This window comes from Panicum hallii, chromosome 5 (assembly GCF_002211085.1).
Source record: "Panicum hallii strain FIL2 chromosome 5, PHallii_v3.1, whole genome shotgun sequence".
NCBI classification, from domain to species: Eukaryota; Viridiplantae; Streptophyta; class Magnoliopsida; order Poales; family Poaceae; genus Panicum; species Panicum hallii.
In genome coordinates this window covers 9,210,678-9,418,541 of record NC_038046.1, presented here as the reverse complement: position 1 = coordinate 9,418,541, position 207,864 = coordinate 9,210,678, and the positions used below count along the sequence as shown (strand labels likewise).

At 49.3% G+C, this 207,864-nt stretch overlaps 20 protein-coding genes, 1 long non-coding RNA gene, 2 other non-coding genes and 1 pseudogene across 54 annotated transcripts; 12 read left to right on the top strand and 12 right to left on the bottom strand.

Moving 5' to 3' along the window:
* Positions 1–1,576: 1,576 nt before the first annotated feature.
* Positions 1,577–2,846, top strand: LOC112894936. The gene has a single exon (XM_025962786.1). The coding sequence runs from the start codon at positions 1,629–1,631 to the stop codon at positions 2,553–2,555; it is 927 nt and encodes a 308-aa protein (XP_025818571.1). The 5' UTR covers positions 1,577–1,628; the 3' UTR covers positions 2,556–2,846.
* A 4,529-nt stretch (positions 2,847–7,375) lies between these two features.
* Positions 7,376–9,853, top strand: LOC112894082 (protein NUCLEAR FUSION DEFECTIVE 6, chloroplastic/mitochondrial-like). 6 transcript variants are annotated; one of them, XR_003228947.1, is made up of 4 exons: positions 7,376–7,607; positions 7,713–7,840; positions 9,147–9,219; positions 9,600–9,853. XR_003228947.1 is itself a non-coding variant. In XM_025961678.1 (4 exons), the coding sequence occupies exons 1-3, from the start codon at positions 7,465–7,467 to the stop codon at positions 8,644–8,646; spliced, it is 291 nt and encodes a 96-aa protein (XP_025817463.1). In that variant the 5' UTR covers positions 7,376–7,464; the 3' UTR covers positions 8,647–8,664; positions 9,600–9,853. The 6 variants fall into 6 exon arrangements, 4 of the variants coding, with proteins under 4 accessions (XP_025817463.1, XP_025817462.1, XP_025817466.1 ...); XR_003228946.1 differs by having other exon boundaries at positions 9,413–9,853; XM_025961678.1 differs by lacking the exon at positions 9,147–9,219 and adding an exon at positions 8,627–8,664.
* A 640-nt stretch (positions 9,854–10,493) lies between these two features.
* Positions 10,494–12,774, bottom strand: LOC112894081 (uncharacterized protein At4g28440-like). Its single transcript, XM_025961676.1, has 2 exons — positions 12,421–12,774; positions 10,494–10,980 (listed from the first exon to the last, which is right to left on the bottom strand). Exons 1-2 carry the CDS (start codon positions 12,650–12,652, stop codon positions 10,790–10,792), a joined length of 423 nt encoding a protein of 140 aa, XP_025817461.1. The 5' UTR covers positions 12,653–12,774; the 3' UTR covers positions 10,494–10,789.
* A 3,641-nt stretch (positions 12,775–16,415) lies between these two features.
* On the bottom strand, positions 16,416–25,502 carry LOC112892060 (callose synthase 11-like). Of its 3 annotated transcripts, XM_025959122.1 has the most exons (4): positions 25,399–25,502; positions 25,205–25,313; positions 17,289–22,689; positions 16,416–16,798 (listed from the first exon to the last, which is right to left on the bottom strand). In XM_025959122.1, the coding sequence occupies exon 3, from the start codon at positions 22,669–22,671 to the stop codon at positions 17,290–17,292; it is 5,382 nt and encodes a 1,793-aa protein (XP_025814907.1). In that variant the 5' UTR covers positions 22,672–22,689; positions 25,205–25,313; positions 25,399–25,502; the 3' UTR covers positions 16,416–16,798; position 17,289. The 3 variants fall into 3 exon arrangements, with proteins under 3 accessions (XP_025814907.1, XP_025814908.1, XP_025814909.1); XM_025959123.1 differs by having other exon boundaries at positions 25,205–25,437; XM_025959124.1 differs by lacking the exons at positions 25,205–25,313; positions 25,399–25,502 and adding an exon at positions 22,802–23,123.
* LOC112896059 lies at positions 19,581–19,661 on the bottom strand. The gene has a single exon (XR_003229349.1). It is a non-coding gene; the product is annotated as a small nucleolar RNA J33 (small nucleolar RNA).
* Positions 25,503–26,048: 546 nt separating the features above from the next.
* Positions 26,049–30,666, bottom strand: LOC112893503 (basic salivary proline-rich protein 1). Its single transcript, XM_025960869.1, has 3 exons — positions 30,341–30,666; positions 28,848–29,117; positions 26,049–27,608 (listed from the first exon to the last, which is right to left on the bottom strand). Exons 1-3 carry the CDS (start codon positions 30,485–30,487, stop codon positions 26,274–26,276), a joined length of 1,752 nt encoding a protein of 583 aa, XP_025816654.1. The 5' UTR covers positions 30,488–30,666; the 3' UTR covers positions 26,049–26,273.
* Positions 30,667–33,211: 2,545 nt separating this feature from the next.
* LOC112892000 (pentatricopeptide repeat-containing protein At3g58590) lies at positions 33,212–37,452 on the bottom strand. Of its 10 annotated transcripts, XM_025959044.1 has the most exons (5): positions 35,325–37,452; positions 34,744–34,817; positions 34,582–34,645; positions 33,684–34,102; positions 33,212–33,607 (listed from the first exon to the last, which is right to left on the bottom strand). In XM_025959044.1, exon 1 carries the CDS (start codon positions 37,355–37,357, stop codon positions 35,366–35,368), a length of 1,992 nt encoding a protein of 663 aa, XP_025814829.1. In that variant the 5' UTR covers positions 37,358–37,452; the 3' UTR covers positions 33,212–33,607; positions 33,684–34,102; positions 34,582–34,645; positions 34,744–34,817; positions 35,325–35,365. The 10 variants fall into 10 exon arrangements, with proteins under 10 accessions (XP_025814829.1, XP_025814824.1, XP_025814823.1 ...); XM_025959039.1 differs by having other exon boundaries at positions 34,566–34,645; positions 34,744–37,452; XM_025959038.1 differs by having other exon boundaries at positions 34,744–37,452.
* Positions 37,453–46,395: 8,943 nt separating this feature from the next.
* On the bottom strand, positions 46,396–57,420 carry LOC112893468 (uncharacterized protein At4g18490). 15 transcript variants are annotated; one of them, XR_003228821.1, is made up of 17 exons: positions 57,254–57,418; positions 55,790–55,871; positions 55,398–55,518; positions 55,111–55,296; positions 54,222–55,007; positions 53,803–53,982; positions 53,589–53,720; positions 52,344–52,529; positions 52,091–52,262; positions 51,117–51,181; positions 50,982–51,021; positions 50,499–50,657; positions 49,931–50,041; positions 49,768–49,845; positions 49,183–49,362; positions 48,997–49,055; positions 46,396–46,969 (listed from the first exon to the last, which is right to left on the bottom strand). XR_003228821.1 is itself a non-coding variant. In XM_025960820.1 (17 exons), the coding sequence occupies exons 3-16, from the start codon at positions 55,851–55,853 to the stop codon at positions 49,231–49,233; spliced, it is 2,412 nt and encodes an 803-aa protein (XP_025816605.1). In that variant the 5' UTR covers positions 55,854–55,871; positions 56,231–56,330; positions 57,254–57,418; the 3' UTR covers positions 48,767–49,055; positions 49,183–49,230. The 15 variants fall into 15 exon arrangements, 10 of the variants coding, with proteins under 10 accessions (XP_025816608.1, XP_025816605.1, XP_025816606.1 ...); XR_003228820.1 differs by lacking the exon at positions 46,396–46,969 and adding an exon at positions 47,570–48,102; XM_025960820.1 differs by lacking the exon at positions 46,396–46,969 and adding an exon at positions 56,231–56,330 and having other exon boundaries at positions 48,767–49,055.
* A 6,834-nt stretch (positions 57,421–64,254) lies between these two features.
* LOC112892380 (transcription factor PCF7-like) lies at positions 64,255–65,760 on the top strand. Its single transcript, XM_025959561.1, has 2 exons — positions 64,255–64,266; positions 64,409–65,760. The coding sequence occupies exons 1-2, from the start codon at positions 64,255–64,257 to the stop codon at positions 65,639–65,641; spliced, it is 1,245 nt and encodes a 414-aa protein (XP_025815346.1). The 3' UTR covers positions 65,642–65,760.
* Positions 65,761–74,010: 8,250 nt separating this feature from the next.
* On the bottom strand, positions 74,011–79,452 carry LOC112892919. The gene is made up of 2 exons (XR_003228722.1): positions 79,050–79,452; positions 74,011–74,215 (listed from the first exon to the last, which is right to left on the bottom strand). It is a non-coding gene; the product is annotated as an uncharacterized LOC112892919 (long non-coding RNA).
* Positions 75,256–76,349, top strand: LOC112892918 (RING-H2 finger protein ATL39-like). Its single transcript, XM_025960018.1, has one exon. It carries the CDS (start codon positions 75,431–75,433, stop codon positions 76,133–76,135), a length of 705 nt encoding a protein of 234 aa, XP_025815803.1. The 5' UTR covers positions 75,256–75,430; the 3' UTR covers positions 76,136–76,349.
* Positions 79,453–81,494: 2,042 nt separating the features above from the next.
* LOC112892379 lies at positions 81,495–84,368 on the bottom strand. The gene is made up of 3 exons (XM_025959560.1): positions 82,763–84,368; positions 82,584–82,678; positions 81,495–82,049 (listed from the first exon to the last, which is right to left on the bottom strand). Exons 1-3 carry the CDS (start codon positions 84,366–84,368, stop codon positions 81,972–81,974), a joined length of 1,779 nt encoding a protein of 592 aa, XP_025815345.1. The 3' UTR covers positions 81,495–81,971.
* Positions 84,369–86,672: 2,304 nt separating this feature from the next.
* LOC112896065 lies at positions 86,673–86,811 on the top strand. The gene has a single exon (XR_003229354.1). It is a non-coding gene; the product is annotated as a small nucleolar RNA Z247 (small nucleolar RNA).
* A 5,264-nt stretch (positions 86,812–92,075) lies between these two features.
* LOC112894568 (basic leucine zipper 6-like) lies at positions 92,076–95,351 on the top strand. Its single transcript, XM_025962319.1, has 4 exons — positions 92,076–93,000; positions 93,100–93,190; positions 94,592–94,718; positions 94,916–95,351. The coding sequence occupies exons 1-4, from the start codon at positions 92,543–92,545 to the stop codon at positions 95,056–95,058; spliced, it is 819 nt and encodes a 272-aa protein (XP_025818104.1). The 5' UTR covers positions 92,076–92,542; the 3' UTR covers positions 95,059–95,351.
* Positions 95,352–105,663: 10,312 nt separating this feature from the next.
* LOC112895108 lies at positions 105,664–106,800 on the bottom strand. The gene has a single exon (XM_025962987.1). The coding sequence runs from the start codon at positions 106,285–106,287 to the stop codon at positions 105,802–105,804; it is 486 nt and encodes a 161-aa protein (XP_025818772.1). The 5' UTR covers positions 106,288–106,800; the 3' UTR covers positions 105,664–105,801.
* Positions 106,801–108,140: 1,340 nt separating this feature from the next.
* LOC112894909 (la-related protein 6A) lies at positions 108,141–113,037 on the bottom strand. Its single transcript, XM_025962753.1, has 10 exons — positions 112,609–113,037; positions 112,339–112,420; positions 110,880–110,974; positions 110,683–110,754; positions 110,529–110,608; positions 110,345–110,429; positions 110,017–110,064; positions 109,676–109,912; positions 109,288–109,381; positions 108,141–108,595 (listed from the first exon to the last, which is right to left on the bottom strand). Exons 1-10 carry the CDS (start codon positions 112,936–112,938, stop codon positions 108,477–108,479), a joined length of 1,242 nt encoding a protein of 413 aa, XP_025818538.1. The 5' UTR covers positions 112,939–113,037; the 3' UTR covers positions 108,141–108,476.
* A 5,676-nt stretch (positions 113,038–118,713) lies between these two features.
* LOC112895995 lies at positions 118,714–122,753 on the top strand. Its single transcript, XM_025964030.1, has 4 exons — positions 118,714–119,065; positions 121,146–121,313; positions 121,400–121,735; positions 121,885–122,753. The coding sequence occupies exons 1-4, from the start codon at positions 118,957–118,959 to the stop codon at positions 122,475–122,477; spliced, it is 1,206 nt and encodes a 401-aa protein (XP_025819815.1). The 5' UTR covers positions 118,714–118,956; the 3' UTR covers positions 122,478–122,753.
* Positions 122,754–126,660: 3,907 nt separating this feature from the next.
* Positions 126,661–129,726, top strand: LOC112893913 (potassium channel KAT3). The gene is made up of 10 exons (XM_025961440.1): positions 126,661–126,871; positions 126,942–127,157; positions 127,240–127,395; positions 127,478–127,535; positions 127,631–127,948; positions 128,032–128,271; positions 128,368–128,466; positions 128,872–128,904; positions 129,040–129,225; positions 129,313–129,726. The coding sequence occupies exons 1-10, from the start codon at positions 126,684–126,686 to the stop codon at positions 129,394–129,396; spliced, it is 1,578 nt and encodes a 525-aa protein (XP_025817225.1). The 5' UTR covers positions 126,661–126,683; the 3' UTR covers positions 129,397–129,726.
* A 665-nt stretch (positions 129,727–130,391) lies between these two features.
* Positions 130,392–131,042, top strand: LOC112895317 (annotated as a pseudogene).
* Positions 131,043–147,860: 16,818 nt separating this feature from the next.
* LOC112892022 lies at positions 147,861–148,436 on the top strand. The gene has a single exon (XM_025959069.1). It carries the CDS (start codon positions 147,861–147,863, stop codon positions 148,434–148,436), a length of 576 nt encoding a protein of 191 aa, XP_025814854.1.
* Positions 148,437–180,905: 32,469 nt separating this feature from the next.
* Positions 180,906–183,101, top strand: LOC112893860 (gibberellin 2-beta-dioxygenase 3). Its single transcript, XM_025961375.1, has 3 exons — positions 180,906–181,438; positions 181,573–181,921; positions 182,236–183,101. Exons 1-3 carry the CDS (start codon positions 181,044–181,046, stop codon positions 182,476–182,478), a joined length of 987 nt encoding a protein of 328 aa, XP_025817160.1. The 5' UTR covers positions 180,906–181,043; the 3' UTR covers positions 182,479–183,101.
* Positions 183,102–187,066: 3,965 nt separating this feature from the next.
* Positions 187,067–191,081, top strand: LOC112893814 (katanin p60 ATPase-containing subunit A-like 2). The gene is made up of 12 exons (XM_025961315.1): positions 187,067–187,220; positions 187,305–187,448; positions 187,564–187,619; positions 188,423–188,488; positions 188,575–188,682; positions 189,012–189,078; positions 189,295–189,379; positions 189,599–189,759; positions 189,904–190,005; positions 190,099–190,321; positions 190,459–190,611; positions 190,686–191,081. Exons 1-11 carry the CDS (start codon positions 187,218–187,220, stop codon positions 190,602–190,604), a joined length of 1,161 nt encoding a protein of 386 aa, XP_025817100.1. The 5' UTR covers positions 187,067–187,217; the 3' UTR covers positions 190,605–190,611; positions 190,686–191,081.
* A 332-nt stretch (positions 191,082–191,413) lies between these two features.
* LOC112893816 (calcyclin-binding protein-like) lies at positions 191,414–194,264 on the bottom strand. The gene is made up of 5 exons (XM_025961316.1): positions 194,022–194,264; positions 193,747–193,866; positions 192,875–193,114; positions 191,787–191,846; positions 191,414–191,698 (listed from the first exon to the last, which is right to left on the bottom strand). Exons 1-5 carry the CDS (start codon positions 194,136–194,138, stop codon positions 191,594–191,596), a joined length of 642 nt encoding a protein of 213 aa, XP_025817101.1. The 5' UTR covers positions 194,139–194,264; the 3' UTR covers positions 191,414–191,593.
* A 7,233-nt stretch (positions 194,265–201,497) lies between these two features.
* LOC112894051 (interactor of constitutive active ROPs 4-like) lies at positions 201,498–203,705 on the bottom strand. 2 transcript variants are annotated; one of them, XR_003228938.1, is made up of 4 exons: positions 203,480–203,705; positions 203,238–203,394; positions 201,848–203,128; positions 201,498–201,752 (listed from the first exon to the last, which is right to left on the bottom strand). XR_003228938.1 is itself a non-coding variant. In XM_025961624.1 (3 exons), the coding sequence occupies exons 1-3, from the start codon at positions 203,491–203,493 to the stop codon at positions 202,139–202,141; spliced, it is 1,161 nt and encodes a 386-aa protein (XP_025817409.1). In that variant the 5' UTR covers positions 203,494–203,705; the 3' UTR covers positions 201,828–202,138. The 2 variants fall into 2 exon arrangements, 1 of the variants encoding a protein (XP_025817409.1); XM_025961624.1 differs by lacking the exon at positions 201,498–201,752 and having other exon boundaries at positions 201,828–203,128.
* Between the last annotated feature and the right edge of the window lie 4,159 nt (positions 203,706–207,864).

The following is a 207,864-nucleotide window of genomic DNA, read 5'->3' as shown; positions in this document are numbered from 1 at the left end:
CATACTTCTACATGCAACATTTTGTGCATTTCCTTAATCCATGACCATTTTATCAAAGCATCCAATGGCCTAGGTTTCGATCTGGACCTGCCAGGTGCTGCTGCTGCTGCTGCTGCTTCTTCTTCTTTTTTTTTTTTTTTGAGGAATTGACCTGCCAGCTGCTGCTGCTGCTGCTTCTGGATGTAGCAAAGGCCCAATGGCCCATAGCAAAGGTCCGAAAGAACAAGGTGACATAATACATGAGAACTGGCCTAATGGGACATTGTAAAGGCCCAAAAACACAAGGCTCCAGTGGGCCGAATCCCTATACTGGACCGAACAAATACGGGCTACAAGATTTCGGGCTAAGAGGACTTGTTCAGGGATTGCGTTTTGCGCTGCGCTTGTCCTCTGACATTATCGAGTTGGGCTGAAATGTACAACGACGGCTCTGGCCATTTCGGTCCAGAAATCCGACGCACGCGCAGCAGGGCGAGCGCGAGCGGCGAGAATGGCGCGACGAGCAACAGCACCGCGAGGAGTGCCGGATTGACCGTACTTGTGAGCGGGGGCTTCGGGAGGCCGGGTCAAGACGGTGCCAGCACCACCACTCCACCAGGGAGTGGCCGGAGTCGACGGGGGGAGCTCTGCGCAGTAGTTGGATGCCGCTGCTATCTTCTCGGCTGAGAGACGGTGCGCCGTGTGACTCATCGATCATGACGGTCTGATGCATGGACACTAAAGGCAGGGGGTAGTAATCCGGCGAGAGAACGGGACAGGAACGCAGCTGCCTGCCGGCTGTTTGCCGCTTTGGGCATCAATGATTTCATGTGTCGTCAATCTAAAAGGGGCAATCTTTCCTTTTCTTTTCGCTCCGAGATCTGTGCTGGCATGACTTGGCGCCTTGGCTGTTGACATGAGTCCCCTGCTGGAGTCCTGTAGTAAGACTGTCACAGCTTGACGATCTGTGCCTCCTCGTCTGAACACGACGCACATATACTACTCTCACAGTCACACGAGTGCCCCCGATCATAGATCTGATAAACCAAACATCACTGAGGGTCGCGAACTCGCTTGGAACCAAAGCATACGCATTGTTATCGCGTGACACCAACTCGAGCTCATGATCAATGCCCACGTGGAGCGAGCGACGGGCATTTAAAATCTCACGCTGCCGAGATGCTGCCCACGACCGAAAATTAACCAAATCGCCTGCGCCCCTGTTCATACCTCGCGAGCCATGACTTCCATCAATGCGAGGCCCTCTGCGTGCCTCCTAGACCTCACACGCCGCGGCTAACGTGCACCAAATTCCATCATGCACACTGCGCCAGGGCACGCTCTCTGCCCCCGCCCGCACTCTATCTGCCCGCGATCACCGCCGCGCCCCCAACCTGATCGCTCGCTAACCCTGTCACCCACACTCATTTCATTCATCTCGTCCTCTGTCCAAGATGCCCCTGCCTGTTCCCATTTGCTTTCTGACACTGCTCGATGCAACAACCCGATTGCCCCCACGCAGCCGATGGTCGCTAGATGGATCGGCGCCGGCTATAAATAAGTGGGGGCGCACGGGAACGCGCACAGTGCCGGATCGTGGTAGCTAGTGGCTCGCTAGCCAACACGACCACCGACGCTCTTCGTCTCCGATGGCGTCCCCTGCTCGCCACCTCTTCCTCGTCGCCTTAGTGGCCGTGCTCGCCGTCGCGGCGGAAGCGTGGGGTGGTGGCCGCTTCTTCTTCAGCAAGACCACGCGCGCCGAACCCACCGTCGAGCATGAGAAGGCGGCGTCGGCCGGCAGCACCACGCCGGACGCGGCGGACCCTAATGCGGCGCCGGCGTTCTCCCGGCCGTCGACCGGCGTCAGCGGCCGCGGGTACGGACTCTACGGCCGCCCCGAGGAGAACTACCCGCCGAACTACTTCCGCCGCGGCGTGCACCGCAACGCCGAGAAGCTGACGACGGCGGCGGCGGCGACCGACGTGTCGGCCGCCACCCGTACGACCGAGGAGGCGGCGGTCCCCGCGGGAGGCGGCCGCGGCGAGCGCGGCCAGCAGTACCCGGAGGACGGCAGCGGCAGGGGTCGGCGGCCGACCAACGTGCCGGCCACCACTTCGTATACCGAGGAGGAGGAGGCCCCCGCGCGAGGCGCCGGCGACCTCGACGGCGTCCAGCCCTACCCGGAGGACGGCAGCGGCAGGGGCCGGCCGCCGTGGTACTACACGGCCTTCCGCGGCGGCCGGCGGCAGCAGGGGCAGGACGACCAGCAGCGGGACTACGGGATGAGCGACACGCGGCTGTACCAGAACGGCCGGTACTACTACGACGTGGACGCCGGCAGGTACGGCTACGGCCGCGAGTCGAACCCCATGAGGACGCGCCCCGACGCCGAGGAGTTCACCGGCTCCGGGTACGGCCGACCGGCCGGCGCCGGCGGCGGCAGACGCGGGGGGTACGGCAACGCGGCGGCCGGTTACCCGCAGTACGGCGACGACGATGTGTTCAAGAACGGAGCGATGGATCAGACCCCGAACGGCTTCCAGGAGGAAGGCCGGAACAGACGATACATTCCATGAACATGAAGGGAAGACGAAGCCTCGTACTAGTAAGTTGTAACGTGCGCGGTGTGCTGCCGCTTCCAGCTGTGATCGTATCGTGTGCTCTGTTCTCCATTGCAGAGTAATCTAGCTTGGCCTAGCTGCTCCTTTGTTTGCTGTGAGTACTTGGGGAAAAGCCAGCTAGCATAGCAGCTCCTCCTGTGCACGAGTACGTACGTGCAGATCGTCATGGTGACGCAACCAATGAATGAATAAGCCCTCTCTGTGTGTACAATGCAACGCGTACTGTATTGAAGATCAAAATGCTATCCACCCTACTATTCATCTGTCGGTGCACAAGGAGTATCATTGATACTGTGCACATTACTGCGTATGTTGGTTAAAAAACCTTCTTTTTTTTGGCACGAACGTACTACAGGATGATTTTCATTGCATGCATTTCGTACAAGTACTGTTGACGTTTTCACGTCACTCCGTACCCCAGGATAGATCGCAATAGTTCCATCAGGCAATGGGACGAACGACATGTTGGCCATTATTTTGACGTTCCTGTGTGAGTCCATGACAAAACTGCTGACCGTTGAACGCTTGGATTCATCTTGTTAATGCTGCACCAAGCAGCAGCCAATCAATCCATTACCTTGTACCAACTTTCCGTACCCGATCCAAGGCATTTCGTGCGTCTGCAAAGGGAGAGAGAGAAAAAGAGCATTAACCCTTTTTTTTTCCTCGACGAGCGAGCAATAACCTTTTCGTCCTCGAAGGCATGATTCGTAAAAACCCCACTCTTTAATCTCGCACGGACACGTAACACCTGAGTACCTCGCTCATTTTTTTTAAAAAAAAGAATGACAAGATCTGAGGCCATTGCTGACATTTTGCCTGCTCGTCTTCAGATACCACAGTGGCGCTCAATGATTTCGTTCAGCGGGCAGAGGCAGTACGACATGCGTCGCCGTCGCCGGCCATAATTTTGACGGTCCACGGCGCATGACAAAACCGTTGACCGTTCCTGGACGCTTGGATCCGTCTCGTCACACCAACCGGCGCCATGTACCTGCTGCCACTTTATTTGATGTAACAGATCCTTCGGCCCATTAAACTCGATCGGCAGCCCAGGACTGCAGGACATGTTCAGGCTCGGCTGAAAAGTGCTTGTCAGGATGATCACAGCCAGCTGCTGCTCTTGTTGCTCAGCAGCACGCCACCAGCAGCAAGCAGTACTCACCATTATAATTGCATTGGGATGCGTGGTATTTGCAGCGTACGTGTGTTGGTTAGGCCGCCAGTTAGGATAAGAAGAGCGAGGAGGACAGGAGCTACCAGCAGCAGCACAAAAGGTGCCCTCCCTCTCCTGCCTACTAGGCTTAACTTTGCTGTCCGGTTGGTGACGCGCATGGACCACGAGAGGTAGGTTGGTGCGACGCTCCTAGTTCCTACCCCCCCTCCCACACACGACCGCTCGTCTCGGCAAGATTGCCGTGCAACTCACGTACGAAAAACACACGGAAATCTCACGGGAACGGGATCACGACCAGGGAAAAAAAAGAAGGCCCCGGCGGGCCGAGCGCCAGGCCCGTTCGCGATATGGGCCATCTAGCACCCCCCCCAAAGAGTTTTTTTAAAAAGGGGATAAAAAAAAAACAAAATTCGAAAAAGGGGTGCCAGTTGGAGAAATTTAGGGAAATGGGTGCCTCCCGCCCGCTGGGAGGGCGGAAAGGAGCCTCCCGCCCAACCAGAGGGCGGGATGCTCAAAAAAAATTTTCAGGGACCTCTTCGCGAATAAGAAAACTTTTTTTATTCGCGAAGAGGTCCCTGAAGCAGGCCTCCCGCCCGGCCACTGGGCGGGATGCCTCCCGCCCGGCCACTGGGCGGGATGCCTCCTGGTGCATTGTTATTTCATGTGTGTGTGTTTTCTGGTTTCCAAAATTCGTAACAATTCACAGAAAAATCCAAAAATAGCAAAACTAGTTTTGTTAGAAACTAGATTTCAAACTCTATAACTTTTGTTAATGGAGTTTAGTTTGAAACAAAATACTTTTACCCCTATTTTAAAACTAAGATTAAGGAAAGTTTATGCTTAACTTTAGGATTTCATGGTTTGTTGTTTATGAAGTTTGGTATGACTATTCTATAAACTCTAGGTACCTTTGTGCAAAGTTTTAAACTCAAATTTGATGTAAATTTAACTTCTTTTGTCTTGAATTTTTCAAATTTGAAATGTTAACTAAACCTAATTATAACCCTTTTATAATTAAAATCTATTTTTATTCTCTAATGTGATATTATTTAATATCTAATATATAGTCAAAGTTCTAAAAAGTTCTAAAACTTATAATCTTATGCTCCTGGTCCATTTTTGTTATATTTTTTCTTAGATTATTTGTTTCAGAAACTATTTGAAATTCAGAATTTTTTCAAATATAAGATTCATTCGCCATACTCTTATGTATGCACATAAAATTTTAATTCAATTTTCCAAGGAAGATTACGGTATCTAAAACTCGTACGAAGATAGTTAAACGATAACGTTTGCAACGTAGAATCTAAATATTACGATAGTACAATACATGAAGCCATTTAAAATAAAATAATATGATAATAAACATTACAAATACATGAATCCAAATATTGTGTCTTTAGTTAATGCGGCAAATATTACAAATACGTATCTAGGTCTAATAGAATCTCAACGCAGCAAATATTACATATGAGCAAACAACGTTTAAATAAAATTACAACTAAATGATGCCTGATGACGTACTAGCACTCGATCGGCGACGTCTCCCACTTCTTGATGCAACCGGAGGTCTTCCATCTGTAGCATCACCTGTAGGGCCAGCTTCAGCACAACTGGGGCCAGCATCATTGGTTGGACAACGTTTATACGTGTGTCCAATCTGATTACATGCACTGCAGCATTGTATCCTCGGACGGAGCTCTGACTCATCCATATCATTACGAATACGCCGTGACTGACGGCGTCCTCTCTTAACCCGTGATGATCTTGGGTCTGGAATATAGATAACAGGATTCGCTGTCTCAGTGAACGATCCAACCAAACGGAACCCATAGATCTCATACTGCCAGGTGCTAGCAATTGTCTCCTTTCTGAAGTAATGTGAAACATATATATCGACAGGATGTCCAATATCCGCACAAGCAGCCATTACATGAGAACAAGGTAAGTGCAGCAACTTGGGCCTCATGCATGAGCAACAACAAGTTCCATCGAATTTGAGAATGCACTCCTTTACAGGAGTTTGACGTCTCATGCCATGTCGCGCCCTATCTTTAGGAGATACCTCAAACTTGAGCTCCTGTGTTCCACATTGCCGTACATGGTGTAGCCGGGCGCTTTCTGCCTTCTTAGTCATATATTCTGTTACCTTGAATCCAAAATTTCTGTCTGGATCTCGCATGAATATCTAATTTTTAGTGAACCGCTCCCGAAAGTAATCGGTACACCCGCGGACAATGAATTCAACAATTGCAACCAGTGGAAGCCCACGAACACCTCGCAGCACCCAATTGTAAACTTCGGCGAAGTTGGTGGTCATTACACCGTACCTTGCACCATCGGTATCATAAAGTAACGCCCACTTCTCCTTAGGTTCATTCTCAATCCATTCAGAAAATTTTTTCACCGCTGACCCAGATCTTCTGCGAGTACGTGCAGTATCTGTTGGCAAAGAGCACAAAGCCTCTGCTTCATCCTGTGCCTCCTCGACTTCTTCATCAATATTTTCATCCCCCGGACCAGCTTCAATGTTTATCAAAGGGTTTTGGTGCACACTGACAAGGAGTACCAGTGGCCACTGCCAATGACTTGCATTTTGCAGATAAGTTAACCAGTCCTCGTTGCTTGCAAGTGGCATAAGCTCCCAGATCAAAGCGTGAGTGGTACGATTTATGACGCATTGAACACTCACAGTGTGTGTCTCCTGATTAATCTTTAGTCCCCTCATTAACCAGTTGCATAAGGATTCAAATGTCCTCTCGTGCGGTCTGTTAATTTCTCTGACCGCACAGTTGAATTCACTTAAATCTACCCCATTCGGCCCATAAATCACATTTCCTTCTCCATAATATATACATAAAATACCCTTCTCGGAAGACATATCTGTCAATCATTAATAAACTAGTTATACTACATATTAATACACAACGAACGACGATCCTAAATTTCAGCGACTCTCAGATTATATTTTACAGATTCTAAACTATTCAGATTATAAATTATACTAAAAACAAATGAAAATACTAAAACTATTCAAAACATAACTACTCTAACAAATATTTCCTAAATTATAGTTATTTTCAAGTACTTATATGGCTAGAACGAGAATATACCTCAAAATCGACGTGTGGACAGGGCTTCGCCGCTTCCTCTTCTCTCTTCCTCTCCTCTCTTTCTCTTTTTTTTTATTTTTGCTGGATAAAATGGCATTTTTGGGGCAGGTTGGGGCTTAAATAGCCGGTGGGGGACCTCCCGCCCGACCAAAGGGCGGGATGCCCATCAGCACAACATCCCGCCCTTTGGTTGGGCGGGATGCCCTCCCAGGGACCTCTTCGCGAAGAAATTATTTGCGAAGAGGCCCTCGGGTGACATCCCGCCCGCTGGGTGGGCGGGATGTCCCGGGCCCCACGCGTCCCGCTCGTTCAGCGGGCGGAGGCACCCATTTCTCTAAATTTTCCCAACGGCCACCCCTTTTTCGAATTTTATTTTTTTTATCCCTTTTTTAAAAAAAATTCCCCCCCCCCCCAAAAGCTGCAAAAAAGACCGGCCCAGTTTATTGTGGGAGAGCGCCACCGCCGTCTCCCCAAGCCCATGAGCCCATCGCGGTGGTAGGGTTTATTGGCATCTCTCTCTCCTCTCTTGCCGCGCCCCGCCACCACAGAGCAGAACACCGCACCCGCCGCCGAAATGGCCGCCGCCGCCGCGAGATCCTTCCTCCGATCCAGCGCTCCCTCGTCACTCCGCAGCGCGGCGGCCAGAGCCGCCTCGCGTGCGGGGCCGGCTCCGCTGCCGAGGCGGATGCCCACCTCTGCCCCCCGCGTCCTTCTAAGGTGCGCGTGATCTTAGGTTCCGGGCACGTGGAGCCGTCGTCTTTTTGTTCCCATTTTGCTATTTCTGGGTGATTTTATTTTGATGTCTTTGGTTCCGATCCGTAGGTCGCCGGTGGAGATGAGCAGCGTGTGTCTGGAGTCCCTGATGCCCATGCACAGCGCCACGGCGTCGGCGCTCATGACTTCGCTTCTCGCCGCCCCGGCTTGCAAGGGATTCGGTTGGCTCTCGGAAGGTGAATTGCCCTGGTCTCAATGTCACTACCTTGTTTATAATTGTTAGTATGTTAGTTACAGCTATGGAGCAGTCTGTTTGTCACCGCTCGCCAGTCACATAGGAAAACTAAATTACAGACGCATGACTTTAAGATCATTCGTAGTAGACTAGTAGTGATAAGAATTTGATTTTTTTTGGCGTAATTTTGGTACTTAAGCATGCCCTTTCCAGCAGCAACTTAGCGGAGAAAGTTATTTTGTATATCAAAACAAACAGACTACATACAATCCCCCGCACGTGGATCATTAACCTATCTTCTACTCCTGTGTCAAAGATTTGATTCAATTTGACTGAGTATGAGTTCACACTGCTCTTACTAGACCACCCAAAGTATCGAAGTTCTGCGCAAAACAATATTTAATCCTTTGTAGGATGTCCTAAAAAACCTATTGTCCTAAACACTGCAAATATGTTGCTTAATGAGATCACCTGATAGAACCAACAGTTTAAAATTTGTTTGTAGCCCTTGGGTTTCAATTCCGTCAGATATTTTTAATGCTCTCCCTGAATAACATGTAGTATTACACAACAAGCCTATTTTTCTAGTTAGATGAACGGTTTTGAAACATTTCTATATGAACATGGGTAGGACAATGTGGCACTCATGTAGTTCCTAGTGTTCCTGAAGTCCTCATCTTGTAGCCACCATGGAAACCATACACATTTTCTATTTCAAAATTGAAATATGATAATAAAGTTTTCATGTTGAAATCAATCTTATATTTCCACATGGCCCTTGTTGTAGGTCAAGATGAAACTAGATGAACTTCAGGGCCCCAAAAGGTGAATAACTTTAAAGATGCCATCATTAATAACTGTTGATGGCTAGGTTCCATCACTAGTTTGTGCGTCGGAATTATTTGTGGAAGAAGAGCTTGTCATCTTTATTTCATGGAACTTCGTCTAAATTCTTGTATTGTGCACATTTACGTTAATATGTAAACATGCAGCACAATATGGAAAAAAGAACTCTGCATTGTTATGATGTATAGAGCTAGGTCCTTTTTACTGTTCCTTGTGCCCTTGCAAAATGATTTGGCCTAGGAGGTCTTGTGCCACAATTTGTATGCCTGAGCTATCCGTTATTGAAGTTTTGGCAATGCGAGGGATTTTTTCGCAAATCGAGTTATGCACGCAGTTTTGTTGAAGTCGAACTATTCATGAATGCAGCATAAGAAAAGAACATTTCTAAATTTGATTGTAACATCATCATTAATTACAAATTTGAGTTAAAAAAGGAGACTGATTCTTTTGTATTGGCCCAGCTGGCAATGATGACGTGTGACAATATCTAGGTGGAATGTAGCAGATTATTATCCCTTCACCTCATATCTACAGGTCTGGCCTGATTTTAAGGAACATCAATGATACCATATGTTTATTACAAATTTCTATTAGTATTCCATGTTCTTACATGATGCCCTCTGTGCATCCTGTAAGAAATAGTGAATAACTGGGCTATTAGCCTCAATATAATATGTTTATCTTTGTACAGTATTTGTTTTCTTGACTTCATTGTATATCTCTATAGGCCTGTGATTAGTGCGTTGGAGGTCATCTTGGATGAAGACTAGCCCATGCTTTTATTTGCCATCTCTGTTACCTCGGTTTGACCATGATAAATGGACATAATAGAGCAGAAGTTGCTTTTATTGCTGTTTAACTTTTATGGTGTCAATTAAGAGCTGGAGCTCAGGTTATTATGTTTCTATTTGTAGATGGATGATTTGTCATTATTGGAGCCCTGCAGTGATGGTAGCTGGTCTGGATTGTGGACTACCACCTCATGAATTTAAAGTACCTGTTTGGCGTCTCAGTTAACATGTTTTGTACTCTGGGATTCCAGTTTCTATAAGCATTTACGGAATTATTCTTGAGATTCATTGGTGGTTGTCTAATAGATTTTGGTCTTGACGACCTGCTTGATTACGCAGATCTGGAATGAATAAAATTAACAGGGAGTTTCTGCTGATTTTTGTGGATTACTCTCAGCATAGTACATTCAACTGCCAATGTAGCTTCTCAAGATAGGGATGCAAATTATCTGAAACACAAGGTTTCAGGATGTTGAGCTGTAGAGTAGAAATGCGGACTGGTACGCTGGCGCACTTCACCGGCCTTGGGTCGGCTCTATACCAAAAAGGCTGTTTTTTGTTAGCTGGTGCATTCAGGTCTGAGTTGCCTCGAATCATAATTTTCACATTTGGGCGGACATGTTAGCAAGAGGCTGGGGCTAATTAGGGGAACTAAATACGTCTAACTATAAAACTAATTGCATAAATGGAGACTCATTCATATGATTAATCTATTAAACCTGCAGTATAATATTGTCAAATTATAGACTAATTAGGCTCAATAGATTCATCTTGCGAATTAGCAGCTATTTATACAATTAATTTTATAATTAGTCTATATTTAATACTCATAATTGGTGTCAAATATCCAATGTGATGGGGATTTATTTTTAGTCCCTGGAATCAAACAGGACCTAAATACTCGCCCACTAGGGCTGCAGCCTCGTTTAAACCGCACCCAGCTGACACCCAGCTGCAGCAATCTTCTTACGTACATGGGCACACGATTGTAGCACAATATTTGAAATAGAAAAGTTATAATGCAAACCCAAATTTCTCCTCAGACACATCAATCCATTCTGAAGAGCTCAAGAACCATTAGCGTATTAACTGCTCAGCACATCACATTTGTTCATACAACCATAACGCTGCAGCAACTAATATCCATTGATAGACATAAATGCATGATAACGAGGAACTTGCACTAGTTCGACCAACAGCTCCAATCTACTTCATAAGCTTCTCCATCCCCTCAAGTTCTCATTCTTGATGCAACAAGTAGAATTTTTTTTACCAGCAGGCATTCTGGTTATCGAATGAGATCAACAAGGCCTTCACTCTTCGGCAACGTTGACAAGCTCATACTCCACAAGTGAGAGATTGTTGTCCTCCTTAACATTGAAGCTTGCTGGTTCAGTGACTTCAATGCGGCCCCATTTGTCCACAGCAAGTCTCATTGAACCTTTGAACATATCAATCTTTGCATTGCGGATAATAACAGTGCTTTCAGGCTTCAACAAATCAACTGTGAAAAGGCGCACACTTGTTAGATATCACCCACATATAACCATGATCAGTAGAGCTTTCAGGTAGATATTTGTGCGTTTATGTGAGGCATAATAACAATCATAGTAGAATATGATAAGCTGGTAGCATTTGAGTTCTAATGTATGTTAGGTGAGGACCTGCAAATTTCAGCTAACAACCTATGAATACAAGTGTGTAAGCACGCAAAGTACATTTATTTGTTGTATTATGTTACCATCACAACAGAAACAGAATTAAATATGCAATGAAATCTCATAAACATAGAATGAACATCACATATTGAGATTTGAGAGCACGTATGGACATCCAGATGTCCAAAATCATGTAATAATCTTCTAACAGCTCGATATAACATATTTCAGAGCTTGTACTGATATGCTTACAAAGAAATCTGGTTGACAAATGAGACAGGATGAATGTGGGGAGCTCATAGCACTCAACAAGGGGCTGTTGCTTTCATCTTTAGTGGAAAAAATAGAACATACGTACTAAGTATATTATTGCACAAGAACCAAGACCACATATGGCATACTAGCCTTAGAGAAACAGATATCTTGCAGAGGACAGAGCCATTTTTTTATTTATTTAATGAAAGACAGTTGCTATTAGGACATACAGAAGTTGCACTTTTATTGTTATACGGAAGAAAATACAAAGAAGCATCTATGCGGATGCCCCATTTGTGAAACTAAAAATTTTAACAGGACGTCAACAAGTTCAAGGTTCAATTTATCACTTCAATACTCCCTCTGGTCCCAAATATATATTATTATGGAAAAATATTAATATTAATATTAATATGAAAAATATATTATTCATGTTCTGAATATTACTAATATATTATTCATATAGAAAGGAGTTATAAATTAGGATGTGTTTTCATGATGAATTTAGTAACATTAACTCATGCTGTGGATCCATATACTTGATTAGATAATTATGGTCAAAGCTATGCTAAGCCATTAAATATATTTTGATCAGAGGCAGTACTCTTATGATGGATTTTACGTTTTACTTACAATAATCCTAGACATACTAATATTTGGGATCAGATAGAGGTAATATTCCTTAAGATCAAACTTTACATCCTCACAATCCAGTTGTAGGGATGATTGCATTACTGATTATACCAAAACAGGGATAAACTGTGAGCACATTGCACGCAGCTATTACAAATTAGATCATACTGGAGTACTAAACTGCAGTGATTACTGTGCTAAGAAACGGTGTCACATAGTAACGTAGATTCTATCGAATCGTATTCAAAAGCAGTACATGTATCTGGCGAGGGATTATTCGTACGCACGCCGCTCCAACCAAATCTCCCAAGGCGAAAGATTGCTCACATGTCACAAGTGAAAGCCCATGTCACCAAACAAAAAGAACAGATTACTGCACGAACAGAGGGGGATCGTACCCTGCTCGTTGCGGGCGGTGAAGAGGATGCAGCCGGTCTCGTCGCCGATGAGGCACTCGGCGATCCTGGTGGGCCGCGCCGCCGGGCCGGCAGCGGCAGCGCCGGGGCGGCCCTTCTGGAGGACTGTCTTGGAGCTGAGCACCTTGGCGACGAGCGTGTGGCCGGCCGTGCCGGGCTTGAGCTGGTCCACCTTGACGAACACCGGCTTCCGCTTCGCCGCCGCCGAGGCCATTGGGATGAAGGATAGAGATAGGAAAAGGATTAGAGGACGAGGAGTTTGGAGTGAGGGTGGCCAAACCCTAGATAGGGGAGGAGGATTTAATAGGGGCCGGGGGTGATCGAGGAGTCCACTAACGATGCGGCGGAGTTGTTAAATCCGGCGTTATCATTACCAGAGCCAATAGGACAGATTGGGCTATTTTATTTTTATCACTTTCTCCTTTCCGTAAAGCTTTTAAAAAGCTTTATCATTGGGGAATACGGTCTTATCTTATAGCATTATATGCCAATAGACTACTACCAGCTTTGAGTGCCATTGAGAAAGTTCTCTTCTAGATGTTTTAGATGCGTTTTAAATTCAAATGCCAAAGGGGTATTTGTTCTATTCTTCTACCATCGTTAATTCTTGTAATGAAACTGTGATTGTACATGTCAAATACAGTAACCGCTTTCTTCCCTAGCTGAGTGGTGGAACTGAAGAGATCCCTTCGACAATAATCTAATAATCTAAATATAGTGGATACTTATTAAAATATTTCCTTCATTCTAAATTATACTTCAGTTTAGCATTATCCTAAATCAAACTATTACAATGTTTATTATAATGCTGATCAAGGATTCAGAAAAATGTATTGGCATTTGCAGTACCAAAATAATACGCTGTCAAAACATACTTCAGGTGGATCTAATGAAACCAATTTGATATTGAAATGTTATGCTTTTTTGGTAAGTTTGGTCAAATTAAACAAATCTGATTTATGATAAAACTAAAAAAAACTATCATTTAAAATGAGCAGAATATTATTCAACAAATCAATCACTTATACTTCATTCTCTTGTTACAACTATCCCTCTATCTTTATTGTGCACCTGACATACCTCCTCCTTTTCTTGCAACACCACATCATTAGTGGAGTTGAGAAGATGCCGATGTCTAGAAGAAGATAAAAGTGGTTCAGGTGCATCAATCGTGGATATCAAGTAGTCTCACAGGAAGTGGCGGTCTACATGGCTTTCTCTAGTGGCAAATCCATGTAAGGGGAGAAAAGGCAGCTATGACAAATTTCGTGTAAATTGAATCTTGGCTCAACAAAGCTATGAACACTGTGTACATATAAAAAGCATTGACTATAGCATAACAAAACACTCATGGACTAGTAAAAAGGTAACTTCTAGTCCATATTTCCTCCGTTGATGCACACCAGGTTGAATTTTTAATGCTTGTGAATCAACTCCCTACTTGAGTTCGGATTCACCCTACTTGAGTTTGTTTCTTCCTATCCGTAAGATTTGCATAATCAAATTGCTTAATTCGATTGAATATATACTCATAGAGTTCGGTTTTGGATTTCCATCAAAAAATAAGGATTGAAAGATCTTATTATTCTCCATTCAACACTTTCCATAACCTTATATACAATGGTTCGTACAAATCTAGTTTGTCTTAATATGAAAGTATCTATTTGTAGTATGTTCTAGGATGATCTCTACAAAAGCATCACATTTTATCTTCTTATGTAAGTATGATTTTTAATCAGCCCCTACTACACTTGCCGTGCAAGAAAATGACAATAAGCTTTCTTATATCTTGGAAAAAAACACATACCTATTTCATGCGGACTTAAAAAGTTCTACATTGGTCAAGCCTAACCACCCCATCCTCATATTGCATATTTGTCATCGCTGCCTGACAGACACACTATGGTAACAAAAACACCTCTAGTTTGCGGATGAGATCTAGAGTCATGTCGGGAACCGGTGTAGGTGATACCAAGCGAGGAAGGGCTGGTGACTGCGAGCCGTAGGGTGGGCTAGCTTTGCCGGTTTTCCCTCGCCCCTCGACAACTTATCAGGGAGGGTAGGAGCTGGCTATTGCCTAGGAACTCACTAAGCATTGGATGCCATATAACACCACCAACTGAGGCTATAAAAAGTGTTAGCATCAAATAAAAGGAGCGTGTTGAAATATAATTTATTATCATCCACTCAGAGCGGCTGATCAGCCTGCTCCCGACTACTATCTGACGTGTTGGGCCCCATTTAGAACTCTTATATCCTCCTCCCTTCCCCTTTCACAATATCTCTCTTCCTTTTCTATTTTTCTCTCCATATCTGCGCATAGGGGGGACCTCGGGCGGTTGCACAGATCCAGTGCAAGGAAACGGCAACGGGAGCCACGCAGACCCTCCCTCTCTTTAGCGAGTGGTGGTGAGCTCGCGGGGGCTACAGCTATTCCCTTGCCCCTTCCTCACTCGTGCGTCGTCATGTGCGTCGGTGGAGCTAAGGCAGAGCGTCGCCCTAAGGTGGAGGAGACACACATCACCACCGGTGTAGATCTGCGGAGCCGAGGTTGGGCAATTATCTCGATGAAGGAGACATGGAGGCGTTGGAAGATCCGTCGATAGCAGAGGCCCGTGAATGGATCTGGGGATGGAAACTCGGGGGCCCGGCCTCCTTGCGGATGGGCATAGTGCGTTGTCTTGCATCAGTTAGCAGTGATGCCTTTCCCCTTATGTTTCTGAATTTTTGCTTCAATTTTTATCCCCGAATGCTTGTTTTCTGAATTTACCTTTCTCTTTTTACAAATTTTGCTTATATTTTCTCTATCTATTTTTAATTTTTCGAATCTTCCTTTTTCCCCACCGTCAGCACCGTCCAACCACCGGCCTCCACCACCACAACGGGCGGTGCCACCATGGTCTCACTGTCCCGCCCACAACTTAGCATTTTGGTCCGGTAATCCCTCCGCCCCCCCCCCCCCCCCCCACCACAACCCACCTTCCCTCTTGATCTTGTAGGCACATATCCCTCCCAACCCCAAACCTCAGCACCTTAACCCTAATCCTAACCTGCCGTAGTTGGATTCGTCACCGGAGGAGAGGTGCTCGTTGGAGAGGAAGAGGAGGTTATCCTATTCAGTTTGTTATCTTTTCGATTCGATTTTTACTTTTTTGTTTTCCTTTTTTGACCTTTGTTTTCCTTCCGACATCCTCTTCCCTTCTAAACTAGAATGACTCTCGAGTTAAGCTTGATCGAGAGCTCTCTTATTTTAAATTTTGCCATAAAAAAATGTACGCGAGGCTAGGTAAGGGGACCAAGACCACAACAACCTTCTAAAGAAAAAAAAGGAAATATGGGGAAGGCTCTCTGATCATCCATTAGAAACCACATGACGGGTGCCCGTAACTTAGTGGCCACAGGTAGCATTCCATGTACTCCTTGGAGAAATAAAGGGGAATGAAGCTAGGAGAGATAAATAGAAATGAAGCTATGTGTATATGTCGCTTTCGCCTTTACCTTGTAGGGGATAAAATGCGAGGGTCGCGTCTCTTGCCCAACGTAGATACTACCATCATGGTGTGTTGGGGAAGCCAAGGGGTGGACTCCTAACCCTTTTTGCCTTTACCTTATATATAGAGAGAGAGAGGATAGGGGATACAGTGCGAGGGTCTCACCCAGTATGGATTCTGTAACTATCAGCCACCGTGGTGTGTTGGGAAGCCCAGGAGGTGGACACCCGAGCGGTCAGTACCGCCGCGTGCTCGCCGATGCGGCAAAGTCGGCAACCGGGCCTGTAGTTAGCGCGCACAGTGCACAGCGCTCAGCCGTGGCTGGCACGCCTGCAATGCGTGCGGCCGGCACCTGAGCAAACTGGGGATCACCTCCACGGCTCCACCCATCCCACCCTGTCACTGAACCACGTAGAAAACTGAAGACCCGGGGGTCGAAACGATGCATCGATAACTGACACGAGGATCAGCAGCACATGTTACATCGGGACGATAAATACGATAGCTGTGTAGATTTGGCACCTTCTGTACCTTCAGCCAAGCATTATCATTCACACACACCATTTTCTAGCACAAAAAGATGGAACCATCTGGCTAGGCCAACAAATAATTCACCAGAGCTCACCGGTGGTGCTGCAACGGAATCAGCTACACACAACTAGCTCTACCAATGTACAAAAAATGAAGACCTACATTGCCAAAAGCACAAATCTGGACACCTAAACTAGATAGCTGAAGCTACCAAAATAGTTCAATATGGATCTAAGCTATATCAGTAAGCAGAAAGCCCTTCCATATTGAATCAGGAAGCTGTACATAGGAGATGGAGCACTGCTATGCCACGAATCCGCAACAATCCGGTTAGATACCTGTTCAGGGAAACAGTCAGCGTTCAACAACTGCACATCTGAAACTAAAAGTTCAGGCTATGGTATTTCCAATTGCAAGGATAACAAGTTTAGGACCAGCTATCAGCACAGTTACTTTCCATATGATACAGAGCGATATTCTGTTCCTATTGCGGTGATGATAAGATAAAGAGTTTGTTCAAGTTTTGAATGCCATTTCAATATGTCAAATGAAAGCACTATCCAGCTTTAGTTGGCTGTTGGGCTTACACTGATCGCAGATTTAGTTTGATTTGCGTTCCATTTTAACTTATTATATCAAGGCACTATCGAGCTTTTTAGTTGGCTATTGTGCTATCTGGAGCTAGTAGTATTGCGATGCAGACTGATTAACAAGTCAAAGGCAATGCACCACAGTGATACATGTAAATTAGTCTACAAATTCATGGTTACTCTGTAAAATGTAAAGAGGCCAGGCTTTCATTAAAGTTTATTGTGAAATCTGAAGTACCTCAAGCTGTATTCGCTTTTTTGCCAGTAAGAATGCGGGATATCTGGAGGCCCCTGCTGAAACCTTCATTGAAAAGTACCCTTGTCTGCATCTCTTGAAATCCCGGCAACCAGGACAACAACGCAACTGGAGCCATAACGAGCACCCCAAGTAGTATCTCATATAAACGTGCCACAGAAATAACACTGTTCCATACCACAGTGGATTCGATAAATGGCCGAATTACTTGAGCGATTGAAATCAAGCCCCAACCAGTAGGAATGAATGCCAAAAGACTAGTGAAGATGTCAATGATTTCAAATTTTGTGAACTTCAGAAATATTACCAGCACGAGCACCACAAGAATGATGACGGCAGTTTGGACAAGCCTGTAGTAAAGGTGATGCTTTGCTGCATACTTGTCTCGAGCATAGGACATTAGGACAAACACACCAAAAATCACAGCCACACATATCCAGGAAAGCAGATAAACAGCAATACTTCTGCTATTGTTTGCTATCTTCAGCTGGTATACAACCCCATACTGGAAAAAGAAGTACCTGAGATCTAACAGTATTTCCAAAATCTTTCCCCAAAGACCAGTGGTCCGTAGATGATCTTGCTCCTCATACCACCACACTTCCCAGCTCTGCTCAGGCTTAGAAAAGAGACCACCAGGATACCAGATCCAGTTCATGAAATCGTCAAAATCGTACACTGTTTTCAGCCAGTCAAAACCAGACGGATTAAAGGCAAATGGAGCCATAATCCATGATACCACCAGAAACCAGCTAGATATATTCATGACTATGTAAACAAGTGTATTCCTGGCAATAACACTGTGAGCAGCATACACAGTCAATATTATTCCAAGTTCTATTGCCTTTATAAAGTGGCTCCTAGCATAAAGCCTGTAATTTTCAGCAAAACTCTTGTGTTGCACAACAAAACCACGACCAGTAGCACGGTACTTTGCACCGCCATGAAGGATTGTCCGGCCATAGTAATGGCTCTTCGTTCCCATGGAAAATGTGTAGAACAGAGATGAAAAATTCATTTGCATTGTGAAAAAATCCCAGATAGCAGGTAGAAAACCTTGTTCAAGAGAGTTTTCTATAATCATTGGCAAGGCAGTGAAGAGGCCAATTTGTATGATGAATTGTTGATTAAGCACAGTACCCAAGGCTTTGTTGTTGGTTGAATTAGCACTGCCCTGAATACCAGCCTCAAGACCACTGAGAGCTAGATACAGGCGTCCCCAAACAAATGTGTAAACTGTCAAGACCACCAGCATTGTGTTGAAGTAGAACCCTACTGTTGTATAAAACACAGAGAGCATCCGGAAGAAATCCAGTCTATGACCAAGTCTGTAGATATCCCTACTAAGGGTCTGCTCACCATTGCCACTGGAAACCTTTGCTTCGAACATTGATATCTGATTGAGGCCAACATCACGGCCCTTACCGACCTGAATATATTCATGGTGACTAACATTGCCACCACGCAGGGTACAGTTGAAACCAGCGAATATGTCCTCGCTGATATTGATCACTCTTGATGCCTTACTTAAACCACCCCGAGTCAAAAACCAAAGACGATCAAATACATCAGGATGCCCATAATGCATCCGAACCTTCAATGGATTAGCTAGGACCCGCTGACCAAGGGTAACGAAGCTTGTCTCCTGTGCAGACATGAACCAAGCAAGTGAAGATACGGATCCAGTGAAAACATGCTCTCGAACTCCCAGAAGTGTTGGTTTTCTGCTCCCATGATAATAGTTGTACTGCTCTAACAGGTTACGCATTTTAAGTGCCTCCTCAAAATAATTATCCTGGTTCATGTCAATTGTTTGAACTGCATCTCCTCTTGTGAATATAATAGCATGATTCTGGTTTTCAGGCTTTCCTTCCCCAAGCCTCAGCGGACCTGGTAACCTAATCCGGTATATCTCAACCTCCCTATGCAAGCTCTGGTCAAACTTTACCAGGACAGAATAGTATTGAGTATAGCCCTGGTGATGGACCTCATCAACATAAGCAACTCGGAGTGCCTCATTTTTCTTCATGAGAGTCAAAATATCTTCAGCACGTTGATCTCTAGCAATTTTCTGGTTTCCATATATCTGGCAAGCGACCACATAGGTGTACTTCATGAGAGCAGCACCATCTTCCTGGCCTTTGAACAATTGGCTTACAGTACTGGTTCCTCTGTCTAACCTCCTCTGCCGTCGTTGCTGCAAACCACCATTCATGGGATACACATCATTCTCATGCCTAATTGAACCAAAGGATGCAAGATGTTTCGTCCCCTCTGTAATGTCTACCTCAGAGGCAGTATCAAGAAAAGCAAGCATCTTGAGAGCCCTGTGGTAATACATCATTCCCCTAACAGTCCGTGCTAAGGTCTGGCCTCTATACGAGGCCCAAAGTCGAAGCTCCTGATATTTCACAGTCCAAATTTCATCATCATTAGTCATTCCTTCCCTCCGCATACGTTCTAAAAAGTTCCACCAATCGTCTTCATAGATCTTTTGGAGATAAAACAAAATCGAGACACCATCTTCATTCTCACGACGAAGCTGGTCCCTGTTGTACATCACATCCTCATTGTAGTATGGGGTTAAAACACTGAATGCCATCATCTTCTCAACTGTTGGAGCACGAGGCATATTCATGAATAGAGAGTTGCTGAAGAAAGTTATACGCTGTCGGGCCTCAGGATTCTTTGGGACATTGTTCATAGAATCCCTGGATGTGAGAATTGTATGGAGGCGCCTCACCTGTTTGTAGAAGCTAACATCATCATTGCTGGGGCATTTTATGACATCCTCAAAGAGGAGACTGGATTCCTCTGGCTTTGATGGTGCTAGCTTTGCTTGCCTCAGCTGTTCCATGTCCTTCTTTTTCTTTGGAAAATCATGAATTGCAAAGACATAAAGCGTCTGCAAGGTATTAACTATCTTGGTCTGATCCTTCTTCTCCTTCAGCAACAGTTCCACTAAGGTGATTACAGATGAATGGATTTCAGGTAACAGCTCTAGCTTATATTCTTCAGAAAATTTCCCATTATCCATTTCAGCATCAAATGCAAGGAACAGCTGACTGACTATAATGTGCTCAACAGTTCTCTCCTCAATTATCTCCAGTAGTAAGTGACGTATACTGTCATAAGCTTCAATGACAGCACATCGCCTGTACTCATTGTTACATATCCTTGCCCAGTGTGTCCTGTCATCAGCTACCAGCTCTTTTGCCTGACTGAGAGCAAGAAGCAGCTCATTATTTAGCAGGAAGCATGGCCACCGTACCACACGAATTTTCCACACAACTGGTGGCAGCTCAAGAAGCTCAACTTCCTTGTCACTAATGATGTCCTCTTCTCTAAATGTCTGAATAATTTCATTCCATATCAGGGCAAACCTCTTAGCTTCCACCTCATTAGCTTCAATCTTCCGATATGGACGACCAAAGCCATATCTCAGCTTCAGACGATTGATTGCATCATACAGCTTGCTTCGGAGGCCACCACGCTGAGCATCCAGGTGCTCCTCTGGCATCAAATTGAACTGCATCGCACTTGCAAAGAACTGGAACCTCAAGCGCAGCTGCTCAACACTGCGAATCTCCCCCAGATGTGAGAACAGCCCAATAAGTGCCCCCGTAAGTGATGAGAAGACTGCATACCATATCTGAATATCCATGAGATAAATAAGGACAACTGGAATCCACAGCAAGATTACAGCAATCCGCTCTGTGTGAGGCATAAACTCAAACCAGTTACGCCGGATGTCATGGAGGCTGAGAATTGTCTTTGTTGGCCCCACCATCGGCTTAATCTGGAGAAAGTAACTGAACATGAACTTAGCAGTGAGAAGGCACACCCAGAATGTGGTATATTTGATGTTATCAATGAGTCCCTCCCTCACACCACGCCCAACAAATGTTCGGGTCTGGAACCACCAGGTGAGAACATATAGAATTCGCCAGTTGGTTTTCTCCAGAAAATTCCGAATCCATGGGACGATGAAGAGCACAAGTGCAAGCACCTGTGGGATGATAAACACAGCAGCTGCCTCCAGGTAGTTCAACACCCTTGAATTGGCAGCAAAAGACCACCTGCGATCACGCCACCTCTGATCCCACATTCGAACATAGAGCACAATGAATGTGATAGTCCACCCAACTGCCACAAACACCTTGAGCACCATCCGGACAGCGAGCAATGCAGTCTCCCGCCTCACAAGACTGTACTGTGTTCCTGCATCAAGCACAGCCTGCACAATGCGCAGCGCAGCCCAGGTGATGAACACAGACAGCACCCGGACCTGGATGTCACGGAAGCGAAGGCTATCCCAAGGAGTGCGACCGTCCCATGCAACAATCATAGCTGCTTGAAAGAACAGAATGAGCATCACCCATACCCGATCAAAGCTACGGTAAACATTCCAGAATGACCTCTGCTCAACAAAACCAGTCTTGCCAATACGCCCAGCATTTCCTGGCTGTATAAAGAAACTCCTCGCCGGAGATAGGGGCCACTGGAGCCGCTTGAAAACTCTGCGGCTCCAGAAGTACTCATTCACATCATCATAATTCCTCCAGGCCGAGTGAGGTTTGGTCCCATTCCGGCTAAACTCCACCTCGGCCTTGAGCACATTATAAATTGGCGTCACGACCTTCTCAAGGAAAGCATCCTCACCATGCACCGCAGGAATGGATGGCCTCCCTGTCTCGACATCAATCGACTGGTCGATGACATGATTGAGGTCGAGCGCCATGTAGTGGAAGATGTAGCAGAGGCACTCGGGCATGAACCTCAAATTGGCCGCCTCCCCCCAGATGAGGAGGTACATAGCGGTGTACAGTAGGTCGCGGCGAGTGTCCGGGCCGACCCCCTGAACGCGGCGGCCGGCGCCGGGCACATAGACATGCGGCCTCTTGCCGAGGTACGAGCACCAGGACGTGTAGTTCTTGAGGAGCTTCTTCCGGATGCCGCGCGCGATGGAGTGGTGCAGCACGTCGGCGGGGTGGTCCAGGGGGAGGGTCCCGCCCGCGCGGAGCTGCGCGTTGGCGAGGAGGAGCACGAGGTGCTCCCGCTGGTTGCGGACGTTGTGGAGCTGGAAGCCGAAGGTGGCGCCGAGCCAGTCGAAGAGGTCGGCGCGGAAGGCGTCCCACGCGCGGGCGAGCGGCGGCGCCGGCAGGTCCTCAGCGTGCGCCAGCGCCTCCACGGCCGCGCGCACCTCCGGGAACCGCAGCGACGGGTGCTCCCCGTGCATCACCACGTCGTGGATCGGGATGATGTTGTACGCCGCCGGCTCCGGGTAACCCCCTCCTCCTCCCGCCGCCGCCGCCGCCGCCGCGGCGGCGGCGGCGGCGGCGCGGCGGTTGCGGCGGAGGCTCATCCCTCACGGCCCGCGAAGCTGCGAAAAAACAGGGAAGAGGCGTCAGTGCCAAGCGCCCGCAGTGACGAGCGCGGACCGAGAAATCAAGCCATTATTGGCAGAAGGAGCAGTATGGGGAATTGGGGAGGACCAGAAGATTGCGGTGACGCGATGCGGCGGTGAGGTGGGAGCTGGGAATCATGTGATGGGATGAGGCCGTTTGCGTTTGTTTGCTTCAGCTTTTCCGGGGAGGGGGAGGCGGCGGAGTCCAGGTCCACTCGAGTGAAGCGTGGTCCGGTCGCGAGGCTGGGCAGGCTGGCGTCGTGGGGTTTGGCTCGCTCGCTTTGCTTTGCTTTGCTTCGCTTCTGGGGTGTCTAACCAGCCATGGGCGCGAGTACGCGACGCGAGCTAGTGTTTCCGTGCGCTGTATGGTCCGGTGGTACAATGATGATGACGACGACGACGAGCAGATATGGTCTGGACTCTGGATGGAGATGATGACCTACTGCTACTTTTACGAAGGGGTGACTGGTGAGCTAGCGAACAATTTGGTGTGTGTGGAAGTGGGGGGGTTTCGACAATCTTTTCGAGGATGTTCTGATGCTGGGTCTTTTCTGTGTTCCCTTCTGATTTGGTAATTTGGTAGTAGGGCGCCTAGGCTAGGGGATGAGGAAAATCTAGAAAAGCGTGTCACAGACCCATAAAAAGGGAAGTGCTGGGGGTTGGAAATTCGGTGCGTGGACGGAGGAAGTGTGTGTCGGCTGGCGAATTTATGTGGGGTAGCGCAGAAGTAGGGTGGGTTTAGCGGCCTTGACTTCAGTAAAAGGGAAGCAAGGCATGGCAACTTTTGATTAAGGGCGAGAAAGAACAAGAGCTTTTGATATTGGGGGCCTTCTGGCATAAGATTCCCCAACTTCTTTTACTACCACTTTGTACCAATAGAAACAATTGGCTACATGCTGTTCACGTGCCTTGTTCGCCTTTAAACAATGGAGGTGCTAGTCGCCAGAACAGTGATTATCATATCACAATTTTCAAAATTCTACCGTTCGAAGTGGCGAACTCAATTTGTAGCTTTACCGGCTCTTCCCCGTTCCGTGAGAGGGAATGGAGAGAAGAGCGGAGACCGGCTCCAGTGAACATTATTTATTATTTTATCAGGAGGAGCCGGAGCCAGCCGAAGGTCTCCAAACAGGCACTTAGAAAGACTCGAATTCCAAAAGGAACACAAAATGAATTATTCACTATTAGATATCCTACTACGAAACTTCAGAGAGACGGCGCATCAAACACTTGGAAACTTTATGACCTATATACTATATCACCGATAACGACGGCTTTAGGGACCCATCGCCGTGACACTTGTTCCAGGGCATTAAGGAGGCTAATGCGCCAATCCCTTCCGTTTCAAGCCCCTTACATGCCTTTTGTTTACCTTTGTCATCCGTGCGCTGTCAGTTTTTGTGCGGCACGAAAGCTAATCGGAAAAGCGCAAGCATCGCCACATTTCTGGCCAAGTGCCAACATGAAGAGTAGGCGCAGATGACGACCATTTTGTCTTCGTAAAATTGCACGGCTGCAAGACCTTCCTCCATTCAGAACCCCCGTGTTCAAAATGGAATTGCCATTTCTGCCCGTTATAATACGACGCCGTATGTTTAAACCTCACGGTCGCTGTCCCTGAACTGTACGTTAGCCACTTGGCAATTTGTTTAGGCAGTGGTTGTTGTTGTTGCTTGCTTGCGTGACTCGCGTCTTCTACTAATCTTTTTTTTTGAAATAAAGTCTTCTACTAATCTGACGCACAGCCGCAGCACGCAAGGCAGATACGCGAACACTAGACAGAGTGACAGAGGACGACCGGTGGGTTGATGCTCGTGGCTCGGAACGGAGCCGCAGCCGCGCGGATCGGGTAACGCGCCAATGGCAAGTGGGGCCCCGCATCGCGGCTCGTGGGTGGACCCGCTGCGACCAGTCCACTTGACCCGCTCGCTCCCTCGCTCCCCTCCACTGATCCACTTCCCCTGCACACTGCTCACTGCTCACTGCTCTGGCCCTTTCCCGTTTCCCCGTGCGATATAATGACGCGCCCGCCGCTGACGCCTCTGGGCCCACCCCTCGGCGCGTGCGGATTAGATCGGCAACAGTATAGTAGCAGGTAGGCTTGGGAGACTGAGTCGCGGGCCCGGTATGCACGGAAGGATGGGCATTCTAACGCGGGCCCAGTGGTCAGCGGTAAAAGAGGTTGCCAGAACAGGTAGTGAGCGACGCCCGGCACAGCAGCAAAAGCTGGCGACATCCCTGGGATAAACACGTTGGCCGCCGGGCCGCCGCTTCGTGAGCGAATGGGTGCGATTGCAACAGAGGGGCCGCCTTATTCACGGAACTGCCACTGAGCTCGCTGGGAAGCCGGGGATCTCTGTTTTTTCCCCCTCTCTCCTTCTCCCCGCCCAAAACTGACCTCGGAACGGGACGAAATCTCGGGATGACGATCTACGGCAACGGTAAAAAAGGAGAGATTTCTTGAGCGGACAAAAGGAGAGAGAATTCTCACCGGAGTAACCGAGCGCCGCCTCCGCCCCGGTGGGTGAGGAGATGGAATTCGTCTCTCCTTCCAACCACGCGGCCTTGCGTTCCTGCCTGCCGCTCGATCCTTTCCGCAGCTGATTGGAGGCAGAAATGGGAATCTGAGGGAAGACGGCTGCGCATGAGGAGATTTCGCAGCGGAATCGGAGTGGACTCACGTACCGTCTCGAGCGGGCGTTAGGTTTCCTCCGCTCGTTAGCGTTGCGCGCTCGCGGCTTGGCCTCGTTGCCCCGTTATCCACTAGGCACTAGTCACTAGAGGTGCTTTTATGCTCTTCTCCGTTGGGCCGTGATTCTTGTATGCCAGAGCAAGTTCCAAATCCGCGCTCCCGTCACTAGTCCAATCTATGCACACAGTACTTCCACATGCGTGGTGACGTGTAAAAAAATGTAAGCATATGACCCATACCCTGTTGTTTCTCGAGATATTCTTTATTCTAAAAGACGAGCAATTTGATCGAAATATACCGTGGAACCAAAACTTAATCGAGCAAATAACAAGCTGCGAACAAAACAAAGTCAATAACACCAAAACAAAATCAATAACAAGCCCTGACGAAAACAAAATTTAGTAGCAGGCCTGGGAGCCCTTTCGGTAGGGCTCCGACTTCTCGAAAACAAAAATAAAGCAGTGACATTACCGGCTTCTAGTTTATTTGGAAGAGCCGGTTTTTCTCTTATAATAAAAAACGTTCCCTTAATATTGCAAGCAAAAAACCGTTTTGGGAGGAGAAACCCTCCCAGACGATGCGTAAGTGGAGGGGCAACAGTAGATAGTCATCACCTGACATTGCACTCCACAAAATGACAAGATTCCTTTCAATAATTTTGCTTCAGTATAGATCTGAGTAGTCCAACTGGAATGATACGTTCGCAGTACACGTGCCGCAGCAATTACATGAAACTCACAAATTATATATGTACATCGTACAGACAAGCAGTACACGGCATCAGCTCAAATCTTATTTATTTAGCTGCGTGATAACGGTCATAAGTCATAGCACACCACCGAGAACGACGCCCAAACCTGGACCAAATTCACCACGCTCGAGGGGGTGCTCCGGACCCAGCTTCGTTCAGCCTGTCGAGCAGGGTGTTGAAATCCATCGGCTGGCCGCTCTCAGTCATCCTCTGGGTCACGTTCAGCACCTGGTCCCTAGGATATCCCATGGCGATTGCCTTCTCAATCATTTCTCCATAGGGATGGCCACGCATCATATGCGACCCCGGATGGTTCATGCCAGCACCTGGGGGCATCTGTGGTGGCTGGACTGCTGGAGGGCCGCTTGGCGGGTAGCCGTAACCTGCACCGTAGCCTTGTGGATTGCCCTGTGGCGCGTATTGTGCAGGACCACCGGCATAGGACCCTTTGCTTGGAGGTGGCCCATAGGAGCCCTGACTTGAAGGTGGTAGCTGGTGCCTTTGCATGCTGTGCTGCGGCGGTGGCTGAGAAGGTGGGAAGCCAGGTCCTCCATATGAATATGGTGCTTCAGAACGGTTCACACCTGATGGAGCAGCAGTGTTGTATTGTCCTTGCATAGCCACATTGCCAGGCAGAGCTTCAGGGGTGGGGTTCACGGGCTGCTGGGGTGGATAATGAGGGTAATTTGGTGGGGTTTGAGGTCTTATCTGAGTTTGCACAGGGTGGTGCTGTGGTTGCATTGCCTGTTGAGGAAGCTGTGGATTAGATTGCTGTGGTTGCACTGCTGGCGGAGGGTATTGTTGAGAGCTAGATTGGGGCTGCTGCACTGGTTGCGGAGGAAAATGCTGCACATTAGACAGTTGGGGCTGCTGCGCAGATGGAGGAAATGGCTGCGAAAGAGTCTGCTGTGGCTGAGCCACTGGTGCAGGGGTTGGCTGGGAGGATTGCTGGTGCCACTGCTGCTGATAAGGAGGGTAAGACTGCGGCTGTGTTTGATTTCCGGCCTGAGGCGATTGGGATGAAGCATGAACCGGAACATCTTGAGCTGGGGGTCTTGCTGGCAAGTACTGCAACTCTGGTTGCAATTGCTGCCCCTGTGTGTCCTGGCGCTGTGGGTAGTAGACGATGGCTTGGCTAAGAACATAGCGGTCCTGCTGAGACACACGAGGGACAGGTGCTGCTTGCTGCACAGGTTGATCCTTGTACTGTTGAATTGATTCAGAGGCTCTAGGTGCAAGTGATGGCGGGTTCACCTGATGAGGCAAAACAAGGGCCAATTGCTGGCCTGATGTATCAGGCTTTTCTTCAAGCTTCTTTGGCTCAGGAATAGATGGTGTTGGTACATCTTCCTTCTTTTTAGATGTATCTTGTGTAAGTTGGAATTTGGCCAGTTCCTTCTGAGCTTCAGCTAACTCCTGTTTGTCCCTAAGAATTTGGACAGACCTGTGCACCTGCACCATTTAAATTTTAAATAGTTGAGAACTTTAAAATAGAGAAAATGTGAAGCATATGCTCAAAGGTCTATCAAATACATAACATAAACACAGCATAGATGTCGAAATTGAACAATAAGCACTAAATACCCCCCCCCCCCCCCACACACACACACCCAAAAAAAGGAAGCCATTATATATTAGGACAGAACCAGCTGCGACCTGTATGCTCCAGCCTACATGTACCAATTTATATGCAGAGGACCACCATCAACTGTGGTTTAGCCAGGGGCCTACATGACACGTAACAAGAATAGAATGGAGTGTACAACCGGCAATGAGCATGGATTGCCAGAGGACAGTAGACCCTCTGGATCATTCTCCCATCATAATAACTGATCCCTGCATTATCATTTCTATGCAGATCATATCAATAAGACCATAACAGCTGTAGAACAGTTGTGAAAGTGCCTTCTGAATTAAAGTATGCATAGTACCATGACATCATTCTAAGTGTGGTCACAATGTGTAATTTGTTTATGCTATCCATCATGGTTATAACTAATAAAGTAAACAAAAGCAACATGAGTTGAAAAGTCTTCACATACATATCACATAAAAAATTCAAAGTAACAACAAGAGATGCAGTCTACTCCCTCCGTCCCCAAAAAAAGTCATCCTAGGAATTCTAGGACAAATTAGCAAGAAGGTAAAATGACCATGTTTGCCCCTATTTATTACCCATATTTGGCACTGATTCATTCTTGCATGCACATGCACTTTCTAAATAGGGTAAGATGACTTGTTTTTTGGGACAAATTTTGAATCCTAGGATGACTTGTTTTTTGGGACGGAGGGAGTAGGTTCATATATCTGAATGGGTAAGCTACTGATTCTCTATATCAAATAACTTCCACAACATGGACTCAACTTACTATTGACCATATCCACCACACATAAACATATATGAAGAGTAAACATTACATGTAAGAATGTTCTGAATCCTGGATTAACAAGAATCCTAGAAAGACAGTCTCATATAAAGAAATTATCACATTAAGAAAATGACACATCAAGCAACTCAAAAGGTTGTCACTAGTACTATACTGATACAGATGAAGTGCCGAACCTATAACATGATCATAGCACTATATTGATTCTAGATTTATAAGATTAAAGAGACAGATAATATGGGAATAATGTGGAAGCATCATCTAGCTAAAATCTAGTCATGCTCAAAGGTACTAATTTACTTACTTCATGTAGATGCTTCTCAAGAGACTTCAATCTATGATCAGTCTCATCACGAAGCACATCGCTTCGAAGTTCACCTATGGATCTCTCAAGCTTATAGCAATAGATCTCCAGTTGCGAAAGCCGACTAGTGATTCCCTCAAGAGATCGTAGCAAATTATCAGCATACTTTTTCATGCATTTCTCAACAGCAGAAAGTACATCCTCCTTTCCATAACTTTCTTGTTCGTAAGCTTTCACAAACGGTCTCCCCAATCTGCTGTCATGAAAATCCTGTTGCAAATGTACAGGGAGGGCTGAGAATAATGAATGCAAGACAAACATAATTATCACCGACACAGGATCAATGGGACAAAAAACTGCTGATTCGAGTAAAGCCATCGAACCAGGCAACAAGTCCAACACAGAAACTAGAACTGTATGCATTATATGCAGCAATCGACCAGGATACCATGGCAAATCTATGGAAATACCCCTTTAGCAAATAATTGTCCTAAATGTTAGGCCAATCCACCTTCTAAAGCGCAAAGTTTCTTAGGGACTTAATAGATTGATCTTTCCTAGTTCGGGCAATAATAATAGCAACATTGGATGATTCCTGTTATGACATTTATAAATTTCTCAAAATTTTCAACCTAGCATTAAGAGAACAGTAACCTATGCAGACAAAAACAAGTACGCAAGAAAACTTTGAATAAATACTGGGGATAAACTGTTTAGGGTCCGCAAACCCTGACCAAGTACCCTCCTGGTAATATTAGGAGCTACTGTTTGTGAAAGGTCTCCCCAGACACGTTTTCTAAAGCTTAGACTTATTTCATCAACAAGTTCTAGATCCCAAGGCACTCGGAACATATGTCAGGTAAACCAAACAATCACAGCCACTATCAATCATTATTTGACAATAGGATTAGTCGATACGGAAAAGGAAAATACCAGAGCAGTTCCTGTTTAAAACAGCATGGCTCTCATATCACTACAGCAATAATATACAAAGTAGGTCAGTTTAAAACCTATCATGAAGCAGAAGTTTACTATCTGTTTGCATTATTCATAAACCTATGCTCCTGATCACATGAAGGGTCGGTCAAGTAAATATGGCCCGAGAATCTCAATGCTGAAAAAAAAAGAGTAACACAATTCTGCCTAAGTTAAAATATATAAAATTATGAAAATCGTGTAAGAATATCGACGATAATAGTCGAGTAATAGAAACCTAAGTCATGCATAATTACATGAGAACCCACAAAACCTTCCATCTGAATCAGTTATATAAGAAATCGGGACTTGTCCAGGTAGTTCCATTTGTCCTCGCTAATTTTCCAATCCAGCCAACGGATTCACGGGAAATACAACGCCACAACCGTCGAACGAAAACCGATCCCCACGCTTCGGTCAAGGCTTCACGCGCAGACACTACTGGCTAGACACTAGCACGCGCAGAGGGGGATCAAAGCATAGCAGAGGAGGAACAAGGGAACTGAGCGGAGGGGCACCTTGTCGGCCGGATCGGGGCGCTTGGGCTCGGATGTGGCAGCGAAGTCGTCGTAGGAGCAGAGCACGTCGTCGGCGCCGAAGTCGAAGCTGCGGGAGCCGCCTCCGCCGCCGGAACCGCGGCCCGAGGGGACGCCGGAGCCGGACATCGCGGGGCTAGGGTTTTTGCCCGGCCGGCGGGACGGGCGGCTTTGCTTGGAGGAGAAGGGAAAGGGGGAGGTGGGGTGGTGGACTGGTGGTGGTTTGGTTTCGCAGGTAAAAGGGGGAGGAAATGAGGAGGAAGAGAGATTAGTGCGAGAGGGATGACGCCTCTGGGCGGTTTGGCCTGTGTCCCGCTGGGGTGTTAATTAAGCAAAGGCCTCTCGCCGTCTCGCGGGTTGAGTTGAGACGATAAGACTGGGCTTAGTTTTCTAAACCGGCGGCCGAGATTTTTTACTTTTTCTTCTTCGTTTTGAGAAGCACAACAGGATTGACGGAATACATGCCAGGCCCTCGTGATTCCAGGCCTTCTATCTTCTTGCTGATTTCTCTCGGTCTATCGGCTTTTGGGCCAAGTACTGATGCGCACGGACGAATGAAGCTAGCTGGATCAGAACTGGGCTTTTCATCATTGGGTTGGAAAATCTTGTAAGTTTACAGGGCCGCAGCCCACAAGGCCGTACAGATGCATTCCCCGAGCCCGTGGAAATTATTTTTGCATGCATGGTTCACCGGCCGGCGGAGTCGACGTACGCCCACCATACAGTACTAGTCCTAGTACTAGTAGACCGATCGAGATGCTTTTTATTATCACCCACTTTTTTTTATATCAATTAATGCCTTTCCTTTGATCCGATCTTGATAAGAGACCCACTACCCTACCCGTGGACCTTTTCGAGTCAGATGACGTGGTGACCCCGCATTTGTTAATCGCAATCCTGCGCCCGGCTTGGTCGTCATAATCCACGAAAACGGCGCACATCAACCAATCATTTTGGTCGATGTAAATATGTAGTATCGTATCGCGTGGTGCGTACGTCAGTATGTTCTGCTGCGTAGTGCAGATCATCTGATGCCAATAGCTATAGCCAATGGAAGACATTATTGACGGGCGAACATTTATATATACAGTATGTTCATGCTGATCATCAGTCGCTAATAAGCTCATTATACAGACTACACCAGCAATGGAAAGGAAACGATCCAAAGGATAAGCTTCACCCACAGCAAAATTATATTCCACAACAAGTATTGCATGCATGCATCTGCACTGTTTTCGTGCAATGCTCAACCCGTCATGGCACCATTATGTTGCAGCTTGTCGGTTTAAAACTTAGAACTTGCTTATTATTACAACTCGCATATAAGAAAAGTACGTACACTAGTATAAACCCCTAGCCCCTAGCCTCAGTTCCTTGCGTGCACATAGGATGCCACAAGACGATGACATCGACAATAAATTAAACACGGCCGGCCCAAACCAATAATGCAGATGATTATACTTACCGATATCTGTATTTGTAGAGGGGGGGAAAACGAGAAGAGACGCTGGAACATGTGGGTTCAATGGTATTCGTATGACTTTACGCGCCATTGGAAGCTATGAGGAGGTGCATGCACGGCTTGCAAGGCGTGGTAGCAATCCTTGGCCTCCTGCCATGGATCTCTAGTTGTGGTGCTGAGGGTCCGGGCCGCCCGGCACCTCCCGCTTGCGGGCGTCGTCCAGGCTCTGCACATTCCACCTCCCCCGACGAATGCCGCCGCCGCCGGCCGCGCGGCCGGCCACGTCGATGCCCGGGGCAGCATAGCCGCCTGCTGGGACGACGCGAGCTCCGGCCGCCAGCGCCGCGCCGACGACCAGCACGAACAGGAAGAGCACAATGCCGGCGCGAGCAGCCATATGGATGGTGTGGATCACGCAACGGTCGAGAACGTCTGCGATGAGGCGGCCGATGCACCGCGTGAGCTGTGTATCAGTGTATGTGTCCGTGCAGGACGTGTGCCGAGGCTCGAGAGTGCTGTGTGTGTGGGTGGGGGGGTTATCGGTCGTGCCCTGTCATGGCCAGGTGCCGCTGACTATTTATAGGGCCAATGAGGCGGGGCCGCACCGTGAAACGGTTACAAAAACAAGCATCTGTTTGGGGGGGCCCGGGCGTTTTTGTGGATAATTGGTGGGTGGATTCGATTTCGGCCGGCGTGGTGATCAGCCACCGCATTGTGCGCCTAGGACAAAGCACGCCACGCCTGCCGGCCCCGTCCGAGTGTCCACCACCGCTGGTAGAGAGCAGCAGCTAGCGCCGGCACACCACGCCTGGTGCGGCAGAGAACCTTTTATTTGTCGACCGCTTTCTTCCCGCGCGCTGGCGTGCGTGACTATATCCGATCGGGCCCTGCTGCAACGGGCAGCGCCTTTTCTCGCTGCGCGGGCCCCACTGTGTGCGTTGTGCTGCCGTTGTGCGTCTGAGGCGACGGAAGGCGAGGCGCGGAGCCAATGCGATGCTCCGATGTTCGCCTTGCACGTTGGGTGTCGGTCAGCCGCTGCTTGTACCTGTGCTGACTGGGCATGCTGCGCCACAAAGTAGCTAGGAAGGTTCCGTTCATGTGGACGAATGGAGCACTAGGGAAGATGTGGGAGCTAGTGAAGGACAGAAGGGTTTTACAGGAACTGACGTTGACAGGATCCGTCTGAGAACCAAGTGACTCGAAATAATATCCCAGTCACTATCTTACAGTTGCAGAGGAGAAATTGCTACCATAGCATTACATTGGAACGTAACTCAGGTGCCAAAACACGATCCGAAGTTGCGACATTGCCAAAGTAGCGTCCCATGCATCTATGACATGCGGGTCCTAGTTTGACAATGTCACAACTTTGAATGGTATTTTGGCAATCACTCAGGCAACGTGTATGGAGGCAATTTTGCCTTTGTGTAATGGCATGATCAACAGCCAAACATTTAAAAAACAAGAAGAATCCAAAGGTAACAAAACCAAACACCGAGCCCTGAGTTCAAGTAAAACCGAGAGACCTAGCAGCACACTATACATTACGAACTTGGCACTGGCAGGCGCAATCAGTCTCAGCCCACCCTTGGGACTTGGGAGGCAGAACTGCTGATCTGATCCTGCCTGCACTTGTTGAGATGGGGCCTTCAAGCATGTACCACAGAGATGGTACTTTGGCAAACACGCCAGGAAGTCGCACACTGAGTGCAAATGGGTCATGTAGAGGTCACAGCTACAGGCTTCATCATGTACCACGGCGCCACACCATGGAAAATGCCACTTTGCTGCTGACAATTCAAAAATACAGTAAGTATCTTGTAGCAAAGCAAGATTGACAGAATTAATAGTTACAGGACTTACATTTGGTAAGTTGGAGTGCTCTTGAACTATTAAATTTTGCTATCTTATTTTGATAAGTAATTGCAGGTATCTGCACCACCCATTAGATAATGTGCAAGTCTAGAGTGAGAAAGCGCTTTGAATTCTTTGACCAAATCACCTTTCAGGTATCAAGACAAGAGGTGCACCATCACCAACGATTACTTAACGAACACCTTTGTCGCTATGCAGACAGTGCCAGCGGGAAGGCAACGCAATACCAATAAAAAGCCTTTGCTTGGATGCGCTATAACCCTTATTGCCTTGCTAATGTGCATGCTTCGTCAAAAGCCCCAGGTACCTCAGAGTGTCAGTAGGTGTCTCAGTCCTAGACTTGCTTTGTATTCTTTGCAACCGATTAGCCACATCCTAACTTGCAACAACCGGCTGACCTTCCCATACTGCGAAAAGACAACTTGAAGAATTATATGGGATAATCATTCAAAAGCAAACCAAGAGGTTTCAAATAAGGATTAGTTATCTGTCAAAAAGGAATCCACGTTTCAGATACACATTGAGTAGGAAGGACACATGGTATATCAGTTATCCTCATAGTTCCAAGCATTCTAAGCACTAAGTGCAGGTCCACATCAGTTGGTTTAACCTACTGAACCCATTCCAGTCGGTTTAACCTCAGTATCGACTGTATGCAGCTGAGTGCACCTTGGCAATTCCAAAATAATCATCGTTACCTTTTACCCTCCTTTTTGGCACACTTGTGGATGAAAGTGCTCTTTTTCAGTAAATAAACTGAATCAAATATAGTAGTAGATCCTTCATGCTGACTACAATTTTAAGCCATGACATGATTCTTCAGTTCTTCACATTGATTGGATTACTTGAATATCAGTAACGGCACAGTACCTTGGGGTATGCCTACCTTGGTACTCATTTCCATTTAGCTTCTCGGAGACTTGGAATGCACCGTTCCCTTCCCTTTTAACCTTCACAAAGGACAAAGATCAGATTCAAGTGCCCAAGGCAGTGCATTGTCATTGAAGACGTAAATGGCTGGATCTTGAGGGCTATGTTCCCAGGTTACCAAAATAGCAGACATCCTTCTTGCCCTAGCCTAATCATGATGGAAACATCATAGATGCCTCCTTATTCTTGCTGCTACACAAAGCAAGGTGGAATGCAGGATGAGAAGCAGCATGATGTGAGATTGATAATAATTGTGACCTAGAAGAGGGTGGGCTTGGTGCAGTGGTAGAATCTCTAAACTTGTGTCCTAGAGATCTCTGTGCTCAAATCAGCCTCCTTGAAGTATAAAATGCGAGCTTTCAACACTGGGTAAGTATAAAATGCGAGCTTTCAACACTGGGTAAGTCTTTTAGTTAACCAACTTAAGATGCTATTAATAAAGAACATGAATTTTTGGGGAAACAAAGATGCAAACCACAATGCTACTGCATCTACCAGAAAACCTTCAACAATGAGAATGCATAAGTCAACATCTAAATGGATGGACCAAAACAGGTGTGATGATATTATATATCTTCTATTCTTGTGGTACCTTCATTATGTGCAAATCCAACAAAAATGAACTTGATCTCGTACATTCTAAATATTGAACTAACAGCAAAAAAGATCGATAGGTTAATATGAAAAAAAAACACATACACCTCTACAGTTTATCAAGAGGAATTCTATTTGATTCGCTGCTAGCAAAACACTTGTACTTCAGTTACACCATATGTCTTGCATCCTTGGAGGAATGTGCGCCATATGACAGTACTTGGTTGGAACGGCATGCCTCTAATCACAACCTCAGCTTCCTTCAAATGACCACACTTACACAGCATGTCCACGACACAAATGTAATGCTCCTTCTCAGCTTCAACTGAATAATTAGCTTTCATATTTTTGAATATCTTCATCCCCTCCTCCACAAGTCTACCATGTCTACAAGCTGACAGAACTGCTAGAATTGCTACTTTGTCAGGTTTGCAGCCGTCCTTTTCCATGGCTTTAAACCATGCCAAGGCCTTGTGAGAAAACCCATTAAGTCCAAGGGCGGAAATCACGGCTGTCCATGAGATAAGGTTCCTATCTTTCATTTCCTCAAAAACTTTGAGACAGTCTTCAATTCTACCACATTTAGCATACATATCTAGCAACATATTATCAACATAAGTGTCACAGCAACCGGAAATGGTCTTGATGATAAGCCCATGAATCAACTTGCCAAGATCAAGACTGTTGTTTTTTGTACAAATGCTCAGCAAGCTCACAAATACATAGTTATCGACATGGTACCCCATAATTTTCATCTGCTTGAAAAATTCAAAAGCTTCAAGATAATCACCACTGCGTGCGCAAGCAGTAATAAGTATGCTCCATGAAGTAGTATCTCTAGCTTGCTGATGTAAAAGTAGTTCCTTAGTTTCTTGGTACATGCGAGCTTTATTATACACCCCAGCTAAAACATTCATGGAGACACTACAAGAATCAGGATTCAGTGCAACTCCATAAGTCAAGGCATCGGAAACAATGCCATGTGAAGCATACGATGATATGATACCACTTGAAACATAGTCATTATCACCATGACCCAATCTTGTCACTAACGAGTGAATCTGCTGGAGATCCAAAAGAGAAGGATCCTTGAGAGATGCAGAAAAACTAACTTCATTCGGTTTAATCCCTGATCGTAACATGTCTCTCAGAATAACCAAAGAAGTAGGACCGTCGCTATCGGAGTGACCAGAAATTAGAGCATTCCAACATGCGGTGCTATTCTCAGGAATCTCTTCAACTATTTTATGTGCATCCCTCCAACCAATACAGTTTGCATAGAAATCGACCAGTGAGGTGTTGAGAAACACACTTGTATTGAGATTTCGCTTGATAACTTTTGCGTGAATAAACTTCCCATGCTCATGTCCATTCATACTGGCGCAGGCATAAAAAACACTGGCAAATGTTGTTTCATTTGGCAAATCACCCTGGCGTTGCATACTCAAGAAAAGCTCAAAAGCTCTCTCTGGGACATTGCTCTTAGCAAAACCAGTTATCATTGTATTCCAAGAAGCCACATCTCTAAACATCAACTCATTGAACATCTTCTCTGCCACATATATAGCACCGCAAGTGCAGTATGAATTCAACAATGCATTTGCAACTTCTGAGAAGGAATCCATTCCGATTTTCCTCACGAGACCATGAACTTGCTCCGGCGACCCAAACGCAGGCAACACTGCAACAAGAGAGCCGTCTGATAAGCCATCACCGCTTCTCACGAGCTCCCTGAACCAGAACAGGGCATCGCGGGAGCGTCCAAACTGCACGAACGAAGAGATGAGACAGTTCCAGGTGACCACGCTTCTCACCGTCATTTCACCGAACACCTTGAGCGCTCCGTCGAGCCGTCCGCTCCGCCCGAAGAACCCCACCAGCGAGGTCCCCGAGTAAGGCTCGCAGTGGAGCAACCCTCTCTTGAGGATGTGCGTGTGCAGCTGCGCGGCGCAGCAGGCGGTGGCGGAAGGCGACGAGAGGATTGGCGCGAAGGTGAACGCGGTCGGGGCGACCCCGGCCGCGAGCATGCGCGCGAGGAGCGAGAGGGCGTCCGCCGAGCGGCCGGCGCGGGCGCGGGAGGCGATGAGGGAGTTGAAGAGGGAAGCCGAGGGCGGCGGGCTCGGGCGCGGTGGTCGCATCCCGTCGAGCAGGCGGCGGGCGCGGCATGAGGGAGCTGGCGGGAGGCGCGCGGCGCAGTTGGGTTGAAATGTTGAATCGCGGCGCGCGCGCGGTCTGCGGTCTGCCCGTCGGCTGTCGCGCGAAACGGTGCAATGACGAATGGCAGCAGCGAGTTCAGATGGGCCGGCCGTGCCTGGGCCGCTCGGTCGGCTGACGGACGGACTCGAACCGAGCGATCGTGGGTCATGGCCCACATTACATTGGCCCCGTGCTATAGAAGCTGGAGCTCCCACTCAAAAAAAAAGAAGAAGCTGGAGCTGCTTCGTATGGCCGTATGGGTAAATAAAGTAAGTATTTTTTACTGGCAGCGACTGCTAGGCAAACAGAGCATAAATGCAATCATGCAATCAACTAATCACCGCCATTAGATCTTAATCCAACGTCATTAGGCTGTTTTGCAGATCAACCCTCCCACCAACCGGGCTGTTTTGCAACTCTTGGCCCAGTCCCCTTCCGTGATGCCGAGCCGATCCGCCTGGGACTCTACTCCTGCATTGGGAGGACAAGGCCAGCTGACACGACAGTTCTTTTTCGATCCTGCTGCCTGGGACTCTTTCCCTGCCTGGGACCGCCGCTGCCGCCTGCCTCTGTTCCGCTTCCGCTTGCTTCGCCTGCTCTGGGAAGACTCTGTTCGACGGATATAGCTGGGGCCGGGTTGCTGGTGTGGGGTTCGTGGGTGGGGACGCCACGGAACCAGGGCAAGGCAGGCTGTATGTGCGCGTTAATTTGGTGATACAAGGAAGATGGCTCTCGATGATCCCATGGAACTCGATGATCGACGAGGCCAGGAGGTCGCCGCCGCCGTCGTTGAACGGACTAACATTCAGGAGGTCGACCACGTTGACGTGTCTCTTTCCATGCCTCACAACGTGATCTCCGTAGAAGAGGTAGATGCACTGGGACTCTTGAATGCCGATTTTAACAGTGGATCATCGCCTGTTCGCGAAGAGAACTTCTTGTGTGAAGGTAATTGTTGGCTTCGATGAACAAGTTTTTTATGTATGCGTATATGTGTATAAGCTGATCTAATTTGACGTCGTGTCTTTCATTAGATAACGAGACTACTGTCAAAATGAATGATGCATTTAGAACACCAACGAAGAAAAAACATGTTCTTGAGGTGACATATTTGTATCCAGAAAATTATTCATTACAAATTTGTTCAAATGTTTAAAGGCTAATATGCTGCATTTTTTCAGAAAGGGATGTTGTTTGATGACGTGGAAGCGGCTCATAAATTTTACATGGAATATGCCCATAGTCTTGCTTTCTCTGTTCGTATAGGTCAGCAGAAATTAGATGCTAATGGAGTGGTTATCTGGAAGCGGTTCTTGTGTGCAAGAGAAGGGTATAAAACAGAAAAAGAAGAAGGCGCTAGTGGTTCATCATCAAAGGGTCGCAGAAGTAGGGAGTCGAGATGTGGATGTCCAGCTTATATTTATGTTAAACGCACTCCTGAAGGCAAGTATGTCATTGCAGCACTATATGAGGAACATAATCATGCCTTTGTGACACCTAGCAAACGTCACCTCCTTCGATCCAACCGTTCTGTCAATGAGAAGGCAAAAACTACTCTTTTCAATTGTCACAAGGCTAGCATAGGAACATCACAAGCATTCAGGTTACTTCAGATTGGTGCAGGGGGTTTTGAGTATGTTGGATGCACAAAAAAAGATTTGCAGAACTACTACAGTGATTTCAGACACAAAATAAAGGACGCAGACGCTCAGATGTTTATTGAGAATTTACATACACTCAACAAGTTGGACCATAATTTCTTCTTTGAATATGAGGTAAAGGATGGTCGGTTGTTTCGAGTGTTTTGGGCTGATACAACTAGTAGGAAGAATTATATCCATTTTGGTGATGTGTTGTCTTTTGATACTACCTACAGCACAAACCAGTATGATATGAAATTCGCTCCTTTTACTGGGGTCAATCATCATATGCGTTCCATTTTCTTTGGTGCTGCTTTCTTAGCTGATGAGAAGATTGAGAGCTATGTATGGTTGTTTAACACTTTTCTTCGAGCTATGGGAGGGAAGGCTCCATCATTTATTGTAACAGATGAGGATGCTAGCATCAAGGCTACCATTGCCATCGTTCTTCCTTACACTGTACACAGGTTGTGCATGTGGCACATTATGAAAAAGTTGCCTGAGAAAATTGATGCCAACCTTCTGAAAGATGATGAGTTTAGGAAGACGATCAACTTATGTGTATGGGGTTCAGAAACTATAGAAGAATTTGAGAGCAGATGGCAAGCATGGATTGCAAAGTATCACTTTGAAAACAATGAATGGTTAGTTGGAAGGTATGAAATCCGCAAATCATGGATACCTGCATACTTCAGGGAAATATGGCTTGGAGGTATACTCCGAACAACCTCTAGATCAGAAAGTGCTAATTCGTTTTTCAGTCGCTTTATTGGTCGCAAGCTTGCACTTGTAGAATTTTGGATAAGGTTTGATACAGCATTAAAATGTCAGAGGCAGGATGAATTGATCGATGATAACACTTCTATGCATACGAACCCAAAGCTTTTGACATCGTGGGAATTAGAGAGACATGGTGGTGCCGTTTTCACACATGAGGTTTTTAGAAGATTTCAGAATGAGTTGCTAGCAGCAAGAGAGCACTGTGATGTACAGACCACAACTGAAATGGAGGATAGAACAATTGTTAAAGTGGTCGACAACTCCAACAGACCAAGAGAGGTGATTTTCTTTAATGCCGCTCAGGTACATAAGTGTTCATGCATGTTATTCGAGTCCATAGGAATACCATGTCGCCATATTATACGGATGCGAAGATCTGCAAGGATAAGTGAACTACCCATGCACTACATCACCAAGAGATGGACCAAAAATTGCAAAAGGTACCTTCTACTAATATAAATCATGTACTTTGGTAGCGCCACAAACATTTCTTATAAACTAACATCCTCACATGAACTACCTTTCAGAGAAGCAGCATTTGATAGTGAAGGAAATTTATTAATTGAGAAGTCCATTACGTCCATGGAAGATAGTACGAGGAGAAAGATGGCAACTGCTCGTAACAAATTTGAAGATATTTTTCAAATGGCCAAGACTTCTGAGGAAGGTCTGGACATTCTTATACAGAATTTGGAGAGGCTGTCCTTATTATTTGAGCCTATATCTCGTACAAGACAAGAGGAACAAGAAAGTTTTATTGGGATGTCCATTCCGGAAAATGTACAAGTACATCCACCTAGTGACATTCGTTCGAAGGGGAGGTGTAAGAGAATAGTAGGCCATGCTGATAAACACAAAAGGACTCAAAGTTCAGATCTGCGTAAATGCTCATCATGCAAAGGCGTTGGACACGATAGGCGCAATTGCTCAAATAAAGATGCAGCCCCACCATGAGTTGTTAAAACGTTGTAATTTTCTTTTCAAAAGTAGTGGACTAATATATACTTTCAATTATTTTTTTTGCAAATAGACATCTGCTGTTTCCAAACAACTTGGTGTTACCCAATTGAAGTAGGACGTATAGGAGCTTGTCACTTGCATACGGACCCAGGGTTGCCTACCAGTTTTCGTGAACTGATACATTGTCAGTTACCTGACAACTTGTACTACTTAATCCAACTATCGATATTGACACAAAAAAATAAGTCTTCAGCGCCATGATGACGGACGGCAGCAGTCCCAGGCAGGGAAAGAGTCCCAGGCAGCAGGCGGCAGCAGTCCCAGGCAGGGAAAGAGTCCCAGGCAGCAGGCGGCGGCGGTCCCAGGCGGATCGGCTCGGCTCGTGAGGAAGGCCAAGAGTTGCAAAACAGCCCGGTTGGTGGGAGGGTTGATCTGCAAAACAGCCTAATGACGTTGGATTAAGATCTAATGGCGGTGATTAGTTGATTGCATGATTGCATTTATGCTCTGTTTGCATAGCAGTCGCTGCCTTTTTTACTAGTCGTCACTATATCGTTGCTCTTCCTCGAAATTTGTCACCAAATTATTATTTCAAAAAAAATTGTCACCAAACTGGCCGCCTTTTTTCCAAAACGTTTCTTATCCTACGCCTTGCACTATATATAAAATAACACAAAACAGAAGATGTCGATCTCGTTGTGTATCTTATCTTTCTTCTCTTGACGGGTACACAATTATATATATATACAACATTACACATCTAAAGTAATCATCAGTGCCCTGATCATATCACCAGGCTGGCTGACTACACTACTTGAAAAATAAGCTTTCATCCCTTGATTAGTACCGGTTAACTTTGTATTAAAGTTACGTAGAAGTCATTTTAGTACCGGATCCAAATTTTAAAGCCACCGGAGCTATTTTAGTACCGGACCAAGACACCGGCCGGTACTAAATGACGCATTTTAGTACCGGGTTGTGTTTTGGCCCGGTACTAAATGGTGACATTTAGTACCGGCCGGTGTCCTGACCCGGTATTAAATTATATGTGATGCATATGTGGGATGGTAAGAAAGCTACACACGAGGCTAGAGGTCGTGGATTCGAATCCTCGTAGCCGTGCACGCGCATAAGCATGAAAATTTCGTGTGACTTGTGACGATGCACGTGTACGGGCCTCCTGGGGGTTCGTAATATTTTTTTTTCATTTTTCTAGGTGGCGCATTTAGTACCGGTCGCTGCGACCGGTACTAACGACACTCTATATAGTACTGACCAGGCGGTACCGGTCAGCCCGACTGGTATTAACTCTGCCATTTATCCGATACCGGAGGTAGTTTCTCGTGCTGTGCTAGCATTATGAAAACGCCGTTCCAATTTTAGGTGCATATTTTACCTAGATTTGGAAAGTACTATATTTGTTCCAAATTACAATTTATTTTTAAATATATATATTTACTATACATATAGATGTACACTGTATCCAGATACGTAGTAAAACTTATATATTAAAAAAGTCAAAATAAATTGTAATTTGGAATAGAAGGAGTAATACGCACAGCTCAGGGGATCGAATCGGAACGGGATCCCAGCCAGTCTAATAAGCTTTGCTCTTAGCTTAATCCCAGTATATATAAACGCCCTGACCAGACCTAGCAAAGCAACTCCATCAGTCCGGCTGGCGGCCATTGTATATACTCGGTATAGCCTATAGAGTGCGCCTTTCATCACAAGGATATTAACGGATAAAATGTCGGCGCGGCCAACGATTCAAAATCCTCCCGGTTTCTGTCATCTCACACCTAACCGATCGAGCCACCACGCCGTGCTGCCGTGCATGCATGCAGATTGTTGCCAGCCGTGTAGGACGCACTCGGCCGGGACTCGGCATGCAGGCTGACCAATCTCTCGCTGATGCATGCGTGGGCCGGGGGGAGTAAACTAGTGTTCTTTTCGGCCGACCTGGAGGCACAGGCCGCCGCCAACACGTTGGATATGGAAGATGTTTGGAATCGTTGGCGCGTTAGGTTACCCTGCTTGCTGCTGGCTGCTGGCTGCTGGCTGCTGGCTGCTGTCAGTGACAGTGCTCGCCGCTCATGTTTAGTAGTAGTTCGGATCGCGTACTCGATTGTTAGCGTTCGAATTAGATAGTAGCGGTGAATCGTTATCCTCTCTCTTCCCGGCCGGCCTAAAAAGATTGCCGGTGTGGCGGTGCTTGTCGATCGATCTTGCTATATTATCTGCTCTCATCTAGCTTGCCTGATCTCTGCCGCCAGTACTGGTACTGCACCGACCTTACTTATATATGTACTGCCATACAATTGTTTGCAGGAAGGACCAAACGATCGAGATCGAGTCTAGCTAGGCAGACAAAAAACAGGCAGTCCGCTGCAGGCACAAAGCAGGCAGCCTCATCTGCAGCTGCTGCCGCAGGAAGCTCACTGAACAGGCGATATCTGTTTTTCCCTAGAAGTAAAAGGATAAAAGTAAAAGGACTCTCCAAGTAATTAAGAAACTAAATTTTTCCTAGAACAATGATATCTGTTTGCAAGTTGAAACCCGAGGATGCACCGTTAATTCTTCTCGTGTTGATCAGGCGGCTTCAGAGCAAGAGTATACACGTCAGCAGCCAATGCAAAATGTTTTGAGCATGAGCATGCATGTAGTAGTAACAGAAAAACACTTCACCCTTCCTAAGGTTTCTACCTGGCATAGCGTGCCCATTTGGAGTGCATTAGAATCTGAAGCGCGCGTGCACTTTGTTCTTCCATTCCATTCCATGCGGTCCAACCAGCGAGAGCAGCAGCACTCCAGCAGGAACCAAATCAGCAAAGCACGGAGGGCATAATAAAAAAACACGACCGATATATAATGCCAATGACCTCGTCCACATATACGAACGCACAGTACAGTCTGACGCGGACTGCAGGATTTATTTCCACTTTTCCCATGATGCATGACGACAAATCAAGAAATGATAACCCAGTTGGAGTCAACTGGCATTACGAAATTTTGAAGAGTCGCTTCATTCGCAGTAGCCATATCCGTACCGACCGAACTGGCCGACGAATCCGCGCGGCGATAGGGCAACCCAAAAGCCCCGCGCGAGCAAAAAGCTCCCATGATCGAGATGAGATGGTGAGGCACCAGAACCGAGCAGAAAACGAGAAAGGGTTTGGTCGTTGGTGACGGCACCAACCCCAACATCTGAACGAAGATTAATATTAAAAGAAAAGGAAAAACTCCAACGTTTGAATTGGTTAAGACCCGAGAGAGAGAGAGAGAGAGAGAGCCGCAGCCCGGCCGGCCGATCCACGCCGTGCGTGGGAGCGACCGAGATACGGAGGCGCATTCGAAAGTTGCTTGTTTTTTTGCGCAGTTTTTTTTTCCTAACGGGAGAGCTAGCTTTTGACCCCTTCGCCCTTTTCGTCGAGAACCTATCGCGCGAGCAGGTGGTGACGACGCACGTAGCGATGCGGGTGATGGTGAAAGGTTTCGTCCCTCGTTAGGCGGCGGCACGAATCGATTAAGAACTTAAACATTTGTTGCTTTCCAGAAAGGAAATAAAATAACAATAATAATCAGGACGGAACGCTTGACCACTGCCAGTAGTGCCGATCTGTTGTTAAGTTATTATGAAGGAAATAAAAGAAAGGTGAACTAATGTTGGGTTTTTTAGATAAAGGAAAAAATAAATATTCCGGCCTCTGCACTAGGTGAACTAATGTTGGTGAGGCTTGCTAATTGAATGCCATTCATATAGGTAGAATATATATAATCTGTCTTAGAATTATTAGAATGTCTTATATTATAGGACGGAAGGAGTAGGCTTCCTTCAATTTTTAGCATTTTTTTTTGAAACTAACTCTCAGCCTTTCCAGTAGGCAAGCAAATGGTTGCTAGTGCCTAGTGGAGCAAAGCATATACATGCATGGGTCTTTATCTCACAGAGCAAACGAACCACAGCTGAAGTCTAGGAACTGCAAGTCTGCAACCAATCAAACAAACATGTTATATATACTTGCAGGTTCAGGGTAGTTAACTACTTAAATTGATTATAACTCTATGATGTATGGGGCATTAAAAAGTTAATCCCCAAACCGACCTTCAAATTTTATATGCTCCTTCAGAAAAAGGTCATTAGTAAATACGTTTCTTTTATGATCAAGCGTCGGGCGAACTTTTGCTTAGGCTAATCGTTGGTGAGAACTGAGGAGAGGCATGGGGTGCCAGCGGTACAGCACGAAACCAAAGTTGCTAGAGTAGGTGCATGCCCTTCGTGCGCTTCAAATCAAACTAAAGAAAGGAGAAGCTGCGTTACAGCAATCGCAGTCGCTCTTGCATTGTGCTAATTCTTCTCCTATGTTCCCATTCTTCTAGAGCTAGTTGAACTGTGCAGAAATTAGTATGTATTGATGGTAACTGCAAAATTGATTCATGGCCCCAACATTATTGTGTTCTTGGTACAAAACAGTATGCAGCGGTGCTTTCACCCCAACGGAGAAGCGCACAGAAAAAGAAAAGGGGAAAAAACATGCACGAACAGCAGCACTAAGCGAACGGACCATAAGAATACGCTCTCGCCGGCGTGGCAGCTCACGAGCTCGATCGCCGCCCGCCATCGCCTAATGGTGCTGGGGGTCCGGTCCTCCGGGGCTCAGGCGCTTGGACTCGTGCGCGCCCGCGCCAACCGCGGCGGCGCCTCTGCTGCTCTGCCCCGGCCCGGGCACCGTCATCTCGGCGACCGCCCCCTGGCCGCCACCGCCGCCGGCCGGTAGCAGAACCGCCGGACGCTCTCTCAAGACCCGGGCGGAGTCCGAGCAGACGGCGGCGGAGAGCAGCAACAAGGCGATGACGAGGAGGTGTGCCGTGCCGACGCGTGCCATCGCTCGCTTCGCAGTGACCGGACCTGGACACTCGAGAGGCCGTGAGCTGCAGAGGCAATGCAGCCGTATCACTCGTGCAGAAGCTGCTAGCACTTGCTAAGAGGCCAATGCCAGGAGGAGCTAACGATGGAAAGATCATACAAGGCGAGGCTGGCTGGTGAGGGGTCTGGACCTAGACGAACGCGTCTTATATAGAGCCCGGTGCTATGGCATCCACGTAAGCTCCTGCGTTTTCTTTTCGAGCCTAATGCAGGAAATTAAAAGAAAAAAAAAGGGCCTCAATCCTGTGGACCTTAACGGTTAACCGGCAGTTGAGAAGGACCTTTTAGCCGGCTGACGATCACTTAAACAAAACAAAGAGTTTCCGAAAGTAACCAAGCTTTGCAGCCTGTGGGCGCTGAGCCATTCGCGTTGCTTCCTACTCGCACCGGAGGCCAAGCCGTCGTCTATCAGGGACGGCCGGAGTGCGCTCCTAATGTGCTCGGCGGGTACAAAGAGCAACCGGCGAAGCTATTTGGTGATTATTGGCATCAATTAAGATCATTCTGACTAACTAACGCTTGTATTAGGTCTCCTTTGGAACCTTGGAATTGAATTCCATTCTAATAATTATAATCAGCTCAAACGAAGCCTTTGTCATTGCATCTTAGGGCTTCATTTGAACTATCTGAACGGTGCATAGATAATTTTGATGATAGTAGTAAAAAGGATCCATCCGAACGACTATGGCCCAACATTATTGTGGTCTTGGTACAAAACGTGGTATAGTTGAGATTTGACCCCAACAAAGAAACATTAAGAAAAGAAAAACTAAACATGCAGGAACGACGAACGACAACCAAGTGGACCATAAGCTCTTGTCAATCTTCCGGTTGCAGCTCGCGCGCGCGCAGCGCACGAGCTCACCACGATGACCATCGTCACCTAGTGATGCTGGGGGTCCGGTCCTCCAGGGCTTAGGCGCTTGGACTCGGGCGCCGCCGAGCCAACCACGGCGGCGCGCTGCCCCTTGGAAAACTGGACGGAGAAACTGACTCCGGCGACGTCGCCCCGACCGCCGGCCGGCATCTTCTCCGGCCGTTCTCTCAAGACCCGCGCGGGTTCCGAGCACACGACGACGGAGAGCAGCAAGGCGATGCAGAGAAGGTGGCCCGTACCCATACGTGCCATGGATTCTTGCTTCGGAGGCTCTGGCACCCGAGACGCCGCGAGCTGCAGAGAGCTAGAGACGGTGCAGCCCGATCACTCGTGCAGTAGCACCTGCAAAGAGCCAGTCTACCAGATGGAGCTGGCGATGTGAAGATCATATAAACCGAAGGCGATGATGGGTTCTGGAGCTGCGAGGCACACCGTGCTTATATAGGACCCGTAGAACGCTCCTGCATTTTCATTCGAGCCCAATACATTGCGGCAAAAAAAAAACAATTCTGTGGAACCTCAGCGGTTAACCGGCAGTTTGAGGGGGCTTTTTAGCCCGGCTGGCGATCACTTAAACAAGCCAGAATGTCTGAAAAGTAACTGAACTTTGCATGCCTCCATTCAGAACCCTCGTGCACGGATGCTTCCTTCAACCACTCTCGTCGCTTCGTACTCGCGCCAGGGGGCGGCCATCTATCAGGGGCGCCCGAAGTGTGCTCCTAATGTGATCGAGAGATGCAGAGCAACCGGCATTGCTTCTTGTGCGAGCCAACGCGATCGAATGTCACCAGCCGCCAATGGGTAACTGACGGAGCCAGGTAGCTGAGAGCGAAATTTCCATCTCCAACTTTAACTCGAGTGGAAAATACGGGTGAATTTGTCGGTATCCCCTTCCAATGACTGATCTCATCTGTATCTTTGAAACTTTTCGTTTCGATCCGCCTATGAAAGAAAAGGGGATCGCAACGGTTGGACGAGACAGGTAGGATAGGAGTCGGCAGCCACAATACAGAACAGCCAATTGAAAGGGAAATGAAACGGAACGAATGAGTCCTTTTGTAACATTGTAAAGTTCTTCAACTTTACAGAAACACAAGAAGAATTACACAACAAACCCTCCATTCTTATTTTGTCTGCAACCACAGCAACGGAGATTCGGAGAAGGTCCCAAAGACCCAAACCCATCAGCTGTGCGGCAATAGGCCACTCACACTTACCAATGGTAAGCCCAATGGAGGGTTCAGATTGAGGATGAGAATTGAGAAGCGTGAGCATTTCGTAGAGAGCACTTAGTCGAGGGGCCCGGCACAAGGGAGGCCATGCAGCATTGCAGCTCGACATGACTTTCCACCTTTCCACCGAAGTGTCAAACCCACATTGACATTAGTGTAAGGTTATGGAAAAGCTTTAGCGGACCAACACATTGGCCTTATCCTGTTTATTCTATTCGTTAGCACTAGTGTTTTTCAGGTGTCCAGCTGTAAATAGAGATACGAACATTTCCTGCGTAATCAGAAACAGTTCTTCACTTAATGGATTACTCCGCAGCACCAACTTAATCTACTTCTGGTCCTACACTACTAGCTGAGTGACCGGATCATTAGGATGTAAAGCAAAATCTCTTTTTCATTATATCACCCATTTAAAAAGACAAATAAAGTTCATAAATGTGCAGCACAAGCGCAATAATTGGATTAGAAGAATTTTAAGCAAAAAAAAAGCACTCAACCTAGAGAACAGGAAGAACTTAGTAGAGGCATGCCTATTCACAATGGGAGGATATGAGGTCCAGCTGCTCAAGCTACAGCTTAACTAACAACATCGATCTACCGTGCATGCTCGAAAAGTAAACAATGAGAAAGAAACACCAACCCACTATGTCTTACGTTCTTAGCCATCTCAATGTCAGTGCAACCGAGTGTGCTGCAACTAGATAACCATAGCAGCTAACTAAAAGGAAGAACACAAAAATTTACCAGCTTTTAACACTAACATACCTAAAGGTAGAAGCAACAAAAATTACTGGCTTTTAACCCTATACATCAGGCTTAGGTTGGAAAGGGCAGTCTAGTCATCCACCACAATTTGTTCTACGCTCATTGTTCTTGCAACTTCTCCCCAGCATCAATCTAATGTGAGTGTTCTCACGCTAACTCCAATTAGCATAGATGGAGACAGGGATTGACATAGTGCTCACCTAGTCATTGAGCCCACAAGGTCATATCTCACAACCAGAATTATCAGATTATAAGAAGCTATACACACTCAACAATTGCTATGCTGTGTGAGCGGACACATCCACGGAAGCCAACCGTCTAACAAAATGCACGAGGAAGATAGTTTTTTATGTTCAAGATTGCATTTACGCTGGATACTGAGCTGTTCCATTGCACTTACATTACCCGTGCTCCAACAGGACGAGGCAATTTTTTCCCCACACCTGTCCCGCATCAATGCTGCCAAGCACAGAAGCAACCAAGTTACCAAAAGAAACTAATGAAATATCAGGATGAAGAACATTGTAACACAGCAACTATATTCATTGGCCATATATAAAAATGCTCTTAATGAATTATTTCTCACGGTAGTGCATGACTTGAATTTTCCAAAACCTAGACTCATTTTGGAGCTTCAACCAGAAGCACTGAATGCTCGTTGGTGCACAGACAAATAGCACGCTTTTGGTCTCCATGAATACACGGCACTACCAATCAGCGAGATGATAGCTTTACTCGTAGCTGTAGACGTGGCACATAAGAGGTTCTAGCAAAGGCAATATTGAGGAGTTCATAAATACAGGTAATAAAATTACATGGTTGTGCAGTCAATCGGTATTAGCTCTTTCCAGCCTAAAACGTGATGACAAAGTAATCTGATAAGGCTGCATGCAAGGCACACATCAAAATGTTGTGCAACATAGTGCAAATAAGCATACATCAGGTGTACCATCTCAATTTTGATTCGGAACCCATATTTCATCAAATAACCTAAGCATTTCTGGTGATGTGGCTGCAAACATGGCAAAAACTGGTGATGGGGCTGAATAAGTGGAGGCTAAGGCCACCAATGAAAAGTTAATTTGGGCCACGGAAAATGATAGGTAGTACTTAATTATAATGAACTACAGCTTAATTTATTAACATAAATTGAAATAGGGTTTGAACTTACGGCGTTAATGCTGCCAACTTCCTCAAATAAGTACTTCTTGGATCTCAGGCCGTTCGCAAATTTCTTAATCGAGCAAATGTTCATGTGGTGAAGGGATAACAAGTTTAATATAATATCCATAAATATAAAATTGAAATTGTAAAAGAACATTCAGTTAGGATATTTTCTCCTCAAACATTGGGTGGTTTAACATCAGCATGGTATTGTTGTTAACAATAGCCCGAACTGCTAGCTCTTTAGCTTCTGCATGTTTCCTTTTCAATAAAATGCATATCTGCAAACAGAAAATATTAAGCGAAACTGACTGTTAATCTATATCCATCTGCCTACAACTCAGGAATATCATCATAGCAAACAGGTCAGGTTAGAGAAAGGTGACAATATTAGGAGAATAAAACATAATTGTTTTTTTTCTAAATGAGACAGGAACAGCTGAAATTTTCAAAACATTAAGTTCTCAGGCTATATATCAATTGAAAACGTAACCAAGACTCTGGCCGTACTCTAAGAGAGCCATGCTAAGATGCAACACATCCTTACATTATAGGGTTTTCTTTAGATGGTATAGTTGCAAAACCTTTTTTTTGTGTAAGCTTAATAAAGCACTAGAAAGCCTCTACAGGTAGTTTCATGCAGCAAAGCGATTGGTACTCTAGTTATAGCATCCCGGACAAAGATAATAAAACATTGGACCGTTCTTTTATGGTAAAGTGTTTGACAGATTCACTCACATCTTCAAGCTCCTTTCTACAAGCCTCAGCTTTTTCTAAGTTTCCATCATTTTCTAACAGCATAGGCAACTCCAGATCTGAAATGTCTCCCATCTCAGATGGCATACGTGAAGAGATCGCAATATCCACATGAGCTTTTGGAGTTCCACTTCCCAGAATCTAACAAGTGAAATCAATAAGAAGATGGTAATTAACACAATGCTGATTCCAAATGCGAGTGAAGTTTTGTCTTTTCACAATCTGGAAGTGAGAATTGACAAATGGTCTCTGTAGCAATATATATTTTTTAAACGAAATAAATATATGTATCTATGCTATTTCTTTACAAATTTATTGACATTTTCTTTCATTCAAGGTTCCATTCATGTTAGTGATCATTGTTTCAGAACTTTTGACTATGCACCACAATGACCTATATTTCCAATCGGATGTAACAATATGATACATATAATTGCAAATCTTCAGAATTTTCATGACGCTTACCATTTCATTTCCCAACTCTGGAACAGTTTGAGGTGATTTTCTGCATGATCATTTGCAAATTTGTTACTTCCAATAGAAAGACTTTACATATTCATAAAAGATATTAAGTTTCTCAAATGTGATCCTGCTAACAACCTTACAGCTGGAGACCTCATGATGTGTTTGAGCACTGTAGGAGCTTTTGGATCTAGAAATGATTCCTGCAAGTGAAGTTAACAGCATGAATAAAATTACTACTAAATTAACGCAGATAATTATGTTTTCTTTTATAGTTTTTAATAAAAAAGGCACACAATGAATAGCTTCTGTATTTTATTACCTATAACCGCGCATTGGTTCTGCAGTCTGCTTATCATAGTGAATTAGTTGATATCCCATTAACTTTCAGTTTAAGGCATTAAGCTTACGATAGACAACGAAAAACTAGTACTTATCACCAAAAAAATAATTAGTCTAGAAATCTGATATCACCAAAAATAATAAATACATTACCGGCTTTTATTGAAACCCCATAAAATGCAGTTACAAGAAAAACTAGAAATCTGATATTTGAGAAGATGAGTCCTACAATTCTCTGTTGTTGCATGGTGCATCTCTTCAGTTACGACGCAGTGTCTCAAAATTGAAAAAAAAAAAGAAGAGGAGAGTGAATGGGCTATAGTATAAAGTTTACATATAAATGAATATGGTTATTTATCATGTCATTCTAGGAACTTCCGTAATTCCAGGGATATTTTTAGATTATGCGATACAGAGTGAATAACCTCTCACACACTCTTATGTGAAATCAGCAAGTACAATATGATATTGGTTCGACAAATAGCCTAAAGAAATTCCAATTATATAAAACTCAAACCCATGGAAAGAGACATCCCCAATGCATTGCAACGAAGATCAAGAAAGGCACCTAACACAGCTACCCAGGACACAATTGCATATATTTCTGGAAGCAGTTTACTCAGCGAGGTACCTTTGCTTCCGATTATAAAGTTTAAACTAAGCTTCTAGGTAAAATGGAGTTGAAGACAGTGAGGATAATCCCAAGTAGAAAACTAGAAATGGAAATCCCTTTCTTAGGAAATATAATACTCAACAGGAAGAGAACATGCCTCAGGAACCTTTTGCATTATGGCTGGGCTACGCAATGCAGGTTTTCCTTCAGGAACAGAGTTAAGGGTTTGGGATGTTGTTAAAGGGGAACCCTTGGTCCCAGTCAGTTGTACTGATTCCTTCTCAGGAACCCTGTCAGACATTGGACTCCTGATTCCTAATTTTGCAATTCTGCATTCAGATAGATTATTTTAGCTGCCAGTCATGTAATTTCAGAAGGAAAAGGATAACTGGAGGATAGAGATATTATACCTCACCCCTGTCAGTTGAGAAATTGTTGGCATTTTATTATCTTTGGAATGCGTAACATGTAATGAATCAGAAGCATTACTACTTTTTAGAAGCACATGATTTGCAACAGTTTTATGACCAGTGGTATGTGCTGTGCTGTTTCGAGCATTCAGCAGAGATAAGTTCCCTGAGCTAGGAGGCTCAAGTCTGAACACAATGTATATATATTAGCATGGGATCAAATCTGACAAGATTTCAAGAATGCCACAATGACACTAAAAAGGTTGTTTTTAGCTGCAGAAGTAAATGCATTTACATAACTATATAGATATGGCTGAAAATATGTTATAATTGGCCACAATTAACTACACTTAAGCACAGATTGTGTGAATAGTCAAATGATGTAATTTTATCAGGGAGCGCAGTAAAAGCAGTACATCAATCAGACAATCAGCAGTAAAGTTGTTGCACATGGAGTAATTTTCCATATAATGATCAGGTACTAGACTCTATGTCCAGCAATCAACCTATTAATTCTACCTGCACAAACTGATAGACAATTGTACAAATTTGTGTCCAAAAGCAGCCAGAAGCAGTGTTGAGAATTTGAAACGGATATCAAATAAGGATACTCTTTACTACCCTATGGCATGGAAGGTTAAAAAGCGACGAAGGTCCATAATGAAACTACAAAACAAGCAAAGTCGATGTGATCCATTCTAATTGATTAATCAATCAACCCCGCTTTTGCAACATCCCTTTATGAACAAATGTACTAAATAGTTTTACAAAAGGTCAGAAATTTACACTTTCCATGAATACAAATATATCGTGTTTCTAATAAATATGAAGGCCCTCATCAATTCCAAAAGAAATTAATTAGAAAAAACAAGATCGATAACGTTGAAACTTTAAAGTGATCTTCATACAGTTCAACATTAGGCAATTACCACCAGAAAGGATAAAATACTAAACTGAAAGTATGAAAGCTAGCACGGATAGGTCAGATTTGCACCGTTGGGAATGAAAAAAAAATAGTTGTAAAGAACAAAACAGATAGCACAGAAACATTTTGTGCGAGCTTCATTTAGGTTAACATCAGGACAGCTAGTAGCCAATATAATTAAGATACCGAAAATAATGAAATTTATGTCAGAATGCCAAAAAATATGAGAAGTGTTGTGCATGCCCAAAAAAAAAACTGCAGAACCAATTATAGATATGGCACATTCATAATGTGCAAGATGAAGGATGATAATTTCTTACCCAGATTTGGCATTTCTGTCACCTTTGCTGTTAATGGAGGTGGTTAATAGCCCATGTGATGCTTGCTTGCTGTATGTTTTTGACAAAGCATTTTTACATTTGTCAGGTCCTGCATTAGCTTGCTTGTGCTCCCTGCATATTCAAAACCACATTCATTATTCCATACGCTATTAAGATTCATAAATATATGCTAATCTGCCCATCTGTGTATCACCTTTTCAAATCTGTAGGATGTAATGTCATCTTTTTTATCACTTTACTTGCACCAGATAGTTGATTTAAGGCTGTTTCTGAAGTTAGTTCGACCCTGCTTGCTTTCATATTTGTAGACTTGGATAAAATAGAAAAACTTCCTCTCTCATTTGCCAGTGCAGATTCAACATTTGTGATTCCCCTGCATGTAATTTAAGAAGTTATTTCAGAAAAGTAACAAGCATGTAAACAGAACCATCGTGTCACACTTCTCTATATTAGATTCACTGCCACTACATCAGAACGAAAAATGAATAGAAGCATCGCTCACCAGAAGCATAATGGAAGACTATGCATTTAGACTACCATTAGTACAGTCTACAGTGAATGAATTAGGAAGGTTTTATTTTGTCAACAAAGAAACTTGCGGCAAAGACAGACCTCTGCATCGAAGAGGAGAGACTCTTATGACCTGAAGTCCCTTCATCAGTATCCTTTGTCCCACATGATGTCTTCTTCAAAAGCTTCTTATGAACGTCGCTGAAACTTCGGTTACCTTGACTTCCTTCATTAAGAGAGACACTTTCCTCCACAACCTCATTCCGGGAATCAAATTGACCCACCAGTCTTCCTGAGACATTGGGATTAATGGTGCTGGTGTCCTTGGATTGTGAACCAATCGACTGCTCTTTGTCATTACTCTCCCTTGATATGTGAACTTTACCAATGTCCGCTATAGTAGCACCTTTAGTGCTCATAGGATCTGCTAGCACTTGTGTTGGATCTTCACCAGACGGAGCACTGCCTGAGAAATTCTGAGAAGGTATGTTAACAGCTGCTTTTGTTGGGTATATCTCTTTAGGATGCTCTCTATGATTGCCATTGGGCACTGAGTCTACTTTAGTTTGTTTCATTATTGCAGGACTAACACTGGTATGTTCTTGGATCTTGTCAGATGAATCAGCAGCATTAATATTTGAAGCCGGTAGTCTGGCATTCTTTACACTCTCACGATTTGTCGGATGAGAAGGTCTTAAAGTGCAAACACCCTGTGTTTGTGGTTTGTCCTTACTATTGTTATCTTCAAGAATACCACTGGCCTTAGCCGAAAGACCTCTTTGCGCATCCTTGTTACCCTCTGAGGAGACAGGATCAACTTTACCAGTAAATTTACTCATACTTTTTTCCTCAATTCCTAGCTTTGCATCAAGACAAAACTTTCCCAGCCTGTAAGCAAACAAACCAGCAGCAGAAAACTTATAGCATGGAGTTCTATATCAATATATCGTAAACAATTTTCAGTATTCTCAGGTCAGAAAGTTTAACTTACTCGTTGAAATCAAAGGAGAAGGAGAAATTGTTCTTTTCACTTTCCTTTTTCCCGTCAGAAAGATCATCACCATTTGAACTGCTGTGCTTCACTTTTTTCTTGAGAGGACTAGAGAAATCCAGATCAGACATGCCCATTTTAAATGATGGTAATTTGTCAAAGGCTCCATCAAGTCCGAAATCATCTCTGGTTAAAGAAATAATTTGTTAAAGCCATCATGAACAACCAGCAGTCGGTTGCATTAAATTAAATGTTGATGGATCAAGCCTTTCAAAAGATTAACTCACAGGTTGCCAAAGCTGAATCTCTTGCTACTCTTTGGAACTGAGTCAACAGTGAAGTCAATTGTGTCTTTTCCTGATTTTGGTAGCTTCCAAGATGAAAGAAAATCATTTCCAAAATCTTCATCTGCCAACATATAACAAGCATATGTCAGGTCAAATTATTAAATTAGAAAAAACTTCCATCAACCCACAGCAACAAATTGCAGATACAGTTCAAGTGTCATAGATTACTTTCAGAAGGTAGGACGGGGCAAGTATGATGAACATGAACCTAAGTAGTTTCCAATCAGACATCTTCATTTTAACAGTATAATAATTTTTACTTCCATGCAGAGCATAAATAAGGTACAAGGACATGAGATGATAGAGCACTGACAGCTCATGGGAGGGCATACCAAGGGGTGAACTTATATTTTCAGCACTTGCAGTAGGAACATCTCTTTTTCGTGATTCGTCCATAGTGTCAGCAAACTCAGGCTGCATTCAAGGAAAAGGGAAATGCATTAGATGATTAGAAACCACCAAATAAAAATAGAGGCAAGATGAAGATTGTCCAGTAAATATTACTGCATTAGCAAAAATAAGAATCAATGGATGGACGTTATGTTAGTATTGAACTGATTCAGAAGGGGAAAATCACCTCAATGATGACTAAAGCATGTAAAGTTGCCAAACAGAAAGGGAAAACAAGCAAAATAGTTAATCTACTAGTTATGAAAAGTTTGAATTACTTGCCTCCCTCTCTGATATGTTACTTCTATTCAGTTAACACCATCCATTAACAACCTCTAAACATTAAATATATCAGCAACACAATGATGGGAGGAACAATGCACCTATAATTTTAAAGAGGAGAATGGGTGCTTAAACATGACTTCAACTATCTACTTTACCACTGGGCCACATGGGTACACCTGCTACCCCCACACAATAGACCTGTCATCAAATGAAAAGTCTGGCAATGCAAATCTGTACAGAATCACGGTACATTTGTATGATAAACTCTGCAGAATTGAGTATACTTAAGGTGCCATTCAATCAGCTATGAAATAAAAATTTTGAATATCTCTGCCACAAGAGAACGAAAATGATGACCTAAAGTACAACGAATGTCCTTAAGAAGCAACAGGTTCAACAAGTAAAGTTAACAAAGGTTATAAGCAAGGAAAAAGGCTATTTCCAGTAAGAGGTTTATTACCCTCAAAACTGAAATAAGGGAGACACCATATTATACCAAGCACTATACAGGAGAAACCGCTTTGCTCAACTGAATGAAGTACTGGCAGTAATTTTCTCCAAAAAAAAAACGCAGCATGAGGAAACATGTAAAAAGGCTTAACACTAGCCCAATGAACTTTCTAGCTTAAGCACACCCCATGTAAGCAAACAAACAGCATCGTGATATGGGACCAAAAGGAAATGGAACAGTTGTCAAATTTGCTTCAAAATGAGACTGAACATGTCCAGGTCCGAGTACTAAAAAAAGGGCGCTGGTTAATGAGAACAACTAATAACAACCAGGAGAGTATCACGGTACTTTTCTGAATTTCTACTGGACCTAATTCCCCTGTCATTTGTCTTTGGATGCATTGATAGCCTAGCCTCGTGTTTGTGCAAAGTAGCAATGAATTCACGAGAGGTTAGAACAAAATTAAGCACCAAACCGGAACGAAACTCGAAAATGAGCCAATACACAACAAGTAACGCATATTAGCATGGATCCAAGCAATTGGGGAATAGAGAAGCACTCAGTTCACTGCAGGTTCGCATTAGGGGCGGACCCACGACATGGTGGTACATTAGGGTTTGGGATGTTCGGTTTCGCGCAGCAGGAAGGGGAAGGGAAGGGGCGGGCATACCTGGTGGATGCTCGTCGCCGGAGAAGGGCCCGACGAGACCTGGCGAGAGGCGGCGCTGCTCGACCAGTCGTCGCCGCCAGGAAAGGAAGGCCACGAGCCCACGAGATAGAGAGAGGTGCACGGGAGAAAAAAATTCGAAAGGACGTGACGGGGTGACGGCTGGACGCAACAGCCAACAGGGAAGCGGCAGTGTGAAGCTCTCGGTCTCGCTGTCGCGCACTCGTGGCCTCGTGGGTGGAAGCGTAATGTGCTCGAATTTTTTCTCCAGTGCATAAATCTAGACGTATATTTATTTCATAAGTTATATTAATAATGACAACTAATCAGATGGGGGATGGTAAGACCACAAGATTTTGGCTGGACGCTTGGGTGGGAGATTGCAGCCTCAAAACAATGTTCCCTAAGTTGTTTGTCATCTGTTCGGAACAACTGATTTCGGTGGAGAAAGCAGCTATGAAATTCTGACAAGTTAATTTTAGACGATCCTTTGGGGAGTTAGAGTTGGATGAATGGAGCAACTGCAAACCATTCTTGCCGAGCAGGTTTTGTCGGACCATCCTGATAGGATGTACTGGAGACTGGATCCCAAAGGTCGTTTCACAGTCAGATCGTTGTACAGGTTCATGGTTGATCCAGGTTGCAGGGAGCAACGGCTGATTGATGTATGGAGCACTAAATTGGCACTCAAACATCTTCCTGTGGATGATGTTTCTTGACAGATTGCAAACGGCTGTTCGGCTGAAAAATAGAAAATGGGACGGCACGAAAGAATGTAAGCTGTGTGGGGTGGTACAGGATTTCTACCACCTTTTTTTAAAATATCCCAACGTGCAATTTGCACAGTGTTGGGTAAGAGATGCGATGGGGTGGGACTTTAGCCTAACTTCCCTAGAGAACTTCTTAACAGTACTGGGTGGCGTGCCGACTGCCGAGCAGAGCCTGCAGCAGGGATATGATCTACCTAGGTTATTTGGAAGGCGCGAAATGATTGGGTTTTCTCTAATAAACTAATATCTTCGCCGTCTGTGCTTTCTTATCGGATAATTGGTTTCATGCAGCACTGGAGCAAGATGAGGTCGGGCAGGGACTTGGTGGAGAGGGTAACGATTCTGGGAAAAATGAAGGCAGGACTCCTGTTGCTGTGACGGCTCTCGATGCGGGTGAAGTCTGTTGAAGAGGGCGGCCAGGGAAGCCGAGCGTAGTTCCTTTCTTTTTCTTTTCTCCCCGGCTGCTGCGTCAGCTCCTTTTGTGCGACTAGCTCCCTTTCTCTGCGAAGGAGGGCCTTTGCCCGAGATCTGAACTTTGTAAGCTGCTAACCCCAGCATGAACTCTTTCGGACGCTTTCAATACAAGCAGGACCAAAGTTGGTCTTTGGTCTAAAAAAATAATGACAACTAATTAAATAATGATGTATTCTTTTATGATGCTAGTTAATATATTTGCGGTCTTTCCCGTCACAGATTAATATTGTTGTTGTTATACCCAAATAATAGTTTTCTTATCTTACCCACATGCTACAAATCATATCTTACGGTATCCCGTGTGCTGCATATGATCTTGTGTCTTGCACTCACTAGTCCGGCTTTATTAATATGCAAGTTTACTAAAACTTTGATTTATAATTAGCACATAATTTTAATTGGCTAGTTACATTCATCTAACTAAGCTCGAGAACGATTTCATATTCCAGTCTGACTTGTGACCCGTTATTGCCAGGCCATTCCTATAAAATTTGAATCATAGATTAGCATGTCTGCTCGTATTTAATGGATTTATTTTAGACATTATGTGGGCACCTCGATCCACAGGTTTCGCCGAGATGCTCAGAGAGCAGCAATCGGGCCAAATCCTGCCTCCCAGATAGGAGCCGCAGCATGAACTGAAATGAAAGGAAAAGAGCCAGAGGCCCAGAGCGATGGTCCATCACGAGGAAACCGAGATCGCCGTAGCGTCACCGTCTATATACTACCACCACCCTCCTTCAACGAATTACCACCATGGCCTGGTGTATGTGTAGTTACGCCTCCTTGACTTTTGTACGTAGACCAACTTTTTCTCTGCGGGGATCTTAGCAGGTTGCAGCAGCTGCGCCTGCACACACGGATCAGTCGGCGCCGCGCCAGCACGCCAGAGCGCGTCCAGACCTCCGAACACGACGCGCACGACAAGGCACGGATGGCGGCCGCGGCAGCTAATCGAGATAGGGATACAGGCCGCTCAGCCGCCGCTCCTGTTCCCTTCTGTTGCACAGCGCGACGCTCCACCATTGCATGATGCCGTGGTGTCGTCTGGTGCGGCTGCATATGGATACGGGAAGCTCCCGGACATTCGCCCCGCGCGCCGAGATGAGATCCTCATCCGCGCGCCACCCCGCCAGCTGCCCCGGCCGCTGCCGCCCGACTGACTATTCGCGCCCATCATTGTCCGAACGCGCTGGCTGCGGCGCCTGCTATGCCAACGGCGGACGATGTACGGTGGCCGGCCCGGCGGCGCATCGGCATCGCCTCACACGTTGCAATAAAGTTTCAGCGAAACCGGCGGCGGGGCCCCGCCCGGCAGGCCCGTGCAAAAATGACCAACCCTCGTGGGCGCTGATCCAAAAACTTTCACCCCCTGAAGGGTCGCGCTCGACCGGCCGGTGCCGCTGGCCTCGCGCGTGACCGCGCTCTCTAACTGGCTGCACTGGCCGGGGGGGACGCTGGGCTGGCCGGTTGGCTTCACGTCCCGCCCCCGCGCGCGCGGCGCCAGTGCCGCACCGTGGCGCGGCGTGGACACGTACGGGGGGCCCCTGCCCCCATGCACGTCGCCCTCACCCGTCGCCACCTCCTCCTGCCGAATTGTCGCGGCCCTAGCTCGTGCCTGAGCCGCCTGTCGATCGACCGATCTGCGCGCGGCCGCGCGGGAGGCCCCTTTGGACGCACGCGCGTGGCGCCTTCCTCGTCCGGCCGCCCCCGCGCGCGCGCCAGGCCGAGGCTCCGGCGCCGCTGCGCGGCCGCATGCGTGACGAGCAGTCGAGCGAGCGAGCGCCGTACGCGGGCGCGTGACGCGTGACAGGAGGCAGATCTGTTCGGTGGGGAAGTGCCGGCCCCGTGGTACTGGCGCGCACGTTGGTGCTGCGTGGTGACCGAGACGGCTCGTGGCGCGCGCGGGCTTTGCTTTGCTTGCGTGCTTGGCCGCAGGTATCAGCTAGCTAGCGCGCGCGGCCTTGAGTTGGGGCCCCGATCGAGCGCACGGCGGCACACTTGGAGCGCAGCGAGAGAGGCCGAAAAGGACGCGGCGGAGGAGGCCCGCCAGCGACGCGAAGCCATAACCGCGAACGCGACGTGCGTGACGCGTCATCAGGCGCGCAAAAGAAGCCATCTGCCCATCTCGATCGATAGGCTTAGCTTGGTGAAACTGTCGCCCCTCCTCCGACCGGTGACGTCCCGAGAGATCGATCGATCGATCGCGACGGAGCTGCATGCAAGAGCAGCCGTTGACAGTTGGCTCCGGTCTGTCGAACGAAGCGGAACAAAATATTCGCCGCCGATCGAGGTAGAATTTTGTTGGGTTTTGGCCAAAACAACAGGAGTTCGCAAATTGCGTCCTCCTTTAAAGAAAAGCGAGCGCCGCCGAGGGGCAACATCATGCCGGCGTGGTATTGATTCCGGTTTGATGAACATTCATTCTGCAGGCGCGCGTACAGCTTTTTTGTCTAGATATTGATGGCAGGGATGCATGCACTTGCTAGCTTGTGCTCGAGATTCATGTGATCAGCATTAACAGCTAGCTGTGGCGACTTGGCGAGTTGGCCATCCACTGCTGCTACTCGTGTAGGGACATAAAGATCCAGGCGATCGATGCCCAACGGAGCAAGCAACTGTGCGCAATGTTCGGAGTGTAAAATCTTCGCTGGGCTTGAAGAAGCGTTCGTGGCGTTGCTCATTACAGCCAGGGGCACTCAGCATTTATGCATCCTTTTTTTTTGCGTTCTGTATTGCCGGGCGGTTATTTGCATGCAGACTGGTTACGCACGGACGATCAACCTCGCCGGAATACCGAGAAGATACTACTGGCCGACGCCGTGGCGCACGGGCATTCCAATCAATTGTCTTTCAGCAAGCAGATCGAGAGTATTTATTTTGTTTGGTAAGGATGGTGCGCAATTATTTGATCCAGAGGACACCTGTCCGGACATGTGATACGTGTGCAGTTAGCTTAACAATCTTTTCAAAATCAATAACTGGAGAAGCCACAATTAAGGCGCACTTAACGAGCTAATAATACAAGATCACACTAGTATGCGTGCACTTGCATGTTTCGAATCAGCAGTTTCAGTTTCAGCATAGTACACAGTAACATGGGTGTACATGTGACATGTCCACAGTACTGTCGTCGGACATGCCGGCCGGCCGCAGGAAAGAGGAGAAGTGGCCGTGGGCGAGCGTGGACCCGAGCCTACCTGCATTGATGCGGCGCAGCGAGGAGCGGCCGGCCGGGGCGGGCAAGGCTTATAGTAGACTTCTAGTTCTAGCATAGCAGGCAGCAGCGGCTGCGTCTTTTGGCCGGCCGGCCGGCCGGGAAGGTGACGATGGATATGATACGCCATTGAATGTGAGCGAGGGAGCTCACAGAGGCTTTCCTGGGACCGATTTATTTCGGGTAAGGAGAGGTTAACCAAGTTTAGCAATGGCGCCGCCGCCGCGCCGCACCTACTAACAACCCAGAGGATGAACGAGCGAGCTGAGGCGGCAGGGGACGACGGCGACGCCGGCGACGCGACGCGACCCGGCGGCACGAGAGGACGGCCCAGTAAAACCAATTGTCTGGTCTCGAATAATTGCACCCCCCCGCGCGTATGCATGCATGCATGCGTTGGCATTGAGTGCCCGCGCAGCACGGCAGGCAGGAGGAGGCGATGGATGGATGGATCTGGCGCGCGCGCGCGGCTAGTAGCACGCACAGCGCGCGGCAGCGCCTAGCTAGCTCTCGCAGCTCGGCGGCAGCTACCGGGGCGTAGTCTCCTCGCGGTAGTTAATGGCGGGGAGGAAGGCGACTGTGCCTGCGTGATGGCGCGGTCGGGTACTCCTTGTACCGGCCGCGGTCGCTAGGGGGTACGGCGGCGGAGAAAAGAGGGCCGCCGTACGTCGTCTACTCCGATAGGGACCTTCAGAGGGAGCGGGATAGGGTTCAGGTACTGTATAGTAGAACAAGGTGGTAAATGATGAAATGGACAGAGAGATGACACAAACATATGCTGTAGTAGCACATTATGTTGTTTTATCACGAAGTTGTGACTGCGCGGCAGAAAGAACACGTAGCGGATCAAGGGTTTGGTTAGAACATGCATGACTTCCTGTCTCTAGTCATGAAGCTTATTTGTCAAATGTAGGGAAGACTCTAATAAAGAACTCAACAGGTCAGACCAACTGCTTCAATTCATAAAGACTTTGACTTTCATTTGGGTGTCATATGGAACATTTGCGAACGTGTAGAAAGTACGTATACTATTCTTCACCACCTTACAATCAGAAGTACACGGTAAAGCGGCATTATCTGCTTACTTGAGTACAAAGAGACACAGCTCTCCAACGTTTTCGTGGAAAAAATACTTGAGTACAGTAATTAGCTACACTTCAGGATCCTTGGAATGTCCAAGAGAGCTGGATCATGCAAAATCAGCCACTGCTATTTCGTCGGCCAGTCCTAACCGAGGATTTCATATCCTTGGTGTGTCCAAGAGTGCTGCATGCACAAGAGTATTTAATTGATGATTGAAATAGTCATTTCAATACTTCATTTTATTTTTACGGTTTCATAGTTGTCATACCCGCTCTTCCCACAAATATAAGGAGTTCTATAAAATTTATCCACAAGTTTAAAGACTTTTGACCCAATCCACCAAAATCGATAGTGTTTAACCCACATTTATGGTATCGGTTACCCAAATAGGGCAACAGGCAACATAAGTCTTTAAATTTGTGGATGGAAAGAGTAAGCAAGAGATCGTATTATATTTGTGTTGGAAAATGGTATCCAGATAGTTTTATTTAGATGAATCACATTTCTTCTATCTCTTTATTATTTCTTCGCCACCGTAAAGATGATGATACGGTACGGTACCCTATTTAATGAAAATAAAATTCCATTTGGTACGGTGTACTCAACTAGTAGCTAATGGTAAGTTAGTATTTTATATGTTGATAATAACAGCAAAGGGTAATTTAGAATCATAATATATAGGTATATTTTGGGATTTTTATACACGTAGCACACAATCAGCTGGTGAATTGTTCAGCGTGTGGGGCTGTCCAACTGGGGCAGTACAGTCTTTGGCATGAAGAGTGAGCGGGAGGAGGATCGAATTTATTGTGGCTTCTCCTAATCAATTAAAATCAGGAACCGAAGCAGACGGAGACGTGATCTCACCAAAGGTTTCTGCCCTACACCCTGACTCCTCCTGTCTCCGAGCCTGTCCTCGCCACCCTCTCTTCCCCCCTCTCCCTGCATCATCCTACCAATCTATAGCAGGCTAGCGCAGCCTCCTTCAACTCTCGAACTCCCTCTACACTTTACCCACATCACACACAAATTGAATGAAGAGATCAGAAATTAGAGAAGAGATACATGATCTTCCTAAGCTCAATACGGTAGTAGTAGCTCATCAGCTCATGTCCTTGTCAAGGTGTAGGTAAGAAGGAGTAGTAGTAGTATTCTAATAATTATCTCACCTTTTGGTAGAGAGGTCCTAATCTTTCCCCCCTCCTAGATCTTCTTTTCCTCCTGGCCTCCTCCCCGTCCAGTGTAAGCTTCGCTAGCTGCACACAAAGAGATTGCCGAGATAAGATCTGCACTGCCCTCTTTTGCTTGTCACTTTCACAAAAGAGAGGCCGGCCGGCTGCACCCAGGCCACCAGCGCGCGCAGGAGCTATTAAGCTGCTGGTGGTGTGGTTCTGCCTCCTGCGGACGGAGTTGTGCTTGTGGGGTTCGTTCCCATGGCCATTAAAATCTTTTCCCTCGACATGGCCAGCCGAGTGAGCTTTGGCTTGGGGCGAGACACGGCAATCGCATGCAGCTGTAATCGGGCTCTTTAGGTGATTAATTAGGGATTTTTCTTTTCCCTTTTGATTCCTACTACCTTCTTCTTTCCTGCTGTGGGGAGTGCAAGTGAGGTAGCTCAAGCTGGAGGAGGACAAGAACCAGTTGTCCAAGGGCTTGGACCCTTGGAGCAACAACAACCCTACCGCCACCACCAGCACCCTGCACTACCTGCTCCAGGAGAAGGAGAGAGCGCAGGCGCAGGAGCAGCTCCAGATCTACCACCAGCAAGGGTTCAGCTACCTCCAGCACCACCGGAGGCAGCAGCAGCAGCAGCAGTCGAGGGCAGGAGCAGGCGGAGATGGCGTCAGCAGCGGCGAGTCGACGCCCGTGGACGCCCTGGCGACCGCATTCGGGAGCGGCCGCATCGTGCGGTCCGCCGCCGGGCGCAAGGACCGCCACAGCAAGGTGTGCACGGCGCGCGGGCTGCGCGACCGCCGCGTCCGCCTCGCCGCGCACACGGCCATCCGGTTCTACGACGTGCAGGACCGGCTAGGCTACGACCGCCCCAGCAAGGCCGTCGACTGGCTCATCCGCAACGCCAAGTCCGCCATCGACGAGCTCCCGGACCGGGCAGAGGCGCCGCCTGCCACGGAGGCTGCAGATGCCGCCGCCGAGCCGGCCGAGCAGGTGACCTCGACGTCCTACGGGTTCGGCAACCCCGGTGGCGCCATCAGCGGTGTGGCCGGCTCGTTCGTTCCACATTCAGTAGGCGCCGATGGCGTCTCCGGCAGCGTCAAGTCCTTGTTCCCCTCGTCGTCGACAGCCAGCACCACCCCCGCCCACGACGAGTACAGGGGCTCCCCGCCTGACCTCCTGTCGCGCACGACGAGCAGCCAGCCGCAGGAGCTTTGCCTCACTCTCCAGTCCAACCAGCACCACCAGATCTTCAGCCATGTATCCAACCAGAACCATCAAGGTATGATCTCTGGTGCAGGCGTCCCAGGCTGGCCGGAGCACGGCCAGAGAATGCCGTCGTGGCACGCCTCGGAGAGCAGCGCGGGAGACGGTCGCGGCGCCGGCAATGGCGACGGCTACATGTTCGGCGTGCAGGCGCGGCAAGGGCTAGACCACCAGAGCCAGCTCTTCTCGCAAGGGGAACCCCTGCAGTCCAGCGGCGGGTGGGCGTCGTCTGCCCGCACCTGGCTGGACCCTCTCGCCGCGATCCACCAGCCGTCGGCAATGGCTGGGCAGGTCGGGTTCAGCCACCTGGTTGGCGCCGGCGGCGGGTTCATGGGGTTCCTCGCGCCGGCGGCGGCCCAGCGTCTCCAGGGCGAGGAGGAGCAAGGAAGCGAGGCGATGAGAGAGTGATGGCATGATGAGCGTGCTCCTGGTGCTTATGAGGTGTGTGAGCTTTCTAATAACACACACCCTCCATGGATCTGGTGGGTCAGTTGTATGTCATTTCATGTAGGAGTTTGTTTAGGCGATGGAATTCCCAATTAGTAGCTGCTGCTGCTGCTATATTATTCATGCATGTATAACTAAGGTTTAAATCAAGCCGTTCCCCTGGAACTAGACAGCCGTTACTGTTGCATTAGTTGCTGCTGCTCGTTTTCCTTTTCCTCCCTTTCATGATTCCCAGCATGGACAAGATGTGGTGACGATGAGACACGAGAGACGGTATGATCTCGATGGGTTTCCCCCTTTGGTCCCTTTTAATGTTTCTCTTCTCGCCCCATTATTCTAAGGAAGATTCCGGGCGGCCTTTAGCCAATTTGAAGGTTGTCGCCCCCTAGCTAGATCCTGATTCCGTAAAGCTAGCAGGCAATTTTCAGGCTCCAATGATATGTGGTAGGCGACGCAGGCAGGAGGTAAGAGAGCAGCAAAAGGGATCGATCGGATCGGGGCAATGTGAATAAACAAAGAGACCGGCCGGCAGTTGAATTTAAAACCTGCTAGTTAGTTTAGTCCCCTGTAGCAGCTGGGGGGAGTGCAGCAACAAGTGCTGTGCTGCTTGCCTCTGATGGCTCCATGCCGATAATGATAGGGGGGGCGGGGGCGCTCCCTCGCCGATGCATACGCATTGCATGCCTCTATTATTGGAAGTGAGTGTGGCATCTTTGCCCGCCCTCCTCCCCACTTTCCTCTTCCCTTTGCTAGCTTTCACTGTTGGGTGGGTATCTTTCCGCACACCGGAGACTCTGAACCTCCTGAAAATTGCATGTATGGGCATGCCGTACCCGTGACAATTGCATTGCATGAAAGGGGCCGGGACAATGGCATATCAACGCCCTGCTAATCTGGCAGGGGCTCGGCGCAGAGCCCGCCGGTGTTCGTTTCTGGTTGTTTTTAGCCTAGGGACTTGCTGCTTTGCATGTCAGCCTCCTTGTTCCTCTGAATTTTTGTTCGTCAGCTCATGGAAGCGTACGCATCTTGCTCATTCCCATGCATGCGTCGACCACTCATGCATTGCATTGACCTCACAGCAATCCATCAGGCTACCATAACGAACACATGCACACAGCCTCCGGGCCGGGGGGAAAAACCTCATGAACTTGGACCTAATTTGGATTCAAACTGAAAAGGGGGCTACCTCTTCGATCCATTTGCTTAATGAGATATATATAGAACTCCCCTTCTCTGAAAGAGAAACTGGTCCTCGTCACATATATACTCTTTTCGGAAAGCACACAATAACGCTTCACAGATCCATCCATCCATATTCTTCTGAAGTTTTTTTTTCTTTTTGCACGCTGTTTTGCTGCTGCAGACTTGCAGGACGTAGTGGAATGCTGCCGTTAGAGAGAAGGATGGAGCGCTCCCCCCCCCCCCCCTCCCCTCTCTCTCTCTCTTCTGCATTGTAGCTCAGCTTGCTCAGACACCGAACATGGTAGATAAAAGTATGGCACACAATGATTGCGGGCTCTCTTTCCCATTTGAAGATGCTGAGGATAGGTCACTTTCTACTGCCGCAGAGCAGATCCCCAGTTGCCAGCTATGGCCGCTCTCTTTTGCATATAGTGCTCACAGACCGTTGTACTTTGTCGTTCCGGCTTGTAGTAACAAATAAAATAAAATAAATTTATTTATTACTGCAACCACGCTACACCAGCACAGGAGGCCTTCATTCCGGTTTGGAACACAGCACAGAAGTACTTATCTTTTAAAGAGATTCAAAGGGTACTTTACAAACTTGGACGAAACGTCTTTTTAATCAGGCCCAAGCTTATTACTTCTGTTTAGTACAAATTATCATTCAATTTGTTCCGTGAATGGGTTAATATTAATGAAAATTAAGTTAGTCCCCTACTCTAGTTAGTTTGTGAAATTCTCTCACTCTATGAATATAATAATGGAAATGGAAATGGCCGGAAATGCGGTGTCACCAATTCTACATGCAATCACCCCTTAAAAAGCTTTCGCGAGCTAGTACATGCGTAAACCGGTATTTACCTCGCTCCAATGATATCATTAGCAAATTCACCGTCAAAACAGCTGCTTCTGCGTTCGGTGTGATTCGCCAATGCAACATAAGGTAGCTTACATACGAATAAAAATAAGTGTGTGTACGGACACCGTGCAGAGGGAGAGGTTAGTGAAGTGTCAGCTTGATTGCGTACAGTTGTAGGGATCGGAAGTAATTTGTGCATTTCCAGGTACAACCAACCTATATATGTCTAATGCGGCGTGTAGTCTTTTGTTTTATCTTGTTTTCCCCATTCCGATATCATACACTTTGATGATGCACTAATGATAAGCAACTACGGTTCTATTCTACGCATTGACAAACGCAACAGCGCCGGGCCTTTTCCTTTATCTAAAAAAGTTTACCTTGTCATCTTAATGCATTTATGAGATTTCATCCGAGGGATCTCAAACCGTTGTGTCGTAAATCACTAAGACTCACTATTCAAATGGTTTGCACACGCATGCTTATGAGTTCGTTAGGCTGATGCAGGGGCAGTGGTGCGTGCTCCCGCCCGGAAAGGCCTCCGCCTCTCCCTCCGATCGCAATGGCGGCATCTCGTCCGCCGAATCGCTTTAAAGCCCGCCGTCCTGCCGTCCGCGCAGCGTGCCGTACGCGTGCCCATGCCGAGGCCGAGCACGTCGACGTCTCCGTCCCCAGCTTTTTGCCCCCCCTCGCGATGAGCACAGCGCCCGCCGAGATGACAACCTGGTGGCGCTTTCGACCGGCCGGGGTGAGGGCTATCGAGTATCGACGAACCCTCGTCGAGGTTCCTGGTCGGGTTCCGGGCCTCCAAGGAATGACCCGCATCGACCATCTCCAGCTCGGCCGACGTAGGCGTCTGCTCTTTTGGTGATTCGGCAGGCTGCTTATCAGGGAGCGCGAGAGTGCTCGGCATCTCCCGCTTTGCGCCGCGCCCAGTGGCTGGCACTACCAGCTTGCGCCGCCGCGCACGTTGATGCCGACGGATGCTTCTCGCGCCAAAGCCGGGTGACCACTGACAAGTGATGCGCGGCGCCGAAATAGGGCCCGTCACCGATCGTGGGGTGCTTGGAATCTCCCGTCAAAAGCGAAGTGGCATTGGCACCCACCGTGCACGCCCGGCCCAGTTACAGGCGGGCCCAGTACTTCCTTCGCGACCCCAATCTAGCCCAGTATCTCTATTTTCAGAGGAAGACCTGGCCTAGTACGGACTAGTGGCGGAAAAAAAAAGGTGCAGGCTGAATCAAGCGTAATTGATTACTTGCAAGCAGGGTTAGACCTGGGCCAGCCAGCAGCAGAGTTTTTTTAAAAAAGAGGTTTTAAAAAATAAAATTTGAAAAAGGGTGCCGATTGACAAAAATTCGAAAAATGGGTACCTCCCGCCCGATGGCGCCGGGGACCTCCCGCCCATCCAGCGGGCGGGAGGTTCCAAAACCATTTTCAGACCCCTCCCGAGAGCCTCTTCGCGAATAAGAAATTTTTCTTATTCGTGAAGAGGTCCCTGACGCGGCTGCGGGGGCGTCCCGCCCGCCCAACGGGCGGGAGGTGGTGCCGAGGGGCATCGCGCCTGTTGGGCGGGCGGGAGGTCCCCCCACTATATAAGCCCCCCACCTGCCCCTAAGCCCCCCACCTGCCCCTAAATTTCCATTTTATTCAGCAAAAATCAGGAAAAAAAGAAAGGGAGGAGAGGAAGGGAGGAGAGGAAGAGAGAAGAGGAAGCGGCGAAACCCTGTTCACACGTCGGTTTGGAGATATATTCTCATTCTAGTTGTATAATTACTTCAAAATAACTATAATCTAGGAAATATTTCTTAGGGTAGTAATATTTTAAATAGTTTTTAGTATTTTTAATTGTTTTTAGTATAATTTATATTCTGAATAGTTTAGAATCTGGAAAATATAATCTGGGAATCGCTGAAACTTAGGGTCGTTGTGTATTAATATGTAGTATAACTAGTTTATTAATGATTGACAGATATGTCTTTCGAGAAGGGTATTTTTAGTATATATTACGGAGAAGGAAATGTGATTTATGGGCCGAATGTGGTAGATTTAAGTGAATTCAACTGTGCGGTTAGAGGAATTACCGGACCGCACGAGAGGATATTTGAATCCCCATGCAACTGGTTAATGAGGGGATTAAGGATTAATCAGGAGACACACATGTGAGTGTTCAGTGCGTCATAAATCATACCACTCACGCTTTGATCTGGGAGCTGATGCCACTTGCAAGCAACGAGGACTGGTTAACTTATCTGCAAAATGCAAGTCATTGGCAATGGCCACTGGTACTCCTTGTCAGTGTGCACCAGAACCCTTTGATAAATATTGAAACTGCTCCGGGGGATAAAAATGTTGATGAAGAAGTTGAGGAGCCAAACATTGAGGCTATGTAAGGAAACAAATCAACAAAAATTTAACAAGCAGTGGCAGAAACTTGATGAACTGTCCGGGAAGAAAAGAAGCGAGGATGCAGCAAAAACCAGAACCGCACAGGACGAAGCAGAGGCTTTGTGTCCTTTGCCAACAGATACTGCACGTACTCGCAGAAAGTCTGGGTCAGCGGTGAAAACTTTTTCCGAATAGATTGAGAATGAACCGAAGGAGAAGTGGGCGTTGCTCTATGATACCGATGGTGCAAGGTACGGCATAATGACCACCAACTTCGTCGAGGTTTACGATTGGGTGATGCGAGGTGTTCGTGGGCTTCCATTGGTTGCAATTGTTGAATTCATCGTCCGCGGGTGTACCGATTACTTTAGGGATCGGTTCACTAAAAATCAGGCATACATGCAAGATCCTGACAGATATTTTGGGAGAATGGTGATAGATTATATGACTAAGAAGGCAGTTAACGTCCAGCTACACCACGTACGGCAATGTGGTACATAGGAGCTTAAGTTTGAGGTAGCTCCCAAAGACAGAGCACGACATGGCATGAGACGTCAAACTCCTGTAAAAGAGTGCATCCTCAAGTTTGATGGAACTTGTTGTTGCTAATGCATGAATCCAAAGTTGCTGCACATACCTTGTTCTCATGTAATGGCTGCTTGTGCGGATATTGGACATCCTGTCGATATATATATATATATATATATATATATATATATATATATATATATATATATATATATATATATATATATATTTCCCATTACTTTAGGAAGGAGATAATTGCCAGCACCTGGCAGTATGAGATCTATGGGTTCTATATGGTTGGATCGTTCACTGAGGCAGCGAATCCTGTGATATATATTCCAGACCCGAGAACAGCTCGGGTTAAGAGAGGGCGCCATCAGACACGGCGTAGTCATAATGACATGGATGAGTCATAGCTCCGTACGAGGATACAGCGCTACAGTGCATGTAACCAGAGTGGACACACGTATAAACATTGTCCGAACAATGATGCTGGGCCTAGTTCTGCTGAAGCTGGCCCTACAGGTGATGCTACAGATGGAAGACCTCCGATTGCATCAAGGAGTGGGAGGCATCGCCGATCGAGTGTTACTACGACATTAGGCATCGTTTAGTTGTAATTTTATTTGAACGTTGTTTGCTCATGTGTAAAATTTGCCGCGTTGAGTTTGTATCAGACCTGGATGTGTATTTGCAATTTTAACAGACCATTATGTGTATTTGTAATATTTGTCGTATTGACTTTTAACAGATTATTATGTGTGTTTGTAATTGTAACTGTGACTTGGCATTTCTATATTTAAACTATTTTCTTTATTATACTATTTTATTTTTAATGGCTTGATGTATCGTACTATCGTAATATTTGGATTCTACTTTGCAAAATGTAATATTTAGATTCTACTTTGCAAATCTTATACTTGAAAAAAGTATGAATTTTAAATAGTTTGTAAAACATAAATTCCGTTAAAAAGTTTGTAAAACATAAATTCGATCAAAACCATCAAAAAATAAGTTGTAAATCATAAATTCCATCAAAACCATCAAAAACCATACCATCAAAAACCAAAAATAAACCAAAAATCGAGGGAATCTCCCGCCCGTTGGGCGGGCGGGATGCCTCAGGGTCCTCTTCGCAAATAAGAAAAAAAATTTATTTGTAAAAAAAGTTTCTTATTCGCGAAGAGACCCTCGGGAGGGGTCTGGAAAAAGTTTTGGTACCTTCCGCCCACCAACGGGCAGGAGGTCCCCAGCCCCACGCCTCCCGCCCGATCAACGGGCGGGAGGTATCCATTTTCTGAAATCTTCCGAATCGGCACCCTTTTTTCGAATTTAATTGTTTAGCCCTTTTTTAAAAAAGGCTCGAATAAAATTTGATTTGGGTCTTTTGCCCAAAGTGATAGATAGTGTAAAACATTCCCTTCAGATTCTGAAGCCTGAAGCAGAGCAGCACTTCCTTCGCGACCCGTAATCTAGCCCAGTATCTTTTCCAGGGGAAGAACTGGCCTAGTACGGAGTAGTGGTGGGGGGGAAAAAAAGGGGTGCAGGCCGAACCAAGGCGTGATGACTGCATGCAGGTTTGGACCTGGGCCTGCCAGCAGAACTGGGATGGAGGAGAGAGTGGCAAAATAAAATTCGGCGTTGGGTCTTTCGCCGAAAGTGATAGAATCCGAAAGTTCAGACTCTGAAGCCTGAAGCAGATCAGCGACTGCTCTGGAATCTCTGGATGGATGGAGTTGGCACCAGTGGGACTGAGACACCGTACATGGCTGGGATACCACTGGTAGATTCGATATGTACGTACGCCTTGTTACGGTCTACCTACTACAGTACGGCCGTACCCAATCCTGGAAACAAGAGCATATGTTTTCCAAAAAAAAGACGATAAAGACAACAGGGGCCGTAAAACAAAACACACACAGAGAGAACAATGAACCAATTAAAACTATTAAATATAAAATAATAATAAAATTAGTTGCATAAATGGAGATTAATTCACGAGACGAATCTACTAAAACTAATCTATTAAACCTAATTAGTCCATAATTTGACAATGTTGTACTATAGTAAACATACGCTAATGATAGATTAATTAGGCTTAATAAATTCATCTCGTGAATTAGTCTCCATTTATGCAATTAGCATCTATGAGTACATACAAACAGGGGTACCTCCTGCTAGGGTGTCCAACCCGAGGGGCGCGAGGTTATCCGTAACCTCGCACTAAGCCTTTGGGTGATGGGGTGTACGGTCCGGGCCTGACAGCTGGGGTCACGGTCTCCGGACCTCACCCCGCGCTCTAGCAGGTCCGGTGCCACCACGTACCCACGAGGACAAGGTACTCAGGAACGGCTACTGCGGGCCTGGACCACCGCAGGTGGTCTTGGACCCCTACGTGTGGAAGCCGGACCCATAGGGGGCCTGCGACCTTGTGCCAGCCAGTGCGGCCCGAACCTCCCTTCCCACCGGGGAAGAGGTCCGGTGCCGCCACGTGCCCCTAGGGAAGCAGCTGCTAAACCAACATCGCCACGTGTCCGGTGGCAGCCAGCCTTCTGCGGGAAGTCAGTCCAAGTACCGCATTAAATTCGGGTCGTTGGGGGTGCGCATGCCCGAGACAGGGCATGGGCTACCCACTGATACGTTGGGCAGGTACGCTGACATCACGGTAAGCCCCCAAGTTATCGAGGCGGCGCGTCACATCACCACACCGCGTGCGCGGGCGAGCGGCGTCTAGTCACATCACAGCGCCACGCGCGTGAGCAAAGGTTATTATGACCTGCTGCACGAGGGCCGCGGCGTGCGCTGCTACAGTGCGCGGAGCCTACAGCACGGCAGGTCAACATAGCCCCTTCACCTGTCAGCGGGAACTGACGCTATAGTGACAGCACGTCTCCCACTACGTATATCACTGACAGCAGACCCTGTGCCAGCGAGACGGCACATGACCATACCTTGGTAGAGGATACGCATGGGGGCCGAAGAGAAAGATTTCCGAATCTATGGCATTTAAGGCTCCAATGTGTACGTTATTTAATATGTCGCAGGGTCCACCTATCGGGACCCCGCTCAGTGTACGCGCTCCTCTTGAGCCTATAAAAGGTAGAGCGCGCACGTTAGAACCCAAGCTTTCTGAGGTTCCACCAACACACAAGTTTCACACACTCACAAGCAATACAACACACAGTGGACATAGGGTTTTACGCTCCGACGGTCTGAAACTACTCTAAACCCTTGTGTGCTTTCCGAGTTCATACGCATCTTGATCTAGCATTCTTTGACTTCCCCAAACTCATCGTAATAAACTAGGATTAGGCGGGTGCACTCCGCCACCCTGCTGGAGAAATCCTCCGATAGCATCAAACATTCGATGTGATCCGGGAATAAAAATTAATCACTAGATCCAAATAACCCTACTAAAAATTAGTCCGTAGATCCAACAATCCTACTAAAAATTAGTGCGTAGATCCAAACAACCCTTACATGAACACCGTACATGGCTGGGATACTATTGGTAGATTCGTTATGTACGTACGCCTTGGTACGGTCAACCTACTACGGTACGGCCGTTCCCAATCCTGGAAACAAGAGCATATGTTTTCAAAAAAAAAAAGAAGACGATAAAGACAACAGGGGCCGTCAAAAAAGAACAGAGAGAGAAAACAGTGAACTCTTCGGGAGGTGAACGGCGCATTCCTTGAGTGGTTATCATCTGTGCTGCCCGATTCCACGAAGGCAAGAACTTGATGATTTCTTGACACGCAACGACGCGAAACGGATCGGGTAAGGCCACTGTCCTTGTCGGCCGAGAAAGCTGGGGATGGGCCGACGAGGAGTCCAGAACAGATGACAAGCGACCACCGGCGGTTCGCACTGTAGTTACTCCGGTCAGCATCTCCGACGGCGAGCAACCACTGGCACGACGCCGAGGCTTCAATAGCCGACCAGCCGGCTGCCGGGTGTCACGGCTCGTCACCAAGCAGCGCAGGTATTCGCAGAGACTCCCCTCCCATCACTGTCTGCCCGCGGCGCAGCCGGCCTGGCCGAAGGCGGCGCCGCTGCCAGCTCCGCGGCCAGGATCGCTGGACGACCACCGCATCAGCGTCAAGCGGTTAACTGCTCCCCGCCCCCTGCCTCCGTCGGCGAAGCGACGGCGGAGCTGCGCTCCGCCCGGTGGCTCCCGGACCGAACCTTTACCCTTTACCTCCGAGGCTAAGCAAGTTCTATTCGTGGTGGCGGGCCTACGTGTCCGGCCGCGATTCGAATCGCGCTCCCGTCCGGCGCGTCACGTCTCGTCGGAGGTGGAGGGGGGGAAAAAGAAAAGGGCGCGACGCCAATGGCCACGTCGAAGTTTCAAATACCCGCACCGAGCGTGCCTCGGCTTTGCCCCACGCACACAGCACATGACGTGACAGACATTCGAATGGAGCACTCGGCCGGGCCCGCGCCGCAGCTGCCCCACCACCACCACCGCACCGCCCAGGGCCCGCGCCGGGCCCCAGCCGGCCACGTCCGAGACCTATGCGCGCCTAAGCAAGCCACTAAGCAAAACCCGTCGCGAATCATTAGCGGCTCGCGCAGGCGCAGGCGCGGACCCCTAACCTTATAAGACCAGGAGCGGGGGTGCTGCTAACCACGCCCACCAAACCCCCACTCCCGCGCCATCCCAGCGATCTCACTCACCACCAACCAAGCAGCACAAACTTGGCGCCGACCCGCGAGTCCGCGACACGCCGAGGAGTAGCGAGCAGGAGCGCACGCACGCCGTGTCTGTCCCGGAGCAGCCAGCGGCCATGTCGACGACGACGACGATGAAGGCGAGCGACCCGGGGTCCGCGTGGTTCGGCAGCGGCGCCCGGACCCCTCCGGCGGGGATGGGGGCCCACAACGTGCGGCTCATCACCACGGCCGTCGCGGCTTTCGTGTCCGTGCTCGGCCTCGCCCTCTTCCTGCACCTCTACGTCTGCCACATCCGCCGCCGGAACCGGCGCCGCGCGGCGGCCGTGCTGCCGACGACGGCGCCGGCCGCGGCCCCGAAGGGCGGGCTGGACCCCGCGGCCATCGCGGCGCTGCCGACCGCGGTGTACGGGAAGGCGGGCGAGCCGGGCGCCTGCACCGAGTGCGCCATCTGCCTCGGCGCCGTGCAGGAAGGGGAGGTCGTGAGGGCGCTGCCCGCCTGCGCCCACGTGTTCCACGTCCCCTGCGTCGACACGTGGCTCGCGTCGAGCTCCTCGTGCCCGGTCTGCCGCGCCGAGGTGGAGCCGCCGCAGGAGGAGGAGGGCGCGGCTCGGCTGGTGCAGGAGAAGCTGCAGGACGCCGTGAAGGAGGAGGCGGGCAGCTGCAGCTCGACCCCGGAGCGGGGGATCAGCGCCTGCGCGTCGCTGATGAAGATGCTGAGCAGGGAGAGGCCGGCGCCGCGGAGGCCGCAGAGCGCCGTCCATGCCGAAGCCGGGGAGCTAGACGATTTGGAACGTCAGCTGCAGGCTGTGAATAATTAATCTATTTTATTTTTTCAAGAAAAATACCTTTTTAATCTGGTAATTTTCCTCATCATTTGTACATCCCGCACTTGCGTGAGTGGAGAAGTACTAAGAGAAGTGTGTGGGCTCCTTATTTTTTTTTAATGAATGTAAGGGCTCATTTGGAAAGAAGTGTCATGCTTCCAAATCTCTGCAGTTTTATTCCAATGTGAACAAGATCTTTAATTCTCCACTTTATCCACTCTTTAACTCAGGTATCGATGCTTAGCCGCAGTGGATGAAGCTTGCAGTTTACTCTTGTGCCCGTAAACAAGGCGAGTGGATAAAGCTAAGCTGAAACTTTTTATAGGCAAAGTGGTTCCTATTAGGCATATGTGTCTTTAGAGGACTTTCATATCTTACAACATGGATTGACGCCTATACGTAGATCCTACGGTATATAGGCATTAAGATGTGTCTAGAACGTATGAAAAACACATTCTTTCTCCGCTTTCGTCTTCCCTACTCTCACTGTCTCACTCCACCAATTGGTACATTTGTCTTTTTGTTGCTTGATGTTGCCCCTCAAACTTCACTCTATTATGGCCCTCTCGAGGTTTTTAGGTAAAGAACGTCACTTTTTTTGTTTGCACGACTTTATCTATTTTTCCTTTACAGTGTTGATTTTGTTTATAAAAAAACTACCTACTTTCTGTGGGGCCTGCTTTAAAGTAACATTTTCGTGTGATCCTAACCTAGAGGTGTGACAACTTAAAATTCATTTAACACAACTCAACTACAAACACACTTCGCGTTTGTTGAGTAAACCGATGGTTCAGGATCACATTTTTTTGCATGACTTTACCCTTTTCTTTTACAATGCCGCAAAAAACTCTGATGTGGACAGAAATTACTCTCCCTTTTCATTTTTATATATAAGGCGCAGTTTGACTGTTCAAGTTTTTTTTACCAACGTACGTTGATCAAGTAATATGAGTCATGTGCTACAAACGTGATAGCATCAGCTTCATGTGATTATGATTTTGTAACTATTAGTACAAAAGTATATGATAAATTTATAGTCAAAGATTAATTTTACATTGTCAAATTATAAAAACAAATCCAGGGAGCACCTACTTTCTATGGGCCTCAAAATTAAAGGTTTATGTACTGGACAGCTATTTTTTTGCAACTAACAATTTTGCGTGATCCTGTTGGAGATGTGCAACAACAACTTAAAAAATCATTTAACACAACTCAGACTACAAACATGCTTCACGTTTGTTGAGTAGACAAATGGTTCAGATCCCGGACAGATTTAAGGTCGCCTTTTGCAGGTTGGCAGCATTGTGCATGACCATGACTGCACTTCCTACATTTTCCGAACCTACAATCGACGCATCTCACCAAATGTTTTTTCAATTAAAGGAAAAGGTGCAAATTGCACGTGACGATGATGGTCACATACAACGGCCCTTACTCGCCCCATAAAGCAGTGCTGTCAATTTTTACATGCAGAGATTAAAGAAAACAACAGTGGATGAACATGATGCCGCATTCCGGATAAGCTGCTTGGTCTACTCTAGAAGCACCACTCGCGCGCGGGAAGCTACGAAAAATGCGCAGGTTTGACCCTCGCGTCAATTCCTCTTCTTTTCCGCAGCCACGCACTCCCTCTCCCGTTCCCATATAGTATTCGCACGCGGAGTGAGCGATCCCACTACAAGTGCTGGTTTCACATAGGAGGAGCATGCTCGGAGCGAGGAGGTGTCCACACGAGTCAACACCACCAGACGGGGAGGGGGTCAGCAGCCTCCAGCGCGACGTCGCGCCCGTCGCCGTCGCCGTCGCCCAAAGGACTCCCGACCCGCTGGTTCTCCGCGCACTTGCTCCCGCCGAAGTCTTTGCATCTGCTGGCGGAAAAGCAGGCAGCCGGGAGTGCCCGTCCGACGCAAAAGCCGCGCGTTCCAACACGAAAGTTGCGGCCGGTGACTTGGAAAGTCGCCGGTGACGTCGCCGTACCGGGCCAGGAAAATTCGGTTGGATCGCCGGGGAGGAAAAGAGATCGACGGGAACGGGATTCCAGTCGGCCGGCCGGCCGGCCGTCGGCTACACTAGACTAGCCCACGGCGGGTAGGTGGGTAGTTGGACTTGGACGGGACCGGCCGGCGAGCATCCCATTCGCGCGAGCAGTTCGGCTCGAGTTCCATATGGGGATGGGGTAGTGCAGCCTCCAGTGACCAATTTTGAATGTGGTGATCTAGTATAGAGATTAGAGAAACGAGGCATCTCCGATCCGCGTCTGGGGGCAGAGCAAGATAAACATGTCGAGCTCGCGCCGTGATATCTAATGACGAGCGGTTTAGTAAGCAAACAAGCTTTAGGCCTTTAATTTAGGGCATGGAACCTTGCCGAACATGAAAAGTTGTTTGTGCTCCGATGCTTCAATTTGGGCCGGTCGATGGCACTAAGCGCTCTGGATTAGCATGAATCGATTCGGCCCTCGAAGATTATACAAGGATAAAGCCTAGAAAATCCTCACCAGCTTCATGCTTCGCATGATTAATACTACCGCCACTCTACTCTACTAGTATAAAACTATACAAACCTTAGGTTAGCAGGCAGGCTAGTCCGGATAAGGCGGGGGATAACGACATCACATCAGAGAGTTCAGGACTGGTACTAGTAGCCTGTAGGCTGCAGGTAGCGTGAACTACTGGAAATCAGATTGCGGATAACCCTCGCTGCATCTGCTGGAACCATGCCTGCATTTAGGCCATAGCTTTTTTTTTTCTTCCCCCGGGTGATCACGACTCTTCCTTTTACGGATGGAGAGAGAGGGGTAAAGGCTCTCCTTAAGAGAGACAGAGAATCGATAAAAGAATGTCCTTATGAGAGACGGAGAATCAAATGAGCACCGCGAACCGAAAAAAGGAAGAAGAGAGAGCAGTACCTGAAAGCAGCTTAAAAAGGCAAGGCAGCATGTCGTCTTGCTCTGAACAAGTAGGGTTATCTGAAACCAGGGCTGGAGTCGAACAGATAGATGTGCTCATCAGGTCTCACCGAGTCGGCCAGGTGCCACCGTGCCACATCAACAGATCCTGCGCTGATCGGGTGCGTCTTCCGTGCACTGATGCACATGAAAAAGCAGGTTTCAGAGCATGTAAATGGAGCTCTGTATGTAGAAACTTCTGCTGCAAATGGTAATGCAAATTGGTAGCAGCATCAAAGCGCAAAGAAAAGCTAGATGCTCAAGATATTTCTACACAAAAACAGCACAGCAAAGATGCAGGCTTTATCCGCTGGAGTAGCTATTTCCGAGCACACAAAGATATTTTATCCGTAATCCACGGAGAGATCTAATCCAACTAGTATGTAGGAGTACTCGATATGCTTTGGGCTCGCCCAACTTGTTTCATGGTCCCGATTCTCTACTAGGTAAAACGACAAGGAGCTCGCACGAGCTGGGAGTGGCAAAAGGGAGCACGAGACCGACCGGTGGCGAAAGAGGAGCTGGCCCAGAGACCGACGTGACGACGATTAGTCACATCACAAGACCGCACGTATCTGGACGGGACTTTCAGCGCGATCGCCCACCCGCGGCGTCGTGCTCGTCGGACTCCGCGAGCCGGCGACCCCGCGCAAAACGGCGAGGCGAATCCATCGGACAGCCGACCGGGATCAGCTTGCGCCGAGTCGGTCGGGGTCGTATCGGAACGCACCCGTTCGTGTCACCGAAACCGCCTAGCAGTAGCTGTAGCAGGCTGGCCCATGGTCTCGCGCACGACCCGGCGTGCGGCGGCCGCTCGCCGCCGAGCCCAGCCGCGAACCCGCCGTCGGCTGGCCGCCGCCACGGCTCCGGTTTTTGCGTTCTGTCTCCGACAGCGCCACCGGCGCTGATCGTAACCTCGCGCTCGCTGCCCGGAGGGATGAATCATTATTCATGACATGGACGGGTGGCGTCGTTCGTTTTGGTTTTCTTCGGTGCCGTGCTGCTGCTCCCGCGGACATGCTCTGCGTCAACGGAAGGCAAGCAGGGGGGAAGTGAAAGTGATGATGCCAGCTGCCGTGATGAGGGCCACGCTCCCCAGGCCATTCAGATTCACGTCCATGTTGTTGGGCCCATCTGAGTGCTATGAATCAGCTAGCTAAGATTTGGAAGGGATCTTGGTAGATAAGCAGATAATTTGTAGGGCTGGGGAGGAAGAACACGGATGGAGCCCGTGAGAGGGGGGAGAACATTGAGAAGAGTTCAGGCTTTGGCTCCATTCTTCATCGATGTTCAATTACCGAGTTCAGAGCGCGTTACGCTGGGCTAGCTCAAGCCCATGACACGGCACATGCGTGACTCGTCATCACACACGAGGCCCAGATAAGCTTCAACGACTAGTCTACTACTCACCGTTCTGATTTCTGAATGTTCTGAACCTCTGCAACTCCGGCATCTTTTGTCAGCAAACATTTGGCTTTCCAGGCTGCAATCTTCTGGTGCTTCTTCATGATCCATACCAGCAGCCAGCTTCACGGAAGATGGAACTATGGAAGCCATTCAGACCCAAACGCGTCCGCGGCTGGACAGTGGACACCAATTGCGCCCAACACTTGACTTCTGCCTGCTGACCCCAACAGGAGTACGCTCGAGGTTTCAGCATCCAGTTAGTTAAAACAGTATGAAACTATGAATGACGTGTGACACCGAGTGGAAGAGGAAACATGTCGTCAAATAACTTTAGCTGAACGGATCTGATGGTGGCAGTGTCTTCTTTCTGCCATGACTAGATCGCTGCCATTCTTATCATACAAACTGCTGCTAAACTGTGAGCGAGTGTGGACAGTGACCACGGGTAAAACAACAGAAGTCAGGTTTTGACTTTTGAGACATTGCAAGAATAGATCAAAAGACAATACAAAGAACAATACCCAGAATCGCTGGCCCAAATCCAACAAGCAGGCAACCAAGCACCAGAATACCCAAAACTGCGGGCCCAAATCCACATCTAAAAGAACAATGGACAAAGCCTGGAATCGCAAGACTGCTCTGGAGCCAGCTCTATCTCGGTTGTGTGCGGTTGCAGAGACCGAAGAATGTCCCATTTCCAAAAAAAAAAAAATACATCACTCAAGCTCCAGCAAGAGCTCCTGAAAACAGAACCTGCAAAGTGAAAGTAGAACATTTCTCATGTTTGTGCCAAAGAAAAATCCACGCCATGTGTTCCAGACGTCAAGACTAAAATAATAAGCCATCAAACTGAATTCGTCAATCACCAACATGATTTAGGAACATTTCTAGTTATATGATCACTCCCAAGTCCCAAGTCCCAACTGCTGGCTCCTTCCCAGCCTCCCTTATTTCAGGGCAAACCAAAACAACTTATATCCCTGAAAAGCCTGAGCTAGAAAAAATTATGAACCAGAAACAACTTCAAGCTCCAATCCCAAATCCCATCACAAAGAATGCTTGAACTAAACCAATCTACTACCTTGAATACAAACATTTCTGCTTTCATTCAGATGGTCAAGTAGGATGCACCTATGTTGCTGGCAATGCCAGGACACATTGTTTGCCAATACTCAACAGAACTAATAAGGTAGATAGCATGATGCAGAAACTTCTAGCTATTGTCCAAACCGCAGCACCACCCATGCCACTGGTTAAACCATTCTTACGCACTAATAAGTTAGGATAACCTTGTATAATTATACCACTATCTAAGGTTCACATGACAAAACACTGGTGCAATCTGATCAGCACTTTCGCATGATACTAAGGTGCACACGACCAAGCGTTCAACCAAAATGCAAGCAGATAACTTTTTTTTTTGCCTAGCTTGTGCTCTGGGAGGCTGCACCGTCATAGCATGCTTCAGCGTTGAACTCAATTGAGATCCATGCTCTCCCCGGTGTCATTTCTTTGATCAGAGTTTGCTACCAATTCAACAAGCTGCTTTCCTGCCTGGACCACAATACCATGTGATATCATGTTACGCCAAAGTGTAAAAAAATTGAAAAATCACGATGAAGCTTCATAATAGTAAGGTAGCCAAAAAAATCCATACATTGGATGCAGAAACATAGGGGTCTATTTATTAACTAAACTAGACCAAGTAATTATATAGTGAATATCGAAGTAATGGAAAATACATGCCGCCTAAGCAAAACAAATCAAGAACTGTCTAAATCATGAATGGTCAAATATATTATCAGATTTAGTGCTCCTTCAGTACATCCATTGTCATTGCCTCAACTAAGCCACATTGCTCCAATTTTCCCAAAAGGCTTTGCTGGCCGTAAACAGGATTAACAGATTACACAAAAAGCAAAGAAGTAACGAGGCAAACATTGTCAAGGAATAGCTCATTAAGACAGGCACTTCTGCTCTTGCCAAAGCCTAAGAAATCTAGCAGACAGAGTTATTATCTACAAAAATCTAGCACTTCACATCAAAGGGCCAATTATCAATATGAACATATCAACTTCAAGAGTAAACCTGTGTGGCATTGCTGACATGACATCCTTCACTTGCACAAGATCTGTCCTCCGTCTTGCTCAGGGATGCCTCACCCTCACCACTGTCTTCCACGCCTGCAGATAGAATGCATGAGTTGAGTTATGAACGTTAGCATTTACCTAAAATGCAGATACTGATAATTCATAGTTGGGGCTTGCCATTGTTAAGGTCTGGTATTGATCTGGAATCATTTAGTCTTTGTACTTCATGACTGAGCTTCACCATGCCTGTCTCCACTTCTGTAATCTTTGTCAGAAGCTTCGAAGAATTCAAAGACCATGTTTGATCAATCTTACTAATCTTCTGGCAAAGATAATGATGCATTTGTTGCACCCATGCGCGATTCTGCCCAGCAGAGACACCAAGAACCACAGAACATGAGTCAACACCTTCCCCGCGCATTATCCTATTCCTATACTCCTGAAATTCAGCCAAAGACTTCTCAAGTAACTTTTCATATTGTTGAACAGTGCGGCACATCAGTTTCATGTTTGCTTCGAGTTGGCACATTCTAGTGCTCCTCACTCTAAACTCATCTTGTATATCACTCACAGTAGCTGCAATTAAGTGGCTTTTTCCCATCACCATTCTCTTAATGCTCTCTGCTTCATCTCGAGTGTCCCTGCAGGCCTTTTCCACATCCATGTATGCATTCTCCATGGCAGGCACATAACCTTGGATTTGTTGCATACGGGCTTGGAATGGCGAAAGTGTTCGGTAATTGCAGATGCCCCCCACCTCTTGCAGTTGGGGAAGATAAGACGAGTTATCCAGACCAACATACACATTGGCATTGCTGTCATCTCCATCTTCAATTTCAATATTGTGTTTTGGTTTTGATTCAGGTTGATATTGGGTCATAGAGATCACCCGCTGTGGGGTCAAGTCATCTTGCTTAGCAGAATTCCGGTTACAACATCCTGGCCTGTCGTCACACTCCATCTTATGGCCCAAAAGCTTGACATCGGAATAGAAGAAATTCCGTGGTCCAAGATCAGCAACCCCTTGGCTCTGCGCATAGATCTCTTCTCCCCCAACAAATGCAGCGTTCTTGCCCTCACTGAAGATCGGCATGTCCTCCAAGTCCCCAATGTTCGGGCTCGCCCCATAAACCAAGGAGGCATCTTCTTCCTCCTCATCCAACGCAAGGAACCCAACATCATCCCACTGGCATTGCTGTAATTCCTGGCCTCTTCGTCTCTTCCGAAGAGGCAACCTCCCGTCAACCTCGGCGAAAAGCTCCGGCCTTTGGTTCTCCATCAGATGCAGGAGGTACGGCGCGTACCGCCGCGGCGTCCCGGCCACCACCTCCCCCGTCACCAGAGCCCACACCAGCCCGCCCCAGTCCACCTCGTACGCCTTGCCTTCCTCCACCAACCGCAGCGCCGCGGCGGCCTCCCCCGACGCCGGCCCTCCGTCCCCTCCGCCTCCCAGAATCACGCGATCGCGGACGAACATACTCACGGCGGCGATTGCCTCGGCGTCGGAGAACACGGCCCCATCCAACCCCTCGGCGAGGCCAACAGGGCCTGGCGGCAGCTCGAGGGCGTACGCGAGGTCTGCGGGGGAAGCGGAGACGGCGGCGCCGGGGAGGGAGACCAAAATGCGGCCCGACGCGCCGTCGTAGGTGGCGGCGAGCCCGAGCTCCTCGGGCGGATGGTCGGGGAGGGCGAGCCGCGCGAAGGCCCCGAGCCCCGCGGCGCCGAGCACCGCCGCGTAGTCGGGGTCCCCGCCGCCCTCGCCGGCGCGCCTGCGGAGCCGCATGGGGCTTCTTGGTGCTAGGTTTGGGTGCGGAAGCGGGGGTTTGGGCTGGCCGGAGAGGGTTTTTTCCGCAAAGGGGAGGAGGTGCGGACTGCGAACCGCAGGCTCAGGGGAAGTTGATTGATTTGAACAAGAGGTGGGGGGTGGGAAGAAGCGAAGGGCCGCCACTCCGTTCCCGGCTCCTGATCTCCTGTTCCGCTGCAAGTGGGCTCCAACACCATACACGGCCCACCTGTCAGTGTCACAGTATTAATGAGTTGAGTACCAGGGATACGGATTTCAGGGCTTTTCTGCGGTCTGACACGTGGGAACCACCGGTGGTGGTGCCCGGATGTCAGTGAGCGTATGTTGGTAAAAGCGGCCGTGCCTCTGTTAATAAAAAGGCTCCCTCTGACATGCTGAAGACGTAGCACGAACCCGGGAAGCGAAGAGACGGGAGAGAAGTTGACTGGACCTATGGCTTTCTACACACGCTATCAGTAGTCTGCGCACTAGTAGTAGCCTAGTAGGTGGGGAGCTGCAAGCCAAAATTTACTGCACCTTCACTCGTTCGTCCCACATGACTGATAAAAGCTTGTGAATTGTGATGCTTCATTAAATCCGCACTAATCTTTTTTCACATGCTATTCACTTATTCGCAAAAGACATTATAAAATTAAACAATACTCCTCTAAGGCTCTAAGTCTAGGCAGATTCTATGACATTGGCCTAGCTATCCGCCCGTGTTTGAATTTTTACGCTATTAGATGGACTTATTTCACATACGACCCGATTGATCTAATCCGAACTCTAAGCACCACCTACTTTCTCACCAACTATACTAATTCCAACCCGATTACTCTATGCTGCGCCGCGCGGCTCCTTTAATATTTAGTAACGGAACTACTATTAATGTTTCCAATAACGGGTATGATCAATATTTGCTAATTTGACCGCTAGTGCAACCCACCCCAATCGTGTTGTCATATTTTGTCGTTTTTTCTCCCGTTGTGGATGCATTCTACGTGGTTCTATCTCTCCGTGAGATTGGTGACAAATATAACGTCCTTCATCATCTAAGCTTTTGTAGGTGCTAAACTTTAGCACTAGTGTATCTAAACGGAAGTGCTAATAAGGTGGTTTGAATCCAAGTGATAATGGATAAAAGTGCTAAACTTTAGCACTAGTGTATCCAAACGAAAGTGCTAATGGTGTGGGCTAATACTTCAAATCTGCCTGTAAATTATTTTCCGATAAAGATTTCATGCTTTTACAGAAACATATAAAAGAATCCGCCCATAAGTAATTAAAGTTTGCACAAAACTAGATAGTGCTCCTCTAGTGGCTTGTGGAGGTAGTGGGCCAAGCAGCCGTGCGCGGGTTCTATTCATGGAATCAAACTCATGTCTGTCACCAGGTTAATTTGCTAACATTAATAGTCTTGTTGCTTCTCGCGCGTGCTAATATAATAGGATTACGACATGCCCATCACCTGCAAAGCCTAGATGTAGGGTCATGATCTTTTTTGTTGTTGTGTAGTTGTAGGTCTGAGTATGTGCGTGATGTTAGAATAATCTGGTCTTTGTAACAGATATGTTCGGAATTAGATGTGGTAGATTGTATCATACTCGATTTGTTAAGCTTTTAGATATAGACATAGATTGATTTTGTACGAGCCAAACCGAATCTGTAACTGCTACCGTATCATTGTAAAACTATTGGCAATTGCCATATATAAATATGCACCCGTGGCTAGCCAGGATAGGCAACCACGTTTCTTTCAATCTTACATGGTATCAGAGCAACCTCTTCCACAAAACATCCATAACCTTGTCAAAGTGCTCCATGGCGTCGTCATCTTCAGCTTCGCCAACACCGGCGCAACTCGGCTCTGTCTTAGAGAAGTTAACTCGGGACAACTATCTGCTATGGAAGGCGCAATTTCTTCCTGCAGTACGGGGTGCTCAGCTCATGGGAATCGTAGATGGTTCAGACCATGAGCCGCCAAAGACCATCGAGCAGGTTGACAAGGACGGCAAGCAGGTAGTCGTCCGCAATCCTGAGTACGACTCATGGATTGCCAAGGATCAGCAGCTACTAAGCTACCTGCTGAATTCTCTCACCAAAGATGCACTAGCACCGGTGGCTACGGTGACTACATCTGCAAAAGCATGGAAGGCGCTGTCAACAATGTTTTCAGCACACTCCAAGGCTCGAGTCACGAACCTGCGCGTGCAGCTTGCCACGCTCAAGAAGGGTGGCATGTCAACTACAACATACTTCACCAAGATGTGTGCCTTCAAGGACGAGCTTGCTACCATCGGCAAGCCTATCGATGATGATGAGATGGTACACTTCATTCTTACTGGGTTAGATTTTGATTATAACCCCTTTGTATCTTCAGTTCTTGGTCGTGTTGGATCAATCTCCCTGAGTGATTTGTACTCCGAGCTACTTTCCTACGATCAGAGGTTGGAGATGTACCAATAGAGTGGTCAGTACCAATCCTCGGCTAACATGGCTGGTCGAGGGCGTGGTAACAGAGGTCGCGGCCGTGGTAACAATCGTGGTTGTGGCCGTGGCAATTCTGGTCGCAACAACCAGAACCGTGGAAACAACACCTCCAATTCCAACAATGCTCCCAGACAGGGAGGGCGCAACACCAAGCCGGTGTGTCAGATATGCAAGAAGGAAGGACATGAAGCCCCAAGATGCTGGTATAGGTATGATGATGATGATGATGATCAACAAAACCAGAAGACAGCAGGGGCAGCTACAATTGGATACGGCTATGACTCAAATTGGTACGTTGATAGTGGAGCTTCAGATCATGTCACTTCGGAGTTGGAGAAATTAACCATCCGCGACAAGTATACCGGATGAGATCAAGTCCATGCCGCCAATGGATCAGGTATGAAAATTAATAACATTGGCTCTACAACTTTACATACCCCTAGCAAAGATCTATTTCTAAATAATGTTCTTCATGTTCCTAGTGCTAGCAAAAATCTTGTTTCTGTTCATAAGCTAGCACGCGATAATGATGCCTTTCTAGAGTTTCATCCCAACTTCTTTCTTATTAAGGATCAGGGAACGAAGAAAATCCTGTATCAAGGTAGATCTCGAGGTGGCCTATATCCCCTAGGACCACACCCTTCTAAAGGAGTACCCAGCAAACAAGCTTTTGGAGTCAACGAGCCGTCCAGCTCTAGATGGCATAGTAGACTTGGTCATCCAGCTTTTCCTATTGTAGAGAGAGTTCTTAGTCAGAATAGTCTTCCGTGTGATAGTAATAAGAAATCAGAGTCTATTTGTGATGCTTGTCAAATGGCCACGAGCCATCAACTTTCTTATTCAATTTCAAATAGTACCTCTGATTCTCCTTTGGATCTAATCTATTCTGACGTATGGGGGCCTGCTCCTATCTCAGCTGGTCGGCATACATACATATTATGTGAGTTTTATAGATGATTTCAGCAAATACACTTGGATCTACCTACTCAAGAAAAAATCTGATGTCTTCTTAGTTTTTCAAAACTTCCAGCAACTTGTAGAAAGGAAAATTAACAAGAAAATAAAATCCATGCAGTCTGATTGGGGAGGAGAGTATGAAAAATTAAATTCCTTCTTTCAGCGCATTGGAATCTCTCATAGGGTTTCTTGCCCTCATGCTCACCAACAAAACGGTGCAGCTGAACGGAAGCATCGTCACATTGTTGAAATTGGTCTTGCCCTTTTAGCCAATGCCTCTGTGCCTCTAAAATATTGGGATCATGCTTTCCTCACAGCCACATATCTTATTAACTTGCTTCCCAGCAAAGTTATTGATTATGAAACACCCACTGAACGTCTGTTTCAAGAGAAACCAGATTACACATCCCTAAGAATCTTTGGTTGTGCGTGTTGGCCCAACTTGCGACCATATAATTCTAGAAAACTTGCTTTCCGCTCTACCCGCTGTGCTTTCCTAGGCTACAGTCCCATTCACAAAGGCTTTAAGTGCCTTGACATCTCTAGTGGTCGCATATACATATCTAGGGATGTTGTTTTTGATGAAGGATTTTTCCCTTTTGCTCACGTTCATCCCAATGCTGGTGCTCAGCTTCAAAAAGAAATAATCCTTCTTCCTACTCATTTGCTTCGGGGTGTAAGTTGTGCTGCTGATGTTACTAATGATCCTGGTGATAGTGCTTGTGATGGACAGGAAAATTCTGCTGAAAACTCGGCACAAATTGATGACAGCATCAATCCAGGAGGTGGGAATTCATCTGTTGTTCCATCTGGCAGCGATCGCGGTGTTGCTGCACCTGACGTGGTGTCCGCTCCGGTATCGCATTCACCCAATCCCGGCGTGGCGTGTGGGGGAGGTAGTGGATTCTCCCACGCATGCACCCATCTCGTCCTCTCTGGTTCGACCAACAAATGTTGAAGAGGATCAGCCTGTGGGATCACCTGTGCCATTAGCAAATGTTGAAGAGAATCAGTCTGCGGGATCACCTGTGCCATCAGCAAATGTTGAAGCTCCTTCTCCTCCACGCCGACGCACAAGGATGCAACATGGGATTATTAAGCCCAAGAAATTTACAGATGGGACCATCAGGTATGGAAACTTCTGTGCTACAAGAGAGCCTGGAAATTTACAAGAAGCTTTAGATGATCCTCGATGGAAGAAAGCCATGGAAGAAGAGTATACAGCGTTGAAGAGAAATCAAACATGGCATCTTGTGGAAGCAAAACAGGGTAACAATTTGATTGACTGCAAATGGGTCTATAAGATTAAGAAGAAGGCAGATGGCTCGGTTGACAGGTACAAAGCTCGTCTAGTAGCCAAGGGATTCAGACAACATTATGGCATTGATTACGAGGATACTTTTAGTCCAGTTGTCAAAATTGCTACAGTTAGGCTAGTTCTGTCTCTTGCTATTTCTAGAGGATGGTGCCTTAGACAGTTGGATGTTCAGAACGCGTTCTTACATGGTGTTCTGGAAGAGGAGGTTTATATGAAACAACCACCTGATTTTGAAGATGACAATGCTCCACATCTTGTTTGCAGACTTGATAAAGCTATCTACGGGCTAAAGCAGGCTCCAAGGGCTTGGTATGCAAGATTAAGTTCTAAACTTATTGATCTTGGTTTTAAGGCTTCTAAGTCAGATACTTCTCTGTTTATATATCAAAGATCAGGAATTGTCATTTATATGCTCATATATGTTGATGATATTATTGTCACAAGTTCATCTAGTGAAGCCGTGATAGCTCTATTGCATGATCTAAGGAAGGATTTTGCACTAAAGGATCTTGGCAATCTACATTATTTCTTGGGCGTCGAAGTTCAAAGAGACAAACAAGAGCTGCTGCTATCTCAAGAAAACTATGCTCAAGAAATATTGTCTCGTGTTGGCATGATCAAATGCAAAACTGCTCCAACACCCTTGTCAACTTCGGAAAAACTCTCTAGTCATGAGGGAGAATTGTTGGGACCAGAAGATAGTACAAGATATAGGAGTATAGTGGGTGCATTGCAATATCTTACTCTCACCAGATCAGACTTGGCTTATTCAGTTAATAAGGTGTGTCAGTTCTTACATGCACCCACCACTGAACATTGGTCAGCTGTGAAGAGAATTCTTCGCTATTTGCAAAATACTTTGAATGTTAGTTTGAAAATTGAAAAGTCAAGCTCAATGTTATTAAGTGCTTTCTCTGATGCTGATTGGGCTGGAAGTGTTGATGATAGAAAGTCAACAGGTGGTTTTGCGATATTCTTTGGGTCAAATCTTATTTCTTGGAGTGCTAGGAAGCAAGCTACTGTCTCAAGATCAAGTACAGAAGCAGAATATAAGGCAATGGCAAATGCGACAGCTGAGTTGATTTGGCTTGAGTCTTTGTTTGTTGAGCTTGGAGTTCAGTTAGCGCAACCGCCAATTCTATGTTGTGATAACCTGGGAGCTACGTATCTTTCAGCTAATCCAGTCTTTCATGCGCGAGCAAAGCACATAGAAATCGATTTTCATTTTGTCAGAGAACGTGTGGTCAAGAAGCAGCTGCAAGTAAGATTAATTCCTTCCAAGGATCAGGTTGCTGACGGCTTCACCAAAGCATTACTAGTCAGGAAACTTGAAGAGTTCAAGAACAATCTAAATCTCAAGAGGAAGCGAAGTTTAGATTGAGGGAGGATGTTAGAATAATCTGGTCTTTATAACAGATATGTTCGGAACTAGATGTGGTAGATTGTATCATACTCAGTTTGTTAAGCTCTTGGATATAGATATAGATTGATTTTGTACGAGCCAAACCGAGTCTGTAATTGCTACCGTATCATTGTAAAATTCTTGGCAATTACCATATATAAATATGCACCCGTGGCTAGCCAGGATAGGCAACCAAATTTCCTTCAATCTTACACGTGATTGTGATTGAGGTGTGTTTGTAGGGGCAGTGTGTCATGGTGGGGCAGTATAGCCCTACCTTCTTGCGTACCTGAAGGCGTAATAAAAAAAACACGTGCATGGCACGAGAAAAAAAAAGGGAAAGGTGGCCTGCTTGGGCTTTTGTCGAACCAGGTGCCATGGGGCGCGTGGGCTGCTGCCACGGCCTGCCCAGGTTTTCCTATCAGGCCCAAATGCTACTGCCCATTAGGCTGAAAGAGTTGCATGCAGGGACCGTGGGCCTTTTCTTTAGGGCAGCATCTGGGCCTTCGTCGGCAATATATATGGGAAACGGTATAGCAGCCCTCGCCTAGTACGTGACCACGTCCACTCGTCATTTTTCTTTTTGTTTCTTCGCATTTTTCATCAGTGCAAGCCATGTGCCAAAGCTAGAAATTACTGTCAGCACCCGTACAGAAAAGACCTTCTGACTCGTGAGACCAATTATCTGGACGTAGTTTGATGCGCAGAAGAGAAGATTCCCGAGCAGAGCAGGCAGCGGGGAATTAGACGGACGCGGTTAGATCTCTGATCCCGAGGGGATTCGCGAACATGCCGCTGTCTGTCGGAACGATACGCGCGCAGTGGTTTTCAGGGCCGCATGCGCAAAGCCGCCACGAGACGGTCCTTTGTTTATCCCCGTCCATCTCTGACACGGCCCAGCCGCGCCGCCGCATGCCGCGGCGCTCCCAAGCTTGGCAAGATGGCAACCACGCATCCCGCCATGTCCAGGCACTGCTCCGTGCCTCCATGTCCGCCGCTTGGGTTCACCTCCGCATGAAGAACGGACCCGGCGGGGCGGCCTGCTCGCCCGCCACCGCCACGGCGCCACCAAACAAATCAAGCAGGTCATCACTCGGCCATGGTGGTGGTGGTGGTGGTCCAGGGCGGGCCCTGTTTCCCGTGACGCCCTGAATGAAAACGAAGCCCAGTCCCGGCATGTGATCAACAACGACGTGTGATCAAATCACTCTCCCTAATCGCCCGGTCGTCCCCCGAGATGCTCTCAACAATCGCTCGGTCTCAGGTACTACCCGTGCCGTGCACCGCGGCCGTTGGCGGCAGGAAGCGAGACGCGGCCGTTTCCGGGCGACAACGACGGCGAGCTAGCTGGTCCATGCCTAACGCCCCTCGGCTCGCTCACGCCGCGCCCGGCCGGCCGGCGGCCGATCCGCGGGCGGGCGCACGGATCCGGGTGGGGCGGCGGGCGGACAGCGGCACGTGGACGGGGGGATTCCCTGCCCACCTACATAACTGCCTCGCCTCGGCGCCTGTCCCTTTTCAGCTTTCGCTGCCACTTGAAACCGCCGACCCCCACCAACGCCTCCCCCTCCCCGGGCTACGCGTAGCAGCACGCTCCACTCCGCTGGATCCCCATCCCCCTCTCGCTCGGTCTTTAGAGGAGCCGGAGCAGGAGCTAGCTGGCGCAGGCTGTCCTCATGTTCCAAAAGTCTCGTCCCATGTGACCCTCCAATTCCAATTCCCACCCGTCTCCATCCCCTCGCCCCGGCAGAAGCAACCCGGGGGGGCCGCAGGACGGTGGTGGGGGTGTAGTCTAGCTAGCCACTGCTGCACCACTATAAAACAAAAACTCCGGGCGCCGTCGCCCATCGCAAGAGCGAGCGCGCACTGGCGGCGGCGGAGGCTGAGCTAACACAAGAGCTGGGTCACTCGCTGCCGGCCGGCGTGCGCATTCTCAGCCAGCCAGACAGCTAGCCCGGGGTTCTGCGGGCGGATCGTCCGTCGGCCGCGTACGTGTCGCGCGCGCGCATGGCGCAGCTGCCGCCCAGGATCCCGGCCGCGGTGCACCACTGGCCGGAGGGGGGCCACCACGGGGCCGCGGTGGCGTGGGCCGACGACTTCGCCGAGTTCGCGGCGTCGCGGCGGGGCGCGCACCGCAGGTCGCTCAGCGACTCGGTGGCCTTCGTCGAGGTGGCGCCCGCGGACGGCGCGGCCGGCGAGTTCGACCGCCTCGACGATGACCAGCTCATGTCCATGTTCCCCGACGAGGCCGGCGGCGGGTCGTCGTCCGCGCCGGGCTCCGAGAACGGCGGCAGCAGCGACAGCGACGGCGACAAGCGCGGCGGCGGCGCCCCCGCGGGGGGCGCCACCAATGGCTGCGATGACGAGCGGAGCGAGGCCGCGGACTCGCAGGCGCTGGCGTCGGGGCAGGCAGTCGGCGCCGCCGCCTCCACGGAGCTGATCCGGGACCCCAAGAGGGTGAAGAGGTGAGCCCCGATCGAGCCCATGCACGCACTCGTCTTCTCCAAGCAACCACACAGCTTGATGTGTAGCCTGAAACGCTTGCCCGGCAATGCTGCTGCTAGGATCCTGGCCAATCGGCAGTCGGCCCAGAGGTCGCGGGTGCGGAAGCTGCAGTACATCTCCGAGCTCGAGCGCAGCGTCACAACTCTGCAGGTATACAGAATCATCATATCGAGATTCAACTTCTGGCAATTCTTGCAACCTCATAAACAGACCAACTCTAACACATATATAATGCACAAGAATTCTAGGTCCAGCATAAACAAATACAGCTCAAGCTAATCTCATCTCATCGAAATGCATTAGTATGTATATATGTATGCGAATTGTAAGCTACTGATCACCCGGTTACTCCAAATGGAGCTCTCGATCAGCTCTAGGAACTGGTCAGGGAATTGTGTTGATGATAGTAAAACTGACACGCGCTTCACCGATCCCTATAGATCTTGCCCACATTGTAACCTGACTCGGTGCAAATAAAGAGCAGCGTACATGGCCGCAGCAGCAGGATCCCGCAAGGAATTACATGTGCAAACACTTGAACGTGCTCGATCGATATAGACGACATGCATCATACGTTTGCATGCATGATGGTCAGGAGCATTTTATTTACTTTTACATAAAAAGCTGGCTCAACTTATAACCAAAAAAAAATTGATTGCCCTTGCCCCCGGTCTCCGCACAACGCATGCCAAATGTTGATGCACTCTTTGATGCGCCGGCGCCTATTGTCATCGGCATCACAATTCACGGGCGCATGAACTAAGCTGGGGGGCGCGCGATTAGCTTGTCACCTTTCTCGCAAAAAAAGATTAGCTTGTCACCTCCGCACATGCATGCACACAGCGAGCAGGCAAGGACGACCAAGGTAGATGGATGGATGGATAGATGGATCGGCATGCAGCGCGCACAGGCTGGCCAGCAATTGCAACAGCGCCCGCAAGTGATGAGCCCATGTGCGCGCGGAGGCCGCGCCGGCCGGCCGGCCTCGGCGTGCACCCACCCCCGGGCGGGACGGCCGGGTAGATCGATCATGGATGGAAGCAAGCAACGAGGCCGCGGGCCGCAGGCTGGCTCTATCCTCCTCGCGTGGCCGTGCGCGCATGCACGCCGGTGTACTACCAACCCCACGTAGCGCCATGATCCAAGTGCACATGCCTCCGCATGGCCGTGGTGGTCCCTGCCGTGCGCGTGAGTGAGTGCTCTGGATCGATCCGCATGCTGATACATGGATCGATCGTCCTCCTCCTCCTCGCGCGCGCGGGATCTGGCTGGCTGGCTGGTTACCGAAGTGTTCTTTATTTATTCATTGCTGCACAGGCGCAAGCTAGGTACGGTACAGATCAAAGGTTCCGCGGCTGTCCGGTTTCTTTTAGCATGGCATCGCCGTGTTCCAAACCACTGGGTTAAGATTGGTTATTACGCGTTAAGCTGCACATGTACGTACGGAATCTGGAAAATGTTCGATCGAGGGGAAAATTCAGAACAATCCATCTACGAGCTCACCAGCTAGTACTACTGGTTTGTAAAATCGACGGTTGAATTGCTTTGCAGAACGAGGTGTCCGTGCTCTCGCCGCGGGTGGCATTTCTGGATCAGCAGCGGACGATTCTGACCGTCGGCAACAGCCACCTCAAGCAGCGGATCGCAGCGCTTGCACAGGACAAGATCTTCAAGGATGGTGAGTACCATGCTTTACTCGGGGCAGGCGATCATAATTTAACTAGTACTGCAGCACAGATGGTTCATAATTCATGGAGAGGGCTAATAATGCATGCCACTGAGAGTCGGCCGGGCTTCGTGGGTTATATCTCATCATGCTTCAACGGACATCACTCATAACTGAATAAACTTTTTTTCTTCCCTTTTTTTTTTCAGCTCATCAAGAGGCGTTGAGGAAGGAGATCGAGAGGCTGCGGCAGGTCTACGAGCAGCAGAACCTCAAGATGCCAGCCGGCGCTGCGGCTTCTGACCACGGACCGCCACCCCCGGTGCGCGCAGAGAAAGAGCTCATGAGCTAGCTCATCCATGCCTGTCCGCTGTGCAGTCTGCTTATCATTAACTTGGAGGGAACACTGCATCATGATTTTTTTTCAGATTCTGTGGATGTTTTCTTCTTCTTCTTCTTCTTCTTCTTCTTCTTCTTCTTCTTCTTCTTCTTTTCCATTGACATGTGCATTAATTCTTTGTACTTTGATTTGGATTGGTTTACTGTGCAAATTGTGGTAAAGTCGTCAGGAAAGCTGAACTTTCATGTAAATCATTTTTGAAGCATTACATCTCTGGCAATCTGGATAGCTCTTGATTTTCTCTATGGTCCATGTTTCTTGCTTGGTCAGATCTCCCTTAATATTGGCAGGTTCAACGTAATTGAATTTCCTTTGTCGAATAACTGAAATTGAACTGTGCCTTCAGGCTGGCAGTTTTAGCAGACTAGGCAAACCTGTAAAACAGTAACATGCATGTGTTAGGTTGATCTCCACCGACAAAGTCCAACGACCAAGCAGGACCCTCTGATCAGGGCCGCACAACCTACTCATAGTTGCGGGTCCCCGTCGCGCAGCGCCATACAAAAAATAAGGTAGAACCGAGGGTATGTACGACAAGGTTCACCGTGCCAACCAAACCTTCCTACAAACCCTAGACCCGATCTACATGAGCACTGAAGCGACAGGAAGCTTCGCCACCCTCTGCGTCACGCCGTCGTTGCCTCTGCGCCCTCGACACCAACATCCACGCCGCCGCCATGGCCAGCTCCTCCACAAAGCCCGACGGTTGCCATCTCTACACCTCTCTCATCCCCCCCCCCCCAATCTCTAGTTCAAGTATTCATGCACCAAACATTGTTGTTTATCTCGAGTTAATGAAATGAACCCACTGTTCTACACCTAGAGATCCCTTTTGATCTATCAATGGTATCAGATAATAGCCTAACCTAGCGTGTAGATCTAGTTGGGGTTGAGAAATAAGAGAAAAGAAGGAGGTGATTCAAACCAAGAATGCAAATCCTAAACTAAAAAAACTAACTTTTTCAGGATCCGGAAAAATCCCGGTGCATGACCCCTAATTTAATTATAACAATGTGTTGGTTGTGCATTAAGTTTATAGGAGTTGATTGAAAACCTACCTGCATGATCCCTCCTAAAAAACCTATCTGAGTCCTTTACTTATGGGCGCGGGGGGGGGGGGGGGGGTTTGCGAAGCTAGACCACATCAGCTACAAATTCCCAGCCGTCTGAGGACCCGATCCACCGGCACAGCTTGTCCTGAACACTTTGCAAAATTCTCCACTTTTACAAGAACCAACCCGCAGTTAGGGTGTAAATTGGTAACCCTTAGGTACACCTCCAACCCTCTTTAGTTGGAGGTGCACCTAAGGTTTACCAATTTGCACCCCTACCTACAGTTTATGTTTGAGCCCGTCGGTGTTTGCAAAAAACACCCTAAACCTTATAAAATTTAACCCGCAATCCACGTGTGTGTCTCAAATACTACGTTCAAACCTCTACAACTTTCAAAATATTGCATCTCTTACGTTTTAGCTCGGTTCTCAGCGATCCTCATGGCCACCCGATTGTAGCGAACCACTACAATTACAATTATTTTAGTTTTCATAAAAATAAGATAAAGAAATACATGTAATATGATAATATAGACACTACACGCTAGGGGCGCCGTTGGCGAGGCCAACCGATAAAGCCACGTCAAACAAATATTAATTAATATGTTGCTCTAAAAATTTTAGATCCAGTTTTGTTTAATTCCTCAGCTCAAGTAATTGCTAGATATATAGCTTAAGATCAAAGATTGCATGTCTCTGTGCACCTGTTTCAATTTAAATGATTTTTTGATGCCTAAAAATGTAAACTGCATGGTGAATAGCATAAGAATGCTAAAACGATGAAACAACTTTTGGTACCATCTACGCACATCCTACTTGTTTCTTTTTTTTATCGCGTAACTAAGAATCTAGGGTTCTATAGGGATCCCTACAATGATAGTTTTCTTTGGTGCAGGCAAACAGTTTGGCCAGGGCTAGAATATTATTTTTAGTCGGTTTCATGCTTACTAATACCGTTGCAATTTTTTAGAAAATGAAAAGAGCGCTGCCTGGATCTCTCTACCGTTGTCTTCCTCTTCTCATTTTTTTAAATATCTGCTAGCTAGCTTACTACTGTACCCCACCATATATAAGTTTTAATGTATACTATCATGTACTGTAACATGTATAGTTACATTTATGATGTACTTCAATCACTATTATTTCCTTCGCACGCCAAGGCACGCACCAATAGGAGTGATTAAAAGGTGCCCTGGTTTCTTCTCCTCTCCGTGCTTCACGAGTGAAAATGGACACATGTCCATCAGTGCGTGAGGGTGGCCGCGAGAGAGCGCGGGAGAGTGATTTGCTGCAGCTCACCAACCTTAATTTCCGTGCAATGCATACATCCAAACAAAAAAAATGCTCAATTTCACAAACCAATTATCCAAATTAAATTTTAATTGCACCGTTGTGCTTTTTAGGGTGAGATCTTTAAAATTAGAGCACACTTGCCTATATTTAGGTGATATTTTTTCTAAAACATTTTTATTTGTTCCAAAATAATTTTATTTTCTGAAATATTATATCTTGTTCTGGAATATTTTTTATTTTCGAACCATCTTCTATTTTCTATGGAATACATTCGCAATTTTTTTCTGTTGAACATTTTTATTTATTTTCAAATAATATTTATTTTTTAAACACTAGTTGCTCCTGCAGTACATGGGATGTGCATGCAATAATGGTGGAACACATGCTGTGTGATAGCATGGCAGCCGATCGTGGTGGCTGAGATTAGAAGTTTCCTAGGAAGGGCAGGGCTGCTGCTGCCATCGCGTCAGGAGGCAAGTGGTAGGCTCCACCTTATCTCTTCCCGTCCATCGCCTTCTCCTCCGTTTCTCTCTCGCCTGGCTGCTCTCTCTTTCTACTCTTTGCCATCACTCGAATTTCTACCGCTGCTCAGATTCGTTGTGGGTAACAGAGGGTGCCATGTTGAGGAAGAGATCGTCATGCCACCCGTCGCCGCTCAAGCTAGCACCAGCCATCGTCCCTTTGCTCTACTTCTCGAGGGCACCATCAGGACTGTGGTGGGTGGCGACGGCGGTGGCCAACGGCAACATTAGCCAGATGATCGACGGTCGGAAGACTGTGCTGCCCAGCACGCCAGAGTCACGAGCCTCAAGGGACTCAGTCAAGTCCAGGTATATGTCCATTTTGTATTTGGCAATGGGTGTTTGATGATAGATAGTTTTTTTATCGGGTGTTTTATGATTGAGATGCCGAATAAGGGCCTGTTTGGGACTGCTCTGCTTCACAAATCGCAGCTCAGCTTCATGAACTTCACAGCAGAGTAGCTCAGCTTTGAAGTTGCAGAGTTTTTGAAAGTGTTTGGCTAGCTGTTGTCGATCGAAACCCATCAGCGAGCAACGATAGGCAACACGAGGAGCCGGGAGGCTTCCGGGACGGCTGGTGGGCCCCGGTCCCTCGGTCAACGGTCCAGCGATCTGGTGCACACCCTGGCTTGGAGTCGCTAGGCGTGCCACCTGATCCTGCACCCGATCAGGAAGGTGTGACGTGTTAAATTCCTGTAAGCACAGACACTTGTAAAGGTTAGTCCGAGCCGTGATCGGCTCATCGCTCCTCCCCGGTATCGACTATGAAGAGCCGATTGCATCAGTACAGGATCGGATCTTTGGGACAGGCAATATATATATAATAATGAAACAAATCTTGCTTCATGAATAATCCAATCTACGATAACTAAGCTCTCACTGCACGATCGGAACATCCTACACGTGATTGAGCCTAACGAATACGCAAAAGCATCGGAACAAACAACCTAAACAAAGATCCTAAAAGCAACCCAAGAGCCGATTCCTAGAGAAACCTCTACTCAAGCTACGATCCGATACTAAACGTACTGCCGGAACTTTCAACTCGTTTGCAAGGCCTAATCGTGCATATATCGAGCTAAATCTCTAATAGATAGAAACTAGCTATAACAGATTGGATCTATTAATAAAAATAAAGCAAGATGCGACCATCGCATCCATGATCGAACACGATGATTGCGAAGCGCACATGAGCAACAAACAGAGCAGGATCGGGATATAAAGAGATTAACGTTACCCTATCCGCGCTATGATAACTAGTGCTACTCGCTATCTACAAGGCTTCAGAACGAGAAACACACGAAACGAACGAGCAAGGGTAATGCTGCCCCGATCACGCAGAGCATGATCAGGACCGCATGGCACTTACCCGATGAAAACCCTGGAACAGGGGAGGCGATGCGCCGTGAGTTGTTGATGAACGATCTCTCTTCCTTGTTTATTCGTGGTACATATTTATAGTCCGTAGACTTGTTCTCTTTAACTAACCCTAACCAAACACGACACGAATCCTAACTGCCTATATCTAAATTTACACGGCCTTTCTGGCCTCAACCACCCGCACAGGGTCCGATTCGCAAGTTTATCGTGATTGTCTTCTAAGCCCATCTTGCTCCATGGCCCACTTCCAGCCCGGTCAAATTATGGTGATAACACTAGCAGACCAACTTCAGCTTTAGAAAAAAGAGATTTGGATTGAAAAAGTCCCTTATGCCCTTGAACGATATATGAGAGGATTTCATTTATGATTTTTCATCTAAACGCTTAATTAAAAAATAACAGTACATTATAAATAGATAATAAATAGATAATAAAGTACAAATATTCCAAAATAATTCCATTACATATCAAGTCTCAATGATCTACTACTCATACTACATCCAACTTTGAGAAATAGCCGTTGTTAATGCATCACGAAAAACATCCATAGTAGGCGCATTGGGTACTGGAGATGATCCATCCGAGGGTACTACATATCTGTTATACCTTTTCGATATTGTAGGCTCATAATTTTCATCTTGCTCCACACGTTCAAAGTCTAAATCACCACTGTTATGCTCACGGATGAAATTATGGATCACCATGAGTCCTATCGGTATCATCTTTTGCTTCCATAATGGATACATCGGCATTTTATAGAGAATTTGTCACTCATTTTCAAGACTCCAAATGACCTCTCAATAACACTACGAAGGTATTGTGAACATAGATGAACAGCTAAAATTTGTGAACAAAACAATACTTACCACTTTCATTTTTTTCCACCATTCATTGTCCACATTAATTACTCCTCTTGTATTATCCCAACCGGTTCCGGTTTGATTCCGCAGTAACTTTTGCCGAATTGACCAATCATTCTTCAACCTAACCCACTTGTTCTTGATTTGTGTCTTTGATAAATCGATCGAAGAAATTATACCGATTTCAGAAGACTGGAGATGCGGGCATGACCCCTGTTGCCTCCCGCGCCGCCCCTGCTGCCTCCTGCGCCGCCCCTCCCAGCGCCTCCCCTGCTTCCTCCTGCGCCGGCCGCGCCCTGGGCCGCGCCGCCCGCGCTCGCGACGCCCCTGCCAGCCGCGCCGCCCGCGCCGTCGCCTGCTGCGCCGCGGACCGCGCCCCCCGCGCCGTGGCCCGCCGCGCCGCCCGCGCCGTGGCCCGCCGCGCCGACCGCGCCGCCCGCACCGTTCCCCGCGCCGCCCGTGGTCATGCCGCGCAACTAGGGTTTTGAGGGATGGGAGAGGACAGAGTATGGGAGCGGACAGAGGGAGGAAGAGTGGGGGGCGCGGGTACGGGAGAGATAGAAGAAAAACGTTTCAGGTGTGTAATCAGTGGTATTGGTGGGTAATTTTCCCCCAACTTCACGAGGGAGTTCAAAACGACTACTCGTGAAGTACCCTTTTGGCTGCTTCATGGATTTCGTGAAGTTGGGGCCAACTTCACGTTTTTTGGTGAAGCTGGGGGTGTTTGGCTACAGTTTCGCGAAGCGAAGTCAAATTTGGTGAAGTAAAACAGTCCTAAACAGACCCTAAAACTCTTAATGGATAGAATAAATATTACTAATGATGTATTTCTTTAGCATATACTGTGATTTCGTGATCGACTTTACGTGAGATAGAACAAGCGATTGTTGCCTTTCATTGACTTTTTTCATTGACTTACGTAAATTCAGCAGTCTAATGCTTAATACTTAATTGTTGAAATGATAGGAGGCGCGAAGCGCGCCGAATGTTTTAGTTACTAGTGAATCAAGAAGCTGACTAGTAGAGCCGGCTGTTTGCCCCGGCTGGCTGCTGGCCATGCCCGCCTGGGCTGCTCGCTCCGCACCAGCCCGATTTGCCTTGCTGGGCTGGCTGCACCGCGTGGCCTGCTGCCGTCCGTCGGGATAGTGGCCTGCTGGTCAGGCCGCGCTAGCTTGCCCGCTACAGCCCACCAGCGCTGTGTGCTGGCTGCCGGCGCGTGCGCTCCAGCGCCGCCGCCAGGCACTGCTCGACTCGAGCAGAGCGCCCCTCGAGCGTGTGCTCGCTCCCTGCTGCTCGCGAACACAGAACAAAAGAGGGAAGAGCCTAAACACGCTCGAATCTTCAAACTCAAATTACTCACTCAAAACTCCATAAATTCAAACGAAATTTGAGCTATAGATGCGTGGTCACAAGATCTAAGACCTAATACATCCAAGAAAAAAACATAGCAAAAAGATCAAGTAACCATCATGAATCTAACGAAAAACCGAATGTCATACAAAGACCATATTCTTGAGAGAAACTAAAAATCCGGTTCAAAATCGTGAGGGATTTGAGGGAATTGAACCAAAATTGCTCACAAGGATCCTATCAATCATTTCCCTCAAAAAATTCACCCCAAATCGCAGTCAAATGCGACGAATAAAAATCATCCGAAAATCACCCGAAAATGAAGAGAAAAAACGCTCGGGATTGACAAAATAAACACAAGATTCATCTTTTGATTACTTCAAGAGGTCCGGTTCCAAGCTACTTCTAACATCACTTAAAAAGCTTGGATGGCAAAAAGATCAAAGAGCCACTCCTCTCTCTTTCTCTTAAATCCTAACAAATCTCTCTGACAAATAACTGAGAGGACCTTCATCAAAAGAGATAGCTTCCTCAACAGCCCATCCACATATAAGCACCTGGCAAATATCAAAAATGCTCTTACACGAAGCATACAATCCAAATACCCTTTAGCGGTAAAACCATCTAAGGTTTTATCGGAGCACCGGACGGACACGCCGTCTTCACGATTTTGCTTCGCCTGGACGCAAGCTTCGTGATGGCTTCGTGATGACGTCGTGTGCACTCCATCACCGTCATCTGGTAGCACCGGACGCGCCCTCGGTTTTGAGACTCAGAGCTGGAAATTTACCAGCATGGTGGTTTTAGTCCCAAATCCCCAAACCGTCAAATCTCCGCTTGGTCGTCACACGACCACGATGTCGACGCGTGTCCAATCTATGCACGATGTAGTCTTTCGCACTCCGCGCACGGGCAGCCTACTCGCCTTCCTTTTTAACTTGACGCCGTCTTCATCACATCCATGTACTCTGTCGGAGGAATTCTCCAGCCGGATGGCGGAAAGCACCCGCCTAAACCTAGTTAAGGATGGGTTTGGAGGAGACTTAGGAGCGCTCGATCGGTGGGCAGATGAACGCAGGAAGGACACAAAGATTTAGAGTGGTTCGGACCGCCGGAGCGTAATACCCTACGTCCACTTTAGTGTTGTATTGACTATGCCAGACTGAACGGAGAGCAGCGTGAACGCGTGTATGTATGTGTGGAACCCCCTTCTAACGAGTACACTCTCCCTTTTATAGTCCAAGGGGAGTGCTTACACTGTGCAGGGCCCCGACAGGTGGGTCCGGCCAACAGGAGCCTACTCTATGAGAGATGCGGAGATCTTCATCTCCAGCTCCTCTCCGTAGTCTTCACTATCGGGAAGTTGATGTGCGTATCCATAACCAGGATATGGCCGTGTACAATCTTATCTTGCACAGTGTCCGGTGTTAGTGTTGCCCAACAGCGAAGCCGTGCTGTCACTGTTGGGATGTAGCCTTCTGTCAGGCGGTGAAACAGCGCTGACTCGTTGCGTGCGCACTGTTGCAGCGCACGCCTTGGCTCGCCTATTTCAGGCCATCATCACGCGCGCAGCGCCGTGACGGGACTGTACACAGTCCGCGCACTGTGCACGGTGATACGACGCGCCGCCTTGGAAACAGGCGGGCTTACCGTGGTGTCAGCCTACCTGCCCCGTGTGTCAGTGGCAGGCCGCTCTTTTTGACTTGGGCGCGCCCGGCCCAGCTATCGCATTAAACGCTGGTAGGTGGGCTGGAGACGCGCGAAGAGCCTCTAGCCGTAGGCACATGGCAGGGCCAGTCCCGCTCCCCTACAGGGACGGCACGTGGTGGCACCGGACCCCTCCCCGGAGGGAGGGGGGTCCGGGCCCCCATGGCCGGTTGGAGCGGTCAGGCCCGTGATGGTCCGGCCATCACACGCGGCGGCCCCGGACCCCCTGGGGAGTCCGGGTGCGCGTGGGCTACCCGAGAGCCCGCCTGCCCTCCTCGGTGTGCGGTGGCCCCGGACCTCTTAAAGCTCGGGGAAGGTCCGAAAACCGTGGTCCCAGCTGTCAGGCCCGGGCCGTATGCCACGTCACCCAGAGGGCGAGGGGGAGATTACGGATTGTAGGCGCCAAGGGCCTGAACAACCTAGCAGGAGGTACCCCTGTATGTATATACCGACATACTCTTTTTCTTCCGTGCATCGTATGGATCCATCTATGATTTCGTCCGGACTTCTCGCATCCTTAGTCCAAGTCTAAGCGCTTTCATCCTTCGCCGCTCTTGATCCATCAGCATAAATCTTTTGCTTGACCTTCACTGCATGCCGTCGGCTATCCTATCATATCTTACACCTGCACATTATAAATCAAGAGATACATCAATTCATACCTACAAGAGTAACCACCGCAGATCCTCAAGTTGCCTCCCTAGGTTCGTCGAATCGTCGCCGCCGCCAAGCCCCGGAAGCAAACGAGCATTTCACTGCTGCTCACCTCTCTCTGCGCGCTTCCCTTTACGGCGCTGTCATCTCGGGTCCGCCGGCGCATCCCCCGCTGCCACTGATTTTGGATTTTAATTGCTGTCGATGGATTGGGCCTTGGGGAGCATATCACTTCGCGAATCGAGACGGCGTGCTGCTACTGTCCTCGCTCGGAAGGCACAACAATTTTCGCAATCAATGGCGCGGCGGCACAATTCCCATCGACCGGATCAAGCTGCGCATCCCATGGCAGAAATCCTTGTTGGCTTTTTAGCTCTTGGTTATACAAGAGACTAGCCTATTCATCTCCAAGCCCAGCAGTAGTTTTGAGCTGTTCTCCGATTGAAGCTCACCCATGCTCCGCACAAACTAATTAGAATTAGTATAAAAATAAAGCTTATAGCTAATAATTACTAATTATCTATCTTACGCTCTCTTTCATCTATTAAATATTCTAATACATACTTAAAAAATACATATTTATTATTATCTAGTTATAAAGATTTTATTTTACATCACACCTTCATGTACGTTTGATATATATTTAATTGAACCATTTATTTGTGAATTGTATTCTTATCTCTTCCATCATACATGAATACATGGTGAAACATATCGTTGGTAGTATTTTTATATAAATAATAATATAAATTATACATTAGCAATAACAAAAATAGTAATTTAGAATTTTATATTGGTGCACTTTAATATTTTTTACAATTATATAATTCAGATTCAGATTTAGAGGTTACTTTAACATTTAATAATAATGATATAATTGAATAATTTATAAGCAAATTTAGGAGGTTATTTGTATTATTCTTATAATGGCATTGGTGGGTAATTTATATAAAGATTAGGGGGTTACTTTAGGATTTTTTTTATAATAGCAGAGGTGGGTAATTTAGATACATATTTAGGAGGTTATTTTAGTCTATTTTTTTAATAGCAGAGGTGGAGAAAATATAACAATGCAATGGCTATTATGATTATTGTTATCAGATTGATGGCCGGATGTTTCTGATTTTTATGAGAATTTCTAAAATTTCTCTACAAAGATATTTTTTTAAGTGTCCATCTAGGATCCTAGGTAATTTCAAGGCTTCAAAAGAAACATTCGATTAATAATAATAAGATACTATGTCTCGAAGGCTTGAAGATGCACACTCACCTCCATGTAGAAAAAAAAAGAGAGAGAATATGTACGGACTAGTGAAACTGTATGATCAGATACAACCTTCTCCGATAGTTTCGGCTCCTGAGCTCTCGTTTTATTCTGAGGCTCGAGCGCCACAACACAAACATAAGTTTTGATCAACTAAAGCCAAACAACATTACACAGAGCATAAACCATCTGAACCAAGCTCTAAAAACAATTTAAATATAGGCTTCTGAGTCCCTAGAACAGGGCACAATTGTACAAACGGCACTCAAGAGTCCAGTTCTCTACTTCTCTTCAGCAAATGCAGACTGTACCAAATTCACAACACGGAGATAGAACACAACAAAATTTAGCCTAAGGTCAGCGGTGTGGTAGTTAGTTACAGGCAGGAGCGGATCCAACGTGGGGGCGGGAGTGGAGTTCCCCGGAGCCTCTCTACATTTTTTGCGCCATGGGAAGGAGTTTAGGGTTGCTAGAGGTTGAACAAGGTGAAATTTGCCCTCCTATTTTTATTTTCTAGATCCGTCCTTGGTTACAGCGGCAGTGCGGCACACATCTACTGAGTACTAAGCACATCTACTAAACACAGACACGTGGACACGCGTCCACAAGTTCGATCACTCCCACAGTGGGCTGCCGTACACCTGCTCCGCGCCAGCCTCGCCGCCCTCCTCCTCCCACTCAATGGCCATGACCATGACCATGCCGTCCATGTACCAGTCCCCCATGCACCCGCCGGCGAACGGGCCCATGCCGGCGTCGGCCGTCTCCGCCCACTCCAGGGTGTCGTCGTCGAAGACGGCGTACGGCGCCGGGTACCCTGGCCGCGGGCTCCCGTACTCCTCGAAGTCGGACAGGATGGCGTCGAGGTCGCAGTCCTCGCAGTCCTGGTGCGTGTGGATGGCGCCGTTCAGTTCGTGGCTGCCGACCCAGCAGTCGCCGCCGTCGACGTCGCCCGGGAAGCCGAGCTGCGGGCTGCCTGCGTCCTCGGCGGCGAGGGACGCGTCCAGGAGTTCGACGAGCAGGTCGCCGTCGATCTCCGGCACCTCCATGACGCCGTCTTCTCTCTGCCGCGGCTCGATGCTATTGCTATCCATATCCATATGTATGTGATGTATAGATCAAAATGGTAGCCAACTAGCTGCTCTTTTTACCGGTGCTGCGGGAGTGGGGCGAGGAGGAGATGAATGATCATGGCAGGGTGCGGGATCAATGCAGCAGGGAGCTCGCGTTTTATAGCCTGAGGTGGGACGTGCCAGCTCAGGAACAGTGGCTTTGGGTGAGCTGAGTCGGCCATGACAGGAGGACCGGGCGGTCTCGCACCTACTTGACAGCGGTCATTGATGCCCGATAAGAGATTGCTTTTGCTGGGAGCAAGCGTGGTTCAAGGAGCAAAAGAGCAAAATTAAGACGTTCAAATCATGTTTCTGTAGCTGGAGGTGATCAGGAGCAATAATGGTCTGCATCTTTTGCGTTATGTACGAGATTCTGCATCGTCCAGGTACAGACAGGGGTGCTGGAGGCGCCTAGCGGCAGCTCCAAGGGCCCGGCCTGTTCGCCATGAATGTTGCTGGTGAGCTGGGTTCAGGTTCAGCCGCTCAGGACGTTGTGAGAAAGTTCAGTCCTATCCATTGCACAATGGCACTGCCCCCGCCCATCACGTGATAAGTGCTCAGCCAGCCACTGCTCCCTGTGTTTGACTAGGGTCAAAGTGAAGTTGAAACGGGAGGCAGGGATGGTGAGAGCTGCAGCATGAACCCAGCATGGTAGATCTGAGCACAGTGACAGTCCTGTGTCTCCGGTGGCATCAATCCTAGTGTTACTGTGCTGGTACTCCTAGGAGGCTAGCTAGGCCCCAGTTGAGCAGGTGCCACGCCAGCAGCCGAATGATCGCTTCCGGAAGAGCAATCAGAGGCTGGCGTGAGGAGTGGTCGCCGGCTTTGCGGTCCTGCAGCGTTGCAGGGTGCAGAGGCACTGCATGGGCGACGCAGCAAGGGCGTGGTCTGGTCTGGTCTCGGCTTGGATCGTGATGATGATCCACGCCGGTGTACGTCGACGCCAAACTCGTCTCCGGCCTGCGTGCGATAGTTACCGGGACTCATCATATCGGCCGGCGATCCGTTAGAAATCTTCCGTTTTTTCCGGTGTGGCACATGGTCTGCCACTCTGCCTGGCTTGGCTTGGGCCATATGCGATTTCATTGGTGGACCAGTTCTTCCATAGCTTTCGCTCACCGGCGGGGGTGGTGGACAGCGCGGGGTGTAGCGGGCGGGTGCGGCCGTGGATGGGGAAGAAGTGGTGCGACGTGGGCGGGCACCAAACAGCTAGACATTGCGCCGCGTGCGCGGACTAAGGTTATCCTGCGGTCAGATCGTAGTCGTAGTAAGTTTAATAAACTGCTGGCTCGAGCACAACAGACGCCATCGTTGTCGATAACGCCCAACACCAGGCACTCCAGCCGTGCAGCGCCGGTCACGCACGTAGCTGCACGCCACGCCAGCGATCGGCTGGTCCTGCTGTTCCTGGCCGCGAATCACAGGGTCAGCCTAGGGTCAGGCGGTCAGCCCCCACAGGGTCCGCTCGATCAAGATCCAACATGGCATCAAGGCATGACAGGTGACAGTAAATCACAGTGACTATGCCCGTGCTGTGCAGCTGTGGCTTGATCAGAGTGTACCTATGAACCTGTTCAAGGAGGGGCGGTGTCATCACCGGACACTGGCGATCTATAGCCTATAGGGGATAGTAACAAGAACCAAAGTTTATCGGCATATGAACGCAAGGCAAGGAATCAGGAATCAACGACCAAGAACAAGCTCCCAACGTGGCAGAGCCTGCCTTCCACAGATGGTGCAGGGCCACGGCCCCAGGCCACACCCACTGAAAGGGCAGCCTTACTGCCCTAGAAAACAAAATAAGCGGCATGATATATGACACCCAGCAAATCAGGATAAAATAAGCAAGGTTAACTGTAATTTCATTCACAATCAAATTTCTTCGCAAAAAACTAGGCAAGCAGAAACAGGTGCTTCAGAAATGCAAGCGCAGCTTCGACAGTCGTACTCGTAGAACCAAATATCACAGAACAAACCACCGAACCAGTGAATTAAGAAAGATCCCACACAAAACTGCAGTTCTGTACAAGGCATTCCCTTTGTTTTGTGCTCCATTGCTCATGCTGAAAACACCTCGGATATTCTCATGCGATTTTTTTTTGTACAAAACATGTTTGGATAGATGTCTTTGGACAAGGTTCTTCCGTTAGGTTTTTAACAGGCCTCTTCGGGTAGCTCTACTCTTCAGCTTTCTCAGATTTCTGTAGTGGAAGAGGTCTACCACGCCCCATTGTAAAGCCCTTCGTTCCATCTGGCATTCTTGGTCCAGGAATAGGCTTGTTTAATGACTCAGAACCTGTCATACAGACATTAAAAAAAACCATGTTGATCCCACACTAGCAGAGTTACACAACTTATATACAACGTGAATATGCCTTTTACATGTTTGTTCTGGAGCCAAGGAATCACATGGAAGGAGATCAAGGTTCTGTGCAGATGTAACTGGAAGTGTTTTTAGGATAACCATGCTAAAAAATTACTGAGCCTAGATAATCCCAGGACATTACTCCAGATAAAGGCGGAAGTGGCTGTGGCTATAATCTTATAGGCCAGGAAACCATCAGGTACATAAATAATCTCGCTGCTCTACAGAAAGAAGCTGCCAACTACCCTCCCCATGAATGAATATGAGAATTAACTAGTATTGTCTCTCAATGGCACAGATATAAGAATACACTTCATGGCACCGTAAAAGAGACTGCTGTTGTATCACTACAAAACAACAACAACAACAACAACTTAGCCTTTTGTCCCAAGCAAGTTGGGGTAGGCTAGAGATGAAACCCACAGAAAACAAGAATAAGAAACACAAAAAGGGCACAGGCCAAAGGAAAAGTTAGCTGTAAGTTTAGAATAATCAACTTCAATTCTTGTTTTCTGTAGGTTTCGTCTCTAGCCTACCCCAACTTGCTTGGGACAAAAGGCTAAGTTGCTGTATCACTACAAAGGGCTACACAAATGCAGTACAACATGTAAGTGTATGAATACCTTGTTTGTTTGTATTTTGCTGAATCTGACTGTCACCTTTGTACTGGCCTTTTCGCCCTCCTTTAGGATTTGGCTTTTGGTGTTGGTGCTCAGTCTATATGTACAACCAACAGCCTATAAGAAAACTATATCCAGGATAATGATGGCAACATTCAAACGCTAAGCAGAAGTCATAATATAAAGCAAAATTCTACTAGGAAATAAATGTAAATGGACTTTTCAGTACCAAGCTCCCAGCATTTGTATTGTTCAAGAACAAAGGTCCAAATTATCAGCAAGAAAGCGCAAACTGTAAGTGATGCATTAAACAAGCTAATCTGCACTATTCTCAACCAGATAACTTGATAGAGCCAACAGGAAAATGGAACTATATTAGAAAATTTCAGACCTCAGTGGTGAAAGCAGAGTTCAAATTTTCCTTGTCATTAGTATTCTCCATTGAATCACCAATGCTGTTCTTTTCCAAGGCTGTTTGCTGTTCTTTTCCATGCTGATTCTGAATGTTCTTCTTGGAAACTGTATCCTGATTTTCTTTTGACGATTTGCTATGCTTTCCTGATCCCTTTGACAGAAGCCTGACTTTCATACCAGTTCTCCAGTTGCTCTCATCACTTAAGGTAGTAACCTAATATTATCAGAACATATAAACCAATTGAAGTTGATTATTCTAAACTTACAGCTAACGATACTTTACCAAATCTACTATTAGATAGGAGATTGGCAACTCACAGCCTTCTCAGCGGCCTCCACTGCTTCATACTCAACAAGGGCATGAACCTATGCAAATCTGCTCCGTTAACAACTTGTTTGGCGGAAAGGATACACCAAAATGATCTAACAGTAAAAAAGAATAATGTAATCTAGGGATCCTATTTTGCATTATCAAATATATTTGCAATGAATGGCTTTTCGCAACAAGTGGACATTGGAAAATACAGATTTGCAAATGACCGGTTAAAATCAATGAGTGTGAATCACAATTCACAATAAAAAAATCCAATTAAAATATTAGCAATAGTTTAAATAATGAAAAGACTAATTGATGTTGAGACCATACCTTACTACTTAAAATGAAGGCTGGCTTCTTAGCAGTTGAAGATTCTTTTGCTAATTCTGGATCATTAATTGTTATGTTCACAACTCTGAGATGTAATAAGGTAAATTACAGTGTCAGAATATTAAAACTCAGTCTCTAACATGTAATAGAAGCACAGAATATTACAAATGTCCAGATAACATACTTGCCAACTGTACCAAACTTTTCCTGTATACTCTCCATGGAGAAATCTGGAGGTAGATTTTCCACCAAAACTGTGCTTTTCTGCAAATACAAGATGTTACAACTCCGATAATCTAATACAATACATTCCAATAAGAAGGGAATCAGCTATTCACCTTTGAATCTTTCAGTTCATTCTGTGGCAATGGACCTAACCTCCTGACCCTTTTCCCATCTGAACTTACAACCTAAAAGAGCATAAGTGAACAATTATGTCTCAAATATATAAACCATGACATATCAACCGTACATGCATTACTGATAAACATCCAAAATTTCAAATTGCCAAACAGAATGAAAAGCAAAATATTACCAGCTTTGGTGATGTCTTGAGTGCAGCTGCAATTACTGAGAGGTCCTGAACAAGTTTCTTCATCCTTCTAAATGATGCGATAGTCTCAATAGGAACTATTATCAAAACAAATTTCCATTAGAGGAGAGCTTATACATTTGTAATACATGCTGCATATAGAACATCCTGTGGCAGCACAGTGTGAAGTGAACATAGAGCACTAAAATTGATAAACAATGATTAGCTCATATTATATCGCTCATGCTTCTGATCCAAGCACCAAACAGCCACAAGTGTGCAATGGGAGAGCACTAACATCTAATGGATTTTATACAAAATCCAAACCTATATCCTTTTTTCAGAAACACAAAAGAATAAAAACCATAATGTATAACCAAAAGGGATAAAAGGTATTTAAGACAAAACCGAAACCGAGGCCAACAACAACAAAGCATGCCACAAAGGGGAAAAGAGACGTCAGTTTAGTGACCACGTCTAAGTGCCGTTCAGTTTGGTGAAAAAACAGCATCCAAATTCATATTAAAAGTGTTAGGCCATCAACACTGCAAAGACCACACATAAGTTATGCCAGCTAAAGAAAGTTAATACTCTGCAGATCTCTGTGAACGGTAACATAATGCCCCTGAAATTACTTAGTCATCACAAAGTTGCACCCTGTAGGTGATCAATAAGATCTGTCGAACAGCAGTTCTGGAGAATATAAATATCTACTATATGTTGACACAAGCAGGACAAACACCTCAAATTTAATCAACATTCAATTTCATCAAATACAGTGGCTTAAGGGACAACTCAGATGAGTAAGGGACATATCATTTCCTGATGGCATCAACCAGACTCAGCTACCATGGCAGGGCACCAGGCAACATTCGTCAATTACAGGATCAGATTGAAATCTCTTCATGGTCCCACAATCAAGATAAATTAAGTCTAAAAAATGAGTGTAAAAATCTTGAAGGACAAGACATAATTATAAAGCACTCTGCAGATTGCGCAATCCATAACTTTCTTAACAGAATGGAGTGAATCAGACACCAACAAATTTGGTATTCATGGAGACCTAAACAAGCTTCTCGGCACAACTTAAAGCAAGCTGCACCAGGAGTACCAATGCAATGGTCTCATCATAAGTACCTGTCACATTTCTTCATTTTCATCTCCATTGCACATGTATGATTGCTAGGGCAAATCAAACCAGTGGCATTTTAATGCAGAAAAACAAAAACAGAGAAACCAGATATGCATCATGCTTAATGAAGAACCAGATATTTTGATCCAAGCATCTTAGTGGAAAATATTTTTGATGTAGAATAAAATAAAACACATCCTAAACAATAAAAAAAATCCAAGCATTTCATTACTGCTACAGTCCCACTACACCTTGCACAGCTAGGTAACTAGAATATATGAACTATACAGCATCGCATCATCAGTGTTTAGGCTAGGACACACTACTTACCAAAGCCCTTCTTGTTCTTCTTCACATATTTCAACAGGAACTCGTCGGTAGGAAGATTCTCATCACTGAAATAGTATTCCACCTGCAAGTTCGAAGCAATTCAATTTTCATCGTGCACATTTATCAAATAATCCATCTACGGTCGCACCTCGCACGCCTATACTGTCTAAGGTGCTAAGAGAACACAGGCGCAGGAGACGACATATTGAACTGAAATGCAGAAACATCGCACGAGAGAAGAGAAATTACAAGGTCAAACGAGCGGCGTACCTGCTTGACGATCTGGTCGCGGAGCTCGTCTGTGAGCGCGACCCCACCTGTGCCAGCCTCGGGCACCCCCGAAGAGGCAGCGTTGACGGTGTCGGGCGCGACGGGTATGGCGTCCTCCACCTCGCCCGTCGGCGAAGGAGGCGGCGGAAGCTCGTCGGACACGGCGAACGGACCCGGCGCGACGCCGTCGAGAGGCGGAGCCTGGCCGTCCATACCGGGGGGTAGGGCGTCCTCCACCTCAAGAGGCGGCGGCGGCGGCGGGAGCTCGTCGGCGACTGCGAGTGGCTCGGGGGCCAGGGCGTCGAGAGGAGGTGGAGCCTGGCCGTCCATTCCGGAAGGGGGAGATCAGGGGAGCCGAGGCGCCGCCGCACCCGGGCGCCGCCGCCGATCGTAGTCGTCGGCTGGCGGCTTCGGGTGGAGGCGTGCGGCCGCGGGCTCAGGGAGTTCGGTTGGCGATCTGGGCTACATATACCGAGAGGGGAGGGTTTCTCTCAGCGACTGAACGGCCCAGTGGGTTGTGGATTCCGTTGGTTTGTTTGTTGGGTCGGCTTTCTGTAGCAATTGAAGCCCACGCCCTTCATGACAATTTGGACTGCTTCGACGTGGATGGGGCCTGAAATGTAGTGGAAGTAGCCGGAATTTGGAGCCCAAAGCTTCAACAGCCAGCCAACCAAGGAGGAGGGGCACTCGATTGCTGCAGGAAACAGACCAGTGCAAGGGCAATGGCGCAATGGTCCACACGGCCCCAGCTCCGTTGCCTCATCCAGAGCTTGCCGGACGGAAGAGCGACGCGGACAATCATTTGGCCCCGACCAGCGGCAAACGGCGGTCATTTTTACAGAACTTTCTCTTTTCACTTTTCCGGGGCTCCTTTGACCCGCCTGCCTAAGGCACACATGGCTGATGTCTTACGGTCACGTCACTAGCAATGAGCGAACCCTAAGTAGCATTTGAGCCCAGGCTCTTGGTGCTAAGTTTTTTTTAAACCAAGTGAGATGGCATCGGTAAGAAAATCCAGCAAAAAAGAATCTCTGCCTTGAGGCTTATTCTAGTTTCTGAACAATTAGGTGGCTCGGAGCATGCATTTAAGGCGCACAGGACCAGGCAAGGTAGTCTTGCAACTGAAGAAACCTTTGTGTCGGAAAAGCCGGGCAAGGTCCTGTCCTTGCCAACTAAAATAAGAGAAAGATTGGTCTCATGGACCATTTTATATGTTCAGTATAGATTTTGTAAAAAAATGTTTAATATGGATATGGGCTTTGCTACTGTACACCAAAATAGTATTAATAGTTATTTTATAAATTTTAAATCAGAAAATAGAGGATTAGATCTAACTTGCATGCATGATTATTTGAGATCTCAGATTTCTGTTTTTTTCTAAGTGATGTGCCGGCCATTAAATTGAGACAAGAAATATTTTGTACCCCCTCCATGCACGTGACATACCCAGTAGATTGCATGTAACGTTTTCTTTTTTTTTTTGCCATCACGTCTTGTAACATAAATACATAATGTATCATGGATACCATGCACAATTTAGATCTAACATGAGTGACACGTGATGGAGCCTTTGTGCATGTGAGTGTGACATTGTTTCTTTTTCTTGGGGAATGACACGAACATGATTGGAGCCTTGCATAGTTGAGTTTGCATCTTTTTTTTTTTGACGTATGAAGGAACCACCGTAAGTTTGTAACGTTATTTTGGAATGACACGAGATGCATATACTGAACATTTCAAGATCTAACTTGAGATGTGTATAATAAACTTGAAAAAAATATGTTTCCAAACAAGAAAGATCGATATGTAACACATATGTCTAGCTACCAACATGCAACAAATTAACGTGCACACAATTGAATCCTACGGAATAGGGGACTTCGAGATTTTCATACATGTGTACATGCAAACATGCAAGCCCCTGTTAGATCCACGGGAGCAGCAATGCAGGTAGTTAGGATAGCCGGCTTTTTCCTTAATTAATTAGTAATTTAGTTTGTTTCTCCTAATATTCAAGGGCTAAGATTTATTTGAACTCTTACCTCCTAAAAGGTAATTTAGATATATACACTACTGGAGTCCTGTTACATGCCATCCACTTCGTTCCATGCATTGCCGCATGCCACCGTGGACTCCTTAAACGGGAAAAAATGTTACTGTAGCTTTCTGCCTGATCGATGCATTTTTAGGCTATGCGTTTTAAGAGAGCATTACCGTGCTGAATCCACGGCAAGAGATTGCTGGTTGCAACGGGTACGGACGCCAACCCCAACCGAACCAGGACGGGGAACCAATGGAGGTGGTAAAGAAGCGCCGATTTCTCGGGTGCCATAAGAAAAGGGCGATCAGTAACGGCTGTACCCTCCCGTGTCCGGAGACGGAACGAAAGATCTCGCCAACCCAGCCGTGATCCTTCACCACGCCGGCATCCTCGCCACCACTGGCCAGCTCGATCGCGCCCGAGAAAACGATGACGACGACGCGCGCCGATCCGGGGCTCCTTTTTCAGAGGGGGGTCATGTGACCCTCGCTTGGATCCTGTGGTTGGACGGATCGGATTGGCATCACTGCCTGGTCCTGGACGGAGCACGAGCATTGGAGCTGCCAAGTCCCCTGGCTTGCCTCCTTGTCCATGGCTGGCTCCAACTCCAGTGCTCGCCGAGCAGCGAGCACCAACCAGCGGTGGTAAAATTGAGCTGGGAGGTGTTCGAGTTCCCAGATGCCCGAGACTGAAGCAGAAGGGGGAATATCAATTCCAACGTTTGCCCTGACCTACGCCACGACGTCTACTGTGCTCATAGCAAATCTGGAAGAATCGTAACGAGGAGATCTTCAGAGGAGCAGAGCCGTCTCTCCTCAGACTACTGCTGGCGTGCAAGGAAGAAGCAACGCTCGTTGCCGATTGCCGCGCTCAAATCAAGGAATAAACGAAGCATGGTGTCGTTCCTTTTATTCAAGTATGTAATCTCTCACTAGCTTTCGGTACACGCTCTGCTTCGTAAAACTGCTGAACCTGTGGTTTTTTCAGTTGCAAGAGGCTCCATGAAATATATTTGGTGGGGATCCTCCCCCACCCCCGTTTCCCTAAAAAAAACCAGCGGTGGTACGAAGAGCAAGAGCCTTTTTGCAGCGTGTCTCATCTACCATTGTTTCAAAAAGTGCCAGCGAACGCTAGGCCAGCTGGTCTAGCAGTGCGCATGGCACCCTGCCGGCCCAGGTTTGATCCCCCACCGGAGCGAATTTCTTGGCCGGGGGTGGCTATCTAGGTGTTAAAAAAAAATTACCTCCCTCGTCCCACTCCGAAGCACAGGTGTATGGCTATCTCGAGCGATATTCTCCAAATGTCATCCCCTTCCTTTTCCCTCCATATGAACTTCATTCTCTGTACCAAACTTAACTCCAACAACATCCTCTATTTCCATCTTATATACCCTAGAATCTTAATTTTCTATCCTTTCCTCCAACTTCCCTTTCCCCTGCCGCAACGCCGAACGGGGCCGTCGCCGCCTCCCGCTCCCCGGCGTGCCACCCGCGCGCCCCACCTCCCGCTCCCCGGCATGCCGCCCGCGCGCCCCACCTCCCGCCGCCCCTCCCGCGCCCAGCCCGCCGTCCCGCCCGCGCGAGCCGCCTGCCGCGCCCCGCAGCGCCGCCCGCGCGCCCCACCTCCCGCGGCCCTCCGCCCCTCCCGCGCCCCGCCGGCCGCGCCCCGCCGCCCCGCGCGCGGGAGCTGCCTCGCTCGTCGTGCGCTTTCCCCTCCCCGACAGTTTCCTCCCGCGCCCGCGCGGAAGGGGCTGGTGGAGATGCGCTGGAGGGCGACCGGGATGGAGGACGCCGGTCGTGCCCGCCTCTGTGCGGGACGCAGGGCTCGTCCCCCATTTTACCGCACGCTATAGAGAGCGCCGCTGGAACGTTACAGGCGCTACAGTGTCCTCCGTAGTAAAGAACAGGCCGTTTTACAGGATATCGCTGGAGATAGCCTAAAGCCGGTCCAGTTTCGCTGAGGCTTCTGTGCCGCTGTGTATGGATGGAGTGGGGCCGGTCCAGTTTCGCTGAGGCTTCGGTGCCGCTGTGTATGGATGGAGTGGGGTTCGAGGATTTTCTCGATCTGTATGGTGTGACGAGGTCTTCTTCTTCCTACAGCATACATAATGCCGAGGTCGAGTTTTTTTTTCAAAAAGTGTTCTCATCTACCGCAGTTTTCATTTGCCCTCGCGGTCAACGGATTAGCAGTGTAACTGTGTGTTACTAGCACTTAATTACCGGTGACGGCAGCTTTTTACTGGCGGTGGAAGTCAACACTTCACATGCGGGGGCGGGGGGGGGGGGGGGGTGGGGGGCGGCGTCTGGCTCTGGCACGCGTACTCCGCGTCCTGAGATCATGATGCCCATACGGAATTACTCCACGCTGCTGAGCGAATCCGCGAGGCCGTAGAGCGACTGCCTCACTCCACTCCACGGCAGAGTCTGACCTGACGGGCGAGTACGGTAAGGCCACGCGCTTTCATGGCCTGGGCAGGAGCAAGACGAACGCCGTGCCGCTGCCGGCCTGCCGCCGTGTTTTACCATACCATACTGTGTCCATGTGAACGGCAGGAAATCATGTCGGTCTCCTCCTGCCTTCGGCATCCGAACCTTTTTTTTTCTTTAGGCTGTGTTCGTTTCCGGGTATCTAAATTTTAGAGGAGTCACATCAAAGAGAATCTTATCATTTAGAAGTATGAAATAAAGTCTAATTACAAAACTAATTGTAGAACCCTAGTGCTAATTCGCGAGACGAATCTAATGAGGTATATTAGTCCATGATTAGCGAATAATTACTGTAGCATCACTGTGGCAAATTATGGATTAATTAGGCTCATTAAATTTGTCTAGCGAATTAGCATCTAGCTGTGCAAAAAGTTTTATAAACAGATTTTATTTAATACTTCTAAATAGTAAGATTCTCTTTGACGTGATGGGTCTAAAGTTAGATAGCAGGAAACGAACAGAGCTTAGTTAAGCCTGAACTCTGAGTTCTGACACCACGTAGCGGCACTGGTGTGAGCGCCGAAGCGAACGAGGGCTCCGCGACACGGCCTCCGCGCGTCCCAAAGATGAGGACAGGGCCCTTAACTTAGCCTGTCTGATGATTGACTAGCCTGTCATCAGTGCCGTAACCTCTGAGATTATTATACTAAAGCGGCCGTACTAGTTTATTTGGGAGTAGGATATGCTGGCTAGCACAGTGACGCTCTCTTGTGCTTGAGCAAGACCTGGCCACCACACCACTGCTGGCTGTTCAGTTCCGGAAGTGGGCAGCATGATGGATTACGGATAGCCCGCTATGGATTACACAAGGGCACAAGGCGGAATCCCCGGCATCATCACCTGTTCGTGCTTAACAGGCGTCGCTTTTGGAGATGCTGATGGTTTCCAGCCGCTTTGTCTCCGCCCACCTGCTTAAAGCGAAAGCATAGCGCCATACACGGACGGGCGGGGCCTTATCGGTTTGGTTTGCCGCTGAGTTTCGTAGGCACGCTGTGGCGCACAATAATCATGCGCCGAGAAAGACCCCGTGCAGCGATGGCCGAACAACCGTTGTTCTCGCTTCACCGCGAATGGCCGTGCACGAGGTCACCATCTTCGGTGCATGCCATGACCGATAGAACGGGGCGTGCAGTGCAGATCCTGGAATGCAAGAGCTCAACGATGACAAGATCACACCTATAAATCAGATCCTGGAAAGACGGTTCTTCCTCGCTGAAAAACAAGTGAGTTGGTTCCCAGTGGTTACCGGGGGAAAAGACCTCACCTTGGCCACGGGGTCGATGGAAAGAGCACGGTGCGCGCCCTTTTCCGTGCTCGACAAAGTGGTGCCCAAACGGCTGCAAAAAGAGAAAGGCGGGCGCGCACTCTTGCATGGCATGGTCTCTAGAGCCCTGCAGCAGTATTGACCACTGTTGCCACAATTCTCACGCAGACAGGGGCAGGCCTGCGAAAAAAAAATAGAATAGTGGGGAACTAGGGAGAGTGGCCAGCAAAGTGCCAAAGGAAAAGGGAATCCATCGCCATGATCAGCTCAGCCTAGAGTGTGACCCCATAAAAAGCAGGGGAAGGTGGCCGGGGGCAGAGCTGCCTCCAACCCAGACGACGACACGGACGCGGCCCCGGCTCGGCTCGGCACAGCCCAGCACAGTGCCCTCTTGTCTCCTTCCTCTTCCTCTCCACTCAGTCCCACGCTACCACTCCCCAGCTACCACTCCCCAGTTCCCACTCGCGCCCCCAGCCAGGCTCTCTGCTGCTACTAGGAGGGCGGGGACGGAGCTGCAGAGCGGGGAGGGAGCGGAGAGGGACCGAGAGGGCTAGGAGATGGAGCGGGATTCGCTGAGTGGGAGGTGCGCATTGCTGGCGCTGTGCTCGGCGCTGCTTCTCCTGGCGGCGCCCGCTCGCCCGGCATGGGCTGCTCCGGTGGAGGATGGTACGCTGCTGCTGCTTCTCTCTGGTCCCTTCTCTTCTCGCCCTTCCTCCACCAATTGTTCTGCTCCTAATGTGTGGCTCGCTGCCGCAACCGCTCTCTTAGGGCGGTTTGATGCACACCTCTGTGGCTGCGGGCGTTAGAATCTGGGGGGAGATGGCTTTTCCTCTGCCCCTGCATCAGATCTCGCCACCTGAGGGAATGGGATTTGTGCTCCATTCTCTTGCCATGTCCCCCTGTTTATCCTGGCAATCCGGAGTTTATGAGCATCCAAGGCACACTAACTAGAAAGTTTTAGGGGAGCAACGAAAAGTAGCATTTGGTGCGATGTCTGATGTAGGGCAAGCATGCAACTTTGTGCATTTGGAGCCTAATACACATGCTTGCACTCGCTAGAAAGGTGGAAGGAGATATGCAAACTGCAAAGTAAAGCGAAGCCGTTCCTCCCCTCCTTTCTAGCATCTTTCACTATGACTCGGTATATCGAAGTAAAGATTTGCTCATAGGTCGGCAGGATCAACAGGACACCTTCAAAGTACACGGTAGTCATGGCTTACATCCTTCAGAGCTCAGGGGGAAAACGTGAAGCGCCTAGCTGTAACCATTTGGCCACGTCCTGTGGCTTGTGTCACCTTTGTGTAACTGCCGAAAACCGGCCTGTCCCTGTGTTTGACCACGCCGTTCTTTCCATCGTTATCCTGCATCGTTCTCATGGAAGTGCCTTCAGTTTTCCAGGCATACCCGATTTACCCTTAGTTGGACACAGCTTTGCAGTTTTCCTTCCAGTGCATATGGCGCTTTCATTGTGTTACCCTTTTGTTTAGTGCAGCATGTGTTCTTTTCCAAAGGAACATGTTACTATGGCATGGAATGTTTTGATGTGATGCCTCTTATGTCTGAAAATGACTAATAACCCCCCAAATGAGCTGCCCTGTAATTTGAGAAAGACGTTCTGTTGGATACAGCACAATGCAAAAACACACACTTGAGAAAGTCACCTTACGAAAAGTGAAATCCATTCCTTTTTTTTATGGAACTTAAACACTTCTTACTCCTGTTTGAATTGGTTTCATGAAACCACTGAAAGGATGAATGGAGTCGAACAGCGCAGCACATAGCTGGCAACCTCAATAAATTCCCCCATAAGGGTCAAATGGCTTGTTTAAAGGATGGCCGTGCCGTGGAGGTCCATGCCTATATATTTATGTCGGTACCTTCATCACCTCCCCAGATTCACGCCATGATCTATGGTGCTTGGGACATTTAGGTCTGGGCGTCTGGACCAGTACATGGGGTACCCATGGGAGGACGGTTGGTAGATGTTTCACTTTCACTGCCTCACCACATAAGATAGATGAGGTGTAGTCACATGGCTGTCCTTGTGAGAACAATGAAGCATAGTAAAGTGGTCTACTAGTAGTGCCCCGATGAACTGCATTGGATGTACAATAGAAAAACATGGACATGTTTTCCTAGTGGTTTGTGGCTAGGCACTGTTGAATTCAGCCATAAAAAATGATTCTACAGTGGGGGTTTAACTGACTTTCTAAACTTGCATAAGAGCCAAATTTTCTCACCCTTGTTTATGACAGTTGATTCAACTCTGCAAACCAAACTTCTTAAACACTACTGTGATTGTTCCTTCTCCATTTCACCACCTGAAGTTATAATAAATATCCCAGTAATTGTCCCAGTATAAATATCCTAGGTAAGATCTATACTGGGTTTCCTCACTGTGATACTGCTGTAATACTTGGCTGGGTGCAATCATTAAATTCATTGTGGGTTCTAAAATCATTTAGCACCTGTCACATATGCCATAAAGAGACAGCACATAGTGTACTAGATTTCACTGGGTCAAACTTATGATCCATCCTATGCAATAAATGCTAGAGCTAGACACCTAGACCCTTCTGATAATTTCCTCCGAGAACATGGTATACCATGCTGGTGGACTTCAGATATTAAGTTGAGAAGCGTCTTGATTCTTGAGTTGCAGTAGCAACGCAACATTGTGTTTGTAGTGGATTATTGCCAAAACTTGATACTTACTATAGTGACTTGGTGATTTCTTACCCAACAGGCCTGCTCAACAATGGTGACTTTGAGACCGCACCAGCCGGTGGTTTTGTCAAATCTGCGTCTGTTGCTGAGGGTGCATCATCAATCCCTGGCTGGACGATCAATGGTACGGTTGAGCTGATTTCAGCAGGCCAGCACCAGGGTGGCATGATCCTTATTGTTCCACAGGGTATCCACACGAGTCCTTGTCCCTGAATAAATTCTTTGAAAATAGCTGGGCATAGCCGTGTTTAAACATCTCAATTTGCATGACAGGGGATCATGCTGTACGGCTAGGAAATGATGCTAGTGTTGGGCAGGTGGTGGAGGTTGAGAAAGGCTCAGAGTATGCTATCACATTCAGCGCTGCCCGTACATGTGCCCAGCTGGAGGCACTGAATGTGTCCGTGCTAGGTGGTGTATCGCAGACAGTGGATTTGCAGACATTGTACAACATAGAAGGCTGGGATGCGTACGCCCTGGCTTTTCAGGCAACAGATGAGCAGGCACATATTCAGTTCATGAACCCTGGCATGGAGGATGATCCAACATGCGGGCCTATCCTTGACAATGTCGCCATCAAGAAGCTCTTCACTCCAGACAAGCCAAAGGGTATGAGATTCTAGACTTTTTTGAAGTTTAGAATGACATGTGATTTCAGTTTCAGCTTCCATTTTTTTCGTTACTTGTAATTAATTTAAGTAAATCTTGGACAGTTAGAAGTTATTCAAGCATATATGTGTTGTCGTTGTTTTTAACAGATAATGTGGTCCTCAATGGAGACTTTGAGGAAGGTCCGTGGATGTTCCCAAACACAAGCTTTGGAGTGCTGCTCCCGACCAACCTCGACGAGCAAACATCCGCCATACCTGGCTGGATGATCGAGTCAAACCGTGCTGTCCGCTTCATTGACTCTGATGAATACAAGGTTCCACAGGGGAAGCGCGCCATCGAGCTTCTGTCAGGCAAGGAGGGCATCATCTCCCAGATGGTGGAGACAACCCCCCAGAAGGAGTACAGCCTTACGTTCACGCTGGGGACGGCGGGGGACTCATGCCAGCCTCCGATGGCCATCATGGCGTTCGCCGGCGACCAGGCCCAGAACTTTCACTACTCGCCGATGGGCAACGCCACCAGCCAGGCCGCAAATGTGACGTTCACGGCGCGCGCTGAGAGGACGCGCGTGGCATTCTACAGCGTGTACTACAACACGAGGAGCGACGACCACAGCTCTCTGTGCGGGCCGGTGATCGACGACGTCCGCGTATGGGGCTTGAACGCGGCCGCCGGGTTGAAGGCAAGTGTCGGGCTGGTTCTCGGCGTTGTTGGTATGGTCGGCATGGTGCTGCTCTGAAATCTGAATTCCCCTGCGGGGTCTTGGGTGTGGGTTAAGGATATATAACCTCTTCTGTAACTCTGAGGAGGCCGCTAGTTTTGGTAGTAAGCTTGAAGTTTCTACGCGTTGAGTAATGTGAGCTTAGGCTGAAGCTACCAGAACCTATATGTGGTTGCTTGTGTTACTTCATTTGTGATTCAGGAAGTAGCATGCAATTAATATGGTTTTGTGTGGTCTGTGTGCCAAGAGCTTGTAATGTGAAATCTCAGAAATGTTCCAAGTTCATCTCTTCAATATATTAGAAAATTTGAAGAGTTCATATCATGGTTTTTTACCAGAGATATTTGGAGCAGCTACTGTAAATTGCATCGAAGAGGTGCGAACAGGAAGAAAGCCCAAGTTTTCGAGTTTGTCAGCTGCGAGCTTATTTCCAATTAAGTTTGCGGGTCTGATTCAAGAGCAGATAATAATGCCTGCACTCCCAGCCATAGAGGGCCCATACGACGAATTGCAGCAGAAAACCAGATCTTGGGCTGGTCCATGCAGTTTATTTGGGCCGTGTGATTTACCCCAGTACACTTTCCAAGAAAAAAAGATTTACCCCAGTACGCAACCTTTTATGCGCAAATGCGAGCTTTATTAATATCCGATTATTCCGGCGTCTCAAGAAAAATAGTACTGCACTCTATGATGAACAGGTTAATATATGAAAACAATGATTTGGAGTAGAGGAAATAAAACTAGGTTTTCAAACAAGTTGTTGCGAACTTGCGGCAAAAAATCTCCACGATTTTTTACCAACTACTCCTATATAAGCTGCTGCTGATATCCTGTCAGCATTTATAACACCAGTGATCAGATGCAAACGCCATCACTACCCTGTGTGCATGCAAGTCAAAGAAAAAGGCCAACCATTAAAACTCCCAATCATCGCTAAACCAATCACATGCAGCAACTTGCATCGCTCGATACAGTTGCGCCCACAACTAACCACGATTGCTGGAGCATATTCCGAGAGACGACGCCCCGCCAGTTGTGCCCTGAATGGATGGTGCGTCGCGGCGGATCTGACGCTACTCTCGAAGCTCACGAAGATCTCGATCATATGGTGGCACACGACGCGGCCTCGACTACTAGATTGGTGCTGACCATGCGCCGCTCGCGATCGGTCAGGCACTCGAGCTGCCTGACACTGGCCAGCCAGGGTCCGAGAGGGTCAGAGGGAGACGGCAGCATGTTGGTGCCGCGCGTGCACGCAACGAACGGGGAGCCAGGCATTCCATTCCCTCGCTGAAAGAAGCCGGCGGGCGGCGGGACGGGCGAGCTCGGTGCTGTCATTTCCTCGCCGCCACAGGTCGTCGCAGCACCGAGCCGGATGTGTCCCGGCGGTCACATGCGCTGCCGCCGCGAGCCTGCGAGCGAGTGATCGATCAAACGGCCACCAACCTAGGACCGGCGGTGAGTGGGAGTGGGAGAATGTGGGATACATCAGGGGTGGCCAAGTGGGGAGAGAGATGCTTGTGCAGCCACTACAGGCTCATATCTGTCAGGCTGACACTGGGCTACTGACATGCTTGCAGTTTGCATCATTGCAATGGCTGTGTCATTAGCAGTTAACCCGACCCTCGCTGCTGCTCCTGAGCTGCACCGGCCGGTGAGACAGTCTGTAAGATCTGTGCCCCTCGGTGAAAATGGATCGGCATTTTGCCCCCGGTGCAGGTGCGCGTCTCTAGTTGGCGAATGGGCTCTGACTGATTTGATTTGATCCATCGGCACGGGTGGAGTGAGGCTGTTGTGATGGTGCACCGTAAAGGCGCATGATTCTGGGGCAGCTGCCAGGAAAGAAAGACAGGGCCCGAGCAAGCTGGGCTGCACGATGATCGCACGACCCAGATTTCAGCGTTAGCCATAGCACGTCCGGTGCGCCAACGATGCACTCCAGGTGGGTCGTGTCGCGTGCACGATCCCGGACGCGCACGGGGCTTGCAAGTACGCCCGTTCATGCGACGGCGATGGGACCGGACCGGCGATCCTAATGGTAGCTTTAGCTTCTGCGAGGCGTAGGCTGGTGGTTACGCTGTTTCTTCGTCCTCGGCCCTACTGACAGATCGACAGGCCTGAACCTGCTAGTATTGTTGCCGTGCATCTATGGTGATGCGTTGGCACCATGTGTTCCGAGATGATTTGCAGTAGACAGGTGCCTGGTACTCTGGTCCTACGAGTGAAATCGTGTCCATGCAGCGGAGATTTGGAGTCCAAGACGGACTCGAACGGATGCAGTTTCCGGCCAAGAACAGGGCGCTGGAAGTCACGCGAGATCGAGGAAGACGAAGACCGGCTTCTGCTTATAGATGCCGTCTCCCCCTGGGCATCGTCTGCACTGATTGCCGGAGCCGTCCGTCCCTTCTCGAACGGATAAGAAGCAAGACCTGTTGCGGGATGCGGCGAAAATGGCGGCCGCCATTGTTGATCCTGCACTCGACGAGTCAGATCAAATATCGCCCCCTGTTCCTGCTCGAACTGAGAAGAAAGAATAGCTACTCTGATGCTGAAGTTTCAGAAACCGGGAAACAAAACTCGGAACTGAAGTCCCGATTTCACTGTCACAGCCATCGACGTGCGTCCATCTGAAGTGAATTGCGAGTTTGCGACCGGATTTCACTGTCACAATCATCGACATGACGGATCTTCCCCTGCCAAATGACGGTCAAACCAACAGGAAAATTACTGCAGGGCTGCTGTGTGCTGTACTAGTACGCCATGCGTCCAACCATCCATCCAAGAACGTATTCCTATCATCAGGTTCTGGTAGTCGAAATCAGCTCAAGAAAGTGCAAGATCTAGCCTCAATGGAATAACTTGATTTTTTTTTGTCCCCTACCATTGCTTAACCAATCCAAAAGTGAAAGCGCTGATCACTTTAGATATTCACCTCAGAATGAAAAGAGCCAGAAAACACACACAGGGCCCGTGCTTCCGTGCTATGCCGAATGGTTGGAGACAAACTAAAGATCACTTTTCAAAATCTCATAGCGAACCTCCTATAAACAATTCTTTGGGGATTCCATGACTAAAGCATTGGTTAAACAACGTGTAGCGTATATTAGGGTGCTGGCTTTCTTTAGTTTGCTGTTCTTTTTTAGATTACAAAGTTGATCCGTTGCCTTTAAACAGCCTACTGCTATATTTTTTTTCTTCAAGTCCAGCATAATGATATTCTCCCCTCACTACAGCCATTATATATGACTGATAAGATCAATTCTGTCCTAGCACTTGAGGCTATAGTTATCCAAAAACCTTTCCAACATGACACTGATAATATCTTTTAGGGCATCAGACAAGCATAAACTCAGTCTCGATCGATTTTGACATCCATTTTAGTGTCTACTGCATGATTGCGCCGTAGATCATCCGAAACTTATGATCTCTGAGCCACTACGTATAAGTGTGGTACCATATCACAGGAGCGTTTACTACTGAATTACTTATGCGCATTTTAGAATGTGCTATCTCAGTTGCAGTTCATGTCTTTTTCTCAGAGCTTTTTTTTATCCTAGTTGGGAAAGTTACCAGGAGGCATCACTGATTATAATAAGAGAAATATAAAAATTCGTACCTCTGCAAGGACCATAAAAAGACTTCAAAAAGGAAGAAAATTTTCACGTCGTTTTTTCTCTCGAGAATACATTCGCGCCGCTTATCAACAACGCATGGCATTGGAATAACCAGCCTTTACGAAAATACAGATAAGCTCTGGATTTCCACTTGTAAATCAGGCTACCACTGGACATCAACTTCATAACTGGCATGCAGCTGAAACCGAAAGGTTATGCCCTTTCTCACCCTGAAAACGTAGTAAACACAACACCCGGCCTCGGCATTCGCCCACTACGGCGATGGACGCACCACCAGCGGCCCCCCGGGCGCAATCGGGGATCGACAGCTACCTCTGCGAATCAGGAAGCGCCCGACAATTCCAATTCACCATCACCATGTCTCTGCTACGAGACAAGACCCAAAGCAGGAAGGATACTGTATCGTTTTTACACTGATGTTCCACAGGCAAATTGGTCAGAGCCAGAGCACAGAGCCACTAGGTTGTTTAGCTAGAGACGCACGCGGGACCTGGTCCCTCCCGGCCTCCCTCCCCAGTATAAATACGCCATGATGCGGCGGCGTCCGTCTGCAGAATTCACCAGCACGATCTATCGGCCTGCAGCGAGAATGGCATGCCCTTCCTTTTGCACGAGCGCGTGGGCGCCACGCCTCCCATGCTTCGACGGCGACATCAGCAACAGGTTCAGAGGCCGCAACCTCTCCGGCGACCTCCTGCCGTCGCTGGGTGCGACGACGACGCAGCAGCCTCCCAAGATCAGGGGACACCTCGTGTCACCCTACGATCCCCGTTACCAGTACGAGTTCTTGCATTGCTGTATATCTGTGCACGATCAAGAACCAATTTTATTTTCTGCTGGCATGCAGGGTCTGGGAGATATTTCTGATCCTCCTGGTGGTGTACTCGGCGTGGATATGCCCGCTGGAGTTCGCGTTCCTGAGGTACCTGCCCAGGGCCCCTTTCATCGTGGACGATGTCGTCAACGGGTTCTTCGCTGTCGACATCGTGCTCACTTTCTTCGTCCCGTACGTCGACAGCAAGTCCTACCTCCTCGTCGACGACCCCAGGAAAATAGCAGTCAGGTGCTAGCTACTTTTCCGCAGTTTCTGAACAATGGCATGCGCTGCTTCTTCTGAACCTGTTCTCTTCTTGGGCTGTCTGCAGGTACCTGTCGTCTTGGTTTGCCTTCGATGTCTGCTCGACATTCCCGTTCCACTCCATCAGCCTCCTGTTCAACCGGCACGACCACAGCCTTGGACTCAAGTTCCTCAATGCTCTCAGGCTTTGGCGGCTGCGCAGGGTCAGCTCCTTATTTGCACGGTAAGCACTAGTAGAACACTGCACACTGAACATATCATGACACTGGTCAATGCAAGCAAGTAATAACAGTGCCATGTTATAGGCTTGAGAAGGACATCCGGTTCAACTACGCAGTGATACGCTGCACAAAGCTCATCTCGGTACGTCAAAAGCATTCCTCCTCTGTAGACGAACCGTGTTCATCAACGTGCAGGATCATTGATCAGTCTCTGCGCCAAATAAACGGGTCGTGCAGGTGACCCTGTTCGCAATCCACTGCGCCGGGTGCATCAACTACCTGATCGCGGACCGGTACCCGGACCCGAGGCGGACGTGGATCGGCGCCTCCATGCCGGACTTCCGGGAGGCCGGGCTGTGGGTCCGGTACGTGACGTCCCTGTACTGGTCCATCACGACGATGACCACCACGGGTTACGGCGACCTCCACGCCGAGAACACCCGGGAGATGCTCTTCGGCATCGCCTACATGCTCTTCAACCTCTGGCTCACCGCCTACCTCATCGGCAACATGACCAACCTCGTCGTTCACAGCACCAGCCGCACCAGGGACTTTGTATGCCCATGCCGCTCAGTGCTCTGATGTGCTCATCATCTGACTTCTGACCTGTGCGTGCCTACTGCATGGAAATGCCGCAGAGGGACATGGTCCAGGCGGCTTCGGAGTTCGCGGCCAGGAACCAGCTGCCGCAGCAAATCGAGGAGCAGATGCTGAACCACATCTGCCTGAGGTTCAGGACGGAGGGGCTCAAGCAGCAGGAGACGCTGGAGATCCTCCCCAAGGCGATGCGCGCCAGCATCTCGATCTGCCTCTTCTTCCCGGTTGTGCAGGGGTCCTACCTGTTCAAGGGAGTTTCCTCAGGCTTCATCCAGCAGCTGGTGAGAGAATCCTGCCATATTTTTTTAGAGAAAAACAACCAACACGCAGCGGCGGAGGGAGGCTCATCACAAAGTTGGCGGTACTGTAACGTGCAGGTGACGGAGATGCAGGCCGAGTACTTCGCCCCGAAGGAGGATGTCATGCTGCAGAATGACAAACCGTCAGACCTGCATCTTCTTGTTTCGGGAGCAGTGGTTACGTCGTCAGGATAACCTTGCTTACGGTCAGTGGCGGAGGACCTTGCGTGGTAAGGTATGGCAACCGCCATACCTACGCTCGGGAATCGGGAGAAAAAAATTTAGGCCGCCCCTGCCCCTGCTCCCCCCCGCGCCACCGCCCCTGCTCCCCCCGCGCCCCCCCCCCCCCGCCCCCTGCTCCTCCCCGCGCCACCCGCCGCCCCTTGCTAGCCTGCTCCCCCCCCCCCCGCGCGCCGCCGCCGCCGCCTGCTGGCCTGCTCCCCCCCACGCGGCGCCGCCCCTACTCCCCCCGCCATACCACAATTTCGTCGCGTCCTCCGCCACTGCTTACGGTTAGTGTGTAAATCTCCTTGGAATTTTGACCACATGGTGACCAAAAATGGGTGTCCGTTTTATCCGCAGGACGTTCTGGCATCCCTTGATGGAACAGAGCAGGTAATCTGGCATCCTCAGTAGACAGTAGCTCACATCAAACGAAGATAACACATACGACGCTGAAGATAATGGCCTTTGAAGTCTGAACTCTACAGTACCAGCTGCTAACGTCCTAACGAGTTGTTCGTATTCCAGATCTTTGGGAAAGCGGCTGAGGGAGAGCTACTAGGAGAGACCGGAGTCATGTCCAACAAGCCACAGCCGTTCACCTTCCGGACCACGAAGCTATCTCAGATTCTGAGGATCAGCAGGTCCAAGCTGATGGACATCATGCAAGAAAACAGAGAGGACGGTCAGATCATCAGAAGCAACTTTCACCAAGTAAGCGCATGAGCACGATCATATCGTACGCTTAACAAGTTAGTATGAGCTCAGATAATCTAACGGCTTCGTGCTTCACATGTACAGAAACTCCGGATGGAGCAGAGATTGTACATCGCAATGCATCAAGATGATCGGGTCAGTGCGTTTGAACAGAGGCTGGATCCCTGAGACAGTCTCGCAGGTCGACGCTTGAATTTATTGCTCGGACAAACCTACCACTAAAGAGCATGTATTAGGGTAAATTCAACAATAAGTTCAAGTATGTTACGTGGAGGGAATGAATTTTGCTGTATTTCAAGCACAAACTTTGAAGAGTGGGCTAGTAGCGCCTTCGCTGCGTTAAAATAGCAGGAGCGGAAGGCCAAGACATGATGGGCCGAAAGTATTCTTAGTTTTGGCTTTTCGGCCCAGGAATACTGAACGGGCTCGATTGGCAATCATCGTTGTAAAAGCAAGTTCCATGGGCATCTTGACAACAAATTTACTAGGTATTGCTCATGGGCCCATTATCGGATCTTTCCGGTAACAAGTTTTTTTGTTTAGGGCTTCTTACGGGTAACAAGTTCGGAATCAAGCTCGCTGCTGCTGCTGGAGAACTGGGCAACAAAACTTGCGATCGGATCATCAAACACGATCACACGATCTGCTTGGAACTGCATCACATTTTCTTGAATATGCGATCACGGGAAACGCGATTGCGCAATCTGCTTGGAAGTACATCGAATTTTCCCACACGCAAAACAAGCAGTCACCGTTACACCAGTTCATCGTACCAAACCACTTTGCTTGCCAAATACTGCAGCCTAAATCCCCCCCCCCCCCCCAAAAAAAATACTGCAGCCTCCTTTACTCCACCCACCGTCATGATTTTGCAGTGCGCAGGAGGGAACACGTTTGAGTTTGAAAACCAAAGCCGGACTCAGGACGGCAGGCACCACTCGAAACCGAACTCAGGACTGCAGCTTTAGCATTCACCCGGCCAGTGCTGTAGCTTTGGATTCCCTCCGCCGGCACGCGTGGCAGCGCAACGGCTAGCTTGCTGACCGCTGGCCCTGGCCACCCGCCTCCCCCTGCGCCTACGGCCTTCAACTTTTAAACGGCTAGTCCACTCCCAAAGACCAGGCGTCCGGGCAAACAGGCACGCCTGGTCCCCGCCCCCGCCGGATTCGAACGTTTCCGAAGCTCCCCGCCGCAACGGCTAATCCCCTCGTCCCCGCTATAAATCCGCCGCTCCACCCCTCGCATCCCCACACAGCACTCGCAAACCCCACTCGAGCGCAGCAGCGAGCCCCGAGAAGCCGACGAGAAGGGAAGAAGGAGCCGTCCGCCGAGCGCCCAAGCAGCAGCTCTAGAGCTCTCCCCTTCTCGTCTCCATGGCCGCCTCCACAAAGACCGCCTTCGTCCTCCTCGCCGCGGTGCTCCTCGCGCTCGTCGCGTCCGCGGCGGCCAGCAGGAAGCTCGAGGACGAGGACGCCCTCCTGGGCAGCCTCGCCCGGCTCCCGCGCCGGCCATGGGCTCCGCCGCGGGGTTCGCCGCCGCCGCGCCCGGGGCGTGGGCCGTCGCAGCTCTCGTCTCGCTCGTCGCATTCCTCGCGCACTGAGGGCGCGGCTTGGCCTTGCTGGGATCCATCCGCGGGGGGCGAGAGATGGAAGGTGGTAGAATCCTGTGATCTGGATTTGCTGGGAGAGGAGAGGGGAATGTTTGTGTTCGTTCTGTTCGTTATAGGCGTTCCAGTACTGCTGATCTCTCTTTTGCCTGTATAAGAGAGAATTATGCCTTTTAATAATATCATTTATTTATTTGTTATTCTTTTATAATCTGTGTTCTTCTGTGTCGATCTCTTCGATTTGCATTTCTGGTTTGCGCACGGAAATTTAACAAGCGACAGAATTCAGTAACGCCACAAAGTTGACAGCGACTAAAATTATGCGACGGCGAAGAGGATTCAGAACGAGCGTGTACCTTTTCACTCTGACTGGATCTCGAATTTTCACTGCGTGTTATTTTCCCCCCTGAATTAAATTAAATCGCTACACTGAGCATTGGCTTCCTGAGTTCCTGGTTGACCTTTTCAGAAAAGAGTTCCTGGTTGATGTGTTGCGGCCTAATCCCACCCACTGGTAGCCTAACATAGACCTCTATTGGGCTTCCTTAGGCCCATGATGTCTTCTAACCCTAGACTATGAATTTGGTTGGTAGGCACGTGAGATCGTTCGGCCCGCCAGGAGCGAGATGGGAAAGGAAGCCCAACTAGAGGCAGATCGCATCAGCCCAACAGCAAACAGTCCGTCCACTTTTGAATGAAGAACATGGACCTCCGTCCGCAGAGATCGATCATGCGTCGTCTCCCCCTCTCCCCTCGCCGCGCCGCCACCCGTGTGATTCCGTGGTGCGTCGGGTCCTCTGCGTGGTTGCTCAGCTCCGCATCGGCTGATTGGCGAAACATTTTTGGGTGCCGCCTCCTCTCCACGCCGGGGACCATCGATTCCCCCGCCCCCGCCGCGCATTCCACGGGACAACGCCGCGCGTTCTCGCTGCCGCACCTTGCGTCCGCCGCCGTAGGGCACCCCCACCACACCAACGCCCTGACCCCCTGAGCAACCACCCGCCGGGGCTCCAGGCAATAATTCCGCGATCCGCTCGTCCGTCGCAGCCTTTTTTCCGTGTCTCGGAGTGAAGGCTGTGGCGCCCCCTCTCCATGAATTCAGATCCAGGCGAAAAGAGAGAGGAGGCGCTAACAGTGCCGCACGTGCTTTTAATCTCAGGGTGATCGCGGGCCAGAGAGAGAGAGAGAGAGAGAGCGCTTGCTTGCTTGAGGTGACGGTACCACTAGCGCGTGACGACGCGCCATGCGCGTCAGGAGGAAGGAGGAGACGGCCGCCCCGGGGGGCTCGTCTTCATCTCCTGCCGCCATTATCGGCCACTTTGCCCACGCTGCTAGTTGTTGATGAGACACCCCATGTGTTCATATGAACCTGTGCGGGGCGGCGCGTTTCTTTGGTTTTGTGGCTGTAGTGGTGGCGATCAGATTTTCTTTTCAATTTCTTGCCACGATCATCCTGTGCGGCCCTGGGCCAATGACTTGACCAAGTGGAGTATAGTATATTAATATCCTTAAAGTTGATTTTTAGATTAAGGAAAAAACATGGTCTTGAACATTCACGAGGGAATGTCTACGACCATAAAGAAACACATCTGGCCATACAGCCAGAAGGTTATAAGAGTACTTGGACTCCAAACCTTCAACCGAGGAACACAACAGACAAGAAAGGAGGAATTATGAAAAGAAAGCATGAAAGACTAAGCTTCGAACTTCTTCTACGTCCTTCCTTCAACCTTGCTTTGGTCCTCACGCGGTAATAAAAATCTCACATCAACTGTCTTCTTATAAACTTTTAATGTAAGAATCGTCGATGGTCATGTTCGGTCACCTTGTGATCTAGAAACCGCACTGAGTCCATCTCTTCTACAATGCAAACAGATCAGGCACCGCCATTGGTCCAAACTGAGTAAGGTGTCATCATCAAGGACTCCAAGACGACGTCTCAAGAGGGGAGCAACATCAAGATGCTGATGAGTGATATGCGTCACGACAATTTTGTTTGTCCAACAAGTTTGCCAAATTTTGTTGCATTTACACCAGCAAACTTTTAGGTAGAACGTCCTTGCAGTGAGGAATTTTGACATGTGACTACCAGTACCATCGTTCAAACTTGACACCGTATATAGCTGCTGCAGGAAGCGCCAAGCAAACAAAACGGTTTCACGTATCGCCTGCGCCTCCAACCAGACAGCAACAAGCGTCCTTTGCCGCATGGGCCTGCAGGAGCAACTTACCGTCTTTCGTGAACCCTCCCACTGTCCCACAGCGTCCTGATAACTCGAGGCTGGGGCACGCCAAGCACATTGCAAATAGCACGGCGCATGATTGATCGGTGCTGGCAGGGCGTGGGCGCCGCGGCAGGGCGCGATGATACGACGGGATAGGCGAATGACGTTGGTTACCATCGAGCTTATCTTTGACACCACCCCGCCGGCCGGTCGCCGTAAACGTGGTGGATCGGATATGCAGACGCGCGTGGCCCGATCGGGCCACCATCCGATCGCCGGGAGAAAGAGGCAGCGCTCGTACTGGCTGCTGCTCCCCCGCAAGTGGAGACACCCACTTCTGACGAGACATGGCGCACAACGATAATACTGTCCGGACTGATGACAGTTGCGTTTACCCGGACGTTTGAACCAATGCGCAAATCTAGGCCGAATCGGATCTGGCCACTGGGCTGCGAGCAAATAAAGGTGTTCGGACAGGACAGTGCCCCTGCAGCCAGCTGGGAGAAAAGAGCGTGGTGGAACGAAGGGTGCCGTTGGACAGACGCTGATCATTTGGCTACGACTTGACTGAATCCTGCCTCTGCCGTCACTCTGCGCGTATCTGACCGCAATCGGAAGCGCTGTTACCGCGTCTCCTCCAAGCAGCATGGAGCGTGGATCCGATCCGAGGAGTTACCACTCGCGCGGGTGATCTCCGTCAAAAGCGACGGGACGATCAGGGGGTAGATCGCGCGCGATCTCTTTTGCTTTTCCGGAGGGATTCTCGTCGCCGAGGAATCGGCTGCCGCCTCTTCGGGCACCACCGCACCACACAAGTACGCGGCCAGTACGAGCGCTGCCTCCTGTACAAGTTGCAAGAAAATAGATTGTCCAGGAGGTACATCAAATATAGTTCTTTGCTAGAAAGAGATTTAGAAAGGGAAAGGCGTCTCAACCGTTTGTATAATGGGACCGAGGCTAATTGTATTAGTGAGTTGCGAATGCGTAAAGCCGTTTTCCATAGGATATGTGACCATTTAAGGTCTCTTGGGTTGTTACAAGACAGTATGAACGTCTCTATTGAAGAGCAGCTTGCTATGTTCATGAAGTTTGTTGGCCATAGATGGACAAATAGGTCGGTTGCCTTTGAATTTTTGCGTTCCGGAGAGACAGTTAGTAGATACTTCAATGCTGTTCTAGATGCTCTATGCACTCTATCCCGCGACGTCATTACTATGAGAAGCACTGAGACACATCCAAAAATATCCAACAGCCCAGGAAGATTCCACCCATACTTTAAGGTAACATATACATATGTAATTAGAATTTAATCTTATATTCGTTAATTTGTAGTACCTACTAATAGAATAACTTTTTTTTTTATTTTTCCTAGAAATGTATAGGGGCTCTGGATGGCACTCATATCCCAGCATCGGTTCCTCTATATATGCAGGATAGGTTTAGAGGTAGAAAACACTTTCCAACACAAAATGTGTTAGCTGCCGTAGACTTTGATCTTAAGTTCACATATGTCTTGGCTGGATGGGAAGGATCAGCTCATGATTCCTATGTGCTACAAGATGCATTGTCACGCCCCTCAGGATTAAAAATTCCAGAAGGTATTTAGTAAAGTCATAAGTGATGCCTAGTGTTTTGTCTTAAAAAAATTGTACCTAACTCTAGCTAAATCCAATTGTAGGTCACTATTTTCTAGCTGATGCTGGTTATGTCAGACCCGGGGCCACCGGGCTGGGCACGTTACGAAGTTTAAGAGATTAAGCCCGTCTTGTCTCTTATTCGTTTTGTTTATCTCTTGTTTATCCCGTTTAAATAGGAGATAGAGCTAACCAATACAGAGAGGATCTACTCGAGATCAGTTCGGGTGTGATCCCTCGGAGGGGGTTGGTTAGCATCTTTGTAACTCTGACCTCTCGGATATATAAGGGAGGTCAGGGACCCCCCTCAAGAAAAGAGATCATTAGGTCATTCTATACAGAAGGCAATACAAACCATACAGGACGTAGGGTGTTACGCTCCGTGCGGCCCGAACCTGTCTAAGTTTTGTGTTCCTTGCACCTTCAAGTTCCTGATCTCGGCGTCCCCTCACCCAAAAACTTACCACCTTGGGTATACCCCGCGGTGGGCAGCCGGTTAAACACCGACAGCTGGCGCGCCAGGTAGGGGTGCACGTCGAAGATCCACCGGCGAGCTCGATGGCATCGTTCAGATTCATCAGGTCAGTTCCCTCTCAGGGTACGACGTTCGTTTTTGGTTCATGGGTCTGCATCGCAGATGGTGCGGGCAGTTTCCGGCGATTCCTCGTCGACATGAAGCCAAAAACCTCCGCTGCGGATCTCCGCAGCGACCTTGACAAGTTCGTCGACGGGCTCGACAACTTGCCGCTCCACGCTTCCGCAGCACAGATCGAGTTGGAGTCCGATCTAGCTTCGACTTCTTCTGGTGTTGTGGCAACTCCCCCTGGTTTGGATTCGTTCCAATCTAGGGACCAGCACAACCGATATCAACTCGGTTTGTGCGATTTGGCCACTAACCTTCAGGAGGCCCACGACTCTGGGTCCCTCTCCATGTCTGAGAATGACCTGGACTTGTTACTCCAGACCGGAAAGCTTGAGGCCACCGCGTGTCGGGGGGCTTCGGGTTGTTCCGGTACCGGTGATCTGGTGGTCACCCCCCTGCCGGAGGGGCACGTGGTGTACTGGAGGGGCATGACGCTCCCCAAACTACTCGAGGCAGAGGGCCGACTCGTGGCCCACCTCGAGCCCTTGCCTTTTCAAGAAGGCAGGCCGTTGGCCACCGAGGCTGAGGGTCGACCGAACTAGTCGACGAAAGTTCTCATGAGCTTTCCTCCCGCCAGGTGCTGATGGCCGAAGAAGGCGAGGACGATGGGGATTTTCCCATCGATAACTTTGAAGCGGTCTCCGAGGATGAGATCACAGCCAACGTCGGCGACGAAAATGACGCCGATCGTGAAGCGCGGAGGGCCAGAAACAGGGCCCGCACAATCCGGCGGAGGAGGGCCAACGAGCGTAGGAGATCTATGCATCGTGAGCTCGATCCTGAGTTCGCCGCCGTCAGCGAACGGGGGTTTCGGACTCCGGTGGCCAACATCGCCAGGGTTACGGCTATCCTCGAGCGCAGCCATGACCCGGAGGTACGTCAAGCACTCTTGTACGCGCAGAGGGCTTGGATCCAGTTGGATCAACACAACCCGGCGGCTTACCATCAGGGAGGAGCGCGTGGGTGAAAGTCGAAGTCAGAACCACAGCCGAGCGGCTGGCGGCTGTCCTCGACGTCAACCCAGCAACGACAACGCTTGCGGGAGCCAGACCCCTGGCGGGAGGCAGCAGCCACCGCAAGGGGGACAGCCACGACAAGCCCATCATCGACTCCCTCCGGAGGATCTGCGCCAACACATCAATGAAGGCCGCGATGCGCGCACCGTGATTTCTTCCAGGCGCAAGACCCGTGAAGAAGTTGAGAATGAAGGTACTGATTGTAGCGATCGATTTCCTGCTTTTTCCGCTCGTTTCAGCAGCTACAAGTACCCGGAGGGCTTCAAGCCGATTGGCATCACCAAGTACGACGGCAAGCAGGCTCCCCAACAGTGGCTTCGTTGCTACTCCATAGCCATTGACGTCGCGGGGGGCTCAAATATCACCAAAGTCGTCTACTTCCCGATGGCTTTGGACCCTGCGCCGCTCACTTGGCTGGAGAGCCTCGGCAGCAACTTTACAATTGACTCCTGGGAACGGCTTAAGAAAGTCTTCATCGACAATTTCCAGGGAGCGATCGCTCATGCAGGTACTCGACATGATCTTGCCCAGTGCAAGCAAGAACGCAACGAGCTCCTGCGATCCTACACGCGTCGCTTCTTCGACGTCCGCGCCACTATCGCGAACATCTCGGAAGAAGACATCATCGACTGTTTCTACAACGGCATCACCGACCCCAGCATCTACAGGGATTTCGGGCGGAACAGGCCAAAGACTGTTGCGGGCCTTCGTGACATGATGCACGATTGGTCCGAACAAGAGGAGAAGATGCGGGAGCGGTTCCCGCGGCGTCAAGATAATAATTTGCGGCGCTCAAACGACAACCGCAACGACACAAGCCAGCGGGACTTTTCGGGTTCACTCCGAAAACGAAAGCCAGATAATGTTATCGCGGCTATCGATCGTCCTTCGCGGGGCAAGAAGTCGACGACGCAGGAGGAGTTCGAGAAGCTCCTGCAGAAGAAGTGCCCATGGCATCCGGGCGCTAGCCACGCCGCCATTGACTGCTACCACCTTTGGAGGACGTTCAGTAACACCGGTGGTGGAAAGAAGAATAAGAAGCCTGCCGACAAAGAACCCGAGGATGACGATCACGACGACCAGGGGCGTAATCCGAAGTTTCAGGATGCCTCGAAGGTCGTCAACGTTATCTTCGGCGGTGATGAGGATTTCGGTTCCAGGAGGGACCAGAAGCTGCTTCTTCGTGAGATCTTGTCCGTCGAGCCGGCGGTACCACGGCCGCTCCGTTGGTCGGAGGTCCCCATCTCGTTTTCTCGCGACGATCAATGGACGAGCTTCTCGGAGCCCGGTAAGTTCCCATTGGTTCTGGATCCCGTGGTGGCGGAGGTCAAGCTCACCAAGGTCCTCACCGATGGCGGAAGCGGGCTCAATCTCATCTTCGTCAGTACTTTGAGGAAGATGGGCCTGGATTTCAAGGATATGCTGGTGCCCAGCAAGTCTCCCTTCTACGGGATCGTCCCAGGTAATGCGGCGCACCCGCTTGGCACGGTGGTCCTCCCAGTCACCTTTGGCACGCGGGAGAATTATCGTACCGAGTTTATCAAGTTTGAGGTGGCTACTTTTGATTCCTCTTACCATGCAATATTGGGTCGTCCGGCACTAGCTAAGTTCATGGCAGTGCCGCACTATGTTTATCTGCTTCTTAAGATGCCAGGGCTCGGTGGAGTGCTCACCCTCCGTGGCGACTTGAAGAAGTCATATGACTGTAACCAGGAGGCGATCCAATATGCTTCGACTACTCGTGTGCCAGATGCTTCGGGAGAAGTACTCGCTGCCGCGCAGCAGCTTTCCCAGTCTGGGCTGGAAATTCCCTCCAAGAAGGCCAGCAAGTCGAGCATCCAGTCGACTGATGGCGTGGCCCTCAAGTCGATCCAGCTCCAGGAGGGAGATCCGTCTAAGACCGCCGTCATTGGCGCGGGCTTAGGCGACAAATAGGAACTCGCGCTCGTCAGATTTCTTCGGGCTAACCGAGACATATTCGCATGGAAACCTGCGGACATGCCAGGGGTGCCCAGTGAGTTGATCGAGCATGCTTTGAATGTAGACCCGAAGGCCACGCCCAAAAAGCAACGCCTCCGGAGGTTTGCCCACGACAAGCGTGAGGCCATCAAACGAGAGATCGCTAAACTTCTCGCGGCTGGATTCATTAAAGAAGTAATCCATCCAGAGTGGGTAGCGAATCCCGTTCTTGTAAAGAAAAAAAATAATGAATGGAGAATGTGTATCGACTACACTGATCTCAACAAGCATTGCCCAAAAGATCATTTTGGGCTGCCGCGTATTGACCAAGTTGTCGACTCAACAGCCGGCTGCGTCCTTCTTTGTTTCCTTGATTGTTACTCAGGCTATCACCAGATCGCGCTTAAGGAGGAGGACCAAATCAAGACTGCCTTCATCACCCCGTACGGGACCTACGCTTACAAAACAATGTCCTTCGGGTTGAAAAATGCGGGAGCAACTTACCAACGCGCGATCCAGATGTGTTTCGCGGATCAGCTGCACCGGAACGTCGAGGCCTACGTGGACGACGTGGTCATCAAGACCAGGGAGTCCGATAACTTGATCACAGATCTGGAAGAAACTTTTAGCAGTCTACGCAGATATCGGTGGAAACTCAATCCCACCAAATGCGTTTTTGGAGTACCTTCAGGGAAACTGCTCGGGTTCATTGTCAGCAACCGGGGCATCGAAGCCAACCCTGTAAAGATCACGGCCATCACTGATATGGAGGCTCCGGCCACAGTTAAGGATGTGCAGAAGCTGACAGGTTGTATGGCGGCCTTGAACAGGTTCATCTCCCGACTCGGGGAGAGAGGACTACCTTTCTTCAAGCTCCTAAAACGCCAAGACAGATTCCAATGGACGGAGGAGACCGAGCGGGCCCTACAAGACCTGAAAATTCATCTCCAGTCGCCTCCGATCCTCACCGCTCCGCTACCAGAAGAGGACCTACTACTCTACATTGCGGCAACAACCCATGTTGTCAGCAGCGCTATTGTAGTCGAGCGAGGCGAAGAAGGCCATGCGTTTGGAGTGCAGAGGCCCGTCTACTTCGTCAGCGAGGTCCTCTCCGAGTCAAAGGTACGGTACCCAGCAGTTCAAAAGCTCTTATATGCAATTTTAATCACATCAAGGAAGTTGCGCCATTACTTCGACGACTACAAGATCACTGTGGTTACGGATTTTCCGCTGGCGGATATTCTTCATAATCAAGATGCCACGGGACGCATATCTAAGTGGGCAGTGGAACTGGGGGCTCTGTCAATCGACTTCAAGCCACGCACTGCAATCAAGTCACAGGCTCTAGTCGACTTCATGGCTGAATGGAGGGAGAATCAAGTCCCAACCCCAGTGGACAAGCCAGAGCACTGGACCATGTACTTTGATGGATCCCTCAAGCTCGACGGCGGGGGTGCTGGTGTCTTGCTTATCTCCCCACGAGGTGAGCAGTTGAAATACGTCCTTCAGATCCTGTGGGCGGTATCCAACAATGAAGCCGAGTATGAAGCCTTGCTTCACGGGCTTCGTTTGGCGATATCATTAGGGATCAAGCGACTACTTGTATATGGCGACTCTCTTCTTGTCGTTCAGCAGGTCAATAAGGAATGGGATTGCAACAAGAAGACGATGGAGGCATACGTTCAGGAAGTGCGCAAGCTGGAAAGCAAGTTCTCCGGCTTGGAGGTCCACCATGTGCTACGAGAACACAACGTTGGTGCAGATATCCTGTCCAAACTGGGGTCAACACGCGCTCAAGTCCCACCGGGAGTCTTCGTCCAGGAGCTCGCTCAGCCATCCATCAAGCCTTCTCCGCCGGTAACCATCGACTCGGGTCCCTAACAACCCGACCGAGAGGTTCTGATGCTGGGGGAGGATTGGCGAGCGGCCTTTATCGACTTCATTCAAGACCAACGGCTACCGGCGGGAATCGACGCCAAGAGCGCAGAAGCGGCACGCATCTCGCGAAGGAGCAAGGGCTTCGCCCTGGTCAAAGGCAAGCTCTACAGGCGTGGCGCTCGGTCAGGAGTTCTCATGAAGTGCGTCACGAAGGAGGACGGTCACGACATACTGCGGGAGATTCACGAAGGCGTCTGCGGCAACCGTGCGGCATCAAGAACGCTGGTTGGGAAAGCGTACAGGGCTGGTTTCTGGTGGCCCACCGCAGTCACCGATGCGGAGGATCTCGTGCGCAGGTGCCAAAATTGTCAATTCTTCGGCAAACAGACACATGTTCCGGCCCATAGCCTCATCACTATACCGCCATCTTGGCCGTTCGCTTGTTGGAGTCTCGACATGATCGGGCCCTTCACGACGGCGCCAGGCGGTTTTACCCATGTGCTGGTGGCTATCGACAAGTTTACGAAGTGGATCGAGTACAAGCCAATCGCCAAGCTCACGCCAGATCGGGTTGTTGATTTCATCTCAGATATCTTGTACCGTTTTGGTTTCCCCAACACCATCATCACGGACTTGGGGTCAAATTTCACGGCCAACCAGTTCTGGGAATTCTGCGAGAATGCCTGCATCGAAGTTAAGTATGTCTCAGTTGCTCACCCGCGGGCCAATGGACAAGTCGAGCGGGCGAACGGCTTGATAATCGACGGCCTCAAGAAGCGGCTATATGACGAGAACAGCAAGAAGGGAGGAAAATGGGTACACGAGCTGCCGCATGTAGTCTGGGGGCTTCGGACTCAGCCGTCCAAAGCCACAGGCCAAACACCTTTCTTCCTCGTATATAGATCCGAAGCCATTTTACCAGCCGATATCATGTGGAAGTCCCCGAGGGTCGAAATGTACAATGAAGGCGAGGCGGACGAGGCGCGGCAGTTAGAGCTCGACTCTGTAGAGGAAGCTCGTTGCACCGCTCTTGTCCAGTCAGCCCGGTACCTACAGGGGATCCGCCGATACCATGATCGCAACGTCAAGGAGCGGTCATTCAGTGTTGGCGACTTGGTCTTGCGTCGTATCCAGGACGAATCTGGCCTACACAATCTCAACTCAAGGTGGGAGGGCCCGTTCGTCGTCAAGCAGGTCACACGGCCAGGGTCGTATCGACTACAGTGCCCCGAAGGCCAGGACATCCCAAATTCCTGGAACGTCCAACACCTGCGTAAGTTCTACCCGTAAGCAATGCCCGGTGATATCCGAATTCCCCGGGGGCTTGAAGATCTCCTTTCCTCGATTCATATTGGAGGCTTCGAGCCACAATATTCGGGTTGAACACTCCTTCTCCGGCGACAACAGCCACGGCCATGGGCGAAACTCTCGTGTAAGCTGGCTACTCGTCGTGAATAAAGTTATGACTACATTCACAACTTATCGACTTCATTTTTTGTCGAACCATCCGCTCCGGCTAAAACTCCTCGATATATCGAGTTCCGCCACGACCTTAGGTGGTCGCACGCGACTGAAGTCGCACCTTGTCCAACTCAGTTGATCCGCTCGACTGGCTAAAAAACAGCGCGTTGGAAAGGCTCGCATAAAGAGCCACCTCGACTACATCATGAGTGGCTGCACTCAGAACAGTCATGTTTTTGCCAAAAGAATGGCCAAAACGCGGCAACGACCGCACCTGCTCCTAACAAGCTCGATCCGTCCGCCCGGGTCTCACCCAGCTTACGGAGCACGCTCATAAGCACGAGCGTTTTCGACTACAATCAGAGTCACCGCACTCGAGCTAGTCCTAACTTTTCGCCCTACGCACGGCACCCCCGCGACGATGCTCGCGTTCTTCCCTAACAGGTCTAGACCCGCTCGATCGAGTTGTGGCTACTCTGTTAGACGAATTCTAGCTGCCCTTCGGGTCGTTGCACCCAAGGACGCGTCTCTACTTGAGTCTCGTAAGCCTGGATCCCAATTCAGCTAAGACATGCAAACAAGTAGAGATGTCAAGGGAAGCATTTACATAAGAGAATGATTAAGTGTCTCATACACCCTAATCCTGCAGTACATTGTGTACAATCTGTTCTGCTACAGGTTGGGCCTCTCGCAGGTACTCCTCGAACCGCTCGTCCGAGCAGTCCGCCGCCATCCCTTGCGCGAAGATGCTCAGCTGCGCGGTCGGCACGAAGGACTTGACGTACGCAAGGGCGTTGCTTACGCAAGCGACTGGAGCTTCGGATAAGAACTTGAGCATCTTTTTCGGGGCTTCACGGAGCCGTCCCAGCAGGGGCCGCGGGCCGGCCTCGCCTTCTTCGGGCGGGTCCACCATGTCCACCAGTTCCTGGGCGGCTCCCTGGAGGTCCTCCAGCTCCTTGCGCCGCTGCTCGTCCCTCTCGCCCAGCGCTTTGACTTGCTGAAGGCAGTCGACGAACTGACGTTCAGTGTCGTCGATCACCTTCTGCAGCCTTTCGACTTCATCTGTACAACGATACAGCATATTCTTCACGTCAGTAAGCAGCTCCTCTTTGTGTTTTATTACTTTCTTAAGCTCTGTGGTAAAGATGTTTCAGCAAGCAAGTGAAATCACTAAGGACAAGTACTCGAGGGAAGCGAGGGCCTACCTTGATGCGCCTTCTTTTCTGCCTTGAGCTGCTCCTGGTACTCTGCTTGTTGCTCCTTGAGCCGTTGTTGGAGCTCGGAGTTGGCCTCTTCAAGGTTCTTCAGGTCATTCTTGAGCAGCCAGGTCTCTCGAGTCCTTTCCTGCTTCAGCATATCAAGCTCGCGCTGCAGATAGTAGTTCTTCGTCTTCTCCTCGGAGATGCGCTTGTGCAGGGCACCTAACTCCCGCGCGTCACTCACAACCGCGCGGAGTTTCTCCGACTTCTTCTGGGATTTGGTAATCACATGCTGCGCCAAAGGAGGAGAATGAGTACTAAACAACTCACCAATGCACATACCCGGAACTTTACGCGAGTACTACCATGGAGAAGTCGTATAACTCCTTGAAGGTGCTCTTGAAGGTCTTCAGGTTCTCGGCCGTTAGCAGAGGATCATCCACCAGGTCGGTGGTGATGATGTTCTGGTACCCTGGCCCGGTCCTCAGCACCTCACGGGGACTCTTCGAGGGCCCGGCGGCATCCTCGGACGGTGGCGGCTGGACACCTGCAAGCATACGACATAGTCACCACATTGTCCCCGGACCCTAGCTTCAAGCCGCGGGCGGGTAAGCGCGTACCTGTACCACTGTTAGGAGCGGCACCAGGGGCCACGACTTGTTCCTCGCCACTGAGCCCGGCTCCCTGTTGCCGGGACCCGGGAGGCGGCAAGTTGGGGAGCCCTGCATCCGCTTCCGGGGCCACGACCTGTTCATCGCCACCGGGCCCGGCTCCTCCTTGTCGGGACTCGGGAGGCGGCAAGTCGGAGAGCCCCGCATCTGCCCCAGGGGCCACCTCTGCGGGTACAGGCCCCCCAGGCGCCGAGGGCTCGGGGGCTGCTGCGGCTGAGGCAGGCGCCGCAGCCCTGCCCGGTTCCAGCTGGAGTTGCACCGCACTTGCAGCCCTGGCGACATCGACAACATGGTTATTCACGCAGGCGCGGCCAAGCTTTTCAAGCAATCGAAGCAAAACTCACAGTGTCGACTTCTTCTTGGCAGCCTTCTTCACCCGCTAGGCCCGACGGGGGACGCCCGCCGCGGATGGAGGGGTCTGATCGGCCGATGGAGGGGTCCCCGCCACGGCGATGGTCACCGTCGTGGCGGCAGAAGGGCCCGCCTCCACCCCTTCGGGCTCCGTCCCGGGCGGCGGAGCAGGGAGGCTGCAAGGGGACGCTGTCAGTTCTCAGCACTATGGAAACTTTGGAATTGGCCAACACAGTAATTCCGTACCTGGAGGACTCGACTTCTTGAGCCTTGCGTTTGCGCACCTAGCGCTGGCCCTTCGGCACCGGTGGCAGAGCGCCGGTCAACTCCACGCTCTGATCGGAGGAGTTGTCCCCGTGCGGCTCTCCCACGGTCCCTTCACTCGCCTGCGAGCCCACGCACCCGGTGGACTCGCTGCTGCCTTGAACTGCAGCATGGCGAGCCGCCTTGGTGGCAACGGCGGCAACAGGGCGCGGGCCTCCCTCGGCTTCTTCCCCCGCTGGCAAGACCCCGCGTTCGGTGGCATCGTTGCGGCTCTGGATCGCAGCAAGGCGAGCTTTCTTGGCCGCCGTAACTGCAGAAGGAAGGAGGTGATACGCTCGGGGGAGGTCCGGCTGCGGCGGGTAGCTGCAGTATAGTTCCGAGTGTCCCTGCGGAAAGTCCCTCAGTTCAGTATCGGCGCAGTAGTCGATTTCTTCGGCAACAAGAAGTCGAGCGCTTACCGGCGGGGGCGGATGTTGCGCGGAGTACAGGGTGGGCACGTACGGCACGGTGTTCACGTCCAGCAGCACCCGCTGAACCCGCTGGAGCGCGACTTCATCTGGCACCTCTTCTGTGCACATGCGAGAAGGGTCAGCAGGGCCGGTGTACTCGAAGCCCAGGCAACATCTCTGTTGGATGGGTTGGACGCGGCGCTTGTAAAAAGAGAACATGACGGAGGCGCCGGTCACCCCCTCCTTCTTCAGTGCGTCGATGGCCTCCAGCAGCTCCTTGACTTGGATCATTTCCATGCCGGAGGGTTCAAGGTTCCATTCCCCCTTCACCACGGGCGGTTTGCTCGACTTCGTCGGCAGGGGGGCGCATGGTTCTCGATGTAGAACCAGAGGTTTTTCCACCCAGGAAGGTTGGAGGGGAATTTATATGCAAGGTATTTTTCGCCGGCCTGCTGTCGCAGTTGGATGCCGGCGTCCCCTACCACAGCGAGTTTTTTCGTGGTCGGTTGGGGTTTCAAGCGGAAAAGGAAGCGGAATAGATCCCAGTGGGGCTCAATTCCGAGAAATGCTTCACAAAAGTGGATGAAAATGGAGATGTGGCAGATGGAATTCGGGTTGAGGTGATGGAGCTCAAGCCCGTAGTAGTAAAGAAGGCCGCGGAAGAAAGAACAAGTGGGGAGGGCCAATCCCCGTTCGGCAAAATGGTAGAATGTGACGATTTCGTCGACATTCTCCATGGGGAACGGTTCACGGAAAGAGGGGCGCCAGTTGACGAGATTTTTCTCTTGCAGCAACCCCTCGAAAACAAGTTTTTTCAGATTGTTGAGGGAGCACTTACTGTGTGTCCACTCCGCGGTTGTTGGTTCCGCATCCTTCTTCACTCCCTCGATCTCTGACTTCTTGGACGTCATCTCCGATGCGCCGGCCACGAGATGCTCGGGGGCTGCGGGGAGAGGGGCGGGGAGGTCGGGGTGGGAGCTCTTCTTGGGGGAAGGCGGCAGCGCTTGGTTTGGATTGGGGAATTTGGTGGTTCTCGATGGAATGCAGATTGAAAGCGTGGTTTTTCCCTCCAGTTATCGCGGGGTTAAATAACCAGCGGAGTGGGGGAAAATTACTGTTCTGAAGGTCAAGCGCCGTTTCGTTGACTGTTCCGAAGATGAGGGGTCATTTGGTGATTTGATTAGATTGCATATTTGATTAATCATTTTTTCAGGGCTAATTAGCCCGGAAAAAGGGGTTTTTCGAATCTTTGGTCTAATTACATCATTTGTACCATCCCTTCGTTCTCCTCATTAACGTGTCATTGTTTAGCCTGTATGCCACGATTTTTGGACCCTTATCTCCAAACTTTGTGGGATTTGGATTCAAGGCTCGGGGGCTGCGGGGTACGTGGCATCGACTACTTATTTTTCAAATTTCTTTGAAGGGTAAGAAAGACTACTGACAAGCGGGATCCTCAGCCTGATTCTCCGATTCAACCTAAGGCTCGGGGGCTACTCCATATGGAGTGCGATTTTGCAATCGCACGCCATATCAGAAATAAAATTCGGGGCATGAGCACCTCATAGCTTCGATGCAGCCAAGCAAGTACTCGAAGAAGGACTTCAGGACGAATCGTCAGAAAGAAGTCGAAGACTGCTTCGAAAGTACTCGATAAGCCTGCAGTGCTCAGCTACGAAGAGCTCGGGGGCTTGTCAGACCCGGGGCCACCGGGCTGGGCACGTTACGAAGTTTAAGAGATTAAGCCCGTCTTGTCTCTTATTCGTTTTGTTTATCTCTTGTTTATCCCGTTTAAATAGGAGATAGAGCTAACCAATACAGAGAGGATCTACTCGAGATCAGTTCGGGTGTGATCCCTCGGAGGGGGTTGGTTAGCATCTTTGTAACTCTGACCTCTCGGATATATAAGGGAGGTCAGGGACCCCCCTCAAGAAAAGAGATCATTAGGTCATTCTATACAGAAGGCAATACAAACCATACAGGACGTAGGGTGTTACGCTCCGTGCGGCCCGAACCTGTCTAAGTCTTGTGTTCCTTGCACCTTCGAGTTCCTGATCTCGGCGTCCCCTCACCCAAAAACTTACCACCTTGGGTATACCCCGCGGTGGGCAGCCGGTTAAACACCGACAGGTTACGCTGCTAGACCCGGTATATTACCTCCGTATCGAGGTGTTCGGTACCATCTTAAGGAGTTTCAGGGGACTAGGCGACCAGAGAATCCAAGGGAATTGTTCAATCTTCGTCACTCCTCCCTTAGGACTAATGTTGAGCGGTCATTTGGCACACTAAAAAACAGATTTAAGATACTAACAAGTCAGCCATTTTTTCCTCTTAAAACTCAAGTAAAGATAGTATTAGCTTGCTGCACTTTGCATAACCTTATAATAGACGAGGGTCCTGATATTTATGTCTATGATGATGAGACATGGTTTGGAACTCTTCCAAGGAGCAACCGTTCCCATGGTGATATGAATATAGACAACCAGCTGTGGGCAAATATGCGCGATCAGTTAGCCCAACAAATGTGGGATGAATGGGATCGAAATTGATGTATTTGAGCCTAACAAATGTGCGCTTGTATTCGGATCTATGTACTTGTATTGTGTGTTTGTATTTGGACCTGCGTGGTTGCATGCAGACCTATTTGCTTGTATTGGATGGTGTATTCAGACCCTTTGTACTTGTATTTGATGGTTGCATTTAGTTGCTATTGATTACCTATATAAAGCGGCTATATTCAGATCTTGTTTTGTTGCATTGCTATATTTTTATTTGCTGATCTTGAGTACAGATATGGTTAAAGGAAAAGAGAAAGAAAAGGTTGAAGGTGATGGCTCCGCTCGTGAGAGGACCATCACTTGGGATGATGATCAAACTAAGTTTATGTTTGGTTGGTTCATTGAGTTCATAAAGGAGCAACATGCTGGTTTCAAGCTTAAAAAACAGCACCACTTCAAGTGTGCGGAAGCATTGAATAGACAATTCAATATGGGGGTAAGTGCTACCCAAGTTGAGAGACATCTGAGACACTACAAGGAAAATTGGAAATTTGTTGCATCAGCCTTAGCTAAGAGTGGTAATACTTTTGATGCAACAAGGTCTATGGTAATTATCTCTGAATTAGAGAAGGCAAATTTACAGGTGCTCTCACTTTTTTAATGTATTTTTGTTAATATTTTACTGTTTTAATGTAACTTAGACAACTAAGTAATATGTTACTTTGTGCAGGTTAGAGTAAGAAGGCTCCTTTCTAAGCCTATCAAATTCTACAATGAAATGCAAGAATTGTTCCGTAACAGCAATGCAGACGGTTCTCTTGCTATGGATGCCGCTAATTGCATGAATGACACACAAGATGATGAAGACAATGACTTGAATGATGACATATGCAATGACTTTTCAAATTATGCTCAACCTCAAGATGATCTAGGTGATGATTCTGACACTTTGCCTTCTCCTACAAATGAGCAAACTAGCTTTTTATCCCAAACTGCCGATGGTAGTTCATCTAGCTTTGGAATGAAGCGTCCTAGAGCTGAGGGTAAACCAGCCAAGAGAGATGTGAGACCGAAAAGTCGGTTGTCAAAAATAGGGGATACGATTGCAACTACTTTGGTGACCCTTCAACAAGAACTCAAGAAGCCGGCACCGGCTCCACCACATATGCCTAATTGTGATGCTATCTTGTGGCAAAGGCTTGAAAATATGACATTAACTACCAATCAAAAGCTGATGGTGGGAACTTTTCTAGCACATAAGGATCAAAAGGGTATGCGTGGTTTTCTATCCGGTTCAGCTGAGATGACATTTCAATCATGGGTATTCAAATTTCTCAGTGATTCGGGGCTGTAATTCCCTATGTGCTTGACTGCTATTTTGTTTAAGTGCCAGGTGATATATGTTTCAGTTCATACATTATTACTTTCATTGTTTGCACTTTGCTAAAATGAGCTATTTTGCATTTGTAGACTCATTCAAGAATTAACTGAAGGTGGATGGAGTCAATGACGGCAGTTCTTTTGATTTTCTTCTAGGCTGATATATGACAGCTAATGAAGATATATGGTGATGCTCACATATAGTTTCTGTAGCACTAGAATGATGGTAGTATGGTGCTGCTCATATAGTTTCTAGCACTAAGATGATGCTACTATGGTGCTGCTCTAGTTTCTGTAGAACTAAGATGATGATAGTATGGTGGTGCTCACGTACTTTTGCTAATGGTACGATCTTTTGTGGACAGTGCTACATTAGTATCCAACTTATATGTGACTGAGATGGAAACCATTGCTACCTTGTATATAATTGTGACTGAGATGGCGATATACTGATACCTTGTATATCTCCATTCATGGTTACTTCATCAGCACATATAGAATTTTAGCCATTTTTTTCTAAACTATGAACCTCATATTGGGAGATGGAAACCATTGCTTTTTCAGGTCCTTGAAAACCAAATGCAAAATCATTTTCAGATTGCAGCATAGAGAACCCCTGAGCAGCTTGCAAGTCTTCAGATGCATCAACTACTGGACCGAATTATCAGAACAATAAGTCCAGGGAGTTGTCAAAATTTTCAACGCCATTGCCTACATCAGGAGCTTTGAAACTAATGTCATAATTTGAAGAAACTTCATGTACTAAAGGAGCAGTTGCTTCCTTGCCGGCATTAGAAGTTTCTATCATGTTGATTTCTGGAATAAGTTCAGCAGACCTTGAATTGTCTGTATAATTCTGTGCATGCTTCGCATTGGGAACCATCATGCAGGTCCTCTCATCACAGCCTTTTTTTTGGAATCATTGATGTCAATTTTCAGAAGATCACGGTTAAGTGGCTTTTAGGTGTGGTAGCAAAACAAACAGCTACCACACATTGCCTAACTGTAGGTGTGGCAGCCATCCAAACTGCTACCACACTTTTTCTCTAAATGACTAACTTTAGGTGTGGTCATGAACCAAACACGTACCTAAACTTAGCTACGTTAAACGTGCCACAGCTTAGGCAACAGGCTAACCTTAGGCTAGGCGAGTGAGGCGACGAACCAAACATCCCCTCAGTCACGAAATGACAAGCCTATCGATCCACCGGAATAAAAATGTCTTTTACGTACAATCAGATTAGCCTAAAGGCCACAGGAGTAGTGCTCGGGGTCAGGAATGAAGTTCCGTGTGTACCAACCGCTGAAAACCGAGTCACCCAGTGCGTCACCCCTAGCTACACCTAGGCTAGCTTGGCATCGTACCCAGCTCGCCACCCGTACGACTCCGGTACTAGGTTGAGGCATCCGAATTCTCGTGGAACAGCTCCCTCCCCCTGCGGTCATGTCGATTGAGTGCTGTGTGCCACAAGCTGGCTGGCTCTGCTTTTGTTTGGTGCAGTGCAGCGGTGGCCGGTGGATGTGCTTATTCCACTGTACGTTTCTACAGGCCACAGATGTCCCTGTTCAGTGCTCGACACGGCAGTTCTGCAGACGGATAGCTCGAGATGATCATCCGTCTAGTCCTGCTGGGATTCGGCGGCTCAGATTTCAGGCAGCGAGCCCCCACTGTTTCAAGTGGACGTCAGAGATTGTTCTAGCTAGAGAATATTTGGGCGCGCAGTTTTGTCGTGGGGAGAAACAATAATCCTGCGTCCTGTGCTCGATTATTGGCCATTGCATGATCTGATCATATCTTGTCTATCCCCCAAGCAGGCTCAATAAACAAAGGGAGAGCTAAGCCGGCGGCGCTTGTGGTGACGACGCGTACACATCGCTAGCTGCGAGCCTGTAGCTCGTGTGCCTTTGTGGTGGATTATTGAGGCGATATAGATGGATAATTCCAGGAACAGTGTTATTGCAGTGCCCGTCAAAGAGTTTCCGCTTCAGCTAACCTAGATACTCCTACCTAACGCGAGCTGATCCTTTCACGCTTCAGCGGAAGATGAGGATCTTAGGGTCTGTTGTTTGCAAGTACTCCAACTCAAAAAAACAGTTGTACTTCACCAATTTTATTCTTTTCAGATCCGCTCCACCAACTCCACAAAAATATAGAGTTATTGCATATGTTTGGCTGATTGCAGTACTACAACTCCAAAAAGATGATGACTTGCTGTGAATAATCTATTTTAATCTTTATAAATGGGTCCACGTGTCACTCTCTTTTCTCCTTTCTTTTCTCCCTTCTTCCTATCTCTACTCTAGTCTTCCTCCTCTGCTCCTCCCACCGCTCCACCTCCGATGCACCGGCCGTCGCCTCGCTCCTCCTCTCCAACCGCTCCCTCGCCGGTGCTGCTGCTCCAGAACTGTGTCAACGCGAACCCCGTCGAGAACTTCCCCTTAGGGATGTCGCTGCCGCTCCCGTCCGAGCGGCGCAGACCCGCAGGGGGCAGCAGCGGCGCAGTGCTACAGGTGGAAGCCGGGAGGCAGGAGCGACGCCAGGAAGAAGAGGAGGTTGGGATGGGGACCTAGGAAAAATAGAAACAGGTGTAACCAATAGCAATGGTGGGTAAATAAACCCCGAACTCCACGAGAAGGTGTGAAACTGGTGTTTTGGAGCATCCGTTGAGGAGCTTCGTGAAAACGGTTTTTTCTGGAGTTTCCGGATGTGGAGTTTCTGGAACTAGACGTATTTGGTCCGATGTAGGGATTTGCATGGGGCGTTGCGCGTCGCGTCGGAGGGAGTTCGTGGAGCGGAGCTAGAAAAGTTGGAGTGGAGCTCTCCCACACACGCCCTTAATAAGAGAGAGGTGACCAGTAGATGGCTTAGGCAAACAACTAGCGAGTTGGCCCGTACTAATAGCGCGGCTAGTTTTGCTATATTTTATCTTTTTATTATTAATGCTATGTTGTATTTCCTCCGTCCTAAATTATTAATCATTTTAGCTTTTCTAGATTCATAGACTTTACTATGCACCTGGACATAATATATATAGATGCATAGCAAAAACTATAAATTTAGAAAAGTCAAAATGACTAATAATTTAGGGCGGAGGGAGTAGCAATCTATTTTGTTCGTTCCTATTGACTTTGTTTTTCAACCTATACATCACTAAGTCTTACTATACACATTTTCACATTGTCTATCAAATTATGTGCATATACATATACATATATATATATATGTTTTGTATGAATAAATTCTGAAGCCACGTGTGTATATGTACAACATCTGTTCAACATCATGCGCTCGTGATCACATGAGAAGAACTCGAGGATTCTTAGCTCATGGAGGAAATTTTTGCCACCACCACCCACATGAAGATTTCTCTACTATAGTTGCGCTAAATTTCTCATGATTCCTTTCGCTGTTTGAAGCCCGCATACAGAAAAGCATACAAAACAATCAATTGTGTCAAGTACTCCCCCTTCCTCCTCAAAGAGCTTAACAAAAACAACTTCCCCAGCCAGCATAATCGAGGATGGCCGCCACCACGTATCGCTTAGATTTGATTTAATAATTTCATAAAAACATCTGTTTTGTATGAACTTCTTTTCTGAAATTTAAGTAGTACAACCTCATTCGTTGCTTTTGGTTAATGAAATTTTAGGTTCGCTGGGTTGAAAAGAAGTAGTACAACCTCATCCAAAAACAGCACACCGTTGTTAAAGGAAAATGCAAAATAACCTCCCACATCGTTGAATAGTACCATGCTGAACTGTCGTCAAGCAATACCGCACGCTCACTGTGATTTAATCCAAGATATCGCTAGTGTGATTTAATCCAAGATATCGCTACATGTTGCTCTTGCCTCCCAAAGAACACACTAACTCCTCGCAAAGGCATTGCCATCAACTGGGGACCGCCCGAGCTTCCTCAGTCACTGTGTGCTCATGACACCATTGGAAATAGTTCTCCTTTCGAAGACCCATCTCATTGTACTGGTCGAGCAGCGCAGAGAGGGGACTATTCTAGACAACTTGTATATCTCCTTCCTCTTCCACCCGTGCTAGGTAATCCGCTCTTTGAATTTCAAGTCACATGCTCCCAGCTGCACCCACAAAGCAAGCAACCTTGGCTTGGCCTGCTGTCCCTTTTACTCCTCTCCGTAGCAACTCATCTTTGACGTGTCGCGCATGAGGTGAGTGTCATATACTAAAGTTTATGTACTACCTTATGGCTCAGACTGTAGGACACAGATCAAGCACGGTGGTGTATGGTGAGTTAGCATTTTCAACTTGAAGGTCGAGGCTGTCGAGTGTAGTTAGAATCGGCCTTCTGATTTTGCACAACCACCGGAGGGATAGTTCACGCGTCTTTAGCGCTATTAGCAATCGTGATTGCCTTGCCCGTGCTCATACTTATGGTTAAACAATATACTATCTTATTTCTTTGAGACATCGTTTTGCATCCATATATCAGGTTATTTTGATCATGGCATGGCCAGGGCCCAGTTGATTTGGCCGGGGCACGGCCATGGCTTGGATATAGGGTATTTACTAATCGTACTCCATGGTATTTAGTAATCGTTTTGCATCCTAATCTTTCATTTTTTCTAATTTCGAATTTAGCTCTCTACTAATCGTATTCGGTATGGACTCTTTGATCATAACATATCTTTTTAAATTTTTAATTATGAAGTTAGCTGTCTATTAATCGTATTTGATATGGAGTCTTGAGTTAATCTAGATCGTTATATTTTTATAAAATTCAACGATGCAAATTCTTCTTTTTTTAATTAATGTAGAAATTTTTACATCCTCTCGGCGAACGTGATGACTTCTTTTAACACTTTTGTCGGTACATACGAATAGGGGTACCTCCTGCTAGGGTGTCCAGCTCTGGCGTGTGCGCCAAGCGCAACATGGTGGACGCACTCCACCACTCCACCGCCAGAGAGTTATCTGACAGAGTGTCCAACCTGATGGGCGCAAGGTTATCCGTGACCTCGCCCTTGGTCTTTGGGTGACGAGGCGTACGGCCCGGGCCTGACAGTTGGGATCATGGTCTCCGGACCTCCCCCCCGTGCTCTTATAGGTCCGGTGCCTCCACGTACCCATAAGGACAGGGTGCTCGGGAATGGCCTCCACTGGCCCGGACCCTCCGGGGTGTCCAGCGCCGCCACGTGTGGGAGCCAGACCCCTATGGGCCTGTCCACCCGGACTGGCCTCGGGGTCCCGGACCTCCCTTCCCCGGGGAAGGGGAACAGTGTCGCCAAGGAGGCTCCAACTAGGCCAACCCTGCCACGTGCCTGTGGCAGAAGGCCTTCCGTGGGACGCCAGCCCAACTACCGCATTAAATGCGGGTAGGTGGGCTGCGCGTGCCCAAAACAGGGCATGGCCTGCCCACTGACACACTGGGCAGGTATGCTTACACCACGGTAAGCCCGTCTGTTTCCAAAGCGGCGCGTCGCATCATTGTGCTCTACGCGCGGGCGCGCGGCGTGTAGTCACATCACAGCGCTGCGCGCGTGAGCAAGGGGTAATGATGGTCTGCTGCAGAAGAGCTGAGGCGTGCGCTGGCACAGTGTGCCCGGAGGCGACGGCGCGGCGGGTCAACGCAGCCCCTTCGCCTGTCAAAGGGTACTAACCCAACAGTGACAGCATGTCTTCCACTGTGCGTAACACTGACAGAAGGCACTATGCCGATAAGGTAGCACATGACCATACCCTGGCTGTAGATACGCACATCAACTTCTCGATCGAGGACTACAGGAAGGAGCTGGAGAGTGAGATCTCTGTATCTGTCGCATTGCAGGCTCCAGTCTGTGCATTATTTAATGTATAGCCGGGCCCACCTGTCGGGCCCCCGCTCAGTGTATGCACTCCTCTTAGCCTATAAAAGGGAGAGCGCGCTCGTTAGAATACAAGGCTCCTGAAGTCTCCTAGAAGCTCTTTTAGGCTCAGACAAGGACTCACAAGCAATACAACACACAAGTGGACGTAGAGTTTTACGCTCCGGCGGCCTGAACCACTCTAAATCCCCATATCTTTTCCGTGTTCATCCATCCTTTGGTCAAGCGTTCCTAGATCTCCCCCAAACTCATCCTAAGCTAGATTTAGGCGGGTGAATTTCACCACCCGGCTGGAGATTTCCTCCGACATTTGGCGCGCCAGGTAGGGTGATTTAGGTTTGGTTAGCGCTTGGTCAAAGCTCAAGATCACAATGGCGCGGGAAGTTGGGCATCACGACCACCTCATGGGCGAGGAAGTGGCATCATCTACGCCACATGCCTCACGCCGACCCCCATCCAGGGTCACGGCGCGTGCTGCACCACAGCGGAGCGTGCCTCCGTGGCCCTATCGCAGCCCGTACCAAACGGGCCGCTAGCGGCGGCCAGGGAGCTGCTCCGCAACCCGCCAGACGAGGCAGCCTCGCCCGATGTGCTGAGGCAATAGCGTGACGACGTGAAAGATATCTAGGCCCCTTAGTGGGTTTTGGTGATAGATGACAAAGTGTATGCATATTTAATCGTGTTATTAAGTATGTGTGCAGGTGCTAAGGGTGACTGAGCAAAACATATAACCAAGCATGAACCCTCAAAAAGGATATGAAAAGCGGTGTTCTCAAGTGTACTAAAAGACTAGATTTTATTTTTAAAATTGAGTATAGGAACGCCGTACTATCAAGAGGAACTTTGATCCACAAGCGTAGACATGGTAGTTGTGCTCAAGAGATAATGAAACTAATAATGAAACTAGATGACCTAGATGAGACTCTTGAATCACAAGAAGAATTTGAGAAAGTTAAGGGACTAGGAAAGAATGAAGATGGTGCATCTCAAACCATCTCTTATGTCAAGAATAATAAGAAGGCTGCCTTAGGGGCAAAATGAGATCTAGTGAATATGACTACTCCCATCCACAAGAGAATTGGTGAAAAACAAGTGATAAGTCATATCAAGTTTATCAAGAGAGGCACAGCATGTGATGAAGGTGCCAAAATTGTTGCCTCCTCATTAAAGCAAGACAAGTTCCAAGTACCTAAGACACAAAAATTATTATCTCAAATATCCTCTTATGCGGATTATGTTTTAACTAGTAACCATCGTGGTAAAGTGGTTGTTATATTTGTAGGTCACCACTCATGGAACACTAAGGTGAAAAGCCATGTGTGGGTACCCAAGGTGCTTTTGACTAACACTCAAGGACACAAATATTGTTGGGTATCTAAAAGAAAGGAATAATCTTGTTTTGTAGGAATACTTCTCCGGTGAATCAATATGGGTGATTGATAGCGGATGTACAAATCATATGACCGGAGAAGGAAATATGTTTAAAACTTTGAAGGAATCCAATGATAATCATTAAATTACTTTTGCCGGAAATCAAAAGGGAAAAGTGCTTGGCACCGGTAACATTGATCTAAAGTCAAAATTTTCTCTTTCAAAGGTTCTCTTAGTTGAATCTCTTGGGTATAACTTGTTATCCATATCACAACTTTGCGCGTCGGGTTTCAATTTTTTATTTACTAACGAAGGTGTGACCATCATTAGGAGAAACGTTGGCTCCGTTGCCTTCAAGGGTGTACTCAAGAGAAAGCTCTATCTAGTGAATTTTTCACAAAAAAAGGCTCAACTTGATACATGCTTGGTGGCAAAGTCTAGCTTGGGTTGGTTATAGCATCGCCGACTAGCCTATGTTGGGATGAGAAATCTCAACAAGCTCCTAAAGGGGGATCACATTCTAGGACTAACCAATATTTCTTTTAAGAAAGATCGTATTTGTAGTGCTTGTTAAGCCGGAAAACAAGTTGGTGTTCCTCATCCATCAAAGAGCATCATCACCACCGTCAAGCCATTTGAACTACTACACATGGATCTCTTTGGCCCGGTGGCTTACATAAGCATTGGTGGTAACAAATATGGCCTTGTCATTATTGATGATTATTCTTGTTTCACGTGGATATTCTTTTTGCATGACAAAAGTGTATTGCAAGTTACATTCAAGAAATTTGCAAAAAGGGCTCAAAATGAATTCGAGACCAAGATCAAGAAAGTGAGAAGTGACAATGACACCGAATTCAAGAACACCAATATTGAAGAATTTCTAAAAGAAGAGGGCATTGGTCATAAGTTCTCCGTTCCATATACTCCACAACAAAATGGAATTGTTGGAAGGAAAAATAGAACTCTCATTGAAGCCGCAAGGACAATGCTTGATGAATATAAGGTCTCGGATCAATTTTGGACGGAAGCAATCAACACGGCATGCCATGCCATTAATCATCTTTATCTATACAAGATCTTGAATAAGACAGCCTACGAGCTTCTACTTGGTAAAAAGCCTAACATGTCTTACTTTAGAGTTTTTGGAAGTAAGTGCTTCATTCTTAACAAGAAGCCTAAGAACTCTAAATTTGCACCTAAAATTGATGAAGATTTTCTTCTTGGTTATGCCTCAAATGCTCATGACTATCGTGTCTTCAACAAAACCTCCGGTTGTGTTGAAGTTGCGTGTGACGTGACATTTGATGAATCTAATGGCTCTCAAGGGGAGCAAGTTGATGGTGTTGTTGGATTGGAGGAATCACCAAGCAAGGCGATAAAGAAGCTAGCCACTGGTGAAATAAAGCCTCAAGAATGAGCAGATCAAGATGATGATGATGATGATGATATGTTGATGTTGAGAAGGACATCTACATCCACCTCCGCAGTGCAACCCAGAAACTCCGATCATACGTTCGGAGACTCCGGATCCTCTGTCCGGAGTATCCGGACTGTGGACCGAACTATCCGGGTTACAGAAGTTGAACCCTCAACTCCCCATCAAGATCAATCTCAGGCTGAAGAATAAGTTGAGCCAATATAATATGAAGCTCAAGTTCCACATCCAAGAATCCATCAAATTATCCAAAAGGATCATCCCGTAGATAACATCCTTGGAAGCATAAGCAAAGGGGTAACTACTCGTTCTCGTTTGGCAACTATTTGTGAACATTACCCGTTTGTTTCTTCCTTGGAACCACTTATGGTAGAAGAAGCTCTGGATGATCTGGATTGGGTGATGGCTATGCAAGAAGAATTGAACAACTTCACACGGAATGAAGTCTGGTCCTTAGTAGAAAGACCAAAGCAAAATGTTATTGGAATAAAGTGGGTTTTCGAAATAAACAAGATGAACAAGGCGTGGTGACAAGGAACAAAGCAAGGCTGGTTGCTCAAGGATTCACACAAATTGAAGGTTTGGATTTTGGTGAGACTTATGCCCCCGTAGCTAGGCTTGAATCAATTCGTATCTTGCTTGCCTTTGCAACTCACCATGATTTCAAGCTATACCAAATGGATGTGAGGAGTGCTTTTCTTAATGGACCAATCTCCGAATTGGTATATGTCGAGTAAACACCGGGTTTTGAAGATTCTAAGTTTTCTAATCACGTCTACAAGCTCCATAAGATGCTCTATGGGCTTAAGCAAGCTCCTAGAGTATGGTATGAATGCCTTAAGGATTTTCTCTTAAGGAAAGGGTTTGAGATAGGCAAAGCCGATCCTACTCTCTTTACTCGTAAAATTGGTAAAGATATTTTTGTATGCCAAATATAAGTCGACGACATTATATTTGGTTCTACTAATCAATCTTGGTGCAAGGATTTTAGTAGTATCATGACGAAAATATTTGAGATGTCCATGATGGGCGAGTTAACCTTCTTCCTATGATTTCAAATCAAGCAACTCAAGAAAGGCACTTTCATTTGTCAAACCAAGTACACTAAAGATATGTTGAAGAAGTTTAAGATGGAGAATGCCAAGCCTATCAAGACACTCATGCCAACTAACGGACATCTCGATCTAAATGAAGATGGCAAGGCTGTAGATCAAAAGGTATATCGCTCCGTGATTGGATCCCTTCTTTACATTTGTGCATCTAGACCCGATATCATGCTTAGTGTGTGCATGTGTGCAAGGTTTCAAGCTAATCCTAAGGAATGTCATCTTATGGTTGTTAAGAGAATTCTAAGATATTTGGTTTACACTCCGTACCTTAGCTTGTGGTATCCCAAGGGCTCCACTTTCAATCTACTTGGCTACTCCGATTCGCATTATGCCGGTTGCAAAGTAGATAGGAAGAGTATATCGGGGACTTGTCAATTCCTTGGTCGGTCCCTTGTATCTTGGAGTTCTAAGAAATAAAATTTTTGTTGCCTTATCCACTGCCGAAGCCGAGTATGTTGCTGTGGGTGCTTGTTGTGCACAACTACTTTGGATGAGATTTATTTTGAGCGACTTTGGTTGCAAGTTTAGTAAGATTCCACTCTTGTGCGACAACGAGAGTGCAATCAAGATAGTTAACAATCCAGTAAACCATTCAAGAACCAAACATATTGATATAAGACACCATTTCTTGAGAGACCATGAGACCAAAGGAGATATCGTTTTGAGTCATGTGAGCACCGATAAACAACTAGCCGATATCTTCACTAAACCACTTGACGAGCAAAGATTTTGTACCTTGAGGAGTGAGCTAAATATTTTGGATTCTCATAACTTAGTTTGAGATCATGCACAAGTTTGATTGCTATAGAGAAATCTGTTTTGAAAAACCTACTAGAATTGCTAGAAGTGTGATTTTCAAAGTAATTTGAATCTTTTCTTGCTTACTTGAGACTATTGTTCGCATTGTTGATTGTTGGCTAGTCTCAAGTTAAGTGAGCTTCTCACATCACTAGATTTCTCTGACGAAATTCAATCCTATCCTTCATTGAAATTCTTCTTTGATTAAGGGGGAGCCGGATATTCCGGACATTTGTCCGGATACTTCGGACATCCGGATACTCCGGACATATGTCCGGATACTCCGGATGGTAAAACCATCCCATATATACCGTGGAGGGGGTCGGTTAAAATGATTTATACTTTCTTTTTCACCGGCTCCACCTCCTTCTTCCTCTCCTCTGCCTCCCTCACCCCCAAGGGGCGATTTCCTCCATCCAAGCCCATAAGAATTGCAAATCGTTGAAGGAAGAGCACTGTCCCGTCCAGAATCTCCAGAGAACGCATTGGATTTGAAGTTTCCCACGTTTTCAACTCCATTAAGGTATTCAAACTTCAAATCGCTCGATCTCTCAATGTAGTTGATGAAATTGGATATTCTTTAGGGCATTATCTTCACTCATGTCCAGCAGCTTGTACCCCAAATTTCACTCAAATCCCATGGTCGAATCTTTAGATTTCTAGAAGGTAGGGTTTAAAATTCGATGCCCGGAGACTCCGGATACTTTGTCCGGATACTCCGGACAGTGTGGCCGGAGTATCCGGACATATACCCGGACTCTCCGGATTCTCAGAATTCCAGACTGCACATTTTCTTCTCTATTGTTTCTAGATTGATCCTAATCACTCAATCCTATATCTAGGCTATGGGAAGAGACCGTGCACATGGTTCTACTGGGCAGAGACGGCAAAAACGCCGACATGATCCCCAAATTCAAGAGGAGGAAGTTTCACCTCCTAGTCCTCCTCCAAGGGAACTGCGACCACGTCATCGTCCTGGCAAAGAGCCCACAGGCAGCATCTCACAAGCCCAACCACCCCGTCAAGCCCCATACATGATGACAAGCATGCCGAATCCTCCGGCAAGGGCTAACCCTTCCAGACGAGGCATCGCAGTGGACATTTGCCCGCGGACTCCTCCCCGCCTGGAGGTTACTTTCTCTACTGATCAGACTCGGTATCTGGTCTGTCCCAAGCTTACCCGTCCTCAGATTTTACCCGAGTTTACCGTTTCCTTGGGAAGAAATTATTTCAAGCAGGCCGTGGCCCTCACAAGTGCTCGAACCGAAGACGTATATAGGTATGAGAAGGCTGAAAACCTAGAAAGAAGATTTTGGTGTCAGTTGCATAAAGATTTCTATTCCTCTGTGGTTTTGCGCAAGGGCAAGGCACCAATTGTCCCCTGCAAATTTGTAGATTGGGCTTACTTTGAGAGACTCAATGACCCATTCTTCAATGAATCAATTGCTAAATGCCGAGAATTTGGTCTTTATGATATAATAGGTTTTCGGTATGACTGGAATGAAGAGATTCTTGCTCAATTTCATTCTTCTCTCTACTATGATGCAAGCAAGGTTGCCTTCTTTTGGACCACAGAAGGAGTTAAGTATAGGGTAGCTAACATTACCTTCTCTAGGATTCTTGGACTTGGCTCACAGGATGAGAAGAGGAATCCAATTCATGTTGAGCATCAATTGAAGCCAAGTCAATTACCGGCCCTTTTCTACAATCCTATCCTAGCCGAAGCCGGTAATGCAAGCACCCTCCAACTCTTCTACTACATGATGAATCAATTCTTTCGAGCCACCATTTATGCTAAGGATGGTGATGCTACTGCACTTAGATATTTTGCTTGCAATATCCTTGCTCGTTACTATGCCCGGAGGAAAACCATTTTGCATCATGGACTTTATTTGGAATGAGCTGCGGAGAACCATGAATGATCCCAAGAAGTTTCTGCTCTCAGCTCCTTGGTCACCAAGATCATCTTTCCCAAGGACTGCAAGCATGAGCCTCTTCGCATTCGTCCGCGCTCCGGCGATGCACCGCGGGCACCTCCTCTTCATGCCGGCACCATAAGAAACCCGGGGTTTGACCCAGCTCCATCTTATTCGGGTCCATCATCTTCCCGCCATGGTCGCCATGACACGTTCATCAAGAGGGCACTGAAGATCATTTTCTGCATGTGCAAAACAGCCACTCAAGAAATCAATGAAAACCGCCGTGACATTATTGAGATCAAGAGTCACTTGGGGCTTCCAGCGGATCCCTACCATGAGTTGCCCGAGTTTTATGATCCATTTGCCGAGTGGGATGCTGCGGATGAGGCCGCCATTGCTGCTGCTCATGCTCCACTTCCTTGCCCACGTCGACGCACCCGTGCTCCTACTCACTCTCGTCGCTCTCCTCCTCGTGGCCAAGAGATCTTTGATGAAGAGGAAGAGACCGAGGAAGAAGAACCCCCAACTACCACGAGATCCCCGACTCGGATGATGATGAGAATACCTCCGATGAGGACGCCCAAGATGATGATGAGTAAAGGACTTCCTTGCTCTTTTTCATTCCCTTTTTGGCACTTGATGACAAAGGGGGAGTGAAAATGATCATTTATGTACTCATTTGGGCTTTGTATCAAACTTAATGTTGTCTTATCGTTTCACTTGAACAATCTTCATGTAATGACTATGTGGTGTGAGAAAACTTGTAATGTGTGCTACTCTTTGTTGATTGTTAGTTTGAAGTTTATTTTTAAGGCTGAAGTGATAGTGTGACACTTATTTAAATTGTGATGTAGTGTCTTTTTTGGTTTTGTGCTGATGGTTCGGATACTCCGGAAATACTTCCGGATACTCCGGATATGTGATCCGGACTCTCTGGACATATACCCGGAGTCTCCGGGTTCTGTTGACAACACAAGTTTTTCTTGATTGAATAACATGACATTTGCATTACACCCTATCTCAGCACACACTTGCTCACCCCACTGTAGAGTGTATAAAGAGTTTTCATATCTTTTTCTAATGTGCCAACCTTGACTTTAGAGAAGTCAATTTGAAATTCAAATTCATGGCATACATTAAGGGGGAGCTCTTTACATGCTTAAGTTTATATCTTTATGGTTATCAAATGAGATACATGTGGGTTGTTATCAATCATCAAAAAGGGGAGATTGAAAGATATCTAGGTCCCTTAGTGGATTTTGGTGATAGATGACAAAGCACATGCATATTTAATCGTGTTATTAAGCATGTGTGCAGGTGCTAAGGGTGACTGAGCAAAACATATAACGAAGCACGAACCCTCAAAAAGGATATGAAAAGCGGTATTCTCAAGTGTACTAAAAGACTAGATTTTATTTTTGAAATTGAGTATATGAACACCGTACTATCAAAAGGAACTTTGATCCACAAGCTTGGACATGGTAGTTGTGCTCAAGAGAACCTACAAAAACCATGAGAAACAATACTACCACTTAAAAAGGGACTTCCTGTGAAATTCACTGTCTAACCCGGAGTCTCCGGGTTACTGTCCGGAATGTCCGGACAGAGAGTCCGGAGTATCCGGACGTATACCCGGAGTCTCCGAGTTACTGTTACCTGTGCGCAAAACTCTCCGGACCCAAGTGTCCGGAGTATCCGGGTACCCCTCTCCCAACGGCTAGTTTCTGTGAGAGGGGATATAAATACCCCCATACCCCTTCATTTATCTCTCTCTTGCTCATTTTCAACCAGAACTGCCTACAAGCAAAAGAGAGCCCTCTCACTTCCCATTTGCTCCATTTTTGAGTGATTTTCTTATAGGATTCAAGTGAGATTGTTGCAAGAGCTAAGATTTGTGCAAGTAAGACTCGATTCCATCTCTTGAGAACATCATCCAAGTCTAGCCGGTGGATTCTAGTTTGTTACTCTTGCAGCTTCAAGCTCCTAGATGGCTAGGCGTCGCTTGTGAATGCGAAATTAAGTTGTGAACATCACAACAAGTTTGTAATCATCATTCCTCTCCGAGGAATTCATAGTAAGTGATCTTGGGTTTGAGCGTTGGTCTCACCCTTGGGAGAGCAGCATATGGGTTCTTGAGCACCGTCTCTTGAATTCTTCCTCAACGAAGACGTAGCTCGTTTGGGAGTGAACTTCGGGAATCAAATTCTGTCTCACTCTTGCAATTCTAGCTTGTCTTAGTGGTTATTTGCTTGTGAGACTAACTTTATAGAATTTGAGGATGATCTACTATTACACAAGTCTCTGGAGTAAGATAAGTGGTGAGAAACACTCATAAGGCACCACTAGTCTCTCTAAATTTACTGGATCTAATTTACAACATCATTATCTTTATTTTTTGTGTAGCTTGTTTCATACCCGGATAGTCCGGTCATTATCTCCGGAAACTCCGGACTTGATATTCGGAGTATCAGACATATATCCGGAGTATCCGGACATCTGTGTTACTAACCGTGTTCGAAGAGCTTTAAGTTTCAGATTAGACTATTCACCCTCCCAACCCCTCCTCTAGGTATCTTGAGGTCCTTTCACGACGTCGACCGCCTCCTCAACCTGGCACAGGTCACCCTAGACTCGGCAGGGAGATCTGTGTCCAGACAGCGTCGTCGTCAGGGTGGTGCATCCGGCTCTATACACTCTCCATCAGTAAGGAGTGCGCGGACCGAAAACCTCCGGGCAGAGCTCAATCGCAAACGTGTGGGAGAGGATGCCCGCATCTCCATCGAGCGGGCGCGCGTCCGCCGGCTCAATATTGAGGGTCGTGACCTCGAGCCCGAGCTCGACGCGGCCGTGGCAAGGCCAGAGGAACTCACCCAGGTACCAGTGTCCGGGGTGGGCTGCGCAGCATTGCAGACCACCTTCGTGCGGTGTCCTGGCCGTCCAAGTTTCGGCCACACCTGCTGGAAAAGTACGACGGGTCAACCAACCCGTTAGAATTCTTGCACGTCTGCATCATCGCCATCACGTCGGCTGAAGGTAACGATGCCGTAATGGCAAGTTACTTTCATGTAGGCTTGACCGGGCCAGCCCGGACATGGCTCATGAACCTCACCCCGGAATCCATCCAGTCCTGGGGCGAGCTCTGCGCGCAGTTCACGGCGAAATTCGGCAGCGCGTACCAGCAGCATGGCGTGGAGGCCCACCTCCACGCAGTGAGGTAGCAAACCGGAGAAACCCTCCGGGCCTTCATGTCCCGCTTCACCAAGGTACGTTGAACCATTCCACGTATTTCTGATACATCTATTATCACGACATTCCGTCAGGGGGTTTGTGATGAGCAGATGCTGGAGAAGCTGGCGACACATCAGGTGGAGACCGTCACCACCTTGTTCGCCTTGGCAGAAAAATACGCCAGGGCAGCAGAGGGCCGTGCATGGCACTTTGCCCCTCACGGAGGGCCCGCACAGACGAGCGGGCCCAGTGTCGCTGCCCCTGGCGGTGGCAAGAAAAAGAACAAGAAAAACCATGGCTTGGACAAGCCACGAGCTGGGGCTCCGGTCGCTGCGGCAGCAGCGGCTGGGGGCCACAGCTCCCGCCACAGCGCCACCGAGTGCCGCGAGATCAAGAAACTCGCGGAGCACCTCAGCAAGAGGCGTGACCAAGCCTCCAGGGAAGGCTCCTCCCCTCCGCGGCGGTCCGGCAAGGAGAAGGTCTCTGAAGCCGATGCAGCTGCAACGGAGAGGGAGCTAGGGTATCTGACCCCAAACAAGGACCTCATGGTCTCTTCCACCAGTCCGACTCTGAGTCCGTGGGGGGACGAGTGCCGCAAGAAGCTGTACGTCATGTATGGCAGCAATTTGGAGCTCATCTCCCAGTGAGATGTCAAAACCCTTCACCGAGAAGTTCTCTCGGTGAAGCCGGAGACGCCAAAGGCGGCACCCCACGAGCGGTGGAAGAACACCACCATCTCCTTCGGGCCATCCGACTGCCCGGAAAATATGGTGTGGGCTGGGGTGTTTCCGCTCGTCACCGCCCCCACCATTGCCAACGTCAGGCTCCACCACGTGCCGATCGACGGAGGCGTTGACCTCAGCGTCATCAGCTATGCAGCGTTCAAGATCCTGCAGATTCCGAAGTCCAAATTGGCCCCGTCACACCCATTCTTCTGAGTGGGCCCAAATCCCGTCTACCCGATGGGGACCATCTCCCTGCCAGTCACGTTCGGGACGGAGGTGAACTTCCGCATGGAGAACGTGCAGTTCCAAGTTGCGAAGGTGAACCTCCCCTTCAATGCCATCATTGGCAGACCGGCTCTGTACCGGTTCATGGCCGTTGCCCATTATGGGTGCTTGGTCCTTAAAATGCCGTCCCAGGCAGGCGTCCTCACCTTGCAGAACGACCGGACCGCAGCCGTAGCGGCAGTTGAGAAGCTGCATGCGCTGGCAGTAGGGCTTGCCCCGGCAGGTGGCGCAGAGGGGTCCAACCCCTCATCCTCTCGTGCCAAGGCGCTGTCCAAGGCACCCAGGGTCCGTCCATCCAACACGGACGCTGTCCCTGTGAAAACCATCCAGGTCGAAGCGGAATCCTTCCAGACCACCCGTATCGGCGGGAACCTGGGAGAGAAATAGGAAAGCGCGCTTATCGCCTTTCTCTAGGCAAACATTGACGTGTTTGCCTCGGAACCGTCATAGATGTCCGGGATCCCCAAGGAGGTGATTGAGCATCATCTGAAGATCCACCCCGATGCCAGGCCGGTAAGACAAAAGCCAAGGAAGCAGTCCGTTGAGCGGCAGAACTTCATCCGTGAAGAGGTCCGCAAGCTGCTGCAGGCTGGCTTCATCGAAGAAGTGTACCACCCAGTGTGGTTGGCCAATCCAGTCATCGTCCCAAAGGCTAACGGGAAGCTTCGGATGCGCATCGACTACACCAATCTTAATAAGGCATGTCCAAAAGACCCCTATCCACTGCCTCGAATAGATCAGATTGTAGACTCTACCTCCGGGTGTGACTTGCTGTCCTTTATAGATGCCTATTCTGGTTTTCATCAAATCAAAATGGCTAAAGATGATAGGAAGCATACTGCTTTTGTAACAGTGGATAGTCTTTATTGTTATATTATAATACCATATGGACTGCTTACTGCTCAACACACCTTTGCTCGTGCAATGAACATCACACTAGGAGATTTGGTTACAGACATAGTAGAGGTATATGTTGATAACATCGTTCTCAAGACTAGATAATCAAATTCCCTTCTAGAAAATTTAGCTCAAGTCTTCGACAAGTTACCCGCGACCTCCACAAAGCTTAACCCTGAGAAATGCGTCTTTGGCGTTTCGGCGGGAAAGCTCTTAGGATTCCTGCTGTCACACCGGGGGTTTGAGGCGAACCCGGATAAGATCCGGGCAATCGAGGCAATGAGACCCCCACACATCTCAAGGACGTACAGAGGTTGACAGGGTCTCTTGCAGCTCTCAGCCGCTTCATCTCGAGGCTGGCAGAGAGGGCCCTCCCCTTCTTCAAGCTGATGAGGGGGTCCGGTCCATTTACATGGACTGATGAGGCACAACAAGCCTTTCAGGAGATGAAGCAGCATCTCACTTCCCTACCGGGCCTGGTTTTACCGGACCCAGGTGAGACACTATTTCTTTACCTTGCAGCGACGGTCGAAGTGATCAGCATGGTACTAGTCGCTGAGAGGTTCGAGCAACCCCTGCAGGGGGGCCCCGCGGTCCCCCTTGTGGGAGGTGGAGGTCCGGCCTCCACCAATGTGACAACCGACCCTGCTTCGAAGGGTCCGGCCGGGTCCCGACCCGAGTAAGAACCAGAAGACTTGGGGTCCGGCGAGTCCCCAGCTCAAGGAGAAGGACCTAGACCCCCTAGCAAAGTCAAGACTATCCAGAAGCCAGTCTACTACGTCAGTGAGTTTCTTCATGAAGAAAAGGCCAGGTATCCTGAGACACATAAGCTCCTTTATGCTATACTGTGGTAGAACCAACCTGAATTATACCGGCTCAAGTACGTGAGTCCATTCCTGAGGGCTCTGACGTGCTTCAAACGGTATAATCCCTTGGCCTGTCGGGTAACGTCCCGATAAACCACCGAACACAGGATCAATAAGGTTACCTCACACGAAGGTGAGTCCAGAGATACAGTCACCATCATATTTTACATCACAGAGAATTACATTACAAGAGTTTCCAACAATAGTGCAAAGTTTCAAATTTAGAGAAAACATTAGAAACTGTTGAATTTATAGTTTTTAGCAGCGGAAAACATACGCGACGATTCAGAACACGCCGTCAAGATGGATGTCAGGCTAAGCCCAGGCATGACATCACTCGGTATCGTCAGTGTTGGCCGGGGATGGATTTCATTCCACGGACCAACCATCTGGAAGAGCACAAGGCCAAGACAGGGGAAAAGTAGGGTCTTCAAAGGCTTTACCTGAAAAACATATAACTAGCAAGGCTGAGTATACTAATACTCAGCAAGGCTTACCCGGGATTGGGTATACTTTAGCCCATAACTAGACTCATGAAGGCATTTCAAGGGTTCATGGTTTATTTTCAGCTGAAAAGCAACAAAGAGTATAACCTACTTTCAAGTTTTACCTTTCAGATTCTAGCTTGATTAGCCATTCTAGGTAAGCACCTATACTAAACAGGAAAGATATAGATTATCATCCATCAAGATTATTCCATCAACAATTACACTTTTTACTCGATGTGGTAAAAGGGATAAGCAGTCTCAATCTTCGTGAGAAGCGAACGATTCTGAATCGAATTCAACCTTGCAAGGTAAACCTAACACACACGCTTGGAACATCCAAAGATCGTTCTGAAGCAACCGTTTGCCTCTCATTCCAGGTCGTGGACAGGCCACCACAAGCGACTGCAGGACCGTACGCACACCCAATGTGTACAAGACATACGTCTGTAGCGCGACTACAAAACCCGTATTCCTGTCTGCCATGCAGAACGTACTCCCACACGTCAGTGCGTGTGAACATAAAATAAAGATCGAGTGGTGGGAGGTATGTCCATTTGCCGGGCCGATTGGTTACTAGGCTTACCGCTTTACCATATTTCACGGCATGTGGTTAGTACTGTTCAAACGCTTAGCCACCACTACCACACATATCGACCTTATCAACTTTTAACGAAACAGACAGGGTAAACTTCCAGATCATGACACAGCACATGACCCTGTCCGTCATCCTTATAGTGGTTGCAGAATTGTAAACAAGCAACTCCTATATCGCGCGAGTGACAGGAAATCACCCGACTTCTACCGGCCTTATTAGCGGAGCATCTATCCGATAAGGACTCAGGAGCATTACATTGGATTCCTAGTATCCATGCATCTGGGGTTTCATTACAACTCCTAGACTTAATGCATAAGTATAGATAGATAGACATAGATTGCAGTGTAAATAAAGTAGTGGGTTATGTCCGGGGCTTGCCTTTACTGGTGGGGCCGAAGACAGAAATGTCAAAATCTTCCGAACTTTGGTTCGGGCTTCAGTTAATCCCTTGGTGACGTTCACTTGGTCTTCAGAAACATCCTCTGCAGACTCCGGGGAGATCTCGTAGGTACCGTTGCCGAAGTAGTCGTATCTACATGTAATGCAACATTACATTCAAGTGTGCACACAAAACTATTTTACTTCACAACAAAGTTGCAATTCAACATTCACTTAACATATTATTTACATAACAACCAAAAAGATTGAACTAAACTTAGATAGAGCTTTAAAGAAGCACTAATTAGAATCGGCTACTTGTTGAGGGTTACAACAGAGCCGATTAGAAACAACGGGGGTTTAGCTGATTGATGTGCTTAGGTCGTGTTTAATAGAGGCATGTCTACTGTGCTATCTTACTGATCTAGGGTTGTGTACTTTGGTCTGGGTAGTCGACTGAAAGATGCATCGGTTTCCCAATTGATCAGTGAAAGCATCGATTACTCTAGCAGAGGGATGATTCCTAAAGCAGTTGTGTCTTAATTGAGATGTGCTTAAGTGTTATCCTAGGTAACTAGGTGTAGTTGTATCAGCTTTATTACGTCAGCACAACAATTGAGTGATGTACAGCCGATTGGAGTGTGGTTGAGGATATGTGACCGATAGATATATAGCCGATCTCTCAGTCGATAAATCGGCTAATAGAAGTGTGTGGATAAGGATGGGGAAACTAAGCATCGATCGGCCGTATTTGACCGATATGGAAAAGCAACCAAAATCGGCTTGGGTCGGCCGATGGCAAGAACCCTAAGATCGTGTGTGTCTCTCCGATACATCGACTCTGTGCAGTCGATGTAGGACAAAACAAAAGAATTGTATCGGCACTAGCCGATACTAGAAAGGTAACAACCGTATCAGCTAACCAGCCGATGGTAGAAGTATCGACTAACAGCTGTTACACAGAAATATCCTAGACTCAAGGGAAACGGATGCTTAGCGGCTGAACTGATAGCCAACGCTGAAGCATAGCCGCAGAGATGCATAAGCTAAGCAGCAGATACACACAAACTAACAAGGATCCTTTTACGAAAAGGATCTTAAGAAAACGGCAATCAAGACAAGGTTAAAGTCTTGATGGCAGGGATAAGAGCACTCATATGAAAGGGTTAACTAAACATCACACATCTCTATTTAAGACATATATTCTATGGCTTATTTTTCAGCTATAGTACAAGCATACAATATAAGGCACAATGCAACATTCATTCCCTAACATTTGACCTAGACAATTAGACCACACATCAAAGACTTTTAACTCATGATCATAACATAAAACTTGTAGATTTTGACCTAAGGATTCAAACAAAATCGTTTTTGTATTTTTATGAACTTCTTTCAAAAATCTATGAAATGTAGAAGTTCACGGATTTGAAATAAAGAAGACTCTGAAAAACTTACAGAAAACACCCTAGAACTTTCTAAATCAAAGCAATTAAGTCCCTGGTCGGGGAAAACAAAGAACGGGAAGATAACGACGATATTCCGGCAAAAGGGATCGCCGGTATTAGAAAGATTCGGTGAATCAGGGCAAACCTTGGGGTAGCCTTGGTTGTAGAGGAGAACGGGTGAAAAGTGAATTCCCGTGGCGAACAGGATCGGCGAAGAGAAAAGCTCGACGATGACGAGATTCCGTGGATGACGAAGAAGCTTGCCGGGAATTGCAATGGGTGAAGGATGGCCCGAGAGGTATTTCTCACGGTGATCCATGGTAGCAGTAGTCGACTTTGCCACCGTGATGATGTTCTAGCGAAGGAATCCGAAAAAGCTCGATAAGAGGGTTCACGAGCTTTCTGGATACGTTGTGGTCTTGCTCGGATGATCGATGAAGGGTACGAGCTGCTGGATGTCGTAGACTCAAGGAAGAAGCCAGTAGGGCTGGATTGGTTCGCTAAGCAAACTCCTTCGCGAACCTCAGGGTTTTCCTGCTCACGGGCTAAGCCAAAGCCTCCACTGCTCATGCGCGTGTGCTGCAGAAACACGGTCGGCACACCCGCGTAGCCTCCTGCAACTCCGCCGCCCTCTCCATCTGTTGTGACGCCATCACGGTCGGCCTACCACCGCTGCCGATCTTGCGCTGCGTGTCGAACCCGCGCCGCATTACTCCTGTTCTAACCGCCTTGCACTGCGTAGCTGCTCCTTCCGAATTTGCCGCGCTATAATCGCCGCCTTCGCTTCGCCGCTTCTCCTTCCAGCTCGCTTCGCCATAACCACTCCTCCGCCTCTGCTGCTCCTCTACTCTCTTGCGCGTGTCTTTGTTGCACGCACGTCCACTCCCTGCTACTTCTCTTCCTCCTCATCTGCTGGACCCGCGTTCGCCTCGGCCTTATCGCGCCGCACCTGCGCACCGTCGCCCTGTACACCGTCGCAACATCCGCCCGACGGCGTCCTGCATCCTTGACGCCTCGCCCAGCAGCAGGACCCTCGCGTTCTTCAGCACTGCGCGCATCGGCATTTCGTCGAACACCTTAGCTGCGTCTTCGATACGCCACCGCGTTCCCGCACCTTGCGCAAAAGCTTTCCATCGCAACTCCTCCTGCGCGTGCCGTCGCTCGGCACGTCGTTGCCCTACATAGTTACTTCTCTTCTCCTGTTGCCGGACCCACGCTTGCTCCGGCCTGGCCATGTCATTCCCGCGCACGCCTGCGTCGCGCTGCCGCACCACGCCGAACCGCAGCCGGCGCTGTCAACTTCCGCACCCGCACGCGCCGGTACTGCACCAGCTGCGCGCCCACCGGATCCATGAGCGCCCGAGCGCCTCCTCACGTGTGCCTGCACGGCTACCCGACGCCTCCCTCCACGCCGCCTGGAGTTGCGCTGCCCATCTCCCGCTCGCGCCAGCACCGGCCTGCTCGTCCCACCTGCGCGCCGGCTGCCTCGGGCCCACCTGCAGAGCAGCTGCACCAGCGCCACCCACGCCAGCCGAGCCGCCCAGCGCGTGCGCCGCGCTCCGCCCGAGCCGCCGCGCCGGCTCGCTTGCGCTGGCGCCCACCGCTCCGCGCGCCTGTGCGCACCTGGGCCGCGCTCGCCCGCGCGCCGATCCACCGCCTGCCCGCGCGCTACCCCAGCGCCGGCCGCCGCTCGGGGCCGCTGCTGCCTGGATCCGCCCGAGCCTGGTGCTGTGCTGCTCGCCTGACTTGGTGCCGCGTGGAGAAGAGAAAAGGAGGCAGGGAAAAGGAGATGCTGCTGCCAGTGAAGGAAGGAAAGAAGGATAGAGACGCCTGAGAGAAAAGAAACAGAGGAGAAGGATGAACAGATTTCACCAAGGACTTATGCGCAATTTCAGAAAACTATAGGGACCTATTTGTAAAGCAAAATTTCCCATTGATTTAAAACCCTAATGAAGAAATGCCCAAAACGAAAGTTGGAGAATTTTTCGAACTCTACAACATTGCTTTAGGGCTCAAGTTCAAAAACTCAAAACTTATATTTTTACACATGCATTTTTAACAAAAGTTGGATTTGAATTACTTTTGTCCTAAAAGTGTAATTCATAAAATTTCAGGACCTAAATGCAAGCATTTATGACACGTCATGATGAAGGGATAGACTCATCATAATAATTGGATAGACATGTCATAATGACTTGCACCTTTTACACTTTAGCCCTGAGCAATTTTGAAAATTACTCTTATAAGTCAAACACTTACATAAAAGGACTGGTCCTTTTATAAAATTACATAAATACCCTTATTTTCACCACTTTACCCAAAATTTTTACATATTTCAACACACACATTTCAAATAAACTTTTGGACCATTATATATTTTTTACAAGGGATAAAATAAGAAGAACATGTTTACAAAACAACCTTTCACTTATTTTGAAGATACCTCCTATCCAAATACATTTTGCAAAAACAACCCTAGGATTTTCTGTAATTACCAAAATTTCCTTTTTACTTGCACTTTAAATTTTCAAAATCTTCACACAAACACACATGAGCTTTATACTAACAAACACATAGTTCACACTAACAAAATATATTTCTAGCATTGCAAGTACACGAACTGTCACATATACTCATTGCATCCCGAAAACTCTGTCATTATTTCCAGACCCACAAGATTGTGATGGTGACCTCCTACCCTTTGAGGGCCATCCTCCACAATTCCAACGCCACGGGCAACATCGCCAAGTGGGCAGCCGAGCTTGCTGGTTTTCAACTCGACTTCCAGCCTCGTCACGCTATCAAGAGGCAGGTCCTCGCCGACTTTGTTGCTGAATGGGCACCGACACCAAGTGTCCCAGGGGGTCCGTACTCTTGTCGAGGGCACCCCTAGTGGCAGAGGCGGGGACTGCGGCCCTAGCTGCGATGGTGGTGGTGGCGGCGTTGTGTGGTGCTGCGGTGTTGGCGGCGTTGCCTGGTGCTACGGTGTGGGCCGTGGTGGTGGAGTTTGTTGTTGCGGTGAAGACCGCCGCGCCTCCTCCGGTCTCCCCTACGGCTGCAGGCGTTGTGACGATGGTGGTGGAGCTTGGGTGCTACTCTGCCCCCCGGCTCCGCCGTCTTCTGGTGCTTGGGGGCCGGCTCCCCCACGAAGGATCCGTCGCAGCGGCGGAGCCTCCGTGATCTGGCCTCCTCCTGCTCCCGGCTGCTCCGGGTGGTGGCCGCTCCCCGCGCCTTGTCGTACTTCTGGGTCGGGATGGAGCCCACGTTGTGCTTGTGGCGACGCTCCAGCTCCGGCACCTTCCCTTTCCCCTTCCCGGCGGGTGCCGGACCTCCGTGGCACGACCCGCTAGGACCCTGGTCGGCGCGTTGCTGGCGGTCGGGCGAGGTGCTGGGGATCTGGATCCCACGATTGGGGTCACCTCCCTCCTGCCGGACCGCCAGGCCGCCCTCGTCGAGGGTCGGCATCAACGCCAGGACCACCGACCGCATTGCCTGGTCTTCGCACAGGGTCTTGATCTCCCTCGGGAGGACCAGCGACTCCGGGGTGTACACTTCGCTAGTCATCACCCGGATCGAGGCCTCTAGCTCCGCGCTGGTCAGATTTGTGCCGAGCCCGCATACGATCCTGCAACATTCGTTCGACCCGGTGAACATGAAGGCCATCCTGGATCGTTGTTGCAGGGGAGCAATGCAGCGCCTCAGGAAGTCCCCCACAACCATCATGGACGTCAGACCACCCCTCACCAGAGTTTTCACCCGGACCAGCACTGGGTCGAGCTCCATCGGTAGGGACGGCCTGACCTTCCAGCAGCTGCGGTCGCTGAGGGGCCCTTCCGTCGGCAGCTCCAGGCGATCGTTAGCGTCGGTCATGGCGATGATCCAGTCATCACGTCAGTCCTCCCACTTGGCGCTGGAGAAGGCGCTGATGTAGGAGCCGGCCATCCCATGCCGGAACTGGAAGTATTAGACGCCGATCTCACGCTTGCTCCTCCTTGACCCGACCAGGGCATAGAAATGCCGGAAGATAGCGATGCAGGGATGAACCCCCACGAACATCTCTATGAAGTGGGCGAAGACGGCCACGGGGAGGACGGAGTGGGGGGTGAGGTGCTGGAGCTGGAGGCCGAACTCCTCCAGGAGCAGAAGGAAGAAGGGGGGGATTGGTGGCACCAGCCCGCAGGTGATGTACGAATTGAAGAGGACGAACTCCCCCGCGACTTGGTCGTTGAGGGAGCTCGAGCCTGCTCGGATCTTCCTGTAGAGCTCCGGCGAGGTCCACCGCAGGAGGTGGCGCACCGCGTCAAGCTGGCTCTGGCGCTGAAAGCGGCGGGGATGACGAAGCAAAGACATGGCGGTGGTTGCTGCTTTGTGGGGAATTAGATTGCAAGGAGGCGGAAGAGGAAGAAACGCCGGGCGCAAAAAACAGATCGCAAATGTGCGTGTGGGGATAAAGGGGCGCTGCGGCATCTGGAGAAGGCAAGTACGAAAAGATAGCCGATCCCTGCGGCGCATGTCTTTAAGTAAAGCTGCTCCCCCTTTGAAATCCGCGGCAGCCAAGGAGAAGACAAGGAGTCGCTCGCACGAGGCTCTCGTCTCTCACCCTCTATGATTGGTGGGCCCAGGCCCGCCAGCCAAAGGTGTGATCGCTGGAAGCGGGGTAAAGAGTTGAATCCGAACCGCCAGTGCCGCGGGACGGGCTCGAATAAGATAAGAAGCTGAACCGTCTGGCGCGCAGAACGCGGACGGAGGACGACCCCTCAGGGATCCCGAAGGGGAGGATTTGTCCTTCTTGCCCCTGCATGACGGGCGCAAGCCGTCCACCCGGCGCAACGCTAGGGTATGGCCACACCTGCGGGTTCGTTCCTCACCCGAGGTGGGCCCGGGGGCCTCTGTCGTACATACGGACAGGGGTACCTCCTGCTAGGTTGTCCAGCTCTGGCGTGTGCGCCAAGCGCATCGTGGTGGACGCACTCCACCACATGCTCGGCCGCCTATCCTCGATCATCGCGGGCTCTACCCGCCAGAGAGTCATCTGACAGAGTGTCCAACCTGATGGGTACAAGGTTATCCGTGACCTCGACCTTGGTCTTTGGGTGACGAGGCGTACGGCCCGGGCTTGACAGCTGGGATCATGGTCTCCGGATCTCCCTCCGTGCTCTTATAGGTCCGGTGCCTCCACGTACCCACAAGGACAGGGTGCTCGGGAATGGCCTCCACAGGCCCGGACCCCCCAGGGGGTTCCGGCGCCGCCATGTGTGGGAGCCAGACCCCTATGGGCCTGTCCACTCGGACTGGCCTCGGGGGCCCGGACCTCCCTTCGCTCGGGGAAAGGGTCCGGTGCCGCCACGTGCCGCCAAGGAGGTGACAGCTAGGCCAACCCTATCACATGCCCGTGGCAGAAGGCTTTCTGTGGGACGCCAGCCCAACTACCGCATTAAATGTGGGTAGGAGGGCTGCGCGTGCCCAAGATAGGGCATGGCCTGCCCACTGACACATTGGGCTGGTATGCTGACACCACGGTAAGCCCGCCTGTTTCCGAGGCGGCGCGTTGTATCACTAGGCTCGGTGCGCGGGCACGCGTCGTGTAGTCACATCACAGCGCCGCGCGCGTGAGCAAGGGGTAATGATGGTCTGCTGCAGGAGAGCTGAGACGTGCGCTGGCACAGTGTGCACGGAGGCGACGGCGCGGCGGGTCAACGCAGCCCCTTCGCCTGTCAGAGGGTACTAACCCAACAGTGGCAGCATGTTTTCCACTGTGCGTAACACTGACCGCAGGCACTGTGCCGATAAGGCGGCACATGACCATACCCTGGCTGTAGATACGCACATCAACTTTTCGATCGAGGACTACAGGAAGGAGCTGAAGAGTCTCCAGTCTGTGCATTATTTAATGTAATGCCGGGCCCACCTGTCGGGGCCCCGCTCAGTGTATGCACTCCTTTTAGCCTATAAAAGGGAGAGTGCGCTCGTTAGAACACAAGGCTCCTGAAGTCTCCTAGAAGCTCTTTTAGGCTCAGACAAGAACTCACAAGCAATATAGCACACAAGTGGACGTAGGGTTTTACGCTTCGGCGGCGTGAACCACTCTAAATCTTCATGTCTTCTCCGTGTTCATTCATCCTTTGATGAAGCGTTTCTAGATTTTCCTTTGATCAAGCGTTCCTAGATCTTCCTTTGATCATGCGTTCCCAAACTCATTCTAAGCTAGAATTAGGCGGGTGCATTTCGTCATCCGGCTGGAGATTTACTCCAACAACTTCCTTATTAATATAATAATAGATAGACGATGCGCATGACCTGCTCGATGTGAGTAAGAGGCGTCTCGTCCGTGGCTAGCTCCATCGCGTGTCGTCTCCATCCAGTGCATGCGCGCGGAGATCCCAATTATGTGACCCCCTCCTCGTTAGTGTACTTCTCATCGGCATCTGCGGCAGCACGCTGAATGTCACCATCTCTCCTGGGCACGATCAGATTGGTGGCTGTTAACGTCCAGCGAGCAGCTAGCTAGCCCGGCGCGCACGCGCGTGGTCGTGGCGGCCGGCAGCGGGCTCCGATCCCCGTCCCGGCGGCGCCGTTCCCCGAGGCGACAGACGTCCTGCCGGGAAAGCGCCCCGGCACGGCGCCGCGCGCTCCCTTTGCGGCGCGCGTAACGTGTCCTGTGCGAGGGATGACCGGATGACCACGACAGTGCCCACCAGCAGGCTCCAGCGCCGGCGCCCGCCGGCATGATCGCAGCCACAATCTGGCGAACAGTAGATATGCTGTGCGCGCGTGGGCAGTTGAAGTACTTGTTTCTAGATCCTGCACAGTCGCCACTTGCCAGGAGGAGTACTACGTGTGTACACGAAGATTATTAGTAGTATCAGCTTGAAGTACGAGTAAACAAAGCTGTGGACATGTTCACCCGGCCAACCGCGCTGTAGTCCAACAGTGACGTAATCTGGGAAACCCCACAAACCAAAGTACCAAACCAGTCGCTTGTGCACCAAGCACCAAGGGACAACAAGCCTATACTTTGATCTCTTATTGTTGCAAAGTTAACTTTTCCTGCGGAAAATAATGCAAAAATATCTTTAGTCGCCCCCCACCAGCATTTGTTTCTTTTTTTTGGTAAAGGAAAATCTATGTAATTTCCGGCCCATTCCAAAAGCGCACAGGAGATATTGCAAACTAAGACGGCGAGAGCAAATGCTTCCAACATGAGAACGATTTTTATTTCTCATCTTCCAACCAGAGCATGTCACAAGTGACTATATTATTTGTAGCTAGGGGTCTAGGACCTATATCAGTAATGGTCTAATAATGGAGACCAAGCTCGATCAACTCATCAGCTTGCAGTCAAAAACTAACCTGGATAATCAGAACCGTGCCACATCTTTCCCAAGAAGCACGCAAAAGCTTGCGTGTCCTCGCTTTCCGTCGAAGAGCCGCAGTGTCACTTCCAACCAACAGAGGTTGTCCACTGAGATCAATTATACATGCTTGGTGATGACCAACTGACCATTTGAAGGAGACGTCTCGTCAACAAATAAGCACGTCAATCCACCCTTCCTTCTTTATTTGTTGGTTTTGGCAGGGTTTGTCAAGTCCCATATTGCGCTGCTGAGCTGTTCTATGCTCCTTCCGGTTTGTAAATATCTATAGTTTTTCCTTTTAAAAAAGATCTATATCTTTTGTATACGCGTATTCAACATATTTTAATTTTCACCTCAATATCTCCTTAAATATTTCAAAATAACTTTTGAAAATGGTATTGCTAGATTTGCCTTCGATATATAGTACACATTTCCTATGTTTTAAATGCGTTTAATACTAATAACGTTTGGTAAAAATTGTGCTCGGTGCGTGGTGACTGGTGAGTGGTTACCGCATCGCTGTCCGACTCGGTAATTGTTTGAAGACCGGATGGAGGGAGTAGATGATTTGGACGCGCAGGCGTGGGGGCGCCGTGCGTGCATGGTTCATGCACCGCCTTCGCACCCCGCCGGGCGAGCTTTACTTGCTGGCCGTCCGTTCCCATTCGGGACGCAGTGCCAGTTGCTAGCTGGAGAGATATGGTGGTGCGTGCGACTTTTGAGGCGGTATTCCCACGTTGGCTATTATTCGGCCATGCGCGACCCGGACCGAGGGGCACTTTCAGGGATGGTCGTGTTCTTGGAGGCCAGCCAGCCATCGTGAGCAGTTGGTGGTGATGCCTTTGGTGTGGTCTGTGGGCGCTGCCTCGGGTGATGTACGCTGCCACCTATCTACTACCACGCCAGGCAAGAACTAGCTACTGCTACTCCGTAGTGGACTGGTCGTAAAAGCGACGAACGCGCTATGCACATCGACCGCCGATGTCCCGCGCGTTCGCGTGGATCGGGAATATCTAGGGATGCGAGTTATATTTATTTTAGATTATCAGATTGATCAAAAGATTTGCTAAAATAAATTAGAATGTTATTATGCGTAATTATTTTAGAAGGAGCGCGTGCACTTGAGAAATAAGTTAGGATGATATACTATCGTAATTATTTCGCTAATCCATAAAATATCATTGAGTATCCATTTACATCCCAACGCACACAGCGGCACGACAACGCGTGTGAGTGCACGCTGCACTGCACTACTAAGTACTACAAGCTAGTGCACACGCCGTAGTGCGCCGCGTTCCGCGAAACATCCAGGGGGCGTGCACGTAGTAGTTTTTATTTGTTTCCCGCGTCCCTTCGACCGATAAAGGTGTCCGGCCGCGCGCGGGTTTGACCAGCGAACCAACATTCCCCTCACGGGAGCACGTAGAGTAGTGTACTAGTACACCAGGCCAGGTAGTACACGGTGCGTGCTGGATTCCTTTTGTGCATCTCGCTCGATCGCTTTACAGTTCTCGGACGGAATAAAGAAACCGCAGGGGGCGCCCCGGGTCTCCGGCATACACACCCCGATTTCCTCTGCACGTAAACCCTTCTTTTCTTTTTCTCGGATCCTGAAGCGGCGATGCTTCCTGCTGCACACGTTGCAACTTGCGGCCAGCTCCGCGCCGTTCTTTCTTTCTTCTTCGAGTTTCGCGCCACCCGTGAGCTCCCCGGGAGAATCACGGATCAAGTTTCGGCTCTCGGTGATGCCAGAGTCAGATTTGTTACAGGAGTTCACGAGAGGAAGAGAGCGGCAGAGAGCAGTCCTAAACTAGCTCGACGATCCACCCAGCTAGACCAGGCACATGCCATCGCCGGGGCTCCAACATCTCCACGTCAGGAGGAGCATTTTTGGAGAGTGCAAGTACAGTACGGTGCATAGTATATTACGTCGAGGTGTACGTGTACCCGGTCCAGCTCTATCCTCAAATGGTCAGATCTGGTATTCCTTCGGCAACACGGTCAATGCGACCGGCCGGTCAGCCTCGCACCCTTGGAATCTCAGAGGAAGGCAGTTTCGGGATCGGAATGTCTGTCGCGCGCCCGTGCATGTGTGCGCACCAGCCACCGGGCATGCATTTCTGGCAGGTGCGCAATACAATAATTGGGAGCAGCAGCAACACCACCGCACTGCTGATGAGCTGCGGTAGCGAATGCGAACTTGTTTATTGGAAAGCTGTCTGAAACCGTGAGGAAGATTTGACCACGGCGCGCCTGTTCAGTTGTTTATGGGATCGAAGCGAGCGCGCCCGTTGCCGGTTGCCCCGACCCCAACTGGCGAGCCAAGCAAGCGTCGCGCTGCCCGAGACCGGCAACCCGCCGTCGGCGCTGCTGGCACCGTGCCTTGTCAGCCTGCCGGCGGCGCCGCTGCTCGTCTGCGGTTTCTATGTGCTCGTCCGGTCGGATCGGCGGAACATGCGAGACACGGACGCGGATTGCGGATTCGAGCGAGCTCACGAGAGCCTGCCGTATGGCCGCGAGCAGGGATGGACTTGGACCATCGAGCCGCCGATTATTGGTGCCTCTAGAGCCGCCGCCTCAGCAAGGCGAGGCATTGCTTCCCAGTTCCCAATGCTGTGCTTGCCTAGGCGAGCTCAGCGCATCGCAGCTGAAACTACGAGAGATGCGCTGTGGGCTGGACAATCGCCCACCGGGTCTACATGTAAAATGAATTTATTTTTCACTGCTCTGAAGGAGTACCATCTCTTTACCTGCTCTGACTCCGATCTTACCACTTGCCCACTTTAATTACCGGGCGACCTGTTCCGCAGCTAGCAGTGCTTATCCGCTAACTAGGGCGTCAAACGATCGACGGTGTGGGGCGTGGCGTGGACTAATGGGGCACGTATCGTGTGGACTGTGGGGACCCGACCCGGACCCTGAGCGCCACCACACATAACCGCCTTTTCCCGGCGACACAGCCGCCTAATTCCCGGCGATGGCTGCTCCAGCGCCGATCTCTGATCCGGTGATCCCCCGCGGCGACAGCGGGAATAATTCAGGGAGGCACGGGAACGGGGTGTGAGGAAAAGCCTGACAGCGTCACGGCCGGTGCCGTTCGGACCAGACCCAGCCGCGCCGGTTATTGATGAGCCGCGTCACCGACCTGCCGAGAAAGGATACGGGATCGCGGGCAGGTTCATCTCATCTCAGCTGCTGCAGTGCTGCGTCGTCCCTAACCGAACACCATCTGCGACGCTACACGCGCCCTGGTCTGATCCGGTCCGGTCTGCCCCGATCGGTGGCCGGCGCCGGTCCCGGCCGCCGTTAACGGGAGGAGCGGGAGCTAGGGCCGGAGCCGGGCTCCGTGGGGTACGGCCATTGGCCGACGTGCGGTCGCCTCGTATGCGCTTCTCGTTGAGCCATGCATGCAGCGGCCGGCCGGGCCGCCACTGCCGGTGGATCGCGTCCTGACACGTCGCGGCCCGGCCCCCGACCGCCCTGGCTCCATCGCCACCATGCACCCAGCGCGAGTCCGACCCGATCCACCCCACGATGCATCCTTTTCCTCCCCCTGTCAGCTGGGCCCCGCCGGGCCACCTCGTCACGGCCAGGTGCCGCCCCTTCGCTCCGGGCGCTTCGCCGTCCGCCCCCACGCCCCCACCTCCGCCCTCCCCGGCTGATCTATATATAGGCCCCCACGAGCCCTCGCACTTCTCCCCCACATGCACTTGCTGCAAGCAGCCGCAGTACACACCCACGCACACCACCTCGACTCGACATCCCCTGTTCTCGGCGTGCCTGCCCTGTTTCGAGCTCTGCTCCAGTAGCTCGCCCCCGCGTGCCGTACAGACCAGACCAGACAGCCATGGTGGTGCTCGCCAACCCGCCTGTCGTCGACCAGATCCCGCTCCTGCGGTCCCCGGGGCCCAGGGACAGCTTCGCCGCCGTGCCGGTCGTCGACCTGTCCAGCCCCGGCGCGGCGCGGGCGATCGTCGACGCCTGCGAGCGCTTCGGCTTCTTCAAGGTCGTCAACCACGGCGTCGCCGCGGCCACCATGGACCGGGCCGAGTCCGAGGCCGTCAGGTTCTTCGCGCAGGCGCAGGCCGACAAGGACCGCGCGGGCCCGGCCTACCCGTTCGGGTACGGCAGCAAGCGCATCGGCCTCAATGGCGACATGGGGTGGCTCGAGTACCTCCTCCTCGCCGTCGACTCCGCGTCGCTCTCCGACGCCTGCACCGTCCCCTCCGCCGCCGCGTTCCGGTGAGTACTCATGCCGGCTTAGCGCAGGCAGGCCGGTGCAGCCGTTTGTGTACGGGCACCGACCACCGAGCTCTTGAGCCTTCCAGGCGGCAGACATATCGACTGACGCCGCGCGGCTGCTCTTGTCAATACAGGGCCGCGCTGAACGAGTACATCGCGGCGGTGCGGAAGGTGGCGGTGCGCGTGCTGGAGGCGATGGCGGAGGGCCTGGGCATTGCGCCCGCGGACGCGCTGAGCGCGATGGTGACGGAGCAGGGGAGCGACCAGGTGTTCCGCGTGAACCACTACCCGCCCTGCCCCGCGCTCCAGGGCCTGGGCTGCAGCGCCACGGGCTTCGGCGAGCACACCGACCCGCAGCTCATCTCCGTGCTCCGCTCCAACGGCACGTCCGGCCTGCAGATCGCGCTCCGCGACGGCGCGCAGTGGGTGTCCGTGCCCTCCGACCGCGACGCCTTCTTCGTCAACGTCGGCGACTCACTTCAGGTGCGCGCCTTGACACGTGCCACTAATTTGTTTTTGTGTGTGTGTGTGTGGCCCTCTCGATTTTGCGCACTCGCTTTCTACAGTCCTGCTCCAGCAAGCTAGATTCTGCGGTGATGTGGAAACTATTAGAATTTAGTGCACGCATTGTGAACAAGTCAAACTGAAACGGCCACACACGGAGTGCCGGCCAGTCACTGCAGAGCCTTGAGCTCACATCACCATTAAAATAAGCCAAGCTTTTGCTCACCACCGCAGCTTACCTTTTGATGGCTTGATCTGTCTGACAGATTACATGCTGGTGTGCGTGTACGCAGGTGCTGACCAACGGGAGGTTCAGGAGCGTGAAGCACCGGGTGGTGACCAACAGCCTCAAGTCCAGGGTTTCCTTCATCTACTTCGGCGGGCCGCCGCTGGCGCAGCGGATCGCGCCGCTGCCGGAGCTGCTGGGGGAGGGCGAGGAGAGCCTGTACAGGGAGTTCACGTGGGGCGAGTACAAGAAGGCCGCGTACAAAACGAGGCTCGGCGACAACAGGCTGGCCCAGTTTGAGAAGAAGTAGCGGCAGCAGCCGCGCGCGCCGCTGGGCGGGCCGGTCAAGCACCAGCAGCTTTTTTACGAGACAGCCAGGCAGGCAGGTAGCTAGCAGCTCCTCCAGGCGCCGGCCGGCAGCAGCATATGCCGCGCATCATGGGCATGTAGACGACGAGGAAGTTACCTGCGCTGCAGGTTCGGGATGATGGCGAGGTAGAAGAAGATTATACTTCCATAAAAGATGCGGATGTGTACAGCTGGGGATCGGCCAGTAGTAGCTAAGCTAAAGCTAGTAGGTGTAGTAGATCTTTGTGGTGGGTCAGTGCAGGGTTTCCGCTAAGGTGCTAACGACCTGTTTGCTGAGGTGGGGCTACTTGCCTGTTTCGGCACTTGCTGGATGGCCAGGGCGGGCGATGCGCAGCCGCCGGCAGCTAGCGCTAACCGAAATAGCATGGTGCTAAGGGACTGTCCTCTCTCCCTAGCTTTCACATGAGCTTTCTGCTTGTGCGTTTGGTGTGTTTTTTTTTTTGGTTTTGTTTTTGGACCGGGAATGGGTGTATCGTGGTGTAAAGCACTGTAAATGGAAGGATCTGTGTGCCTATGTGGACCTCCTGTTTGCCTCTTACACTCGACCTGCAAATGCTCCATCCATCCACCGATCGCTTTCGGCCAGTGGACTTCCCTGCTCGCTTTTTGGCCGCTTGAATGCGCGCGATGGTAACATCTCTGTTGGAGCTTAATGGGCTCCTTTAACGCGCCGGCCGGCCGGCCGGCTCCCTCACTCCTCTTTTATTGCTTCGCTTGACGCAGCACTTGATCCCGTTGCCACTTGCCACGCACTGTAACTGCGCGCGGATATGCCCGTCGAGCAGGCGGCACCCCTGCGATATTCCCTGCCTCTGTAGTCCTGATGAGGCAGATTCAGTATGAATCAGCTAGACAACCTAACACTATTTGACCTCAAAAAAAAAACAACCTAACGTTAAGCTCTTGTCGACACCGTGGTGTCATTCGCTCACGTATCGAAGGCGCGCGGCGCCATGGCCCATCGGCGTACGTGCTGCACCGCAGCGTACGGCTCCCTCTCGACCGATCGCGAACCGAAGGGGACGGGGGCCCTGGCCTGGGGAGCCGGCGGGGAGGAGAGGAAGAGGAGCCGCGGCCTTCGGGATCGGACAGAGCCACAGAAACCTCGCGCGCGCTCGCGGGAGGGGGGACCGCCTGGAGCCTAGACTGGGACCCGGACAGCGACGCGCTGCCTGGCCGCTGGCCGCGCGCAGCGCGCTGAGCGCTGTGCCCCCTTCCCGGCCCCGGCCAGGCCAATAGGGAACTGCGGCGACCGGGCACGCGCATGTGGCGGCTCTGGCGGTGCCAGCCCAATCCCTGCAGCCGCGAGCTGCTGCCCCTGCCCCGCCGTGCCCGTGTGGTCAAAGGCCCAAACCGCGACGCGGCTTTCAATTCACCAGCGTACTTACGTTCCGCGCACCACGTCGCCCAATTAAAACCGCGACGCGCCGTGGTGGCGTGCGGCACGATCCGTCGTCCTGCCGTGCCGCACCGGTACCAGTGGTACACGGGCGTGCAGCGCGCGCGGCGGCCATAGAACACGCCCGAGCTGGGGATCGAGAGGCAGGAGATAAGGTGCTCGCCTCTTGCATGCATGGCAGGCGGCGCTGTCGAGCAGGGCATTGCTTGGCCGCGTCGTGCTCCGCAGCTTAAGCGCGTGTTTGGTTACCTGTATCTCCGTTGGCCAGACTCAGTAGATGCAGTAAGGCTAGCTAGATCCGGCGGCCGGGCGAGCCGGCGAGGCCGCGAGGGGGACCCGGTCCTCGAGGAGTTTCTGGATTCGGACGGGGCCACGCGGACTTATTGCCGCTGCCCTGGCATGGCACTAGCAGAGCAGCTGCTGTAGGAGCACGACGGGGACGGGGGGTGCTAGGGTAGTAGCGGGGCCTGTGACATGCTGGTCTTATTATATCCACTATTGATGAGCCACTGCTGCCATACCGTTTCCAGCAAAGAGACGGGCGGCATTTTTGGATAGCGAGCAGTATACACTCCTCTCGCCGGCGCGCATGAGCCACGGAGGATCTCCGCAAAGCCGGTAGCCTGGCCCCGTCTCCAGCTGCGCCGTATGGCGTCGCGTTTGGACATTGGTGTCGTTGGCTCGCTCCCAAGCTGAAGCTTCTGCTCCTGGCGATTTTGATACCAGCTGGATATCGTCAGGCCAGACCGTGTCGGCCGGGAATCCTCCCGGCTCGGGACGCGCTGGGCATGGCACTGACTGCACAGGGCGCGGGGCACGCGCAACGCGTCGTGCATGATGCTTGCGTAGGGCGTTGTGCGTGCGCTGGCATCCAAATCCAGATAACCCACCCACCTGAATCAGCAGCGGCGATCCATCGTCGACGATGCATGCATTCATTCTTTCATAATTTCATTACACACGTACGGTACCACCGTGTTCTACTCTGTTCTGCCCCCCCCGGACGCAAACGCGCGGCTAGTGGGCCGCAGCTGCCGGAGGTCCGATCGGCCCTCCTCGCTCGCGCGCGCACGTACACGCACGCGTACGGCGGCGGTTGGCGGAGGAGGGAGGAGGAGAGAGGAGTGTTGGTGCCAGCCACACGCACGCACGTTACCGTTGCCGCTGCTCCTGTGCTTGCTTGTGTCAGTCACTCCTGTTCCCAGATGGGCCAGGATGGCCACTTGGGCCCTGCGTGTTTCGTGCCATCCGGGACCTGTGGGCCTCCAGCATTGCACCAGAACTGACTGGACGGAGTTGCGAAATCCAGCAAAGGATCGGGCCAGCCCTTTTTTTGGTGGTGGGACGAGGGGCCGCTACTGGGCCAGGAGCCCAGGCCTTGTTCCTCCCCCCTGGCCTCAACAAATATCTCTCTGTCTGCTCAAACGGCAAGGGGACAGTTTCCTTCGCCATCCCACGTCAACCTGCGTCTAGATTAAGTTCATGTCCCCCTCTAATCAGGTTCATGCACCTTAATCAACCTCGTAATCACGACCCAAGTCTTTGCAGAAGCAGTGAGCGCGGCTGCCTTGTCAGCTGGGGTCCGGTTTGCATCAGGTAGGGCGCGGCTGGGGACTTTCAGTTGTCATCTGAAAAATCGTCTCGGGGAAAATGATGCAGGTGCATGCATTCTCTGAACCACTGCTGAAGCAGCGAAGCCTGCCTCTGCATCACGGCATCAGCGGCAGCAGCAATGCTGCAGGCCATGGACCGAGCAGAGAATATCTGGTTATTAGCTCTTAATTATTCTCAAGGGCTGCAGTCCAGAACGTGAAAAAAATAAATTATGGGCTGGCTGGCGGGGCCGCAGGACACCGGATCAGGAGGAGAACGTGCACAATAAATTATCGGGGTGGCTGTCGAGTGGAATATAATCTCCGGTGATCTGCCCTACTGATCCCTGCCTGCCCAGCTATAGAATGGAAAAGGTTTGGTACTAGGCACGGCGCTTCAGCATATTTGCAAAGCTAAACTCTGGATTGGTTAGTGTAGCTGAACACTTCAAAAACATATCTCAAGAACTCTAGTACCCAACAGCAAAACGACTTCAGGTTGCCCAAGAATCCAAACTTGACGGTGCTTGCAAATTCAGGAGCCGCCACTGAGACGTTGAATGCATGACAAGCACAGGGATTACAGAATCATTTTGCTTGTTTTGCACCTCACCTGGTTCATGCGAGTTTGTCAGCAGTATTAAAAAGAACCTGCATGGTTAACTGACGATTATTATTTTGGAGAAGAGGAGTTAAGACCCTGATGTGTGGTGCATATGGTATGCAGCAGGCAGGGGCGAGCGTCATTTCGGAATCTGGGGCGCGGCGCCATGCGTCCTCGCACCAGCGCTGCTACTAGCTAGGGCTGTAGGGGTGAGCCTGAGCCACGGGCAGCCGAGCAAGAACAGCTGCATGCGCTACCTGCCGAGATGCCACGCTCCTTCCATTTGGGGATACTCGTGGCAGCGTCGTCGGAGTCGTCTTCTTCAGTGAAGGCCAAGGGGCCTGGCAACAGGCCCCGCGGCGTGCCCTCACCCTCACAAGTCACAAGCCAACGGCAGTTTCACGGGCCCGTGCCCGCTGCTCCGGCATGACATGCGAGTGGCCAGTGGGCAAATAATTTCGCTTCCGGCATGCGGCAAGTGTCAGCTCGCCATCCGAGATCTCAACCAGGCAATCGGCGATGGAGCAGCCAGAGCCAGCTGGTACAGTACAGAACAACCAAGCCCACCCGTGCGGTCACGCTTCTACGTAAACAGTGGCACCTCTCTTCCCGACTCCCGCACGGCTCATCCATCCAGAGCTCACTGCTGTTTCACTTTCACCCGCCGGTCGCCGGACCACGACGCATCCCTCCTCCACCCGATCAAGCGGCTCGACGGCCTTGCGACCTGCGCGAAGTTTGTTCGCTTGCTTGGTTGGCGACGAAGCTAGCGGCGTAGCAGGCAGGGTGCGGTGGAAACTTTGAATAATCCCCCATGTGGCACGCGTGTGCCGGCCCGTGGTGTGGGGGCGATGGCGATGGCCGGATCTGATCGGATACCTCCGATCCCGTCGGCATCTCGACAAAGTCTGGCGGGGCCCACCGTCCGATTCCCGGCCCGGTACTAGTACCCGTGTCCCCCTCCTTCCCGAGCTCCGGGGAGGACCGGGCGAGAGGACACACCACTCGTCGGCTCCGCTCGCTCTGTCCCCCCGGCCCCAGAGACAGGCAGCCGGCGAACGGGCGAAGCGCGCCGCCGCGGAGCAATGGCAAGTATCAGCGAGGATTCCCTGCTTCCCGGCCGCCGTCTCTCGCTTCTCCGCGCGGTCTGCTGACTCCTTCGTTTTCCTCAGGATTTCAAGGGGTTCTGGGAGTCCAGATTCGGGGGCAAGAAGGAGCGGGAGCCGGAGCAGAACGGGAGCGCCAACGGCGAAGCCAACGGGACCGCCCCGAAGAGGACCGCCGATCTGGCGGTCTACGAGCAGTTCGAGCAGCAGGTGCGTACTGCCTCCCGCGGCTTTTGTTGCGATCCTCTCTGATGTCCCGAATGCATGCGGGTGTTGCTCGCTGGTTCTGGTCCGCTGATTGATCCCCGGTACTATCTCGTTTCAGGCCAGGCAGACCCAGGTCCGAGCCGCCGCGATTCGCGATGGGGCTGCGGATGTGATGTGAGAGCTCTGGATTACCTTACTTTACACTGTCGGTGCTGCGATCTTCAAGCATTGCGTCTTTGGCGCTGCATGTGATGCGGGGTTGCTAAAAACAGATCTCGAGCCGTAGGTTTGGGCAATTGCTGTAGCTTGCTCGGAATGGGGGCTTGACTTAGTGAGTGCACTGATTTTTCTCGAAATGTTCTTGCTGGGGAACAGGCAGAGGGATATATCTGTGATGTAGTTGACCACCAGATATAGATAGCAAGTGCCGACTCAACCCAATTTTGGCTAGTTTGCTGCATGCATGAATGATAGAATGCACAATGCAGTCCCTTTTACGCCGTAGCATCATGTGACAAACATAGTTAAAACGGGATTCTAAGATTGTGGTCCCTTGCCCAGTTGCCGTACTGCTTGGCAATTCCATACTCCGTACCGTAAGAATTGATCTGTAGAACACGCAACATATCTGGTGACGTATAGCAGATTTTCAAGAACCTTTTCAATTTAACTGGGAAGGGGACAATTTCCAGCAGGAGTTTTGTGCTGAAATGTATTAGCTAATGACCAATTTAATTTGTTCCTATTAAGATGATGCTGAAACGTATTAGCCAAGGGAATAATTTGAAAGGATAGAATTACGATGATGCTTAGTAAGCAGAACTAACTAATATGGAAGTTATATTGTTTCTACTTTCCGAAGTTTATTCAATTGATCATGTGTATTTCAGTATTGCTGAAATAATGTTTTCTCACGGATAACTTTGAATTGTTCCAAGCACATCTTATTGAACAACTTTTGGTGGTAACTTTTGCAGCCAGAAGCCCCTTCTACCTCCATTCGAGTCAGCTGAAATGCGTAATCTCGCGGAGACATTGTTGAGGTACTCTAACTTCGCTGAGGCTTCAAGAATCAGGGAAGGTGTCGTTTAGCTACGGAAACATTTTATCCCATCATTTGACCTTACAGGGATATTATTCGTGGGAGTCCAGATGTGAAATGGGAGAGCATCAAAGGACTAGAGAATGCAAAACGCCTTCTAAAAGAGGCAGTTGTCATGCCCATAAAGTACCCAAAGTAAGTTAGCTGTTTCGCCATGAAATAAAAATGTTTCTAAGGATAATATTAGTCTCTCATCGTAATTTTTACAACTGTTAACCCATTGCTGCTGGGAAGAAGCGGTAAAGTTAAATATAACCATTATTGCCTTCTTTTGTCTAAAACAGTGGTCTTCTATTTTGGATCATTAATCAAATTTAGTGAAGAATATATAGAACATGTTGGTGCGTAGTATTGTATATTTTGGATGATAGGGATACCAGAAACAATGGAAAGGCATATGAATGAGCACCAGTCTTTCTCTTTTTTTTCACTAATTATACATATTCTATTTCTCCTGTCTTCAGATACTTCACTGGTCTCCTGTCTCCATGGAAAGGCATCTTACTTTTTGGCCCCCCAGGGACAGGAAAGGTTTGTGCATTAATATCTGTATAATACGCTAGCGGCTAGCCATGTATAGTAAGGTTATGCCTTATTTTTCTTTTCCTTTTCATCTATAGTGACAGTTCTGTGGTTCAGTGATTCACTATTTGTTGATCATTTGGGCATTTATTGTCACGCACTTATGCTATTGTAATGTTGCTAAAAGACAAGCCTTACAATGTTAACATATTCCTGTTTTTCTAGACAATGCTGGCAAAAGCGGTTGCTACTGAGTGCAAAACCACCTTCTTCAACATTTCAGCATCATCAATTGTTAGCAAATGGCGTGGTATGGCTTCTTGACACCACCCAAGACCAACTCCCGATTCTACTTCCCTCCCCCGTTTCTTCACATTCTCTTTTGTCCCTTTGACCTACATACTTCAACTTCAGCTCTAAGCTGATAGCACAGAACTTATGTGTAAATGTGTTGTTGCAGTGCAATTTTTTAATGTGAACATGCTTTTTTTTGTGAGGGAAAATCAAATGTTTTTTTATGCAAGTGCAGGAGATTCAGAGAAGCTTGTCAAAGTTCTGTTTGAGCTTGCTAGGCATCACGCACCATCCACCATATTTCTTGATGAAATAGATGCCATTATCAGCCAGCGTGGTGAAGCTCGTAGTGAGCACGAAGCTAGTCGTCGTTTGAAGACTGAACTACTTATTCAGGTTTCTGCTTGTTTGGATCAAGTATAAATTAGCTAGCCTAGTTTGTACGACCTGATTTCTTATTCGATGCCTTCGTGGCTTGAAATTGTGCCATCTAACAGTCCTCCAGATTTGAATGTAACATTTGTTTATATGCCAATGCAGATGGATGGTTTGACAAAGACAAACGACTTGGTATTTGTACTAGCAGCTACAAATCTACCATGGGAATTGGATGCCGCTATGCTGCGCCGGCTTGAGAAGCGGGTAAGTCTACTGTCTAGTAGCGAATTTACATAATCATGTAAAGCTGTTGACAAATGGTCTGATGTGATCTCTGTTTCTGTCTTTGTTCATCAGATTCTTGTACCGCTTCCTGAAGCTGAAGCAAGGCAGGCAATGTTTGAGGAACTTCTGCCAGCAACTACCTCAAAGCTAGAGGTCCCGTATAAAGTACTGGTTGAGAAGACTGAAGGTTACTCTGGTTCAGATATCCGTCTTGTGTGCAAAGAAGCTGCCATGCAACCACTGAGACGTCTCATGTCGGTTCTTGAAGCCAGTGATGAGTTGGTGCCAGAGGAAGGTACGTTTTGGTTCATGTCATTTTTACTGCAATTTATCCCACATTGACGTTGGTTAAAAAACTAAAATATATATTCTTGAGTTCCATCTATTGCCATCGACATATCTCATATTTCTGTGGTCTTTCTGGATGTGCAGAACTGCCTGAGGTTGGTCCTCTGAAACCTGAAGATATCGAACTTGCTTTAAGGAACACTAGGCCATCAGCCCATCTCCATGCACATCGCTATGAAAAGTTCAACCAGGACTATGGGAGCCAGGTTCTATGTTCAGAGCAAGCTTGATTATCAGGTAAGATTGGCACGAAATCTGCCCAACCTGAATGAAAAATATGATTCCCTCTGATGTTCAGCGCATCTCTGCAGGTCGATGTTTCATTCAACGATGGGACTGGAGTGGAGCTATTCTACCCAAGCACATCAGTTAGTTCACATGTTGATGGGGGTCACATTGTGTCGAAATGGTTGGACCGGTAACTAGGCTCCTCGGTAGATTGCAATTTCCCCATCATGGGTTGAAGTGTTGGCTGCGCTCATATCTTTATGCTGGTGTCTTTAGCCAGGCTGCGATTTTCACGAAGCCTCTGATCTTACAGCAAAAAGTTGGTTCGTTGTTTGGTTGCGTGTCCAAATAAATGTTTGGTACCTTCAGAGATGTACACTGGTTAGTAGTTATAATGAACTGAATGCGAGCAGGTCTAGATTTTTTTTTCTTATTGTTGACACGATATCCAACTCGTTAAACAAGCTTTAAGATACTCAGGTGTATGATATCCCCTGACGACCTCCTGCGATTTTCAGTTTTCAAGTCTAAGGAGCCGCTCGTCGTCCGGGCTCCTGGCCTCCCGCGTCCACTGCTGATCCCCGGCAGTCGCCTGCCATCGGCTGCCCTGCACGTCGAGGGCCTTTCCATGGCCATAGCTGGCTGGTGACTGGCAGCATTCGTCATTCGCCACGTCTGACGAGTGCTTGCACAGGCAAAACCAGACCATAGAGGAGCGAGGCGCCGAGGCACACGATAAGGCAAGCGGAATGAATCAGCAGCGCCACGCATTCACAAGTAGCACGGAATTGCAAACAGAGAGGCATAACACTTTCACACAACTTTTCCTCGTTCAAAAGGAGATACTTAAATATATCTGGCATGTCAAGTTGTCAACCTTCAGAAATATGACAATCCAGCAATAGCACCTACAACACACTGTAATCGCTGTTTCAACCATCAAAACACACTGCAGGGGCTAGCGCAGTCTCCATCAACCGCGTATACCATCTCAACGCAATCCACTCAATGAATCAGTCGTTTTCCCAGATCTGGCGTCGGACCAAGCTTTGGCTATTGTGCGCTTCATATCCTCGTCGCCTTCCTCGTACATGTTCTGCACACGCGAATCCATGCATTAATTCACAGGATGATCACAAAAAAACTTCTTGATTTAAGCCATGAGAGTGGGGAACAAAATTTACCTTCATTAAGTCCATGATTCCAGACATCGGATCCTTCTCCTTGTCCATGCTTGGCTTGAACTGTCAACAAAAACAGACTTTAGCCGGACCAGTTCAAACAAACTCAATGTTTTGCAAGTTGTAATCAGCCAAGCAGTATCCAGCAGGTGCTATGACAAACTAATCCATCTATGTTTTGGGATTGGCACATACTGCTGTTACCTAGTTCCACAGATTGAACCAACAAATGTGAGCAAAGGCACCAGTTATTTTCTGCTAGTAATGGCGAAAGGAGAAAGAAGTACTTTGACAATATGGAATGCAGAAAAGGAACTTCAAGAGGCCAGATAACAAGGGTTGGACATGGTAGAAATTCATCAAAAAAAACATATCTTAAAGTATTCAAAATGAAATATGAAACATTGCCCAGCTCTTTATGTTCCACATGTATGCAAAAGTGCAAGTTTATAGTTATTAAATACACAAATTACGGTTTTTTATCATCTTTTAAAGATTATCGAATTTAAACTTGAAAATTTGCATTAATGTAAAACATAATCTCACCTTGAGCTGTATAAGTTTCAAAAAAAACATTAAAGCTTCTACCTATGTTTCTTTCCCCAACATTTGAGCCATTTTCACCAGAGATGTAAACAAATAAAAGACTGAAATGGAAGAAGATAGCATAGTGATCCAAAAATAATGTAAACTGAACTTGACAGGTTGTATTAGCAATCAAGATAACACAAAACTCGCCCATGCACAAAAGTTTATCAGTCCCTTATGATAAATCACTATCAGTCAGTAAGTTTTTTGTTCCTAAGTCCAAGTTCTTTTTTCCTAAGTGCCTCCATGGGAACAGGATACTCAATTTAGGAGTAGAAGTAAACATAGCTGACTGAATTGACTGGACTATCCATCCATGTGATTTCTATTAGGTACTTGCTAATGTCTTACTATGAAATTTCAGTTTCCTATAGACAAAATAAAAAAAATGTCCTACAGACCATATTTCAGTCGTTCAGGGCAAATCCAATATCAGACAGATTAGAATTATCTGAAACATGAATGTCACAAAGCAAACTAGATTAGTTCAACACAGTCAGTACCTTGTCTTCCTTGAAGTGCAGGTCTAGCCAGTTGCCTTTAGAAGCTTTGCAGAGGGTAACAACAACCTTTGTAGGCTTCACCACAACCTTACATTTCTCAGGAACAATTTCCTTGTTCAACTTTGGTATGGCACACCGATAATTCTTGCCGTTAACATCGTGAAACTTTATATCCACTGACATTGGCTTAAAAATAGTCTCCACCTTCTCTTGCTCAACCCCCTCCAGGAAAATATAAATCTGATGATGGGTACAATCAAAGAAAAAATATTATCAAAACACCAAATGTACATTGGTTTAGCAGGTTAAATAGTGGACCGGCATTGTTATGCACAAATTTTACTACATTAATTGAGCTGAAGAAATCGCTTGAATTGATTTGAATATACTTAGTATCATATTACTTCAGCATAATCATCATGATGCATCAAGTAACATTATAAGGTAGTAGCTTCATGACAACTGCGATGTGGCTGATGTTACTAGTAGTTTTTTGCATTTGTTGCACATCATTGAGCCAAGACTGCTGGAGGAATACTAAAAGATGAGCATGGCGAATAACTTTCTTTTTTTAGAAGATAAGAAATATTTTTATAAAAAAAAAATCACAACAGTTTCTGCTACAGATAAGATGGATATTGATATCTAATCCTGACCCTAAAAAATACTGGCAGGCAATTTATCGTAGTTACATTGCTCCGCTGTAGTTTTCACCTAATGCACAGTTTCTCTTCTTGATCAAAAATGAAAGCGTTGCCACCCAAACAAAGTGTATTTCTAATTGACTAATGCCTTGGGAGACAATACGAATTGGTCAAAGAAAACGCCATGCTGGATTATACAATCAGGCTGTCTACTCATAAACAACGTACCCTGATCTTCTCATTGTCCTGATCCCAGCTGAACGACCCCAACGTGACGTAGTTCAAACCAGGACGTGCAGGCGCAGGCGCCGCCTGCGGCTCGGGCGCTGGTGCAGTTGCCTTCGCCAACTGCCATCGCACATCACAATCAGACATCGCAAATTGAGGACCGAAAGAATCGAATCGGAATCCACCGAGGCACCGAACGGGATCGGTGGGTAGACCGAGAAGATGTGGAGAAGAAAATGAATGGAAGAAGAAGAAAAGAAAGGGGAAGATGCAACCTTGGCTTCAACGTTGCGGATCTCGTTGGCGAGGAGCGACTGGACGCGGGGGCGCTTGGCGAGGCCCTCGAGGTGCCTCAGCTCGTCCAGCTCCAGCCGCAGCTCCTCCGCCGACATCTCCGGGGGCTCTCGGTTCTTCACGGCGCTCGTTCTCGCAGCCTCTCGTCTTTTCGGTGGGCAGGTGGTGTAGGCGGCTGCTCGTTTCTGCCGCCGGCTTATGAAGGGCTCGTGCGGGTTTTGGAAGCAGGGAGAAGGTTCTAGAGGGGTGGCTGGGTGGGGAGAGAAGACGACGGTTTTGCAGACAGTAACGGGCCGAAGCCGGGAACAAGGTTGAGCGTTGGGCCTCCGCGAAGGCACAGAGCACGAGGTTTTCTTTTTTTTAAGAAAGGGATAAAAAAATAAAATTAGTAAAAGGGTGCCAGTTAGGAATATTTTGAAAAATGGGTACCTCCCGCCCGCCCGTGGGGCCGGGAGGTACCCATTTTTAAGGTTCAGCGGGCGGGAGGCGGTGGGGCCGGGGACCTCCCGCCCATCCAGCGGGCGGGAGGTTCCCCGAGGGTTTCTTCGCAAATAAGAAAGTTATCTTATCCGCGAAGAGGTCCTTGCGGGGGCATTCCGCCCATCCAACGGGTGGGATGTGGTCCTGACGGGCGTCCCGCCCTTTGGTCGGGCGGGAGGTCCCCCTGGCTATATAAGCCCCAACCTGCCCCAAAAATTTCATTTTATCCAGCAAAAATTAGAAGAAAAAAAAGAAAGAGAGAAGAGGAAGCGCCGAAGCCCTGTTCACACGTCGATTTGGGGGTATATTCTCATTATAGCCGTATAATTACTTAAAAATAACTATAATCTAGAAAATATTTCTTAGAGTAGAGTAGTTATGTTTTGAATAGTTTTTAGTATTTTTATTTATTTTTAGTATAATTTATATTCTGAATAGTTTAGAATCTATAAAATATAATATGAGAATCGTTGAAACTTAGGGTCGTCGTTGTGTATTAATATGTAGTATAACCAGTTTATTAATGATTGACGGATATATCTTCCGAAAAGGGTATTTTCAGTATATATTACGGAGAAGTAATGTGATTTATGGGCCGAATGGGGTACATTTAAGTGAATTCAACTGTGCGGTCAGAGGAATTACCAGACCGCACGAGAGGACATTTGAATCCCTATGCAACTGGTTAATGAGTGGACTAAAGATTAATCAGGAGGCACACACTGTGAGTGTTCAGTGCGTCATAAATCGTACCACTCACGCTTTGATCTGGGAGCTGATGCCACTTGCAAGCAACGAGGACCGGTTAACTTATCTGCAAAATGCAAGTTATTGGCAGTGGCTATTAGTACTTCTTGTTAGTGTGCACCAGAACCCTTTGATAAACATTGAAGCTGCTCCGGGAGATAAAAATATTGATAAAAAATTTAAGGAGGCAAACATTAAGGTAGGTGGCACCGCAGCACCTCAATGCGTGGTTGATGAGGGCGAGAACATATCCTTTATTGTTGAACAGCTGCAAGATGAAGAACGTGAATTGGATGAAGCAATGAATGCCGATTCGTTTGATGATGACGATAATGTTCCTGAAGAATGGGTAAGCAGCGACTTCAATCATCTTGTCGTAGATGACAAATCTAGCGTGCCTTCGGATTGCAAGGAGTATGAAATTGTCTAGGGTGCGAGATACCACTCAATTGAAGAGGTCAAGGAAGCTGTTAAGTGCTGGTCTCTCTCTTATACGAGAGTTTAAAACAGTCAAGTGCAAATCTCGTAAGTACGATGTGTTATGTGTGAAGGAGGGTGTGTCCGTGGCGGGTGCATGCTTATAAGTGTAAATGGAAAGATTATTGGGAATGCTCATTTGTCACTCAGCACACATGTCATTTGCCGGGGGTGCAGAAGATCCATCGCAACCTTACATCGCAATACATCGCAAATGAGATGTACGGGATGATAGTAGAGAACATGTCATATGAATCAAAGTCTATTATCAGGTATATTCAGAAAAAGTACAAGTATACCGTCTCGTACAGTAAGGCGTGGAGTGCGAAACAGAAGGTGTTGGAGATGAGGTTTGGTACGTTCGAGGCTGCATATGATAATATTTCTCGATTGCTGGCCGTCCTATGTCAGAGAAATCCTGAAAGCTATTATGATCTGAAAAGTCTTGACAGAGAAGAAGGTCCGCCCTACATATTGCAGCGGGTCTTTTTCAGCTTGGATCCATGCATTAACGCATTCCAATTACTGTGCATCGATGGGACTTTTCTCGCAGGAAAGTATAGATTGCAAATGCTGGCAGCTATTGGAGTGGATGGAAATAATCAATTGGTTCCTGTTGCTTTTGCTTTTGTTGAGAGTGAGAACACAGATAGTTGGTACCGGTTTCTAGAACAAGTTAAGCTTGCAGTCGTTCGGGATAGGAAAAATATCTGCCTGATTCATGATCATCACCCCGGCATTACCGAGAGCAATACTAGATTTGCAGGAGGGGTGCGTGGAGACCGAGAGCCGTCCAAGTGGCATGATGTTCGCAGTAGGTGGTGTATGAGACATATCGGTATAAACTTTTTCAGGCAATTCAAGTACAAGCATCTTATGGATATGTTTAAGAGGCTATGTAAGGAAACAAATCAGCAAAAATTTAACAAGCAGTGGCAGAAACTTGATGAACTGACCGGGAAGAAAAGAAGCGAGGACGCATTAAAAAACAGAACTGCACAGGATGAAGCAGAGAGCTTTTTGTCTTTTGCCAACAGATACTGCACGTACTCGCAGAAGGTCTGGGTCAGCGGTGAAAATCTTTTCTGAATGGATTGTGAATGAACCGAAGGAGAAGTGGGCGTTAATTTACGATACCGATGATGCAAGGTACGGCATAATGACCACCAATTTCGCCGAGGTTTACAATTGGGTGCTGCGTGATGTTCGTTGGCTTCCACTGGTTGCAATTGTGGAATTCATCGTTCGCGGGTGTACCGATTACTTTAGGGATCGGTTCACTAAAAATCAGGCATTCATGCAAGATCCTGACAGATATTTTGAGAAGATGATGACAGAATATATGACTAAGAAGGCAGCTAGCGCCCGACTACACCACGTACGGCAATATGGTACAAAGGAGCTCAAGTTTGAGGTATCTCCTACAAAGAGAGCGCGACGTGGCATGAGACGTCAAATTTGTGTAAAGGAGTGCATTCTCAAGTTTGAGGGAACTTGTTGTTGCTGCTCATGCATGAGGCCAAAGTTGTTGCACGTACCGTGTTCTTATGTAATGGCTGCTTGTGCGGATATTCGACATCCTGTCGATATATATGTTTCCCATTACTTCAGAAAGGAGACAATTGCTAGCACCTGGCAGTATGAGATCTATGGGTTCCGTTTGGTTGGATCGTTTACTGAGACAGCGAATCCTATTATATATATTCCAGACCCAAGATCAGCACGGGTTAAGAGAGGGCGTCGTCAGACACGGCGTATTCGTAATGATATGGATGAGTTAGAGCTCCGTCTGAGGATACAGCGCTACAGTTCATGTAATCAGATTGGACACACGTATAAACGTTGTCCAAACAATGATGCGAGCCCCAGTTCTGCTGAAGCTGGCCCTACAGGTGATGTTACAGATGGAAGACCTCCGGTTGCATCAACGAGGGGGAGACGTCGCTGATCGAGTGCTACTACGTTATCAGACATCATTTAGTTGTAATTTTATTTGAACGTTGTTTGCTCATGTGTAATATTTGCCGCGTTGAGTTTGTATTAGATCTGGATGTGTATTTGTATCGTACTATTCTAATATTTGGATTCTACGTTGCAAAACGTTATCGTTTAACCATCTTCGTACGAGTTTTAGATACCGTAATTTTCTTCGTAAAATTGAATTAAAATTTTATATGTATACATAAGAGTATGGCGAATAAATCTTATATTTGAAAAAAGTCTGAATTTCAAATAGTTTGTGGAACATAAATTTCAAAAAAATATAACAAAAATTATAAGCAGGGGCACCTCCCGCCCACTGGCCGGGCGGGAGGCCTGCCTCAGGGATCTCTTCGCGAATAAGAAACTTTTCCGATCAACGGGCGGGAGGTACCCATTTTCCGAATTTTTCCCATCCGGCTCCCTTTTTCGAATTTTAATTTTTTTATCCCTTTTTAAATAAACTCCACAGAGCAGAGTCTCTGCGGGCCCGAGTTTGCAGTAACGGGCCGCATGAGGCCCGCTGACGGACGGGATGGCCACCGGGCCGACTAGCCCAGCGCAGCATTCGCTGTCCCTGTAAAAATGGTGTCAACGCCCGGCCCGGGCAGCATCCACGAACAGTTCGGGCAATCATTTCTGGGACAGATGAGGGAGATGCCTCCCGATCCTGCTCGCGCGCGTCCTGCACTTGAATCCATCAATGTGTCACCCAAGCCAGACGAAACCATGCGCCCGGCGGCGGCCGCTCCAGCTACACCCCGGGGCAGGGCGGCATTAACACCGAGTGCTGTTCGCTCGCAAGAACCACGGAAACATGCAGCCGCGGCCATGTATACTATGCCCGGCACTGCATGTCTGCCACAGGTGTTGTGTGTACAGTGCACGTGTTATTGCCCCCAGGCCCCGGAAGGATTCTACGTGCGTGCGTACTTCGACGTGTGACCTTGGCGTCACGTCGAGACATGCACATGTTTCCCGATCGCCCGCACCGGCACCACACTTGTGTGCTTCAGATCCGTGATGGTACATGGTAGCTGCAAAACTTTAGCACAGCATCGATCCATGAAGTGGGCAACACAAAATGGCCTTGACGACTCCGCCGCTATCATAAGGTGTGTTTGGTTCGCTGCCTAACGCGCTGTAGTCTAACCTTAGGCGCGCCACGGCACCGAAGACAATGTATTTGGTGAACAGCTAAAATTAGTCAGCCACACTTTCTTATGCATAGTTCCATCGAATGCCACATAATTTTCACGCCACACCCGTGACAGCATGCTAACCTTAGGCGTGGCGCATTAAGTAGCAAACCAAACATGCTCACAGTCTCTGGTGAGTGGCGATCCTACGAATGCATACGGGGACAAGGAGATTGACGGGTGTTTTATTTTATACTTTTTCCGTTCTAAATTGTAAATTATTTCGGCAAATCCACATATATAGAAAAACTAAAAATTTAGATTTAGTAAAATAATTTATACTTTGGAACGAAGGGAACGATATATCGGTAGCTCCTCGTGGCACGTACGGACGCTTTGGTGAACAGGACTACAGGAGCTAATGAGGTCGTCGATCTCAGCTCGGGGCCGGGCACGGACGCCACATGGTCGCGGTGGACGGGCATCTTCGTCGGGGGCGGAGGGACAGAGACACATGCGGCGCCAATAAAGCGGCGCAACCACTCGGGCGACTCGGCGCCGGCCGGCAGCCACCGGCGCGGCGTCCATCGGCAGTAAAGCGAAAAAGGATAGCGCTAGCGCCAAGACGATTCGAGTCCCGGCCCGCGCAGCCGGTACGGGTGGGTACCCTGACGCGTTCGTGCCCACCGGCCGGGTCGTCTCGGCACGCGCCGCGCCGGTCCTCAGCCATCGCAACGCGTCCATGGATGCCAATGCCACGGCGAGGCGCGAGAGACCCGGTCTCGGCACGCAGGCTAGAGGTGGCAGCACAGCACGGCAGCCGCCCGGCTTTGCTTTGGTGAGCTGAGGGCGGAAGGCCATGCATGCGACGCGCGCGACAGACCTGCGCGGGAGCAGGCTGTCCTCATCAATGGCAACAGCGCGGGGCGGGTCGCCGTCCAGTCCAGCCCAGGGTCCAGACACGTCGATCGAGCTCCATGGGACGAAAAGATAGGAGGGAGGACCACACGACCACGCGCGACGACGCCGGCGAGCGGCGAGGGCCGGAGGGGACGTACGTTCCCGCGGGCCACGGAGGCCGCAGAAAGAGGCCTCTGCAACAGGGCGCCAACAGCTAGCGACATGCCGCTCTGCCCCGCGCCACCGCACGCGACGGGCAAAGCACCAGCCCGCCCACCCCCCCGCCCCGGGGCTTTGCAATTCCACTGCAACCTGCCAACCTCCCTGCTCGGCTCTGTTTCCGCTTTTGCTTTTGCTTTCCCCCCTCGGTCCTGCGAGGCCACAGTGCGTGCTTGGAGGGTGCATACAGCATTGCAGATGCAGCGAGCTTCCACAGTCCTCACTCCTCAGTCCTGGCCGAGGCAGGCAGGCAGGCAGCTGCCCAAAGGCGGTGTAGCCGTGGCAGGGGAGGGACGGGAAAAGCCAGGGCAATGGCGACGTGTTGTGCCTCACTGCAGTAGTGTGTGCATGCACACATGCTGTTACTAGGAAGGAGCTGGGTGTGTTACTTCGAAAGAAAAGGCTCTGGGTGTGCGATTTTATTTGGATTTGGTCCATGTTGGTTGTAGATAGTATGGCACGCAGTGAGCCCTGATCAAACTATCAGATCCATTTTTGTTCCATCCACTACAGAACCCTCTTTTCTTCTGAGACAACCTACTGGACCATTGATGCCCCCACATGGCTTTTCCAAATCTCGTGCGGTGTGGCCCGAACAAAACCCCTTCATTTGCTCTCCGCATTTCTGCACGCTCGCGCTGTGGAGAAAAATGCACGGGTGAAAAAGGAGGCGCTTTTGGTCGTCTTTTGCCTGTAACTCCACGTTTTCAGCCGGCCAGACCTTTTTGCAGTCATCAGATGGTCCAGGCGACGACATCTGTTGCGGTTAGACTCTTGCTACTGGTTGTTTTCGAAACGAATTCACGAGTCGTCAATATCGCCAACGTACTCTAGAGCCCTCCTGGTGCTGCTCGAATCTCAGGCTGCATCCCCGAAAAATCCTCTCGTCAGAAGCAACCATACCATGAGCAACATTGCAACAAACTTGCAGCGGCCAGCTATCTCAGTTTGATTCCGTTGAGATTTGCAGAGCTACCAAATTTCAGCAAAGATTTTCTTGGTAATTCGAGGTTGACTCACCGCGCAGAGAAGTGCACCCAAACCAATACGGCAATATCATCATGTTAAGCTAGTGCTTGTGTTAAGTAATTCGAGGTTGACTCACGATTTTCAGGTCAGCGCGGCTCGATGATACGGAAGCAAAAATGTCCGCATTTGAAAAAGAAAACATACCAAGTTACACGCAATACGCTGCCCTGATCGGGCCCAGTCCACGATGGCTATCCGGCCCACGCCGATACGGGCCCACTGATGCCCAACGAGACGGCGTGGTTCCGGAACGGGTTAAACTTCGATGTCGGCGACCGCGGCCGTGGTCAAGTGAGTCAATCAGCGACGTTGGTTGGTTGCCTCCGCCAAGCAGTGTCATCGCCATGGCGACAGAACTAGAAGCGGCCGGAGCCGGCGGAGACGGTCATGCGGCGCGCCGAGACGGCCACCGAGGATCGTGGCTTGGCGGGAGCGGCCGGCGTGAGAAACGGGCGCGGCGCAGCATGATCGGCTGGGTCCCTTTTGCAGCGACACAACGAAGATTTATTTAGCAAGAGATATTTTGAACGCCAGTTATCAGGCGGTCCTATGTACATCACCGAGATGCTGCTGCATTGCGGCTCGAATCTCTCTGGCTGCGTCCCAACAATCCTCTCATCGGATGCAATCATATCCCCGTAGCATCATGAGCGACCACCACGCAATCAGCAGGTATTATGATGGACCTCGTTCGGATCCAACCGAAATTTTCTCAAGACTACTGCGCGTAGCAATGATACCCTGCGATTGGTTCGAGGGACAAGAGGTATTTTTCAGAAGCTGCAATCAACCGTTCCGAGATTCCACCATGAAAAATTTCAGGAAAAAAAATTCACTGCTCTATCATCAGCGGCACGGCAGTGCAGGGAAACACCAAACCATCTTGGTTGCTCCTTACAGTGAGGTAGCAGCAGCAATGCAGCGTTACAGACCGTAGTTCAGTCTCACGATCGAGCATCATCTCATCATCATCATCATACAAACACAAGCAGAATCCGAACCAAAACGCGGTAAAACGATGGCGCTAAGCTAGTGCGAGGAAGGCATGGAGTTCAGGCTGGCGGGCTGAGCGAGCTCACCGTTGCCGAGTTCGTGAAACCGATCCCACGTTTCCCCGGCAGGCATTTTCACTTGCTGCTCCCCTTCTTCTTCCAGAGGTCGCCGAGCATCCGGATGCCGGCGCCCTTGCGCTTGCCCCCGAACCCCTCGTCGTCGCCGTCATCGGGCATCGTGGCGGGGGAGCCCCACCCGTTGCCGTTGCCGGCCAGCCCGGTGAGGTGGTTGTCCCCGCCGAGCACCGCGGCCGCGGCCTCGGCGGCCTTGCGCCACTGCTCGGTCTGCACGCGCAGGCGCCGCATCTCGCCGTCCAGCGCCTCCCGCGCGGCCTCCGACGCCCGCAGCTGCTCGCACATCCGGGCCTCCCGCGCCGCGCCCTCCTTCAGATCGTGCTCGGCCTGGAACGCCTTCGCCGCCGCGTCCTCCGCGGCCTTCTGCGCCGCCTCGGCGGCCTCCCAGGCCTGCTTCTTGAGCTCCGCGTTCTCCGCCGTGAGGGCGGCGATCTCCGTGTCCTTCTCCGCCAGCTTGGCCTTCAGCTCCGCGACCTCCGGGCTCTCCTTCTCCGCGGCGTCGGTTTCCGCAGCTGCATTTTTGTTCTCCTCCTCGATCATTTTCTTGGTCTCCTCCTCCTCCACCACCTCCTCCTTCTCCGCCAGCGCCGCCTTCTCGCCGCAACTCACAGCCTCGCATTCATCTGCGGCGGCCGCCGCGCTCTGGTTCTCCTTGTCCCCCGACTCGGCCGGGACAACCTCAAACACGTCGGTGGCCGGCGAGTTTATGCTGCTTTCTTCGTCTTCGGCCGCCGGTGGAGGCGCCTTCAGCTCCTCCGTCTTCTTCGCGGTCTCGACCCCCGCCGAGGGGGCAGAGAGAGTTGATGTCGCCGCGGAGGCGGAGTTCCCCTTGGTGCCGACGCGCTTCTTGGCCTCCTCGAGCGCGACCTGCGCGTCCTTCTTGGCGGCCTCGGCGGACGCGAGCTGCTCCCGCAGCTTCTTGAGCTCGTCCTGCACCTTCCCCAGCTTCGCCTCCAGCTCCGCCACCCGCGTCCCCGCCGCGCGCTTCTTCTGCAGAACACATCCCCAGCACCGGCGAAACAGTGAGCCACAGACCCCCCCCCCCCCCAAGCAAACAAGCACTCACAGAAATGGGGGGAAACGAAAACGAGAGGCTTGCCTCGGGCAGAGGGCTGCGCGGCGAGTGGCGGTCCCCGACCTTGGGGCTGGCCCGGTCGACGGCAGGGCGGTGGTGCGCGCCGTTCGCCTCGGAGCAGGCCGTCGTCTTGAGGTGCAGCGGCGCGCGCGGCGACGCCCGCTGCGGCGGCTCGGACCCCCTGCAACGAAATCGGAAGAAGGCCCGTCAGAGACCCGGAAACACAACGGCGCCGAGGTGGCTTCGAACTCCGGCTCGGCGCGCACCTGGATCTCGGCATGGTCCTCCGCGAGCTCGTGGCGGCGGTCGTGGTCGAACCTCCCCTCCCGGGCTCCCGGCGTGCGCGGCGTCCTAGGATGAGAGCAGGGGCGAGGAGAAAGACGTTGGGGTCGTGGAAAGGCGGAGGCGAGCGGCGGGCGCAGACAGAACACTGGAACAGAACAGAAGAGGCTTTGAGCGAGCGAGGCCCCGGCCTTTCTCGTGGAAACGGACGGGGGAATTTGTTTGGGTATTAATAAATGGGGGCCGAGGCCGCGACCGCGAGGCGAGCGGCGCCGGCTCCCATGACCCGACGCGACCGGGCTCCCTACCCACGAGGTGCGCGATTCAAATTCGAAAATCATTGGAGCATGCCAGCCAGCGGCGAGCGGTGGCGCGGTGCCACCACCGCCCCCCCCAGCCCAACGTTACTCTTGCTCGGGGCTGGCGCTGGCTGGCTGGTTGGTGTGCGCCGCCCGCCCGGGCGTAAATGCTGGCACCCGCGCGCGCGCTCGGGCACGGCTGGTTTCCGCCGAGCTCGGGTTGGGCCGCCGCGGCGGGCATGGCATGCCGCCGTACGGAGTTGGTGGTGAGGCGGGCACATGGGGGAACGTTGTCAAGTGGCTGGCAACCTGCCCGTCCCCGTCGGAGTCCCCTCCTGATGGTCAGTGAGCGAGCGCAGCGGCACAGTTGCTCGGAAAAGTGCCCTGCACTGGACGTAGGCGTACGTGACGGGGGTGCTGTCCGGCGGCGGCTGCTCGACACGCGGGCAGGACTCAGGAGCCAGGAGCCCAGGAGGGACGAGCAGACGCGCGCGCGGTACACGCGGATGGAGCTGGACCCGTGCTCCGAGACGATACTGGACGCTCCGGAACACACATCGTGCGGGTTGTACAAGCTGAGTTCGCTCATCAACCGCATCCCACTTGCTGGGAATGATGGGACCGGACATCCCCCGCTTCTGAAGCAATCAGGCGGCAATCTATGGGCCTGATTCACGCCCTGCGCTCGATTACAGCTGCTGCTCTAACCTTCCGAGTCTAGCGTGACTAGGCTGAGTCCACCCCGGTGGGGGGAGATATCTCCCCGTTACATCAGCTCCCACCCTCGCTCTCACCCCACCCTTCCAATGCACAGGCTACAATGCCAGCTCTCACTTCTTTCTCTTTCATGTCAACTTTTCTTTTTCAAATTTAATTATTTCAACCTTCGCGTGGACCAATAGAAACGCGTCACATTACTCCCGCCCCACCCCTCTCGCCCAACACTAACGCGCCGCCTCGCTCCCGCCTGCCAACGCGGACGGGACCAGGCGCTATCGCCCCACTCCCACCCGGCGGGATGGATCCCACCCTCTCTCCCTCCCTTCCGCCCGTGCCGCGCCGATAGGTGCGGTACCAGCCCTAGAGCGGGCAGTGTGAAACCTGCTGGTCCAACAAGGCTCTGAACTCTGAAGAACGCTACCCATCGATGCTGAAGATTCTGAAGAAAGCGCTGTCCATACAAAGCTGCAAACCGACAAGTGGAAGCAGTGTGCGGAATTGCGGGAGGAGTCCGGCAAGAAGTGATCGGGGACGAACGAGGGAACTGGGAGAATGGGTGGGAAATCAATTTGGGCAGATGCGGGCCGCCGGGGCGGAGCCGCTTCGCGATCCAGGTGGTCGGCACGCCACCGGGCGGCCCCCCATCGGCAGTTACTCCGTGCAACATTTTGTAGTCTAATCTAATCTCGGCTTTTAAGCAGGTGAAGGCCCCGTCAAGCGCGCACGAGATGGTCATCGCTTCATCGGAGAGACTGGTAGCTGTAGACGTCAGGGTCAGCTCGAGGCTTCGAGCCATGGATCAGAGTCACTGCTCCGTTTCCTCCTACAAGGTGTGTTTTGAACGGGGGCACGAGAAGTCTACCGTTGCAGAGCGAGCTTACCGACGTGCACCCTAAAATCACGAGAAAAAAGTCCATGGTGCGAGGTAACCGATCGTCGGTCTCTGCTTGACCTATCGCTCCACAGGATGAACATCACACTGTAACTTCTCAAAAAGGAGAAAAAACATCACACTGTGCGTGTGTGGGTGGGTGGGTTGGGGGGGGGTGATGTCAGTGTGAACCGCCCTATATTTCGCCGCTCGCAGTCGTAGGCATCACCTGCCCACCTAAACGCATACGTGCATCCAAGAGGAAGCACCGCGGCCGACCGCGACCCTTGCACCAATTCCAACTGGGAGCATGGCACAGCACGAGCCATCAAAGATCACAAAAGGAAACTATGCATCATGCAACTCAGCACCACACACAAGCGGCGTACAATGATACGGGCATGTCTGGCTGGACTGATTGCAAGAGCCAAGAGCCCAAGATGCAGGATGCCACTATGCCAGGATGGCAGTACTACAGCACGCAGTGAGCAGTGCTATCTCTCTTTTCTTGGAGGAGCCTCATGGCTATCGAGACGTACCAGCCGTGGCCTGGGAGAGACGGTCGGATGGCGGCAGGCGAGGACAAAGGGGAAGATGGGGGAGAAGGGTGCAGTACAGATAAAGGTGCCGGAACTTTTTCCGGTGGGAATTGGAGTGCACGTCTACCCAGCGAACAGTGCAGCGGCAAAGCGAAGCACAAGCACGGGGGGCACGGGGGCGAGCCGAGCCGAGCCGAGCCGAGGCGAGACACGCGGGGTCTCGCCCATGGAAGGATGCGTCGTGCGTGCTTGGGTCCTCGTGCTCGTGTGCTTCGTGGGCACTGCTTGGGAGCTTTCCTTGCACCGTCTTGGAAAGCAAGCTATAAACAAAGTTCAGTTCGAGTTCGTCGCGGCACCAGGGAGAACCACCGGGAAACACTCGAACGCATGCTGCGCTTGGTGCACAGCTATGCCACTACCACGAAGGCAGCCATGAAGAGGACGCGTGTACTTGCAGTTTACTGTATTCTTTCTTCTTTTTTTTTTGCAGGACTCTGCACTCTTGCAACTATCTTCAGCTTTCTTGAGTTGAGAGGTACCAGGCAGAGCCACCAATGTACTAACACTGATTTGCACCGTTCAGCTAGAATTCACAGCATGCTTGTTCATTCAGGTAAAAAGATTGTAATGTCTGGAACGTTTTACACTTTTACACCTCGAAACGTCTCGGTCAGTACTCAGTAGTGACTTACTTAGAATCTACTCAACACGCTTAGTCAGTAACCAGATTGGCAAGGCACCGGCCGACTCGTGAAGAATGCCAGTGGTTAAATTCCACAATCTGTTTTCTGAAAGAGGTCTTGGTGTCCTGATGTAATTAAGGATAGACTCAACCTTTGGGAGATCAAATGCTTGCATGCTGCCACTGTGTCATGCGTGGCAACGTGAAATGCTACTCATGTTATGGGATCATTTTTTATGTGGTTCCACCTTTCCTTCCTCCAGTATTAAAAGTCAAGACAGCTTTCTGTAGCTCCCAAGTTCCTGTCAGTCAGAATGCAGTGAGCTGGACAATCTTTGACCGATTCGAGCACGTCGATTTAGAAACCTCCGCTAGCGGAGGATGAATTAAATTTAAAGGTACGGCGGTAACAAATTTAAACATGTATTATCCATTATAGTACAGAAAAATAAGATAGATAGATAAACATATAATGTATTTATCAAAAAATAAGATATAGCAACAGCCATACCCTACCATACTCATCCTCCGCCACCGGAAACCTCCTTTGGCGTGTACTTAGGATCGTAGACAACGGGTATTTGGTTCGTTCCTCTGGTGAGTTTCCTCTCATCTGTACACCAATGCAAGCGATGATCACTGGAGCAAGATTACAGAGCCTGTTGCGTTGCTCGCTCATGAATCTCCAGCAAAATGATTAAAGAAAACGCACCGTCAGTGGCCACCACAGCACGCAGCTCTCCCTCTTTTTATTCGAGTTAAAGTATGGCAAGACTGATTGGCCTCGGAACGCGAGCTAAGCAGTGGCAGGAAACAGTTCTGCAAAGCCGCGCTTGTTAATCCTATTCCTGCTAAAGCGAAATGCGGGCAAGCAACAGCGGCGCAGAGGACAAGAGAAACGGATTTGCTCGCCGGGGCCATGGCCCACGCCACCCCGTGCCGTGCCTCCGAAAGTCCAATCCTGCCGACGGCCGCCGCGGGCAGCGGAGCCACCCAGCAAGCTTTGCGGTCTCCCTCGGCATCGGCGGCGGCGGCCACGCGTGAGCCGTCGTGCGCGCCGATAGTTTTTTACTGCGCCGCATCTCGTGCGCCGCACCGCTCCACTAGTTACTGTTGGTGGCACAGAAGCGAGGGAGGCCAGGGGCAAAGGCTGGTGGACGGGGGCACGGCGCGGTACCCTCTGTGGCGGCCGTGGTCCAGGGCCAAGGGCTGCGCCCGGTCAGGTGTGCCGAGAGCAATGGCTGCCTTCGCCTCATTG

Coding starts and splice junctions, on each gene's coding strand:
- LOC112894936 (XM_025962786.1), top strand. CDS start 1,629: ATGGCGTCCCCTGCTCGCCACCTCTTCCTCGTCGCCTTAGTGGCCGTG.
- LOC112894082 (XM_025961678.1), top strand. CDS start 7,465: ATGGCCGCCGCCGCCGCGAGATCCTTCCTCCGATCCAGCGCTCCCTCG. Junction 7,608..7,712: donor GCCCCCCGCGTCCTTCTAAG/GTGCGCGTGATC, acceptor TCCGATCCGTAG/GTCGCCGGTGGAGATGAGCA. Junction 7,841..8,626: donor ATTCGGTTGGCTCTCGGAAG/GTGAATTGCCCT, acceptor CCCTTGTTGTAG/GTCAAGATGAAACTAGATGA.
- LOC112894081 (XM_025961676.1), bottom strand. CDS start 12,652: ATGGCCTCGGCGGCGGCGAAGCGGAAGCCGGTGTTCGTCAAGGTGGAC. Junction 10,981..12,420: donor CACCGCCCGCAACGAGCAGG/GTACGATCCCCC, acceptor GCCTTTTCACAG/TTGATTTGTTGAAGCCTGAA.
- LOC112892060 (XM_025959122.1), bottom strand. CDS start 22,671: ATGAGCCTCCGCCGCAACCGCCGCGCCGCCGCCGCCGCCGCCGCGGCG.
- LOC112893503 (XM_025960869.1), bottom strand. CDS start 30,487: ATGTCCGGCTCCGGCGTCCCCTCGGGCCGCGGTTCCGGCGGCGGAGGC. Junction 29,118..30,340: donor GCCCCGATCCGGCCGACAAG/GTGCCCCTCCGC, acceptor CATTTGCAACAG/GATTTTCATGACAGCAGATT. Junction 27,609..28,847: donor TTGAGAAGCATCTACATGAA/GTAAGTAAATTA, acceptor TAAATGGTGCAG/GTGCACAGGTCTGTCCAAAT.
- LOC112892000 (XM_025959037.1), bottom strand. CDS start 37,357: ATGCGACCACCGCGCCCGAGCCCGCCGCCCTCGGCTTCCCTCTTCAAC.
- LOC112893468 (XM_025960820.1), bottom strand. CDS start 55,853: ATGGACGAATCACGAAAAAGAGATGTTCCTACTGCAAGTGCTGAAAAT. Junction 51,182..52,090: donor TAATGCAAAAGGTTCCTGAG/GCATGTTCTCTT, acceptor CTTCACTTGCAG/GAATCATTTCTAGATCCAAA. Junction 49,846..49,930: donor ACCCAATGTTTGAGGAGAAA/ATATCCTAACTG, acceptor CACCACATGAAC/ATTTGCTCGATTAAGAAATT.
- LOC112892918 (XM_025960018.1), top strand. CDS start 75,431: ATGTCGACGACGACGACGATGAAGGCGAGCGACCCGGGGTCCGCGTGG.
- LOC112892379 (XM_025959560.1), bottom strand. CDS start 84,368: ATGCGGCTCCGCAGGCGCGCCGGCGAGGGCGGCGGGGACCCCGACTAC. Junction 82,679..82,762: donor AATACCAGACCTTAACAATG/GCAAGCCCCAAC, acceptor TTCTATCTGCAG/GCGTGGAAGACAGTGGTGAG. Junction 82,050..82,583: donor ATGTCAGCAATGCCACACAG/GTTTACTCTTGA, acceptor ATTGTGGTCCAG/GCAGGAAAGCAGCTTGTTGA.
- LOC112894568 (XM_025962319.1), top strand. CDS start 92,543: ATGGCGCAGCTGCCGCCCAGGATCCCGGCCGCGGTGCACCACTGGCCG. Junction 93,001..93,099: donor GACCCCAAGAGGGTGAAGAG/GTGAGCCCCGAT, acceptor TGCTGCTGCTAG/GATCCTGGCCAATCGGCAGT. Junction 94,719..94,915: donor GGACAAGATCTTCAAGGATG/GTGAGTACCATG, acceptor TTTTTTTTTCAG/CTCATCAAGAGGCGTTGAGG.
- LOC112895108 (XM_025962987.1), bottom strand. CDS start 106,287: ATGGATATGGATAGCAATAGCATCGAGCCGCGGCAGAGAGAAGACGGC.
- LOC112894909 (XM_025962753.1), bottom strand. CDS start 112,938: ATGGACGGCCAGGCTCCACCTCCTCTCGACGCCCTGGCCCCCGAGCCA. Junction 110,755..110,879: donor TCAAGACATCACCAAAGCTG/GTAATATTTTGC, acceptor ATGCTCTTTTAG/GTTGTAAGTTCAGATGGGAA. Junction 109,382..109,675: donor ACTCTGCTTTCACCACTGAG/GTCTGAAATTTT, acceptor TTGTACATATAG/ACTGAGCACCAACACCAAAA.
- LOC112895995 (XM_025964030.1), top strand. CDS start 118,957: ATGGAGCGGGATTCGCTGAGTGGGAGGTGCGCATTGCTGGCGCTGTGC. Junction 119,066..121,145: donor GGCTGCTCCGGTGGAGGATG/GTACGCTGCTGC, acceptor CTTACCCAACAG/GCCTGCTCAACAATGGTGAC. Junction 121,314..121,399: donor GATCCTTATTGTTCCACAGG/GTATCCACACGA, acceptor TTTGCATGACAG/GGGATCATGCTGTACGGCTA.
- LOC112893913 (XM_025961440.1), top strand. CDS start 126,684: ATGGCATGCCCTTCCTTTTGCACGAGCGCGTGGGCGCCACGCCTCCCA. Junction 126,872..126,941: donor CCCTACGATCCCCGTTACCA/GTACGAGTTCTT, acceptor GCTGGCATGCAG/GGTCTGGGAGATATTTCTGA. Junction 128,272..128,367: donor CAGGCTTCATCCAGCAGCTG/GTGAGAGAATCC, acceptor TGTAACGTGCAG/GTGACGGAGATGCAGGCCGA.
- LOC112892022 (XM_025959069.1), top strand. CDS start 147,861: ATGCAAGAATTGTTCCGTAACAGCAATGCAGACGGTTCTCTTGCTATG.
- LOC112893860 (XM_025961375.1), top strand. CDS start 181,044: ATGGTGGTGCTCGCCAACCCGCCTGTCGTCGACCAGATCCCGCTCCTG. Junction 181,439..181,572: donor CCCTCCGCCGCCGCGTTCCG/GTGAGTACTCAT, acceptor TTGTCAATACAG/GGCCGCGCTGAACGAGTACA. Junction 181,922..182,235: donor ACGTCGGCGACTCACTTCAG/GTGCGCGCCTTG, acceptor GCGTGTACGCAG/GTGCTGACCAACGGGAGGTT.
- LOC112893814 (XM_025961315.1), top strand. Junction 187,620..188,422: donor GATGGGGCTGCGGATGTGAT/GTGAGAGCTCTG, acceptor TAACTTTTGCAG/CCAGAAGCCCCTTCTACCTC. Junction 188,489..188,574: donor CTCGCGGAGACATTGTTGAG/GTACTCTAACTT, acceptor TTGACCTTACAG/GGATATTATTCGTGGGAGTC.
- LOC112893816 (XM_025961316.1), bottom strand. CDS start 194,138: ATGTCGGCGGAGGAGCTGCGGCTGGAGCTGGACGAGCTGAGGCACCTC. Junction 193,115..193,746: donor AGGACAATGAGAAGATCAGG/GTACGTTGTTTA, acceptor ACCCATCATCAG/ATTTATATTTTCCTGGAGGG. Junction 191,699..191,786: donor GAATCATGGACTTAATGAAG/GTAAATTTTGTT, acceptor TCGCGTGTGCAG/AACATGTACGAGGAAGGCGA.
- LOC112894051 (XM_025961624.1), bottom strand. Junction 203,129..203,237: donor CGCGCAGCCCTCTGCCCGAG/GCAAGCCTCTCG, acceptor TGTGTTCTGCAG/AAGAAGCGCGCGGCGGGGAC.